This window comes from Gracilinanus agilis, chromosome 4 (assembly GCF_016433145.1).
Source record: "Gracilinanus agilis isolate LMUSP501 chromosome 4, AgileGrace, whole genome shotgun sequence".
Lineage (NCBI taxonomy): Eukaryota > Metazoa > Chordata > Mammalia > Didelphimorphia > Didelphidae > Gracilinanus > Gracilinanus agilis.
Genome location: NC_058133.1, coordinates 263,361,054 through 263,569,970, shown reverse-complemented (window position 1 = coordinate 263,569,970; position 208,917 = coordinate 263,361,054). Strand labels below are relative to the sequence as shown.

Here is a 208,917-nt window from a genome sequence, read left to right as displayed (position 1 = left end):
ACACACACACACACACACACAAATGTTTATTCCCTTTCTTCTCTTCTCTTTCCCCAAGGCCATGGTAGAAGGATGTGGTGAGCCATAGCTCCTCCTGCATCCAAAGATATGCAGTAAATATGCCACTTCACCCTGATAAAGTCCTGAAGTTTTGTGGAAGTGGTTTGTCTGAAGGGTTCTAGCTTTTGAATTGTTGTAAAGAGATGCCGTTTTTCTGCATTCTCACTGTCTCCCTCCTAGAAGAAACTGAACATTTCAAGTTCTGTTTAAAACAGTCCCTGATGTATCAATTGGAACACACTTTTTATATTTGAAATGCATGATATGGCAGAACTGCCCACATTCTGAATCAAGAATTGGGGATCCTGGGTTCTAGCCTTAACTCTTTTTTTTTTTACATTTATTAATATTCATTTTTAACATGGTTACATGATTCATGCTCCTCCTTTCCCCTTCAACCCCCCCCCGCACCCCCCCTACCCATGCGCATTTCCACTAGTTTTGTCATGTGTCCTTGTGGATTCGTTTTTATGTCCCCTTGAGGAGTCCTGTATGCTTCAGTTAGGAGAGATTGAGCAGCTGCTCCTTATTCTGCTGCCATCTTAACTGGAAGTCTCGCCTCTCTATGAAGGCTTTTTTAAACTGTTACCTTCTGTCTTAGAATTGATATTAAGTATCAAGAAGAGTGGGAAGGGCTAGGATCACACAGCTAGGAAGTGTCTGAGGCTAGATTTAAATCCAAGATCTTCTGTCTCCAGGCCTGGCTCTCTATCCATGTAGCCATCTTACTGCCTCCTATATACTCTTTTTGTTATATTTTATATTCTTGATATTTTATTTTTATGATCTTTTTTGTAATTCAATAAATTTTTTTTGGTAATTTAGTTGGGATAACATTCAATAATTAGATTCGTTCAAGTAGGACTGCCATTTAAATTATATTAGCTCTGCCCACCCATGGACAGTGAATATTTCTCCAATTATTTAGATCTCACCTTGTGCAAAAAGTATTTTAAAATTATATTCATACTATTCCTGAGTTTGTTTTGACAAGTATTCATCCAGGTATTTTATTCTATCTGTGATGATTTTAAATGGAGTATTTCTATTTCTTCTTACAGGGCTATGTTAGTAATATATTAAAATGTTGATGTCTTACATGGTTTTATTTTATATCCTGCTATTTTTCTAAAATTAATGGCTTACCGTTGCTGGGTTTGTACCCCAAAGAGATCATAGGGAAAAAGACATGTACAAAAATAATTATAGTTGTGCTCTTTGTGGTGGCAAAAAACTGGAAAACAAGAGTATGCCTTTCATTTGGGGAATGGTTGAACAAATTGTGGTATATGCTGGTGATGGAATACTATTGTGCTCAAAGGAATAATAAATGGGAGGAATTCCATGTGAACTGGAATGACCTCCAGGAAGAGATGCAGAGTGAAAGGAGCAGGGCCAGAAGAACATCATACACAGAGACTGATACACTGTGATAAAATTGAAAGTAATGGACTTCTGTACTAGCAGCAATGCAATGACCCAGGACAATTCTGAGGGATTTATGGAAAAGAACGCTACCCACATTCAGAGGAAGAACTGCAGAAGTGGAAACACAGAAAAAAAATAACTGCTTAAACACATGGGTTGATGCAAACACAATTAGGATGTAAACTCTTAATGACCACCCTGGAACAATTATCAGTGATATGGAAATAGGTCTGGATCAATGACACAGGAAGAAACCAGTGGAAACGTGTGTCAGCTACAGGGGGGGGTGGGGAAGTGGGGCGAGAGAGAGCAAGAACATGAATCATGTAACCATGGGAAAATTTTTTTCTAAAAAAAATTTTTTAATTAAAAAAAATAAAATTATTGATGGCACCAGCTAATTTTTTAATTTGAATCTCCAGGATTTTCCACATATACCCTCTTTTCATCTAAAAACAGAGATAGTTTTATTACCACCTTGCCTATTCTGATCCCTTCAATTTCTTTTTCTTCTTTTATTGTTATTTCTAGCATTTCTATTACTGTGTTAAATAATATTGGTGATGAGCATTCTTGTTTCACTCTTGAATGTATTGGGAAGGCTTCTAGCTTTTCCCCATTTCAAATAATACTTGCTGATGGTTTTAGGTAGATGTTTTGTATCAGTTTAAGAAAAAATTAATATATACTCATGCTTTCCAATTCCTGTTGAGGATGACTCCTGAAACCGACCTCTAGCTCCAGAAATTCAGGGCTTTTATAGTGACTTCTTGTCCCTTCCCCTCTTCACAGGGGCCAATCACAGCTTTCAAATTGTCTAGCACTGCCCAGGGGGTCAGGGGGCAGTGTCTTATGGGATCTACTTCTCATCCTTCTCTGGAGGTGTAAACTCTTATCAAAAGGATTCACAATTTTCTGACTGATTAAGTTGTTACCCACTTTAGCAAGTGACTTGCAAACACTATTACTTAGTGTCAGGTGAGGTACTAAGTAGGGGTTCTAAAAGAAAGTCTGATTCATACTTCACAGTCTGGTGAGGTACTAAGTAGGGGTACTTAAGTTAGTGTTAACCAAGTGTTAACTCAAAATAGACAAAGAGGATAAAAAATTCCCTATCACAATAAGTTGGGTATATTTCATTTGTTCTTTTTCTAGTATTTTAGTTGCATCCCCAATTCATCAATCTTTACTTTCTCCATTTTATTAATATAAACATTTAGAGATATACATTTTTCTCTACTGTTTTCACTGTATTCTGTAAGTTTTGGTATTTTGCCTCATTATTATCATTCTCTTTACTGAAATTATTTATTGTTCCAATAATTTATTCTTTAAGTGACTCATTCTTTAAGATTAAGTTATTTAGTCTCCAATTAATTTTTTCCCTATAGTCTCATTTCTATTCCATTATGGTCTGAAAAGAATATATTTAATATTTTTGCTTTTCTACATTTAACGATATTTTTGTGCCTTAATATATGGTCAGTTATTGTAAAGGTGCCACATACTGCTGTTCCCATTCAATTCTCTTTAGATAGCTCTCAAATTTAATTTATCTAAGATTCTATTTATTTCCTTGACTTCTTTCTTATTTATTTTTTGGTTAGACTTATCTAGTTCCAAAAGGGGAAAATCAAAGTCCTCCACTATTATCATTTTGATCACTATTTCCATCTATAACATTTAATTTTTCCTTTAAAAATGTGGATGCTATACTCTTTATGTTTATATATTTTTCTTCTGTCACACTCTAATTATGAGATTTGCTTAGTTCTTTCCCCTTCTTTCTCATTTCTTCTTTACTTTGTTCTTTTTCTCCACCTCCCTCTTCTTCCTCCTCTCAAAACTAAGAGAACAACCCTTCTTCCACTGGCACTATGTTTCTGTTTCTTTACTCCTTTGATCTTTGAAGATAGTGGAATTCTGGATTCTTTGACACATGAATTCTTTCTTTCTGGCTGATTGCAATATTTTTCTTTAAATTAGAGCTCTTTATTTTGATTACAAAATTCCTGGATGATTTCATTTTTTTGGTCTCTTTTAGGAGATCAGTAAATTCTCTCTTTGTTTCATCTTGTCCTCTGATTTTAATATTTTTGGAAAGATTTCTTTTGTGGTTTCTTGAAATATGGCATTCGTTGTTTTTTTTTTTTTTTTTTGCTTCTTTGTTTAGCCATGGTTTTTAGGGAGTTTGATGATTTCTTTTAAAATACATGTTATTTTTAATTTTTATTGTTCCATATGTAACAAACATCATCAAACATGAGCCTTGAACACTGAAGAATGGAGAAAGAGAATTATATGCAAAACCATGAATACATACTTTGAATACACGAAATTCAAATAACAAAATACTATTCTACATATACCAGAAAACACAAGAGGAGATGAAATGTGTTCTGAAAAGCAATGGAATTCAGGATACAAGCTAAGGTGGCCTGCCCTTCAAATATGAGCTTAACTCTTAATGAAAAAAGATGGACATTCAATAATTAAGAAATATTTGAAACATTCTTAGGAAGAAAACCAAACCAAAGGAGATTATTTTCTTTTCAAACACTCCAGATAGTAGAAACACCAAAGGAATGAATAAATTCAGCAGCCGAGGTCAGCAACAGCAACAGAATGACAGTAGAAAATCAATAAAAGACTTCTTGCTAAATATACATAAAGAGACACACATGAAGTCAGATATCAGAGCTAATAATGAAAAAGGTCATTATGGATAGAACCTGGCAACACTTTGAATCAATGTTTTTGTACAACATTATAAAATGTGAGAGAATGAAAAGAGGGGCAGGAAAACAAGGGGATAGAGGAGAATGTGTGATGTGCCGAGATCAAATTGAGATACCAGTGAAGGGAAGATGACCTAAGTAAAAAGAAGGGGAGATGAGGGAGCACTGATATTTGGAGAGAACTTCATTAATATAAGAAACACAGCCTTACCTAAAATAAAAATACTTGTTCAATTGCAAAGTAGAAAAGCCCTTTATTAACATTCTTGTAAGAGAAGGTACCTAACTAGAGTTTGGTAACTGACACATCCTGAGGGCAGGAACAACAGGATGTATTTCCTAAGCCTAGCATGCCAAACCCTCCCCTGTTTGCTCATTTGCTGAGTAATTCAGAGATTACAGCCTATCCAAAGAATCTGACTAACCCATGTTAGTCCCCACCCTTGCTTACCTTTCTTATTGCTCTTCTTTTTGAGACCCTGGCCCTTAATCATTTTTCCTTATATGGTCTTTCTCTACCCCTTGGTCAGGAAATAGTGCTGAGCTCTGATACAGAGCTAGCTAAACTGGTTTTCTGCGCTTTTTGTGCTAGCAAAAAATTGGAAAATAAAGGATTGTCCCTTAATTGGGGAATGGCTGAACAAATTGTAACATATTATGGTGATGGAATACTATTGTGTTATAAGGAATGATGAACTCCTTGATTTCTATAAAAACTGGAAAGACTTACATGAATTGATGTGGAGTGAAATGAACAGAACCAGAAAAACATTATACACAGTAACTAAAACATTGTGGAATGATCAAATGTAATTGACTTTGCTACTAAAAGTAATGGACAATCCTGAGTGACTTGTGAGAAAGAATGTTAACCACATCTAGAGAAAGAACTGTTAAGAGTCAAAATCAGAAGAAAAATATATGCTTTATCACTTATTTATATGGGTATATGATTTGGGGTTTTGGTTTTAAAAGATTATTATAAAAATATGGAAATAGTTTTTGAGTGATAATACATGTATACCCAGTAGAACTGCTTGTCATTTCTGGGAGGGGGGAGGAAAAGGGAAGGGAAAGAATATGAACCATGTAACCTGAAAAAAATTTTTTTTAATTATTTTTTTAAAAAGACATCTGTAGGGGGCAGCTGGGTAGCTCAGTGGATTAAGAGCCAGGCCTAGAGACGGGAGGTCGTAGGTTCAAATCTGACCTCAGACACTTCCCAGCTGTGTGACCCTGGGCAAGTCACTTGACCCCCATTGCCTACCCTTACCACTCTTCTACCTTGGAGCCAATACACAGTATTGATTCCAAGACAGAAGGTAAGGGTTTTAAAATAAATAATTAAATAAAGAGACATATGCAGTATGAGATTGCCTCTCAATTTGAAGTGTGCTTTCCATTTAATATAAACTGCAAAATGTACCCTTTTTGAATTATGCTTTAATGACTTTTCAGTCACTAAAGCACAAAATTTTGTATTATCACTTTAAAATTTACTATTATGCCCATATTTAAATGACCATAATTTCATTTTGCAACTAATATGCCTCTAAAATGAAAAAATAACTAACATTACTGTTTTAAGAGGTAAAATTGTTTTCATATTTAACACACATAGGGGAAAGAGGGAGAAATTTTCAAACCTTACTCAGGGTGACAAATGTCTCAAGTGTCAAAAAAGCCCAACCACTCCCTAAAGACATGTCTTTCATTTTAGGGCTACAGTTCTTGTCTTGGGACAGATTCCTAACACAAACATTTATAGAAGTTTTGCTGACTATCGAGAGGTAAGAAGCCAAACCAATCATTTTCTCTCTAATTTTCTCTCCTCTCTTTTATGGGACTTGCTCTTCCTAGAAACCTATCCAATATTATAGCAAGTGAAAAAACAACAACAATAAAAGTCCACAAAACTAAAAGAAAAGAGACAGGATACTCCCTAAGTTAATGCAATCATTTAAAACTAATTGATAAATAGAGAAATTTAAAAAGAGGTGAGCGAGAGAGTAAGAGAGAAGTAAGAAAATGAAAGAAGGGAAGAAAAAGGAGGAATTGTAGGAGGGTCAAGTAAGAAGGCAAAAAAAGGAGGAGGAAAGGAAGGACAAAGGAATTTTAATGATTTAATAAAATTAGGAGTATGCTGAAATTTTTTTCCAGGCAAAAAGTCAATTAATTGTCAGTCTAACAATAATCAATAAGTTAATTGGTCAGTGATCTCTCTTGATGATCAAAGTCAAAGAAATTCACAAAATAAAATTTTGGAAGGTCTTATTTAGCACTTCCCCTAGAAAGCCCAAGATATCTCCAATTGGCAAAGAGCTAATGAGGTTATGGTCCATTATTCTCATAATTCCTCTCCAATTCCTTGGTTGATGATGGAAAACCACATGCCTAATCCTAGGTTCTAATATCTAAATGAAGAAATCAGGTTAGGAGCGACTTTTTTTCAATACTTTTCAACGTGAGATTTGAGGACTTTTTCCTGTTGTTTGCAAATACACGTGGCATAAGCTGGTTTTTACTTACTGGGCAAGATGGAACTCATAATTTTACTTTTCAATTGTCCTTCAATGGGAGATAATGGAGGATGGGAGATAGAAGAAGTATTCCTTGAATTTGGTAGAAAAAAAAGAAATGAATAAAGAGTGTTAAAGGACAAACTTGAACCTCAATTCAAAACCCAGAAATAGATATAATTCAATATATCAGAAATAAATCTTCTTATTCTCCCCTTTGATTCTTTGGGAGACATTATCACCTCAATGAATTACTATGGATATGGCATTTATAAATTTCAGGATTCACTCACCAGGATACAAAATGACCGAAAATACTATATATTTCATGTAACATTTAAATGTGATATTTGGGTGTTTCTTAACATGATATTAAAAAATGATTTATTGATACTGACAGAAATTCATTAGGGGCCACTCCCCTTCTGATAAGCAGGACTTACAACAAGTAAAATAATGGAACACAAGAAGAAATGAACAAGATGGGTAGCCCAACCTCCACTGTTCAGTCTATTGTATTCAAGGACAGAGAGTCTCGTGATGCAGCTGTCTGATTTCTGGGGACATCGATTGCTGTCATCTTCCCCTTCTTAGTATATCTAAAATTATGATGGCTTTTAGAGCAGTTTCTCTGCCAGATCTGATTTTCCCAGTCCAGGGCATTGGTACTATCTCTAAAATGTTCTTGAAAAATAGATCTTAAAACGTAAAATTTTGCTTTGCCAATAGCTTAGATCATAGAGCTAATTTAAACCTTATGGTTCTAATCTTATTAATGTGAAGTACATCTGTAATAGTAAAATTAGGACTCTGGTCCTTATAATTTAATAAAGTTTATTAGAATCACTTAGAGGTAAATGATGAGAAATAAGTAGAAAGATAAGAGTAAAATAGCCTAATCTAACTCCCACATGTGTGCTACCAGCGTGACCTCCAGCAGCAGCTCTCTTGGCCAGACATCCAGGATAGAGAAAGTGATCACTTCCTTGTTTGAAACTTTTAACCTCCCCTTTCACATCCATTTCAAATTCAGTCATATCCGGTCAGGTTCAGAATCACATAACCTATGCTAGGAGGCATAACTAGGTGACCAGCCTGGTAAGTGACATAGTTCCAGGAATACAGGGATACAGGCAAGACAACATCCCATGGTAATCCTAAGAGAGGATTCCCCCCCTTATATTCCCCCTTTTGATTCTTTGGGAGACCAATATGTTAAATCTCCTCACTTGAGTTCTTTAGGAGATTAACATGTCAGGTCTCCCCAGCAAAGCCCAATTGAGGTAGCTTATATCCTACAAGCATGCAGGATGATTGCAACAATATTATACTTACCCATTGGCAGCTAGGACTATAGAAAATTGCCATATTATAAAAGAAAAAGGAGACAAACATCTGAGGGCAAAGGGAAATATGATTCCCTGATCTCCCTCTGGGAGCCAATCTTTCAACCTTAGCTGAGATATTTCTAACAGAATCTGTTACTGCCATCATTCCAAAATTTGGCAGGAGAGCCCAGACAAACCTCTGTACTGATGGGAATGAGGATGCTACTGAATTTAGCCTTGACCTTTTGGGACTACCCTGCCACCAAGAACCTAGATTCCTTACTGTGGTCTTGTCTACCTGGCCAATATAGTTGTGCACTGATTCAGGTGCAATAACTTAAGCCAAAACACAAGTACCATACCATCCTGGGGGAAGGGTAGAGTAAGTTGAAGAGTTACAAACATAGAACTGTCGAGGGGTCACCAAGCCCCATGAGAAATCCTTCCTCCACTGGATGAGACCATTACAGTCATAAAAGACATATATTTATGCATCCTATCCATTGCATTTCTTTTTTTTTTTTAAACCGTTAACTTCTGTGCATTGGCTCATAGGTGGAAGAGTAGTAAGGGTTTGCAATGGAGGTCAAGTGACTTGCCCAGGGTCACACAGCTGGGAAGTGTCTGAGGCTGGATTTGAACCTAGGACCTCCCATCTCTAGGCCTGACTCTCAATCCAATGAGCTATCCAGCTGCCCCCTCATTGCATTTCTAAGCTTTATTCTAGCACAAATAAATGTGGAGCTAGGGAATAGAATGGTGCAGTTGCACTTCACTTTGTCACCCATGTACTTACTACTACTTAACAGGAACTTTACCTCTTATAACACACAAGTCAAAGGTGGGCAAATGATCAGTCAGAGGTAGTGGTGGCCCTAGGTACCTAAAAACACTTCTGAAGACCTGTTAAAATCAAATGAGATTTTCAGTTCCTTAAATTCCTCAAAGGTCATTGATATAGGTTGTAACCATTTTTATGGGGTCCATCCACCATCATCTATGTGACAGTTAACAAAAGCAAAAGGAACAAAAGGATGTTTAGGTAGCATTTGACCTTCCTGTGGTGCAAGCTGTGGTAACATCTCATTTCTGTGGATTGGAATGCCCATGACAAAAGAGAGCTCCAATGGACCTGGTGTCAGACCCAGCATCCATAGGGACCAATAGCTTTGCCACAGAAAAGAATTTGTCCAACTTGTCAATGGACTTTTATAATAGCATTATCCCTAGTCCAGTAATAAGAAGAAGGTACAAATAAGGACAATGTAACATAACTTATAGCTAATAACAAAAAATACTAACTGAAGATAACATTGTGTAACAGAACATCTTAGATTAGATTAATATGTAAACTTGAAAGCAAAACCAATTAAAAAAAACCCAGAAAATACAATGTATGTGACAGGATAGTCACTCAGTATCAGTAGAGAGTACCCCTTTTACATGTGAGCAATGAATTAAAGAGTCCTTTCCCTGATTCTGATAGCTGTTGGAGTGGTTAATAGTACTTGAAACAGACCTTCCCAGGCAGGCCAAGTTCTTCCAGTGCTCTGGAAGTTCTTTATTTATACCATCCAAAAAGCATCTCAAATGGTGAAATGTGTAGATTTCTCCTAGACCTGCTACAAAGATAAAAGAGGGCTAAGGGAAGAACCTTAGGCCATTTCAAGTGAGTCTCCGTGCACAATTTACCAATCATGTTTTTAAGTTCTCTACTCATGCACTTAACCTGTCCTGAGCTTTGGGGATGGCACAGAGTGTGAAATTGGGGAGTAATCTCCAAACATAAATAAACCTGAGATAAAATAGAGACCATAAAATAGGTTCTCCTGTCTGAATCAATGCATGCTGGTGGGCCAAAGTGAGGGGCAATCTCCTTCAAGAGCACCTTAGCAGGGGGGCAGCTGGGTGGCTCAGTGAATTCAGATCCAGGCCTAGAAATTGGAGGTCCTAGGTTCGAATCTGGCTTTAGACACTTCCTAGCTGTGTGACCCTGGGCAAGTCACTTGACCTCCATTGCCTAGCCCTTACCACTCTTCTGCCTTGGAACCAATACAGAGTACTGATTCCAAGATTGAAGGTAAGGGTTAAAAAAAAAAAAAGAGCACCTTAGCAACAAAAGCTGCTGTGGCCAAAGCCCTGGGGAAGGCTTCTATCCATGTAGTGCAGGGGTTGGCAACCTTTTTGGCCATGAGAGCGATAAATGCCACATTTTTTAAAATGTAATTTTGTGAGAGCCATATAATGGTCACAGTGCACGCTCCTGTAACAGCACCTGAAAAAAATTAACTTTATGGCTCCTGCAGAAAGAGCCATATGTTGCTGACCCCTGATCTAGTGAGTCCCATCTGGTGTGTCAACTATAATAGTAAAATTGGGACTCTGGTCCTCATAATTTAATAAAATTTATTAGAATCACAAGGATAGGTTAAAGATGAGAAATGGGTAGAAAGATAAGAGTAAAATAGCCTAATCTCACTCCTCTATGGGTGCTCCCAGTGTGACCTTCAGCAGCAGCTCCCTTGGCCAAACTCAGGACAGAGAGAGCAAGGACTTCCTTGTTCAAACTATTTAACCTCCCCTGTCACATCCAGTTCAAATTCAGAGTCATGTTCAGATCAGGTTCAGAGTTACATAACCTATGCTAGGTGATATAACTAAGTGACCAGCCTAGAAGACATAAGTGACGTATATCCAGGAACACAGGGATGCAGGCAGGACAACATCCCATGCATGATCCTAGGAGAGGATTCCCTTCACATACATCCAATTATGAACCTCTCTACTAGAGAATTTGCATTTTCTATACTTCTTGCTGCTCTTTATCGCTCTTTCTCTCTCTTCCCCTCTATCTCTCTCTCTCGCAGGTACTTACCTTAAAAAACTACCAATAACAGACTGAAAAGAGAATTTATTCATTTTTAATAGTTCTATTCCTTTTATTTTTTCAGTGACATGGAGAAACAATTTTCAGCAGTTATTTTCTGACATTTTGTGATTGGGGGGTATTTTTATTAAATAATATGTAAAGCTGGGTTTTTACCTCCTTGCTCTAAAATAAATACATCAAATATATCAAAATACATCAAGAATGCATCAAAAGAGATCTGTTTAGACTCTCACCTTTAACTTTAGGTTTCATCTATGATAGAGAATAAAAATAAAGACTTCTCAGGTTGTTCTTGTGTCATGAAAAAGCTGAGAAATCTCCTCAGTATAATACTTTGTCTTCCAGGCTGTGTACATTCCAGGGGTGAAAATTTTCCAGTTCTGCACTGCCATCACTTTTGTAAATGTTGAAGAAATCAAGCATGCACTGTTAAAAGAGGTAATTTCAGCAGTTCTCCACCTACCCATTTCCATATTTTCCCCTTTCCCTCCACCACCTTGCTTCCCCTCTCACTTTGATATTCCTCCCATCTCTTTCAGGTGGATCTGAAAACTGTGCCTCTTTCTGATGAAGACTTGAGACTCTTGTTCAGTGAAAACAGGTCTGAAAATGGTGAAGCTATTTTTAAGTGTTCCTGCAACTGTGATGAACCAGAACCACCCCCCAGGGTTAGATACCCTTCTCCTTTTCTCCTCTTTTCTCCTCACTTCATCAAGAACTACACCTGTCATTTCTCAAGAATCCCAGGATCCACATTTGCTTGGGGTTTGGCTATATAATGTGTCTTTAATGAGAGGTATCTTGAATAAGGTACTTAGATGAGCTTTGAAGAGTTAGAAGGTAAGGGTTTTCCATACATGTGAGGATATAGGCATTTCAGATCTGAAGCTGGCTTTCATTGGATTTATAGTTTCCTGAAAGTGGGCAAGGTTTTTCTGGAACAGGTGGGTCTCCTACATCACATTTTAATATGTGACTAAACTGAACAAATTTCCCTATAACAGATTCCACAAATTCTCTATATACAGGTGCTTTACTTGTTTATAGAAGTTTGTTTCTTCAAATTGGCATCAAAGACTTTCTGTGGGTGGATATCTGCTCTCCCAGCCTTTCTCTGCCCATCTTTTTAGGCCTTTCTCTGCTCATCTTTTTAGGCCTTTCTCTGCTCATCTTTGGATCTCTGAATTTCCTAAATTAAAATGGCTTTTAAAGATTGCTTTTGGGGGCAGCTGGGTAGCTCAGTGGATTGAGAGCCAGGCCTAGAGACGGGAGGTCTTAGGTTCAAATCTGGTCTCAGATACTTCCCAGTTGTGTGACCTTGGGCAAGTCTCTTAACCTCCATTGCCTAGCACTTACCACTCTTCTGCCTTGGAGCCAATATACAATATTGACTCCAAGACAGAAGGTAAGAGTTTTAAATTAAAAAAAAAAAAAGATTGCTTTTCCTTCCTAACTAAAGTAATGAGAAAATCAATAGAGCTCTTAGGAATCTCTCAGAGTCCTTATAGCTTCTGTTTCTGATTCAGTCATAGTATTGAGAGTACTATTGAGTATTGAGAGAATAGTGTAAAAGACCTATTCTAGACAGTGATTTTAATCATTGTATCTAATTGCTGTATTAACTTATGGACGTGGTGGGTTATTATTTAATGTCAAGACACACCTGACTTAATGATTCCTTTCTTCCCTGGGTGGGGTTGCTCCTCTTCTATTGAAGTTTAAGCTTTCTTCCAAGGAATATGTAAAGTGCATTCTGGAAGTGACTACTTTATACACATACACATGTTCCATGCTTAAACTTGATACAATTTTACATAAACATTTGCTCTGTCCCTTTCATACATTGCACCTTGACTCACATTCTCACATACACCCTTCTAAAGCATCAACACTGTTCCTCTGGGCCCCTCTCCACAGGTATTTTCTACACAAAAACAAAATGAATGCTGCCAGTCATGTTTGTTCTGCATCTGTCCTCCCTTCTTTCTTTCTCCCTTCTTGGTTTCATATATTGGATAAAACATACTTATAGCCTCCATGACAAAAAATAGCACATTTTATTGATCACCTACTTGTAGAGGACTCAGCATGTGCTAGCTCTTTCAAAAAAAATTCCCCCAAAGTATTTCTTGATTCCTATCCAAAGTCAGCCAACAAACTAGTTGAGGAGTCAAGAATTCTACATTCTGATTAACACATGAAATAATGATAAACAATATAAAGCAGTATGTAATTAACACTAAATTATATAGTAAAGCTATAATGTAGGCTTTCAGAGAAAAGGAAAATCATTTTGAGCTAGAGGTAGTCAGAAAATATTTAATGGAAGAGATGGGACTGATAAGATTAGGTAAGTGAAAGAGGAAAAATGCCCTTTCGGGAATGAGAATAACATGAACAAATGCCCAGAGCAGATGGGAGTATGGTATGCTTCTGTGATTGGGGGGAATTTGACATAACTGAAGTAGAAGGTTCAGTTCAGAAAGTAGTTAAGAAATTAAATGAAGTAGGTTAAAGGAAGCTTCATTCTATAAGTCCTTAAAAAATAATGTGGAGTTTCTACTTGATATGGTAGATAATAATAACAATACCTAGCACTTATATACCACTTTAATGTCTGCAAAGCACTTCACCTATATTATCCCATTTGATCTTCACTTGTCAGATGCTATTATTTTCTCCATAATATAAAGATGAGGAAACTGAGACTTAGAGAAGGGAAGTGACTTACCCAGGGTCACACAGCCAAATACGTGTTTGAGGTAGGATTTGAATGCAGATTTTCCTGATTCCAAGAACAGTATTCCATCCATTATTCTACCTAGTCATTGCTGATTTCTGAGCATACATGGAATGCCCTTCCTCTTCTCAATTGTCTAAATTTACTTCCCTTTCCTCAAAGTTCAGTCTGAGTATTACCTCCTTCACCTAACCATCTAACCTACCTACACCAAGCCTCACAGACAACTATCTATTCCCAGACCTTATAGCACTTGTTATCCATACCATTCATTTATTACCCAGCATTTGCTTTCTTGGTTTTTTTTTAAATTGTATTTCTAGGTGTCTATCCCATCTCCCTTCATTAGATCATAAACTTCTCAAGGATAATGAAAGTCTCATAATTCTTATGGCCCAACACATAATACGTACTCAATAATGAGCACCTGAATTGAGGATGGGCAATATAGGAGTAAAAGAATCAAGATGAATGACATTTTTGAGGAAAAATTGATAGGAACTAGTGATTTATTGTGATTTTGGATTTTTTTGGAGCTGGCAAAAACTTTAGAGACCATCAAATCTAACCTTCTCAATTTATAAATGACAACATGGAGGCACAAAACAGATCAGTGATTTTTTTTCCTCCAAGGTGACACAGCTTTAAATGTCTAAACAAAGATTGTAACCAGACTTCTTGCAAGTCCATTCCTCAAACCACTATTTTAAAAAATTGTCCTAAATAGAGACAGGATATTAAAAAGAAAGAAGTAAAAAATGATTTCAACTCTTGTGTGAAAAGGAAAACAAAAGAAACTGATAATCCAGCTTAGAAATGAATATAGCAGTCCATGAAACATCTCTTTTAATTAGATGATTAAATGTTTTTCTCAATTTAGTTAACTCTAACAAGTATACAAGCAAAGGCTGTGCTTTCTATAGGTGTAGGGAAGTTGGAAGAGAGAGACTTTTGAAAGGAGGGATGAATAGGTTGCACTAAAAATTACCCTGGATTTGGAGTCAGAGAAACAGAGTTAGATTACATATTTGTTACTTACTCCTTATGAACAAGTCACTTAACCTTTCTGGGTCTCTGTTTCTTAATTTGTATAGTGAAAGTGTTGGAGTAGATGTCTTTTCAGGTCTCTCTCAGCCCTAAATCTATGAGACCATAGATAAGACTATGCTCTAAGTCAGTTATTCCCAAAGTGGGTGCTACCGCCCCTCGTGGATGCTGCAGCGATCCAGGGGGGGTGAGGTGGTGGCTACAGGTACATTTATCTTTCCTATTAATTGCTATTAAAATTAAAAAAAAATAATTTCCAGGGGGCTAAGTAATATTTTTTCTGGAAAGGGGGCGGTAGGCCAAAAAAGTTTGGGAAGCACTGCTCTAAGTAGACATATCTAATACCTAATCTAGGAAGACTTTCTGAAGAAGGGAAGATTTAAAAATAGTATGGAATAAAGCAGGGGTCGGCAACGTATGGCTCTCAAGCTATATCTGGCTCTTTTGAGGGCCAGATATGGCTCTTTCTGCAGGAGCCATAAAGTCAATTTTTTTTTCAGGCGCTGTTACAGGAGCGCGCACTGTGAGCACTGTACGGCTCTCATGAAATTACATTATAAAAAATGTGGCCTTTATGGCTCTCACGGCCAAAAAGGTTGCCGACCCCTGGAATAAAGAGGGATGAAATGACCTGACAGGTGAAAAGTAGTAGATTCTACCAGCTTCCTTGCTTTAAGTAAAATCACCCTAAGTTCAATTTCGGTTCAATTTACATATTGCCTCTTTACTCTTGTTCCAGATTGCTTACACGGAACACCTAGAGAATAAAAGTGAAAGTGATGGATCCTCTGTTGACTTGTTCAATTGCTCACCATTTGAAGGTCCCAACACAAGCCGTAGTATGTCTGAAGAGCAGATGGCTTACATGATGAGCCATAGCAATTTAAGACACTTAATATCAAAGGAAGAAATAGAGAAAATCTGGGATCCCAGCCATTCCACAATAAATAGTTCTGGAGCTCAACTCTTAATGCCTTCATCATCAAATGCTGAACATGGTGAAAGTCACCTTAGGAACAAACATGAGCCTGGAAAGCTTAGTTCTGATGTATCTTTTATATCAACTATCCACACTATCATCCTGGATTTCACCATGGTAAATTTTGTAGATGTAAAGGCCACACAAGTAATAAGACAGGTAAGTGATTCATAAGGAGGCTTTAGGAGCAGCCCCACTGATTATTTATTCTTAATCTGAAATTTCTGCTATTTTCATTAGTCTTTTATTTCCTATTTTTCAGAGTTCAACCAAAATACAAAAAATAAATAAACTCTGATCGTGTAATGCTTAGGTAAATATAATATAAAGATCTGTGGAAGGGGAAGTTAGTGAGGTGAATGGGACATTGGTCTTAAAAGAGTGAAGGCATTTAACACTGGAAGCTGCCTTGCCATTTCTGGCATTATTTGGTTCAACAAACATTTATTTTATGTTTACAATGTGTGATGTACTGGAAATGCAAAGGCAAAAATGAAACATTCCCTGTTGTCATAGAGCCTTACCTGCTGCTGAGGAGTTTCTATATGTACACAAATAAGTAAATGAAAGGGGTGTCTTAGGGGGGAAGTACACTAACTACTTGAAGAATGATAAAAGACTTCATGGAGGTGATGGAAACTGAATTGGGCTTTGAAGAAAGAAAGGAATTTAGAGATGTAAGAAATGAGAAGGGAATACATTCAGGAATGGCAAATGACTCAGGCAGATGCACGGAGCAGCAGATGGAATGTAGAATTCAGGGAAAGCTAGAGCTCGAATTTGGCTGGAATGTGTAATGCATGATAGAGAAAAATTATAAATAAGCTGCACCAATGATTTTGTTTTTATTCCTAAAGGGAATGGGTAACTACTGAAGGTTTTATTTTTATTTTTTATTTTTAAATTCTTATTTTCTGTTGATACTTAGTATTGATTCTAAGACACAAGAACAATAAAGGACTAGGCAATTGGGATTAAGTGACCTGCCCAGGGTTATATAAGTAGGAAGTGCCTGAAGCTAAATTTGAACTCAGATCCTTCTGACCCCAGGACTGGCACTCTAACCACTGTACTACCTAGCTGAACCCTATTAATGGTTTTTATCAGAGAAGTACTCTAGGAAGACCATTTTGTTATTCATAGGAAGGAATAGAAAGGGGACCAATGGGAAATAAGGAGACCAATTAGAAAGCTACTTTACTACAGTTAGCCACTTAAGAGATGAAGAGGTTCTAGGATAGAGGATATGTGGGTAGAGAAAAGGAAAACTACAGATGCGAAAGGTTCAGTAAACATATATTTGACAAGATGTGATCACTGACTGGATATGAGGGAAGGAGAGAGGGAGGGATGGAGAAGGAAGAATCAAGAAAGACTTCGTGGTTATGAATATGGATATGTGGGACATGTTGATGATCTCCATAAAATTAGAGAACTTTGGAGATGGGGGAGGTGATGATTTCTCTTTTAGATATTTTGAATTTAATGTGTCAGTGGAATATTTAGTTCATTAACAAGTATTGTTGTTGATAATGAAGAACTAGAGTTTGAGAGACAGATTAGGGAGGGATATATAGATTTGAAAGTCATCTCTGTTAATTTTCTGATATATTTCTCAATATGGGGCCAGTTTTCCATACTTCACTTTTTTTTCTCCAAATTCCAATTATTTACTCACGTCTTTGACATAATTACAACTACATTTCTTTTTCCCACCTAAAATCCTTTTTACACAGATAATCTGTGGAAAAGAAAAGATGATTTCTTACTTTTCCCCACATTTGATTTCTCTGAATTAAAAAAAGCCAAAACCTTTTCCTGTGCTTCTAAAATAGTAGTAATTGACTGTCCGGAATCATAAACTGAACATACTAAACAAAATGGGAAATAGAAAATTTTTAAAAGATTAAAAAACCTATAATAATGGATAATCCTGGACTTCAGTGCAATGAAAATGGAGTAGGAGGTTTCAAAGCCTTTTTAATTTTTATTAGCTCATCTTAAATTTTTTTGTCCTGATCATCATTAATACACACATACACACAAAAAAAATACAATCAAGAAAAAGCTTTAGAGAGTGCAGATTTCTTATCCTCAGGAACTAAAGTCCAGCTACAAATCAGTTTTATCAGCACACTTTAATGGAACATATGGCTTTTGTCTGTTTGTTTTCCTGCCCTCTACTTTTTGCCCGAGTCAGACCAAGTTAGACTAAGCTGGACACCTGGAAAAAGAAGCAGTGATTAAAAAGTGGCTTCATGGCTTCAATGAACAAAATTTATGCTAAGCTGTCTATCCTTATTGTTGACAGTTACCAGAGCAGGGAATTGCTATATATAAAATTTGCCTAGATTTTAGCAATTTAGTCCATTAAGCATTTTTTTAAACCCATACTTTACGTCTTAGAATTACTACTATGTATTGGTTCTAAGGCAGAAGAACGTAAGGGCTAGGCAATGGGGGTTAATTGACTTGCCCAGGGTCACACAGCTAGGAAGTGTCTGAGGCCAGATTTGAACCCAGACCTCCTGTCTCTAGGCCTGGCTCTCAATCCACTAAGCCATCCAGCTGCCCTCCATTAAGCATTTATTAAAGAATGAAATACGCATTTATTGTCTACTATGCATCAGGCACTTTACAGATATTCTTATTTGACTCTTACGACAGCCCTGGAAATTAGGCATTATTATTATTCACATTTTATAGTTGAGGAATTTGAGGCATACAGAAGTTAAGTGACTTGCCCAGGGTCACACAGCTAGTATAAGTCTGAGGTCATAATTGAACTCAAGTGTTCCTGACTCCTGTCTCAGTGCTCTATACACTGTGTCACATAGCTGCCTTACATACAGGAGATACAATGTATTTTATTTTTTAAAATAAATTTAATTAATTAATTTAGAATATTTTTCCATGGTTACATGATTCATGTTCTTTCCCTCCCTCCTCTCTGCCCCCTTCCAGAGCCAACGAGAAATTACACTGGGTTTTACATGTATCATTGTTCAAAACCTATTTCCATATTATTAATTTTGCACTAGAGTGATCATTTAAAGTCAACAAGGATATACAATTTAGAAAATGAAACAGGACCCAAACTTGAGGCTTCCATTTTGAGGAGAAACAACATTTTTTTGTTTTAGTTTTTTTAATACTTCAATAATGTTTAATTTCCCCCCATTTACATGTAAAAACTAGCTTGGGCATTCATTTTCTAATATTTTGAGTTTCACATTCTCTCCCTTCTTTCTCTACCCTTCCCCCTAAGATGGTAAGCAATTTGACATTGGTTATACATGTACTATCATTCAAAATATGTTTCCATATTCATCATGTTGTGAAAGAAGATTCATACACACAAACAACCATGAAGAAAATGAAATGAAGTCTTCTGCTTCAATGTGCATTCAGATTCTATCAGTTAATTCTTTGGAGGTGGAAAATATTTTTCACCATGAATCTTAGGTTGTCCTGTATCATCACATTGCTGAGAATAGGCAAGTCATTCACAATTGATCATCATACATGATTGCTGTTGCTTTGTATAATATTCTCCTGGTTCTTCTCACTTAACTCTGCATCAGTTCATGTAGGTCTTTCCAGGTTTTTCTGAAATCCTCCTGGTCATTAGTTCTTATACCATAACACTATTCCATTACAATCATATATCACAACTTGTTCAATCATTCCTCAAAGGATGGGCATCCCTTTAGTTTTTAGTTTCCAATGCTTTGCCACCACAAAAAGAGCTACTATAATTTTTTTTTTATCCTGGGACTCCATTCTAGGAGCATAGGGCCACAACCAGTAGGTTGGGACACACAGTCACTCAGGGTCACCCAGCTGGGAAGTGTCTGAGCCTGGATTTGAACCTAGGACCTTTCGTCTCTAGGCCTGGCTCTCAATCCACTGAGCTAGCCCAGCTGCCCCTACTTTAGGTTGCAGTTTCTTTAGCAGATGCAGTTTTTACAGGGTGGGGTTGCTAGCCCCACGCCCAACCCTCCTTTTTTCATCCGGGCTAGGGACCGTCCTTGGCCCAGGAGTGGTAAGGGTGGGCAGTAGGGGTCAAGTGACTTGCCCAAGGTCACACAGCTGGAAGTGTCCGAGGCCAGACTTGAACCTAGGACCTCCAGTCTCTAGGCCTGGCTCTCAATCCACTGAGCCACTCAGCTGCCCCTAAATACTATAAATATTTTTGTATAAATAGGTCCTTTTCGCTTTTTAAAAAATCTCTACATGGGATATAGACCTAGAGGTGGTATTGCTGAGTCAGAATATGTACAGTATAGTCCTTTGGCCACAGGACTATTATTATCAATATTCAATATCAATAATCAATATTAAATTGCTCTCCATAATGGTTGGATCAGTTCACAATTCTACATTAGGATACCAATTTTCCCACATCCCCTCCAACATTTATCATTTTCCTTTTCTGTCATATTAACCAGTGTAATAGGTGTGAGGTAGTACCTAAATTATTTCAAATTGTATTTACCTAATCAATAGTTATTTGAAGCATTTTTTTCTTATGACAACTGATGATTTTTTCTTCTGAAAACTACCTGTTCATACTCTGACCATTTATCAATTGAGGAATTCCATATTCTTAGAAATTCTACTCAGTTCTCTATATACTTGAAAAATGAGGCCATTTTCAGAGACACTTGCTATAAAAAAAATTTTCCTAGTTTTCTGTTTTCCTTTTCATCTAGTTTTGTTTGTGTAAAAACTTTTAAATTTAATGTAGTCAAAATTACCCATCTTATATCATGTAAAGCTCTTTATCTCTTATTTGGGCATAAATTCTTTCCTTATCCACAGATTGGCAGGTAAAATATTCCATGCTCCCCTAGTTTGCTTATGGTAGCACTCTTAATATCTAAATCCTGCACCCACTTTGAAATTATCTTGGTATATGGTGTAAGAAGTTGGTCTATGGCTAGTTTTCTGCCATATTGTTTTACCAGTTTTACCAGCAGTTTTGTCAAATAATGAGTTCTTATCTCAGAAACCTGACTTTTTGGATTTACCAAACACTAAATTACTGTGGTCATTTTATTCTGAGTATTATGTACTTAACCTATTTCATTAGTCTACCACTCTATTTCTTAGCCAGTACCAGATTGTTTTGATTTTTATTGCTTTATAGTATAGTTTGAGATCTGGTACTGCTAGGTCACCTTCTTTACTTTTTTTTCCCATCAAATCCCTTGATAATCTTGACCTTTTATTTTTCCAGATGAATTCTACTATTATTTTTCTAGTTCTATGAATTAATTTTTGGATAGTTTCATTGGCGTAGTACTGAATAAGTAGATAAGATAGAACTGTCATTTTTATTATATTGTTTCAGCTTACTCATAAGCAACTGATGTTTTTTCAGTTAGATCTAACTTTATTATTTGAAAAGTATTTTGCAACTGTGTTCATATAGTTTCTGGGTTTGTCTTGGCAGGTAGACCCTCCTAGGTACTTTATATTGTCTACAGTTATTTCAAGTGGAATTTCACTTTCTATCCCTTCCTGCTGGACTTTGTTGGTATCATGTAGGTTTATTTTATATTTTATAACTTTGTTAAAGTTATTATTTCAATTAGTTTTTTAGTTGATTCTCTAAGATTCTCCAAATATGCCATCATCTCATCTGCAAAGAGTAATAATTTTTTTCATTGCCTGTTTTAATCCATTCTGTTTCTTTTTCTTTTTTTATCGCTATAGTTAACATTTCTAATACAATATTGAATTAATAGTGACAACAATGGGTATCTTTTGCTTCATTCCTTATTTTATTGGGAAAGCTTCTAGCTTATCCTCATTACAGATTTTTTTAAAGTAGATTGGTAAGTTCCATGTGTATCCAAATAAGTTTCCTTTTTTGTACAAGTTTCAATTTTTTTTGTAAGAAAGGTAGTAAGGAGAGAAATTTTTAAAAAATATTATTTTTTCCACTTACATACAAAAACAGTTTTTAACATTTGATATCTAAAATTTTGAGTTCCAAATTCTCTCACTTCCTCTCCTATCCCTCCCTGAGATAGTAACCAATTTGTTATAGATTATACATGTGCAATCATGAAAAAACATTTTTCTGATGGTCATGTTGTAGAGGAAGCACCATATTCTTCCTCACAAGTATTTTGCTTATGACTAGTATCTCCCCCAATTCACCTTCTCTTCTCTCAGTCCTCCCCCACCCCCTATTTCTTCTACCCTCCCTTTCTATTTCCCTTCAGGGTAAGATAGATACCTATACCCAAATGAATGCAGATATTATTACCTCTTTGAGATAATTCTGATGAGAGTACAGTTCAAGCATTGCTCATTACCTCCCATCATCCCTTCCATTATCATAGTTCTTACTTGCCTCTTCATGTCAGAAAATTTACCCTATTCTATTTCTCCCTTCCCTCTTCTCCCAATGTAATTCTCTTTTTCATACCTTAATTTTGTTTTTCGTTTGTTTTTAAAATATCATCCCATCATAGTCAACTTATTCCTGTGCCCACCATCTATTTATATTCCTTCTAATTGCCCTAGTAATGATAAAATTCTTAAGAATTATAAGTATTGCCTTCCCATGAAGGAAAGTAAGCAATTTAAAGTTATTGAATCATTTCATTTTCATTTACCATTTTATGCTTCTTTCAAGTCTTGTATTTGAGAGTCACAGTTTCAGTTTAGCTCTAGTCTTTTCAGAGGGAATGCTTAAAAGTCTTCTATTTCATTAAATATTCATTTTTCCCCTCAAAGGAGGAAACTCAGTTTCTCTGAGTAGATAGTTCTTGGTTATAATTCCAACTCCTTTGCCTTCTGGAATATCATATTTCGAACCCTCTGATCCTTTAATGTAGAAACTGTAAAGTCCTGAATAATCCTGACTGTGACTCTGTGATACTTGCATTATTTATTTCTAGTTTCTTGCATTATTTTCTCCTTAGCCTTAGAGTTCTGGAATTTGGTCCTAATATTCCTGGGAGTTTTCTTTTTGGGGTTTCTTTCAAGAAGCAATCAGGGGATCCTTTCAATTTAGATTTTCTCCTCTTGTTGGAGATTATCAGGGTAGTTTTCCTTAATGATTTCTTGTAATATGGTACTCAATTTCTTTTTTTCCCAAATGGAAATATTTATTTATTTGTTAAATTAAAATTTGATCATGGGTGTCATTGTTTTTCAGTCATTTCAATTGTGTCCAGCTCTTCTTAATCCCATTTGTGGTTTTCTTGGCGAAGAAACTGAAGTGGTTTACACATTTCTTTCCCCAGATCATTTTACAAATAAAAAAACAGAGGCAAACAGGGTTAAGTGACTCACCCAGGTTCACACAGCTAGTAAGTATCTAAGACCATATTTGAACTCAGGAAAAGGAGTCTTCCTGACTCTAGGCCTGGCACTCTATCACTGTAGCACATAGTTGCCCACTCCATTTTTTAAAATTAACCTGCTTGGGGGCAGCTGGGTAGCTCAGTGGATTGAGAGCCAGGCCTAGAGATAAGAAGTCCTAGGTTCAAATCCAGCCTCAGCCACTTCCCATCTGTGTGACCCTGGGCAAGTCACTTGACCCCCATTGCCTACCCTTACCACTCTTCTGCCTTGGAGCCAATACATAGTATTGACTCCAAGACAGAATGTAAGGGTTTATAAAAAAAAAAAAAAATTTACCTGCTTATCACCTATGTGACTTTGAGCAAGTAAGTCACTCAGCCTCCCTAGGCATCAGTTCTACCTGTTTGAAAAATGAGTGGGTTGGACTCTTCTCTGAGATCATGATCCAGTTAATGAAATCTGATGTTCCAGTTGCCTTTTATGGTTTTTTTTTGTTTTTAATTTTTTCAAATAAAAAAATTGAGTTCCAAATTCTCTCTCCCTCCAGCCCCTATCCTACCCATTGAGAAGGCAAGAAATATGATATTAATTATACATGCCCATATTAGTCATGATGCAAAAAAAAGCAAGAAAAACTGAAAAAGTTATATTAAAATTCGCACTCAAAGTTCATTAGTTTTCTCTCTGGAGGTGAATAACAATTTTTATTATGAGTCTTTGGAATTGTCTTAGATCATTGTATTTACTGATCAGGGTAGCTAAAGCATTCACACTTGATCAATGTATCTGTGCACAATTTGATATATGTTATGTATGTGTAGTCAGGCAAAACATTTCCATATTAGTCATGTTATCAAAAAAATGCCAGAAAACAATAACAACAGCAACCCAAGCACAACAAAGAAAGCTTTTTTTAAAAAAAACAAACTAATGGGCAAGAGACATGAATAGGCAATTTTCAGGTAAAGAAATCAAAAATATCAATAAGCACATGAGAAAGTGTTCTAAATCTCTAATAATTAGAGAAATGAAAATCAAAACAACTCTGAGGTATCACCTCACACCTAGCAGATTGGCTAAAATGAAAGAAGGGGAGAGTGATGAATGTTGGAGGGGATGTGGCAAAATTGGGACATTAATACATTGCTGGTGGAGCTGTGAACTGATCCAGCCATTCTGGCTGGCAATTTGGAATCATGCTCAAAGGGCTATAAAAGAATGCCTGCCCTTTGATCCAGCCATACCATTGCTGGGTTTGTACCCCAAAGAGATCATAGATAAACAGACTTGTACGAAAATATTTATAGCTGCGCTTTTTGTGGTGGCAACAAACTGGAAAAGGAGGGTATGTCCTTCAATTGGGGAATGGCTGAACAAACTGTGGTATATGCGGGTGATGGAATACTATTGTACTAAAAGGAATAATAAACTGGAGGAGTTCCAGGCGAACTGGAGAGACCTCCAGGAAGTGATGCAGAGTGAAAGGAGCAGAGCCAGAAGAACATTGTACATAGAGACTGATATACTGTGGTAAAATCGAATGTAATGGACCTCTGTACCAGCAGCAATACAATGACCCAGGACAATTCTGAGGGATTTATGGTAAAGACGCTACCCACATTCAGAGGAAGGACTGCAGGAGAGGAAACATATAAGAAAAACAACTGCTTGAACGCATGGGTCGGGGTGGACATGATTGAGGGTGTGGACTCGAAACTACCACACCAATGCAACTACCAACAATTTGGAAATTGGTCTTTATCAAGGACACATGACAAAACTAGTGGAAATGTGCATTGGCCATGGGTGGGGGGAGTGCGGGGGATGAAGGGGAAAGTAGGAGCATGAATCATGTAACCATGTTAAAAATGAATATTAATAAATATTAAAAAAAAACAAACAAACTATACTTTGATTTGCATTCATACTCCCATTAGTTCTTTCTCTAGAGTTGGACAGCATTTTTCATCATAATTCTTTTGGAATTGTCTCAGATCATTGCATTGCTGAGAATATCAAGTCATTCACAATTGATCATCATATAATATTGCCATTCCTGAGTATAATGATCTCCTGGTTCTGCTCACTTCACTTTGTATCAATTCATGTGAGTCTTTCTTGGTTTTTCAGGAAGCATCCTGCTTGTCATTTCTTATAGTACAATAATATTCTATCACAATTACATACCACATTTGGTTTAGCTATTACCCAAGTGATGGGCATCCCCTCAATTTCTAATTCTTAGCCACTACTAAAAGAGCTGCTTTAAATATTTTTGTACATATAGGTCCTTGTCCTTTTTGGAGGCAGGGAGGGTATGACTTTGGGATATATACCTAGTAGTATTGCTAAGTCAAAGGGTATGCACAATTTTATAGCCCTTTGGGCACAGTTCTCTGGAATGGTTGAACCAATTCGCAACTCTACTAACAGTGCATTATTGTCCCTACTTTTCCATATTCCTTCTAGTATTTTCCTTTTCTGTCATGTCATCCAGCCTGATAAGCATGAGACAGTACCTTAGAGTTGTTTTAATTTGCATTTCTCTTTTTTAACTTTGAAGCATAATAGATTCTGCTCTAGCCCTTTGTCTTTACTCTCTGTGTATCTCCCTGCTTTAAATATGTTTCTCGTAGACAGCATATTTGGGGATTCTGGCTTTTTATCCACTCTGCTTTCCTTTTCTGTTTTATGGGTGAGTTCATCTTGTTCTCATTCACAGTTATGATTACTGTGTTTCCTTCCATCTTATTTTCCCAGTTTGTCCTTCTTTTTCTCTCCTTTCAGCCTTTCCTTGTTCAAAAATGTTCTTGCTACTGATTACCATCTCCTCCAGTTCACCCTCAAATGGTCATTCTTTCTTTTTCTTATTCCCCCTTTCCATCTTACTTCCATATAGGGAAGTCAGGTTTCTATAATTAACTGCCTAAAGATGTTATTCCCACTTTGTACAAATTCTGATGAGAGTAAGATTCAAGCATTGCCTCCTACCCTCCATCTTTCCCTTAACCATAATGATTCCTATGCATTCCTCACGTGAGATAATTTACCCTTAACTTTATCTCCTTTTCTCCTTCCCCAATGTATTCCTTTCTTATCCTCTAATTTTTTTTTTGGAGGGGGGTTGCTTTTTGGATATCATCCCATCATATTCAGTTTACTCCCTGCTCTCTGTCTGATAATAAATACTCCTTTTCATTATCCTAATAGTGATAAAGTTCTTAAGAATCTTCAGGACCAAGAAAATTTCCCAAGAACTTTAGGTACTTCAAGTATCATAGATATGTTAAGGATCTTAGTCAATGATTCCCAAAGTGGGTGCTACTGCCCCCTAGTGGGTGCTGCAGTGATCGATGGAGACGGTGATGGCCATAGGTGCATTTGTCTTTCCTATTAATTGCTATTAAAATTTAAAAAAATTAATTTCCAGGAGGCTAAGTAATATTTTTTCTGGAAAGGGGGTGGTAGGCCAAAAAAGTTTGGGAACCACTGATCTTAGTTATCACCTTTTTATGTAATAATGTGATCAGTTTAACCCCATTGTTTCTCTTGATTATATGTTAAATATCTTGAGTACCTTAAGCATCTTTTGTATCATATATATGTTAGGTATCCTAGTTATTATTTTCTGTATAGGAATATCATTAGTTTAACCCCATTGGGTCTCCTGAGCCTTTTCTTTTTCTTTTTACCTTGTTATGCTTCTCTTGAGTTTGATCCTTAAACTTTCTTCTCAACTCTGGTCATTTTGTCAGGAATTCCTCGAATTCCACTGTTTCATTAAATGTGCATTTCTTTCCCTGGAGTATTATGCTCAGTCTTATTGGGTAGATAATTTTTGGTTGTAGTCCTAGCAGAATAACATATTCCACTCCTACCAATCCTTTAATGTAGAAATTGCTATGTTTTGTGTAATATTGTCTAGGGCTCTATAATATTTGAGTTGAGTTGTTTCCCTGGCTGCTTACTATGTTTTCTACCAGGTCTGAGAAGGAATTTGGCATTAATAGTTCTGGGATTTTAAATTTGGGGAACTTTTTAAAGAAGTGATCAGTGGATTCCCTCAATTTCTGTTTTTTTCCTCATGTCCAAAAACATCAGTTATCTCTGATAACTTCTTGCAATGTGGTATCCAAACTCTTTTTTATCATCATGGATTTCAGACAGCACAATGATTCTTAGGTAATCTCACCTGGATCTATTTTATAGGTCAGTTGTTTTTCCAGGAAGTTATTTCAGATATTCTTTTTTTAATTTTTGTTGTTTTTTATTTGTTTTGTTTACTTGTGTTTTATGGCATTGTTAGCTTCAATTTGTCCAATTCCATTTGTGATGGAGCCATTTTATTCTTTGACGCTTAATAGGTAGAACTCTAAGGAGTTTTTTCTTATTTGGGGTTTTGTATTTCCTTTTTAAATGAGCTGTTTTCAATGAATTTTTATTGTAGACTCTTGACTTTTTCTATCATTTTCTCTTCTAAATTTTTCTTCTAAGTCTCTCTCTTTTTTTATCCTCTTTTGGAGCTCTTCCAGTCATTCATATTGGGTCTGACATTCTTTCACATTTTCCTTTGGGGCTTCACATGTTTTCATTTTTATATTGTTATCTCTTCTGAACTTGCATTTTGGTCATCTCTATTCCTGAAATAATTTCCAGTGTCAGACTTTTCCTTTAGCTCATTTTGGGGGACTTTTCCCCCTGACTTTGCCACTTTGTACAGCTTAGCTCTGGCTATATATGTGCTATCATAGAATACATAGTTCCATATTCATCATTTTATGGAAGATACATATCTAAAAAACTTATAAATGATATGTTTCTATCTGTATTCAGGCTCTATCAGTTCTTCCTCTGGAGGTGGATTGTAGTTTTCATAATAAGTTTTTTTGGATTGTCTTGGAACATTGTTTTGCTGATAATAGCTAAATCATACACAGTTAATCATCATGCAATATTGCTGTTTCTGTGTACAGTATTTTCCTAGTTCTGCTCACTTCCTATGTATAAGTTCATGTAAGTATTTCCAGGTTTTTATGAAATCTGTTCATCATTTAATAAAGCACAATAGTATTCCAATACAATCATATACCAAAATTTGTTCAGCCATTCCCCATTTAATGAATACCCTCTCAATTTCCAATTTTTTGCCACCACAAAAAGAACTGATATAAAAAATTTTGTACAAATAAGTACTTTTCCCTTTAAGGTGTTATTTTCTTTAGTACTGGGGGGGGGGGTGTTTCTTCACAATGCTATTGATTTTCTCTTCCATCTCTTTTGTTTGTTTTCTCTATTTTTCTTTTGCCTCTCTTATTTGACTTATAAAATTCTTTTTGAGCTCTCTCAGGGCCTGAGACTACTTCACATTTTTCTTTGAGGCTTTGCATGTATCTGTATCTGAGTTACCCAGCTTCCCCCTTGGATGCCTTTTCTGCTATTTCCCTTCAAGAATAAGTGACTGAATATTAACCCCAAGAAGGATGTATAAAAACTTAGAAATGATCTTAGGAGTTCAAGAAGTCTTGGAGCCCCATCAAACAGAGCTGACTGATGGTGACAGGAATTTTTCCATTTGACAAAATGGCGCCAGACAGAAGTCACGTTCCTGGAATTGTTTGGGTACTGCAAAGGGAAATTAAATGGGACTTTGACTATCTGTTCTTCAAACTGCTTCATGTTCTGATGGTGTGATGTCAACCACCTGGCAGAGAGTAAGAGCATTTGTTAGTGATTGTTTAAGACTCATTGGTATTCTTTGAACATCTTTTCAAGTCAACAAGATTTTACTCAGTGCCTATATTTCTTTACTTTCCCAAGATGGGAGCAATGCTTTATGAAAGGAAGTTGTATAATCATAGTGAATGGATCCACTACAAATTTTATCACTTAATCTCAGTTGAGCCCTGATAGTTGCACTGAAGTCTTTCTACATTTTAAAAAGATCAAAGTTACAGTGAAAATAATTTTCAAAGGAGTAACTTACAACATTCTCTTAATCTATAATCCAAAAGAATCTAGGTTTAAAAGAATTTATTATTTTAGCAATAGGACCAGATTCATCTTGAACTTTCATCCACTGTACAAATTAGTAAACTAAAAACAGCCTGGACATCTTTCTATAATTGGTCTAGTCCAGCTACTCTTCTATATCTGATCTGTTTTAGCCTCTAATATATGCCCAACTGTGGTTACATATGTGGGGGCTTTTATTGAAATTGTGAGTATTATAGATTGTAAATCTTCAAGTCTAGTTAACTATTTTGGACCAATTAGAATAGAGGAGTAAACATGGAAAAAATGTTTAAAAATCAAAATAGAATAAAATTCCCCACAACACAAGATGCTATAGTTTAAGATTTATTGTGATAATAGTTTGGCTCTAGTTTATTGTTCTTTTCATTTATATTGTTTTGGTTGTTATGTTAATTGTTTGCCTCATTCTTCTTATTTCACTATCAGCTTCCTAATTTCTCATATTTATATTTACTTATGACACAATAATACTCCATTTCAATCATATGCCACAATTTTTCAATCTTTCCACAATCTTTTGCTACCACAAAATTGCTACTATAAATTTTGAGATATATTTGGGCCCTTTGTTTCTCTCTTTGAACTTCTTGGGACGTAAATTTATGTCTAGCAGTGGGATCCCTAGGGCAAAATTTAGTCAAAAAATTTGTTTTAATTAGTTTGAAATTATTTTCCAGAATAGTTGGACTAATTCATAGTTTTATCAATGTATAAGGAGCATAATTTAAGGACATTGGAGGATCATTTCTCAAAAGAGCTAAAAAAGATGAGGTTGCAAAAGGGTTGGGGGAAAAAAATCTCAGATCAGATTTGATTGCCAAAAAAAGGGAGGAAAAGAAGGGTACTTGAGATAATAACTAGTTAACTTCAAATCAATATATTTACCTTAACATTTCTACAGAATCCTTATAAGAAAAGCTTATACATGTTTTGAGGATACCATTGATGAAGGTTTAACAAAGAAACAGGATGGCTTTTGTAAACAATATTATATGGGAGACCACATATTTAGATAAACAAAGATGTTTTGCTACTATCATGAAGCAATGCTTAGCACACAGTGCAAATGAGAGGGAGCATTCCCTATAAATGATGAGGCCCTCCAGATGTTTTTATTTATAGATGACCTTGGAATGATTGCATCAAACCCCAGAATGTTAAAGAACCTCTTAAATAAGATCCATAATCATATGAGTTCAACCTAATGACAAAGAAAAAAATGGAGAATGCTTATAGTCTTGACCATTGTACATAGTTGGATAGACAACCCATAGAATTGGTTCATCAGTATGTATAAACTAGAACCATGCTATGGATGGGCAATGAGTTGGGTGCCAGAACTGAATAGGAAGAGAAAAGAAAGATTGCCTTTCAGAAATTGTGCAGTACTTTTAATACAACAAATACTTTCCTTTAAAAAAAAAGTCTATTTAACAATATTATTACATAACTGTAAGTCAGAATGAATTTTTCTGTCACTTTAAGGGTCTATTTTTTATTCCAAATTTTACAAAACCAGATAAAAGAAGCATTTCCATATACAAAGAAAAAGAAGACCATACACAAATGAAATCACAAATCTCTTATGTGTTTAGCTTACTTTTCTTCATATCTAGATAATAAATCCCATTCACAAGTTTTCTAGCCTCTTTTTACCCTCCTCACACCACAGAAGGTATTATCTGAGAGAACAACATGTTCAAATAAATTAGATCCTTCAGGTTTTCACCTTCCAGTTCACTTTCTGGAGATAACTTTCACAGTTTATTCTTCCAGCATTAATTCTGTAGCTGTATATAATGTTCTTTTGATTCTATTCATTTCACTGTTCATTGTCTTATGTAGTTCTTTCTAATTTTTTTAAAAATTAAATTAGCCTGCTCATTGCTTCGTATGGCACAGTAGTATTCCATCACAACCATATACCCCAATTTATTTAGCAATTTCCTTCTTGATGGACATCCCAACAATTTCCAATTCTTTGCCACCAGAGAGCTGCTATAAATATTTTGGAACACATGAATTCTTTTCCTTTCCCCCTGATCTCCTTGGAAACAAACCTAGCAATTCTATTGCTGGATCTAAGGATATTTACACAGTTTTATAACTCTGGGTATAATTCCAAATTGCTCGCCAAAATGGTTGGATAAATTCACAACTTCACCAACAGTGTATTAATGTCTCCATTTTCCCACATCCCTTCCAACTTTTGTCATTTTGATCTCAGAATATAATTTTTAAAACCTTACTATATCTGGGACTAAACATTGAAGATGCAAAAAGAGGCAAAAATATAGTTCCTGCCCTCAAGGAGCTCACAATCTAATGTCCCAAAGGTTATGATAGTCCAGGGGTAAGATGATGAGGAACAACCCCAGGATGGTGGCCATGTGAGTGGAGAGAAGAGGATATTTTTACAGGAGATATTATTATAAATATAGATATGACAAAATTTGGCAACAGATTGATATGTAGGATGAGTGAGAGTTGACATTTTAAGTTGCGAATGCAAGCTCTCAGAGGGCAGGAACTATATTGGTTGCTTCTGTTTGTTTCCCCAGAATTTAGCACAATAACTGGCACAAAGTATATGCTTAAAATGCTTTTTCATTCATATATGTTTGATAAGTGGATTTGTTTTATTGAATTGTGTGTATTTGGGGGGAAGGTTCATCTCTTTTTTATTCTTTGTTTCAATTTATCATTCCTTAAAACAAAAATAGAAGAACTTTCTGACTTTAACCTAACAAATTAGTAGATTAACATCTCTTTTTTTGCCAGCTTCTTTATCTTTGTCTGATTGTTTTCATATCATTCTGAAAAATGAGATTCTGGAATTTAATCTCATACATAAATATATAAGTATTAGTAGATAGATGACAAGTTCAAGCACTAATTTGCTTAGTTGCCTAGGATATAGGATGACGACAAATAGAAAACAGTAAAATCTTTCATACTTATAGCTTATTATAGTAAATCAAATGTTTTAGCATTAATTTTAAAATTAGCATTTAAAACCCAGTGGAATTGCATGTCAGCTATGGGAGGGGGAGGGGACAGGAGAGAGAAAGAGCATGAATCTTGTAACCATGGAAAAATATTCTAAATTAATTAAAACTTTAAAAGCAAATAAATAAATTAGTAAAAATAAGATTTAGTATTGCAGTAATAGACTGCTATTCACCTGCCCTAATTACAGAAATTTGATATGAGAGGAAGAAGAAACATGATTATGAAATTGTTCCTTGCCAATCACACAGCAAAATACCACATTCTCAGAGCATCAAAAGCCAAGCTCAGAATTAAAAAGAACATTTTCCTGTTCATAAAGGAAATAGCACCATGCAAAACTGAGTGAAAAGTATCCTACATAAACTCAAAATAAGGTCATCCCTCAACTTTTTCCAGGGACATTTACCTGTTGTCATTCTCAGAATGCATTTCCTTTGAGCATCTCTGTTGGCATCTCTGTTGAATAGTGGACTATTGACTTCATGTCAGTGCAGCCTGAATATCTGAATTCAAAACTTAGAATAATATCAAATTAAAGTCCCATGAGATTTAATTCCAACAAGCAAAATTTTATTAATCACAGTCGAGGGCTAGGATATTATTATTACCTCTCATGTTCCAATAACAGTTAACAAGGAGCGTATGTATAAGGACACCACATTCTGGATTTTTATATATACAGTGAATTCCAGTTTACACACAATGACTAATTGCCTCAAAACCCCAGAAAATTGCTAGCTATTGTAAGTCTCCATACTAATGAACATATTTATTGCCAATTAACACCTAAGGCAAAAATAAATCTTTGAATCTAAAGTCTATTTCTACTAAATTGGTTCAAAGATATAACTGCAATACATACAACTTATTAACAGGCAGAACTTCATAATTTTCATAAGTGATTAGCCAAATAACCTTAGATGAAACTCATTCTTTATTAAATTTTCTCCACTCTTTTTGTAAGGACCAGAAGAGAATCCCATTTTTTCAGTAAACCAAAAAAATGTAGTTTTGGTTTTAAATTTTTAAAATTAAAAAAATTTTTCCATGGTTACATGATTCATGTTGTCTCCCTTCCCTGTTCTGTCCCCCCTCCCAGAGTTGACAAGCAGTTATCCATGTGTTATTACTCAAAACCTACTTCCATATATTGTTCATTTTTGTAATAGAGTAATCTTTTAAAACCAAAACCTCAAATCACATACCCATATAAACAAGTGATACATCATATGTTTTCTTCTGCATTTCTACTCTAACAGTTTTTCTCTAGCTGTATATAGCATTCTTTCTCATAAGTCCCTCAGAATTGTCCTGGATCGATGCATAGCTATTAGTAGCAAAGTCTATTACATTTGATCATCTCAAAATGTTTCAGTTATATATAATGTTTTCCTGGTTCTGCTCATTTCACTCCATATCCATTCATGTAGATGTTTCCAGTTCTTATGAAAATCAAGCAGTTCATCATTCCTCATAGCACAATAGTATTCCAAGACCATCCATTCCCCAATCAAGGGACAACCCCTCATTTTCCATTTTTTTCCACCACAAAAAATGCATTTATGAATATTTTTGTACAAACAGATTCATCCCCATTTTTTTTATCTCTTTGGGTTACAGACCCAGTGTAATGCTGGATCAAAGGGCATGCATTCTTTTAAAGTCCTTTGGACATAATTCCAAATTGCCTTCCAGAAGTGTTGGATCAGTTCACAACTCAATCAGCACTATGCATTAGTGTCTCAATTTTACCATATCCCTTCTAATATTTATTATTTCCCTTTACTGTCGTATTGGGCAATCTGTTAGGTGTGAGGTGGCACCTCAGAGTTGTTTTGATTTGCATTTCTCTAATCCTGAAAGATTTAGAACATTTTTTTCATACGATTACTGATCATTTTGATTTCTTTATCATCTGAAAATTGCCTTTTCATATTCCTTGACCATTTGTCAATTGGGAAATGCCTTGGTTTCTTATAAATTTGACTTAGTTATTTATATATTTGAGAAATTAGACCTTTATCAGATAAATTTCTTATAAATTTTTTCCCCAGTTTGTTACTTCCCTTGTGATCTTGGTTGCTTTGGTTTTGTTTGTTCAAAACCTTTTTAATATAGTATAATCAAAATTATTCATCTTACATCTTAAAATGTTCTCTATCTCTTGTTTAATTTTAAATTCTTCCCCTCTCCATAGATCTGACAGGAATGCTATTCTACATTTGCCTAATTTACTTATAATATCACTTTTTAAAGTCATATACCCATTTTGAGGATATGAGTTGTTGATCTAAACCTAATTCTTGCCATACTCTTCCAATTTTCCCAGCAGTTTTTGTCTAGTAGTGAGTTATTATCCCCAAAGCTGGGACCTTTGGGTTTGTCAAGCACTAGATTGCTGAGATCATTTACCTCTGGTCCCTATTCCATTGATCCACTCTTCTGTCTCTTAGCCAGTACCACGTTATTTTGATGATAACTGCTTTATAGTACAGTTTAAGATCTGATACTGGTAGGTCACCATCCATCACATTTTTTTCATTAGTTCCCTTAATATTCTTGATCTTTTGTTCTTCCAGATGAATTTTGTTAATATTTTTCTAATTCTATAAAATATTTTTAGTAGTTTGATAGGTATGGCACTGAATAAATAAATTGATTTAGGTAGGATTGTCATTTTTATTATATTAGCTGTATAATTAGAATATGCTCCCCAGGACTACAAATCCCAGCATCCCATTTTCCTTCTCATGTTATGTGGTAACATAGGGAGGATTTAAGTTTTGTGTAGCCCTGCTTCTATCTCTCTTCAGCTGATCACGTTTTGTGGAGGTGGTATGAGGTGAGAGGCAGGAAAGTTTTACTCATGTGATTTACTTTTTGTTAGATAATTAGATTTGAACTACTATTTCTTTTAATTTATTCTCTTCCTACTTCAAGTGGTTATTAATAAACTTTAAAAATATAATACTTGGAGTTTTGGACATTAATTTAAACCTTACATTTTTGGTGACCCATCGTCTGCCATTTAGGACCCTTACTCCTCTCTGAGTAGATTAGTTTGAAAAAATTGTGTTTCTCTCTTTCTGTGGCCCTTTCACCCTCCCTCTCCAGGGAACTCTCTTTGGAGTTTTCCCAGTGGTGGGAACAAGGTAGTGGAGTCTCTGCCTGTCTGCTTAAGCCTGAGGTTCTTGGCTCCATCCTGCCCATGCCCATCTGCCTGCACCAGCACTCCTCACTGCTGCCCCAGAGCACTGTGGATTCCCTGAGATTCCTGCGGTGGAAAGTGAAAAGCTAAGTAGCTGGCCCCCTGCCAGCCTGGCTACACTCCTCTCCCCTCCCCTTGCCTCCCAGATGTGGGTCTCAAGCCTGTGGTAGCTGGGACCTGAAACAACTTTTTAGACTAGCAGCAGCCTAACAGCACAGCATGGATGCTGCCTACCCCCTACTTACTCCCACCCCCGTTAAGCTCCCAAGTCGATTTTAAACTAACCCAGATTTTAAACTTCCACGCTCCTTGCAGTGAGAGTGGAGAGAAATATTTTGCATTTTCTTTTAGCTAAAGCCTTTCAGCTTCCCTCCATTTTTTAAACTAGCTAAGAGGGGTGTGACTAAGAATGATATTTAAAATCATGTTGGCAATGGGGGAACAGCTTTCCCTAAATTTGAAAAAACTTGTGTTCATAGATAATTTTACTGAGTTCGAACTGTTCCACACTTCAGAATGGTTTTATTTAGCCCTGTTCCTGGGAGGGCTCTTATTCATAGCATATTTTCTCCTTGAGAAAAATGAACATAAGGTTACTTTGATTAAACTACAGACTCAAATAGACAGCAATGAGAAACACTTAAGTAATTTTAAAATTCAGAAGGAAGATTCCCCTCCATTCAAACCTTCCCAGCCCATACCTCAAGCTGATTTCCTCCTATCTCATCTTGTTCAGCTTTTGGAAGCCTATGGCCTGACCTCCTCAACCTCCTTGCTTGACTTCTCCATCTGTCTCCCCTTCCCCCCACCCAGCCTCCACCCTTTCCCCTCACCACTTCTGTCCCTGCCAGATCTACCTCACCCCAAACCTCCTGCCCTGCCTCCCCATCCCCAGACCAACCCCTCCCTCCTAGCTCACCTATTCCTCCCCCTTCCCTCACCTGTTCCATAGCAACCCAAACATCCAGCCAAGAGGCAGAAATTGCAAATAATTCAGTTAAAGGCCTATTCCCCTGAAAAGAAGTACTCACCTTCAATAAAACTGGATATGTGGTGTCCTTAAGACACTATACACCCTTCCCCCCTCCAGATATTGAGAGATTCCAGCAAAATACTCCTTCCTTTGAAGATTATCCTATTGTAGTCATTAAAAAGCTAGAAAATGTCTATCATACATATGCTCCTGTATGGCAAGATATGGAAAATTTGCTCCAAATCTTCTTGACAGAAAGAAAAATAAAATTATTTCTCTTGTTAATGAGGCCCAAGGAAGAAGAGCAATTCATTGGCCTCAGCAGGATCCTAAATGGAATTTGAATACAGAGGAAGATTACTTAAAACTATGCCAGGTTAGAGAGGCATTACTTACAGCAATGAGCACTTGTTCTAATAGGCCTGGTATATGGGCAACGTTCAAAAATATTAGACAAAAATGAGGAAAATCCCTCCCAATTTATGGATAGACCTAGTGAGCTGGAAGATAGGTATATAGACTTGGATCTGTCCAGAGAAAGAGATGTTGGACAAACATATAGACAATTCATTAAAAATTGTTGTAATGTGGTTAGAGACTATTTTAAGACTAGCTGCCTGAATTGGGACTTTGGATCTCAAGGAATTAAGGAGGGTAGCAGTCTATGTAAGAGTCATGAAAAGAAAGATGAGGAGAACAATGACTTAGTGGAAGACTTAGGGAAAGAAATAAAACTTTTAAAGGAGGAAATTAAAAAAGAAAAAGAAAATCATGGAGTAACCATAGTCCCTTTGCAGGAATCCACAAATAAATCATTAATATGTTACTTCTGTGGAAAAAGGTGTCACATAATGATGAATTGTAGGAAGTGGAATCAGGCGAATAAAAGTAATAACTTTAGAAATAATAACAATTGCAGAAATAATACTCCAAATGAGGCAAACGATAATGCACACCAAAATACCCAACAACAATATATCCAAAGAGGGGCTTTTCCATGCTATACTCAGGATGAAAATGCCTCTCAGTGTGGGAGATCCCAGAGGAATGCCCAAGGATCTTTCTAAAAGTGTTGAGGGACTGGGGGGTGGGTTAAGGGGCCTGGAATCAAAGAGTGAAACCTTTGATTTCCCAGACCTTGATGTTTTAATGCCAATTATCCCTATCCATTCTCCACCCCCATAGTGATGAAACTCGTGTAACCCTGAAAGCTAGAAACACATATTATGATTGCCTCTTGGACACTGGAGCATCCAGATCAGTATTGATGAGTAAACCTGATTCTGAATGCAATTCTATTGGCTCACTAAATTTGTGGGGGTATCAGGGCCACCCCTAAAGATCCCAAAGCTTTCCCCTTGAATGGTGTCTGTGGGACCCCATCCGTAGAACATTCTTACCTCCTAATGCCTGACTCCTCTATAAATTTGCTAGGGAGAGATTGTTTATGCAAGCTTAGAGCCCCAATAACTAGCTCTATGTCACTAGAATTGCCTGAGGAATTCTTAACTTTGCTACCTGTACTTCTTTCAGACAGTCAAGAGATGAAGGAGCCTCCCGCCTTTGAAATCCCAGCTGATATACCTGAATATCTCTGGGCCACATCATCTTCCAATGTTGGTTTACTTAAATCATCTGTTCCTGTTCAAATCAAAACAAAAGGGGGTCCACCTCCTTCTATTCTTCAGTATCCTCTATCAAAAGAGACAATTGAGGGAATTACCCCAGTGATAGATTCATTACTTGAGAAAGGAATAATAATCCCATGCAAACCTGAATATAATACATCCACCCTACCTGTAAAAAAGCTAAAATCAGGCCCCAATGGGAAAATTGTCTATCGACCTGTCGAGGATTTAAGGGCTGTAAATAATCATGTCATTAAGAGACATCCTGTGATTCCCAGTCTAGCCACAATTATCTACTCTATTCCCAGCATGACCAAATACTTCACTGTGGTAGATTTGTGCTTGGCATTTTTCTCAATCCTTATTCATGAAAATTCAAGGAACATATTTGCCTTCACCTGGAAAGGTTCTCAGTGGACATGGTGTTGGTTATCACAGGAGTTCATGGAAAGTTCCACCCTGTTTTCACAGATTTTAAGACAAGATTTAGAAAGTATTAGGTTTAAGGAGAGCTGTTTGATATAGTTTATGGATGATTTGCTCTTGGCTTCACCAAATGCCACAGTATGCCAAGAAGATAGCAAACATCTTTTTTTAGAACTACATAAAAGAGGCCACAAGATCTCTAAGACAAAGGTTCAGTGGTGACTCCCCAAAGTGGAATATTTAGGGTTCATTTTAACTGTTGGTGCCCCCTCCATTTCCCCTAAGTACATTGAATATATTCAGAAATTGAGTGTACCCTCTACTAAGAAACAGTTGAGGGCAATTCTTGGAGCAACAGGGTTTTATAGGCAGTGGATCCCTTGCTATGGGGAAATCGCCAAGCCCCTTATAGCTCTTGACAAAAAATTCAGTCCCTGAACTGTTTAAATTAGAGGCTGAACACCTGTCAGCTCTTTCAAAATTAAACCTGGCTATCCTGTCTGCCCCTGCTCTAGGCATCCCAGATTACAACAAGCCATTTACTTTGCATGTACATGAACAGATAGGGGTAGCTTCCGTTGTTTTAACTCAACTTTTGGGACCAGTTGCTTATTATTTGGCCCATCTGGACCCAGTGCTTCCAGAGCACCACCATGTCTTAGAGGTGTAGCTGCCACAGCTTTATTGGTAACTAAATCTGCTGATTTAGTCTTGAGATGCCCAATAACCATAATGTGGCCACATGAAGTTGAAGCATTGTTGCTAAGACAGAACACAGGCATTTTCTGATCAAAGACTTGCTAGGTATGAAGTAACATTGTTAGGTAATGAGAATATTACCTTAAAACGCCGTACAGTTCTAAATCCTGTAACCTTGCTTCTTGATCTACCAGTCTCAGGAGAACCATTGCATAGTTGTGAATCTTTAGTGTCCATGGCTGAAAAGCTTTGAGACAATCTCCTGGATACTCCTTTACATAATCCAGACTTAGTCTTATTCACTGATGGTTCTTCTTTCATGAGAGATGGCATAAGTGACACTGGAACTTCTGTAGTCACAGAATTTGCCACTCTGTGGTCAGTTTCACTTCCCTCAAATATAAATGCTAAAGGTGCAGAACTGTTAGCTCTGAAGCATTCCTGTATAACTGCCAAAAATAATAAGGCAACATTTTACACAGAGTCTAGATATGCCTTTGGAATATGTCATGCAGTGTATATACTATGGCTTCAAAGGGGTTTTTTTAACATCAGATGGAAAATGCATAGCAAATGCAGAAATTATTAATGAAGTTCTTTCTGCCCTTCAGCTCCCTGAAGCCCTAGATGTTCATTGCCCTGTCCATACAGGTGGCACTCACCCTGTCTCTAGGGGGAATGACTGGGCAGATATCGCTGCAAAGCTAGTGGCCTTAGAAGAGCCTGAGTTAATTTTAACACTGGCATCAATTGATGATTTAAATTTATCCCTTTCTTACAATGAAAATGAACTGGGAAAATGGAAGCAAAAATTTAAGGCCAAAAAGATAAGTGGAGCATAGGTATCATCTGAAGGAAAACCCTTTCTCCCTAGAAGTTTTTATCACCAAATTTGCCAATCCATACACAAAAATGGTCACTTTGGTACCCAGGGCATCATGGACTCTGTTAAAAGAGTTTGGATAGCCCCTGGCATAACTACCATAGCCTCTAAGGTATGCACAACCTGACCTACCTGCCAAGCATTCAATCAGCACTCCTTTCATGGCAAAGCTTTTAGTGGGTGTCCTCTGGCTTACACACCTTTTGAACACCTGCAAATTGATTTTATAACTATGCCAAAGGCTGGACAGTATAAATTTTGTCTAGTCGTAGTGGATCAGCTGACCAGATGGCTGGAAATATTTCCTACTGCCTGGGCCACAGTAGTTTTTGTTGCCAAGGTGCTCTTAAAAGAGACTATTCCTCACTTTGTCCTGCCTGCATGTATTGATTCAAACAGGGGAACTCATTTTAGGATTCAGTTTTAGCTCAGATATTCTTGTTTGGGGATAACTCCCAAATTCCATATACCATATCATCCCCAGAGCTCAGACCAAGTTGAGAGAATGAATAAAGATCTTTAGATATATATGTTGATTATGTGTACTGATTCCATAGGGAAACTAGGCATGTAAATCTAGGAGATTTCTACAAGCTTCTTTTCCATTGGAATCGCAAGGGGGATTGTGTAATTAGAATATGCTCCCCAGGACTTCAATTCCCAGCATCCTACTTTCCTTCTCATGTTACATGCTAATGTAGGGAGGATATAAGTTTTGTGCAACCCTGCCTCTCTCTCTCTTTGGCTGATCACATGTTGTAGAGGTAATGTGAGATGAGAAGCAGGAGAGTTTCACTCATGTGGTTGACTTTTTGTTAGATAATTAGGTTTGAACTTCTATTTCTTTTAGTTTATGTTCTTTCTACTTCAAGTGGTTATTAATAAACTTTTAAAAATATATAATACTTGGAGTTTTTGGACATTAATTTAAATCTTACATAGCTGAGCGTACCAATGAGCAATTAATGTTTTTCCAATTGTTTAGATCTAGTTTTGTAGTTGTGTTCATATGATTCCTGTGTTTCTCTTGACTGATAGATTTCCAGTAATTTCTCTAGGGTTATTTTAAAGGGAGGTTCTCTTTCTAACTCTTGCTGCTTATTTTCAATGAAAATATATAGAACTGTTGATAATTTATGTGGGTTTAGTTTGTACTCTACAACTTTGCTAAAGTTATTATTTCCACTACCTTTTTAGTTGATTTTCTTGGATTTTTCTAAGTATATTATCATATCATCTACATCTCCTTTAGTTTCCTCATTGCCTACTTTAATCTCTTCAATTTCTTTTTCTTCTCTAATTGCTACTGCTAGCATTTCTAGTACAATATTAAATAATAGAGGTGATAACAGGCAATCTTGCTTCACTCCCGATCTTATTGGGAAGACTTCTAATTTATCCCCATTGCAGGTGATACTTGCTGAAGGTTTTAAATAAATACTACTTATTATTTTGAGGAAAGGTCCTTTTATTCCTATGTTTTTAATAGGAATAGCAAAACTAGTTTTGAATTCCTTATGAATCCCACCTAGTCATAGTGAATAATCCTTGTGATATATTGCTATAGTTTCTTTGCTAGTATTTTATTTAAGATTTTTGCATCTATGTTCATTAAGGAGATTTGTCTAAAATTTTCTTTCTCTGTTTTGGTCTTCCTGGCTTGAGTATCAGTACCATATACATGTTATAAAAAGAATTTGATAAGACTCTTTCTTTTTTTATTTTGTCAAATAGTTTGTATACTATTGGGATTAGTTCTTTAAATGTTTGATAGAATTCACTTGTGAATCTATTTGGTCCTGGGGATTTTTTTCCTGAGGAGTTCATTGATGGCTTGTTCAATTTATTTTTCTGAAGTGGGGTTATTTAGGTATTCTATTTCCTCTTTTGTTAATCTAGGCAATTTATATATCCATTTTACCTAGATAGTCATATTTAATGTCATATAATTGGGGAAAATAGCTCCTAATAATCCTTAATTTCCTCTTCATTAGAGGTGAAATCACCTTTTTCATTTTTGATACTGGTAATTTGATTCTTTTCTTTCTTTTTTTTTTAAATCAAATTAACCAATACTTTATTTGGTTTTTTTTCCTCATAAAACCAGCTGCTAGACTTATTTATTAGTTCAATAATTCTTTTACTTTAACTTTTGTTAATTTCTCCTTTGATTTTTAGGATTTCCAATTTAGTCTTTATCTGGGAATTTTTGATTTGTTCATTTTCTAGGGTTTTTTTTAACCATTTATTAATATTCACTTTTAACATGGTTACATGATTCATGCTCCTACTTTCCCCTTCACCCCCCCTCCCCGCACTCTCCCCACCCATGACCGATGCACATTTCCATTGGTTTTAACATGTGTCATTGATCAAGACCTATTTCCAAATTGTTGTTAGTTGCATTGGTGTGGTAGTTTCAATTCTACATCCCCAATCATGTCCACCTCAACCCATGCGTTCAAGCAGTTGTTTTTCTTATATGTTTCCTCTCCTGCAGTTCTTCCTCTGAATGTGGGTAGCGTTCTTTACCATAAATCCCTCAGCGCTGTCCTGTGTCATTGCATTGCTGCTGGTACAGAAGCCCATTACATTTGATTTTACCATAGATTTTTCTAGTTTTTTTAGTTGCATTCCCAGTTCATTGATCTCTCTTTTCTCTATTTTGTTGGTATACGTACTGAGGGATATAAATTTTCCCCTGAGTACTGCTTTGGCTGTATCCCATAAATTTTGATATGTTGTTTCCTTGTTGTCATTTTCTTCAGTGAAATCATTGATTGTTTCTATGATTTGTTCTTTTACCCACCAGTTTTGAAGGTTTATATTATTTAGCTTCCAATTAATTTTGAATTTGCCTCTCCATGAACCCTTATTATAATTTTTATCAGATCTGAAAAAGTTGGATTTATCATTTCTGCTTTTTTACATTTGGGGGTGATGTTTTTATGCCCCAGTATATGATCAATCTTTGTATATGTACCATGTGCTGCTGAAAAGAAGGTATATTCCTTTTTATCCCTATTCAGTTTCCTCCAGATATCTATTAACTCTATTTTTCTAAAATTTTATTCACTTCCCTTACTTCTTATTTATTTTTTGGTTTGATTTATCTAGTTCTCATAATGGAAGGTTGAGGTCACTCACTAGTATAGTTTTACTATCTATTTCCTTCTTAAGCTCCTTTAGTTTCTCCTTTAAAAATCTGGATGCTATGCCATTTAGTGCATATATGTTGAGTACTGATATTTCTTCCATAATCTTTTGTTTCTTCTTTTCCATTTGGACCATTCTTTTCATGTCACTCTCTTCTTCATTTGATTTTTGTGTCTCTTTTTCCAGTTCACAAATTTTGCTTTTTAAACTGTTGTTTTGTTTTACCCATTTTTCTGCAACCTATCTTATTTGATTTTTTAATTCCTTTTGAGTTATTTCAAAGTGTGAGCCCAATTTCCAGTTGTTTTTTTTTTGAGGTTTTGTCTGTAGTTCCTTGTATCCCATCATCCTCTGTTATTTCTTCTCTTTGGTCCTTTTCCCCATAGAAACTTTTGATAGTTACCTCCTTTTTCTGTTGTTTACTCATTTCCTCAGCCTTCTGTTTTTATTGTTTGTTTGTTTTGCCTGTAGGGTGTAAATTCTCTTCTTTGTTGGTTTACTGGATTAGGCCAGTTGAACTAATCTCTCTGGGGCTAAGTCTACAATGTAGCCAGCCTCTGGTGCCCCTGGTCTTCCCTGCCAGTTGTTGTTGGGGCATATGACCTTAAGAGATGTGTTTGAGATTCTCCTCCACCTATGAAGCCCCCATCCCAGTGTCCTAAAATCAAGCTACACCTAATTGTAGATCCCCTTGTGGTAGTTAGAGGGAAGGGGGTTTCTGTTCCTTCCTTAATTTCATGAAAATTTACTCTCTCTCTCTGCCTACCTTTCAAGCTGCATTCAGCAGGACAGCTCTTTGACTCTAACTTGTTGTTGGGTTTAGGTTTTTTTGAGTTACTTTTTAAAAATTGGTATGGAAGGTTGGTCAGAGCAGTTTTGGCTTTTGCTGCTATCTTGATTCTGCCTATTGTTCTAAATTTATTTGTTTGTTTTATTAAAATTCCAAGTTAACTCCTTCCTTCCTCCCCTCCCCTCCTTGCACTAGAGAAGGCATAATTTAAAATATAAAACCATGTCTTGCTGATTTCCCTTATTTTACTCTTTATGATTTCATACAGATTTTTCGATGTGTTTTTTTACAAATTAACCTGCTCATCATTTCTTAGATTATAGTAGTATCTAATCACAATCATATGCCAGAACTTATTTAGCCATTCCCCAATTAATGAGCATATCTTCAATTTCCAGTTCCTTGCCACCACAAAGAGAGTTGCTATAAATATTTTAGAACAGATAATTTCTTTTCCTTTATCTCTGATTACTTTATTTTTATTTTATTTGTGTTTATTTTTATTTTTTAGTCTTAAAAATTTTTATTTAATTCTCTTATTACTTTAGGAATAAACCAGTTGGTGATGTTGCAAAGTCCAAAGGCACACAGAGTTTTGTAAATCTATGAGCATAATTCTAGATTGTTCTCCAAAATGCTTGGATCAGTTCACACTTCTACCAACATTGTATAGGTGTCCCCATTTTCTCAAATTCTTTCCAACATTTGTCATTTTGTCCTCTTATGATCTTAGCCATTCTGATAGGTGTTGAGATGGTATCTCAGATGTGTTTTGAAGTCCATTTCTCTAATCAATAATGATTTAGATAATATATATGTGTATATATATATGTATATTTATATATACACACACATATGTATGTGTATATGTTTGGCTTTAATTTATTGATCCAAAAATTATCTGTTTATAACTTTTAACCATTTATCAATTGGGGAATGGCTCATATTCTTAAAAATTTGACAAAGTTCTCTATACATTTTAGATATAAAACCTCTATCCAAGGAGCTATCTATAAAAATTTATTATTTATAGTTTCATAGCAATAGCCAGCTCTTTTACAGGACTGTTGAGATTTTTATGGTCTTGCCCAAGCAGATGGTTTTAAGAAACTTCTAAGTTTACAAATAAGGAAATTTTACAAGGTCTTTTCTTTCTATCTTTTCCCACATAAAAAGTAATTATCAGTTTTCCTCTTAAAATATACCTGATTAAAAGCTTAATAGATTTTACTATTATGACTATAGCCTCTAATAATAATTTCACAGTATCTAAAATAAAAGGAGTTAAATTAAACATTGGCATGATTTTATCATTCCCTAAACAACATCTCTTAAAAAATTGTTTCTCAGAATTTACAATACAAAAAAGAATTTAGAAACATGACAATGACATTTACAATATAAGATGGAATTATATCAGATGGCATTAATTTGGTTAAACACATTTACACATTTATATAGAAAAATATTCATTCACCACAAGTGGCTCCTAACATTTGAATCTGTAAGTCAAAAAAATTCAGATTAAAAGAGAATTTACTTTTCTAACAAATTTTTTAACATAATTCATTATCAAATTTATGCTAGGCACTTCACAATCATTATATCATTCAGTTCTCCCAATAACCCTAAAGATAGGCACTACCTTTTTCTACTTTATGGATTAGTAAATTGAGATAAAACAACTTGTTTTAAGATCACACAGCAAATTTCTTAAGTATGGAGCTTCCTTAGTCAATGCATTTCTCCAACATTTTATCTTAATGCTAAATAGTAGAGTCAATTCTGACTTATCATAATTGTCCTATGAAGAGAACACATTCCACTTAAAACAAGACCAGAATAAAGTCAATCACACCTGGATCTAATTTTATAAATGGTATCATACAGAATCTCAATTTTTATTTTATTTATTTGTTTGTTTACGTAGGCCATTTATTCCAAGCATTTCATATTATAGAGCCCACTACTTCCAGCTAGCATATGGCCAAAGATTTTAAAGTGTCAGTCTTGTATTAGGTTCCAATATACCACAAGTATCCTAATAGGGAAGGACTCTTAGACCATATTCTGATTTATTTTCAGGACAGATTTTGAGCAAATCAAATCTGGATTTTATAATCACTAATGGTAACATTTAAAATCTCAAATTTTTCTGGTAGTACTTCAAATGATAGGGCCTACTACTTTCAGTTAGTCTACTGCCAAAGATTTAAAGTGACAGTCTGATATTTTTGCATCTCTTTTAGGATTCATGAAACTTTTCTTATATGAATGAGATCAAAACCTTTCCTCACTTCTCTTTCCAAATCTTCAACATATTTTACTTTTAAGTCCTCTCTTCAATCTATAAGTATAGACTATAACTTTTCTTAACTTCCCATCCATTTCTGGCTACTCCTAATTTATTTAAATTTTATCCCCTCTCTTCTTTCTTAAAAACAAACAAACAAACAAAAAAACACCCTTAACTTCTGTCTTAGAAGCAATACTAAGTATTGGTTTTGTCAGAGAGGGTAAGAGCTATGCAATAGGAGTTAAGTGACTTGCTCAGGATCACACTGCTAGGAAGTGTCTGAAGTCATATTTGAACCTAGATCCTTCCAACTCCAGGCCTGGTGCTACCTACCTGCCCTACCTCCTTTCTTTTAAACTTAGATTAAAGTTCTTCAAAACTGCACATGTCTGGTTTCTTTCATATTCTGAACTGATACTTACCTTACTAATCATATCCAAGACTTCCTACATAAATAATCTATAATAAACTGAATTTTTTTTACTCTTTCTTTTTTTGTCCCTCCAACTTGGTCACAGTCAGAAAGAAAAGGAAGGAAGGGGAGGGAGGGAGCGAGGAAGGGAAAGAGAGAGAGAAAGAGAGAGGTTTTTTTTTTTTAAACTTTTACTTTTGTCTTAGAATCAGTATTGTGTATTAGTTCCAAGGAAGAAGAGGAGTAAGGACTAGGCCAATGATGGTGAACCTTTTAGAACCTTTTGAGGACCCCATGCTGTGATGTGCCATGTCCCCTACTTTGAGCATTGGGCCTGCATTGGAGGCAAGGGGACTGCTGCTGGGCTTCGATGGGCCCAGAAGGTGGGGCAAGGCTCAGAGACCCAGAACTCCCACCCCCCCACACACTCTATGTTTGATGGCTGGGCCAGCTCCCAGCCAGCTTGTGTCCAGGGAAGCCTCCTCCTGCGGCCTCGGGACCTGCCCATGCATCTAGCCCTACCTGCCTATTGGGCTGCAACCCACGTGGGGGTGGGAGTAGGGGATGCAATTAGCCTTTGTGGGGTGGGGTCAACCCCTAGCCTGGTGGCTGGCAGGGAAGGAAGGAAGAAAGTGATGTTTTAGGGGGTGGGGCTGGGCCCAGTGGAGAGGAGACCCCCCTTACTACCCTGCAGCCTCTGGTCCCAGACAGGGGTGAGAGAAAGGGAGGAGCATGGCCTGAGCACTCTGCTCAGGGGAGTAAATGCAGAGGAGCTGGGAGTCATGGTGGAGAGGAGGAAGGGAGCAATTCTGCAGGGGACAGCCCCAGCTGCCTACAGAGAGGTCTTTGTGTGCTATCTTTGGCACACATTCTATAGGTATGCCATCATGGGTCCAGGCAATGGAGGTTAATGACTTACCCAGGATCACACAGCTAGGAAGTAACTGTAGCCAAATTTGAATTCAGGACCTCCCATTTCTAGGCCTGGCTCTCATTCCAATGAGTCACCTACCTGCCCCCTCACTTTTTTTTTTTTTTAAGCCTTGAAAGTTCTATGTCAGTCTTAACAAAAAGTATTCCTAGGATGGAGTTGGTTGGTCACTCCTCACAGACTCTTTAGGGTTTTGTTTTGTGTTTTTTTCCCTAAATTTCCCTCTCCATTTTTTAATGTCTTAACCTCTGTCTTTTACCCTCAGCTATTCTGGTCTCTGTCCTAAAATAATATGGGCAATTGGTGTTTCAAAGCTTCTCTCAAAAGTGCCAAAAATCCAATATTTGCCTAGGTTATGGATTTTCAAATCACTTTTAGACTCTATATCTGACTGAGTGCAATATCTAAGATCCCATTATTTCCATGGCCAAAATGAATTTTTCCTTCATAATTTTCTTAGTCCTTACAGATCCTAATAATTAACTCATTTGTAGACCCAGTCTCTACCCATTCTCACTGTTCAATTGTGAACATAACCTGCTATTACAGTTTGTCCACTTGGGAGTCCTCAGGAAGTTACATCTTCCTGTTCCCTATTCAGTTGCCTACCTGGAATCCAGGAAGGCTCTCTCTTCCCTTTATGAATACTGGCTAAAAATTTGCCTGATTCTTCCCTGTGAGTCCTTTTTTCTGCCTTCCCTTCCATGTACACAAATGAAAAAATGAAAAAAAAAATCAAAATTTGGATTTGGAGACCTATTTCTCCTTTTTTTCTGTCTTGAGTTTCTCTACTACTTCATGGCTTAACTAACCACTGTGGGAGAAGGATCTATTCCATCCCAAAACTTGCTATTAGGCAGGGCCTGATTGCCAGTTGGCCGGATGAAATAGCCCTTGCCTCCCACCATGATGATAGCCACGGATGGTTATATATAGTCCTATATATAGTGTTCAAAATTCCTGGTAAGGCTGACCATTTGTTAGTAGGAAAATTCATTGTTCATACTTTTGCTCTGGTTAACAAGGCAAAACTCAGGAAAAAGAGCACTAAAAGAATTTATTTAAAAAAATATGTAAGAATAGTGACACATTGATGACCCAATCACTAGAGGCAAGCAAAGGATTCAAGATGAAGCCAGTTTTTATTGATAACTTTTGTAATGAGATAAAGGCAACTCAGATAGGTCCATGTCAGCAAAAGGGAATGGGTCACTTGCATCTCAGCTCTTCCCCAATGGCCTTAAGTGCTATTTAACAGGTAAACTGCTAAGTGCTAAATAGCAGGTGATACAAAAGCTATAGACTAAGTGACACCTCTCCCCAACACTGATTGAGAAGGAGGCCTTGGAGGAATGAAGCCACTGAGTCAACCTAACTTTGAATCCCTTGACCTTTCTGTTTCCCTGCTGGAGCTGACTGCACATTCAGCCTTTGAAAACCTGATTCCAAGGTTGTGGCTTGATTCTAGACCCAATGGGGATTTCGCCACCTTTACCTAGAACTGAAAATAACAAATTAAACAGACTAAAATAAAATCCCAAGCCCATTTCTTAGGATCATGGGGCACTTTCTCTCTCACCAGATCAGTTCAAGGTGAGCATGCTATGAACAAACTGGACTTTTAACCTTTCTGAATGCCACCAAAAAAGGGAAAAGAAAGGAGATGCCATTTTAAGCTGCAGCTTTTTGGGCTATTCTATAACCTTCTATGATTTTTCATGGCTGCAAAAAAATCTTGCATTATAAGAATTTCCTTTCCTTTATGTTTGTAAGAGAGAGTAAAGTTTTTGCCATTATGATTACTGTTTTACTCTCAATCCTACTCCCTTCATTTGTCCTATTTTTCTCTGCTTTCATTCTGTCCATCCTAAAAGTGTTTAGCTTCTGACCACCACATCCTCCAATTTGCCCTCTTTTCTATCAGTCCCACGCCTTCTCTTATTCCCTTCTCCTCCTCCTGTCCTGTAGGATAAGATACGTTTCTATTCCCAAATGATTGTGTATGTTCTTCCCTTTGAGCCAATTCCAATGAAAGTAAGATTTAAGTACTCTCCTCCCAACCTCTCCCATCTTCCCCTCCGCTGTCAAAACTCTTTCATACCTCTTTTGTGTAAGATAATTTACCCCATTCTATTTTCCCTTCCCCCTCCTCCCATTCCTCTTTCTCATATCTTAATTTTATTTTTTTTAGATATCAACCCACCATATTCAACTCATACCCTTGCCCTCTGTCTATGTATACTCCTCCTAACTGCCCTAGTAATGATAAAGTCCTTAAGAGTTACAAGAATCATCTTCCATGTAGGTATGTAAAGTTTAACCTTATTGAATGTCTTTTTATTCCTCTTTCCTATTTTCCTTTTTGTGCTTCTCTTAAGTCTTATATTTAAGAGTCAAATTTTCCATTCAGCTCTGGTCTTTTCATCAGGAATGTTTGAAAGTCCCCTATTTTACTAAATACTCACTTTTTGCCCTGAAGTTCAGTTTCACTGGGTAAATGATTCTTGGTTGAAGTCCTAGTTCCTTTGCTCTCTGGAATATCATATCTTTTAATTTACAAGCTTCTAAATGTTGTTTTTCTCATTGTGGCTCCCCAATATTTGAATTGTTTCTTTTTTATTGCTTGCCATATTTTCTTCTTGTCCCAGGAGTTCTGAAATTTGACTAAAATATTCCTGGGAATTATTCTTTTGTCTCTTTCAGGAAGTGGTTGGAGGATTCATTAAATTTCTGTTTTAACTGCTGGTTCTAAAATATCAGGGTACTTTTCCTTTATAATTTCTTGAAATATGATGTCTAATCTCTTTTTTTTATCATACCTTTTAAGTTATCAAATAACTCTTAGATTATCTATCCTGGATTCATTTTCCAGGTCAGTTGTTTTTCCAATGAGATATTTCACAATTTCTTCATTCTTTTGACTTAGTTGATTGTTTCTTGATGTCTCATAGGATCATTACCTTCTACTTGCTCAATTCTCTAGAAGAGCATCCCGGGGATCTTTGCTTGGCCCTTGTCTGTTTAGAAGTTTTATCAGTGACTCAGAGAAAGGCATAAATGGCATCCTTTTATTTGTATTTGACAAATGCCAAAAAAGGGATAGCTAACACACTGGAGTCAGAATTCAAAAGATCTTGATGGGCTAGAATTTTGAGCAGAATTGTATGAGATGAAATTGAATAAGGATAAATATGTCTTTCACTTGGCTTCAAATTAATGACTATACAAGTACAGTGTGGGGCAGGCCAAGTTAGCAATCTGAAAAATATCTGGAAGTTTTTATGGATTGCAAACTCACCATGAGATAGCAGTGTGATAAGGGATCCAGAACATCCTAATGAGATATTGGAATACACTAAGAGATATAGTCTTCAGTTATAAGGCAGTACCAGTCTTACCGTCCTCTTACCTGGTCAGGCAATATCTGTTAGTACTGTGTTTTCTGTTCTAAATAGCACAGGTTAGGATGGACAGGAAAAATTTAGAAAGCATTCAGAAGAAACCTGAATGGTGAGGGGCCTCAAGTTCATAGCCTATGAAGATTAGCTGAAGGAAATGGAAATATTTGGTCTAGAGAAGAGAAAACATAGGGAATGTGATAGCTTTCTTCATGTATTTGAAAGGCCATATTGTTGAAGAATTAGATTCACTCTACTTAGCCCTGGAGGGCAAAAGTAGAAGAAATGGATGGAAATTTCAAATAAAGAAATTTAGTCATTATGCAAAGAAAAACTTTCTAGGAACTGGACCTAACTAAAGGTGGAATCGGCTTCTTTGGAAGATAGTAATTTTCCCCTTACTGATAGACTTCAAGTCAAAAATGGATAGCCATTTGTCAGGCATGTGGTTTAGGGCTTCTTTTTCTAGAATGCGAATAAACTATATGGCCTCTGAAGTCCCCAACAATATTCTATGATTCACTTCCTCTTAGTCCTGAATGAAGTTAATGCCTTGCACATATCATATATACTTAATAATTGTTTCTTGATTTAAATTGAAGTTCTACTCCATTATTTCATTTGTTTGGATAGCTCAATCCATCAGTATATTCAATCTGGAGTTTGAGAAGAAGAATGTTTATTTCAACTTACATTATAGTGAATTTCAAGATTTATTGACCCAGTATGTAAGTGTTAAATAAAATATGGAAGTATAATTGAACTTTACAAGGGGATTCTGAAACTGAGTATCAGGATTCCTAACTTCCTATCCTATCCCTACCTGCTCCACTTGTATTGTCTATTAATTAACTCTGTCTCTCAGTTTATTTTATCTTTACTAAGGCAAGAAAAACAATATTCAACAGCCCAAACAAATAGAAACCTGGGAAGAAGATATATAAATATTATATATTAACAAGATGTGATTTGCTGTATGCATGTGTGTATCCTAAAATTTTTCATGAAGATTCTTCAGTGAGTCAATCAGAAAGCAGAGATTCACATGAACCAGGCAACTTCCTCAATGAGTTCTTGAAAACTCTGTTATCACAATTTTTCTTCTGTATATTCAGTTCCCTAATTGTGATTTGATACTTCTCTCCACAGATCTGCAATGCATTTTACAACATTGATGTATTAGTTCTCCTAGCAGGGTGTCATCGTGAGTATCATGCCCCTGAACTCTTGTTTTGTATTTCTGGATCTTCTTGCTGTTCAGATGACTGAGTCTGCCCTGGTTTGATTTTCAGCAATGATCGTTAAAACCTTTGAGAGGAATGATTTCTTTGATACTGGCATTACCAAAGCCCAGTTGTTCCTTAGCCTTCATGATGCTGTTCTTTTTGCTCTTGGGAAGAAATTCTTAGAGACTGCTGATGATGAACAAGATTATATAATGAAGGTTTGCCGATCTTGTGTATTTTTGGAGGGGAATGGGTAAAATTGAAGTCAAATTAACACTAACCAATTGTTTTAGGAAGAAAGGTGAGGGTGAAACACACCAGGATAGAATTTCTGGTAATTTTAACATCCTATATGATATCATAGGAAGTAGAGACAACATCCAAGACATTGACTATTTGCTCACACCATCGTTTCTATAGAAGTGCAGTTTATTCTCTGAAACACTCTCTCTTGGGTAGTCCAACTACCAAACAAACTGAGAGTTCAACAAAAGAGAACATTCAAACATTCAACAAAACACCATTCATTTAAAAATGTAAAGTATTTCCCTTTGCTTAGTCTCTGACCAGCCATCAATGCTAGTTCAAGATTCTAGTTTTTCCTCCAAACCTGAAAGACTGACTCAAACTAAACAAACTCTGATTTTCATATTGAAGGAATGAATTGTAAACTTATTTCCCAGCTTTCTAAGTAAAGCTTCTGCATGAGTTAATATTTTCCCAAGAAAGAAATGTGTATATGATTTTTAAAGTATCTTTTTCATGCCAAGCATCAGGCCAGATACTGGATATAAAAAGCCCAAAATGACATAATCCTTAACCTCAAGGAGCTTACATGCTCTCAAATATTCTTTTTTTTAACTTAGTATGTACACATATAAATTAAATAGAACTGTTTTATATAGATATTTAGCTCCTTGTAGCTAAAAAGATCAGAACAAATCTCAGTTCCATTCTCTGTCCATCTCCCCTTCACAAAATCAAAGAACTGTAGAATCTTTCAGGAGTTCAATGGGGGCATTAAAGGTCATGTAGTTCAACTTTACAGCAGATGGATGAATGCCTTCTAAAACAATCCCAAGGTCCTCTAATCTTAGCTTAAACACTTCCAAGGATAGAGACCAGATCTCTCTTTTTTTAATGTTTCTCTTTTATTTTATTACAAATTACATGTAATAACAAATTTCCACTATATTTTCTGAAGTTATATGATCCAAATTGTCTCCCTCTTTCCTTCCCTCGCCCTCCCAGAACTGACAAGCAATTCATTGAGTTATGCATATGTTATCATGCAAAACATATTTCCATATTGTTCATTTTTGTAAGTTAATAATCTTATAAAGCCAAAGCTCCAAAACATATACTCAAATTTGCAAGTAAAAAAATCATATGCTTTCATCTGCATTCCTACTCCAACAGTTTTTTCTCTGGAGGTGGATTGTATTATATAGTCCCTCAGAATTATCCTGGATCACTTATATTGCTGATAGCAGCTAAGTTTATCACATTTGATCATTCCATAATATTGCTGTTACTATATATAATGTTTTCCTGGTTCTGCTTATTTCCCTATGCATTATTTCATGTAGGTCTTTCCAGCTCTTTCTGAAATCATCCTCTTCATCATTCCTTGCAGTACAATAATATTCAATCCCATGAATAACACATAAATAGGTTTTGAACAATAATATATATATAACCCAGTTGAACTCCTTGTTGAATTTGGGAGGGGGAGGGAAGAGCGGGGGCAAGGGGATTATGAATCATGTAACCATGGAAAAATATTCTAAATAAAAAGGAAAAAAATAATATTCAATCACCATCATATACCACAATTTGTTCAGTCATTCCCCAATTGATGGATATCCAATTCTTCGCCACCACAAAAAGAGCAGCTATAAATATTTTTGTACAGGTAGATCCTCTCCCATTTTCTGATTACTTTTTAAAGCAATACAACCTATTTTAGACATTTCTAGAAAGTTAATTTGTTAAGACATTTTTCCTTATGTAGAGGTGAAATCTGCCTCCCTATAATTCATATATACATTAGTCCTAAGTCTGCTATTTGGAGCTAGACAAAATCAGTTTAATTGCTCCCTAATAAAATAGCCATTTAGAGATTTGAAGGCAGTAGTCATATCCCCAGGTCTTCAGTTCTTCAGAACAAACTCCATTCCTTATGCACAGTTTTCATCAGGACAGTTTGCCATCCTGGTTCTGGTCTTTGCATGAATTCTAGTTTGTCAGTCTTTCCTAAAAATATGATGGCCCATATTGAAGAGCCTTGTATGATCTCTTCAAACCTATCTCCATGAATCTGTAGTGATGGTCTTATATTGGCCATTCAGTACATGGCTCACCAAAGAAGAGTACCGGTTTGAACCTCAGGCCAAGTGAACTTGATTGGCATCTGAAGAAATGTCATATAATCTTTTTTTTAACATTTAATAATATTTATTTTTTAGAAAAGTTAACATGGTTACATAATTCATGCTCTTACTTTCCCCTTTACCCCCTAACCTCCTCCCCCCCATAGCCAATGCGCATTTCCACTGGTTTTAACTTGTGTCCTTGATCAAGACCTATTTCCAAATTGTTGATAGTTGCATTGGTGTGGTAGTTTCGAGTCTACATCCCCAATCATGTCCACCCCGACCCATGTGTTCAAGCAGTTGTTTTTCTTCTGTGTTTCCACTCCTGTAGTTCTTCCTCTGAATGTGGGATTCTTTTCCCTAAATTCCTCAGAATTGTCCTGGGTCATTGCATTGCTGCTAGTACAGAAGTCCATTACATCATATAATCTTAGATACATCTTATAGCAAGTAACTCCTTCCCACTCCTTTCCTTTATCATAATCCAGGAATGACCTGGTCCCCACCAGCAGTGTGACCTTTTACTCTCACATATTTGCAGTTATTTATTAGCACATGCATCTAACTTTGGGCACAGAAATCCTTGAACTAGGACATTTTAAAGCTGCTTCACTTTTTTACTCCTTAACAGAAAAGCACAGCACTTTCCTCTCCCTCTTGTACTCTTTGTTCCACTGAATATAGTCAGATTCAATTATTCAGTTCCCTACAGAAGGACTTTAAAGTCTCATTCTTTTGCAGAAAATAGTTTTATAGCTAATATCTATGTCATCAAATTTCTGTAAATAAACAATTCCAGAACAATTGTCAAATACTGCCCTTCTTTGTTTACTTTGTTTACTTATTTCTCATTAAACATCTCTGCTCTACCCAACTGTGGTTGTAGACCTAATTCTATCCCAGGGTTGCTGCTGCCACTATTCCTAGCTATTCATTTCTATACCACTGGACAGTTTGAAAAGTGCTTTACACATTATATTATCTAATCCTCATGACAATACTGAGAGATAGGGGATAATATTAACTCCTTTTGAAAGATGAGGAAACTGAGGCTGAAAGATGCTAAATGACTTGCATATTTTAATAAGCAGTTTAAAATTTTTCCAGGATAAGATTACTAAGGCTGTAATTTCTAAAATCTACCCTTTTCCTTTTTAAAAAAGGGTTGGATATTTTCCCAGATTTTCTATAATATTTCTCCCATTTTCCATGATATCTCAAAGGTTATCAACTCAGGTTCTGTAGTTATATCTGTAAGTTATTCAAGAGACTTGAAAGGTAATTCATCTGGGTCTGAAGGTATTTTCTTATTTTCTTTACTTAAGTATAGATGTGGAGGACTAGTAGAGATGTTAATGGGGAGAGATGCCATTTTCACACAGGAATAGTCCCCAGATAATGAATTACTAGATTTATAAATTGAAATACTAGCAATTACTAAAGCTTGTGTATTGATCCCTACTATGAATTAGTTCCTCTGAATGTTGATTTCTTGCTTTGGATTCTAATTCCTGCTCTTTGTATCTCCTTTATAGGGCACACTGAATTCTCTACCCTCCAGTCAAATATTGGAATCAGAATCAAGAAAGAATCTTTTCTCAGCATCTCCCAAGGTACCCTGCTACAAATGCAGCTGTGGCTGGTTCATAATATATTTTATTTCCCCAGAAGACTACATTCTCCATTATTATACCATGGAAAAATTCACTTTGCCCAGCCAATAGATGTCTGGTCTTAGAGTTCAAATTTTTCCTCTGACACAGAAAGGTTAAGTGAATACAGGCAGGTCATTTAACTTCTTTTTGTCTCTAGGCCACATTCTAAGACTCCTAATGGCAAACCTATGACACATGTGTCAGCACTGACACGCATAGCCATTTTTGATGACATGTGGCCACATACAGAGAAGTATGTTATTTAAACTATAAATATCGTGAAATTATGTTTTTTTCCTCAAAGTGACACACCACCTGAATTATGCTCATTTTTTTGGCAAATTTTGACACACCAAGCTCAAAAGGTTGCTCATCACTGCTCTAAGACTGATCATCATTGGTCCTCATCAGGAATTCCCTATTTTATGAAATCTTATATCTTGTCCAAAAAAAAAAAAGAAAAAAGCCCCAAGTGTAAGGAATAGGGTTCTCACCAAAAAAACATAGATAAGATAGTTAGTAAATCCAAAATTACATCCTTGGCTGTAGGATCTCCTAATGGAAGTTAAATACTACAAATCCCTCAGGAAGAAAGGTTTTGGTGTCAGTACCAGGAATGCTTTCTGGCCTCAGACTAGCTCTTTTTTTTTTTTTTTAAACCCTTAACTTCTGTGTATTGACTTATAGGTGGAAGAGTGGTAAGGGTAGGCAATGGGGGTCAAGTGACTTGCCCAAGGTCACACAGCTGGGAAGTGTCTGAGGTCATATTTAAACCTAGGACCTCCCATCTCTAGGCCTGGCTCTCAATCCACTGAGCTACCCAGCTGCCTCCTCAGACTAGCTCTTAATAACCACCAGAAAAGTTTTTTTTCTCCACCACAAGAGGTCTGTTTCAGCACAAATAGAATCTCTGCCCTGAGAAATACTTCAGACACAAAAGTGTCCTGCACGTTTCCCACTTTCTTAGTGGGGAAACACAGAAAGCTCCCTTTGAAAACTGTCCCAGGACTCAGAACAACGTGTTCAGTTCAGTTTGGGTCTACCAACCAACAAATTCAGAAACTGAAGCGCGGCTGTCCCTGCAGTGCTGGAAGGGCTCTCATCTGGTCCAACACCCTCATTTTATAAATGCAGAAACTGAGGCCTAGGGTGATTAAGTGACTAGCTTCATATAGATACTCAGAATCAAGAGGTTGGATTTGAACCCAGATCCTTTAACTCCAGAATTAGGGCACTTTCTATTATATCATGATTTGCACCCAACAAAACAAGTCTGGCTTAGAACAGTATTAATGGGTCAATTTGTTGATGGGCTTGCCAAAGCAGATAATTATAAATATTCTTTTTCTAAAAAAAATTATTGATATATTTTATTTGATTCTCCCAGTATCCCTTTCCATACCCCTCCTAGAAAGCCATGCCATGTAACAATATTTTTTAAAGAAAAAGAGGAAGAAGAGAAAAAAACCAGGAAAACCAATCAATACATACATAAATCTAAGAATATATGTAATGTTCCGCATTTGTGGATCTCCTACAGAGGCAAAGGAATAGAGTGGAAGCGTCTTCTCATTTTCCCTCTTTGTTTTGTTCTATCATGTTCTTCCTGGAGAACTATAATTTTTGGTTTGTCTCTGTACCTCCTGTCTTTAAGATTAGTATATTTTGTGTGCATAATGAGCATATTTCTTTTAATGTTATTTTTTGTTTCTCTTCTTTTAGATTATCCTTCACTTCTGTGTATTTGCATTCCCAATCTATTGTTCTCACTTTAATTTCTTTGCTGAGATTTGCAGCTCCAGTTCCTAAATTTTCTATTCTGGCCATCATGTTTGCTATGCAGGCCATACATTCTGTTCACATTATTCTCATCTTAAAATCAATACCGTGTATTGGCTCCAAGGCAGAAGAGTGGTAAGGACTAGACAATGGGGGGGGGGTGTTAAGTGACTTGCCTAGGGTCACACAACTAGGAATTATCTCAGGCCAAATTTGAACTCAGGACCACCTATCTCTAAGTCTAACTCTCAATACACTGACCCACCTAGCTGCCTCTGAGAGGGGAAATTTGAGGTCTTTTCTCTGGTACAGTGTTATTATTTCCTCCTGTAACTCATTTAACTTTTCCTTTATGGTTTTGATTATTTTGCCATATATGTTTAATACTATTATTTTTGTTGTTTATGGTACCTTTTACCAAAATGTAGTTTCCCTGATTACCTCTTTTAATTAGGTTAATTTTTACTTTTGCATTGTTTGAGATCATGATTGTTACCCCTTGCCTTTATTTTTTTTTTACCTCAGTTAAAGAATAATAAATCCTGCTCTAGCCTCTTATTTTAAGTTTGTGTGTGTCTTTCTGTTTCAAGTGTGTTTCTTGTAAATAACATTTTGTTGGATTCTAGGTTCTAGTCTTTTCTGCTATCTGCTTCTTTTTGGGAAGTGAGTTTGTCCCATTCACATTCACAATTATGATGACTATGTATTTCCCTCTACCTTTTCCTCAAATCTACATTTTTGTGGGGGAGATCATCCCAACATAATCAATCCAAACTGTCCCTTCAGTTTATTGTAGACTCCTAACCAACACAATCATGATAAAATTCTTAGGAGTTTTTGCGTATCATCTTCCTATATAGAAATATAAATAGTTTAACTTAATCAAATCCCTTATGATAACTCTTTCATATTTACCTTTTTATGTTTCTCTTGAGTCTGGTATTTGAATGTCAAATTTTCTATTCAGCTCTGGTCTTTTCCTCAGGAATACTTGAAAGTATTCTATTTCATAAAAGGACCATTTCCCCACCGAAGGATTCTACTCAGTTTTTCTGGGTAAGTTATTCTTGATTGTAATCCTATCTCCTTTGCTTTCTGGAGTATCATATTCTAAGCTCTCCACTCCCTTAATGTGAAAACTGCTAAATCTTATGTGATATTGACTGTGACTCTGCAGTATCTAAATGGTTTCTTCTTAGATGCTTGCAATATTTTCTCCTTGATCTGAGAGCACTGGAAGTTAACTATAATTTTCTGGGAATTTTTGTTTTTTAATCTCTTATAAGAGATGGTTGGTAGATTCTTTAAATTTTAATTTCCATTTTACCTTCTGGTTCCAAAATATCAAGGGAATTTTCCTTTATCATTTCTTGAAATATTATGGTTACACTCTTTTTTTAATATCTTTCAGGTAGTTCAATACTTTTTAAATGATCTCACCTGAATCTATTTTCTAGTTCAATTGTTTTTCTAATGTTCATATTTTTTTCTTTTGACTTCGTTTTATTGTTGCTTGATGTTTTGTAGATTTATTAGCTTCCATTTGCCCAATTTTATTTTTTTTTTTACAATTTTAACTTTTAAAAAATTATTTTCTTCAGTGAACTTTTGTGCCTCTTTTCCAATTTGGCCAGTTTTGCTTTTCTAAGTTCTTTCCTTCAGTGAATTTTTACACCTCTGTTTACCATTTGCTTAGTTCTGGGGTTTTTTTTAAGTGTTGTTTTCTTCAGCATTTTATTATGCCTCTTTTACCAAGCTGTTAATTTCTCTTTTCATAATTTTCTCATGTCATCCTCTTTATTCTCTCAGTTCTTCTTTTATTGCTATAATCACTGTAATCACTCCTTTACCTCTGTAACTGGGTCCAGGCCCACTGCTCCCTTGTGGATAGCCACAAGTGCTCTTTTTGACCTTGGAACTGTGATCCAGAACTGCATTTGGGCAATAGAGTTGCCAGTCAGCACAATTGCTAGCAAAGGGTTCCCTCTAATCTCTTTGTAGTACTTTTCTGATCCCCTTACCATCTTTGGGCTGACTGTTCCAAGTGCTACTATGTCTTTCCAGAATTCAGTTTGGCTCATTATTTTAAAGTTGTTTGCGATGGAAATTGTTGGGAAATTTTGACTGGGTTTCTGCCTCTCACTTATTATCTTGGCTCTGCTTCCCATTCTGTTGCTTTTAGCTGTTTCGTATAAGCAATTGATTGTGAGGTTTGGGGTTTTTATCCAATTTGTCACTCTTGTTGCATTATCTAATCCATTCACATTTAAGGTGTATGACAATTTTTTGACAGTTTATGACAAAACTAATGGTTTATATTTTCTGCTGTTTATTTTTTTTTGGAACTAGGATTTTTTTCTTATCATTTTTCTTACTGTATAAAACAATACTTTGTTGTTTTGGTTATTTTCTTTAATCTACCTTAAGGTAACCCTGACCCCATAGATTCTCTTCCACTCACCCAGATGCTCCCTAGCCACCCCCATTTGTCAGTCTTTTCTCTAGGTTTATGGTTTTGTTTAACTTATTTTTCCCTTTTTTTCTTATTTTCATCTACTTATATAATTGTTCCCTTTTTTCTGCCCTAATTTAATTATGGTATAACACTTTATATCTAAATCATATACCCATTCTGACCTTATCTTAAGTGAGATTTTGGTCTATACCTAGTTTCTGCCGTGCTGTTTTCCAATTTTACCAGCAGGTAAGTTCTTATTCCAAAAGCTGGGGTCTTTGCATTTATCAAACTCTAGGTTCCTAGTTCTCTTTTCCATCCTTTAGCTTTTGGTTAATTGCTTTTTTATTTTCTGCCTCTTTATCTAAGAAGGGTTTTATTCTCTCATTCTCTTTTTTTTAAATTCATTCATTTTCTGTCTCTTCTAGACTTTTATCCTTTGATTCATAACACTTATATCTCTTTATTCCTTCTTTAATGATTCTTAGCCAGTACCAGCCTGTTTTTTTTTTAAACCCTTGCACTTCGGTATATTGTCTCATAGGTGGAAGATTGGTAAGGGTGGGCAATGGGGGTCAAGTGACTTGCCCAGGGTCACACAGCTGGGAAGTGGCTGAGGCTGGGCTTGAACCCAGGACCTCCTGTCTCTAGGCCTGACTCTCACTCCACTGAGCTACCCAGCTGCTCCCCAGCCTGTTTTGATGATTGCTGCTTTATAGTATAGTTTGAAATCTTGATATTTTTGACCTTTTGTTTTTCCAGGTGAATTTCATTATAATTTTTTCTAGTTATATAAAATAATTATTTGGTAGTTTAATTGATATAGCCTTGACTAAGTAAATTAATTTATGTAGAATTGTCATTTTTAGCATATTAGCTCTGCCTACCTATGAGCAATTAATATTTTTCTAATTGTTTAGATCTCACTATGTGTATGAAAAGCACTCATATAATTCTCGAGTTTGTCTTGGCAAAAGTAGATTCCCAAGTATTTTATATTGTCTAGAATTATTTTAAAGGGAATTTCACTATCTCTTGCTGTTGAACTTTGTTGATGATATATAGAAATGCTGATGATTTATATGGATTTATTTTGTATCCTGCAACTTTACTAAAGTTATTAAGTATTTCAACTAGTTTTTTTAGCTGATTCTCTAGGGTCCTCTAAGTATATTATCATATCATCTGCAAAGAGTGATAGTTTAGTTTCCTCATTGCCTACTTTAATTCATTCCATTTTTTCTTTTTTATTGCTAAAGCTAGAATTTCTAATACAATATTAAATAATAGTGGTTATAATGGGCATCCTTGCTTCACTCCTGATCTTACTGGGAAGGCTTCTAACTTATCCTCATTGCAGATGATACTTGTTGATGATTTTAAGTAGATACTACTTATCATTTTAAGGAATGACACATTTATTCCTATGCTTTCTAGTATTTTTAATAGGAATGAGTGTTATATTTTGTCAAAGGCTTTTTCTGCATCTATTGACATAATCATGTGATTTCTCTTAGTTTGATTATTGATAAGGTCAATTATGCAAATAGTTTTCCTAATATTAAGCCAGCCCTGCATTCCTGGTATAAATCCCACATGGTCATAGAGAATGATCCTTGTGATATATTACTGTAGTCTCCTTGCTAGTATCTTATTTAAATTTTTTTTATCTATATTCATTAATGAAATTGGCCTATAATTTTCTTTCTCTGTTTTTGGTCTTCTTTGCTTAGGTAACTGTAGCATATTTGTTTCATAAAAAGAATTTGGTGGGATTTCTCCTCTGCTTATTTTGCCAAATAGTTTGCTTAGTCCTGGGATTAACTGTTCTTTAAATGTTTGATAGAATTCACTTGTGAATCCATCTGGCCCTGGGGATTTTTTCTTTGGGTGTTCATTGATGGTTTGTTCAATTTCTTTCTCTAGGTTGAGATTATTTAAGGAATCTATACTCTCCAGGGGCAGCTGGGTAGCTCAGTGGATTGAGCTAGAGATGGGAAGTCCTAGCTTCAAATCTGGCCTGACTCTTCCTAGCTGTGTGACCCTGGGCAAATCACTTGACCTCCATTGCCTAGCCCTTACCACTCATCTGCCTTGAAACCAATACATAATATTGATTCTAAAACAGAAGGTAAGGGGTTTTAGAAAAAGAAAAAAAAAAGTTATGTTAGAAACCAGACTGCAGAGAATTTAGAAGACAGTGAGAGAGGAAAGGAAGTGGCAACACCTAGTAGAGACAGCTTTCTCAAGGAGTTTAGCCAAAAAGGGGAACAAAAGACGTAGGGGGAGAGCTAGGTAATGGATGCTCACATCATGTTGTTTTCCCCAATCTAATGTAAATTCCTTAAGGACAAAAAATTTCTTTTTGGTCTTTGTGTCACCTATGCTTAGCACACTGCCTGGCAAATAGAAAGTACTCAACAAATGCTTGCTTGCCTAGTTAATTGGTGTTTCTGCTGTGTATCATGCCCCAGATTGGTGCCTGAGAACTACTCATATATTGGAGTTACAACTATATTACTACATTAATTAACCCCTAAGTTAATTATACTACCTTATTAGTGATAAATTCTGTTTTAATAATACCACTTCCACTTAGTTTATGTTTTCCATGTCATTCTTTTTGAATGATATCGTCTATTGTTTCCCATTCCTTGCAACTCATACTACCATCTTAGAATTAGAAGAATCAAAGCTGCCTGAGTGGATTTACAGATCTTAGATGTTGTTGAGAATATTATGTATAAACATACTTCAGACCATGACTGATCCTTTGGTGATCCTCTATAGCAATGGTTCCCAAACTTTTTTGGCCTACTGCACCCTTTCCAGAAAAAATATTACTTTGCCCCCTGGATTTTTTTTTTTTAATAGCAACTAATAGGAAAGATAAATGCACCTGTGGCCATTGCCGCCTCCCTCGATTGCTGCAGCACCCACCAGGGGGCAGTAGCGCCCACTTTGGGAATCACTGCTCTATAGGCTGATGACTAGATTTTCCTCTAAACCCAGAAACTGTATATTAAGCAATGTTCCCAGAAGCTGGAGGACCAGGACATCTGGTTTTTCAGCTCCCTGTTTTCTGTTAGTGTTCCTTAAGGTTCACAAAGACCTCGGTTGGTCTTCATTCTTGCTTTTTACAAACCTCATCAATAGTAATTAATGGCCAAGTGGAGATTATGGTCTAGAAAACACTAATGATATTAAAGAAGGCAAATCTAATATCTCTGAATTAAGGATAGGAGTAAATGAAAAGCCACCAGGAACATGCTCCCAAACTAGTACATGCCCACCACTTCCAGCTTACCCAAAATTCTAACCCTAAGGCTCAGAGAGGTTCCCTAAAATAGGGAGTGGTATCTAGACCTAATAATTGGCTCAAGTATGGAAGATTGATGAGGGAGCAAATAATCAATACTGATGCTTATACATGCCAGACAAGCAAATTCAGCCACCAACAGTACTTCAGCCCACCACATCCTAATTCCCTCTGTGACTGACTCATGTTTTGATCTCTTGGTATTATTCTTGTTCTCTGGATTTCTCTTATCAGACGCTATGACTCAGTCTCTTATTCTTGCTACAACTTGACTCCATTTTCAATACTTGCTCCCCAGATCTCCATCAGAATCAATAAACATTAAATACCTATTCTGCCAGGACTGGTAATACAAAGAAAGTCATAAAACAGACCCTGACCCTCAAGGAGCTCAAGATCTAATTAGATCTTCCTAAGAGGACCTCACTTCTTTCCTCTGCTTACCTCCCAGACAAATATCCAGTTAAGACTTGGTCTCTAAACAGACCTGCTTTTTTTTTTTTTTTTACCTCTTACTATTATGCCCATTTTATTTTTTTTTAACATTTATTAATATTTATTTTTTAGAAAAGTTAACATGGTTACATGATTTATGCTCTTACTTTCCCCTTTACCCCCCGACTTCCCCCCCTCCCATGGCCGATATGCATTTCTACTGGTTTTAACATGTGTCATTGATCAAGACCTATTTCCAAATTGTTGATTGTTGCACTGGTGTGGTAGTTTCATGTCTACATCTCCAATCATGTCTGCATCAACCCATGTGTTCAAGCAGTTGTTTTTCTTCTGTGTTTCCTCTCCTGCAGTTCTTCCTCTGAACGTGAATAGCGTTCTTTACCATAAATCCCTCAGAATTGTCCTGGGTCATTGCATTGCTGCCAGTACAGAAGTCCATTACATTCTATTTTACCACAGTGCATTGGACAGACCTGCTTATTACTTATCAGCTATATCCCTCAAAGATACCAAGAGATATAGGAACAGGACCTTTTACACCAATCTGCAAAACCATTCTAATATTTAGGACTTCATTTCTTTCTTAAACATGTTTGGTGTTCCCTTTCCAGTTTTTAGAGTTTTTCTTGATGGATAAAAGGGAAACAAAATCAGAACTGAGTACTTCTGTTTTCTCTTGAGAGGCAATATGATGTAGTGTAGAGTACTAGTCTTGGAAGTGGGAAGGTCTGGGTCTGGATCTTACCTCTGCTACTTTCTACTCTTCTGAAGTTCCTTTTAGCTCAAAATCTATGATCCTTTCCTTCTCTTCACTAACTTTATATTCTTTTCCCAAGCAGTGAACTGATAAACTTTTTTTTAACTTTTTAAAATTTTTTCAATTACATATAGAAACAATTTTTAACATTTGTTTTCTGGCATTTTTGCAAATCCAATTCTCTCTCTCCCCTCCCCAGGCAGTTAATAGTCTGATATAAATTATACCAGTACTGTCATTCAGTACATATTTCCATTTTCCTCATGTCATGAAGGAAGACATATATCAGCCAATACAAGAAAAATCTCATGAAGGAAATAAAATGGAAAATGAAATGCTTTGATCTGCCATCAGATTCTAACAGTTCCCTTCTTCAGCTTTGGATAGCATTTTTCATCACGAGTTCCTTGGGGTTATCTAAGAAGCTTGTTTGGCTGACAATAGTTTAGACCTGCACAGTTGATCATCTGATTCTGCTCACTTCACTTTGTATCATTTCATATAAGTCTTTCCAGGTTTTTCTGAACTCATCCTGTTTGTCATTTCTTATGACACAATAGAATTTTATTTCAGGTAGATACCATAACTTTTTTTTCCAGGTGATGAATATCTTCTCATTTTCTAACTCTTTGTTACTAGAAAAAAGAGCTTCTATAAATATTTTTGTACTAAAAGGTCCTTTCCAAATGATGAACAGGGTGATTTCAGAAAGAGCTGGACCTTCATGAACTGTTGCAAAGTGAAATAAGCAGAACCAGGAGAACATTATACACAGTAACTGCAATATTGTGGAACAATCAAATGTAATAGACTTTGCTACTAATAGAAATATAATTATCCAGGACAATTCTGAGGGACTTATGAAAAAGAATGCTATCCGTCTAGGTGAAAACATATGATTTATCACTTATTTATTTGGGTTTATGTTTTGGGGCTTTGGTTCTATAAGATTATTTGCTTATAAAAATGAATGATATGGAAATATGCTTTGCTTGGTAATACATGTATAAAACCCTGATTAAATTGCTTGTCAGCTCTGGTGGGAGGGGAGAGGGAGACAATATGGATCATATGACTTTGGGAAACTCTTGTTTACTTATAAAATTTTAAAAATTAAAAAAAGTTTTTAAAACAATTAAGTTCTTTACCCCAATCTTTGATCTCTTTGGGATATAGACCTAATAGTGGTATTGCTGGGTCAAAGGTATGCCTAGTTTTATGGCCCTCTGAGTGATGTTCCAGATTGCTTTCCAGAATGGTTATATCAGTTTAGTGTTCCACCAGTTGTCCCATATCCCCTCCAATATTATGCATTTCCCTTTTTGGTCTTGTTAGCTTATCTGATAGGTGTGATATGGTATCTCAGAGTTTTTTTAATTTGTGTTTCTCTAATCAATAGTGATAAGGAGCATTTTTTTAATGTGACTTTTAATTTCTTCCTCTGAGATCTGCTTGTTCATATTCTTTGGCCATTTATCAGTTCAGGAATGCTTCATATTTTTATAAATTTGAATCAGTTCTCTATATTTGGGGAATAAGGCTTTTCTCAGAGATACTTGCTATAATAATATTTCCCCAGTTTATTGTTTCCCCTCTAATCTTGGTTGCATGGTTTTGTTTATACAAGATCTTTTAAATTTAATGTAATCAAAATTATCCATTTTATTTCTCATAATGTTCTTTATATCTTGTTTGATCATAAATTCTTCCCTTATCCATAAGACTTGACAGGCAAACTATTCCATGTTCTCCTAATTTGTTTATGGTATCATCCTTTATTTCTAAGTCAAGTATTCATTTTGTCTTTATCTTGGTATATGATATGAGATGTTGGACTGTGCCTAATTTCTGCCATATTGTTTTCCAGTTTTCCCAGCAGTTTTTGTCAAATAGCGAGGTTGTCTCTCAAAAGCTTAGATCTTTGGTTTATCAAACACTAAGTTATTATTGAATAATATGGTCACTTATACAGTAGTGTACGATTGCCTAACCTGTTCCATTGATACAGTATTCTATTGCTTAGCCAGTACCACATTGTTTTGATGATTACTGTTTTATTAATACAGTTTAAGATCTGGTATGAGTAGGCCTCATGCCTTCATTTTTTTTTCATTAATTCCCTTGATATTCTTGACCTTTTTTATTTTTCCAGATGAGATTTGTTACTATTTTTCCTAGCTTTATGAAATAATTTTGGGTAATTTGATTGGTAGGGCACTGAAGAGGTAAATTAATTTAGGTAGGATTGTCATTTTTATTATACAGTCATCTCTCACTATATCAGGGTTCACTTATTACAGCTTCACTGTATCACAGGTTTATATATGTATATAATTCTGTATCATGGAGTGTTTGCTATATCATGGGATTTTGCAGATGAATACCATACTGTACACAATGGAAATGCATATACTGCTTGTGCAAGTTTGCCAACGTGAGATCGTACATGGCACACTATTGGCTGCTAGAATGAAAGGTGACTGCTCTGTATCCTGGGCACTGACTGGCTCAGTGTCTGTAGCATCGGTCTATTTGCTCTCCCTCACTGTGCCCACACTTTCAACATCTCTCCTTGTCCACTTCACATCGATGTCTGATCACTGCACATAGTCTTGCTCTGCAGTGTTTTGTTTTTGTGAAGTTTTCGTAAAAATTTGAATTAATTTCAAGCCCTATTCCACCCAAACTTTCTACACCTTCTAAGGCTTCTGGCAATGAACCCAAGCACCAAGTTACATAGGTTTAAGAACATAGAAAGTATTTAAGAGCATAGAAAGTGTTATAAGAATGTAGGAAAGGTGAATAAGAGTGTGGAAAAGGTTTATAGAAGAGTGGGAAGGGTTTATAAAGCCTTAAAAAATATATATAAAGGGGCAGCTGGGTAGCTCAATGGATTGAGAGCCAGGCCTAGAGACGGGAGGTCCTAGGTTCAAATCCGGCCTCAGACATTTCCCAGCTGTGTGACTCTGGGCAAGTCACTTGACCCCCATTGCCTACCCTTACCACTCTTCCATCTATAAGTCAATACACAGAAGTTAAGGGTTTAAAAAAAAAATTAAAAAAAATTAATATATATATATATATATATATATAATAAAATAAATATAATGCTGCTACTTCGAGGATTTTCACTTATTGGGGATAGGGGGCAGTCCTCTGGAACATAACTCCTACAATAGGTGAGGGATCACTGTATTGGATCAACTTACCAATGGGCAGTGAATATTTTTTTTTCTATTTAGAATATTTTTCCATGGTTACATGATTTGTGATTCCCCCTCCACTCCCCACTCTCAGAGATGGGGCAGTTAATATTTTTCCAATTGTTTAGGTCTGGATTTATTTTTGTGAGAAGTATTTTATAATTGTGTTCATATAGTTTGGGTTTCTTTTGCTGATTAGACCTCCAGGTATTTTATATTGTCTAGAGTTATTTTAAATGGAATTTCTCTTTCTATCTCTTGCTATTGGACTTTGTTGGTGGTAAATAGAAACATTAATTATTTACGTAGAGTTTTTTTAATATCCTGAAACTTTGCTAAAGTTAATTGTTTCAGTTAGGTTTTTGGTTAATTCTCTAGAGTTCTCTATGTATACCATATCATCTGTAAACAGCAATAACTTTTTTCCCTCATTGCCTATTTTAACTCCTTCAGCTTCTTTTTCTCTCTTATTGCTAGAGCTAGCATTTCTAGTACAGTATTAAATAGTAGTAGTGATAATGGGCATCCTTGCTTCACCTTTGATCTTATATGGAAGGGTTCTAGCCTTTCTCCATTCCAGATAATGCCTGCTGGTGGTTATAAATAGATACCATTTATCATGTTAAGGAAAGCTACATTTATTCCAATGTTTTCATAAGGAATGGTTGTTGTATTTTAACAAAAGCTTTTTTTCTGCATCTATTAAGATAATCATATGGTTTCTGTTGGTTTAGTTAGGTCAATTATGCTGACAGTTTCCTATTATTGAACCATTCCTGTATTTTTGATACAAAATGCACCTAGTCATAGTGTATGATCTTTGTGGTACATTGTTGTAATCTCCTTGCTAGTATTTTATTTAAAATTTTTGCATCAATATTGATTAGGGTGATTGATCTATAGTTTTCTTTCTCTGTTTTTGCTCTTCCTAGTTTAGGTATCAGTGCCATATTGGTGTTATATGAGTAATTTGGAAGGATTCCTTCTTTACCTAATTTTCCAAGTAGTCTATATAGTTTGGGAGTTAATTGTTCTTTAAATGTTTAGCAGAATTTAGTTGTGAATTCTTCCGGCCATGGGGATTTTGTCTTAGAGAATTCATTGGTGATTTGTTCAACTTCTTTTTCTGAGGTAGAGTTGCTTAAGTATTCTATTTCCTCTTCTCTTAATCTGGACAATTTATATTTTTGTAAATATTCATCTATTTTACTTAGATTGTCAGAATCATTAACATATAATTGGGCAAAATAACTCCTAATTGCTTTAGTTTCTTCTTCACTGGTTATAACGTTACCTTTTTCATTTTTGATACTGGTAATTTGGTTTTCTTCTTTCTCTTTTTAATCAACTTAACTAATACTTTATCTATTTTATTGATTTTTTCATAAAACCAGCTCATTGTCTTATTTATTAATACAGTGGTTTTCTTTCAAAATTTTATAAATCTCTCCTTTGATGTTCAGTATTTCCAATTTGGTGTCTAATTGGAGATTTAAAAAAATTCTTTATTCATTGATTTAGAATATTTTTCCATGGTTCTCTCCCTTCTATGTTCTCTCCCTTCCCTTTTCCCTCCCCCTCCTCGAGCTGATAAACACTCCCACTGGGTCATACATGTATTTTTCACTCAAAACCTATTTCCATATTATTCATTTTTGCAAAAGAGTAATCTTTTAAAGCCAAAACCTCCAATCGTATACCCATATATACAAGTAATAAATCATATGTTTTTCTTCTGCATTTTTACTCCCACCATTCTTTCTCTAGATGTGAACAGTATTCTTTCTCATAAGTTCCTCAGGAATGTCCTGGATCATTGCATTGCTATTAGTAGCGAAATCTACTACATTTGATTGTTCCACAATGTTTCAGTTTGTGTGTACAATGTTCTCCTGGTTCTGCTCATTTCACTCTGCATCCGTTCTTGGAGGTTCTTCAGTTCACATGGAAATTCTCCAGTTCATCATTCCTTGCAGCACAATAGTATTCCATCACCATCATATACTACAGTTTGTTCAGTCATTCCCCAATTGATGGATACCCCCTCATTTTCCAATTTTTTGCCATCACCAAAAGCACAGCTATAAATATTTTTGTACAAACATTTTTTTAATCTCTTTTGGGTACAAACCCAGTAGTGTATAGCTGAGCACAGGCAAAGAGATAACTTCTGAGATAAGAAGATAGGAGAAAGTGGATAAAGATATCGAACAATTTTGAAATATAAAAGGAAGAAAAGCTGAAGGGGCTTCTATTTTCTCAGTAAAGTAGAAGGTGAAGCTGTATGCCCAAAATAAAGAAGCCATTGTGGGATTGGGGATTTGAAAGGAATGAAAAAGATTTGTAATATCTTACAATATTACAATACAACTCTGGGTAATATGGTAGAGAGGAAACAAGTGATGGAGAAAGGATTTCCAAAAAGCAGTGAAAGGACCTAGATATCATTAAGAGAGTGTGGATTTACCAAATTAGGTGACCTGATCGACCTGGTTCATGGCTTTTATTTTTTTTTCTGGCTATGTCTGACCACTTAGAAGCTGGAGTATAGAAAGCTGAAAGTGAGAATTAGCCAAAATTTTGGAATTGGCAAGGACAAGAGTTAGATGGGTTCTAGAAGACCAGCAAGACCATTATTGCTCACATAGCCAATCATGGCATCTGACATGCATAGGGGAGGTAAGTGAGGCCATTTGTGAACTAACAGATACCAGGAGATCGATCAACTGGATCTCCATAATTAGATATAAGGGTAGAGAGTTAGCTAAAGGTAAGACGCAAGAAATTCACTGTTCTACTCTTGTTAGAAATATTAAGAAAAACAAATTATTTTTTAAGGTTTATAATTTGAGCTAAAAAGTTAAATGTATTTGAAAACTATAACCCAAGTAATTGTTTGCATTTCACCTTGAAAACTTAAAGGGGAAGTCACGCCGTTCTGAACAGAGAGAAGGCTCACCATTGCTAAAGAAAGAGCAATTTTCCCCAGTTCTCTACCCGGAAGATACACAGCTGGAAAGTAAAGATCTGGATGAAAGGGTGTTGTTAGAGACACAGATGGATCCGGACTTCGAGGTTCAGCTAGATCTGGGGCCAGATCTTGATTTTGATCTACATCAAGAAACTGAGACTGATCCCGAGTTTGAGATTGAGACACGACATGCTATAAATGTCTCAGATTCAGATTCAGAACGTCAAGGTGATGATCAGTTATATAGCATGCCACGCCAGAGACCATACTACTTTGATAATAGGGATACCCAAAATAGGGATTTCCATGATATCTGGAGCCAGGACTGGAAATACCTGAATAAATCCTAACATTCCATCACAATGTCCCATGGGAAATTCTCCCCCACCCAAATAGGAGTTGCTTAGTCATGGGGACCTTGACCTATTGATTGATAACTAATATCAACACCGACCTTGTACCTTATCTATGCACTTACATTAAACATGGACCCATGCTAAGGATGGGGATGGGACTCCCAAAACACATCACTAACATGCAAGAAATAGCACTGGTTCTCTAATCATTTCTCAAGCTGTAGCATCCATAGCAGAAGCTTCCCTCTTTATGGGCCCTTAAACCCCATCAAAGCTCCTGGAGATTCTGGCTGACCACTGCTAAAAGCTTCTTTCCACCCTCCCTCCCCACCATCAGCCTCTACACAGAAACCCTGAGGTTCAAATAAAATACGCAGCTCTATTTATATTCTGCAAAAAGCTTTGTATTCTTCCAGCCTCTCCCTCATCTTATGCACTCTGAAGCTATAAGGGGATATCAAGGAGAGAATCCAGACATAATGTGTGTTCATGGGAAGGAATTATTGGCAGAGGAAAGGGAAATCTGGCAGCTCTTTTACTTAGACAAGCCTTTTTTACAGCAATTTTCATAGGAAGGAGCAGGAAACAGTGGGGCAGGTAGGTGATGATTTGCCAGGGTGTAGAGGTTGGTGGAAGAGAAGACTTGCCAAAAGATTTGCAAATAAATATTAGTTCAGTTGAAAGAATTTTTAAGTGAATTTGGGCCTAAAGGCCTGAGGCTACCTGCTACCATGGAAAGGTTCCCAGGACCTAGTCCTGCCCCAGATTCAGCATTGCAGACTAGTGAGATACAATCAGAATGGAACCTCTTCCTTTCCAGTTCTCCTTCCATCACATTAGCTAAAAATTTGAGAAGCTTGATAATTTTCTTTGGAATATGTTATAACATGTGGCTTATAATGGATTGTGCTTTGTTGGAATAAGTGACTTCTTAAGAGCTGGGGAAAAAACAAATACAATCATGTCTCCCCATTCTAAATCAAAATTTAATTTTAAAAATTGCTGATGTTGAATCACAGCCAAAAGGAAATGGTGCACAAAACCCTGGGTTCTAGCCTCAATATTCAGCAAATGAGACCCACTTTTCTCTGGACCTCATTTTAATCATCTTGGTTAGAATTTAGATCTCTCTAAACCCTAAGAGACTGCATCCATTAATTAACAAGTATTTATTGTTCATCTACTATGTATACAGAATTGTGCCTAAGGGAGTCACCCCCAAAATGACATGCTTCTTACCCCCCAGCAGCTTATGATCTAGTTGGGGAGATAAGCCATGCAACCATGATAATAAAATGACAATATAAGCAAGGTAATAAGATTCAAATCTCATAATGGAAATCTGGAACAAAATATATGAGCTTAGAATCTAGAAACAGTGTGTCCTAAAGTGCAGAATTCGTGTAAATAAGGACAACAAAAATGGGCAAATGAAGAGCTGTCCTAAGCACGCTGTAGAGTAGTAGACTTTACACATGCCGATGCTCATTTTTGTATATGTGCCTTCGAGAGGCTACCTGGATTATTCTTGGATCGCAACAACCAATTTATTCAAAGTTCCCCTGGAATCCATTAGAAATCCATAGGTCTAGCCATAGTAATCAAATAAAGGGGGAAAAGGGAAGGACCATTAAAAAAATAATAATGATGAATGGACGCAATAAAGCTAAAATAAGACAGGGCTCTGAAAACTGATAATTAAAAGGTCTAAGTTTGTTTACAAATGATAATGAACCCTGAATTGCTAGGCAACTTCAAACACTTTCAAGTGGTACTGTCTGGGCTGGTTAACTCAGCTGGCTGCAACAGGATGCTAATAAGGGAAAGGGAAAGGTTGTAGGTTTAATCCTCAAATGACTTGAAACAATGTTCCCCACTGCACCCCTGCCTTCAGAATTGTGTGTCGTTAATCAACGAAGAATGTAAGCTCCTTTCGGGCAAGGACTGTCTCACTTTTGTATGTGTATCCCCAGCACCTAGCACAGTGCCTGGCACATAGTAGGTGCTTAATAAATGCTTGTTGATTGATTGATTGATAAAGGGACTGATAAGAGAGTGTGGATGGATCACCCCAAACCCTTCCCCATTAGCAGGGAGAAAACACTCCTTGGAGCACATGTAGCTTCCTCAAGCCAGGGTCCTTTTGTGTAGGAAGAACGAAGTGGTATCATTAATGCTCCTACAGAGCCTGGGGCATCGTGAAGAAGACTGAAGGGGGGGCCAGGCAGCTTTTACTCTGTCTAGCCAGTGTGCTGCTTAAAAAAATCGAAGGGCCCAAATCTGTTCCAGCCCACAGGCAATTCTCAATCACTAGCCCTAGTGAACAAGCGTAATGGCACAATCCAAAGGAGTTAATAATTATAAAACCATAGAATGTTGGAGGGATGCCACTGATCTGGCATAAGCTCTTATTGAGCACTGAATTAGTTCAAAATCGTTTCTGAACCAACAAATACTGGCCCCTCAGCCATCATTGAATAGTTTGTAAGTCAATTGATGTGCCCGAAACATAAAAATTTTAAACGATAAATAAAAATAAGCCTAACCAGAAAAGGCCATTGGCAGAAAGCAGAGGTCAGCTTAAGGGCTGTTTACATAAGAAATACATTGATACATATTGGCACGTGCCTCTACCTTTTTGCCATTGTTTCTCAGGTAACTAATCCACATACCTGCCCATGGACAAACAGTGCTGTGCCTAAGACATATAACTATTTATGCAAAGATATTCAGAATTGGAGAGCCCACATATTCCCCAATGCACGCACCCAACCGCATATGTAAATACATCGAGCAAACTGTTGGTAGGCACAAGAAGTATATATGGGGAGGCAGGCAGACAGACAGACAGAGAGGTAAAGAGATGCACATAGTAATCCAACCTAGAAGTACCAATAAATAAACACTGACACAAATTAATAAAATATTAGCATGTGAATCCATAAAAACCTTCAGTTTCTCTAGATTCTAGCAGTATACAGGAGGAGGAGATAAAAAAACTTCATTAACAGAACACAAAAATGCATTCAATATCTGGCAATCTGCCAGAACACAAGCCACTGTAAGACATTTTTTACACAAATAAAAATTGAAGAGAAATCTAGTGTTCATAGCTGCACACCATCAGTTTTTAAAAGGTTTTTTAATGATGCCTGCTCAATTATTATTCAAATTTCATGCTAAACTAATATTTGCAAAAGAGACGCTTTATAGAATTAGGCAAAATGATAAAATTTATTTGGATGGCTAAAGAGGTCAAGAATATTAAGAGATACAAAGAAGGAAGCTTGACAATACTAAACCTCAGTGGGCAGTTGGGTGGATTGAGAGCCAGACCTAGAGATGGGAGCCCCTAGGTTCAAATCTGGCCTCAGACACTTCCTAGCAAGTCACTTGACCACCATTTGGTAGAAAAATACCATTGCTTAGCCCTTATCACTCTTCTGCCTTGGGACTAATACATAGTATTGATTCTAAGACAGAAGGTAAGGGTTAAAAAAAATACTAGACCTCAAACTATGCAACAAAGCAATAATTATCAAAATGATTTGTTGGTGGATAAAAACATTTCTTAAAAATAGATCTGTGGTGGGGGCAGCTGGGCAGCTCAGTGGATTGAGAGTCAGGCCTAGAGAAGGGAGGTCCTAGGTTCAAATCTGGCCTCAGACACTACCCAGCTGTGTGACCCTGGGCAAGTCACTTGACCCCCATTGCCTAGCCCTTACCACTCTTCTGCCTTGGAGCCAATACACAGTATTGACTCCAAGATGGAAGATTAAGGGTTTTATAAAAAACAAAAAAATAAAAAATAGATCAGTGGAATAGACTAGATCAAAAAGGCATAGAAACACGTTCATGACATTCTAGTGCTGATAAACCCACGAATACCACATACTGGGAGAAGGGATCCTTTATTACATAAGAAATGCTGAGAAAGCCAGGAAATAGCCTAGGAAACAGGTTTAGGTCAGCCTCTTACGTGGCTACTGTAGGGAAACCTAACTGCACTGAGCATTTCATTGGTCTGGGGAAATCCCTGCTAAGCAGACTCCCTCTACTGGCACCTTCTCTGCATTTTCTAGGCTTCCACCTGCCGGAAGCACAGAGAGGTAACGCCACTTCTTGGGGCCACATAACCCAAGACAGCCTTCAAACCCAGGATTTTCTGATTCTGAGGCGAAGTCTCTATCCACTAGACTTACCCGTAGCGTCAAACTCAAAAAGAAGCGGGAGCCCCTAGTCTATAAATGAAGATCCCTGCTGGGCACATATTGACTTAATTTTAAAATATTATCTGTGAAAGCAGCTAAGTGACTCAGTAGATTGCAAACCAGGCCTCAAGACAGGACGTTCTGGGTTCAAATTTGACCTCAGATACTTCCTAGTTGTATGACCTTGGGCAAGTCACTTAACTCCCACTGCCTAGGCCTCACCATTCTTCTGCCTAGGAACCAATGCCCAGTATTGATTCTAAGACAGAAAGTAATATGTGTGTGTGTTTTAACATTATGTTTTGTTGAGGTTTTTTTTAATTTTATTAAATATTTCCCATTGACATATTAATCTAGTTCCAATGCATTCAAGAGTGTTGTGGGCCTCATGTTTGCCAACTCTACACTACCTCACAGCTGCCTGTCAGAGGAGGCCCTGCAGAAATAAAAATAGAAATGGTTATACACAAACCTTGTTTTGTGAATACCAAGTACAGCACAGGACCTCTTGAAAGCTGGGGATTGAACCAGGACTCCAAACTGCGCCACATCAAACTGGAACAGTATAGAAATCAATGCTTAGTAGATGATTTAATAATTATACTCACTAAACTTAAGTTCTTGGAATAACGACTATGCATTAGACAAGTAGCAAACTAATGGATGAAATATGGACTTGCAGATGCTTTTAGCTTTGTTTCACAACAAAGAATATTAAAAATTAAGCCACCATGAAACTAGTGTTTACTTTTTTTGACCTTGATGGAGAATGCCCAGAAAAAATCTCTAGGCTCTTGACAGATAATGAGATACAGGATTATATGATCACAGGCAGAAAAGTGGTAGGGGCACTTCAGGCAGGACCAGCTTATATTTTCAAGATAGTAAATTCCGAACAAATAATCTAAACATAAAAAATATTATCAAACAAATGAAAATGGAAGCTTATATCTGAAATCTTTCACAATTATAAATAGGGAAAATGATAATTAGATTAGAATAGTAACAGGATAGGAGCAATTGTAAAAGACAAAGTAGATCATCTTTATTAAGTAAAATTAAAAAGCTTTTACACAAATAAAATCGGTACATCTAAGATTAAAAGAAAAGATGCCTAATTCAGGAAAATATTTGCATTAATTATCTCTAACAAAAGTCTGACATCTATATGAATTTGACAAAAATATATAAGATTAGGAGTCATTCTCCACTGGACAAGAGATCAAAGGCTAAGAATAGTTTTCAAAAGAAAAACACAAACTAGGGGGCAGTTGGGTAGCTCAGTGGATTGAGAATCAGGCCTAGAAACCAGAGGTCCTGGGTTCAAATCCTGTCTCAGCCACTTCCCAGCTGTGTGACCCTGGGCAAGACACTTGACTCCCATTACCCACCCTTACCACTCTTCCACCTATGAGCACAGAACACAGAAGTTAAGGGTTTAAAAAAAAAAAAGAAAAACACAAACTACCCTCCAAATGAATTTAGTTATTTTTTCTAGCTCTACAAAAGTAATTCTTTTGAGAGTTTGAGTTTTATGGCACTGAATAAGAAAATTTAGGCAGTGTTATCATTTTTATTTTATTGGTTCTGCCTACCCTTGAACAATGACTTTCTCCAATTATTTAGATCTGTCTTTGGGTGAAGAGTGTTTTGTAATTGTGTTCATATAGTTTCTGTGTGTGACTTGACAGGTATTTTATCCCAAGTATTTTATACTGTCTGTAGTTATTTCAAATGGAATTTCTCTATCCCTTCCTGCTCTGTTTTATTGGTAGAAAAATACAAATTATCAATAATTACCTGAAAATTTTATCAAGATCACTAGTAATCAGAGAAATTAAAATTAAAACAACCCTGGGAGATACACTCAGGCATATATATACATCAATAACAACTCATATTTTAGAGCACTTGAAGGCTTACAAAGTGTGCATGTGTGTATATATATACATGTGTGTAAGTGCATGTATAATACATACACATAAGTATACACAAATTGATATTCATATATATAAACAACAAACAAAAGCTTTATATAAGTTTACCACTGGGCTTGGGATTTTTTTCTTTAAAATTTAATTTTATTTAATTTCTCCTTTTTATCAACAACCTAAATGGAGGAATGTTTATCAAATAAACAAATACAGGATGAGAGAGACCCACCATGACAGCAGTTTATGCCCCAAAGTCCCATGGATTTTTATTTTTCTGGGGACATTTTGTGGGATATATTCCTTCATTGGACTGATGCCCTGGATTGCCCCTCTTCTTTCATGAGTAGATAAGAAAATATGAATATGCCTTCAAAACTTTATAGCTCAGACATAGGGCTAGATCTGTGATTCCCAAAGTGGCCACTACTGCCCCCAGTGGGTGCTGCAGCGATCCATGGAAGTGGTGATGGCCACAGGTGCATTTATCTTTCCTATTAATTGCTATTAAAATTTTTTAAAAATTAATTTCCAGGGGGCTAAGTAATATTTCTTATGGAAAGGGGGCAGTAGGCCAAAAAAAGTTTGGAAACCACTAGGCTAGATGAAAGGTAGCTTAAGACAATTCTTATCTAAATCGAAGTCCCTTTTCTAGATCAAAACTAGACTTTGCTTTCCTTTAGTTCCAATAAAAGACCTCCTCACAGAGGAATCCCACTCTCCTAGGGACAATTTTTGTGTACTAAATCAGTTTCCAGGATCCTGACTGGGCAAGGCACAAGACGGGAAAGACCTGTCGAACCAGCAGGTACTGTGGGCACAGTAAGCCTCAAGAAAATGGTTCTACTGAGATCTCATTCATACTGCAGATGCATAGAGTCATTATTTTGAAGGAAAATCAAAGGTGAGTGTTATGGCCCTATTACTATAGTGGAAGGAGGAAAAAAGAGGAATATGATCATTTACAGACAACTCACCTAATCTTGTATTTTTTCTGAGGCACCTGGTTCCTATCAAGAAAGGTCCTTTCCAACTCTCAGATTTTGTGGTCAAGCAAATATACATATATATATATGTATATTTGTTTATTTTTATGTATATGTATTTGCCCAGGGGTATAAAAACAATCACATAGGTAGTCTGTGTCTGAAAATTGTATGTACTGACAAAAGGGAAGAGAATGGATAAAGTGATAGGAGAAAATGAAAGCGAGTTGTCTAAGAATTTAAAATAATCCACTGCTACAATGTACAATATTTAAAAGACATGGTCTTTGGAGTTTATAATCTAGTTCTTTTTTTTTGTTTTTTATTTTTTTAACCTTCATTTTTTTTATTTTCTCCTAGTTATCTGTTTCATGTTCTTTCCCTCTCCCCAAACTCCCCCAACCCCCCTTAGCCGACGCACAAATCCACTGGGTTTTACATGAATCATTGATCATATCATTGATAGTTGGACTAGAGTCCTGATTCTGCCAATTACTTTATCCATGACTTGGAGCAGTTCATTTAAGCCTCTGTTTCCTCATCTGTAAAATGGGAATATGAAATACCTGCCCTGCCTATATCACAGAATTATTGTCAGGATCAAAAAAGAAAAATAAGGCAGCTGATGGTGCAGTGGATAGAGCACAAGGTCTGGAGTCAGGAAGAACTAAGTTCAAATTCAGCCTGGGCAAGTCACAAATCTCTATTTGCCTCAGTTTCCTCAACTGTAAAGTAGGGATAACAGTTCTTATGTCACAGTCATTGTGAAGCTCAAACAAGATAATTGTAAAAGCCTTTATATCACAGTGCCTGGAACTTGATGAAAGATGGTGTAATTTTTTTTTAAACCCTTACCTTCCGTCCTAGTAACAATGCTAAGACAGAATGGCAAGGGCTAGGCAAACAGGATTAAATGACTTGTCCAGAGTCCCACAGCTAAGAAGGGTCTCAGTCTATATTTGAACCCAGGTCTTCCTGACTCACTGTGCTACCTAGTTGCCCCTTAGGCTTACTGTCTTTAAAGGGGTCAGCTAGATGATGTTCCATAAAGAAATCTATGCCAATGCAAGAGAGATAAGAACCTCCCTGACTTCACCCCAGGTATACTTTTCTTATACAGTCCTCCCAACATTTTAGCTTTCTTGAGGCAATGCCTTCACCTTCACTAACTCAAACTAAGGATTTTGATAGTGAAAATTTCAGGCCTGAGAGAAGAGAAAACAACTGGTGGGAGAGATATTTGGAGATGGTCATACTGTGCATTTGTCCAACTAAATCAGCCACAAGTCAGACTGCCATTGTTGCCAGGACAAGACTGATGACATCCGGGATTTTCTTAGAGTGGGACTTTGGGAATGGAAGTATATGGAGGAAAAGAAGGTTCAGACATCTCTCTGCTAGGCATATACATGTCCCAAGGCAGGAAGAAAGGTCCCCTAGACACCAAAAGATCCAGAGCACTTTTTGTGGTAGCAAAAACAGATAATCGGAAACAAAATAGATGTCCATTGATTGGAGAATGGCTAAATACATAGTAACTTCATTATGCAGGGGTGAATATGAATTTATAGAAGCATGATAATGCAAATGATTTGGAAAGTGTGATCTGATAGAAACAGTTCAGAGGTCCTCTCCCTATTAGTGTTCCATTGTTTTGTGGGACCTCACAGAGGACTTCCTTCTGCAAGGTCAGTTAAATCAAGAAGAGTTCGCAGTTGGGGACTGTCTCTTGTGTGGAATTATACACATACGGCTCCATAAAGATGAGCTCTCTTCAAAGCCAGTTCACTAAGAGGGGGGAGACGGAGTATAGTATATATAAATATATTTATATATACTATATGTACATATAGTATATATATAAAAAGAGAGATTTAGTTGACTAGATATGTTTTCCTCTATGGCCCACCATGCTGTATGAACCTCCTTCAATGGGTGCAACTAGATCCCACTTTTCATTCAAGTGGAAGGTCAGGACCGCAGTGCACTTTGGCTAAATAAGTGTGAGGAGAGCAGGTAAAAGGCCTATTACTGTTTTTCCAAGGGAGCAGAGGGAGCTTTAGGTGTGGCTTCCAAAACTTGGGGTTGATAAAGAGTAAATTGATCTCCTGCCTATGAAGGTGTGGCAATGACAGCCTTTCCACACCACCCACACCTAGACTCCACCTGGATATTAGGAGCTGTTAGGCAGCAGTAGCCTGTCTGGCTACCATAACTAGGAGTTTCCAATGGGTCTGTTAAGATAGTTTCATGAGGGGCTTTGGAAGGTAGACCCTCCCTCCCCGCAGGGAAGGGATATCATGAGTTCTTGGGTTATACGGGATGCTTATACGATTTCTCTGTCATTTATTCTGTGTAAGGCCAACTAGATGCCCTTGGGTCTACTTTCCAAAGTCCCTAATAGCCAGGTGAAGTCTAGGTGTGGGTGGCATGGAAAGGCTGTCATTGCCACACCTTCATAGGTAGGAGATCAATTCACTCTTTATCAACCCCAAGTTTTGGAAGCTGCACCTAAAGCTTCCTCTGGAATCAAGTAGTTAATACTACCTAGAGGCAGCTGATGATGCCGTGGATAGAGCCCTGGGTCTGGAGTCAGGAAATCCTGAGTTCAAATTCAGCCTGGGCTAGTCACTTAACCTTTGTTTGCCTCAGTTTCCTCAACTGTAGGCTCAAACGAGATCATTGTAAAAGCTTTTATGCCTGGCACTGAATAAATGCTATATAAATGCTCAATTCCCTTCACCTTAACACCAAATAATACCAGGTCCTAGAAAGATGAAAGCTATTTCCCTCCTTGTGATAGAGAGGAAGAGGCTAATGTACTTTACTATACTACCTCCCCTTACAATAGTACTATGAGGGGCAGCTGGGTAGCTCAGTGGATTGAGAGCCAGGCCTAGAGACAGGAGGTCCTAGGTTCAAATCCGGCCTCAGACACTTCCCAGCTGTGTGACCCTGGGCAAGTCACTTGACCCCCATTGCCTACCCTTACCAATCTTTCACCTATGGGTCAATACACAGAAGTTAAGGGTTTAAAATTTAAAAAACAAAAAAACAAAAAAACAAAAAACAATAGTACTATGAGACCAGGAAAAAAATCAGGTGGCACCTAGAGGCTTACAGCTGAGCAAAGTGGTCAAGTCAACTGTTGAAGCCATTCCTGACCTTATCAATGTAATGAACAGTAGTCCAGGCCGCCTTAAGAAATATGGCACTGTCTACCTCTCTAATACCTTTTTCTCTATTCATTTGTCTGAGACTAGTGATGAACAGCTAACTTTCACCTGGGAAGGAGTCCAGGATAGCATTTACATCAGTGGTTCCCAAACTTTTTTGGCCTACCGCCCCCTTTCCAGAAAAAATATTACTTAGCGCCCCCTGTCACACACTATCACTGCCCCTTTACAGTTATTCGCCGCCCCCAAATGCCCCTGTGGCCATCACCGCTCCCCTGGATCTCTGCAGCACCCACTAGGGGGCGGTGGCACCCACTTTAGGAATCACTGATTTACATAATGTTTTAAGGTTTGCAAAATGCTCTACAAATATCCTCTCATTTGATCCTCATAAGAACCCTGAGAGAGAGGTGTTTGTTTTCCCTATTTTATAGATATGGAAAATAAGGCAGGCTATAGTTAAGTGGCATGCCCAAAGTTGTACAGCTAGTAAATATCTGAGGCTATATTTGAGCTTAGGTCTTCCAGACTTCAAATCAATGTCGTATCCCCTGTGCCACTCCACCAAACTTTTTTGGGAAAACCTCAACTCTTCCTTCATATGACCAGTCTGGTAGGCAGAGATCTGAAAAGTCTCCATATCCTAAAAGCACTGATGTGTACTGATGAAATAGTACTGACTACATCAGACATAATTCAAATGATAGCCCATATGAAGGACAAGTCTTAGAAAATCTCAGGACCCAACCACTCAGTCAAGTGTTTAGAAATACACCAATAGGTGGCAGAACAAGTTATGGCATATGATTGTGATGGAATACTATTGTGCTATAAGAAATAAGGAGCAGGATGCTTTCAGAAAAACCTGAGAAATCTTATATGAAGTGAAGTGAGCAGAACCAGGAGACTATTATACACAGTAACAGTGATAGTGTAAAGATGACCAGTGGTGAAAGCCTTAGCTATTCTGATGAAGACGATGATCCAAGACAATTTCAAAAGATCCAGTATAAACTATGCTATCCACCTCTGAAAAGATAACTAAGAACTCTTGAGTGCCAGTTTTTAAAAAAAAAAGCAGCAATAGAAAGAATAGATGATTGCAGACACAGTTCAGAACAGACTACTAACATTCACTTTCCAACAGTCTAAATAGGAAGCCAAGAGGTTTATTGGGCTCTGTTCTTTTTTTTTTTTTAAAAACCATACTCTCCACCTGGAAATCCCAATGACTCTCATTTACTGAGTAACCTATAAATCTTTTTTCTTTTTTCTTTTTTTTTTTAATTTTTATTTTGAATATTTTCCCATAGTTACATATTTCATGTTCTTTCCCTCTCCCACAACCCCCCTTAGCCAACGCACAATTCCACTGGGTTTTACATGTATCATTGATCAAGACCTAATTCCATATTATTGATAGTTGGACTAGAGTTATGGTTTAGTGTCTACATCCCCAATAATATCCCCATCAGCCCATGTGTTCAAGCAGTTGTTTTTCTTCTGTGTTTCTCCTCCCACAGTTCTTCCTCTGAATGTGGTTAGTTTTCTTTCTCATAAGTCCCTCAGCCTTGCTCTGGATCCTTGCATTGCTGCTAGTAGAGAAGTCCATTATGTTTGTAAATCTTTTTTCAAGTGGACCCCAGGAGAGGCTGCCATCTTTGAAGACTACAACAGGCTCTGGAGCAATCTCTACTCTCAGACTAATATATCCTGTTGGTGCCCATGTTTTAAAAGGTCTCTATCGACAGGTATCTAAGGATGACCAGACCAAATCAGCATTAGATTTCCAGGGCCTCAAGCTCCCTGAACTGTCGATACCATGTGCTCTACCATTATTGAAAAGAAATGTTCACCTAATACTAGGTACCAGATGCTATTCAACAGATGTTCATCCTTTATAATACCACTACCCTTTAAAAAGTAGAGTTGCTTTTTTACAAGTTGAATAATGTGAGAGGGTCCTACTAACAAGATGAGTAGGGCACAGCAGGCTTCTAGTCAAAGGGATATGGCACATTAAAGACTGTTCTCACCCTGGTACCTCACATGTTAATTATCACTCATAAACAGGTTGAGATTCTGAGACCAGAAGAGAAGACCTCCATTCCAAGCCATAATATTTTGCCTCTTCTGCTGACCCACAACCATGAAGACTTGGTTCCTAAAGGACACCATTTTAATCTCATTCACCAGGAACATCAGCATGCTCTTCCCCTTCTTACCCAATATTCTCCCATTCTACTCCCTCCCCCTTCTGGGAAAGCTTCCAAACTTCCCCTTTCTGAACCAGGTGTTTCGTTGTTCATCATTCATTTTCAAAAAGGACCAGTGACACTACAGGGTAATGTTGTGACTTGCCCAAGAACTGAATTTAAAAGAGGCAGAGTTGCACAAAGTCATCAGCTTCACTCTCTTTTCCAGAGTCATCTAAATCCAGTGCAAGACAAAAGTCAAGTAATTAGTAACTGGTAATTGGGTCCCTGAGGGCAGCTGTAAACTAACTGAGACATGGGCACCCACAGCAGTCATTCATTTGCTCAAAAAAGCATTTGTTAAGTGCCCACTATGTGCCTGGCACTGTGCTAAGTGCTGGAGATAAAAAGAAAGGCAAAAAAGCAATCCATGTCATCAAGAAATTTATAGTCTAAAGGGGAAGACTATATGCAAACAGCTTCATTCAAACGATATATTCAGGGTAACCTGGAGATAATCTTTGAGGAAAGGTATTAACTTTAAAGGGGATTGAGAAAGGTTTCTGGCAGAAAGAGGAACTTAAACTGAGACTTGAGGGATACCAGAGAAACTAAGGAGTAGAGTTAAGGAGACAAGGTATTCTTGGCAAGTGAGGCAGCAAGTGAAAAAATATAGAGGCAAAATGACAGGTGGAATGACACATTTAAGGAACTACAAGAAGACCAATGTCACTAGAAAGTAAGGCATGAGGAGCCTGGAAAGGAAAGAAAGGAGTCAAGTTATAAAGGACTGTAAAAATGGAAGCAGCCTACTAATAGCAATGCAAAGATTCAGGACCATTCTGGGGGACCTATGGGGAAGATTGCTATCCACATCTAGAGAACTGTGGGAGTAGAAATCCAGATGAAAACATATAATTTCTCACTTGTTTATATGGGTGTGTGATTTGAGGTTTTGATTTTAAAAGATTATTTTATTATAAAAATGAAAGAAAGAAAGAAAGAAAACAAGAAAAGAAAAGAAAAATCATCCTGGCAGCTGAACAGAAGAATGATCAGAATAGGATAAGACCAGTTAAAGAGCAAGCAAGGAGGCTCAGTGGATAGAGAACCAGGTCTGGAATCAGAAGGACCTGGATTTAAATGTAATCTCAGATATTTCCTAGCTATGTGACCCTGGAGAAGTCACTTAACCCTGTTCACGTAGCCCTTGCCCTTCTGTCTTAGAGCTGGTACTAGGACAGAAGGTAAGGGTTTTAAAAAGACGAAGAATAGTCCTGGCAAAAAGTGATAAAGGTTTGAACTAGGATTATAGCTGTATGAGTGGGAAGCAGGATTTTTTCAAGAATTTTGAGAGATGGGGCAACTGGGTAGCTCAGTGGATTGAGAGCCAGGCCTAGAGACAGGAGAGGTCCTAGGTTCAAATCTGGCCTCAGACACTTCCCAGCTGTGTGACCCTGGGCAAGTCACTTGACCCCCATTGCCTATCCTTATCACTCTTCTGCCTTGGAGCCAATACACGGTATCGACTCCAAGATGAAAGGTAAGGGTTTTAAAAAAAAGAATTTTGAGAGATGTTGTGAAGGTAGAAATGACAAGATTTGGCAATAGATTTATATGTTGGATGAGAGAGGTATCAGAGATGACACCAAAACTGGAGGCCTGAGTAAATGGGATACAGATAGTGCCCTTGCTGTTACTAAGGAAATTTGGAAATGCAAAAGGTTTGAAGATAAATGAATTCTACTTTGGACAAGTCCAGTCTAAGATGCTTGCAGGGATCTGTCCAAGAGACTGTCAGAGATTAATGACTGTAGCTAAGGAGAGAGACTAGGGTTAGATATATAGATCTGGGAATGCTCTGTAGAGAGAGAATAAGTGAACTGCTGAGATCTCCAACTGAGACAGTATAGAGAGAGAAGAGAGGAAGGACTTTGGGGGTCACCAATGTTTGGTTGTCACGACATGGATGAATACTCACCAAAGGAAGCTGAGAAGGAACTGTAGGACAGATAGGAGGAGAACCAGCTGTGGAAATTTAATATGGAACTGTAACACTTTTCATAGAAAGCCTTTCTTAAACCCTGGCTTTAGAAGGTCAGCCAGCTTCCAAGTTAAAGTAATTTACTTCCAGATCTCAGGGTATCTCAGTGGCTTTTGTCTAAGGCAATGTGGAAACCTGCTCCTTATTTATCTGTAAACAGATACGGATTCTAAGGGGTGGAGTTGATAAGGGAGTGTATTCTAGGAATGGAGGTCAGACTATGCAAACACTGGGAGCCCAGAAATGGAATGTCTTCCATGGCTAACCAAAAGTAGGTCAGTTTGGCTGAAACATGGAGTGAGTGAAGAGGACTCATATCTCCAGAAGTGTATTGATCCTAACATGGGGTTCAAGCCTAAGACTCTCCTCCTTGGTGGAGACTGGAATTAGCCAAAACTCAGGAGAGGGAGCAGCTGGATGGACAGAGTGTCAGGCCTGGAGTCAGGAGATCCTGGGTTCAAATCTGAAACTCCTTTGCTCCTTTATTTTGCCTAGCTGCACTCATTAAGCCCAGCTTTCTGCTAGTCTTGCTGGCTATTGCCCAGCTCTACATTTTTTGCCATCTTTTCAGACTGTGGAGGGAGCCTATTCCCTAGTATAGTTTGTCTAGAGTGGTCTATTAATATTTTTTTTTATTAAGAAATATAGACTCTGGAGGATTTCAATTGTTACACAAGAAAAAGTAGTATCACAAAAGCCTAGAGCAAGGAAGATGACTGACCAGGAGTCGGGGGAAACTTTTTGTCAGGAGAGAGAGTTTCAGAATCCTTTTTTGGTCCTCAACCTTTTCTTTCAAGGTCTGGGATTTGGGGGTTAGGAAAGGAGGGTACTTATAGATTGGGGTGGAATCTCTGTTCCTTAATCCAATCCCTGCATTCCTGAGAGATGGAAATTGTGTGAAGGGCAAAGCTTAGCCTACCAAATGGAATAAAGTACAAATTGCTTGAGGAGGGATGAATTGGGATAGGAAAAAGAAGAACACTCTCACTAAAAACAAACAATTCCCCATGGGATCATCAGAGACTGCGCATGTCCCTGCAGTCCTGACTCTGATGAAACACCTGCTAGAAGGAATATGGCAAAATCCCCACAACAGAGAATCTGCCTGGTTGGTGATTCCTGCAGGCAGAAGTACACCCATCCCTTATTGCCACTTTGACATAGGAAATGGTGCCCAAGCACAAAATTCATGAAAGCACCACAAGAACTCTACTATCAGGAATAGGGACTCAAGCTACCAGCACCATTATATATTATATAGGTGCTAAAAAAGGGTGCCTGGCAGCAAGAAGATACCTAGACTGGGCAATGACCCACAGAGGATGCTCAGGGCTAGGAAAACAGCAGACTGGCAGAACTGCCCAACACAAGAGCCAGGTGGTCAACGTGGTGCTCAAAGGGTAGATAAGAGTGGTTCTGCATAGGAGGACTTACTCTACTGGTCAAGGAATTCATGGCCCCCAGCAACTCCAGTAGCCTCACTGGCTGAATAGAGCTGAATTGGATTCTTTCCATTGTCTCTGGCCTTCCCAACTTTCTCTCCTGACTCCTGAAGTAGTGACTCCTCTCTCTATGAAGTGGCTACTTGCTCCTAAACTTTACCACTAGGGTAATTTTGGTGGGTGCTGATAACAGCAAGTCCCTAGAAGGCCACCAATGAAGTGACAAGCAGGCCAAGTAGCTCCCAGAAGAAGGTTTTAACTGAGAACTACTCCTCCAAATATATGGATATCTTGGGGACTTGCAGGGGTGATGCAGGAAGAAGAAAGCCTTGGGATACAAGGATGATGCCAAAGAAAGATTCTAGAGTTAGGAGAAGGCACTGGCCAACACTCCAGGTGGCATATATCTTAGGACAGAGTAAATCCATAGGGCAAGAGGGCTCTAATAGCCTCCCCCAAGGGGGCAAATTTGGGGCAGGTAGGGCATGAAGGGGAAGAAAGTGAATTTTGAGATATAGCAGCTTAGGGCCAGTATGAAGACTAACTCAAGGAATTCCCTTAGTTTGAGGACAGGAGATGGGAAAGATCGAAGGACTGTAAGTCAGGTATTAAACTCATTGAGGGAAAAAGAATGTCCTGGAGGTCAGCAGAAAATATCCACTGGATCCTGGACTAGGCAATATATATTTGGATAGTTAGAACCTCAAAAGAAGAGAGATTGTTTAGTAAAGATGGGCAGACAGGGACTGGAAGTGGTAATAGGGAACAAGGTATATTTCAATTCTGCCACCATGACAGTGAGTCAAGAGGTAACAGAGAAAGTGTAACCAGAAGTGGAAAAGGAGGTGAGGGAAGTAGAGAGTACAGGAAAGCCATTACATACAAAAATCTGAAGGAATAGGGAACAGGTTTAAGGTGAAATGAAATATGTTCATCATGGAACAGGCAGTCCAGAGGACACCTTGGAAGCAGTGAACATATCTGGAGTGGGACATTGAGGGTTACAGTGGTTAGTAATTGAGATAAGACAGATGCAAAAGTAGTGAGGAAGTAAGGATGAGAATAGGGTCAGGCAAAGTTTCAGAATTACCAGGGTGAAAGGAATATAGGAGAATGGGCAGATGCAACCATGGAGCAATGAGTGTTTGACAAAGTAATCCTGAGTCCTCTGACCTTAGCACATCATTCCATCCTTGCCTCTTGATACAGACACTGCTGTCAGCCATTCTGGGGAAACTGCTAGGACACTGAGGAAAAAGTCCAAATCCCCTGGATCCCTCCGAGTTCTTGAGGCTCCTCTCTCCCAGGTGAGGGAGAAAGTCAAGCCTGGTCCAGACTCTACTCCACCCCACCAATGTATTACTCTTCAGGGTAAATGGAGAAAAGTTTGTTGAGTGAAGCCCAAGATTCTATTGTTCAAGGCTCTTCCTTGATGTTCAACCTCATGGCAGGTGGTGATGATGTGACCCATAAGATCTAAAGAGACCTGCTTCTCTGCAGACAGGGACAGGTAGAGGCACCTTGCTTATTCTAGAGAAGGCAGGAAGGATATATAGTACTGGGGCAGGCCCCAAGTGGACTATGGTTTCATAAGTGTGGCTAGGGAACCAGAGATAACCTGGGAAGCCTGCAAGTAGGCTTACTTACTGTATGGTAGGAATTGTTGGTTCATTACTCTGTTCCCCTTTATCCCACATCGTGGCCCTGCACTAGAGGTATCCCGGGCTCAGGAACTACTATTGCATTGCTCCCCCCATGCCACTGACAAGTTGAAGTCCCAGGGGATGATCACTCTGTCTCCCTTCACAAGTCTGAGTTGACTGGCCATGACTGTCTTTTTTAGTGCTGCTATATATATCACAAACCTCTAGTGGTCTACTTTATCCTACTATTCCTGCCTCCTCCCCTGCCATGCTTATCAGTCATTATTGATTAATCAGCCAAACTTAATTCACTTTTAGGAGTATGTGGAATGTATAGGAGGGACCAGCCCTTCTGGTGTGCAGGCTTGCTGAGCCCTTTTCAGGGCTCCTTGTCTACTTTTTTTTAAAACCTTTACTTTCTAAGTATTCATTTCAAGACAGAAAACTGGTAAGGGATAGGCAATTGGGGTTAGGAGATTTGCCCAGAGACACAGGAACTGAGTCCAAATTTGAACTGAGGACCTCTCAATTCCAGGCCTGGCACTCTATCCACTGTACCACCCAGCTTCCCCCTCTCTTGAATTCTGGACAATTCCACTCTCCACCGAGGAGGAGAGTCTTATGCAAAGCCTAGGCTTTGAACCCATTCTAGGATCAATATACTTCTGGAGATATGAGTCCTCTTCATCCACTCCATGTTTCAGCCAAACTAACCTACTTTTGGTTAGCCATGGACGACAATCCATTTCTGGGCTCCCAGTGTTTGCATAGTCTGACCTCCATTCCTAGAATACACTCCCTCATCAACTCCACCTCTTAAGAATACATTGTTGTTGGGGGCAACTGGGTGGCTCAGTGGATTGAGAGCCAGGCCTGGAGACTGGAGGTCCTGGGTTCAGAGCTGGCCTCAGATACTTCCTAACTGGGCAAGTCAATTAACCCCCTTTGCCTAGCCCTTGCTGCTCTTCTGCCTTGGAACCAACACACAGTATTGATTCTAAGACAGAAAGTAAGGGTTAAAAAAAAATAAAAAAGAATCCCTTGTTATTGTTCAGTTCTTCAATCTGAGTGCAACTCTTTGTGACCTATGGACCATACCGTCCATCCATCTGTGGGGGTTTTCTGGGCACCAATACTGGAGTAGTTTGCCTTTTTTTTTGCCATTAAGTGACTTGCCCAGGGTCACCTAGTCATTAACTGTCTGAGGCTGGATTAGAGATACCTCTTACATGAGGTCTTTTCTGATCCCACCAGCTATAGTTATATATTATAGATTTATTAATCTCCTACTCCCCATGACTCAGTGTTTACCTATATTTTGTATTTGTTTATCTTCATACATAGTGTCCCTCCCCACCCCATCCTCTACTCCCCATCCCACCCACTCCAAGAATGTAAACTCGGAGATCAGGGACTGTTTCTTTTTTATCTTCATAGCCCTAGTGCTAGGTACCTAGGTGCTGCTTATTAAATGTTTGTTAATTGGTGATTGATTGAAGATGATTCAGGGATGTGTACAACTCCTTTGGGGCTTAGTGGTTACACCTATTTATTCATCAATTACCCTGGTTGTACCTATGTCTACTCCCTCCTCTCCTCCCTCTGGGAGGAGGCCTAGCTGCCTCACTAAATTTATTAAGGTCACATAGGACTTGCTGCCAAGTCTAAAGAATTATTCTCCATCTCTACCCTCCTTAACCTCTTGATTTCCTTCTGTACAATGGACTATAACACACTCCTCTTTTAAAGGATCACAGATTTAGAGCTGAACAGCACTTCCAGGTCATTGAGTCCAGTCCCCCTCCTTCTCTCCCTCCTCCACCTTACAGATGAGGAAACTGAAGCCCAAGGTCATGCTTGGCAGGGTGGCAACGCTTGGATGTGAACCCGGCTCTGGTGGTGTCAAGTTCAACCCTCCACGTTTAGCATTCACTGAATGACAATGCCTCTTCAGTGTTCTTCGGTGGAAAAATACCAGTAATGGGTGGCACTGCTGAGATATGAACTCAGATCAAGATCAGCTCTCCAAGTCTAGCACATTTCCACCTGGGTGATGATGCCTTCTTAATACCCATCCTTCTATTTCCTAGGCAGGCTTCTTGCCCACCACTACAATATCTCCTTTAGCTCGTTGTTGTTCACTTGTTTCAGTTGTATCTGACTCTTCATGACCCCATTTGGGGTTTTCTTGGCAAAGATATTGTGGTTTGTCATTTCCTTCTTCAGCTCATTTTATAAATGAGAAAACTGAGGCAAACTGGGTTAAGTGACTTCCCTGGGTCACACAGCTAGTAAGTATTTGAGGCCAGATTTCAACTCAGGTCTTAGCTGCCTTAAAAAAAAATTAAGTCACCGTCTGTTAACCCCAGCAACTCCCTATTACTTCATCCTTGGTCTTCTTATCTTCCACAAGTAGATAACTATACTTCTCAAGGGTGGTTCTAAAGAAAATTTCCAAAAACACCTTCCCAGACAGACCCCATGTCATTTATAAAACACTTTAAAGTCTGCGAATCTCTTTACATATAGTACCTCAGTTGAGTCTTGTACCCTCTGAAATACACATAAGGAAACTGAGACACAGGAAGATTAGATCACATGCTTATGGTTACACAGCTAATAAAGCAAATCCTGTTTTCTTATTGTCTTCTATTATAAATTGGATTACATAGTCCCAAGAAAAGATCTCTCCCTCTCTCTTAAAATAGCTTAAGTTCAAGACTTTTTGGTTATTTGGTATATATATATATATGACTCTGGACTTGAGTACCTGCTTCGTATTCATTTCACTTTGGAACTTCCCTAGTCATCTGGGGCTTCCTCACCTTGGAATCTCCATCTTTTCCTGTAGAATAACATTTTGCCAGGCAGGTTCCCTTTTCCCATATTCCCATTCTTCCTGGGGCCTCTATTTTAGTGAGAGGTTCAAGCCAGCCACCTTTTATTGCCCTACCACCTCTGCTTCTGACTCCAACATCTTGCCCTTAAACAATGAGGTAGATAGGGCAATGGGCCTGAAGTCAGGAAGACCTGAGTTCAAATACAGTCTCAGACATTTACTATGTGACTCTGGGCATCCCTTAATTTCTGTCTGCCTCAGTTTCCTCAACTGTAAAATAAGGAAAATAGGGGCAGGTAGGTGGCTCAGTGGATTGAGAGCCAGGCCTGGAGACTGGAGGTCCTGGTTCAAATCTGGCCTTAGACACTTCCCAGCTGTGTGACCCTGGGCAAGTCACTTAACCCCCATTGCTTAGCCCTTACTGCTTTTCTGCCTTAGAACCAATACACAGTATTGATTCTAAGGCAGAAGGTAGGGATTTAAATAAATAAAATAAGAATAAGAATAGCACTGACTTCCCAAAATTGTTGTGAAGATCAAATAAGATATTTGTAGTGTTCAGCACAGTACCTGGCATATAGTGGGCACTAAATAAATGCTTGTTCCTTTCCCTCTCTCTGATTCTCAGCTCTCTTTGGTGGCATGTATTGGATGTAAGCTTCTCGAAAGCAGGTTCAGTCTTCCTTTTTGTTTATATTTGTATCCCCAGAGCTTAGCACAGTGCCTGGTATGTGGTAATGCTTAATAAATACTGATTGCCTTGCCTTGACCAACCCTATGATGTGGTGGGTATTAACACACACGAGGATCTTAGCACATGACCCAGTTTTATTTGTACCTTTTCAGTTCTGAGGTCCTTGCTGGGCTATCCTCATGGCCTTCCAACATTTAATCATTGCTTCAATAAATATTTATTAAGCATTTAATTAATGAAGAGCACTGTTCTAGGTCTCTGGGAAATGACCAGGCCCTGCCTTCATGCAGATTATAATCCTGTATACAAATACATGATAAGTGAAATCAAAGTGCTATAGAATGGAGGTTGGGGGATAGAGTTTCAGGGAGAGGCAGCAGTGGAAGGAACCAGGGAACACAATATATGAACTGGGCTTTAAAAGAATCCATTCTAGATGTTTCTTTGTTCTAGACATCTCTTGATTCGTGGCTTAAAGTTCCAAAATTAGACTCTCACTTTGCTTGAAGATTTATAATTTCCAACAAATTTTCACTATAGTCCTTCTTCCCTTTTATCTTACATAGCAATAGGTTACCTATATTCTACAAGGATCCCAAAAGTCTTCTTAAAGCTGCACTAAGATTTTTGGAACACTGCATTTATATACACACTGATCCAAGTCAGGAAACATTTTAACATTCATAGCTCACACACACACCAGTATGTGTATATCATTTATTTCAACTCAAGCATTTATTAAGCATCCAATATGGATGGAGCACCCTGCTAGTTGATGGGGACATGAATACAAAATGAGAGTCCCTTCCCTTAAAGAGTTTACATTCTAAGGAGGAATATAATCTGTAAAGGAAGGGGAGATTATAGATGTGAATTTAAGTGTAGGCAGTCACAGGGAGTGTGAAGAGAGCCATAAGGCAAGTAGATCCTTATATTCTTTTGTAGAACATTGGTAATGTTGATTTGATTATTGTTTCCTGTGCAAAAAGTAGAAAATTGCTGCTTGTTGGTTTGTGTTAATGAAGGAGAATGGAGAAGGGGGCCTGGATTTGTATATAGAGGCAGATATACTTGCCAACTAAGTCCTAGTGTCCTGGGAAAGGACTGGATGGATGGAATAAAACACCATCTGGGACCAGCGGCTCCTCCCAGGGCCAGCCCCCCAATTTACTGAATTAAATACTCCAGTGGAGAAGGAAAAGATCTTTGGAGGTCCAAGTCTGAAGGGTTACTGTTCCTGGTGGAGAGTAGAAGGCAAGCAGTACAGAAGATAGCAAGATACTCACCATGGCTGAACTTTGGTGTCCTGGTTGGATGACTGGCACAAAGGTATAAGGCCTATCAATCAAACACTTATTAAGTCCCTGTCATGTGCTAAGTGTTGGATATACAAAAAGAGGTCAAAGACAGTCCCCAGTTCTCAAGGAGCTTACAATCTAATGGAGGAGACAACATGCAGACAAATAGATGGAAAGCAAGTTATATATAGGATAAATAGGACACTATTAAAAGAGGGAAAGCACTGGCATTAAGAGGAATTGGGGAAGGCTTCCTGTAGAAAGTGGGATTTCAGTTAGGATTTAAAGGAAGCCAGAGAGGTCAGTAGTTGGAGCAAAGGAAGGAGAGACATCTACTGATACCATTTTCTTCTCTAGAAAAGGAGTTGTAGAATCTTGGGATCCAGTGTGATCTGGAACTCAGGAGTGTTGGTCTTTTCTTTGGTCTCAATAGACTGGTTGCTGGCCTACTGGTTTCTGACTACTCTGGGTCTTAACTAGCCCATTCTAGAGCAGGGTAAGTGAACTCAACACTTTTTTCATATAACATCTCTCCCTCAGTGTTCTAATGAGACAAGCTTATTCCTATTTTGCAGATGAATAAACAAAGGATTAGCAAAGCTAAGTGATGGCCCCCAGTTACCAAGTAGCAGAACTGGAATTTGAACCTCCCCCTCTCCTAAGTCTATGTCCAGTATTCTTTCCATTACAGTCTCAAGCTGGTTTTCATGAGGGTTTCACACTGAAAATGACAATAGCTAACATTTATATAGTACTTACTATGTGTTAGACACTATACTAAGAGCATAGTTTTCATTTAATTTTGTCCTCATAACAACTCTGGAAGATAGGTGCTATTATTATCCCCATCTTACAGTTGAGGAAACTTAAGTTAGATGGAGGTTAAATGAAATGTCCAGGGACACACAGCTAGCAAGCTTTGAAGCTGGATTTGAACTCGTCTTCCTGACTCCAGGTCCAATTCTCTATTTACTGTAATATCCAGCTATCTAAAATCTGAAGTCTATAAAACAATAACAGCTACCACTTAATGGTTTACAAAGCACTTCTCTCACAAATGGTCTGAACCTTCTTTAAAACCTCATTTTCTTCCCCTTTCAAGTCCAAAGAAGAAAACCTGCTTCCCTGAATTGTTTTGAGGATCAGATCAGATAATGGACGTGACAGCAGCAGCATTGCACAAATGGGAGGTGTTATTATCCTTGTCAGCTATTTCCAGAGACTCAATTATCATCTGTCTACCAGCCATCCCAGCCTTGGGCAAAATGGTGCAACAAGCAACATTTGCCCTCCTAGTCTCTCTCTAATCCCACCTTACCTTAAAGGAAAATTGGTATTAAAAGATTTTACGGTTGTAACCTTAATTAGTTAATAGAAAACATATGGGTCAGCACCCTACTTCAAGTCCCACACATAAAAGGTTACCAAATCATGCAGGTGTGGCTAGTATTTTGCCACAATAGCTGCCGAGTGAAGTTATGGCCAGATTTTTTTAGTTTTGCTTTTGGTTACTGTGATCGCACGTATATATAAGTTATTGCTATGATTCTGACTCTTCTAGAATGGGTAAGGGAAATGAATGACTGGGGTGCAACATAATGCTGAGTCAGGCTCTCCAGCCCTTCTCTTTTCAATTCACCCGACTAATAGTGCATTGAAGTCTGTTAATCTTATTTTATCCTCAATATGATATAGGTAGGGCAGATATTATTTCCTGGTTACAGACATGGAAACTGAGGCAAGGCCATCTGCATGAAGAGAGGCTGAAAGCCCTGACTCATCATTAAATTGTACTCCAGTCATTCATTTCCCATCCCCACATTCGGGTGGAACCCAGAAGGCCAACGCAACCTCAAGTAGGTGGACCGGGAGGCGCCAGTAGATTAGCAAAGACCACCCCCTCTCCCAGCCCTGCTGTTTCAGGCCCTCATTCTCAAGCTTTCCGTGACCTCCTCCCTTCTTCTCCCCCACAGATAGGGAGCAGGTGGTAGGACCCAATCCCAGTGCGCAGGCGCGAGACGCGAAGGCGGGGCGTGCGCGGCATCGATTTCGGGCTACGGCGGGAGCAGGAGTAGCCGCCAGTCGCCCGTGGAGTGCGCAGGCGCTTGGCGGTTACCGGTCTCGCCATGGAGCGGAAAGGTGAGCGGCAGAGCGGCCTCCGACGGCCGAGGCCACGCGGGGAGCAGGAGGGGGGGGTAGGGCAACGGCCGCCTCGCCGGCCCAGGGTGGGGTGAGGGCGGGTTGGAGACCCCGAGCTTTCTTGGGACCCCCGAAGGCCTTGTCTCGGGGCGTGCACCCTCCACCTCTCCCGGGTTCCGGAGCTGGCGGCACCCCTTGTCCTTCCCGGCCTCCCAGTCCACGCTCCTGGCCTCTCCTCGGCCTGGTCCCGGCTTCCTGGGGCTGGGTTCCCTGCCCTCCCCCATCCCGCGCTGCCCAGTTTTCGCACTCGCCGTCCCGGCCTAAGACCCTTCCTCTACCCCGGGGCTCCCCGCGTGTGCCCCGTGGACCCTGCTTGTGGCTGTTGGGGGTCGCGCCCACCCCTCATGCCCGTGCGGTGTCCTCACCTGGCCGCCCCTCCCCACTCGGGGCCGCGCTCCACGTCACCTGGGTCCCCACCCTTTCACCGCGCTCCCCTTTGACGAACTCCTCTCTCCTGCAGTGCTTGCGCTCCAGGCCCGAAAGAAACGGACCAAGGCCAAGAAGGACAAAGCCCAAAAGAAGTGAGTCCCATAAACGCTCCCCCACCCCCCACTCCATTTCTTTCTCCCTCTCCCCAGCGACCTTTAATGCGATGCGTCGGTTGTCGGATATTTAAGCTGCAGCACATGGCCTGGCCTCAGAAGCCAGCGGGAATCTCTCCCCTGTGTAAGGGATTCCCCCTACCCCTCACTCCTTTCTGTTCTGCCCGAAATTTTGTCTTAAGGACACCCCTCACCCCACCCCAGGTTTGGTCGCTTTTGGACAGTCGGAGGAAGGAGATTGTGGGACCTGGGTAAGGGCAGGCTGGCTGTACCTTCTGTTGGTTGTTAGGGAGGAGATCTCTATCCTAACTTTGACCTCCCACCAGGAACTGGTAGATCATTAGTCATTCATTTGTAAGTCAGAAATCTGAGCTAACTTGTGAGTCTCGTGCTGCTAGGATCCTAGCTAGTGTGCCCCCCTGGCTAGCTAGTCTTCCCCAACATTTTGCGCAGTGCCTTGGTAGAGTAGGCGGCCCAGGATGATATTTTTAGGGTGAATTTCCAGGGTGTATTTTTTCTCTTGTAAGTGGGAAGATAAAATTCGTCCCTTCCCCCTGAGTTTATTAGGTTGTTAAGGATACGAAATTAACCTTTCTGAGCACTTTGATGCTTAGTTATATATTCTTGAGGATAGGGACTAATTTTGGCTTTAGTTGGGCTCCTCCCCTCATCTTTTTTTTTTAAACCCTTACCTTTCGTCTTGAAGTCAATACTGTGTATTGGCTCCAAGGCAGAAGAGTGGTAAGGGTAGGCAATGGGGGTCAAGTGTCTTGCCCAGGGTCACACAGCTGGGAAGTGTCTGAGGCCAGATTTGAACCTAGGACCTAGGTCTCTAGGCCTGGCTCTCAATCCACCCAGCTGCCCCCCCCCCCCTTTTTGTGGCTTATTATTAATTTGCACATAGTATAATCTTAATATTTGTTTGAATTTAATTTTTAATTTTTTACTTATTCCCTAAATGCAAACAAGACCAGGTCACTCTTTATAGGTCAGTTCTGGAAGAGTATCAAATACAGAAATTAATAAGAAATTTGTGATAGACTGTTTCAGATTATAATTTTTCTACCCACTGAAATGGATAAGACCTAGTTTAAAGTTTTGAAACATACAGCATTGCAGATTCTAGAATAGTGGTGCCACTTTCTGTTATTTCTATGGAGGAGGCCCATTAAATGATCTGTCCTGTATTAGTAATAAAACGTGGATGTCCATAAAAAACAGATTTTAAACGGTTTCTGTTCAGAAAATTTGCCATTTGTTGTGGTGTAGATAAATTCTTAAATGTTAATTGTCATTATTTTCTATGTCTCCTTGTTTCCATTTATTTGGAGTTTTGTTGTTTTCTTTGAATCAGTGGTTCTTGGGTTTGAGGGTTTTTGGGGGGTGGTTTAGACACTGGTTTTTAGATGATATGTTGAATCCAATAGAGAACTTGTCAAATTACCTTTTTTAATAGCAGAATACATTTATATTTTTGGAGGCAAGTATAACTTTCAATTTTTAATTTGGCATAGCTAGGTCATGATGATAGATGGTCTTAACTTTGGTATGGCTTGGCTTTCAACACTGACTTAAGGAATGTTTTCATTTTCCTTTGTGAAATGATTTAACTTATTAAAACGTTGTATATGTGCATTTAACTTTGATCTATATATGAATTGTCAAAAACAATTTTTTTAGTCAAATGGCACAGAATAGGGAGTCAGAAGATATAAGTTGCTCTGACACTAGCTGCTGCAGTATGAGTAGGCAAGTCATTTAACCCTCCCATATTTCGGTTTTCCCAACCAGCTCTTAAGTGGAGAGAGATGATATACCTCAGAGTTATAAGGTAAAGAGAATGTGATCCTTATGAATTAGTCAGTAGGTATTTGCTTACTATTTGCCAACACCTTCTGGGGATACAAAGGAAAAACAAACCCAGCATTTGTGGTGGAAGTTGGAAAGTTAAAAGACATATATATTCATCATTCTACTCAGACTATATGTATGTGGTAGAGCTTCAATATTTGTTTGAATTCAATTTGCTTTTTACTTACTCCTCAAATACATATGAGCCCAAATAGCACTGGTCATTCTGTACTTGAACTTGGTATGTAGGCCTGAATTACAAAATTTTAATAGACTGAAAGAAATGTGATTTCATTAGTGTGTGTTTGTGTTTGTGTTTGTTTCCACATCCTGATATGTAGTATTTTAGGGTTAGGATTATCTCATTATATATTTATCTCATTGTTCTTTATTAGTATAGATAAACTCCAGGATTAATTTTACATAGAGAATAATTATTTGCCTTTGTTACATGACTATAAATTTCTTGAAGGCAAAGGCTTTTGTCTTATCCTTGTAGCTTCTTCAAGTCCAGCTTAGTGCTTTTCATACAAAAGTATCCAGTATAGGCAGTTTGGTTGAATCTGTAGAAAAAAAAGTAGTAATCACTATGATACTTATATTTATCAAAAGATGTACATAGGTATAATAATTTTCTTATTGAATTATTTTATTTTCAGAAAGTTAAAATTTTTTTCATTTGTCATTTCTCTCTTCTTTTTTTTTTTTTTTTTTTTAACCCTTACCTTGCGTCTTGGAGACAGACTACCGGTCTGTCTTACCTATTTCTGTGTATTGGCTCCAAGGCAAAAGAGTGGTAAGGGTAGGCAATGGGGGTCAAGTGACTTGCCCAGGGTCACACAGCTGGGAAGTGTCTGAGGCCAGATTTGAACCTAGGACCTAGGTCTCTAGGCTTGGCTCTCAATTCACTCAGCTACCCAGCTACCCTCCCCATATCATTTTTAAAAAACCAATAAGAATTATTTAAAGGAACTTTTGTAAAACTAAGAACTTTTTTGGTGGTATAAACAATGACTGTGTACCAGTGTAGTACAATGTGAAGAACACTGGATTTGGAATCAGAAGATCTTGGTCCTAATTCTATCTGTTCCACGACACTTGTGTGACCATTGGGAAGTCACTTTTTGACTTTTTTTATTTAATTTTTATTTTTATTTTTTTAATTTTAAATTTTATTTTCTTTGTAAAATAAGTGTGATATATGATTCACTAAAACTTAAAAGTGTATTTGGCTTCAAAATACATAATTTATTTGTTGTTTGAAAGTGAGTACAACTAAACAGGAAATTTTCAGTCTAAATTTTGTTTGGTCTGAAAAAATAAACTATACTCCTAAATAGAGATCTTCCCTTTCAAAAAGGAAGAAAGCATATGCTTTGAAATAAAAGTGAAACTAGGCTGTACTCAGGTTTTATAAAAACTCTTTATTTGTAGAGGTGTCATTTATAGTTAGACCCATATTGTTAGCTGGTTAGTGTCAGTGAATAGAAGGCTAGAATTGGAATCTGGGAGACAAACTTGAGTTTGATGTCTTCTTCAGACACTTTTCCACCACTTTATACCTCCGTTTTCTCATCAGTTAATTAGGAATAATATCATCCAACCCAGGGGTTGTTGAGAGGATCAAGAGATTTTATGGTTTGCATCACTCACTAGAATTTTATAACCTTAAAGCACTATGTAAATATTAATTGTTGTTACTACTCCCATCATCATTACCTTAGTCGCTGGTGAACATCTTGAAACTTATTCTTCTATGTTAGGAATGCCTTGGGGTGGATCCTTGGTAGATCCTCTACCTTTTAAGGAGCTTATAGTCTGCTAAGGGAAGACAACATATTCACAGATGAAATAGATACTGTGTGTGTATATTGGTATGTATAATTTTTAAAAAATACAAGGTAGTTGGAATGGGAGCAATAATAACTGAAAGTCTTCATGAAGGAGACCTTTTAATCTGAGCCTCAAAGAAAGTTTAGTGGCTTCACTAGGGGGAAAGATGGAAGAGGGAGAGCATTCCAGGCATGAAGGACAGCCTGTTCAAAGACACAGAGGTCAGAGATCAAAAGTTATATACAGAGGGCAAGCTAATAGGTCACTTTGGAAGCATGGAGTGCTTAGGGAGAGTAATGAGTAATGAGTTAGGTAGGCCAGAGCCAGATCGTGATGGACTTGACATGCCAGGCTGGCTTTGGAAGTTTTATCTTAAAGGCAATGGAGAGGCACTTAAACTTGTTAATTGAGGAATCAGACTCTCAGATCTAAAAATCTCTCTTCTTGGTTTCATTCATGAATCACCAGTTGCTTTTTAGATATTCCCACCTGAAGGTCCTGGAGTCATTTTACAGTTGGCATCTCCATAACTGAACTCATTTTTCCCTCTAAGTCCTCTTCTCTACCGGTCTGTCTTACCTATTTCTGTCAAAGGTACCACCACCCTAACATTCTTTAAGGATCCTAACCGTAGCATTATCCTGGACTCTTACTTTCCCTCTATCCTATATATAGAATAATATTCCCATATGCAGTGAGTTGCCATATCATGTTGTTTCTACAAAATCTCTTCACTTTGCTCATATAACTACTATTTCATTTCAGGTGTTCATCACTTCTTACCTAAGTTATAGCACCAGCCTCTAAAAATGATTTCCCAAGGCTCTCCCTTCTCTAGTCCATCCTGCAGACTGGTACCAAAGTGAATTTCCCTAAGTACAGGTCTATCATGTGACTTCTGCTCAGCTAGTTTTAGAAGCTTCCTTTCACCTCTAGGAACAAATAAAAGCTCCTGTTTTGCTTTTAAAGCCCTTTAGAATCTCTTTCTAGCCTCAGTGGACATCACTCCTCTCTCTAGCACTCTTGGGATTCAGCCAGACTAACTTTCTGTTTTTCACACATGATGTCCCATCTCCTGACTCTGTGCCCTTGCACTTGCTATTCATTTGCCTGGAATATATTCCCTCCTTGATTCTTCTGCATGATCTTTCTTCCTTTAAGTTGTGGCTCAAAGACCATCTTCTGCATGAAATTTTTACTGATTCTATTCTTAAACTACTGATAGTTTTTTTTCCAAACTATATTGTATTTTACTGTATTATATACATATTTACTTTATATTTATGCTCTTTGTGTACACATATGTAATGATTGTCCCTCATTAAAAAGTGCCTAGTGAATAGGGGTGGTTTCATTCTTTGTATTTATATCCCTTGCACCTAGCAAGGTGTCTTGACACAGTGAGCAGTTAATAAATGCTTGTTGGATTGCTTTAAGACAATTGGCCATATGATGAATGAATTAAAGAGGAAAGAAACTGGATGCAGGAATACCAGTTAGGAGGCTTTTGGAATAATCCTGGTGAATGGTGAGGCCTAAGCCTGACTAGGTGTATTTGGGTGCAAATAGAGATAAAGGGACAGGTGTGAGATCTGTGAAAGAGGTGTAATTGACAAACCTTTACACTTCATTGGATATGGGAGGCAAGGGGAATAAAGAAAACTGAAGAGTCAAGGTTGAAGCTGAGTTTGTGAAATAAATAGATGTTAGGAAGGAGAGATTTAGGGCGGGGAAGATAGTCCTATTTGAGATGCCTTTTGACACTTTCAGGTGAAGATGTCAAACAGTCAGTTGAAGATGTTGGTCTGAAGTTCAGAAAGAAGAGAGCTAAATTTTTGATTTGGGAGCCATCTACTTAGAGGGGACAGTTAAATCCTCAGGAGGTGATGGGATCACAGATAGGATAGACTGAACCCTGCGCTGTACTCCAGACAGTCAGGTAGATTGTCATGGATGATGAACCTGCAAAGAAGGCCAGAATGGATAAGTATGATGACATAGAAGGGAAAACCATGTTAGGGCAGTGTCCTGAAAACCAGGAAGAAGTGATATCCAGAAAGCAAGCTCAGGCAACAAGAGAGGTCAAGAAGGATTGGCACTGAGAAATGGCCATTAGACGGGGCAATTAGAAAATATAATGTTGGAGAGAGTTTTTTCCATTGAGTGATGGATTTCATTGGAAGCCAAATTTCAAGGGTTTGAGAAATGGAAATGAGATAGTAGAGCCAACTAAAGTCCTTTTCTAGGACCTCATTTTGTTGTGATGACCCTGTGTCCTTGAAGGTGTGTCAGTACTTACTATGCACTGGGTACAGATATGGCAATTGGTAGTGTTATATCTGTTTGAGAACCAAATTAACAACATATTTGGAGAGGCTCATTGTTGGCTGAATGTTTTTGACTATTTAATTTAATGAAACCTATCAGACAAAGATGCAGAGAGGTTGTGATAGATATTGGTGGAGGGGTACCATGACTCCTTAAATCTTTGAGCCACTTAATTATTAAATCCAGGTTCACATGCTATTAATTTCAGTCACCTGTGTCCTTGAGCTGTTTATTTAACTGCTAGTCCTTTTTGGGGGGACCAATTAGGAGCAGGATAGAGATTTAGAAAAGAGTCACCCTAGGTGTGAGAAGCTTTATCTTCTTTATCTTCAGTGCTATAAATAGATTTTATTCAAGGCAGAACTGTTTATATTTCAAAACCCAATTGCTCTTATCTCCTTGCTTGCTTTTCTTCCTCCTTAAATATTCAGTTGTCTTTGCCTATAGCATTGTAGTTATTTCTTCTCAGTTTAACATTTACCTAAGCATCTTATTCAGTAACAGGGTTTCATCCTTTCAAATTATTTCTCTAGAACCTAATTGGAGTTTCACATAGTAATTAAATTTTAAGTGGGTCCTAAAGGCATTTTGACCAAAATTATTAACTTTGCAGTTAAAAAGCTTTAGGGTCAAGTGGAAAGTCAATCTAAAACTTTTGTTTCCTAATGCCTTTATGGCAGTCTGTGATTGGATTAAAAAAGATTTAAAAAATGTGGTAGGAGTATCTTATCTGAATCAAAGAAATGCTGTTCTTTCTGGAAAGTCTCCCATGTTACATAGAGTTAGGGAAAGAGAGGCTTTGGTTTAGTTTTTTCATCTTAGAATCAAAATTGTATTAGTTCTAAGATAGAAGAATGGTAAGGGCTGGGCTATGGGGGTTAAGTGACTTGTCTGGACACAAGGTCAAATTTGAACCTGGGATCTCCCATCTCCAGGCCTGACTTTCTTCATTGACCCACCTAGCTACCCCCTTTCGATTTTAATTTAAAACTATATATATATACACAATGATTGCATTTCATACTTTTCCATACTCATTCTTTAACCAGCAGCAGGGATCCAGTCTGATAATAGATCAAAATCAGATTTACCATAATTTTGTTTTCTCATGGAGCCTGTATAAGTTTAGCCTCTTTCTTTTTAACCCTTACCTTCTGTCTTAGAATCAATACTACATATTGATTCTAAGGCAGAAGAGTGGTAAGGGCTGGGCAATGGGGTCATATTTGAACCCAGGACCCCTCCCATCTTTAGGCCTGGCTCTCAATCCACTGAGCCACCCACCTGCCCCCTTAACCTCTTTTTAAGAATGGAAGATTACATGAGATATATAGAGCATGACCTTGTTGAGAAAGTTCTTCATTCACATATTAACCCACTTAGAAACTGAAAATTACCATTTGGAAGAGAAATTTAATTCTAAGGAGAGTGGAAGGATAAAGGAAGAAAAGAGGATTTGGGGAGGGTCAGTTTGACATTTATCTATTAAGCTCCTTTTACATATTTTTGAAATAAGACATAATTTCTTTAGGATGAGAAAGTTCTAGCATACTTGGAGATAAGAGCAAAGATTTTATATACACACTTGTGTACACTTAAGTGGAACTTTTAAAATGTTATTTTTAGAGGATAAGCTATTAAGTGGCCGCCAATATCACTAACAGTGAAAATAATTGCTTGTATATTTTGTTTTGCTCTTAGCATATACTAATTCACTACTTGCTAGATTGTGTTTTAGAATTACATAGTTTACCTCCTTTGTACATGGAATGTAGTTAACTAAATGCTTTTTGAATGTGCTATATTGAAGCTAGAGGCTTCCTTATTTATAGTAATATTCATTAAACCCACCAACATATGTCTAAGAATTTAGTGAATGGACATGTTTAGGAATTCTTTCACACCAAATATCAAGAAAAGTTATACTGTATATATAGCTCTCTTTCATTCTTCCTTGTTCTTGTCTTGTGTGTATTATCTACTTTGTGGATCAGCCATAGCAAATTCTTTTCCTAAATTTTTCCCCATAACCCAGGAGACAGACATCCTTTGGCATATTCTTGCTCTGAGCTCACCCTGTGTGGAGAGGTTGCTTTTGGATTCTTATCTCTTGTATATGGTCAAGCACATCTAGATAGAATAAAATCTTAGATGACTCAGGGAGTTATTTAGTACTCTAGTCTCCATATAATTCAGTTAATTGGAGTAGGCCTGTAACATAGTAGATTCTTAATATTTTATTGATTGATAATACAAAGTAAAGAGTGTTAGAAACAAAAGACAGTGTCAGGGGGAGGAGAGTAGAATCATGGAAAGCTAAATGGAAGTGTTCCCTAAACTGAGTCTTGAAGGAAGTTATGGACTCTGAAAAGTGGATATTAGAAGTAAATGCATTATCAGGCAGCTAGATGGCTCAGTAGATAATCAGAGACCCTGTGTTCAAATCTGGCCTCAAACACTTTCTATTTTTGTGACCCTGGGCAGGTCATTTAATCCTGCTTGTGTAGTCCTTACCACTCTTGTATAATACCTAGTATTGGTTCTAAGATGGAAGGTAAAGTTTTTTGTCTTTTTTTTTAATGCACCCCAGGCATGGAGGATAGAGGAGATGCTGTGTTGTGCTTGGAGAACAGCTGGTAATTCAGTTTGAATAGAGTGTAGAAAAAGAATAATGTACAACAGAACTAGACAGGTCAAAGCTAAATTATGGGGAGTCTGAAATTCTTGGCAAAGGAATTTATTTTTGTTAGGGATAACCCAGGGTTGAGATTGAGGGTTGAGGATTTGGCAAAATATGAACAGTGGGTATAAAGAGAGTCATGGGATTCAAGAATGGAGGACAGTGCCTGGTTAAACTGGGGAAGGAAGGAAGGAAAGAAAGAATAAATTATTGTCATTTACTATGTGCCAGGTGTAGTGCTAAGCGTTTATAAATATTCTCAATCCTCAAAACAATCCTGGGAGATATTTTACATGCAGTTGAGAAATTCAAGGCTAACAGGTTAAAGTCATAACTAGTTAAGTGTCAGACTGATTTTGAATTCAAATTTTCCTGATTCCAGGCCCAATACTCTACCCCATTGGTAAAGACTATTAAGGGAAGAAAGTGAGGCCAGGAGTGATGGCCTGGGAGAAGAGGGAAGGATTTGAGGAATTTGACTAAAGGTTACAGTGAGAAGGAAGAAGAGATTTCAAGTGGGGCAATGGGAGTTCAGCAATAGCATATATCTCCCAAAATGGTTGTGAGGATAAAATATAATAATATTTGTAAAGTGTTTTGCAAACCTTAAAATCCTACATAATGCTAGCTGTTATTTCCTTTGTTAGAGGGGGAAATTTCAGAGTTCCCATTCATGGAGATAGCACAGTTTGGGTTGATGGTGAAGTTGTGACTATACTGTGGGTGACCAAGAGAGGTGGTGGAGTTGAAGTCAGTGAACTGGAAGGCCAGGTTGTGAGATGAAACATCAGGGTAAATTTTGAGGTCCTCAGGTATGAGTTGAGTGAGGACAGTGAGCCCAGGTTCAAAGCCTCCCCCAAGAAGTAGTAAGTTAGAGATCTGGAGGTCAGTTAGGGGCAGACCAAAGAGTCTGTACAGGGTGATATACGTGAGTATAAATGGAAGGAATGTAGAGGTGATGATGGTGACAGTGAGAAACAGTGAATTTAACTTACTTCCTCTTGTCCTAGTATGAGCAGAGAGAAGGGATACTTCCCTTCTGTTTTGGACAATAATGGAACTGTTTTCAGAAGAGTCAGATTTATGTGATAGAAGGTGCAGGAATATAAAAACAAAGCATTTTAGGATAAAGTGAAGTTTAATGATATTAGGGATTGAGGGAAGGAGTTTGCAGAGGGCACAGTAGGAAAGGAGTGCAGAGAATGGTGGGAGGAGGATAGCCTTTCAGTTTTGACCACAGCAAAGGATGATCTAGACCCAAGAATATGGAAAGCAAGAATAGGGAATTTGTTAGCCAAGGGATAGATGAAGAGGGGCTTGTACACTAAATCTTGTTCCAGATTCTAATTATAAATCTGGTGGGATTTTTAATCCTTCTAAATGTTGTTTCCCAGATGTTTGGGAGCTGAGATTGGGAAAATCTCTGCTTATGATGTATGAAAGATCCTGTGGTTGAGGGCTTGCAGACTACAGTTCCAATTGGAGTTCCTCAGTCAATTAGTTGAGAGGTCCAATTGCAGATTAAAACTAAGGAAGTCCCAGTAAACATGGTAATTGTTATGGGATTACTTCTACTAATTCCATAAGGAATTGTAAAAGTATCTGATAACTTTTGGGATGCAATGATGAAAACTTGAAATATCAATCAGGAAGTTGCTGGCAATCTTTTAGCACTCCTATTATTTCTCTTAATTTAACAAGGAATGATTTCTGATGACCACCTTCAGGGAAAGGAGTTAACAACAAATGGGTTTGGATAAACTCAAAATTTAGTAGAGGATTTGGATAAATGCAATAGGTAGGATAAGAAGAATGAGTTGTAAATTTTGTGCCATTGCTTTTCTTTAATGTAGGTAGAGATTGACTATTCAAAATTAACTATAATGTGTCCAGGAATTCTACACCATTTTGTTTTACTGGTTAGGGCCTCAGATTTTGTCAGTTTGGAAAACTACAAATTTATAACTTATGTTAGCTTTAATCTTTGAGAATTGCTTTTGACAAGTGACTTGCTCATGTCATGCAGTTAGTGTATGTCAGAGGCAAAACTTATATGAAAGTCTTCCTGACTCAAAAGCTAGACCTTTTGTCCACTATCCTACACATTATTAAACAATTGTGTCTTTTGGTGGAAATGGCAGGGGTGGGGTGGGGGATGGGAGACCAGACCTGTAATTTCATTGGCTTGAGGAATTCCCACTGAGGAAACTCCTTCTATCATAACAGATCAATAATTTTTACAATTTATAGTTTTAGAGAGTGGTCTAGGGCAGTGATGGGCAAACTACGCCAGATATGACCCCCTGAAATGTTCTATCTGGCAGTGCAACATTGTTCCTAATCTGATGAATACAATGAGTAGGATACAATACAATGAAACTTCGAAAGAGTTGCCTTAGAAACAGACTGACAGATGAGCATTTCCTTTCCTTTGGCCCCCTCTTTAAAAAGTTTGCCCATCACTTGTCTAGGATGCTGAAAGACTGTGACTTGCTCAGGGTTGTACAGCTCTATATGTGTGAGACAGTGGAACTTGAACCTAGGTTTTCTTGGTCAGTTCTATAACCACTTTGTCATTCTGCCTGTCCATACTAAAAAGTTTTACAAATAGTGCCAGAACATCTTTTTCTTTTTCTTTTTTTTTTTTTTTAACCCTTATCTTCCATCTTATAATCAATACTGTATATTGCTTCCAAGGCAAAAGAGCAGTAAGGACTAAGCATTGGGGGTTATGTGACTTGCCCAGGATCACAGTTAGTGTCTGAACCCAGATTTTCCCATCTCTGGGCCTGGCTCTCAATCCACAGAGCCACCCAGCTGCCCCCAGTGCCAGAACATCTTAAAACATTTAACAGTATACATTTTTAGTAGCTTATAAAATTGTTGCAATTAACATAGTGAAGAGGAATATTAGTGACTTGAAAAAATACTATGCTTAGTGCTGTCTTGTTTTAGTCTTCTAACAAAATTCTGCACTGTATAAATCCTAATCTCATTCATTCCTTGGATTTATAGTTCATTCTTAACTTTGCAGGGTGAGATTCTCTATCATTTTAAAGGCTTCTTTGATTTTATTTTATAAGACCACTACTTACTGTGTTGGCCTCTTTTCTAAACAGAGGGCAACCTATTTCCCAAACCATTATGTTACTAATGGAACAAGGTGAGAGTAGCCATAATTCTTCCACTTTGTTCTTAGGTTTTGATCACAGTCAGGTTTTAAAATTTTACTTGGAAAGCTTCATTTTATTTTTACTTTTTAATTAAAACAAAATTGTCTTGTAAAACTTCATTTTCTTTTAATGAATATGATAAATTCAATGTGTCACTTTAAAAGTTGACTTAATTGTGATTCCTTCTAGACTTAAAACACTTTTTAAATACAACACCTCTGTTTCTAGGCCTGTGCAAACAGTCTTCCATCTTACTTAGGACTTATTTCTTATGGTTTCTGGAGTAGGTGGTTGGTAGGAAGTAGGTTTTATAATCCCTCTCTTCTGATGTTAACATTACAAGAACAATATTAAGTAACTTTAATGCTCATGTTTCTAGGTTTTAGGGTGCAATTATGTATCAATGCTTCCCATCCCCCCAAATATACTTCATTTTTGACATATATTTGACAAATTGTTTTATTGTCTTATTGGGGCTCTCAATTTTTCATTCTTTTGTCCACATGTTCTTAATATTGTCGAATCCTACATGTCTTAGATTACATCTGCATTTGTTTTAGTTAATAAACAGATATGGCAGTAAGGAGAGTTTTTCTGTAACTATCATTTTGTAACATAGGCACTTAATGAATATTTTTGGTTTGTGGTGTGTTTTTTTGCTCTTGCCTTAATAAAGGGCCTTAAAGTGTACAAAGAAAAACACTTTTTCTTTTGGGGCCTTAGTATATCTGTTTGAATATGTTTTTAAAAAATTATTTCCTAGTAAGCTGTATCTACCTGGAAAGGAGAATGTGATCCCTTTAAAAGAAGAAAGTTCTTTTATCAAAGAGTTTGCATTTAGTATATCTAGTAATTCAACAAGCAGTTGAGCTTTTTTAAGCTGTTTGTTTTTTTCAAAGATATTTTATTTTCCAACTTACCTTTTCCAAAATTATAAGATCCAAATTGTCTCCCTCTTCTTCCCCCCACCTTAGAAATGATAAGCAATTTGACTTGGATTTTATGTATATATGTGTGTGTATGTTATTATCAAGCAAAACATAATTCCATATTGGTCATTGTTGTAAGAGAATACACATTAATGTGAAAGATAGTGAAGGACTTTCATCTGCATCTGACTCCCAACAGTTCTCCTACAGCTTTTATAAAACAACCTTTTATAAAAGTGCAAAGAAATGTTAGGTACTGTGGCTGTTACAAAGATGAATAAGACACAGTATCTCACCTTAGAAAGCTACAATCTACTATAAAAGGATAAATACACAAATCATCCTATGTTTTAATATTATGGTTAAGTGCATTTGGGGCTCAGAACAGAGAAGAGATGCCATCCAGTTGGAAGGTTAGTATTGGAGGTTTTTGGAAGATGGTTAGAACTTTGATAGGTGGGAGAGAACAACTTTGAATAAAGGCACTGAAACAGAAACTCAGGGGTCATGTTTACAGAGCAGGGAGGAGCCAGTAGCTATGTTCTGGCTAGAACATAGGGTACATATAAGGAAGTATAGTGGTGGATAAGACTTAAGGTAGATTGCAGATACATTGTAAAGGATGTTGAACAGTAGACTTAAGAAATTTATGATTTATTAATGTGGAGCTATTGTTTTTGATCAGGGAGGTTATGGATTCAAGGCAGTGTTTTAAGAAGTCCTAGTACAGGGGCAGCTAGGTAGCTCAGTGGATAGAGAGCTTGTTCTGGAGACCAGAGGTCCTGGGTTCAAATGTGACCTCAGACAATTCTTAGCTTTGTGAGCCTGGGAAAGCCACTTAACCCCCGCCTTAACACTTATCCTCTTCTGCCTTGGGACTGATAATTAGAATCAAGACTAAAACAGAAGGCAAGGATTTTTTTTTAAAAATACTGACCTTAATGATGATTGGAAAATGGCAGGAGGAATGGAAATAATCTAGATGGGGGGTATAAAAGGAGATGGGAGGAATCATTTTAACCCTGATATTAGTAATGATCATTGTAGATATAGGGAAATCAGAAGGAGGACTTAGTGGAATGTGGAGTGAGAAGACTACCTCAGTTTTGTATGTGATGACTTTGAGGCTGTCTTCAAAGGGCTAAAGTTAGAAAGTAAAAATAGTAGTTCTTATTGTGAAAAGTCTATTACATAAATCTGGCTTACTTAGATATTTAAGCTATTTCTGTTTTTGGAAGAAAAAAATGCAAATCTAATGAATGCTCAAGTTCCATCAGTTTTGGGAGGGAAATATAAGAACTTCTCCTGGAATTAGGCAAAAACATTTAAGTGCCTACTATGTACAAGGAAAGATAAAAGGTAGTCTTCAAGGAGTTCACAATCTATTCCTTTAAATAAGTCGACAAATGCAAACAGTTCTGTACAAATGCAATAGTTAAAAGGGGGAGAGTAATTCTCTTTTCACACAAACTTTATACAGGATAAGTTGGAGATAATTAACAGAGGGAAGGCCTTAGAATTAAGGGGGTTGGAGGGGAAACTTTGTAGAAGGTGCGAATTTAACTGGGACTTTAAGGAAACTAGGGAAATCAGGAGGCAGAAGTGAGGAAGGGAGAGCACCCCAGATATGAGGACAGCAAGTGAAAATTTCTGGAGCCAGGAGACAGTGCCTTATTCAAGAAAGCCATTGGGGAGTGGTGAGGGAGAGAGATTGAAATTGATATGTAGGGATAGAAAGGTGCTAGGTTATGTGAAGGGCTTTGAACACCATATTTGGTCCTGGAGGTGATTAGAGAACCATTTGTGTTTGTTGAGTTAGGGAGGGTGAAGTGGTCAAACCTGCACTTTAGCAGAAAGCCTCATAGATAAAACTTCCATATCTCTGATTATAAAATAGGAAGAAAATAATGCCTTCAACCGCAAGTGAAACTAGTATTCTCATGTACGTGAAAATAATGGAACCAAAGTGAAAAGGGTGAGAGGTATGGTAGTACAATGGAAGAAATATCAATCCAGAGTCAGGAAAACTAAATTCTAGCCTTAACTCTGTCTTTGGGTAAATTACTTTAGCCCTTTTGGACAATCTCTTCCTCCTCTATAAAGTGAATGGGTTGGAACTATGTGATGTCTCAACGGTTGGCAACCTTTTTGGCCATGAGAGCCATAAACTCGGGCAGAAGGAGGAGGATGGTGGTGGAAGGCACTGGAATATGGGGGGGGGGGCTGAAGGGCCCCCTGGGGCACATCCTGGGGCTCTGCCCGGACTGGCAAGGCAGGAGGTGGAGCCAGATATGGTTCGAGAGCTATATGTTGCTATATGTTGCCGCCCCCTGCTCTAGTTTATCATTGGACTTACAAAACCCACTAAGACTGTCCCTCTCATTAGCTCAGCCTGAGAAGAGTGAGTAGATTATTTTTGGTTGTGTCAGAGAGAAGCTGGTGACTCCTGAGAAAAACACCTGGGGGAGTTTTTGATACCAAGCTGGGTCAAAATCCTGAGCCATTTATAAGCCCTTGGGAGAATTTGATCCCAAGTTAAGAAATTATCTTCAAGTAGAAGAGAAAACTAGATGTGTCTTAATTGCTAACAATATACCATTGATATATTAAAGATTAGTGCCTGTTTCTACCTAGGGATTGTATTGATTTGTATTATGTATCATCTATTTGAATTTAGTAAATTTAATTATGTATTTTGTTAGTTGTTAGGGCTTAACTTTTAAAATAGTTACTTTATTTTCCCTTTTGAATATGCTTTAAAAAAAAAAAAAACTTCTTTCAGTTGATTCTACCTGTGAGAACCAGAACCATGACTTTTTGAGCTATGAGACCAGAACCAATATATTACTTGATAATGCATCCTGATTGTAGGGTGCAAAAGAATACTCTCTTTAGGCCTGGCAGATAAATCTGAACATCAAAAATGATGGTAAATTTTAAAGATGTATATAAAACATCAAAAATAAGAAAGTGGTTTCATTAAGCTGTTTCTTTATTAAAACTTGTAAAGTTCTTAATTAGTACAAGTTAACTATAAATTGTCTTCACTAGTGAAATATCTTCTGGCTTCTGAGGGTTAAAGAAAAAATTTAGACATCTTATTAACATAGAGTAGCTTTGAAAAGGAATTTCCCTAAATTTGGGGTACTTACACATTCTCCTGCTTTCGTGATCCTAACTTTTTTTCTCTTAGTCATAGCTACTGTCAGAAAAATCAGTCTAGCACACAAGTAAAAAGGCAGGGCAGACAATTGTTTAAGAAAAAAGAAAAAAGGAATTGTCAACAACACCTGACTTACCACTGTGGAAGTGCAGGAAAAAGTGAATCAACATTCATTTTTTTTTTTTAAACCCTTAACTTCTGTGTATTGACTTATAGATGGAAGATTGGTAAGGGTAGGCAATGGGGGTCAAGTGACTTGCCCAGGGTCACACAGCTGGGAAGTGTCTGAGGCCGGATTTGAACCTAGGACCTCCCGCTCCCGTCTCTAGGCCTGGCTCTCAATCCACTGAGCTAACCAGCTGCCCTCAACATTCATTTTTTGATGCTCCTTCAGCAGCCTCCTTCCCATCTTAATTTGCCTTTTGGGCTGTTGGCATTGAGATTGATTGGCACTGAACTATGGCAACTGCCATTAAGCAGAATTAGCAGAGAAAGGTTTCCTGGGGCTATAGCAGTTCTTTTAAATTATACTAGCAACCAATCCTAATACTCGAAAGGAAAGGAAATAATTTAAATGTAAACAACATATTTTGGTCACTGCTTTCCTTTTCCTTGTTGACTTTTCAAGTTTAATACTCTTGTCTATACCACCTACCTGTCAATAACTTGATCTTTATTGCTCCGTGTTTTGAATATCCTTAATTAGTAGATGTTCTCATCGGTAAATGGGCAAGATTTAATATGTATAAATGGACAATATATAATATTTACCCTTTTTTGAAAGTAACACCTAGGAGAAGCATCCTGTAGGGATGATCTTATGCCATATTTTTTTTAATTTTTATTTTGAATATTTTCCCCTAGTTACATATTTCATGTTCTTTCCCTCTCCCCAAATCCCCTAAGCCCCCCTTAGCCATTGCACAATTCCACTGGGTTTTACATGTATCATTGTTTGAGACCTAATTTCATATTATTGATAGTTCGACTAGAGTTATCGTTTAGTGTCTACATCCCCAATAATATCCTCATCAGCTCATGTGTTCAAGTTATGCCATATTTTTATAGAAAACTTTTGTTAGTTATTTCTCAATAAAAATTAATAAGCATATGTAATAAGGGGGGAAATCTTAAAACCTTCATTAGCATCTAATGAAGTAGAACTAAATTAACTCGATTTAAAAAACTGAAAAAGAGACATGCTATGTTTCCAGATTCATCTTGAATTCTACTCTGTCTTTGTTTTTTTATTATACCTAAAGTTATTGTGTGTCTAGTTTTAGTTTTGTGTCCTTCCTTTGTGTGTCTTCCATATTTTCTTATACTTAATATTTGTTATGTACTCTAATATTACAGTTACATTTCTTTTTTTTTTTTTTTTAAACCCTTACCTTCTGTCTTGGAGTCAATACTGTGTATTGACCCATAGGTGAAAGATTGGTAAGGGTAGGCAATGGGGGTCAAGTGACTTGCCCAGGGTCACACAGCTGGGAAGTGTCTGAGGCCGGATTTGAACCTAGGACCTCCTGTCTCTAGGCCTGGCTCTCAATCCACTGAGCTACCCAGTTGCCCCCTGCAATTACATTCTAAAAAAAATTTATGTAGCCCTTTTCCATTTGAGATGTTTCTAATTTTTTTTTTTGCTGCTGTGAATATACAAGCAAACATTACATATTTGTTTTGTTTTATTTGTGTGTGTGTGTGTTTTTTTTTTAAGGATACAATATTAGCTATGGACTTGGTAGATCAAGGAGTATTAGAAGTTTTGAGGTTTCCTATCCACATATCACCATATTGCTTTCCAAAATTGCCTTTCAGAAAATTGATATTGAGTATAGAAATGCCTTGTTAGCAAGATTGTATTGAGATAAGCTTGACTCACACTGAATTTCACTTGAAATATTTTAAAGAAGAGATGTAGATGTTTTGACACTCTTGGAGGCTTTCCCAAAGAGTAGGAACAGTTATGTTAAAGGCACCAGCCACAGCAATTGAGAAAACAGCCAGGGTGATCTAAAGATTTTCAGACTTTGGACCTGCAAGAGTTAGATGATAGATTTGACACAATTCAGGTCACACCAAACTTTCGGCATTCTCCAATCATTTAATACACAAGGACAGCTCTACCATGGGTCATGGTTTTTACAGGGGTGGGAGTGGGGTTCTTAATCGGGTACAATTCTATTTCTATTAAGACAGGCAGGGAAGCACTCTTCCCAACATGGGGTCAGCATTGAAAATTCCAGATGTGGAATATTGCAGTAAAGGGATAGAATGTGAAGTGGAATGACTGAAAATGGGGTTTATCTTAGAGCAGATGGTCTGTGAATCTCAGGCTCCCAAATCTAGGTTATTACATGTAACTTTTCCACAATTCAGTTTTTACACTCCTTTCATTGATTTGTCTTAATATTTCTCCCAGTGAAAAACATATCAATAATTGAGTAAAGTAACTATTACTTTGCCTAAAAAGGCAAGCTAAGTAAAGGCATATTCCATTATGTTTTTAGATAAGAATACAAATACTGCTATAACTGAAAAACACAAGATAGTTCTAGGCTTAAGGAAGAATTAACATATGTAAGATTATAAGATCTCTATGGTCCTTCTTAGCTAAACACCCTCCTTCAATTTTACAGATAAGAAAACTAAAGCTCAGAGAAGTTGGATGTCTTGTCCAGGGTCTCACAAGTAGTAAGCAAAATCAGCATAGTGAGAAAATTCATCATTATTATATCTAAACTTAAACATTTATACTTTTTGTTTATAGAAGATTTTTTTCCCTTTTCCGTATTCTCCCTGGGAAATAGACTCAGCAATAGTCTAAGGGTAACATTACAATTTTATAGCTCTCTGGGTGTAAATCCAAATTACTTTCCAAAAAGATTGGATTAATTCACGGTTCCACCAATGATGCATTAATGTCCCCACTTTTCCACATCCTTTTCAACATTGTCATTTTGGCCAATTTGATGGGGTTGAGATAATGTTGGAATTGTTTTGGCTTGCATTTTTCTAATCTAATGATTAGAGCGTTTTTTTCATATTTGAATATGGCTTTTTCTTCATCAAAAACCAGTTTGTATCTTTTGTCCATTATCAATTGGAGGATGTCTCTTATTCCCATAAATTTGAGAGAGTTCTCTATTTTCAAAATGAGACCTATCGGAAAGACCATTTATAAAAAATTTTCCTCAATTTAATGTACTAAAAAATTATTTTATATCTTACTGTCTTCTCCATTGCTTATTTATTCAAAAATTCCTTTTCTATCCATAAACCTGATAGGTAATATTTTCCCTGTTCTAGTTTGCTTATGATATCTTCTTTTATGTTTAGAAAATGTATCCATTTTGATCTTAGTGAATGGTGTAAAATATAGGTCTATATCTAGTTTCTGCCAAACTGCTTTCCAGTTGTCCCAGCAAAAGTATGCCAAATAGTAGATTTCTTATCCCAATAACCTGGATCTATTATTTTTATCAAGTACCAGATTGCTATAATCTTTTACTACTATTTGTTTTATGTTTCTTCTGTTCCACTGATCCACGTTTTTATTTCTTAGCCAATTACTGCTTTATAATACAATTTAAAGTCTGGTACTCATAGACCTCCTTCCTTCCCCCCCCCCTTTTTTTTTTTTCAATAATTCTTTTACTATTCTTGATCTTCTGTTCTTCCATATACATTTTATTTTTTTCTAGCTCAGTGTAACTTTTTAATAATTTGATTGGGATACCATTGAATCAGTAGACTAGTTTTGGTAGGATTATCATTTTAATTATGTTGGCCACTACCCATCCATGAACAATTAATATTTCTCCAAGGAACCTAATCTTTCATGGTTCCTCCTGTATAGCCCCCTGCCCTGTGCTACTTTTTGGCATTCATTTGTTCTAGTGGACAGAAAGGGATAACCTTTGATTGGGGGGGCTAAAGGATGGAAGTCTTGTCTGTTTTCTGTGCAGCCCCAGGGAAATCTTTGTAAGAACATAAGGTAACTACGATAACACATCTGTAGCAGGTTACAGCAGCCATGACACATCACTTGATAAGGGTAGGAAAACAATAGCTTTTAATGGGACAACTAAGAAAAGGTAGACTTAAGATGGCATACCTTAAAAAACAAGCCTTGACACAAAACTGGAAAACGAGGGTATGGCTGAACAAATTGTGGTATATGCTGGTGATGGAATGCTATTGTGTTCAAAGGAATAATAAACTGGAGGAATTCCATGTGAATTGGAACAACCTCCAGGAATTGATGCAGACTGAAAGGAGCAGAGCCAGAAGAACATTGTCCACAGAGACTAATACACTGTGGTAAAATCGAATGTAATGGACTTCTGTACTAGCAGTAACACAGTGACCCAGGACAACTCTGAGGGACTTATGGAAAAGAAAGCTACTCACATTCAGAGGAAGAACTACAGAAGTAGAAACACAGAAGAAAAACAGCTGCTTGAACACATGGGTTGATGTGGACATGATTGGGGATGTAGACTTGAAATGACCACACCAATATAACTATCAATCATATATGTAAATAAGTCTTGACTGATGACACATGTTAAAACCAGGGGAAATGTGCATTGGATGTGGGGGGTGGGTGTGGTGAAGGGAGGGTGAAGGGGAAAGTAAAAACATGAATCATGTAACCATGGAAAATTTTTCTGAAAAAATAAAATATTTAAATCTTTAAAAAAAAAAGCCGTGAATTCCTTGCTTTCTTTTTTCTTTTTAATATTTTTTCCATTTTGTCTGTCCAATACAGCACCTTTGTAACTAATAGCCTGATTGTAAACAAAATAAATTACTGGAAAATGGTTCATAGAATGGCTACTAGCTTATTTATGATTTTATTTATTTATTTACTCAGAGTCAGTGCACATATTCTTTGTGTCTCTGCTTTTTCCACACACATTTCTCCTTTTTTAAAAAAATTCGTGTTAATTATTCCTTAATCGAGTACTACATTTCATTCGTATACCGTAAGTTGTTTAGCTGGACTCCAATTGTTGGGCATATATTTCATTTAAGTTTTTTCTAATTTTTATTTATTTATACATTTTCCTCATTTTTAAGAGATGTTTTACTAGTCAGAATTTTCCTATTAAAAAAATTAAATAGGCAAAGCTGTAAACCCTCAGGCATGTGTGGAGAGACATAATTGATTAAGTTAGTAGGAAATAAATTCATATTGTATATCAACAATGGGCAGCTAGGTAGCACAGTGGATAGAGTTCTGGGCCTGGAGTCGGGAAACCTCGTCTTCCAGAGTTCAAAACTCAAAACTGTCCTCAGACACATAACTAGTAGTGATAATCTTGAGCAAGTTATTTCACCCTGTTTGGCTCTGTTTCCTGATCTGTCAGATGGGCTGATGAAATGGCAAACTGCTCCAAGTATTTTTACCAAGAAAACCCAAGTTGGCCACAGAGAGGCAAAGTGGAAAACAATTGGATGTATGTTAACACTGTCTCTTTTAATATATTTTGGTACCTGAATTTGACTGTTGGTCACTGGAATAGTTTTCATTCTTTAGCAATTGCCTTTCTAAAAGTTTTCAAGTATCTGCAATTATGTCTGATCTCTATACCACCCTTCCCCTTTCCCCATTAAACACAGTCACCTTATTCTATGGTGAAATGAAATGGGTGGTTAGAACTTCTTTTCCCAGTGTAATTTAATTCTCTTCATAATTCATGTTAATTACATGAAATATTTCCTTCAAGCCTTAACTTCTGATCTCTTTCCTCAAGTTATTGTTTGTTCCCTCATCAAATTATCTAATATTCTGGGCCATAACCACCCTCCCCCCCAGTGGAATGTGAACTTTTTGAAATATGACTTTTTTGTCTTTGTTTTTAGATGCCCAAAAAACTAATAAGATGCTTTGTTTGTAATAGATATTTTAATAGTATCTAATTGAATCATGAGCCCTCCCCTACGTTGGGTATCATTATCATACTTATTTAAGTTACGAAAAATAAATGACTTGTGAACCATATTTTATTTCCTTTCTTATTCTTAAGAGTGTAGGTAGGGGCAGCTGGGTAGCTCAGTGGAGTGAGAGTCAGGCCTAGAGACAGGAGGTCCTAGGTTCAAATCCGGCCTCAGACACTTCCCAGCTGTGTGACCCTGGGCAAGTCACTTGACCCCCATTGCCTACCCTTACCACTCTTCCACCTATGAGACAATACACCGAAGTACAAGGGTTTAAAAAAAAAAAAGTGTAGGTAATTCCTGTTTTTGTTCATTTTTCCTGCCATTGTTGATAACAGTGCATAAATGTTACATTTGAAGTAATTCCTGTGTTTCTTAGACCAGTGATGGGCAAACTTTTTAAAGAGGGGCCAAAGGAAAGGAAATGCTCATGTCAGTCGGTTTCTAAGGCAACCCTTTAGAAGTTTCATTTAATTGAAGCCTACTCATTGTATTCTTCAGATTAGGAGTAATGTTGCACAGCTGGGTAGAACATTTCAAGGGGCCACATCTGGCCCGCGGGCTGTAGTTTGCCCATCACTGTCTTAGTGATGTCTTAGACCATTGCAGAAGCACAGATTTGTGTTTTTGTGTAACAGAAAAGCTATGAAAAATCTGGTTTCTTTGAACAAAAATAATCTGTGAGACTTGATGTGGTTATGTTCTCACCTAACAGATGACCTAAATTTATGGTGAAGTCATAATCCTGACTTTGTGCAAGGTGCTTAAGTCATCTGGGCATCAGTTTCCTCATTTGTAAAATGAAAGGGTTAAGATATCTTCCAGTTCTTTTTTTCTCTTTGCCCTTGCTTTAGAATGAGGTGCCTGAAAGTCCCTTTGATATTCATTTGGTATTTAATAATGCTTGTTGCATTTTAAAAACTGACAAATTACTTAATTTTCTTTTTAAGAATAGGCTTTGTTGCTATCTTTTATTAATAAAATCATCTAGATTTCACCTTCCCTCCAAGAAAGCCATCCCTTAAAATAATTACTTTTAAAATTTAGAAAAATAATTATTCAAGAAAAAAAATGAATGTTATATGTAATGTTCCACAGTCATGGACTCCTTCTGCAAAGGAGAGGGGAGTGGTGTCTTCTATCTGTTAAGGCTAAGCTTCAATTTCAGCATTTGACACTGTCAACTTTCCTATTCACTTCACATTTGGCTTCTGTGACATTCCTCTCAATCCTCCTCCTATCTCCCTGACCAACCTTCAGATGTCTCCCTGGGGGAGAGACAGAGGTTAAAATTTAGGTAAACTGATCAGTTTCTTTGGCTTCAGTTACCCCTCTGTAAGATGGCTCACAAATCTGATTCTAACTCTTGCTGCTAAGTTGTGTTGGAAATATATAAAAATGCTGATGATTTGTGTGGGTTTATTTTGTATCTTGCAACTTTGCTAAAGTTGTTGATTATTTCCACTAGCTTTTTAGTTGATTCTCTAGGATTCTTTTAAGTAGACCATCATATCCTCTGCAAAGTGATAGTTTAGTCTCCTTGATGCCTATTTTTAATTCCTTCAATTTCTTTTTCTTCTCTAATTACTACTGCTAGTGTTTCTAGTACAATGTTAAATAATAGAAGTAATATTGGGAATGCTTCTAACTTATCCCCATTGCTGATGATACTTGCTGATGGTTTTAAAAATAGTCTTGTTTATTATTTTTAGGAAAGGCCCTTCTATTCCTATACTTTCTAGGGTTTTCAGTAGGAATGGGTGTTGTATTTTGTCAAAGGCCTTTTCTGCATCTATTGAAATAATCATGTGATTTCTTTTGGTTTGGTTGTTGATATGGTCAGTTATGTGGATGGTTTTGCTAATAGGCTCACAAATCTGCAAATTGTTCTAGCACTCATTTCTCTACTGAATTGCAGGTTCTAAATTACCCATTCTGGACTGGACATCTCCAAACGGATGTCCCATTGGCTTGTCAAACTTACCATATTAGAAATGAAATTGATTATCCACCCTTTAAAACCTACTCTTCCACAATTCCCCATATCTGTTGAGAATACTATAGTTTACCCATTAGTCCTTCTTCATTTCCTCTGTCCCCAAAAAGCCAATCTGTTGCCAAGTCATGTTCTACCTCTAAAATGTTTCTTTTATTCTTCACCTTCCTCCTACTCTCTTGGGTAAAACTCTAGTTCAGATCTTTTTCATCTCTTGTTTTGTCTATCTCAGTAGCATCCTAATTGTTCTCCCTTTCCAACCCTTTCCCTCTAATTCATTTTTCATAGCCTTGCTAAAATAGCCTTCCTAAAGTACAAGCATTAGCATTTTATTCCCCTGTTCAAGAACCTTCATTGGCTTCCTATTGCTTCTAGAATAAAATCTCCTCAGTTTAGTATTTTTAGAGCATTAAAAAAATTTTTTTTAATTAACAGGAATTTTCCTCTTTTCTACTTCTTCCTATCCCCTTGTGGGAGAAAAAGGAGGTAGCTTTATTTAAGATATTTTATTTTAATGGAAATAAGTATCAAATGATAACACATGTATACCCCAGTGCATTTGCTTGTCAGCCCCAGGAGTGGGTAGGGAATAGGAGTGGAAGACAACATAAATCATGTAACCATGGGAAAATACCTTAAAATAAAATAAAAGATATTTTGTTTTACCAATTACGTGTAAAACAATGTTCCTCATAACATTTTCTTTAGTTTTAAGATTCAAATTGTCTTATCTCCTTCCCTACCTTCCCCCTTCCTGGAGGATGGTAAGCAATTTGATCTAGATTTTACATGTATTATCATACAAAACCCATTTACATATTGTTCATTATTATAAGAGAAAACTTATAGAACCAAAACCTCAAAATAAAAATCCAACTAAAGTAAAAAATAGTATGCTTTGATTTGCATTCCGACGCCCAACAGTTTTTTCTCTGGAGATGGAGAGCATTCTTTGTCCTGAGTTCCTTGGGATTGTTCTGGATCATTGTATTGATGAGAGTAGCTGGTCTGTCACAGTTGATCATTATACAATATTGCTGTTACTGTTCTGCTTATTTCACTCTTATCAGTTCATGTGGGTCTTTCCAGCTCTTTCTAAAAATCATACAAGTAGTTAACTTCACCCTTTTTTTTTAATCTCTTTGGGATACTGATCTAGTGGGGGTATTATTGGATCAAAGGACATATATAGACCTTTGGGCATAATTCCAAATTGCCTTCCTGAAACTGAATGGTTGGTTCAGTTCACAACTCCACCAACAATGCATTAGTGTCCCAATTTTGCCACATCTTTAAGGAGGTAGCTTTGTAGCAAATATATGTTGAATAAAACAAATTGACCATGTTTTTAAAAAAAAAATCTCATCCTGTACCTTGAGTCCATTACCCCTCAGTTGAAATGTGGAAAACACATGCAGTTCTCTGGTATTGTAGTTAGTAATTGCATGATCAGAGTTCTTAAGTCTTTCAAAGTTGTTTATCTTCATAATATGCATAACTTATTCTCCTACTTATGTTTATTTCATTCCCTTTCAGCTTAACCAAGTCTTAACCAAGTTTCTCTGAAATCATCTCTTGTCATTTCTCAAATCCCCTTATATTCATAAAGTGTCGAGTAATGGACCCAACTGGTGGATACCAACTTGATTTTATGGTTCTTTACCATGACAAAAAAAAGCTACTGTAATAGTACATGTGGATTCTTTTTCTCTTTCTTTGATCTCTTTTTGGATATAAGCCTAGAAATGATATTGTCAGTCAAGAAGCATTTTAAGTACTTATTCATTGTCAGGCAATACCTGTGAGAAATGGTGGGGATGAGTGAGGCAAACAACTATGCAAAAATGATATATGTGATAAATTGAAAGTAATCAACAGAAGGAAGGCACTAACATTAATGGTGATGACAAAGCTTTCTTGCCCAAGGTGAGTCTTTAGCTGAACCTCAAAGGAAGCTAGAAGGTAGAAAGAGTTCCCCACATGAGAAAAGTGATTAAAATGAGAGTAGTAATTGCCAGGTCAAAGAGGGTTTGTAGTTTAGTGTCTTTAGGGACATAGTTCCAAATTGCTTTCCAGAATGGCCAGAATAAATCACATCTTCATCAACAGGTTCATCAGTGTGCTTATTTTTTCACCATCTATCCATCTAACATTTGTTATTTCTTTTTTTTTCTCTCCGGCCTCCTTTTATCCCCAGCACACACACCCCATTCCCCAGCCTCCCATTGGGTAAACAAGAGAAACAAAAATCCTGTTACAAACATGTATAGTCAGGCAGAACAAATTCCTACATTGGTAATGTTCCCCAAAATGTCTCAGCTTGCACTTTTGCATTCATCATCTCTCTATCTGGAATCGAGTAACATTATCATCATTAGTCTTCTAGATCTCTCTTCTGGGACCATGTTTGGTACTTCTGTTCAGAATTTTCTTGTCTTTCAAAGTTGTTTGTCTATATAATATTGTTATATAAATGATTTGCCTCATTCTTCTGACTTCATTCTGATTCAGTTAGTATAATCTCCCAAATTTCTCTGAAACCATCCCCCTTTCATCATTTCAAGCACAGTACTATTTTATTGAATTTATATAACTTGTTCTGTCATTCCCCAATTGATGGCTATCTTTTCAATATCAACTCTGATACCAGGATACTATAAATATTTTTGTTCATATATAGCCAGGTTGAGCAAGTAAGAGGTAAAGTAGATAGAGTGCCAGGCCTGAAGTCAAGAAGATTCATCCTCTTGAGTTAAAATCTGGTTTCAGACACTTAATAGCTGTGTCAACCTGGGCGAGTTACTGCACTGTTTGCCTCAGTTTCCTCATCTTTCAAATGAGCTGGAGAAGGAAATGGCAAACCACTTCAGTACTGAAATGGGATCAGGAAGAATCCTAACATGATTGAATTGACTGAACAGCAACAACAAATAGCCAGTCCTAATTAGTGTGAATACTAAATCCCTAAAGTGGTCACATTATTCATGTTTGCACTTCATATTTCCATTGAACTGGAACTGGTGACCATATTTTACATAATTATGATTTTAAAAGTATGAATTGGAATATGAATGACCACTGGAATTCATTAGTCACACTATTTGGGACCTCATAGGTCTTTTTCCTTTTTCTTTAATCTCTTTGTAGCATAAATCTAGTTGTGGTAACACAAGGCCAAATGACATGTATATTTTAATATTTGCAAGAATAAGTCTAAATTCCTTTCCAGATGACTAGATGAGATTACAGCTCCACCCACCAAGGGATTAATATGCCTCCCTTTTGACAACCCCTCTAGCAGTTTTTTTCCCTTTTTGTCAACTTGATGTCTGATGGTTGTGAGGTAGTATCTCAAGAATTGTTTTAATTTCTGTTTCACTGATTATTAGTGACTTAGAGCATTATTTTCATATGACTGTTGATAACTTAGATTTCTTCCTCTGAAAACTTCTTGTTTATGTTCTTTGATCATATATCAGTTAGTCAAAAGAATGCCCATCTTTAATGCATATCATGATGTGGTCAAGACTGGATTTTTCATTTGTAGAGTGCTAGACCAGTCAGTCTCATTTGTTTGACCATGGATCTCAGTTAAGGAAATAATATTGGTGTTTCAGGGTTTAATGTAATTAGTACAGGTCATTAGAAAAAAAGAAACAAGCATTTACCAACTACCTAATATGTATCAGGCACTATGCTAAATGCTTTACAAATATTAACTATCTCATCTGATTCTCACAACCACCCTGGGAGATTAATGATATTATTATCCTCATTTTATAGTTGAGGAAACTAAGTCAGACAAGTTAAGTGACTTGCCCATGATAGTACAGCTAGTAAGAGTCAATGGGCATATTTGAACTTGGGTCTTCATGAATCCAGGCTCTATATTCAAATATTTGCTAATACCATGTTGCCAAAGCCTTTTGGAACCATATTTTAAAAAGCCCTCTTTTTAAATTTTACATAGCACATCCTCCATGACAGTTGAAAACTCTTCTGGGGCAGCACAGATATCCTCCTTTTATTTCTTGCTTGATAATTATCTTTTATATAGTACACTGCATCTCTACTAAGGATTCTTCTGTAATCTTGGTATATAAGGGAAATAACTTGTTGGAAGAGTTTTAAAGACCAAGGAAAATATAGGCAGTAGTATATTCCTTCTCTACGCCTCCATCAATCAAAGATGTGATCTCTTTGAAATATTCACTGTAAAGTTGTGAAACTTAAGTCCTTATATTTTTGTTGAGCATATATCTCATCTCAATACATGTATAAACCATTCTTAAAGATCTTGAAGAAATTGATTTCAAAGTATCCCTAAAAATATCACCTCTAGTACAGATCACTTCTGTACATTTCGTCAAGTCTAGCTCTAGATTTTCCACATTTATCTTTTTGAATGCTGTTTCTATTTATGTAGCACCTCAGGTCCTGAGGCATGAAAGTGACTGTTGTTCTATTTTCAATGACTAGACTAGATCACTATAGCAGTGCTATCAGAGCTGTTCTATTTGATTTGACCTCCTTCCAGTTTTATCTATACATTTTTATGTTTCATAACAGATTAAAATTTTCAGCAAGCTAAAATTCTCAACTAAAATAAGGTGAATGTACTAGAAATAAATGTTTACAGTCCTATACTTGGGTTCAAACAGTTCACCCCCCAGCAAGTGCAGGGAAATATGGTAGGATGATAGTTTTTGTGAAAAAGATGAAGTGATTTTATAGTGTCTTATCATAGACATTAAGGTAGAGTATGTCATGGTAATCCAAAAAGCTGAAGTGATCCTAGGCCACATGATGTACAGGGTATATGGAGGTTGGGAGCATATTTGTAGTGTGAGTTCGATTCTGAGAAAAACATTTGAGGAAGAAATTTGACAAAAGTGGAGTATACTGAGAGGAAAGTGACCAAGAGGTGCCATGTGAAGTTCAATTTAAAGACTGTTTTGTCTGGAGAAGACTTGAAGGGAGTGCATCATATTCTAAATCTGTGCATAGTAGCACTATTTTGTGGAAGAGAAATTATATTTCTGTTTGGGGTCAGAGGACTTAGGAATCTTTATAACCAATCTATGAATGCTTGATGCTTATGGAATTGAAGGAATGAGACACATTGAGGAGTTTAACAGTTAGAGCTACCTAGAATTGGAATTGGACTATTTTGTTTTTCCTTCCTACTGGTCTTAAAATGGTGGGTGGTTTCATTACCACTTGTCAGAAAGAGGAAGAAGGGATTTATGTTTAGATGAGAATTAGACTTAGTTTCTGACATTTCTTCCAACTCAGAGGAGGTTCTGTGATTCTGCCCTTGGTTTGAGCCCCTGTTTCAAATAAGGCTCATTTTCCTTTACACTATTTTTTTGCTGTTTTTTTTTTTTGCTGACATTCATTCTTCAATATGTTCTGCAAGTAAACTTTGTCTAGTAAAATATAACAATTTAAACTTATTTGAAGAGGAGGGGTGAAGAATTCTCTAAAATGGTAGTATCACATGTAAAACCCAGTGGAATTGTGTGTTGGCTAAGTGGGGTTAAAGAAGTTTGGGGGAGAGAGAAAGAACATGAAACATGTAACTACGGGAAAATATTCAAAATAAAAATTAAAGAAACTTGGAAAAAAATAAAATGGTAGTATCAGACTGAAAATATTCCTATAGGCTGTACATGTTGACTTAAATTAACATCACCTATGTTTTATTTGAAAAGGGTAAAAATTATGGTTGGTTGGACTAAATGTTTAAAGGAGTGATCTCCAAGGAATTGATTCAATTCCTAATGAAAGACTCAAGTCAGAATGACTTTATAGTAGTTTATTTACAAATAGGAAGAGAGAGTGAAAGTAAGAAAATCAGAGAGAGGATAGGGTAAGATACCTAACCTAACATGCTAAGTATTTTGCTCTGGCCCTGGCTTAACCCAGGCAGGACTAATTAGTCCTCAGCCAGAGGGGCCTCAGCCTTGAGCTGAGGGCTGGGAAGAATAAAGCAAAGGCTTCAGTCATGAAGCCTCTCTTAAGAGGAGAAAAAATCCAAGAAGGGGGTCAGTCTTTTTTCACTCACCACAAAGTAGTTCAAAGGGAGAGATTTAAGAACAGCCTCACCGATTCCAAGGTCTCGGTTCCAGTAAGCAGATTCTTCATCAGTCTCCAAGTGGAACTCCAAATTCCAAAGAACCAAGAAGACCCCACATATTATATATTTATTGTATATTTTGTTAAACATCCTAATTATATTTTAATCTTATTCCAGACCTCGCTTTTAATGCTTTTGTTTTGTGAGCTGCTTCTGTGAATTTAATACTAATTTGTCCTAAGACTCCTCAGAATGTTTTTGATGAAATAGGCTACCTTCATATTGAAATGGGCATTTATTTAATTGCACTGAGCTTTTTCTCCCTCAAATAAAATCTTACCAATTTGGCCTAGTTTTAAATCTAGTGGGAAATTAAAAAAAAAAAAAAAACTAAAAAATTAAAACTGAGAACACTGCCTTTGAGGAACAAACAGCAAACTTGACTTTTTTTGCAGCTTTTATCAAGCCTTTAAAGACTCCTACCTTTAAAAAAAGGGGGGACTAAATTTATTGTATTCTTATGATTTGAAACTACTGTGAGATAATCAGTTGAAGTGTCAGACTACTACGGTCTGGGTGTATATGTACATACAAAATAGATAAAAGATCAATTGGGAAAGGGGTTTTAATGATCATTTGGGAAATTAGGAGAGGATTAATGTGGAAGGTGGCACTTGAGCTGCAAAGTTGGGTTGAGACCAAATTGTGAGGGCTTTAAATGCCAAATGGAGTTTATATTTGATCATAAAGTTAATAAAGATCCACTGGAGTTTATTGAATAGGAGAGTAATGTGATCATTCTTTTTTTCTTAATTATTTATTTATTTGATTAATTTAGGGTATTTTTCTATGTTTACATGATTTCTCTCCCTTCCTCCCACCCTGATCCCATATTCAACGAGCGGTTCTACTGGGTTTTACATGTATCATTAATAATGTGATCATTCTTGAACTTTTAAGAATGTCTTTGGCAACTGTGGAGCATAGACTGGAGTAGGGAATGACACAAAGAAGGTATGAGAATATTAAGTATTGCAGAGGAGGAACTAGAGTTAGTATCTATATGAGTGGACAGAGGAAGATTGCTGTAAGTGATGTAGTAGAAATAGAAAGAGCAGGATTTGGCAACTGACTGGATATGTGTGGTGAGGAGGAGAGTGAAGAATTGTTAAGATTGTGACCTCTGGTGACTTGGAAGGATGATGGTGCCCTTGAAGTTGGGAAGTTGGGAAGAAGAGTGGATATGGAAGAAAAAGAGTTCTGTTTTGGTTATGTTGGATTTGAAGTGTCCATGGGATTTTCTTTTGATCAGGCTTGTGATTTCCTTTGATATAAGTGGTTCTTGGAGAAGAAAAAGCCCTTCTTTTTGCAAGGAAATATGAGGCAGAATTTTCATCTGGAAGAAGGGAAGAAATAAGAAAAGAACAATTGATTTTTGATAACCTTTGTAGAAGGCAGGATATTGAATTATTTAGAGTAGAGTAAAAAGGATTGTCTTGCTGAAGTGGGTGCCCAGTTGATACTATATAACATAAAATTTTTTAATGTAAGTTTCATTTTGTTTTACTTTTTGTCAGCGAAGCATTAATTTTCTTCTCACCTCACCTGTGGATTTCTCAGAATCATATATATATATATATAAATATAAGTGGGAATGTAAAGTTAATTGGTAATATTGAAATAAAGATACAACTTTTTCTTTTGTCTAAGTTAATGGATTCCTTGATATTTATTGATGAAACTATCCCAGCATAAGAACTACTTTTATCCCGTCTCCTCCCACCTTTTCCAGTACATTTTTCCTACTTTTTATAATCTTCGATCTTTTCCTATCAACTGATTTCTTTACAGATGGCCTCATATCTTTCCTAATCTTAAAAACAAACAAAAAAAAACCCCTTCACTTTATCTTGCCATCTCCAACAACCATCATTTTATCTTTATCTTCACTTTCTCAAACTGCCGAAGAAGGCAGTCTTCTATACCAGGTAACTAACTACACTCCCTTTTCCTTTTATTCAGCTCTAAACCTTATGCATTTTGGCTTCTAGCTTTTATCAACCAGAAATGTCTTCTATAAACTTACCCATAATATCTAATTGTGAAGTCTAATGACTTTGATTTAGTTGATCACTATTTCACTTATTTCTTCTCTATGTGCTCTCTCTCCTGGTTTTTTTTTTGTTTTTTTTTTTAAACCCTTAACTTCTGTGTATTGGCTCATAGGTGGAAGAGTGGTAAGGGTGGGCAATGGGAATCAAGTGACTTGCCCAGGGTCACACAGCTGGGAAGTGTCTGAGGCCAGATTTTAACCTAGGACTTCCCGTCTCTAGGTCTGGCTCTCAATCCACTGAGCTACCCAGCTGCCCCTGTCCTGGTTTGTTTACTCGTCTAACTACTTCTGTCTCTTTTGTTGACTCTCCATCCTTTTCACACTCACTATGTATATATCCCTCAAGGCTCTGTCCTGAGCCTTCAGTACTGTCTCATTTCCTGACCTAATCAACCCCCATGGGATTCATCTACAAATATATATTTTTTAATTTTAATTTTTTATTGTCATGTAAAACACACCTTCATATTGGTCATTGTTGTGAGAACTCATACCTAACCAAAACCTCAAATACTAATTTGTGGTTATGTGGAAGATGCCTTTAATAGTTTTTTCTTTGGGGGTGGTTAGTATTACATCATAAAGTCTTTCAGGATTGTCCCAGATTGTTGCATTGCTGAGAATAGCCAATTTTTCATAGATAAATCATCATACAATATTACTGTTATTATGTACAATATTCTCCCAGTTCTGCTTATTTTGCTCTGCATCAGTTCCTGTAGATCTTTCCAGGTTTTTCTGAAATCATCTGGCTTGTCATTTCTTATAGGATGATAGTATTACATCAACATCATCAACACAGTTTGTTCAGCCATTCCCCAGTGGATGGACACTCCCCTCAATGTTCAATTCTTTACTATCACAAAAAGAGCTGCTATAAATATTTTTGTACAAGTAGGTCCTTTTCCCTTTTTAAAAATTCTCTCTTTCGGCCTACATATGTTAATCCCAGATTTTTATATCCAGCCCTAGTCTCATGAGCTTCAGTCCTGCATCTCAAATTTAATATCCAAAACAGAACTTAATATCATTCCTCCATTTAGAACCTCTTTGGTCATGATCAACTCCTCATTTAACCACTTAACTTTACTTAACAAATCTGTTATCTTAATCGTATTCTCTCCTCACCTCATTAACCCTACTGGGGCGGCGGCGGGGGGGGGGGGGGGAATCAAAGCCCTAAATTTAGTCAAGCAAAACCAGTTCCATATTGGCTGTCTGAAAATTTATGTCTTATTCTGCATCGTGCATCCATTCTCAGTATATCCATTCACCAGCCCTTTGGAGTTGTAGTTGATCATGTCATTGATTGGATTTCTCAAGTGTTTCAAAGTTATTTTTATTTAAAAGTTTGTTATTGTATAAATTGTTCAGTGGTTCTGTTTTTTTTCCCCACTCTGTATCAGTTTTATACGAGGTTCCTCAAATTTTCTTTGAAACTGTCTTATAATACAATAAGATTCCCTTATATTCATGTACCACAGTTCAGCTATTCCCCATTTGAAAGGCACACCGGTGTTTTCCAGTTATTTCTATTTTTTAAAAAGCTATTATAAGTTTTTTTTTATCATATGGATTCTTTTCTTCTTTATTTGATCTCTTTGGGGTATAGTCCTAGTAGTGACTGGGACAAAAGGCATGAAGTTAGTGATCCTTAGGAATACTTCCAAATTGCTTTCCAATACAACTAGATCACCTTAGAGCTCCACAAAGCAGCATCAATCAAATTAGCTTTCCTTCAGGACTTAACCTCAAATCCTACTTCTGCAGGAACCTACAATCACTTTCCATCTACTCTCTTATGTTCTAATAGTAGAGACAAGGACCTATATAAATATCTATGGAATACATATAAGAAAATAAATACACAGTTCTAATGTTATGTAAGGTGGATTGTTTTGTAGACTTTGTGGAAGGTGATTTTTTTTTTTAACAGGATGGGAATTTACTTGTGAATTGGGAAAGGGAGGAAGGCAGGAATGGAGTTGGTAATTGGTTCAAAGACATGTGGAACCAGTGGTGCAGGAAAGGATGAATTGGAGTAGGAGGTGGGGTGCAGCCACACGAGGATTTGGCTGGAACTGAAAGGAAGAACACATGGGGGCTGGACACAGACACAAACAGGAGATACTCGAGCATGGATATCCACATGTGGGAGTAGGGCAAAGAGCTCTCTCAGTGCTGGACTTCTCAAGCACAACCCCCATCAGTGCAGGGCAGTGGTGGTCTCTAGATTATTTTTTTAAAGGGTTGTAGTTTGCTTTTGGTTGGGGGAAAAGGGGTAGAAGAGATGATCAAGAGGCAGAGGAGAGAGAGAGAGAGAGAGCGAGAGAGAGAGAGAGAATAAATAATACTGTACAGTACAATTAATGGGTGTTTGTTGGAATGTGGATTTCTTTCAGAATATCTTTGAGAATTTTTATTCTCAAAGGTATTTATATTATAATGCAAAGATGATAAACAATAAACCTATGGTGGTCGATGAAGTGTAAGATTGTATAGAGGGAATAGAGTTCAGAATAATCCTTTATGGAACACTCATAGTTAGGGCCTGTGATCTAGAAGATGAGACAGTTAAGGAGGTTTAGGAATGACCAGATAGGCATAAACAGAGAACCAGAAGTACTGTCCTGAAAATCGAAAGAGGAAAGAAATATCCAATAGGAAAAAGTAGCCAATACTGTCTAGAGTGAGATAAATTGGAAAGGATGAGATGTGAGAAAAGTCCACCAGATTTGGCACTTAAGTTTCTTAAGTCATTTGAGGAGAGCAATTTCAGTTGAGTGATGATATTGGAAGCCACATAATAGAAGATTGAAGAGTAAAGAGAAGTGGAAGAAACTAGTATAGTCTGCTTTTTTAAATATAGTTGTTGATAATTTACATTTTGAAGTTACCTTTTATATATTACTGGATTACTTCATTTTATTTATGTTAATTATCCTTAGATCTTGAATAGTGAATTTTCATAGGTTTTTTGAAATTTTCCTCTACCTTATAGTTTCGTATCAATCTGATGACATTCTGTTTCTGAAAGTATGCTTTAGTTTTTCTATCTGAAATTGTTTTTTGTATTCTTCCTGATGAAAGGGATAAAGATCTGGCCTTGGAGTCTATGAAACTTAACCTCCAAAGAGCTCTCCCAGACTGTAAATTACAGATTGCCAATCTGCGTTAGTGGAAGAACTAGAAGTTCTTGAAAGTGTTGAAATCACAGTTATAACACAACCCATTCCCCCACTGCCCAGCAAATAAAAAACTTTTCCCAAGTTATAAAGCTCCTAAGTAGCTGAGCCAGGACAAAGTTCTTTTATCTCTTTAAATCTAGTGCTTCTTCCTTTCTACTCTGCTTCCTCTAAATTAATAGCCCATAAAATGTCCCTATCTCTGGCCAAGAAAAATGTACAAGATTTTTTCTAATGTATTTGAACAAACTATGCTTGTTTAGAGGGGAAATGTCCATATTTCAAAGTGAGACATGAGTTTGAAAAACTCTAGGAAAAGAATTGTTCAGAAAAACTGTTGGAATCTTTAGCATTGATTAATGAAAAACCAAAAAAATTGAATCTACTGCAGAATTTTAGCTTTTTTTACACTCTTCAGAACACATTTCTTGAATGGTTTTATAATGCTAATAAAACTAGTAAAATTTATCAGTGCTTGACAATTTTTATATTGTAATGATGCAACAAGTGTCCCCAGTGTTGCATAAAGAGGGATTCACTATCCTTTTACTAATCTATAAATTCCTAGGAAAAGAAAACAATTAGTTGGCATTTATTATTGTCTTGAAGTATTCTAAGTTGTCACATATTTATTTGTTGCTTTTAGAGCCTACACTGATGCAAGGGGTAGAGAGTTTTATTCAGAATACAATATTTCAAAAGAGTAGCCATAAAGAAATTTGATTCATTATATAAAGCACATTGAGTCATCATAATAATATTGTGTCATTATCCTCATACTTATTTAAGTAGTTCTTTATAATTGACAAAGTTCTTTCATACCCTTTGAGAAGGGTGTATTAAGCAACTTATTCAAGGTCACATAAATTATAAGGAGTAGAGCGAGATACTAGTACTTAGTTCTGTCCAGTGCCCTTTCTATTTAGTATGCCTATTCAAGATAGGGTTTAATATAGCATGGCTGAAAATCTGTTCAAAACAAGGAGAAATGAAGAAATGGTGTTTTATTTGTAGCCTGCCTTCAAAATATTCTGGCATAAATTATTGAAACAGAAATTTTCTGTCTTCATAGTCCCTGTGTTGTCAGGACTTATTAAACACACTGCCAGCTACTTGCTCCTTAAAGCCCTACAACTGGAATTTTATTCCTAACACTCCCCTAAAACTACCCCTTCAAGATCACCAGTGAGTATCTAATTGCCCATTCTAATGACCTTTTCTCAATCTACATTCACCTGGATGCTCTCTAATATTTGCTGTTATTGACTTTATTCTTTAAATATACTCTTTGATTCCCATGACAAATTGAATTCAATTGAAAAAGCATTTATTGAGTGCTTATAATGTATCAGCACTTACCTAAGTGCTGGAGATAGAGACAAAAAGAAACCTTTGCCCTAACAGGTGCTTATTTTGTTTTTTGGGGGGTGGGTGGGGGCTTACAACATCAATACATTTAACTATGGAAATAATAGGCAGCGAAAGAAAAAGTAATCTTGAAAGGGGGCAAAAGTCAGAAAGCAGTTATCAGCTGCAGAGATCAGGAAAGGCCTTCTCTAGGTGTCACGAAAGCCTAGCTTCCTTGGAATTTTTCTCCCTGAATCTTTCTCTTTTACAAACTTCCCCTATTTCTGTCAAAGGCATCATCTTTGAAGTGAAAGAACATTAGGTCACTGCCAACTAATGGGATTTGGAAAGGAGGCATAATACATTCTAGCCATGGGACTAGCCATGTGAAGGTACAGAGGTAGACTATAGAGTATCTGATTCAGGGAACAACAGGCAGGCCCATTGATTAGAAGTATGATGAGGAGAGAGTAATGTGAAATCAGTCTAGGAAGATAGGCTGAAACCCCAAAATGAAGGATTTTAAATGTCAATTAAAAGTTTGGCCCTAGAGATATTAGGGAGCCACTAAAGTGTCTTGAATAAAGAGTGTCATGGTAAGGCTTACATGATAAGAATATCAGCTTTGTAGCTGTATGGAGGAGTAATTGAAGAGGAAAAAGGAAAGTTAGGAAACAATTAGAAATATATTGTAAGAATCTGGTGGAGGTGGGGGCAGCGGGGGAGTGGAGTGTAGCTGGGACCAGGTAGCTAAGTAGCACAATAGATGGATAGGACCTGGGTTCAAATTTGACCTCAGACACTTCTAGCTGTGTGACCCTGGGCAGGTTACTTAACTCCAATTGTCTAGCCCAAACTGCTTTTCTTAGTATTGATAATCATTGATTCCAAAACAGAAGGTAAGGTTTTAAAATAAAAGGCAGCAGCAACCTGTACCTCTAAATGTGAGAGTTATTGTAGAGGTAGAATGGGTGGGAGTTGGTGGTTGATTGAGGGAGAATGAAGAATTGAAGATGACTTGAAGGGTCAGAGCAGAAACCGTGTGAACAGGTACCATTCATCAGAGCGAAGTTCAGAAAAAGAAATGGGTCTTGGAAAGTTTTGCCTTGCCCAGTAACTATTGGGTTACTGTAGAAATGCTTCAGTGGAGAGAATGGATTCAAAAGGCAGATTTGTAAGAATTTGAGGAGGGATGAGAAAGAGATGGTTTATGTATCTTGTCCTAGAAGTATTCCTTCCACCTCTCTGACTCTTTAATGTATTGCAGAGGAAAGAATGCTGGATTTGGAATCATGCAGGCAAATTCTGGTTCTTCATTTTGCTAGCTTTGTGGCCCTGCCCCATGACTACAAAATGTAGCTCTCTTCTTCAGGTTCTCTTTTGTGCTTCAATGACAGACTAGCTGCTAATTAAATATTTCTATTTGTCTATAACACCATTGCATCAAACTCCACATCCTTAAGCTTCAGCTTGACTTAAATATTTAAAATATAATCTGTTTGGCTGTGGGAGTAAAAGATGTTATTTCGGACTATCAGGTCTTTGAGGGGATATTGTAAAAGTGAAATTTGAGAAATGCCATCTAAAAGTATATATATATATATTTACTATGGACATGTGGGAGACTTTGAAACTACATTTCCCATGATTCCTCATGGTAGACGGGAAGTGGGATGACGTAAGAGAAGAAATATAAACTCCTGTAGTGACTTTGAACTTCCTCTTTAGCTACCTGAGCTCGTGGAGGGAGGAAAGGTAAATGGCAGAGGTGAGGTTGGAAATAGGTTTCTTACAGGCGCATGGTCAGTTTATCTCTATCAGCATGGCTTTTATTAAAATACTATTCTTCCTTTTGATCTCGGCCCTCATTATTTTTAATCATAACAATATTAAACATGGTAATACAAGGTAATATAATAGAAAAAAGAAAAGAAAAACTCCGGATAAGAGGCTGTAGGAGAATAGAGGATGAAGGGAGGAGTGCTTTTATCTGGGGGGAAGGAAGGAGAGGAGGATCAGGGAAAACTGAGTTGGCACCTGGGTGGATTCCATATATTAGGCATGACCTGACATGAATATTAGGAGACTTCAAACCAGAGTTGGGAAATAGCAAAGTTGAGTATGTAAAGAGGAGCAATGTTGGAACCATCCATTTATTTATTTATTTATCTACTTGCCTGCTTATTTATTTGATTTTTGGATTTTTCCCATGGTTACATAATTCATGTTTTCTTCCTTTACCCCTTCCCTTCCTCCTGGAGTTGACAAGGAATTCCCCTGGGTTATACACATTGTAATAATTAAAATTATGAGACGAGTTGTAACTTAGTAACTTTATTAAATCAAAGTAGTTGTATTAGGAAAGGGGGGGGGGGATAGAACAGAGATAGCTTTCTAGGCAGTGGCTGCCATTAGTCTAATCTCCACAAGCACACCAAAGACCCCTATTTCCTCCTTGGTTTGGCTTATAAGTCTTTTTTTCCATCCACTAACTCTCACACATCACATCTCAGGAACCAACCATAGTTTATAATTTGCCTGTGCATTGTTTCCTGTCTCGTTGGTTCTTAACTTCCAGTTCTTAACTTCTGGCTCATTTATCTCAACATACTCCCTGGTATTTGGCCTCCAGATGACCTCAGGTGAGAGACAGGAGAAAAGGGAGAAATTTATTTTGGACTAATATGTGTGTGTGTGTGTGTGTGTGTGTGTGTGTGTGTGTGTGTGTGTGTGTGTGTGTATTCATTTGAACCTAGAACCTATTTCCATATTTTTATTAAAACCAAAACCCCAAATTACATACCCCTATAAACCAAGGGATAAATTACATGTTTTCTTCTGGATTTCGACTCCCACAGTTCTTTCTCTAGATGTGGATGAATTGTTTCTCATAAGTCATGTGGCATAGTTTAGATTGGAATCAGGTTCTCAAGGCCCTATAATGCCAACTAGAGTTTATCATCTGAAAAATAGCCACCGCTTGCTCATTTACCTATTTCTTCTAGTTTTATCATTCTTTAAAGTTCCACACCCTCAACAATAAGGCCAGAGTATTATTTTCTTACATGAAGCTTAAACTTTGTATTTTCCACCTGTTCCTGCCAGTTGATTTGGTCTCTTAGTCCATGATCAAATCTTGACCCTTACCATTCTGCCTGTATTTACCTTGTTATGTCCTGACATGTATGTTATTTCCCCTGTTTAAATATGTTTCTTATAAGATTCTGCTGTGCTTTTTACTTTGTATCTCCATTGCTTAGCAGTGTCTGAAACATACATAGTAAACAGTTTGATAAATGTGTGTTGATTTTAGGCCATTGTTGTACTAAAATCATAAATTGCCAACATATAATAGTTATTAAGCAGTTGAAACACAAATTGAAACTGTTTCTTCCTTTACCTTTTTTCCATTTCAAAGACACAAGTGAAAACTAGATTTTAATTCTCTAGAACTAAATAATCAAAAATTCTCACCACTTGCAAGTTACTGAACTTTTCTGAGTCTCAAGTTTTCTCATCTGTAAAAGAATGATCATCTCCGTAGTAGCTACTCCCCAGGGTTGTGAAAATCACATAACTCTGTTAAGAGCTTTGTAAAATATTTTATGAAGCAAATAATTTTTGAAAACAGCCCTTCTTTGAGTTCCTTCACCTTGCATCTGTATACAGTTATTGTATAATAAAGCATTATATAAATCATCCATTGTTAATAATGTTTTTTTTAAATTTTGATGTGTTTTTTTTAATGAGGTCCCATTACAAAAAATTTAAGTGTTTACAGGCTCTTCTTTAGGAAATGGGAGTGTTAAAGTGATAATTTATTTGAAATCCCATTAGTGATGGAAGATTAATCAGAAATAAAGATGTAAAATAATTTCAGAGGTGCTAGGCGCACTATCTTGTCCTCAATACTTCAACCTCCCAACACTAGAGTTATTCCCTGGGAATAATATGGTTAAGCTATTGGTACTTAGAGTCATGGTTATGTTCCTCTGGAGCTATTTGTAATCACCATTAACCAAGCGTAATATTGAAGCATAGAAATTTGAGTTGTGTAGAACCTTAGCTTGTTATTGAAACCACCTGAGTATCAGTTGAAAAGCTTTGCATAAACCCCAGAATAGAGGTTGGCATCTTTTCTATGTTAGGGCCCTATTTATTAAATGACTATTTTATTCAGATACGTTACAGCTCTTGGCGGAAACCAAATATTTGCTTAAATTCATTACTAGAGAATGATTTGGGTTCTGGAAGTGTTGATTTTGTTTTTGCCATTTTATCAGGTTAGCTTCATTTTACAATTTTAAAAATGGCTTAGTTTCTTTTAAGCTAGCATGTATATAATACTTTAAGATTTACAAAGCTTCTTGCAAATATTATATAATTTTATTCTTAGAACAACCTTGAGAAATAGGTACTATTTGATTATCACCACCATTTCAAAAGTAATGAAACTAGGAACTGACAAAGGTTAAGTGACTTGCCTGGCTTCACACAGCCAAGAAGTATCTTGAGGTCAGATTTGCTTTCCAGATCCAGCTTCTCCAACAACCTAACATAAAGATTCTTTTCTAAAATCCAGAGCCCTTGTAATATGTCACAGCATTTTTTTTCATTCCATATTGGTCATTGATGTAAGAGCACACTTAAAATAACCAAAATCCCAAAATAAAGCCATAAATACCCTGATATGGAAGACAATTCTGACAGTTCTTTCTCTGGAGGTGGATAGCATCATGTCTTTCAGGATTGTCCCAGATCATTGCATTGCTGAAATAGCCAACTTTTCACAGATAATCATTGCCCAGTATTGCTGTTATTGTGTACAGTGTTCTCCCGGGTCTGCTTATTTTGCTCTGCGTCAGTTCCTGCAGATCTTTCCAGTTTTTTCTGAAATTGTCTTATTTCTTAGAGCACAAGAGTATTCCATCACCAACATGTACCACAATTTGTTCAGCTATTCCCTAATTAATTGACATCCCCTCAGTATCCAATTCTTTGCCACTACAAAAGGAACAGCTATAAATACTTTCGTACAAATAGGTCCTTTCCCCCTTTTTTATTATGTTTTTGGGATACCAACCCAGTAGTGGTATTACCAGAAAGGGTGACACAGTTTTATAGTCCTTTTTTTCTTATTGAACAAATAGAAGAAATTATAAGAGGTCAAAGTAGGTATATTTCATAGATTTTTGTTTTAGGACTTTTGTTTGTCTGTTGCCTCATCTGATAGATGAGGAAACTGGATGAGATTATATTTTTCTAAATTTTGTACAACAGTAAATGAAATTAAAAATAACTCATTGGGGAGAGAGAATATTTGCATTAAATACTTAAAAGTTCTTGTTAAAATTCTAACCTGCTTTATCATGGCAGGCAAGTGAAAGCTATACCAACCTCTCTTGGTAGATGTTTTATTAATTATCAATTATTGGCCTAATAGCAGCTTATATATTTATATGTCTATTCCAAAATTAGTACCATATTGACCCAGGGAAGCCCTACTAAGCCACAAAAGATAAAATCAAAGGTCATTGTTTTTATATAAAAGCATAAAATAGAGAATTTATAAGGAACTAATTAAAAAATCAAAAGCATTAAGTTGGTACAGGCAATTTATAGATGGGCATATTTACAAAGGAAGAGATAATGGGCAGTTTATAAATAAATATTACTCATGAAAACAACAGCTTTCTATTATTCCCTGTACTCATGAAATTGACCTCTAAAATCTATACCGAATTTAATGAAAGAATTAGAAATAACCTTTTAAAACTTGAAAATTGAGTGCATTCTGGAATTTTAATTGTAAAGTTAATAAATTTAGTCTTGTAAAAAAAAAAGTAGGTTATATACCTAATCTGTTTTGTGGGAATGCTTTTTCTATATAGACTGAGGTTATTTCCATGTAATCATTTAATTGCCAGTGTATTGTGTGTCCTAGCCCATATGAAATTACAAATAGTATTCTATAGGTTTGCTGTAATCTGGTAGCCCAAACCAGGTTTTGTTGAGGTGTGTGTAGACCTCAATTTCTAGATCTTTAAATAGAGGAGGTCAGATGTAATGATGATGTCAGAGATCCCTCATAGCTTTAATTACTGAATCGATGGTTGGAATTCAAAGCAAGCCAGTATTGTACCAAATTGTGAGATTTTGGCATATTCTTTGTGCACACCGACTGGTGCTTCAGTAATTTTAGAAAGCTTAACCTCCTTTGTTATCTTTTAATTGCCTTCATAAAAGAAACAGACTTCTGGCTTTTGTGAAAATATCAGTGGTGACAGCAAGTGAATTCAAAATGTGACTGTTGAATTTTTTAAAAAAGAACACACTGGTGGTGATTCTATTTATTGGAAAAAACCAGACATTTGTAGGATTTTTTTAAATGATTCCTACAAATAAACAGAAAAAAATGCAAACTTAATTAAGTTCAATAAATTGAAACCACCTAGGAATAGATAAATCCTTCACTTGTACTGAGTTCCCTCACCTGCAATGCAGTGCTGTGCATCTGCAGCTAGGTGGTGGAGACATTGCTTTTTTCATTCACAAGATCTGCTGTGTGCTAGAAAAAACAGCCCTGTGCCTGCAGTGTATGCAGGCACCTTGGCTGATTCAACAAACTGATGCTGGGTTGTTAATGGCTCTTTCTAAAAGTGTTCAACAACATTCAGGTGGCCCTCTACCAATGGGAATCCGAGCTTCATGCAGGTATGTTAGATTACTTTTTTCTTTTGTTTATGTGATCCTTTTTGATGAGCAGGGATGTAATTTTCTAAACAGGGCACTTGTGTAGAGCTCACAAAAAGCTGATTCTAGCTTATAAACAGAAGTTCAACTCTTTTTTATTTGCCTCTTTTGCAAATACTATTTGAGGAACCACAAAAAAATGCTACAAATGCAAGTCTAGTAATTAATGTTGAAATTTAGGATGTTTTTATATGAGAATAGTGGTTTTGTAAAGCTGTCAAAGCTCTTGGTTATTAACAAATTCATGTATGCTAACCTTATAGAGTGGATTTATTTTTAGAGGGTTTTGTTGTTTTTTTAATGACTTGTTTACAGCTGAGTCCTTTGCTTTTGCTTTCTTTTGGGTCTTTCTGCAATAAGTCTGCATGTGTGAAAAGATAGAGTTGATGTTTGTTTTCTTTTCAGGAGACCTGGTTTTTTTTGTTTTTTTTTCTTATGCCAGGTATTTGCATTTGCCAGAATCTACCTAGGTTATAGAAATACAGTCTTGTATACAGGCTGTGATGACTTTATAATAATAATTCTCCTGTAAATTCTTATAGTGCTCACTTACAGTTGATAAAGCATTTCATATAACCCGTAAACCATTTTAATTCTCACAACTGTCTTCTTAAGGAAGGATAAGTCAGGTAATGGCTCCATGTTATAGATGAGAAAATTGAAGCTCTAAGAGAAAAGAAGCAGCCTGCTGAAAGAAGTGACAGCAAAGTGAGGACTTGAACTCCTGTGGTGGACTTACTAGTTCAGTGCTATCTGACTGAGGTGTAGTAATTGCTTTGATAACTTATCTAAAAGAATTGATGTGTTAGAAAGGTTGTGTTTTTTTTTTTTGGCCTGTTTTTGTTTTTTGGCCTAGTGGACTTGCTTGTGTTTCTTGATGTTGAATGAGTAGGTCTGTTAAATAACACAAAGTAAATAATAAAAAGTTTATCCTCTTTAGAGAGGATTGTAGGCATGTGCATTTTATATGTAGCCTTCTTGAATATTTCTGGTAACTTCTTGAGGAAGCAAATGTACAGGGACTTTTTGCAAGATTGTCATATAGGGAGTTATAAAGGATTAGAGTATATAGAAAATATTGACTACTTCTTTAGCCTTAATCATAAAAGAAACCATTTCACCCACAAAGGTCAGAAACCGAATTATAAGAAAAGTAACACTAATTTAATAACTACTTGTGCTCTTTTTAAAAGTCGTTTTTAAAATTTTCACTTTTACCTAGAAGAATTACTTTGTCAGCAAAACAAACGTCTCTTTATTTAAAACTAGTTTATACAACGATTAACATGTGCTGTGGTAAAAAGAAAAAGGAGGAAAGTTGTTTCTATGCTTGTTTTTGTGATAATTGAAGGTAAATGTAAAATGGGTAAGATGGCTCAGGGCTAGAATTGGAAGGATTTGAGTTTCTATGTCATAATGGAGAATACCTATCATATTCTGTTTAACATTGACACAACCAGGGTTTTTACAATAAAATTGTATTCCAACCTACCCCTTACCCCCACCTCTCCCCAAGCCGGGACTATCTCATGTTCCAGATAGTAACTGTCATTTTCCTCTCGCCCTTCCTATCCCTGTCACTGGTGGTGACTCAGGCCATTGCCAGCCATCATAAGGAGTGTGCCATCCCACAAAATGCCTTCAGTTTCCTAGTCCATTAGATATTTCTGGTACTACTAATATCTTCCCTTTTGGTGTTGGGATGTTGGAATACAGATATTGGCAGTTCATATGAACTCATCAGAGCAGATGAGAGCAGATAGGAGGGAGATAAAGCCAAGAAAATGTGGGGAAGATTTAATGAGACCTAGGGGGAACAGCACAGTTTCTACCAAAATCATCTGTTATCAAGTTATTCTGCTTCTCCTGTAATATTTAATTTTTATAGCAATTAACTGAGTTCATACTTAATCTAATAACCCTACTAGAGGTGATTTCCTTTTTTCCTAGATTCTCCCTACTCATTCCATCCTATATACCCAAGAAATCTTCCTCATACAGTTTTCACTAAATAATTTTCTTGCTTTGAAAGTAGTTTTTATCATATTTTGTATGAGATCTAAACTCCTGATCCTAGTATTCAAAGCTCCTAATGTAGTTCTCCAATTTAGTCTTTCGTTTTCCCAGTTTAACTCCACTCTTCTAGTCAAGTTCCTTGTTAATGACCCTACAATAAAACTTGGAAAATATAGACTCCATAATGATCTTGATCTGGTTCTTTTTTTTTTTTTATGGGAATTCCCTATTTCTTCTTCTTCTTCCTCTTAACCTTTGCTCCCACATGTTCATCAACTCTTTTAAGGTAATCAAAGTTGTGAGGTTTGTCTTTTCTGGGGAACTTTTCCTGATTTTTTGATGACTGCTGATTTTTTTTTTTTACTCTTAACCTTCTATCTTAGAATGATTACTAAGTATTAATTCCAAGGCAGAAGATAGGCAAGGGCTAGGGAGTTGGGGTTAAGTGACTAACCTAGGACCACATAGCTAGGAAGTATGTGAGGTCACATTTGAACTCGGGACCTCCTGTCTCCAGATCTGGCTCTCTCTTTCCACTGAATCACTTAGCTACCTCCACCTTCACTTTTAACATGAACATTTAAAAAATCTTTAGATGGAGAGTTGTTGTGGCATAATGAATAAAGAGCTGGCCTCAGAGTGAGGAAGACCTGTGTTCAAGACTCTCTGGGGGCTCTATGACCATGGCCAAATTATTTAATCTCTACTTGCCCCTAAGTAACTCCTTTTGTGAGCTAAAGTCCAACAGCTGATTCACACTGCTCAGAGGAAGTTTTCTCAGCAGTGAAAATTATAGGGCCAGGCAAAAAACTAACCAAATGAAAAATGATTAAACTGAATCTTACTGCACAACCAATATCTACCCCTATATAGGTTTCTTATATCATAGAAATAATAGATGATGTGCTTTTTATTTATTCATCTCTTTAGCATTATGTTTCAATGTTAGATTTGTCTCCAGCATATAAGCAGAAGTTTCAGAGTAGTTCTTTCTTACTAAAGGTAATTATAATCAATCTGGGCCAATAATAGGCTTTAAATTAACCTTTGTAACCTAAGATTGAGTTGTGCTAAATTTGGCCTCTGCCTAAAAAGTAAAGTACCAATACATAGATTTTGCAGACTACATAGTGTGCTCCTGGGAACTGGTCACTAAAACTATTAAAAAAAAGTATTGAAATGCTATTAATGAGTTCTTACTAGAAAAAAATGCTATTCCTATCTAAGTGTGGCATCAGTATATTGAATGAAGCATTAGGTCACCATCTACCCCAACCGGGCTTATATCTCCAAATTACCATTACATTAAGTTCTTTTCATGCACATATAAAAAGATCTTGTGTTTTACCAACTTTGCAGAATATACTTCTTTTTACTGCCTTATTGGCCAATAAAATCAGAAGAAAATGGAGATAACAATTGGGGGGGGGCAGAAATATTAATCTATTTTCCTTTACCTTCAAATGGAATTGAACTAGATGTGGTTTGTTCTTTGTTAGACCTGAAACTCAGCACCGAGGCCCTGTCTCCCATTCTGAGAATGATCTCCCAGAACAAGAGGAAGAAATCCTGGGATCAGATGATGATGAACAAGAGGATCCTAATGATTATTGTAAAGGTAAGAATTTTGTGTGAAAAGGTATGAAGGCTCTGTACCTCTTTAAATATTTTAACTTGAAAATGGAATCAGTCTCTAAAACACTAAGAAAGATTCCTGCTTGCTTCTATTTCTTAGACACAGGAAGCTGAATTTGTTAACAATTTTGCTAATCATGAACTTTTGGATCTATAGTTTCACTAGTGTAGGTATTGCTTCCACTGATAACCAATCATAACCTACTATGGGCCATTTCAATCTGTAAGAATTTCATCCATTTCTCTCCTCCCTGCCCTTCGTGGAAAATCCACTGAACCAAACCCACTGAAAACCTTTTCTCTGATTCTTGCATTATCTTGGAATTAGGATGAGCTTTAAATCTGTTTTCTCATGCTCAATATATAACTAGCACATCTACATTTCTGATTGTGATTTATATGTAATATATAATGTTGCCATTTCCCCATGCATCTTTCCTTTGTCCTTGGGTTTTGATTGTAATTTTGATTCTTCCAAAAATCACAAGATTCTATGATTTAAAACAAGATAGCAACACTAGAAAGAGAAAATAAATGCTTCTTTGGGGCTATAGCCAGGAGATATGTGCATATGTATTTATAATAGATTTATACTTAAGTACTTGAAAGTTCCATGATTTCAGGGATGTAAGTATTTGTATCTTAAGAGACATTGTGAACAGCAGTGGCCAAAAGAAACCATCGCTGGTCAGACCTCTGGTGAAGAGTCTTCCATACTTAGGCTGGTCTTCAAGCAACAGACAAAATTTACTAGATCCTTACCTTTAATCTTTCCAACTTGGTAGAAACTGCTAAAGCATATATTCTTCAGGGGGAATTGCCTTTGGGACCATATTCACTTCTCCCCCCAAATTGCACACCAGAATATGATAGCTTTAAGTCAGTAAGAGGTTATTAATAAAAAGTATGGCTATTTGCGATATAGTTTTAAATTTTTTAAAAATTATTTGTATTTGTTTCCAGTCTTGAATTCCCTCCCCTTGCTCCCTCCCAATTAGGAAAAAAAGAAAAACAAAGCCTTTTATAAATGAATAGTCATGGATGAAAGAGTATTCACAATTTAATGGCTTTTTTTGTGTGTGCCAAATTGCTTTCCCAGAAGGGTTGGGCCAGTTCACAGCTCCACTAACAGTGTATTAAGAGATCTATATTTATATTTTGATAGATTCTAGATCTATAAAACTACTCTTTTATGGATGACTTTGATTTGAGGGACAACTATCATATTCTCCCATAAAGCATTTCTAGACTAGACAGACCACTGAAATGACCTTTAAAACATTTCTTATCTGGGCAGCTAGATGGATCAGTAGATAGAGGGGGCCCAACTTTGAGACAGGCAGTCTTGAGTTTAAATCTGGCCTTCAGACACTTCCTAGCTGTGTGGCCCTCGGTCAGTCACTTAACCCCAATTGCTTAACCCTAGTATTGAGTCTAAGACAGAAGGTAAGGACTTCCTGTATAACTTACCAATATCATCTAACCAGTTACTTGTCAAGGATCTCCTGTTAAAGGGGAGGTAGGGGGAAGAAACACATTCAATATCCTAATAAAATTTACCTGCTGAAAGTATAAAGATAATTGGGGGTGGGGGGAGGCTTTAAATTCTGTTTTCTACATATTACAAAGAATGAGTATTTTTCATTTCATCCCTTTCTGGATTAAAATCCATAAATAAGGAAGGAGGTTGATTTTTTTTTTCCTTCTTTTTATTCCCCACCTTTCTTTCTTCCAGGAGGTTATCATCTTGTGAAAATTGGAGACCTGTTCAATGGCAGATACCATGTGATCCGAAAACTGGGTTGGGGACATTTTTCAACTGTATGGCTATCATGGGACATTCAGTAAGTTTCTTGAATTTTTTTGCCTGGGGGAGAAATCTGGGCAAAATATTGGGTTCTCTTAACATACTTTTAATGAATTTTGTGCCTTTGGGTAAATAACAAGATGACTATTTCTCATTCTGTAAATGGGAATTATAGTAACTTCAGAGACAAGAAATAATTGAAATTAGAGCCTTGAAGTATTTTGACATCCTAAAAACATGGAATGTATAGTTAGTATGTAAGTTTATAAAAATCTTTCCTTCTAGTTACTAGAGACTAATTACTTTTAAAATGTATTAGGTATCTAAAACAAGAGAAGTGTGTGTGTGGGGGGAGTGGGGATGAAAATGCTCTCCTTCAGTATTTCTTCTTCCAAATACTTGTACAACTTAATCTTTTTCTCATGAAAAATATTGACGGGAGGTAGCGAAGTGATGTCGGTCGATGGAGAGCCAGGATTTCCTGGGTTCGGGCGCTTCTAGCTTTGTAATCCTATGCAAGTCACTTAACCCCCTTTGCCTAGCCCTTACCACTCTTGTTGCATTGGAACCAAAATAGTATTGACTCTAAGACTGAAGGTAAGGGTTTTTAAAAGAAAACTTAATCTAGTATGTTTGGGTTTTTAAAAGCTATTAAGTGACAATTCCCAGATGTCATAATTTTAACCCATCTAGAAACAAGTGTTATTTAATAGACATTTATTGCTACATGACCTAATTTTATCATGATATAAAGTACAACAGTAGTATTTTGCTCTATGTAACCAGTTAGAACTTTATCATTGTGTTTATACTTGGGTATAGGAGGAAACAGATTATAGTGGTTTGCAGTTGGTATATAATGGCTGCTTTTGATCCACCTCTTTATTGTAGTAGTTGTGTTCAAGGGGAAGGGAAACTTAGAACATGAAGGTCAGCATGTGGAGAAAATCTAAAGAAAGAGACAAAGCCCTGAGGACAAGACGTAAATAAAATCTAACAATATAACCAGGGTGGGTATTAGTTACCACAGATAGAAAGTATTTGATTACAGAGGGAAAGTTAGTTTAGTATTTATAGTGATCTTTTTTATAGTCCTTCTCTTAACTTCTTTCAACAATCTTGTCTTATTTTAGGATTAATTGACTCTTGTCTGTTTCATAGGGGAAAGAAGTTTGTAGCAATGAAAGTAGTAAAGAGTGCTGAACATTACACTGAAACAGCCCTGGATGAAATCAGGCTGCTTAAATCCGTGAGTATTGACTCTCCGGGCATGCTTTTGAGGATACAATTTGCCGAAATGAGCTATTTTCAGTGCTTAGACCTCAACCTAGCTGAAGAAATAAAAGAAAAAAATTTATCTGCACACAGTGTAGCATGTGAAAAAAAGATTTATTTCTTAATCTCTATTGATGTTACTTTTTAAAAGTATATTTTTACTGGCATTTCTTGTTTTCATATAACCTTGATTTTCCAATATATTTCTCCTTTTGTCTCTACCTAAAGAACCTTTCTTTGTAAAAAAAAAAAATAAAAAGAGGGAAGGAAACCAGCCTATAGTATTTCACACCCATAGTTCCCCCACCACTGCAAAGAAGAAAGAAATGGGGATGTTTTTTCTTTGATGCTAAGCTCATTGTACAACATTGTTACTTTTTAATGTTTTCGTTTAAGTTGTTGAAATCTCAAATATTTTCATGGCTCTTAATTTACTTTTCAATTCATATAAGTCTTCTCATACTAATGAAACTTCTTACAAAATGGTAGTATTAGGTTACTTTCTTAAATGATTAATATGTACTTTCTTTCTAGTTCATTACTACAGAAAGTGTTAACTGTGTATTTTGATGTATATGTGACCTTTCTTCTTTCTGTCTTTGATTTCCTTGGGGTATATGAACATGTATTACATATTATTGAGATGCTAATACTTCAGCACAGGTTTTTCTTAGATACCATGGTTTTTAAAAAGTGGCTTAACATTTGATACTTCACCTAATGAATTTAATATAAAACTTTTATTTGTAAATTTATTTATAATTCAAAATATTTTCCAGAAAATCTTTTAATTTAGCACCTTACGTAAATGATATCTGAGAATCTCATCTTAACATTAGTTTGGGAAAGCATTCTCTTTGTTATTACATATTCTGCGTGCAATATTGCATTTCAGTCAAGTTACTACCTGTTTCCTGGTCTTGTAATGCTTTTTCTAGCCTCAGTGCCTATGTACAGACAGTCCTCTGTACATGAAGCATACTCCTTTATGTCTGTGTTTATTTAAAGTCTTCATTTTCCTTTTTTTTTTTTTTTTTTTTTTAAACCCTTACCTTCCGTCTTGGAGTCAATACTGTGTATTGGCTCCAAGGCAGAAGAGTGGTAAGGATGGGCAATGGGGGTCAAGTGACTTGCCCAGGGTCACACAGCTGGGACTTCATTTTCCTTTGAGGGGCTCAGATGCCACGAATTCTTAGTCAGTTCTTCTATCTGGACCCTAGTAGCTTCCTTAATCATTCATCTTGCTCTGACCATCTCCTTTTCATGTATCACATTCTAATCTATAATAGTTGCTTGTATAATAGATGACATCCTTATTAGTCAATATTGTAACTCCAGTGCCAAGCTCAAGCCCTGCACAAACTAGGTCCTTTTTGGTTGATTTGTACCTTTGCAAGAAAGTCAAATGAACTCTTTTTGTGCTAATTAAAACTGTTTCAATACTTAAAACCAACCCTAGGTAAAAATGTGAAGTTGGAGAAGTATGTCCAAAGAGGAATCCTAGGAATGGGCTATCCCTCCCTTCTGTCTGATAAAACTAATGTATTCCTCCTATTGTATTTCACAGAAATAGAAAGTGAGAAGTTAACAAAAGGGATTTGAGGGTGAAGAATGCTATGGATAGATTTTAGGAAACTTTTATGGGCCAGTAGGGAAAATATTTCAATGAAGCTACTTGTACTATAATACTACTAAGCAATATTATGATTTCCTTTAGCCCTGAAGCTATCCTCTAAGAAAAGGAGTACCTACGTAGATTCTATGTTGTTTGGAACCTTAGCAGTCTGGATTTGGAATCAGAAGACTCCTCTACCTATGTGTTTGACCCTGAGCAAAATAACTTCTCTGGAATTCAGTTTTGGTTTTAAATTTATGATCTGTGAACTTTCTATAACTGTTCTTTATTGAATTTGCGTAATCAGCAGATAAGAGAGAGGGGAGTTCAGAGAACTTTATTGAAGTGGACAATGTAGATAAGTGTAGCATGTCATGGAAAATAAGAATATCAATTTAATATATCAATTAATTTGATTAATCACTTGATTTAATAATTAATCAATTTATGTGTTTGGGATTTTTTTTAACCCTAATCTTCCATCTTAACTTCCTAGTCCTGGACCCCATGACTTTTTAAAACCATAAAACCTTTTTGGTTTCCATGTCACACTATTGATTGAGCCTGCAAGCCACTGAAGTCCATTGTAAGCAAGCAGATCACTACTGAATTCACTCAGACATTTTGCCTTTTTTTTTTTTTTTTAATTCCAGCCTCTATTTACAGAGTAGCATTCAAAATCTTTCTAAGACAAATTTAAGTTTACTCTGACTCTTCAATATGCTGAAAATAGTTGATTAAGTGATCCCACTTCCCAAGATCTTTAAAAAGTTTGGCAGGACAGTACCTTAAGCATATTTATTTATGCTGCTTTTTATTTATTTATTTTTTTGGGTGTGAAATTTTCCATGGTTACATGATTCATGTTCTTACTTTCTCCTTCACCACCCCCCAGCCATGTGCATTTCCACCGGTTTTAACATGATCAAGACCTATTTCCATATTGTTGATAGTTGCATTGGTGTGGTCATTTCGAGTCTACATCCCCAATCATGTCTGCCTCAACCCATGTGTTCAAGCAGTTGTTTTTCTTCTGTGTTTCCTCTCCTGTGGTTCTTCCTCTGAATGAGGGTAGTGTTCCTTTCCATAAATCCCTCAGACTTGTCCTGGGTCATTGCATTGCTGCTAGTACAGAAGCCCGTTACACTTGATTTTACCACAGTGTAATCTGTGTCTGTGTACAATGTTCTTCTGGCTCTGCTCCTTTCACTCTGCATCAATTCCTGGAGGTCTTTCCAGTTCACATGGAATTCCTCCAGTTTATTATTCCTTTGAGCACAGTAGTATTCCATCACCAGCATATACCACAATTTGTTTAGCCATTCCCCAATTGAAGGGCATACCTTCGTTTTCCAGTTTTTTGTCACCACAAAAAGCATAGCTTTAAATATTTTTGTACATGTCTGTTTATCCATGATCTCTTTGGGATACAAACCCAGCTGGATCAGGGGTTGGCAATGTATGGCTCTCAAGCCATATCTGGCTCTTATGGCTCTTTCTGCAGGAGCCATAAAGTCAATTTTTTTTCAGGCACTGTTACAGGAGCTCACACTGTGAGCACTGTATGGCTCTCATGAAATTACATTTCAAAAAATGTGGCGTTTATGGCTCTCACAGCCAAAAAGGTTGCCAACCCCTGGGCTGGATCAAGGGGCAGACAGTCTTTTATAGCTCTTTGGGCATAGTTCCAAATTGCCATCCAGAATGGTTGGATCAGTTCACAACTCCACCAGCAGTGCATTAATGTTCCAATTTTGCCACATCCCCTCCAACATTTATTACTCTCCCCTGCTATCATTTTAGCCAATCTGCTAGGTGTGAGATGATACCTCAGAGATGTTTTGATTTGCATTTCTCTAATTATTAGAGATTTAGAACACTTTCTCATGTGCTTATTGATAGTTTTGATTTCTTTATCTGAAAATTGCCTATTCATGTCCCTTACCCATTTATCAATTGGGGAATGGCTTGATTTTTTTATACAATTGATTTAACTCCTTGTATGTTTGAGTAATTAGACCTCTGTCAGAGTTTTTTTGTTATAAAGATTTTTTTTCCCAGTTTGTTGTTTCCCTTCTGATTTTGGTTGCATTGTTTTTGTTTGTACAAAACCTTTTAAGTTTAATATGATCAAAATTATTTATTTTACATTTTGTAATTTTTTCTAACTCTTGTTTGGTTTTAGAATCTTTCCCAGAGATCTGACAAGTATACTATTCTGTGTTCACTTAATTTACTAATAGTTTCCCTCTTTATATTCAAGTCGTTCACCCATTCTGAATTTATCTTGGTGTAGGGTGTGAGATGTTGATCTAAATCTAATCTCTCCCATATTGTTTTCCAATTTTCCCAGCAGTTTTTGTCAAATAGTGGATTTTTGTCCCAAAAGTTGGGCTTTTTGGGTTTATCATACACTCATACATTCCTCACTCATTCTTATTTAGATATACTTCTTTCCCTTTGGCTTATCCAATTCAATTCATCCTTTCAGCTCCAATCAAATCATACCTCATCCATAAAACAATCCCCAGTTACTCTAGCGGCTAGAGTCTAACCTATAACATCTCCTTTCTCTAAAACATACAGCCAGTAATTAAGTAGGCCCACCCTTCCACCAGACTGGAAAAAAAAGAAATGATGGAGAAGATACTATGAGAGTATAGTCTTTTCTCCTTTGGCTCCCTCTCTTCAGACATACCACTCTCCTGGTTCTCTAATTTAAGTATTCTTACTCTATCTCTTCTCCTTGTTTTTTTTTTGTTTTTTTTTTTTTAACCCTGCCTTCTTAGAATTGATACTAGGTATCGGTCCCACAACAGAAGAGAGCAGTAAAGGCTAGGTGATTGGGATTAAGGGACTTATCCAGGGGTTACACAGTTAGGAAGTATCTTGAGATCAAATTTGAACACAGGATTTCTGTTATCCAAGCTTGACTTTCTATCCATTGAGCCACCTACCTGTCTCCATTCCTCATCTTTTTCTGAATCCCTTCATGGGGTTTATCTTTGGCAATTGACAGTCTCGTTCATTTTCATAGCTTCAGCTATCACCCCTACATAGATGATTCTTGAATCCAAAGCTCTCTTGCTACTCCTTTTCCTTCCCTTCTCTTTTTCTTCTTTCCTTCTTCCCTCCTTCCTCTTCTCCCTTCTCCTTTCCTTCTCTTATCCCTTCCTCTTTTCCACTGTTGTTTTCTTCTCCCACCCCAACCTTTCCCCTAGGTTTTTATAACACTTTTATTTCCTTGGTAAATCTTCCTTTGAAACAAGTTCACTTTTTCTGCTGATTACTTATTTTCCAAGTTATATTTTATTGACTTCTTTTGTTTATATATGTTACGATAGTTGCTTCTAGAGAAAATGTCCCCAACTCCAGATAGTCTTTCTTTTTAACAGAGAAAGATAGGTAAAACATACCAACATGACATGAAATATAACAGTACGCAACAATTCCTGCCTATTGTCTCCTATTTTTCCAATGAAAAGTAGGTAGTACAAATGTTTCCTCACCATTTCTTTAGCATCAAAATTGGTCATTAAAATTGCAAAGCACATTCTTAATTTTCTTCTTAGTTTACTGTGGTCATTGTGAGTGTTGTTTTCTTGCTTCTGCTTTTCACTTTTACCAGTTCTTCTGTGTTTCTGTGAATTCCTTATATTTATAATTTCTCATGGTACAATAATGTTCCATTACATTTTTTTTTTAATTTTTTTTTTAAACCCTTAACTTCTGTGTATTGACTCATAGGTGGAAGAGTGGTAAGGGTAGGCAATGAGGGTCAAGTGACTTGCCCAGGGTCACGCAGCTGTGAAGTGTCTGAGGCTGGATTTGAACCTAGGACCTCCCATCTCTAGGCCTGGCTCTCAATCCACTGAGCTACCCAGCTGCCCCTGTTCCATTACATTTTGTTCATTCCTCCATTGATAGGGAACTTTATTTCCAATTTTTCATATAGCTTTGTTTTTGATACCTTTCTCAAACTCTAGACACAACTTTGACTGTTTATAGGACATCTCTACCTAAATGTCCCAACAAAACCAAAACGATCTCACTATCTATACCCCTAGATCTACTTTTTTAGTTTGTTTTTTTTTTGATCTGGTTCCACCATTCAACCAGTCTTCCATTTTCAAAGCCTTTTGTTACCTTTGCCTCTTTATTCTCCTTTACCTTTTATCTTGTTTGTTACTAGGTTTTATTGATACTGCCTTTGGAGGCCTTTCATCTTGCTCTGATCACTATTATTGTCCTAGTCTAGGATATTTAGTACCCACTTAAATTTTTAAGTTCTTCTACTCCAATCCATTCCTCTTAACTCCTGCCAGAATAATTGATCTGCCCATTTTACTCCATTCAAAAATCCTTAGTGTCTTCATGTAGTACCCATTAAATTTAGTTTGGCTTTTCATTCAGGGGTCTAAAATCTGAAGCTTCCCTCCTGTTTCAAATTCTTCAGCCTTACGCCATACCAATATTGTTTCCTACCACCTGTTGTATGTTTTATCCAAATTTCAGTGATTGCTATCTCATAAATATGCCTTGCTCAAAACATCTCTATTTTAGCTTACATTGTAATTTATATCTGATAAGTCCTTCCTTTCCCTTCTCACCTATAGAAATCCTATTCATCTTTTGAAGTTGAACTCAAATATGAAGCCTTCTCTAAACCTTATCCTTCTTCCCTCCCTGCTTTCCCAATCAATAATGACCATTACCCCCTTCAAACTCACATAACACTTTGTACTGTCATTTATTAGCCGTTTCCCAATTGATGGGAATTCAGGCTTTCTGAAGTTCTAAATAAATTTGATTTCTATACATTGTTCTTTATCCAGGTACTAATTTCTTCCCTCAAACTACTAGATTAGTCAAATAAACTTTTTCTTTACCTCTATCATGTTGTCCTTTCTGCTGTCTTACTATGTTTAATGATCCTCTCCTTGGTTATGTATTCCACTAGTTTTCTGGTTATGAAAGAGTTATTAGTAGTCCAAAGTGTACAATATCTAGAATCCCTTCTTTAAACTTTCTTATGGATGGTTATTACAGCAGTTATATTTGTGAAAAACTGAAATTGTTTGGAGTAAGCTAAGGATCCAAGGTATAAAATAGTACTTGTTCATTATATAGAAGATCATGAAAGCACCAATAAAATATCAAGGTCATATATAACTTTTGTATAGTACTTTAAAGTTTGTGAAGCACTTTATAAATATTGTCTCATTTGATCCTCAAACCACTTTCAGAGAGGTAGGTGCTGCTATTATTACTCATTTTTACAGATGAGGAAATTGAGGCAACCAGGTTAAGTGACTTGTTGAGGGCCTCACAGCTAGTATGTATCTGAGATAGGATTTGAACTTGGGTCTTCTTGAGTTTCTCTGGTGTTCAATTTATGTTAAAATTCCTTGGCAAACGGGGCAGCTGGGTAGCTCAGTGGATTGAGAGCCAGGCCCTAGAGACAGGAGGTCCTAGGTTCAAATCCGGCCTCAGACACTTACCAGCTGTGTGACCCTGGGCAAGTCACTTGACCTCCATTGCCTACCCTTACCACTCTTCCACCTATAAGTCAATACACAGAAGTTAAGGGTTTAAAATTTAAAAAAAAAAAATTCCTTGGCAAATTAGGGAAGATATAAATAAAATGGTAGAAATATTCAGACTTATAATTCCAAATAACTGTATCTGTTGTTCCAATTTAAATTAAGCATATAAAAGTTCTTTTATAAGCACTAAAATAAATAGATGTTTGGCCTTGGTGACTTAATTTATATAAAAAGAAAATGAAGAATGCTTAGGAGATATGTGTGTGTGTGTGTGTGTGTGTGTGTGTGTGTGTGTGTGTGTGTGTATACACTAAGTACATTCTTGCCCTTGGGAAAGAGGAAAGTAGAGATTTTCTTTCTAAATATCCTTAGAGCTAAATATACTTACTCATCTTGTTTTCTCACTGTTCCTGGCTAGAACAAGAGAAACCTAATGTCCTAAGGAAATGAGTCTGAATGAAAAACTTGTATATATCACATATTCTATTCCATGCTAACTATGGAGTGCAAAGTTTCTTCCTTATTTTAAAAGACTGGAGAAGTCCTAATATGGCCCATGGACTGAATTAGTTTGATATGTGAACTTGAAATACTTTCTGGTATGGATGCTAAGTATGAAGAGTTCTTGAAATTGGTTTTTGTTCTACTCCTTTGAGGACTCAAATTTGCTTGCTCAGAACTTTACCGATATCAGAGCTTAGTCTGACTTCTACATAATCTGTCATTATTTATTAAATGGTGTAAAGGAGCCAAATAAATATGGATCTATTGAGATTTGTTGCTTGTGTACCTTTTTTTTTTGACCTAAATACTTTTTCCTCCATATACATATAGGTTCGTAATACAGATCCCACTGATCCAAATAGAGAGATGGTCGTTCAACTTTTGGATGACTTCAAAATCTCAGGAGTGAATGGAACCCGTATCCTTTTAGAAAATTATCGTGGGAATGAAATTGCTGTATGGTTGACTTTTCAGCTTAGAGAAAGGAATGGCATTGGTAAAACATAATTACTGTCATACTAAGCCTCAATGAAGCTGTTCTTTTTTGACTTTGGAGCATATGAAAGGCGTGTGGATTTCAAGTAGTCATTTTTGGGATTTTTGTTCCATTATCTTTCCATGTCATGATAACTGCATTATTTAGTTAAAACTTTCAACTAAATAGGCAAAAGGATTTACACAGGAGGGGAAATTTTTTTAGGAAATTAGGCAATTGTTACCTACAAAATATAGCACAAATACCCTATTGTAAAACTTTTCTCCAAAGAATCTAGATGGCAAATAATTTCTGAATATAAATCCAGATTTGTTTTGGTTAAAACAATCATCTACCTTCGAACACTTCTATTCTATATCCTATGTCTTCATTTTGGCTAAAGAAAGCAACTTCGTTATTTGCATCCAAAACATTTAAAAAAAAAAGTTTTGCATCTATTTTATGCTAAAAAACAAACACACACAAACGGAATTGTTGGGCTAGCTAAGTGGCTCAGTAAATTGAGAGCCAGGCCTAGAGACAGGAGATCTTGGATTTAAATTTGGCCTTAGTCACATCTTAACTCATATGACCCTGGGCAAGTCACTTATTAACTGCCATTTCCTAACCTCTATTGCTCTTCTGTCTTGGAACTGATATATAGTACTGATTTTGACAGATGGTAAAGGTGAAAGAAAGAAACTGAATTGTTTTAGATTTTGTAGCTTAGAGAAACATACCATTTTAGGACTAGAAAGGTTCTTAGGATTGGTCTTGATAAGTTAATATGGACACCCTTTCTGACTAAAGTTTGTATCTAAGCAAAAGAGCAGAAAAAAACTAAAAACCTAATTGTAAGGTTATTACAGCAGTTATATTTGTGAAAAACTGAAATTGTTTGGAGTAAGCTAAGGATCCAAGGTATAAAATAGTACTTGTTCATTATATAGAAGATCATGAAAGCACCAATAAAATATCAAGGTCATATATAACTTTTGTATAGTACTTTAAAGTTTGTGAAGCACTTTATAAATATTGTCTCATTTGATCCTCAAACCACTTTCAGAGAGGTAGGTGCTGCTATTATTACTCATTTTTACAGATGAGGAAATTGAGGCAACCAGGTTAAGTGACTTGTTGAGAGCCTCACAGCTAGTATGTATCTGAGATAGGATTTGAACTTGGGTCTTCTTGAGTTTCTCTGGTGTTCAATTTATGTTAAAATTCCTTGGCAAATTAGGGAAGATATAAATAAAATGGTAGAAATATTCAGACTTATAATTCCAAATAACTGTATCTGTTGTTCCAATTTAAATTAAGCATATAAAAGTTCTTTTATAAGCACTAAAATAAATATATCACATAACCTTGTTTGGAAGTTTGCTCACAGACAGACATAAGCCCATTGGATTTTTAGTTCCATTTCAAGGAGGGGATTGAATCCTTCGATTATATTTCTTAGCAATGATCATACCCACATTTCTGCAGTTGTTATTCATCCCCTTTCTCTTTTTCCTGTCTGCCTCATTTTGTTACTCCTCAAAGGTCCAACTCTCCCTTCTGTACCCATCTCTGCTTGAATTTTAGCCATCTTTACTGTAAGGTTATGTTTCTTATCAGCACTTTTCCTTAACTATTTTGTGTTTTTGGACTTTGTTTCTCCCCATGAAAGGTAAAGGTGGCAACAGCATGTTATGATAGCCTAATCATGTGATCATTGTATTTTTATTGAAGGCCTGGATGATGTCAGTATTAGCAAACTAATTTCATTACTACTCTAGTCTTTATAGATCAAGCAACAAGCATTTACTGAAGTCACTAAATTCCATTTATGTTCCAAGATAGAGAATATATTTTATTTTTCCTTCATATTTCTGTGATTGTGCTTTCTGTTTTTTGGTATGCCAGTATTCCTCCTCTTTTATTTCCTTAATCAACTCATAAGATATCTGTATGGTATTTGAAGTTTTGGGCCATCACCTACTCAAGTGGATTATCAAGTCAAATTATCAAGGACTTCCACTTCCATGTGTCAAAAAAATCATCCAACAAGTATGTATTCTAGTCTTAGTTATTCTGTGCTGAGGTCATTTTCTCTGGTATAGGGAATATGTCAATTTCCAAGATTAGTTTATATATTTTAATGAAAATTGTATTGACTTTGCATTTTGTCTACAAAGTTGGTCATTGCAGTGGAGACCTACACACACACACACACACACACACACACACACACACACACACACACACACACACACACCTCCTTGCAAAGGTAAGAGAATACAGATGTGTGGAACACAATATGTAATGTAAAATTAAAAAAAAATTTTTTTAAGTTTTGGACTTTTTTCCCCCTTCCTCTTTATTATAAGGGATGGTCCTTTGAAGGAGGCTAGATAGAAGGAAGGTTGATTAGAAAAACCAAAGATATCTGTCAAATTTTAAAAGTATAACATTCTAGGATAATAACATCCAAGGATTCTTAATCTGAAGTCTATGGATATCTTTTGATCCTGCCCTTTCTCCTTTCATTCTTTAACTCCACACCAGTGTTTTGCTTTTAATCACTACCCTCAATCCTCCTCCTTTCTATTAATTCCCTTCCTAACACCACAGAGGTCTTATGGATATCATAAGGGCAGATTTTAGTTTCTGAATTTGGATAGGAAAAAAATTTATATCTTATTTTCACTAACTTCTAATGGAATTTAGCATTTCCTATGGATTCCTGTGAAAGCAGGCAACAAGCACTCTTAGAAAGGGGGTCTATGATACAAAAAAAGGCTAAGAACTCTTGTTATTACATACATTTTTATAAATTAAGAAGTTGTGATCTTCATATGGGAGATTACTTACCTGGAGTGTACAGATAAGGAAGAACCTCTCCTCTTAATTCCAAAACAAGCATTCTTTATTCTATACATGCAAAGCCAATGCTTTTAAAAAAATTGATTTTTTTTTTTATGTTACTGAGTCAGCTTTCTAATTTGTTTGCTTTAAAATAGAACTTTATAGTTGCCTCACAAATTTATTTTCTGTGTAAAGGTTTTTGAATAGTGAGAGAAAAAGTAGGGCCTTTTGCTTTTAAAAATTAGATGATGTTCTTTTATAGAAAAATTACTACATTCATTATGCTTTCCTGATGTGTTGGTATATTAAATAATTGTAACTACTAATTCATAAAGTATCCTTACATTTTAAAAAGTTTAGTGATGCATTTTGTTTCATCCAGAATTGTAGGGGAAAGTTTTCTAGTTCAAGTGCCCAGAGGGCAAATTCAAACTCTCTGTGCCCCTCCCTCTCCTCTCCCTCCCTCCCCCCCCTCCCCAATTACCTAAGAGAGCTGAGCTGAAGGAGGAAGTGCTTGCTTTGGGCTTCTGGACTAAGGAACAGGGCATGTAAAAATGTCCTTGGGCACTGGGAAGAGGGGGAAACAGAGCAGTTTTCCTGAGTGCTGGCTTGGCAATATGTCACCTACACCAGTTTAGGCATTTTTCTTACAAAGTACATTCCTCCCAAAACAGTATGTCAGATGTTAATAGGAAAGTTATATACTTTAATGATGAACCAGTCAGTGGTGCTTCCATTCTGTGGATGTTGTTTGAGTATCGTTGTTTCTCAGTGTACAGTATCATTCTTTAAGAAGATCAAAAAAATTTATAGGTATTCACAGACATTTTTAGTATTTCGGCTATTTAAAAATTTTAGTTAGAGAATTTTACAGTTGGGAAACCAAGTTAAGATTGAGATCAGAATGAATTGCAGAAAGAGACTATGGTACTACTGGTTGGTTAGTTCTGCTACCTTGAATAAATTGCTTCATTCCTCCAAACTTCATCTTCCTCTGTAAAATGAAAGGTTTGGATTAGGTCAGGTCTAAAATTCTGTGATTTAAACCAGTGGCCAGACTAGGAATTAAATTTTTATATTCTGTTGTCCTTTCTGATTTTTACACCTACAATGAAGGACAATGGCACATGTGGGATTTTGAACTTGAACTATCACACATTGGCTTACATCCCCAGTCACACCTGAAATACATTGCCAAACAGAATGAATTTGAAAAACTTGATGAGAGTTCTTTGCCCCCAAATTCTTATCATTATTATTGCAATAATATCCATTTGACTTTTGACTATTTAAAATCATTAATTTTATTCTTCATGGTTGGAAAGTTATCCGCTATAAGTGTTCTTGGAAATCATTATTTGTGCCACATTCTAACCGAACTGTCTATTTACAATGCATCTATTCCTCTTTTATCTTAGGTTCTGCAGGGACTGGATTATCTACATACCAAGTGCCGTATTATACACACTGACATCAAACCAGAAAACATTCTTCTTTCTGTAAATGAGCAATATATCCGAAGGCTGGCTGCAGAAGCAACAGAATGGCAGAGATCTGGGGCTCCCCCACCTTCTGGCTCTGCAGGTTGTTTTTCTTTTTGGAATCTGCCCTTAAGAGTTTATAACATATAAAAATGTTTTTATTCCCATCCTTTTACAATATAGAACATTCTAAAAATGATTTAAATTACAACAAAATACTCTTCCTTACAGGACACTAACTTTCCTTTATGGTCTGATGTTTTGTTAAGTCTTGTTTTGTTTGTGTCTTATCTTATTATAATGATTTACATTCTTAAGGAATAATTGGGAGTTATCTGTGACACTGAAGAGTTTACAGTTACTGATCACTTAAAATTATAAACACATAGAAATTATAAACAATTTGAGAAACTTCATACTGAAGTTGAAGGCTTCTTAGCCTTAGGTTGAATTGAGACAATTTGGCAAATCTTACTTATATTGAGAATAATAATTCCTGACAACTGTGTCCAACACATACAGTCCTGTCAGATAATATATACTCTTTTGGGACCATTTGCCGTCAGATGAGTTTTCTAATAGTTTGTTATCAATAATCATTAGAATTATTTTATCAGAGACTCTGATGAGTCATAAATATACCCAATGGAGGAATTACCTGAATTTTTGTACATTTCAAGTATAGGTTTTACCTTATATTTATCTTATATTTACTTATATTTACTACCCTCATTTATGTTAGCAGCTAAATGGTATCAGACCACTTCCTAACCCTCATGTCCCTTGATTGTTATTTTCCTTCCTTCCTTTGTTTCTCTTTTTTTCCTTCTTTTCTTTTCCTTTACTACAGTTTAGGAAAATTTTTCATCCTTTAAAAAGTCAAGAAAAACAGTAGTAAAATACAGTATATACATAGACAGTTTCTTTTCATTTTATTTGTGTTACACATTTTTCAAACATGTTCTTCACAGATACGTAATAGAGATTTCTGGTGCATAGGGTTTTTCTGGTTCATGGTATTAATGTATGTACTTAGATTTTATTTTTGTTTGTGTTTTTTTTCCAGTCAGTACTGCTCCCCAACCTAAACCAGTGAGTATGCTGCATTTATATATTTAACTCTAGTCTGTGGTCATGGAAGTTTTTCTCTGGGATAACAATTTGGTCATATCTAACCATTCAAAATTTTTTGTCCTTACTAAATGTCCTCTTGCATGACTCCCTTTTGCTGCCTCATATGCAGTTTCTATTGCCCAGTTTTCTGAATCTTAGACCAAAAAAAAAAAGACTTGGTTCATTTCAAAGGCCAAGATTTGTATTCATGTTCAAGACACCATTCTTTAAAATGAATGTGATGAGGCTATACTGAGAAATGACTTGTTGGAGAAAGTGAGAATTAAGAATTTAATCAGCATATCACTGGGTCTGTGATAATGGATTAGAGCATTTCTTTTCTGTAATCTCACTACAGGCAGACAAAATGTCCAAGAATAAAAAGAAGAAATTGAAAAAGAAGCAGAAACGCCAAGCTGAGCTACTGGAGAAACGAATGCAAGAAATAGAGGAAATGGAAAAAGAATCAAGCCCTGGACAGAAACAGCCAGGAAAACAGAAACAAGCTGAGAGTCCTATTGAGAGAGTCTTGCTAGAGAACCCTTTAAGTACAGAAAACCAAGAAAAACTTGGTATGATCCAGTTCTTACAAGAATAATGTTAGGACAAATACCAAAATAATTTCTCATACTGTATTGTTAGGTTTTTCTGGGAATTTCCAGATTGCCTCAGAACTTAATGCTGAATTTCCTCTAAGAATTATGCAACGCAAAGCTGTTTCCCCTTTTTATAGTAAATCTAGGCCAGTAGTTCTCAAGCTTTTGGGTCTTAGAATCTCCTTTTGCTCTTAAAAATTGAGGACCTCCCCCAAAGAGCTTTTGTTAATTTGGGTTATATCTGTCAATAGTTACTATATTTGAAATTTAAATTCTTTGTATGAAAATAGTTTTGATCTTGTAGAGACCCTCTGAAAAATTGTCAGGGAATCCCTGACCACACTTTGAGAACTGTTAGTCTAGGGTATCAGTTATTAAGATAATGCTGCTTCCTGTCATTTGATAAAGGGGAATATTAAAGTTCACTCGTTTTCTTAACAAGCTATCGGTTTTAATAATAGTTTTTTTTAATATTTTTGTTTCTTAATATAATTTCTTCTTTTTTTTGGCCTTTTTTGTGTGTTCTTGGTTTGTATCCCAGAAGAGGAAAATGTCATTGAACATGAGCAGACCCTTATAATGGAAGGCAATCCTGAGAGTGTTTCAACAGAAATCAATTGCAATGGAGTGGTTGGAATTGCTAATTATGTCGAATGCAATAATGAAGAGTCATTGAGGCTTAAGGAAGACCATCATAATGCCAATGAATGTGATACCCAACCTTTGAAAGAGGAAGAAGTTAGCTTCCCAAGCTCCCAAAATGGAGAGAGTGGTGCATCTCAAGAAATAGCAGACTCTTGTACAGCTTTAAGTTCTGGGGTATCAGACACTATGTTATATCAGCCATCTTCAAGTGAACACTCAGTAGAGCAATCATTCAATGAGCAGGAGATCAGCCAGCTGCAAGAGAGCATCCGGGCAGAGATACCCTCTGAAGATGAAAACGAAAATAATGGACCATTGGATAACAAAGGTACCCAAGGTAGCCCAAAGAGTGTAAAAACACTTTTTTTTCCTTTAACGACAACATTTGTTGTTCCTGCTGGAGCTGAAGCATAACCACCTGTGCTGTCTCCCAGAGGTGAACACAGAAGTTGCAGAGCCAGTTGCAGTGTGTAAGCAGCCAGCTATCAATTTCAGGGGTTTTCACTTTCCACCAGCATGATCTCTAAAGGGGACTAAAGAGAAGGGGATGTTTTTTCATTGATGATGAAATGTGTCACTGTCATTCAGGGAAAAATAGAGCCCATTGAATATTTGGTGGGTATGGTAGTTGCTTCCAAGGTAAAGCTGCTGAGTTCAGGTTCTGGAGGAGTTCTCATGCTCTCCCTATATTAGATATCGTAGTTATCAATCAGGGGCTCTGTTTGTTGTCTGTGAGAATTTTGTGGCAGATGGTGTTGTTTCTGGGTTGACGATTATTGTTCTTGTTAATTTGTACATATTGTCTTCAGGAAAATCTTCTGCTGGGAATTTTCTTCTTAATCCCCTTGAACCCAAAAATGCAGAAAAACTCAAAGTGAAGATTGCTGATCTCGGGAATGCGTGCTGGGTGGTGAGTTAAATGTGTTCCTGCTTCCTGATGGCTCACTTATCCTCTAAGAAAGTGACTCCTCTCATGAGCTCAGGTTTCCTATCTCCAACCATCTGTGAGACAAAAAACACCCTTCTATGACACAGTAATCTCTCCCTATCAAATCACCTTTCCTCCTTGACTCCTTCATTTCTGTCCAGGGAGCTGGGCCATTGACCATTTTTCTGTTGACTTAGATTTATTGACTTGGAGTCATTCTTTACTCTCCTGCTCTCATTTATCTTCCATATCTAATCTACTGCTAAGCCCTATAGATGATGACTCATGTCATGTCTGTCTCCTTTCTTCCATCATACCACAGCCACCCTTTGTGAGTCCTCCTCACCCCTTGCTTGTTTTAGCCTTTTCACGAGTGAGTCTCCTTATAGCCAGCCTCTCTCCTCTAGTCCATTGTCAATACCAGCTGTCAAAGTGTGATTCTTAAGCACAGTTTCTAGCAACTTCCTGATCCTGAATCTTGAGTGGCTTCCTCTTTCTGTTTTAAAGATATCATATCTTACATGTAAAACCCAGCAGAATTGCTCATCAGCTCCAGGAGGGGGGAGGGATGAGGGAAAGAAAAGAACATGAATCATGTAACCATGGGAAAACATCCTTAATTAATTCATTAGATTGCTTTTGAGAGAGTAAAGACATCATTTTAAAAAAAGTGAACCTTTTTCCAGAAACACTACTTACCCTTTATGCCATCTAAGTTTCAGCCAAATGAACATGAGCATCTTTTCCTTGTATATGGCATTTCTTTGCTTTCCTCCTCCCACAATGCTCCCATTATCTTAGCCCTCTCCACAGCTCAGCTTAGGTACTGGCCCCTTCATACAAGAGGCTTTTATTCCTCTACTTCTTAGTGAGTCATTCTCTCCTACCCCACCCCCAATCACTTTGCTATCCTTCCTGCCACCATAGAATGCAGGCACCTTGAAATTGGGGTTTTGTCTTTTTATCTCTAGTCCAAAGCATAAGTCCTAGAACACTGGTTGTGCTTAAATAAATGCTTGCAATATTGAATCGAGTATGTTTTGAGCCCAATTAGTGGTGTGAGAATTGGTCATTTGTGCCTTTTTCCTTCCCCCATTGATAATGTCAGTCACAAGATAATTAATTTTAAAAGAAGTTTTTACATCATAAACTTACTAGAGAGTTATTTGAAGGTTTAAATGCCTATCACAGGCAGTATTACAATGCACTTTAAGAGAAGAACTTAGAAACAAGCTTATGAAATCTTGATAATTTGTTTTTTTTTAAATCATTTAAATCATTACAGTGTAACATGTAATCTAGCCCTCTGCCCTTAAATATTTTAAAGCATACATCCATTACTCATGACTTCAGTAATCATCTTCATGGCAGTCACTCCCAAAACTTCATCTGTGCTCTTAATTCTAAACACCCATATCCTAGTATGTCAGAGACTGAAATGATCATTTTCTCACTAAGAACATCTTCTCCCAGCATTTCCGTTAGTGGGTCACCATTCTCATGACCACCCAGGGTCACAAATTCTGATTCCCTGCTACCTTAGAGTTGTTTTAAATTCATTTCTGTCCTTGTTCCTGGATCCAGTAATTTACCAGGTTGTACCCTGCGAATTGTCAGCAAAATGTAACCAGTTTTATCTCTTGGATTTGATTCTTGTTCTATGAACACTACTTTAAATTCAGCTCTTTACCATCACACTTCTGACCTATATTTCTTCAAAATCTTTACAGGCTAGCACTCCTAGCAACACAGCTGCCACATTAAACTTTCCATAACAATGTCTTCATTTTTCTGATCTCCTGCTCAAGAATATTGAGAGAGTTTTCTTGGCTATGAGATCAAATCAAGAGTCCTCAGCCTGGCGGTCGGTTTTCTTGTCTTATCTATCCTTTAGCTCCTCCTCCAACATGAATCTTCTTGATCATGTTCCGAGATCTTTACTTGCTTTGCTTCCTGAAATTTTTTTCAGCACATCTTAATCCTACATTCTCTTCGAGGCTCAGTTCAGTACTGTCTTCCTATATAAGTGTTTTCTTTTGCTTTGGAATCACAGTGATTCCATCTTTATTCTAATTTCTTTTAACACCTATGTATCTATTAGCATGTTATCAGCATTGATTTCATTAATACATTAAGGTTCTCAGGTTTTCATGTGCCATGTATTTGAGGAATCTATATAAATTATCTACCCATTTTTATTCTAAGAAATGATTTTTAGTTTCCTTTAAAAAGTAGCATTATTCCCAACCTAAATTCGTGTTCCTAAAGGAAAATTCTGCTTAAAACTAATAAAACTAACTTGTAACTTAAGAATTTAGAGTAGGTAGCCTGATTCAGTAAAAAGCCCTGGAATTTATGTCAGTGGATCTGGGTTCACATCCCAGCACTGATGCTCGCTATCTATGTGACTTTAGGAAAGTCACTTAAAATTTTAGGATCTCCTATTCTTTAGGCTTAAATGTGATAGATTTTACAGTTTCTCCCAGGCCTTACTTATGTAAAACTTTATTTGAATAGTTTTTTAAACTGTCATTCTGTGACCCATATGTCACTTTCTAAGAATAAATGAATTTTAATATTTTCCCTTGTTTGCTTCATTTATTTCAGCATAAACATTTCACTGAAGATATTCAGACAAGGCAGTATCGATCCCTGGAAGTACTCATAGGATCTGGTTATAATACTCCTGCTGACATTTGGAGCACAGCATGTATGGTAAGTTTTGCCATTTCTTGGGCTTCTCTATTTGACTATATTTTGCCCTAGAATAAGGATTTGGTGGTTTATGATATAGCTGCTGACATCTAAAATCCAGCATCTAGTCATTTAGGTTTTAGCTGCATCTGAAGCACCTGGTGTGTGCCAGTCACTTCCTTCCAAGTCCCCCTATTAAGATGAATTAACCAAATAAGCAATAGCTTAGGAAGCAGTTGCAGGGTAGAAGAGGTGATTAGAAGGTTTGGTTCAAATGCTTTTGTTGTATGCTCTCTACCTCTAATTCTTCTGGAAATGCTTGCAAAACAGTTTTCACCTTCCTGAACTGCCTGACAAAAATATTGGAAGAATTCTTTGTACAATTTCAGCACTGGCTATATTTTAAGAGCTACAGAACTAAAATGGTCAACCCTCAGGAGTATTTAATTGCTTGTCTATAATCATTAGGCAGTTTTAAAAGTGTCATTGGCAAGTATTAACAATGTTTCTAAGAATGATAATTAAAAGAGTAGAGTTTTAAGGATACAATATGATGGTACAAAGTTTGTTCTTTTAAAGCATTTCCATGGGAACATGAAAATTCTTTTATAGTAAGGCACAAAGAAGAATGATAAATAATAATGTAATTTTTAAATTTAGAGGCAATATAAATTACTTATTTCACCAAAAGTATGAGAGGAGTTGCATCAAACCATCCTGATCATTTTGGGAAAACTTTGAACTTCTGAAATTGTACTACTAGAAAAGGAACAACCAAAAAGTCTCTTTCCTCTGTACTTAAACCTCTCTCTTCACTTGTTCTTCTTGGTAGCCTTCTCAAGTTTGTTCTCTTCTACGTAGAGAAAATAAAGCTTTGGAGACCTGAGCTTTGCAGAAGATGGAGAAAAATGCTTTTTCACCTATCACCACTCGCACCTTGACTTGGTCAATCAGACCTGCTCTAAATTCACTTTCCTCCCTTCTTCCCTCTCTAATCTTAACCCTATCATTCACCAATTCATTCTTACATTCTTGAATCTTTTGGCCTATTGCTATTCATCTTCTTGCCAGATTTATGTGCTGGATTCCTCCCATTATCTGACTCTTCTACCTGTATTCATATGCTTCTGAATGAAGGTAAAGGAAGTCATACAACTGTGCTAAGTTGGGAACACAATAAGTTCATGTTACCCAGTTACAGCTAGGCTATCAATGTCCAACAAAGTTGTCAATCCTTTTATTCCCTAATTGGTTCCCCATCTCACTCTCCCACAAAAGCTCTTTCCAGACAACTTCTTCTTTCCTCAAATCTCCTACTCTCTCCCTCTGGCTTTTCTTACTGAGGAGAGGAAGCTATTAGATATGAATTCCCTGCTGCTCTAATCTTTGCCTCAAAACCCCAATATAATCATCTCCTTGCCTCTAACAAAGATGTGATCCTTCCCCTTGCCAGTAGTATAACCCCTCCATGTAAGCCAGAGGCGCATATAGAGTCAGAAAGGCAACCTGCGTTCACATCCTACTTCTAAAACTAGCTGCATGCCTGGCCATGGGCAAATCACTTGATCCTCTTTGAGTCTTAGTGAAGATACTTCTGATTTTTAGAGGCATTTTTCCTTTTAATATGCTCAAATCTGATTCTCTTGCTTTCGTTTTGTTTTTTAGCCCATTTAGTATGCTTTTGCCCACCTAAACCAAACAAAACAATTCTACTCCTTTGAGACAACAATGTTTCAAATATTTGAAGATGTTATTGTGTCATCTTTTCTAGTCTTGGCTCTTCTCATTCCTTCAATGAATCCTTTGTTTTGAGGCTTTTCAACATTTTAGGCCCCCTGTGTTGGATGTACTCTGGCAGTTGTCTTTCCTAAAATCTAGTTAGTGCCTGATTTAGTACTGAAAAATTTGTGGTTGTGATTGTTCCAGGTGTGATATGATAAAGAACAAAATAAAGTAATATGATGACCAAAAGAGCTAACACCATCTTTCAGATGTATTATTGGAAATATAGTATCTAGGCAAGAGTAATGTAGGACTTTGTCCTTTCATCTATTAAATTTTTTCATAACACTTGGTTTATTCTGACTGTGATCATTTGGATCCTCCCCCATAATAGCTGTTCCTCTTCTCTACATGTCCTCTTCAAATTGATAAGCACACCATATGTCTTTAGCCAAATAATGACAAGTTTTATAGGACCAAAATAAGATCAGTAGGGCACTTCACTCAAGATATCACTTTAGGTTGATGTCCATTAATTATTTGTCTCAAATTGAGCTTAAGTATTTCCCTCTCAGCATATTATGAAATGTGGTCACTTTCTTATAAAGAATTTCTATCATTTCTTTTTTCCTAGTCACTTTATCCTGATTGGTCAGAATCAGATTTAGATTCACAGGTCTTTTCTGAAAGATAAAATGATCATTAAAACATCCTTAAAGAGACCCTACCTAGTGTTACTGCCCTTTTCCCTTTGACACTTAAAATTGAAGTAGTGACAGTGACAAAAGTGTCAATGAATATTGTAGTAGTAACAACAACAAAAAGATTATGAGAAATATAATTGGATTTCCCTGGCCCAGGCACCCCTCCAAGGGACAGCTGAATTGTGGCTGGAAGGTAGCTATCATGACTCATGTTCCCTGTCAGTTTTGCTGGGATTCCATTTCAGAAGCTAAGGATATCATTGAAAGGTGTGCATAATGTGTGACTTGGGTTCTGATGCTCAAACCCTTTGGTTTAATACCAAATGCATTTTTGCAATTTATAGTTAGGAAATCTGACCATTTTATGGTACCACAAACCACCAATCCAACTAATGGTCATATTTAGTTGTACTAAATGAGCTTTTATAAATGGTTCTTAGTTTGGAACCTTAAATTACTATTTCCTCACAGATTCCATACTATTTCTGCTCATTCAACTTCAAAGCAAATCACAAGCATGGTCTCATTACCATGCAAACAAATACTCAACTTAGATATCAGAGTGAAGTTTGCATCTTCCCAGATAATTTTTCTTTATGCATCTCTGACACTTCCTGATTTCTCTACCATCTTGAGGTAAGAATCCTTCCTTGTAACAGACTACAAGCAGGTTGAACAAATCATATTAGCCATAACTAACAGTTAAGTTCTTATTCTTATAAATAGTCCACAGTCTTTTTGAGAAAAAGTATTAGTGTTTTTTAGCATCAGTCCTTTGAAGTCACAATTTGGCATTAAAAGGTATCAGTGATAGTTCTAATATCTTTTGAGTTGTTTTCCTTAACATAGAGATGCTTTTATAAAATATTCTTCACTTATTCTGCTTACTTCACTGTGAAGTATTTATTTTTTACAGTGCAATAATATTCCATTACATATATCATTTTGGTGTATATTTGGTCCTTTCCCTCTGTCTTTGATCTCGTTGATGTATGTATGCTTAGAAGTGGAGCCAAAGGATATTCATAGTTCAGTGACTTTTTGCATTTATTCTCAAATTCTTTAAAGAATAGTTAGACTAGTTTGCATCTCCCCTAACAGTGCTTTAGCATGTGTGTCTAGCCACAACCCTGGCAAAATTTGCCATTTTCATCCTTTGTTGACTTTCCCAATTTTCTGTGAATGAGATGAAATTTCAATTTTATTTTGCATTTTACATATTAGCTCTGGTTATTTTCAGTGGACTATTTTTTCTCTTAAAAGTTTGTTTAATTTAGAATATTTTTTCATGGTTACGTGATTCATGTTCTTTCCCTTCTTTCCTCCCATCCCCCCTTCTGTAGCCAACGAGCAATTCCACTGGGTTTTATGTGTATCATTGATCAAGACCAATTTCCATATTATTAATATTTGCACTAGGGTGATCGTTTAGAGCAGTGGTTCTCAAACTTTTTTGACCTACTGCCCCCTTTCCAGAAAAAATATTACTTGGCCCCCTGGAAGTTAATTTTTAAAAAAATTTTAATAGCAATTAATAGGAAAGATAAATGCACCTGTGGCCATCACCGCTTCCCTGGATCGCTGTAGCACCCACTTTGGGAATCACTGGTTTAGAGCCTATATCCCCAATCATATCTCCATTGAACCATGTGATCAAGCAGTTGTTTTCCTTCTGTATTTCTACTCCCCCATTTCTTTCTCTGGATGTAGATAGCGCTCTTTCTCATAAGTCCCTCAGAATTGTCCCTGGGTCATTGCATTGCTGCTAGTAGAGAAGTCCATTAAATTCGATTGTACCACAGTGTATCCATCCCTGTGTACAACATTCTCTTGGTTCTGCTCCTTTCACTCTGCATCAATTCTTGGAGGTCTTTCCAGTTCACATGGAATTCCTCCAGTTCATTATTCCTTTTAGCACAATAATATTCTTTCACTGACAGTACCACAATTTGTTCAGCCATTCCCCAATCGAAGAGCATCCCTGGACTATTTCTTTCAATCTCTTCTTGCAGGACTTGTTAGTAATATATAAAAATGCCGATGATTTATGCATTTATATCATGCTGCCTTATTAAAATTATTGATAGTTTAAACTAATTTTTAAATTTCTAGACTCTTCTACAAAACATCTGCAAAGAAATCATTTTATTACCTCATTGTCCAATCTAATTCTTTTAATTTTTTTTCATGAGCTTGACTTCTTATGATAATAACCTATATATTTTTGTTGTTTGACCTTTATCAGAGGAATTTACTACAAAGATTTTCCATTTTACTGTTTCTCTAATTCATTGATTCCCAAAGTGGGCTCTACCGCCTCCTGATGGGTGCTGCAGCAATCCAGGGGAGTGGTGATGGCCACAGGTGCATTTATCTTTCCTATTAATTGCTATTAAAATTTTAAAAAATAATAATTTCCTGGGAGCTAAGTAATATTTTTTTCTGGAAAGGGGGCGATAGGCCAAAAATTTGGGAACCACTGCTCTAATTCCAACATCTTTTTTATTTTTGTAATTACAATTATTTATCTTTAAGGATCACCACTGTCCCTTATTTAATAATTCTCCCACTAGCCATGGCAATTTAAGAGTGTCTAGCTTTTAATTCTTTATGGTGTGACTTTATATATCTAATTCTTATTTTAATTTTGAGTTTATTTTAGCATAGGGTATGAGGTGTTGTTCTCAACCTGTGAAAGTATATTCCCAGTTTTCTGAGTAGTAGTTCTTGTTGAATAAGAAATCTTTGGCCCAGAAGTTTGTGTTCTTGGATTTATGAAATTCTAAGTTCGTATATCTGCTTCTAGTGGGTCTTAATCTGCTTAGCCTGTTAATAGTATCAGAAAGTTTAAAAAAAAAATTTAGTGTTTGGTCTAAATCTGAGATTCAGTGGGTAATAGGGAGCTCTAAGTAAAGAAACTTTCCACCAGTGTCAAAAGGCACCTAATCTACAACTTGGGCTCAGAGTTACCTGGGAACCAAGACGTTAAAGGGTCACAGAGCTAGGATGTGTTCAAGGCACAACTTGAATTCAAATCTTTGTGATTCTAAGGACAGCTCTATATCTACTCTGGCATTCTCTCTTTCCAGTTGAAGGTGCTTATTTTGTAATATGCTTTAAGGCCTGGAATCCCTCCTTCACTTGACCTTTTGTTCCTTTGTAATAACCAACTGGTATTTTTATAGTGCTTTAAGATTTGTAAAGCACTTGGCAAATATTATCTCATTCAGATGAATGTTATTTTTCAGGACCTCCAAAGGTACTTCTGAGCAGTTTTATATGGTACTACATACAGCTCTAAATCAATTTAGGTAGTGTTATTTTTTGTTGTTGCCATTGTATTAACCCAACCCCCTTAGACCTTTTAATATTCTTGGCTGAATCACTAAGATGGGAAAGCAGAGAAAGGAGACAGGCTAGCCATTTGAAAGTCGTCTCAGATGTCTTAGCAATAGCATACTAAAACTTTGGCCTTCTTGAAATCATATTGATTTGATATGGCCACCATACATTTTCAGCAAACTGAGGTTTCTTTGGAAATAATTAGAATCATGATCTGAATAAGAGTGACCCTGTCTTGATTAGGATAAAAGCAAATATTCATAAAATGATGTCAAAATTTAGTGATAAGGTCTCAGATTCTGTCCTCACATGCACAAAATGGTGCCAGATTTCAGGGATGAAGTCACAAACTAAATCTTTCTTCTATTTGCTGAGCTTTTATGTGAGGTGTTGTTTTGAAGAATTTCAGTCTGATTTGTCCCTATTACTAAACTGCTGTCTTTTCTTCAAATACTTTAATATTTTAGGAATCAGGATATTGCACAACATAAATTATTCTCTTAAGAGGTACTAAATAATTTTTTCCATTTTGGAAGGCTTATGGATACTCTTCAAAAGTATAATAATCTTGGCTATTGAATTGTTTCTTTTACCTATCAGAACATGAAATGGCCTTTTTTATTTCTGCAGTACAGTTGCTTTCTTTTGATAGTATAGTAATTGGATGCCTCCTACAAACTATTTTACTTTTTTGCACCTTTCATTAGGCCCTAGAACGAAGGCAAAAGATAAATAAATGATATGAAAGTCATAAATTTGGTACATTTTATGGTAGGCATACAATCTAGTTCATTTCTAATATAAAAAGTATTATCCCTCTTTTTTAACACTCATCTCTTACAGCCATACTATAATACTTGTTGAGGATTAGGGAATCTAATTATTACAAAACACATGTAGTTGATTCAGGAAGGCTTTTTTTATTTTTTTTTAAGCTGCAGTAAAATCTGGATCATTTAAGGTGTCACTAATTCATGCTGCTGGCTGACTGCCCAGCAGGGCCACCTCAGCACTGTTACTGAGATATCTCCTTTGATATTACTTGTATACAAGTCTTGGGAAATTGGGAGGAGAGTAGAGAACAACATAAATTATCTGAGGGTGTAGGTATCATGCCCAGCTAATAGACTTCCACAGCCAGAGCCATCCTTCTCCCCTCCCTCCCATCAAAGGAAAAAAAATCAACACAAAATCTGTCAGAATTTTAATGACAAGTAAAAAGAGAGGAGAGTTGGGTGCCATTGGATATAATGTCAGGATTGAATCTGAGAAACTTGGGCTGTGCACATCTGGAAAAGTCATGGAAAATAGGGATAACATTGGGTACCCACATAAATCAGACTTCTCCCTGACTGCTAAATACTAGGGTCAGCACACACAGTAAAAGAAAAAAACAGGTTTTACTTGCAAGTTAACTTGAGAACTTTGTTTAAGGTGGGGCATTACTCAAGTTCCCAGAGTCTCTCCTTTTTCTGATCCAATTTCTCTGTTAGACTGATCCTCTCATCTTACTTCTCCTTTTATACGTCTACAATCTAGAATGTTGATTCTTGTGTCAGGCTCTATCAGTAGAGCTGCACAGACTCAGTAACTAGAGTAGATTGCAGCAAGCAGTTTGGTTATCAAGACCTTTAGCCAGGCCTGAAATGGACCATGGTGAAGGATAGAGAATATGCAGTTCTTGTCAGTGCCCCTTTTGCTAGGGTTTCCCTGCCTCAGTATATTTGGCTGTACAATGGAATCCTTCCAGATCATTTTTTCTTCCACAAAAAGACCTATCAGACTCAAAGGCTCTTCTTTCCCAGTAACATTTATTTCTCCCCTTATTTGTACCCCAGTACCTCTTTAGGAGGAGTGGGGTGGAGGCTGATGTGTATGAGAGATGAAAGTGCACTGAACACTTGAAATTCCAATTAAATACATAATATATTACATTTGGTTTCAATATCTGCCATTGTGTGCTAGCCACTGAAGTTCTTTCAAATTGTGTTTCTCCTAAATATATTGCTGCTGTCATTGCTCCTTGAAGCCCTACAAAAATGACAATCATTGACTGTTACCCTTAGCAATAGTAATCAAATGGTGCAGTTGTACTATTCTGAGGTACAGTTCTTGTCCAGTAAAACTGTTTCTGTGCTCTGCTAGGTAACCCACTAATTACAGATATAGTCATACATTTCTTCTTTCTAGTAAATCTGACTTGGAATTTTATTATTTTTATTTTTTTACCAATAATATATATTAACAAATTTCTACACAAATTTTCTTAAGTTATGTGATATCTCCCTCCTTCCCTTACCTTACCTTCCCCCTCCCAGGGTTGGTTATATATGTATTATACAAAATGTTCATTGTCTGTCTTGGTGTGAAGATTCTCATTACCTGGGCCTGTGGAGAGGAGGGTTCAGTGGTTCTCTTTGAGAACAGCTGAGTCTTGAAGTCCCTTAGCACAGCTCTCAATAGAGAGGCAGAAGAAGTAGTCCTGTGCTGTGGGCTGAGGCTGGGTAAGGTGGGAGTCTTGGGTCACAAAGCCAGGTGTAGTTACTGAAGATGTATTCGTGATTGGGTCAGAGCAAGGCATCCAGCTAGAAAAGTATGTTGGAGTCAAAAGAACTATTTGACATCTGACCTCCTTAGCACTTTTTGGAAATGGTTGTCTATTTGTATAAGATTTCTAGTCCTACCCAGCTCTTGACAAGTCATTTAGACACTCCAGAAAGAGTTTACTTCACAATCTCAATAGTCTTCTCTCACCACATGAAACAGGTTAATAAATATTTAGAACTTCAAAATCTTAACCCTGTTCTCTCCCCCCACCCCCACCCCACCCCCAATTCCTTCTCATTCCCTCTGCTTTCTCTTAGATTTTGTGTTCCCTTTTCATCTGTTGCAGCTCTCAGGAAAAAATGCTCTGTGGCCAGTGGAAATTTTTTTGTCCTTTCCTCCTCACTTGTGATGCTTAACAACAGTGCTAGCTGGAAAGATGATCTCTAGAAGTAAGGAACACTTGACCCAAGATGGTGGCAAAAGGAGGGCTAGCACTGTCTCCAGACAATCTGGGCCCTAGTCTAGATGTAGGGTGACTTCTGTTAGAGTGAAGGTGGCTAAGAGGATGCATGTACTAAGAAAATAGTAGCTGTCCTTCAGCTTTCCATCATTCTTCCCTTTCATTTCACTGAACAAGATGTGCTGTTTTTCCAGCTTCTTCCCTGCTGCCCCATTGCATCACTCAGAAACCTGTTTCCCTTCTCTCTCAGCAGTGGGCCAACTGTCAGGAGATGCCAAGCAGCAGCAGGTCAATAACACCAGACCATAAGGATTATTTCAACATATGTTAATTTTTAAATAAAAAATATAATGTGTTTTTCTGTATTCTACATTGATAGGTTTTAAGCAAAATTTGAATACAACCTAAATAATCCTACTATATGGTTAAATGTGGATTCCATGTTCACTTTTTTATAGCTTCTGGAATGGAGCTTAAATGTATCATTAATGTAAACAAGACAATTATTCCCTGGTCCTCCTTTTTGTTAGTTTTACCCAATAGTAATAACTATTTCTCCTCCTCAGATGCCTCTTGAAAAGAGTGCTCTGCTTTTGTAGTGGAAAACTAAACTTCCTTTTTTCCTTCTTTTAAACAGACTTTATCCTTCCAGCCTCCAGCCTTACTCTGGAATTTTACTTCCCTCTGGTAGGGATTGTTGAAGAAAGGAAAATTTGACTCATCTGTTAATTCCTTTTTCCAAGATAACATGTCCAGCACTCCAGCCCTTCCTAAATATTGTCAGATCTAAGACCAAAATCAGGGCCCTCAAGTTTTGTATATTGAGCACATCTACAGCTTGGGAAGCCCTCTCCAGGGATAAAGCATCAGGGTGGAACCTAAAAGACTCTACCCCGTGACTCACAGATCTGAGACTACCTCCTAACTACCAGGTGAGACAGTCAACCCACTAATAAAGATTGTTGGACATGTTATCTAGAGAAAAGGAGTTAATGGGGGAATCATCATTTTCTTTTGGGGAATCACACTGCATGGCACTTCCTGACCACACATTTATGTTGCCTTCAACATGCTCAGTTTGCCTTCTAAGCAGTATCCAACTTGCCTTCTTCTACATGTATACTGTCCCATGTGGCTTCTGCATGTTAATTTCTGATCCTGGGTGTATTGATTTATTTGGTTAAATTTTCAAGTAAAATTTTTCATACTGCCATCTGGATCAGTTTTTTCCTTAAGGGAATATTAGCTGAGAAAGGATACAGAGATTAGATAGCAAGACTTTGGGAATCAAGTGTCTTGGAGTTTACATTTGGCTTTGCCAGTGCAAATAGTGTAACTGTTTGATGTAGAATGAGAAGTTCAGGCATCTTTTGCTCCATCTTTTTCTGTTTGTTAAAAAGCTGCTAACTTCCCTGAAATGTTGTTAGAGTTAATAAAATATTGCAGTGGGATTTAACACTCAGATGAAATGGTATTTAAATTTTTTTAAAAATGATAAGCCTGAGTAAAGATCTGTATTTTTACTAAACTAAAAGTAAGACTGAACCCATCAACACTAGTGCAATCTCAGTTCATTTGGCTTGTAATCTTGTGGTATTCTTTGAACTTGGCTTTACTTTCAGAAAAATTAATCTCCTGTTGTGCTTTTTGTTTCTGTAGTGATTAGTAAAAGCAAACAGATATAGCAAAAAATTAGTTAAGGCTGTCAACCAGTAGTGGAACACATGAGAAATTGCAGGGTTTCTTACTCTAGGGACTTTAAAGAAAAGAGTCATTAGTTCTCTGTCTGGCCAGGTTGAGTGTAGCCCCTCTTGGAAGTTTCAGGGGCTTAGAATGGCATCTTGAAGTTCTTCCCAACACTAAATTGTTTGTTTACAAGATATTTCTATTGCCGGCAAGTACTTTGCTTTTTCTGGTAAGTCTCTTTTTTAAAAAGTTATTGACTTAATGTTGAACGATGGCTTGGAGCCCAGAACCATATGTACAAAAAAATATGTATGGGGCATATTTTCTTTTGAACTACAGGAAATGGGAGATTTGCTGCTTGGAATTATTCACTGGGGTGTGAAACCATTTCAGAAACTAAAACTGTGATTTGCTAATCACTGAATATCTACAGGGAATACAGTTGTTAAAACTGCTGGATTTTAAAATACTATTAACTTGGGGAAACAGTGCTTGCCTCATGAAAATGAGCCAGCAGCATCTGCCAAAGATTCTGATTCAAGAGAAGTTCAAAGGGCAGGCTGCTGTTATTTAGTCCTTGTATTTTATTTGCATGGAATAACCCAACTTGTTAGCATTAACAGAGTTCTTGCTCTCCCCTCACTCCATTTTACCAAGATACAGGTTTGTGGAAGGAGATCTTTTTTGGAATGTTCTTAGGCCTTTTTTTCTTTTTCTTTTTTTTTTAAAGGCATAAGCAGAATTTTCAAGCAAAAAGTGCTTAGAATTGCTCCAAATAGCATTAAGCATTCCTCCTCCTGATCTCTCTCTTTTCTTTGTTGCTTTAATTTGCTGCTGTCCTTTTTCCCCCTTAGGCCTTTGAATTAGCCACTGGAGACTATCTGTTTGAACCTCATTCAGGAGAAGAGTACACTCGAGATGAAGGTGAGTCTGTCTTTGGATACATACCCAATTACTCAGCAGTTGGTGATTTTTAGAATTTATGAACATCACTGATGATGAAAAAAAAAAATAAAATCTTTCCAGATCAAAAAGGTGCCACATTTTAAGTCCCCATACATTTGGAGTGAGCAGGGATTATATCCAGGCTTAGGTGCACATAAGTTTGATATAAATCCCAAGAATAGGTGAAAACACAGAAAAGAATTATCCATTTAAAAAGAATTTTAGATTTTAGTAGAGGTTTTGTGGGGAAGAGGGAGAACTAGGTTAGGCTGAGGCTTATAAGTTGCCAGATTGCTTCTAGTTGAACTCCTCCTTATCTCATCTTTCCTTGTGTTGAAAGTTTTTGCACAAATTGAATTTCAGTTTAGAAATAGCATAGTATTAATCTTTTGTTCTATTATGTCTTTGCTCTTATTTAATAGGTTTTACATATTGACAAATTATTATTTTAGTGGCATCTTACGTAATTCTGAGGTAGCATAGCCACTGCATCAGGAATTTTAAAAACTATGTTAAGGGGACAGCTTGGGTTGCTCAGTGGATTGAGAGCTAGAACTAGAGATGGGAGATCCTAGGTTCAAATCTGGCCTCAGACACTTTCTAGCTGTGTGATCCTGAGCAAGTCACTTAACCCAATACATTGCCTAGCCCTTACCAATATATCGTATTGTTTCTAAGGTGGAAGGGTAAGGGTTTAAAAAATACAGACACACACACACACACTCTCTTGTGTGCAATTAAAATTTTCCATTAATATCCTATTTTACCTCCTAACTTCATGGAGATGACTGCATTCTTGAAGGCTCAGTGAAAAAAATGCTCTGGCAGGTCATACCACTCTGGGCATTTCAGGCCTACTCTAGGGCACAATCTTGTTGAGTTTAGAGAAGCTCCACTTGATGAATTCTTTTGGCCATAGCAACTCACAGAGACTGTTAAGTCAGGGAAACTTCAGTCTGTGTTAGTATAAATGCTCATTTCATGTGAGTGAAATCATAGCTCCCTGAAGTGATGAGTATATGATTTGTATGTACTATTAAATTTTTTTATCAATTCCCCACCCTCAAAATGTCTGAGTGAACACTAGCTGTCACTCAAATTCTTTCTGAACGTTTGGTAGTATAGATATGTAACTTCCCCTAGTGTAATCATTACATCCTTAATGTTTCATAATCTGCTTAATTTCATTTATTCCTTTATGTATCAACATAGTCTGTGAGTTTTTCCTTTTTAATAGCTGCATAGTAAAGTCCCTCCTAGCCTTAATCTTCCATTATTCTTTTCCACTGTATAGTCTCTTCAATGTCAACAATTATCAGTTTGTCATGAGAGAAGATATTCTCTCTCCCAGATGTAAAAAAGTGTTCTCTATTTCATCATTCATTCAAAAAATACATGCCTAGCACTGTACAAACGCTTCTGTATTTGCGTTTAGCAAGAAAACTCTTCTTGCCGCCCCCCCCCCAACTTCTCAGTCATTCCTATAAACAAGTATTAATGATTCTAGGTACATTTCAATCTTACCTCATGGGTGGTTAAATCAGGGTTGAATAAAAACCTTTATAATGCCAAAATTAAAAGGGGGAAAATGTATCCATGAATGGAAAACCCAGATAAAGACAGAAAAAAAAAATAGAACTGTTATCAGTAAAAAATGAGAGAGATTCCATTCATTGTTTCTAGAGCACATCATTGGCCCTCCAAAAAGTTTCAGCCCATAGACCATTTCATGTATGACACAAAGCAAAAAATTTTTAAACAACAAAATTGTAATTCATTTGGCAGTAACAACAAGCCCTTGCTAGAAGTTACGTCATCACTCATTCCTAGAGAGTATATATTTGACTATTTGTTGCTATCTCCTAACCTTGACTTTTTGAGGTTATGGATTAAGGGTTGATTATGAATTGAGGTTAAAGATGGCTTTGTTCCCTACCACGTGATTCCCCTCCCCCAAAGGGAAAATCACATCAGATGACAATAGTCTTTCAAAACCAGACAGAAAAAGATTTTTCCACTGTCAGGTAATTTTTTGGAGATGGAAAGAAAATAGGACTTTGGTGGATCTCCACACCCCATACCCCCATTTACAAGACCATTTATGTTCTATGACACCACGTATATATATTAACTTACTTAAAGAAAAAGTTAATCCTGTCAGTAACATGTAAGTTAGAAACAGGGTAATTGAATTAAATTGAATTAACCTTAAAGCACAACTTCAGGGTGAAATATCTGATAATGTTGTGCCCTAGTTAGGCTCTTGCCCACAAATTCTCCAGTGTTCTGCAGTTGGCTCAGAAGCTATTCTGTGGTACTTTTTTTTGGTGGTGGTGTTCTTGTATAAAATTACTTTGTTTTATGACATCTCTTTCTATTCTTTATTTACCTGGAAAGAGAAATTCCTTTCAGGAACTGATTTTTCTTTCTTTAGTTTTCCATGTTTTCATTGCACAGAGTTCTATATAGCATTGAAAATCACCCTAAGATAGGAAGGAGGAGTAATTTTTTTTCTCCTTGTCTAAGAATAGAAGATTTCTTGAGTATTTAACTTCCCGATATGTTGAGCCAGCTGTGCCATTGAGAGACATATAGCAAGATAGAAAATCATAACCGCTGTAAAAGTGGTCCTGGTTTGCCAGGGGCTGTGTTTGTTCCCTCTCTGGTCCCCATGTCCCAGTGTGTTTCTATAGCCACCTCTCAACAGCCATTGAAAAAAGTGATTCTAGTGTAAAGCTTGTTCTCAGCTCGCCCTTGATGCTGTTCTTCTTGCCCTTCTGTTTTAGACCACATTGCGCATATTATAGAGCTGATAGGCAGAATTCCAAGACGCTTTGCCCTCAGTGGGAAATATTCACAGGACTTCTTCAATCGCAGAGGTAGTATTGAATCATGTTAGTTTCCATGCAGGTGTCAGGGACGTACGGCCTTGGGGAGCAGAGCATTCGCTCCAAGGCATCATGCTAGCTGCCAGCCAGGGCGCCCTGTGTGGGTGTCCAGCTGTGCGTCTGTCTTTCGGGACACTGCTGCGGGATCGAGTCCTTCCCTTACCTTGAGAGATGAAAATGTGCATTAGAGGTTCTACTGAAGATAGAGATGTGCGTGTTGCTCTTTCCACCATTCTCCAGAGCTGCTGGATCAGCCTTAGCCCTGTTATGGATGTTTTTTTCTTTCCTCTTTAAAATGTTTGGAACACACAGATCACATTGCATTGATCATAGAACTGCTGGGGAAGGTGCCTCGCAAGCTCATTGTGGCGGGAAAATATTCCAAGGAGTTTTTCACCAAAAAAGGTAAAAGACACTTGAATTGTTTACCCCCCCAACATCAGGGGAAATCTTTTTAATAAAATCTAAGAGGTAAGTGTAGCTCTCAGGAAACCATGGGGTCACTCAAAGGAGCAAATTGGTTGAGTTCTATCTATTCTTCTATTGGGAGAAAATGCCAGTAAAGAGAACTGTGCCCAGCCTAACAAATCATGAGCTGGCATTCAGAGAGCCCTGTAACTTTTGCTGTATGGCTTAAGAGCCTTCCATGTCATGTAACCTATGGCAAATCAGTTAAAAATTAATCTCTTGGATCAGCTAGTTGCCCAGTGGATAAAGTACCAGGCTTGGAGATGGGAAGGCCTGGGTTCAAATTTGGCCTCAGATACTTCCTAGTTTTGTGTCTCTGAGAAGTCACTTAACCCCAATTATCTAATCCATGCCACTATTTTCTCTTAGAATTGGTACTGAGGGGGAAGGTAAGGGTTTGTGGGTGGGTAGGGTGTTTTGATTCAGTTTTTTTAAAAGAAGGAAAAAAAATGTAATCTCTTTGGGCTTCAGGCTCCTTAAAATATGCACATTGAATCACATGACCTCTAATGTCCAATCCATGAGCTTCTGACCTTAAGCTTCAAATTTGGGGGGGGGGTCAGTTAATCAGAAAATAATAGTAATAGTGAATGCTTTTCTCCTCTCCCCTCAATAGAGAGGTCATAGTTTTTGTTTAAGTTACCAGTAAATTAGAGGCAGTAAACATTGGCTTGGTCACCTCTTATTTGTACTAAGGTGGGGGGGGGGGGCAAAAGAACAAATGATGTAAAAAGTTGGAAATTTGCCTTGAATGATGTAGATATATATTCTACATGTGTTTTGATAGTTTAGAAATTTACTTGAAACAAAAGTACAAATACAAAAAGTACAAAACTTGGCCTAGGAGGCGCTGAAGGAATATATAATTTTCTTCTACTGGCCTCTGATTTATTCTTCCTACAATCACCTCCATTGTTGAGAATAAATCATCTCCCTAAAATAGCATGGCAGAGGTAGAACAGCATTGTGACCTAGGGTGTCTGATGCTCATTCATATCTGCCATTGTTGATCTGTAGGACCTCCCCTCTGGGCTTCCTCATCTGCGATACATGTTCAGGGGAAAATAGAGTAAGTCTGAGCTTTGATCCATCTCTTAAATGGAGACTTTTCTTGGGCTTAGTTAAGTATTGAGATCTCAATGGGATTTCTAGATTCACATGAACAATAAAAATAAATAAAATCTGAAATGACAAGCACATAAGTAGACACCAGTTGCCCAGGGAAAGAGAGAGGCCAGCAAATCAAGTTAGTAAATAGTATTATTGTAGGACTATAAACTTTGGAAACAAGATTGGAGAAAGAAGCCCCAATACAACCTAAAATTAACCATCACATGGAAATTTTTCATGCCTTAAGGAGAAAATTAATTTGATATTTTTCTTAATTTTCAGGATTGGATGGCATGTTACTTCACCATGAAATAAAGCTCATGGGGTTTTATTTATTTTATTTTCTGTCCTTTTCTTTGAAAATTCAGCAATTTTCCCTGTTTTCCATCCACAGTTTTTTTAAGGGAATTTTGTGTTGATGCAACATATCCTGAGCCCCAGGGTTTTAGGAAAAATATAACTATAGTCACTATGGATACAACTTTTTAAATAAGTTTTTATTGGTATCTTTTGTTTTTACATTACCTAAATTTCTCCCTGTATCCTTTCATTTTCCCTATTCTTAGATCCACCTCACCCTCATAAAGTAGTTGGGGAAATGAATAATATATTAATATCAGCACAGAATTTCAGAATTGGAATGGACCTCAAGGCCCTCTAGTTCAGCCTTTGCCTGAAAACTAATTTGGAATCAGGTAGACCTGAGTTCAGATTCAGACTTAACTGTCATTCTAATTCTAAAATGAGTTAATAGCACCTTCCTCTCCAGGTTGTATGAAGATCAGATGAGATATTTTTAAAGCACTTTGCTAAATGAATGTTTGTTCCCTCCTTCTCCCTTATTAGATGCCTTTAAATGTTCATCTGGTCTTTGCCTAAAGGAAGAACCCATTCTCTATGAAAGCAGGCCATTTTTACTTGAGAAAGCTCAAATTGCTAGAAAGATTTTCCTCACCTCAAGCCTAAATGTTTTCATCTTTACAGATTTTGCCTTTTGTTTCTAGTTCCTCCCTCTGGGATCAGGAGAAAAAGTCTAGCTACCATGTTTCTCCCTCCTTTCCCCAGTCTTCTCTGCCTAAACATTATTGCCTTCATCTGATCTTCATAGGGTTTGAGCTTCCCATGTATTCTCCCAAGTTATCAGCATCCTTGTGGAAATGCAGTGCCTAGGACTGAACATCACAATACGTCAGGTGTTTTCTGAACAGGCATGCTATAGCAGAACTATCATCTCTTTATTTCTACAAGTTTTGCCTCTACAAGCCAAGGATCACGTTGTACTGCTGTATTAAGTCTGTAGTTTATAAAATCGCATACCTTTATTTAACCCTTAACTTCCATCTTTGATTAAGAATATGTATTGGTTCCAAGGAAGAAGAGCAGTAAGAGCTAATCAATGGAGGTTAAGTGACTTGTCCAGGGTCACACAGCTAAGAAGTGTCAAGTGTGGCTGTACACTGGGCCATCTACCTACCTCCTCCCATACCTCTTTTTAACCTTTATGTAAGACCTTTTATACTGAAGTCTTATTGCATTGGGCCCATTGTCCTTGTCTATGGGGAAAAAAAACAAAATTTTTTTTTTTTTTTTTAAGATTTCTGATGTTAGCTCTACCTCCCAGATTTCTGTGAGGTATGGTGGTGTACAGTTAGAAGGAAAACAAAACATTTTGATATCCTTTCCACCTTTGTTTCGTTGGATTGGTTCTAAATAGAAGTTCCTTGAGATTGGGGGCTATTTAATTTTTTTGTGTTTATATTCTTAGTGCCTTACTTATTATAATAGGCCTAACTTTAATAAATACTTGTACCAAAATGCAGAGAATTGAGTAGCTCTTTGGCTCCCCAAAAGAGATGCATGATAAAATTAAAATTAATGCTTGTCACAAACTAATATGATTCCTCTGACTAGTTGAAGATGTAGGGAAAGAGTTTACAAGACTTACTGTGAGTTCTAGATACTCATTAAAAACATTGTTTCCTCTGAGAGCATTTAAAGTTACATGTATATTTTGTAAGAGAGATAATATTTGTTACTGGGGAAAGGATAAGTTCTTTTTTAAAAGTACTATTTTTTAAAAGTACTAATAACTGTAGCCTCTGATTGGGAACTTCTGCCTAGATTGGAACATTGATTTACATTTGAAAGGAAATCATTTTCCAACTATATTTATTGCTTATTTTCATTTATTCTCTTTTCCCCACAGGTGACCTAAAACACATAACTAAACTGAAGCCTTGGGGCCTTTTTGAAGTTCTAGTGGAGAAGTATGAGTGGTCTCAAGAAGAAGCAGCAGGCTTCACAGATTTCTTATTGCCAATGTTGGAGCTGATTCCCGAGAAACGAGCCACAGCAGCAGAGTGTCTCAGGCACCCCTGGCTTAACTCCTAAAGTCACTGACCCAACACCGTAATCCTCTGGACTCTGGTTTGCAGCAGAGATTATACACTGACCTAGCTGTTCCAGATTCTCTCCTTCCTTCCCTTTCCTTGCAATCCTTAATCCTCTTCCTGTTCCCTTCAAGCATTCTCCTTTCCCTTTTCAGGGTGAAGCTCTTCCTTCAAGGCTTCCTAGATTATTGTTATTTTTTAATCTAATATTGTTCATTTGGGTTTGCTTACTTGACTCTGTGGGAATCCCCACAGCCATTGGGCATCCTGAGTGAGTTTTGCCTTGGTTGGGCTCTGCCAAAGACTATTGGACTGGAATGTGAAATTGCCCCTCATCTTCTATCTTCCCACTTCCATTAGAACATCCTCCTTTAAATTATAAGCATCCTTTTTTAAGAGAGCAACGAAGATGTGTGAGCCCATCCTTAACTCACTGACTCTAAGAGTCAAATTTTCTAGTGCATATTCTATTGCCAGCAGAAGGATGAGACAAAGGTGTTAATTTAATGTGCAGCAGAGACACTGAACATGCATCCTATTTCTGGATGGTTTGGGTTACTCTTTACAGTCACATTTTTTTCCTACAACTTTTTTGGCTTCTATCTTTGAAATGGGCTGTATCAATCAAGAAGACTGAGTTTTGGTATTATTTTCCACTGTTTATACCAATCTACATATACCTATAATTCTCATGGCCCACATCTTTAGTCTGACTGTAATAGAAGTAGTGGGAATGGAAGCTGAAACTGGAACCATTGAATAGAAATCCTTCAGAAGGCAGGTGTGCCCTTTGGCTACAGACAAGTGGTTGTTTTGTAAGCAGCGTTACCTTACGTGTCTTCTGCTTTCCCAAGAGCAGAGGGTTTTGGTTTGGGGGTGTTTTTTTTTAAGGGGGGGTGGGGTAGGGATATTGGTTTGATTGCTTTTTAAAACCCCAGCTGGCACTTTACTCATTCTCTTTGAGTTGAAATCTCCTACCCCGATCACTAAAGAATTCAGGATGACTCACTCTGGAAGAGCTCAGGGTTTTAGGTCCTCTGTATCTGGAAAGAGAAAAAGATGTCACCCAGAGCTTCTGATTCTTCTCCAAACAATTCCTTAGAAGTACTTGCAATCTTTCATCAATGTTAATTTACCCAAGGCTCTGACCTTGAAGTTCATTTCCCCATTTGGCTTTGCTTTTTTCCTTTTTCTTTAAATGGTTTGGCATTATGCTCAGGCATAACCCAAATATACAAGAACCAGGAGCGGGGAGATGTAGCTTTCCCCCGCCCCAAGAAAAGATAGCCATTCTCTGCTGCTATTTTCTAGTATCAGCATATAGGTGGTTGCTCTTTAGAGTATAATGGTAAGCTATTAACCTCAATAACTTCAGGAAGATTGGGATATACTTAAGTCTTGTGGGGGAGGGGGGTTGGGTTTTTTTTTTTTTTTTTTTTAATTTTTTTACAAGAAAAAGTTAAAACCTTTGTAGAATTTGCTAGTATAAAGATGGATCTCTCCTAGATTTGCCCCCTGATATAACAATGAGTCATAACCAAAAGCCAAAGTGCAGCAGGATTGGGATCACAACTGTTCTTCCTCATAATGGACCAAAGGGCCTTGGGAATCAATGCTCTCATAGAAGATGGATCCTGCTTCAGAACTATGGAATTTAGAGAAAGCCAAGCAAGTGTAACTTAGAGAAGATGTTCTTAGAACTATCAGACTCTTGCACGCTAGGTTTTCTCTGAGTTTGGAATCTAATGGCAAGGAAACGGGCGAAGTCGTTCTGTGATCCATGTAAGATGTATGCATTGTTTCCTCATAGCCTTGTCTGACTGGCCAAGTCATTGGATTCTTGATTTGATGATACTAATGAAATCAGATGATGTTATTTCTCTAGGGGATTTCTGGGCTAGGCTACTCATGTACATCTGTGAAGAATAAAGAAAATAATAAAGCTCACCAAGCATTCATAATGTCAGGGAAATCCTTCAGTAATTTAATTTTTCCCTGGGTTGCCAGGTTTATCTGTGTTTTTAGTGATTATAAACTAAGACTCTTGAGTTATATTTCTCTAAATGCCACTAAGCCATAATAGTAGGGTTAAAGGCATTTCTGATGGTGGCATTGAAGAAGAAAAACTAGTCATTCCTTTTCAGCAAATAATCTGATGAGAAAGGAATCATTTTGATGCAAAAGGAATAACTTATTATCATGGTGGTAAGATAAGTCCTGTAACTTAATTCCTGAAATGTTTCCCTACCAAATAAGGGCTTTTTTTCCCTGACTCACTTAGGGAACCAGATGGATTAGAAGGCATGAAGAGAGAACTGTAGAATCCAGTCTTCCAGGTGCCCCCATGCTTGCCCTCTTGAGCTTTCATCCTACGTCGAAATTGCCATAAAATGCTCACTAAAGGATTTGTACTTGCTGTCAGTAAAAAGCAACAATACAACAGCCCTGAAGGAAAATACATTTTTATTCTTTCTACTTGGGTGCACTGTCTGTTTTCTTTGTAAATGCAATACAATAAACAAATTATTTAATAATCTATATGTTCCTAGAAAGCTTTTTTTAATTTGTTATGAGATTTGCTCCTACTAAACCATGGAATGGGGAGGAAAAAGGAGGAGGAATTGGTCTGGAACTGAAAATACCTAGGACTATAAGTGATAATTATGTAATTTATTTTCCTTGCTTCCGGCAAGAATGTATGCTGTTAACCTATATGCCATTCTAAAATGAATGTGCTGGGGTCAGCCAAGTGACTTCAGTGGATTGAGAGATGGGAAGTTTTGGGTTCAAATTTGGGCTTCCTAGCTGTGTGACCCTAGGCAAGTCACTTAATTCCCACTGCCTATCTCTTATTACTCCTTGATTCTAAGACAGAAGGTAAGGGGTCTTTGTTTTTTTTTTTATTTTATTTTTTTTTGTTTTATTTTTAACCCTTGTACTTCGGTGTATTGTCTCATAGGTGGAAGATTGGTAAGGGTGGGCAATGGGGGTCAAGTGTCTTGCCCAGGGTCACACAGCTGGGAAGTGGCTGAGGCTGGGTTTGAACCTAGGACCTCCTGTCTCTAGGCCTGACTCTCACTCCACTGAGCTACCCAGCTGCCCCGTTTGTTTTTTAATAAAAATAAAGTGAATGTGCTGGCTCTTTAACAGGTATATGTCTCAAAAAAAAAAAATGGGAAAATGGGGCTTCATAAGACATATGTAACAGCATAGGTTCCATTCGGTACCATGGAGCCAGGACCTATTTATTCCCCTGGTCCATCTCCAAAACATTGAGATACAAACATGAATATTAAATTGTCACACCAAAATTTTGAGTACTAAGATGACAGGCTGGTTGTAAGGATCTTAATTCTGCTTCTGGCTGAGGACCTTGCAAAGGAGTTCTTAACCTAAGGTCAATGACCTTTTTTTTTTTTTTTTTTTTTTTTAATCTTCTGTCTTAGAATCAATACTAAGTATTGGCTCCAGGGCAGAAGAGCAGTAAGGCCTAGGCAATGGGAGTTAGGTGACTTTCCCAGGGTCACAAAGCCAAGACGTGTCTGAGGTCAGACTTGAACCTAGAACCTCCCGATTCAAGGCCTGGCTATCAACTGAGCCCCTTAGTGCTTCCATGTACTAATTTTTTAAAACCATTTTGGTAACTTTTGATATTTGTTTCCTATGTTTTTAAAACTGAGAAGGGGTCCATATGTTTTACCAGACCTTAAGAAAGGGTCCATGACAAAAAAAGATTAAGAACCCTATTCCAAACTCGCCCCACCCCAACTTCCCAAGAGTAGATGCTATTACACAGCAGCAACAAGAATTCTTGGATCAAAATTCCTTTTAGCTGCTGGCTCGAATGTCAATCAATCAGAGTGCAAATTAATTTTATCAAGATCCAACATTCTTCCTTCTGAAAAAGGTGCTGGCCTTTTACCAGTTCTTAGGAATAAATTCACAGATGAAAAGAAATCTTTCAGCTGATCTATAGAACTTAACTTCTGATAAAGGAACTTGAAGTTAAAGTTCTTAGAATTGCTCTCTAGGTATGGTCCTGTGACTCAGGAAAGTGGTGTCACTGTTAGCATTTGGAGACTACTAATCTGTTTTTTTGGTGTCTTGGTAAGGGAGTGATGACTGGCATTCCTAGCCTTGTTAACAAAACATTGGTTTGTAATCCCATAAAACCTTCAGGCCTATTGGAAAATGCTTTGGTCAATGGTGGGGATATGGATGCTATAGATAATTGCTATGTTACAGAAAATTCTGCAAGTATGTTAGTTTATCACATTAAAACATGTTACATCCTTGTGTGAATCAATAAAGAACCAAGAGAAGAGTTTGAAGCTATATTAAGCTATAGAGCAAAGTTGGTGGCATTATTTTTTAAGATACTTCCATGTTAGAATTGCTACTATGTATTATTGGTTCAAAGGCAAAAGGGCAGTAAGGACTAGGCAGTGGGAGTCAAGTGACTGTGACCAGGGTCACAGCTAGGAAGTGTCTGTGATCAAATTTGAATCCAGGTTGTCTCAACTCCAGGCCTGGGGCACTATCCATCAGCCACCTACTGGCCCTAGCCATATGCTTTTTAAAAATTGTGCTATTGTTGAAGGGGTTTGATTTCACTGTATTGATAGTGATGTTTACTGCCTTGGTTTTAAGTTAGGAAATAGATTATAATTGCCTGCTAATTTAATGGACAGTGCTATATTGAACACATTTCACCTGTTTGTTTATTGATATCTTAGTTCTGCAGCAGAGATTCCCAACCTGGGGCTGGCTACACATCCCCACCCAGGGAGTACCAAAAGGTTGTCTAGGAGGCATGAAGAATATATTTGATAATGTTTTTATCCTGTTGAAATTAACTTTTTTCTCCTATGTGAAAGCGTATGGTAAATGTATGCTTGAATGTATTTACTTTTGTATTGAATAAGGGATTATGGAGAGGCTTACTGAAAACCCAGGAGCACAAGGATGAAAACAGTTTGGAACTCCTGTTTTAGAGGAAGTGTTATTACTGCAAACCAGGTCTAGATTTTGGTCCTCTTCTCTCAGCAACCTTTGTTAATTTTTCACCCCTATTCTGATCTTATTTATCAAACAACATTGCTGTGTGGCTCCCAGAGAGAGTTCCAAAGGTAACAAGTAGCTAAGTGCATAATCTCACTTTATGGCAGACTTAGTTTTTAAAAGACCATTTAAATAAAGACATAACCTTGAGAAGTAGACACGGTACGTTAATGGTTTGAGGAGGGCAGGAGAGGGACATAAGATATGCAAAGTTATGAAAATGTCATTGTGGGCAAGATTTCCTTTTCAGTTCATTTTGGAGACTTCAGTTCCTCCAGTGTCTGTCTGCGTGACATGGATTTTGGATCTCAGATGCCCTTGTCTTTTAATCAGACTTGAAACTTAACAGTCCTATGGCCCAGATCAACAGAGAAGGTCCAAATTAGATGGCCATCTCTGGAAAGGTTAACTGCTGCAATTAATTTAGCCCTTTGTTCTGGCTGAAATCTTTTCAAAAGGAGTTCTTAACCTGGTGCCTGTGAACTTTTAATATTCTGGCAATTATATTTTAATATATTTTGTTTTGTAATTCTGTATTTGTTAGGCATTTAAACATTCTAAGAATGAGGCCATGTACAAAAAAAAAGTAAATTCCCTGGTATAGACCAACTCCTTTATTTTTTTAACTGAAGAGAACCCATAGAGAAGCAACAGTTACATGACTGATAGTATCTGCCTAGCAGGGCCATAATTGCAATTTCCAAGAATTTCCTGAATCCTTAAAATGGAAGTGAGAAAAGAAATAAGTAAATATGATTGCTCTTGATTATTATTTTAAATATGGTTTTTGTTTATATTTGGAGGGAGGTAGAGAGAAGGAACACAAAAAAGTAATCAGTAGGATGTGATATTAATAATGCAAGTTAATAATTTTATGTTCCTGTAGAAAATAGATTTTGTGTCCCAAGTAAAAGCAAAGTACGGATCAATTTTTTTTTAATTTTAAATTATTCGTTTACACTACTGCTACAGTTGAGCTGCCAACTCTGAAAATTAGCCACCCATTAAGTACAAATTCATTTTCAACTAGAATAAAGTGCATTAGTTGGCATGCCCGTTGGAATGCTTTCATCCAGGATCATGAGGTCTTGATGCAGCCAAATAAAGCACCAGGCTTCAACCTACCTTTGCAGTCTTATTACACATTCCTTCTGTTCATGCACTGTCAATTGGCCCTATTGTACCTCCTGCATAACACATTTCCTGTCTACATACCTTTTCACTAGAGACACATTCCACCAAACCCTGGTAAGCATTCCTTTATTTCCATTCCCACTCGCCCAAGGTTGCTATTTTTTTCCCCTTTAAGCCCTTTCTTTTTAAAAACATTTTAACATTTATTTTTTAGAAAAGTTAACATGGTTACATAATTCATTCTCTTACTTCCCCCCCCGCCCCCCACACCGGCTGATGCATCTTTCCACTGGTTTTAACTAAGCCCTTGCTTTCTATCAGAGTAACAACTCTTAAAGCAGAAGGGCAAGGCCAAGCCACCCAGTTGCTCCCTCTTGCACCACTTTCAACATGAAACCATTTCTAATCCTCCCAGCTGTTGGTCACCCCCAAGATAAGCCTATATCCTGTATATAAATGCATCTCCTCTACAAAAAGAGTAATCTCTCAGGCAAAAGCCTGTTTTTTCTTTGTGTACTCAGCACCTGTATAGTAGGTGCCTAACATGTTAGTTAATTGATTAGTGAAATTTCTCATATACACAGTATTGGGAATCACATCAACAACTTACTTGACCTGGAGAAAGAGCCTTTGTGTAAGTGCTTAGTCTTCACCAGGGCAAGAAGAGGTAGGAAGGGTAGATACCATTCCCTCTGCTTCCTGGCAGTTCCTAGGGTGGGGTGTGCATGTATGTTTGTGCACACGTTGTTTGGAAGGAATGGGACAGAATGATCCGTGTGATGGGAAGGGACTCCCATTGGTGCCTGCTATCTGGATGGGCAGCTGGAGGTTATTCACCTCAAAGAAGTCTGTAACCAGAGCAGTCAAGCACCATTAAGTGAGCTGCTTCCTGCACCTGGAAATAACGAGCCAACGAAACCTGTCTCCATACTGGTATGAACAAAGCAATGAGCTTTTACCTGGAGACTGACCAGCTGGAGACTGTCGTAAGACATTCCATTCTGTTTGCTACCTAACGACTACCACAGAATGTGTTTTATTCCGTAAGTGGAAATGAATTTGTCTAGACTTAATGGGTGGCTAATTTCCAAAGTTTTGTAGCCAATCATAGCTCCTGACCACATTACTGTGAGCATTGAGGATATGTGACTTTCCTGTTGGAAGAATAATAAAGATTCTACCATGGTTCAGCAAGAATTGCCAATTCAGATAACCTTGCTAAATGGGATGGGAGAACAAATGGATTCTAACAACAAAAACAGGATTTAATCTTTTGTAACATTCCATTCAATTTTTATGATCATTCTTACAAATATTAGGTTGATTTGAGTTTTCTCAGCCTAGTAATATATTTTTAAGTCATTTCCTCATTTCAGAGCAATAACACGAGCCAGTCAGGAAAGGAAAAGCAAAGACTGATTTGGAGACCAGAGGGCCCTTCAGGTCCCATTAACCGGATAATCAGCCCTTCAGTAACCCAGAAATAGTTACCTCAAAAAGCTCCACTGGAGTAGGTAGGCCTGCATACAGTTTCTCCATGTCTTATTTTTAAATAACCCTAATCTCAAAGACCTTTAGGCCTTCTTAAACTGTAAGAACTGGAAATGGATCTTATAGAGATCGAATCCAACCCCTTCTTTTACAGATGAGAAAAAATACCCAATTGTAGAAGTAAAATGACTTGTTCCAGGGCACTCAGCTGATTCATGGTAATGGAGCTGGACCTAGATAGACCTCAACTCCTATAGCCCAATACTCTTTCCATCAGCTGCTGGCTGCCCTCTAGAAGTGTCTGCAGTTCTTCTGTAGCACCTGAAAAGCAGCACCATCACTGGACTGTCTTCTCTAATCGAAATCCTGAGTTCTAATTCTGTGTTGCATCAAGACTTTAAGACTCAGGTAGAGGAAGATGGGAAAGTTGGGAAGAAAGTTCTATGCGAGGAATCAGATTCCATAACTTTATATTGAAGTTGTACAGGGGGTTCTTTCCAAGAAGCAGATGTCCTGTAACGAGAGAAACACAAAGAGCCAAAACTGCAATGTAGATTTCCACTTCTAGTCCCAATCCCACACATGCCAACCACCTCCTTCCCATGGGGCACAGCAAGACAGACCCAAATCTGCATTTCCACTTCCCCACTCCCCAGCCTGACAAATACACCTTAAGGCTTTGAGCACCCTGCATGTATAACAAGCTATGTGCCCGGTTTTGGTTTTTGTTGTTAAACACACATGTCCATCATAGAATCAATACTTGGGTATTGGTTCCCAGTCAAAAGAGTGGTAAGGACTAGGCAATAGGGGTTAAGTGATTTGTCCAGGGTTATACAGCTAGGAAGTGTTGGGACAGATTTGAACCCAGGACTTCCTGTCTTTAGGCCTAAATCTACTGAGCCACTTATCTGCCATTTTAAGTTTTGCTGTCTTTTACTCCAGATGACTACTTGGGACACAGGTTTATTTAACTAAAGTATTAGCAATGTGGTTATATTTAAGCCCTTTCCATCTTGTGCAATGGAAACTCTCGGAACAGAAAAAGTATACAGCTCTTGATTTTAAAAGAAATATGTATCATTTCAAAGCATAAATTGTCTAATCAAATTACTTACCTATATGTTGAACTATTTCAGACTTCCTCTGTAATGGAAAAGAAAGGAGAGAAAAAATAATTTTACCATAAAGCCTTAAGTTGAGCTTAAAAGGTACCTGAATAGATCATTTACTCCCCCACCTTCCTTGTTTTATAAATGAGTAAACAAAGTCAAAATGGGGAAATTACTTGCCCAAGGTCACACAGGATCAAAACCCAGTTTTCTTCCCTTCTAGGCCATTGCTTTTCTCAATATTCTACAGCATTTATTATGAAAAGTCATTTTCTTAAAGAATCAAGGAAAGAGCATTTTTGCAGGAAGGGGAGGGAGAGTTTTTAAAGAGGTTTTAAAACTAGAGAGGAGCTGCTGATCTCCAACTGCCCTCCCCCCCTTTTTATTAACCCTTACCTGCTCTGTCCTAGTAACAACCCTTAAGACAGAAGGGCCAGGGTTAGGTATATTGGGTTAAATGACTTGCCCAGGGTATGTATCTGATGCCAGATTGGAATCCAGGTTCTCTGGGCTTGGCACTCTCCCTAGTGTGTCAGCAAGCTGCCCTTCCCAAATAGTTTGGGGCTCTCCTACCTGGGAGATGAGGGCTAGACAGGATGGGCCCTCCTGGTCCTTTTCTCTCCCCAGCTTCTACCCTCATACTAGGCTTCATCAGATGTACTGATACTCCTCCAAGCATTCAAATTCTCATTTATTCAATCCACTCAATTCCTAAGACCCACTCATCTATCCACTCAGCCACAGAGATAGGAAGGAAGGACAAGAGGAGGTACAAGAAATAGAGCACCAGGCCTGGAAATGGACACTCCTCTTCCTGAGTTCAAATCTGGCCTCACATGCCAGCTCTGTGACCCTGGGCAAGTCATTTCACCCCCATTTGCCTCCATTTCTTCATCTCTAAAATGAGCTGGAGAAGGAAATGGTTTTTACTCCAGTGTCTTTGCCAGGAAAACCCCAAATGGGACACGACTAGAAAACACTAGTGTTTGCCCAAGTTGTTTCTAATGACTCCTCAAACACCTAAGGGCACGGGTTTTAATAATGATATCTAGGATCCTGACCATCCTGTGAGGTAGATGTCATTTTGCACTCGGGGTAAGCAGCTTGCATTAGTGAGTGTCTAAAGTGGAATTTGAATTCCGTTCTAACTAACTTCCAAATCTAACACTAACCATGCGCCACCTAGCTGACTTTGGAAGGATGTCCTAAATGAAATGTAGACTCTTGACTAGCTAAAGAAAATTTACTTAATTTTCTCCTTCACACTCTACTTCTCAATCTTTATCCATGTGCATTATCCAACAGGAGCCTAAGGCTCTCTTTCCTTTGCCTTCACTGTGGCTTAAGTCTCAGCAGAGTGTAGACCTGACCTCTGGTGTAGGCGACTACAGCACTAGAGGGAATCCTGATGGGGAGCCTTCCTGTCCAGGATGTGGGAGAGTATGTAAATAAGGGCTCCCACTTGACTTTCTCAAACTTGGGATTTGGGTGATAACATGTGTTCCCCAGATTCTGCATCATCCTGTAGCCCAAGGTTGCAAGGATTATGGCTAGCAGGATTTCATTTCTTGATTCCTGAAGAGGCAACTGCTTGAGACAAATGGTGGCATGATGTTGCTAAGAGGCAGGAAAATGTTCTAGGGTCACCATTCATTGCCAAATTACTTCTCTTTGGACCTCAATTTCCTCCCCTTCAAAAGAGAGAGACTGAATTACATTGTCTTTAAGGTTCTGCAAAGGATCCTAGATTTAGAGATGAGAGGGACCATAGACCCTATCTAGTCGGAGGGCAACTGGGCAGGGCAGCCTGGTGGTGCAGTAAGGAGATGGAGCCTCGTGCCTGGAATCAGGAAGGCTTATCTTTGTGATTCCAAATCTGGTCACAGACACTAGCTGTGTGACCCTGGACAAGATGCTTAACTCTGCTTCAGCTTTCTTGTCTGTCATATGTATTGGAGAAGAAAATGGCAGACCACGCCAGTACCTTTGCGCAGGAGACCCTAAGTTGGGTCATGAAGAGTCAACAATGTCAGTGATGGAGAGGCAGCTATGTGGCTTAGTGGATAGAACCTGGAGTCAGAAAGACCTGGGTTCAAATCAGGTCCTAGATACTTCCCAGTTGTGTGACCCTGGGCAAGTCACTCAATTCCCAAGACCCACTCATCCATCCACTCAGCTACAGAGATAAGAAGGAAACAAGCACTTACTAAGCTAGGAGGTGTCCTGTTCCTCTCTTTTAGAACTGTTACTAGGACAGAAAGAAGGGTTTTAGAAAATAAGAAAAAACCGCAGGCCCGTCCAGGGAGCAGGAACGTTGTGTAAGTCTGCTTCTGGAAGGGTATGATGCTGCGGCATGTAGGAGCCTGGCTTCAGAGCGTTCACAAATAGCCTGAGACTGTCTCCTATCTGCTACCATGGGGCAGAAAACAAGCCTTTGGATTTCTTGCTGGGCTGGAAGCTCAGTGGAGAAACTTGCTCTCCCCACCCCCACCCACCCCTTGCTGCCGGCCACAAGATATGAGAGTAACTCTGAGCTCTGGAGCCAATGAAGGGGCCTCGTAATCGGGCAATCAGAGTATCCCTCCGTGCCTCTGCTCTGTGTCATCTCACACTTCCCGAAACAGCCTCATACACGGTGCAGGCTCCCGGGATGTGGACCTTCATCGGCCAGTTTCCCCTTTCGGGGGGAGAAAAGGCTGTTTGGCCTCTGGTCCCCCGACTCCAGATTAATTGCTCGTTTCAGGGCACCAGCGTCTCCCCTTCCGTCTCTGACATCCCGGGATTTCGAGTTGTCGGGTGGCAGCCTGGTAGAAATGGTTCTAGTGAGGCCTCGGGCTTACTGGGGTAAGGGGAAAGGAGAGAGCTCCGGCTATCCCTGGAGGAGCTTTGGCAGGCCCGTCCCCCCGGGGCAGCTAGTCACGGGAAGGAGGAATGAAATGGGTCGTGTATTACCTTTTCCATCTGCTTTGTAGTCATCCGGGAGGAGTTTATCTTGCCGGTAACCGAGAACAAAAGCCAGAATGGAGAGAATGAGGGCGTCCATGATGCTGATCATAGCGAGCAGGAAAGCCCAGCGGATGGTACAGGCACCCAGCGTGTATTTGCCCGTCTGGTCCCCACACATGCGCTTTACCTCACTAGAGTCCCAGCCATCCGGGTAGACCAAACAGCCAATCATTAAGCCCGTGGCTGCAGGAAAGGGAGAGCAATGGATGGTTAGACGTGAAGGGTTCCCGTGCCTTATTTCATTTGATATGCAAAACAGCCTTCTAAAGTAGACCTTCCTGTACCAATTTTACAAATGAGGAAACTGAGGCTCTCGGAGCCTTAACACCTACATCAGTCTCATATGGCCAGTTGTCTATTGGATATCTCCAACTACTTGTCCTACAAACAACTTTAACTCAACCACCCTACCAGCTCACTTCTCACCTTCTAAACTTCCCTGTCACTGTTATGGACACCAGCTTACAATGGAGATGTCGTCATCCTGTCCTCGCTGTCTCCCCACCGGTATGTCTCCCTTGCCCCGTCTCTGGGCCAGGCCCTCATCCCCTCATTACCGGGCTATCAATATGCATTAAAGTCAAGAAACGAATTTCAGACATGATGGGAGAAATAGTTTGGTCAGAGAGAACCTTAAAATTACTTTGTCTCTCTGAGTCTCATTTTCCTCCTCCATAGAAGAGGTAATATGGATATTTCCTGCCTGGAAGAGTTGTTTCAGAGGTGGGATGAAAGAAAGGTCCTTCCCAACCCTTTCAATCACCTCCTGTAAGTAACCACCTTCTCTGCCTTCTTCAGAAGGGAGACCCAGGGGCTGAGTAACGGGCCAGAAGGAAAGACAATGCTTTTTGTGGCACAGCCATTTAGACTTCTGTCGAGATGGATACATGAACAAGAGGCTGCCCACTCTGACACTCTAACTACAAAACCATAAGGTTTAAAGTGGACAGAGTAATTATTTTAAAATCTAGTGAGGATTTATATAGCAAGTGACCACCTCATCCTTACACAAAAGTCAGGTGAACATAGCTTGTGTACAACCAGAAACTGGCCTGAGACACTCATCTCTGTAAGTGGGATGAGCAAAGGCTCACCCAAAAAAGCCCTGGACTGATGGGAAACCCAGAAGGGAACCTCAGAAGCCATCAAGTGTGGCAGCAACCAGTCAGTACATTAGGGCACAGATGGAAATAACTCTGGCCCACAGGTACTTTGTCCTGAGACACCCATAGAGGGCCCTAAAGATTCAGTTCTCTGAACTTCAAAGATGCAAAGGGGCCTAATCCTAGGAGGAGGAAGTCAGAGCAGGAACCCAGATGACCCAAGTGGGAATGAAGCAGAGTAGATCACTCCACCCAAAAGTGCAGGAAAAGTCAAAGCCTAGCACACAGCCACAGTTTTAAGAACACAGAATTAAGGCTGGAGAGATGAATAAACACAAGAAGATACCACTTTAAAGAATTATAAATCTGGAAATACTAAAAAATACAACCAAGAAGTAGAGGGAGCTCTGTAACAATTGCAAGGAGAAACTGGGGCGGGGGGAGTAAATGAATTTTGCACTAGGTTCACATGAAAAAAAAATAAGCAGAAGAAACGAAATAAGATTAAAAAGTAAAATCAAAGCTCGAGGGAAGAATTAGAAGTATAATAAATAGGTTAGAACACAAACCTTATACAAGTAATAGAATCTTTTAAAGTTATAATAGACCAAATAGAAATTAAAGACTCTATGGAAGAGCTAGAAAAATTAAAGCAAAATCAAAAGACTGGAAAGAAATAAGAAAGAAAACATTTCATCTATCAAAAACAACTGATCTGGGGGGAAAAAGGTTGAAGCAATTTGGGAATCATCAGACTCCTTAAAAATCATGATTTTTAAAAGTTCTGGACACTCTATTTCAAGAAATTAATATCAAATAAGAAATAATGTAAGCATCCAGAAAGAAATTTTAAATACCAAAGTACCACAGTCAGGATCAGACAAAATCTGGCAGCTTCTACTATAAATGAGAGAAGTCTTAGAATGCAATTTAGTCATTTTTCGGTCACATCCAACTCTTCCTGACCCCATTTGGAGTTTTCTTGGCAAAGATACTGGATAGCTTATCATTTCCTTCTCCATTTCTCTTTCTTTTTCAATGAAAAATTAAGGTAAATGGAAAATTGACAGGGATAATAAGTGTCTTGAGGCCAGATTTGTACTCAGGAAGATGAGTCATTCTGACTCCAGATCTGGCACTGCTGTGCCACCTAGTTGCTCTGGAATATAGTATATGGTATTAAGGGCACAAGAAATCAGGTGGCAACCAAGAATAATTTGCCTTGTAGAGCTAAATATAATCTTGCAAAGGAGGAAAATTAATCTTTAAGGGAATTGAAGATTCTCAGACATTGCTGATGAAAAAAACATGTCTAGAGAGAAACTTTGAAAAGCAAATGCAAGAGTCAAGAGAAAACTCTAGAGGTGAATTTAAAGCAATTAGAAGGAGCTGGTGGGTGGATTGTCTTTTTTTTTCCAGAGATTTTAAAGTAGGGGAAGAGAAAGGAAGATAAAAATAATACCCTAGAGTAGAAAGCAAAAGGGTAGGAGAAGTTATTATCTCATATTTTGGATTTGGAGTGCATGAGAAGAATATATATATAGAGGAAGGTATGGGGGAAGCAAATGTCAGATGGACTTCAGTCTTAATTAAAAAACTCTCACCAAAGCAATAAGCCATGTCTCCAAAAGACTTATTGATTATAAATTATTTGTTTATATGAATTTTGATTAAAAAATGAAAAGGTGAGCCATCGAAATATTGTTAATAGTGCACAGTTAGCAGGACAGTTTTGGAAATAATGGGCTGGATTTATTGTATTTTTTTAAGCAAGCAGTATGAAAGAGAAATTAAATTTCAAACATGAGTCTCTTTGTTCCATTTCACATATGGAAATACTCTTTGTTTTTAACATTTTAAGTCCAGAATTTTAAAAATACTAAAAAGCAATAGCAACAACATAATAAAACAAAACCAGGAGAATAGTGCATACAATAGTCTTAGTAATGTAACAACAAAGCACACAGAAAGCTTTCAGAATGCTGATCAATGCAATGTCCATTCATTGACTTTAGAGGACTGACGGTGATCCATGTTGGCAGAGAAGTTGTGGTGGACTATAAGCTTGGGATGAGGCAGACACATATGCATTGTGTTCATCTGACAACAATCAACTGAGTTCATGTCTTGTTTAACTATACTTTTCTGTTGGGATGAAGAGTTCTTTGGAGGGAGATGGGGCAGGGGAAAGCTATTGGGAAATGAAAGCAATGTTTTTGTTTGTTTGTTTGTTTTGCTTTGTTTTGTTTTGTTTTGTTTTGTTTTAAAACCCTTACCTTTCATCTTGGAGTCAATACTGTGTATTGGCTCCAAGGCAGAAGTGTGGTAAGGGTAGGCAATGGGGGTCAAGTGACTTGCTCAGGGTCACACAGCTGAGAAATGGCTGAGGCCAGATTTGAACCTAGGACCTCCTGTCTCTAGGCCTGACTCTCATTCCACTGAGCTACCCAGCTGCCCCCGAAAGCAATGTTTTAAAAAATCAATAAACTATCACACAAACCCCCAAGCTCCCAAAAAAGAAAAGGGGAGGGAGAGAATCATAATTGTGGAAATGCAAATTTGTATGTGATTTGAGGTTGAAGCTATCTCTTAAAATACAGAAATGACTTGTGGGAAATCTAAGATTCTAAGTATCTTAAAAGGATCTGAATGTCATGCTCCTAAACTAAATTCTTTTTGAAAGGAAAAATAGGTATAAGCATATACTGAAAAATAACATCAAATTACAGACTACGTCTGGACTTTAGACAAGGCAAAGTTTGGGGAAAGTACAGTTATTTTAAATCATAGAATGTTAGAACTGGAAGGGATCTTAAAACTCTTCTTCTTGCTATTCCAAAGTTCCCCCTCTTGCTACCTCCTCACTCCCTTGTTCTGACGTCCATTGCCTGAGCCCAGCATCCGCTGTCTACTAGCAGCAGCAACGGATAGAATGCTAGACCTGGAATCAGAAAGACCTAAGTTCAAATCCAATCTCAGATAGCCTGTGTGCTGTGAGGATTCCTGGCAAGTCACTTAGCCTCTCTTTGCTTCTGTTTTATTAACTATAAAACAGGGATAATAACAATACCGACTTCCCAGAGTTGTTTTAAGGATCAAATAAGATAACTGCAAAGCATTTAGTACTGTGCCTGGCAATGTAAATGTTAGTTATTTTTATTAAGTGTTTAAGCCAGTACTTCACACATAACAGGCACTTAATAAATATTTGTTCACTTCCTTTCCTCCATCCCACCCCATTTCCACCTTACAGCAGGACCTGGTTTTACAGGTACTCGACACAGGCAAATTCAGGCATATGTGCTTGGCAATTGGAAAAAATAAAAACAGAAAAATTCATAAAATAAAAAATTTTTATTATGTGCTAAATCCGTGCCATTTTCCCAGACACCATAGTGTCACAGCAGTTCACCCAATCGCACTTATTCTCACTGAGAAGTATTTGTGTGAGTCATAACATTGTTTTGCACCAAACATAAGCTCCCAGAGTTCTTGGCTTGTAATAAGTTGTGTCCACATCAGGGCCGTGTGGCTCTTTGTTGCATTAACACTATCTATTTATTTATTTATTAATGATGGCCTCTAAGTACAAGAGTAGTGATAGTGGTAGCTCGGATAAGCCTAAGAAAAGTCATGAAGTATCTAGATTGTTCGCTTATTAAATAACGGGGTTTGCTATCATGCATGACTTTCAACTTACATGAATGGGTCACATAAAACCAGGTCCTACTGTACTTCTTAGAGATGCAGAATCTAGCTGGAGATGCCAGCCTTAACCATCTGGCACAAGCTGCTCAGTCATCTCCTGGGCCACCCATACTCCCCAGGAGGAAGATGAACCTAAGGAAGGTAGTATACCAATATGAAGAAAATGGTTGGAGCCAATGTCATTTAGGCTGCGGAAGAGAAGCCTCAGGCGGAACATGAAAGCTGTTCTCAAGTACAAGAAGGACTGCGATACGGAAGAATATTATACTTGGCTTCCTTGGCCCCAAAAGGCCAAGGACCAATAGATGGGAGTGTAGTATAATGGGAAGAGTCATAGATGCAGCATCAGAGGACCTGGGTTTCATCCTTGCTTTGCCACTCACTCCCTATGTGACCTGGGGCAAACTACTTAATGTAACCAGGCTTCAGAATCCTTATATGTGAAATGAGGGGGTTGGATTTAATGAGCTAAAAGATCCCTTCCAGCTCTTAATCTTTGTGTTATAGGGGAGGTCAAATGGAAGACGAAGAAGCAGAAAAACAATCAAAGCTCTCCCCAAAGTTCAATGGACTGCCTGCCTTAGGAGGTAGTGCCTGGGAGCAGTTAGGTGGCGCAGCAAGTAGAGCTCAAGACTTGAGGTCAAGAAGCCTTGAAGTCAAATCCAGCCTCAGACACTTACTAACTATCTGACCCTAGGCAAGTCACTTCATCCTGAGGGCAGCTGGATGGCTCAGTGGATTGAGAGTCAGACCTAGAGACAGGAGGTCCTGGGTTCAAATTTGACCTCAGATACTTCCCAGCTGTGTGACCCTGGGCAAGTCACTTAACCCCCTAACCTTTACCACTCTTCTGCCTTGGAACCAATAAATAGTATTGATTCCAAGATGAAAGGTAATGATTTTTATTTAATTTTTTAAAATCACTTCATCTTATTTGCCTCAGTTTCCTTGTCGGTCAAATGAGCTGGAGAAAGAAATGGCAAACTACTTTGCAATCTTTACCAAGAAAATCCAAAACAGAGACATGAAGAGTCAGACATTAATGAACAACAACAGCAGGAGACGGTGCGTTTCCTAATACGAAAGGTAGCTTACTTAGAACCGGGATAACTGCTATTCTGAGACATTATAAAAAAGAGTTGGGTTTGGGCAAAATGACCTCTGAGGACCTAACAGCTTCGTGGGCTGCTTTGGCTTTTATCAGTCTGGCATTATGTATTGAGCAACTAATATGTGACAGTCTGGGATGGCATGAGGCAGATACATGGGTACTGCCTTCTTAAAAATGTCTATTTGGAGAGATGAGACCAAAGCATTAAATGATTAGGGAACAGTAACAGTGTAAGGAGTTCGAAAACGTATTCTAGTCCTGGTTCTGCTTACTGTGTGTTCTGGACAAGTCCTCTCTCTGTAGTCTCAGGTCTCACTAGTGAAAAGGTCATCATCTCTCGATTTCAGATGAAGAAACTGAGAGTCAGAGGGGGGAGAAGTGCTTTACCAAATGCACACAGGTAGTGAGGGGCAGAGTTGTGCCCAGTGAAAGAAGGTACAGACAAAGGTGCAGGAATTTAGAGGAGAGAGAAGCCTGTGAGCTGGGATCATCAGGAAAGGCTTCATAGAAATGAAGGGGCTTTAAGAAAGTCGAGGGACTTTGGAGAGCCTTTCTTTGTAACTATGGAAGCTTCTTGATGCTAATTGAATTGAATCTAACTAACAGGAATGCATGCCCCAACTGGAGCATACCTTCTAGCCACTGCCTCTACCTTCATCCCTGCCCAATGCTTTCTCTTCTCTCCCTTCCCCCACTGAGGGAATCTGATGCCACCTACCTCCTTCTCCATCAATATTTCACTGAGCACAGCCTGGCTAGCTCTGGTTTCAGTGCTTCCTCCCACCAACTCGAAAGGAGTCAACCTCTTTTCCTTTCAGCAAAGCCCCATGATCCCTAATCTTATCAGCTCAGCTGAGCTTGGACTGGGTTCCTGCTCTGCCCTCCCTGGTGGCCACCACTGTCCAGCTTCTTTCTTCACCAGTTGTCTTGATTTTTGCCTTGCCACTGGACTTTGATAACTCTGGAAAACAGATTGAGGCTGATGACTTTGTGCAACTCATCCTCACTTAAATCCAATTTACCCACAAGTCAAGACATCACCCCATAATGTCACTGGCCCTGTTTGAAAACCAAGGACCAACAACTTGATCCTTCCTTAGTGCCATGGAGGACATGACATACCTACCTCTTACACCCCGATACATATTCCATGGCCATGGGAGAGTACATTAGCTTTGGGGTCAGAAACCTTGGGTTTGAATTCCTGCTTCTTCTGCTTACTAAGCTGCTTGGCCTTGGATGAGTCCCTTCACTTTTCTAGGTCTCAGTTCATTCATCTATAACATGAGGTGGGGGGAAGAGATTGATCTCTAAGATCATGACCCTCCAGCTTCCTCAGAGTCACCCAACTCTAGCTGCATCCTCCATCCTAAGGCTTCTCACACACTGAGGAGCCAATTTCCACAGTTCAGGACAAATTGGGCAGAATTCTTACTCCACTCCTAGCCCATTCTTCCTCAGTCCCCAAGTATCATGTTCTCACTAGGTTCACTTTAGTTAAAGCAGGCTTAACTGTGGGTACAATGTGACACCATCGGTGAAGTTTAACTTTGGTGCCCAGAACCTCCCTCTTTCAGAGTTCTCATGTCCCCCAGCTCCCTCCAAAAACATATAAGGCCAATTTAATATATTCCTGCACAGTACATGCTTAGTTATTTAATATACTACCCTCACCCCCAAAGGTTTTAAAAGAGAAACTAAGAGAGAAAATAATGCTCAACCCGTTTCTCTGATGCTTAGTTTCCTTATCTGTCAAATTAGGAATGTGGTAGACAGAATACTAACCAGTAGGTGGCTAGGAGACCTGAGTTCTATCCCCAGCTCTGCCACTAATTAACTGTGCAACTAAGAGCAAATCAAATAACTTCTTTGAGCCTCAATTTACTTATCTATAAAAATAAGGATGACCCATTTTATCTCTAAGGGCTCCCCCAGCTCTAACTTTCTGTGACTCAATAACACAGTTAACCCCATGACCCCATGGACTTGGTGACTGATTATATATAGCTATCCATGGGGTTTTCTTGGCAAGGATACTGGAGTGGTTTGCCATTTTCTTCTCCAGGGGATCCTTTTGTCAGGCAATCCGAGGTTAAGTGACTTGCAGAGGGTCACACAGCTAGGACATGTCTGAGGCTGTGTTTGAACCCAGGTCTTCCTGACTCCCAGCCCAAGGCTCTTAACCACTGAATCACAGCTGTCTCTAACTAGTCCCAAAACTTTCCTGTTCCTTTTGTAGGAACCACCATCCTTCCAGTTACTCAAGTTCACAACCCAAAAGACATCTTTCTCCCTCTGTTCCTTATCCAATCAGTCACCAAGACTATCTCTACACTATCTCTTCCATCCTTCCCTGCCCAAGAATCTTCCTATTGTCTGTAGGATAAAATTCCCCATTGGTTGTAGGATAAAAATGTAATCTCGTCACCTTAATATTTAAAGTCCTTTACAGTCTAGCTCCAGCCCACTTTTCCAAACTTATTTCACATTATTTCCTTTCATACACTTGTTATTCCAATCAAATTGGCCTCTTAACACTTCCTCAAATTTGACTATTCATTTCTCACCTTCTTAATATCTTAATGCAGGCTGCCCCTATGCCAACAATGGACTCCCTCTTTACCACGGACCTTTAGAATCCTTAGTTTTCTCTGAGCCTCACTTGAGGTGCTTCCTCCCATTAGAAACTTTTCCCAGGTCTTCCTTATCTATATTAATTATATTCTAGTATCTTCCCTCTATTAATTATTTTTTCTCTATCCTCAGTATAGCTTGCTTTCTACATGTTTATTTGTACATTGTCTCCCCCATTTGATTATAAGCTCCCTGAAGGCAGGTATTGGGGTTTTTTGCCTTTTTTGTGCCCCCCCCAGTGCTTAATGAAATTTCATTCATTGATTAATTGAAATAGCTAACACTTATTTGTTATCTTAAGATTTGCAAAATGCTTTTAAAATATTATCTTTTTTTCTAACCCTTACCTCCCATCTTAGAATTGATACAGCTGAGGTTTAGTCACTTGAGAAGGGTCACAATTGGAAAATATCTGAGGCTAGATTAGAATCCAGGACCGCCCATCTCCAAGCCTGGCATTCTATCTACTGAGCCGTCTAGATACACCAATGTATTATCATTTAATCCTTGCAATAATCCTGTACAGTAGATGCCACTCTTATTCCTATTTTGTGGATGAGGAAACTAAGGCTGACAGTGGCTAAGTGACTCGCCCTTGGTCACACATGTCTTTGAGCTAAAATTCAAATGCAGCTCTTTTCCACTCTATTCACTATGTAGCCTAGCTGCTTCTATCAGTGTTCTCTCCCTCTCTTCATATAATATTCTACTAACTTATCTGGGTACATGTTGTATTCCTCCTGTAGAATATAATCTCCTTGAGGGCAGGAATTATTTTTTGCTTTGTAAACGCAATGCCTAGCACAAGGCTTGCATATCAGAACCTGTGATTCTGGTACTAGAACGCTGAAGCAGGCAAAAATTCCTTTTAATGTTAAAAATTGCTAAAAGACTCACAGAGATTACATTAAATGCATGGTCACACAGCTGGCATTGGAGATGGGACTTGGACTGATGTCTCAAATCCAAATCCAACATTCTGTCTACAATCGTATACTGCCTCTTACCATTCACATAATAGGTGCTTAATAAATGTTTGTTAAAGGGGCTCAGTGGATAGAGTGCAAGGCCTGGAATCAGGAAGATATAGATTCAAATCTGGCCTTACACTAGCTGTGTGACCCTGGGCAAGTCACTTAGCCCCAACTGTTTAGCCCTTACAGCTTTTCTGCCTTGGAACTGATACACAATATTAGTTCTAAGATGGGAGATAAGGATTTAAGAGAGAGAGAGAGAGACAGAGAGACAGAGAGTGACAGAGACAGAGACAGAGAGAAAGAGAGAGAGGGAAGGAGGAACGGAAAGAAGGAAGGAGTGAAGGAGAGGTCTGAGAGATATAATTGATTAATTTTCATTTGGATCTGCTGACCACTTTCTACTTGGTCTTGCATCACTGGCTAATTTTCTTGACCAAGATATAAAAGACGTTTCCACTATTCCCTATGTTACTTCCATTTAGATAAGGTATCTAAATTTTAACCAGTGCCCATGGGGGTCACTATCAGAGTCAACATGTTAGGAGTCATTCCTTCTTCATACCCCACAACAAGAAGCAATGGTGCAAGAGTTTACTGGACACTTTGATGGCATAGGGCAAGCAAGAGAGTCCTTACCAGGGTCAGGAGGATCAGGCTAATCCAGGAGCCAAGAGACTTGCTATAGAATTGAACCAAGGAGGAAGAGTTGGACCCTTACCCATAGGAAGATAGGTAATTTCCCATTGTTTCTATAATTTCAGTGGCCAGTCATATCCTCCTCCCCAGTTTTAGCCTTCCCCTAACTTCTCATTGAAGCCCAAAATATCTTGAGCTGAATCCAGAGCCTTCCATCCCATAATTAGAGCAAATTGGATGAAAAGCACTCTAAGACTTACATTCAGAATATTCAAAGACCACTGTGTCAAATCTTTTCCCAGAGCAGATTTTTATGAAGAAAAGGAAAGGACTTGGAAGGCAAAGGACACATTACAGAGGGGGGAAAGGAAAAGACACCAAAAAGTGAGGCTGGAGTGCCCATAACAAATTTTCTTGACTCTACCCCTTTGCTGAGGACCAGCCTTGAGCAGAAGGAGACAGTAATAGCCTTTCCTCTATAGCCCCACAAAAGGCTTTGGCCAGGGGTAGCACAGTGGGTAGTGCCAGGCCTGGAGTCAGGAGGACCTGGATTCAAATGTGACCTTAAATTCTTTCTAGCTGTGTGACTCTGGGCAAGTCATTTAACCCCTATTGCCTAGCCCTTACCACCCACCTGCCTTGGAACTGATATTAAGTATTAATTCTAAGACAGAAGGTAAGGGTTTGTTTGTTGGTTTAAGGGTTGTGACTTCTTTTAGGGTGAATGAGTGAGTGAGTGTGTGTATGTGTATGTGTGTATGTAGCTGGGAAAGGGCTTGGCTGTGTAGTAGAGCAGTCTGAAAGTCAGAAGACTTGAGTTCCAGTTGCAACTCCGCCATTAATTAATTATTTGGTCAGGAGCAGGTCATTTCCTTTCTCTGTATCACTGTTGCGTCATTTCAATAGAATATAACTTCTTCAAGGGTATGTGTTTATATTCCCAGAGCCTGGTATATGGGAAGCATATAATAAATGTTTGGATAATGAAATGAGGAAACTGGACCATGTGTTTTCTAAGATTCTTTCCAGCTCTAATTTCTTCAGTCAGGAATTCCTAGAGGTGTAATAATAAAATAGTTTCAAGTTTAAGAAATGCTTTTCTCACAAAAATGCTGTGAGACAATTAGTTAAAGTATAATTCCCATTTTACAGATAAGTAAACTAAAGCTTACATGAGAAAATAACTTACATGTGGTCACTTGGTGCTTGTGTTGAGCACCATCCCTGGTATTGAGTAGGCAGTTAAGAATACTTGCCAATTGGTAGAACTAAGGTTTGAATCCAGATCCTAATTCTAAGTTTAAAATTGTTCTTCCTACTGTAGGATCATTGGCATCCAAGTCTCAGGAATGGGAACCACTAAAGTGATCCTAAATCTATGATATAGATCCCACCCATGGAATAAGGCACCCACACCTGCCCACTCACCAGCTGCCAGCTGCATCCAGGCACAGATCTTGTAGACGGTAGCTGTGTTGCAGACAAAGAAGAGGCTGAAGCAGATGGTGGAGCCAATGATGAGAAACATGGCAACAGCCACGAAGAACATGGCAGTCTTAAAGGCACCGGAAGGTATGGTCTTGAAGTCCAGGGGGCTGCCCTTGCAGATAAGCTCTGAAGTCAAGGCATTGCCTACACAATAAGAAAAGAGGCCGAAGTAGCCAGCCTGGGGTGTGTTGATACTGTCTCCAATCCAGTAGGGTTGAATAAACAGAGCCATGACCAGAACAGAGAAGCAGATAGTGAGGGTGCCCCACATCACCCCTACCGCCCGGGCATTCCGCACATAGTTGGTGTGATAGATCCTGGCTGCCTCTTGGGCAGGCAGCAGCTTCGTCATGGTGGGTAGGTAGGAGAGGGGCACCTAGAGGAAGAGAAACTGAAGGAATAGCTTCAGGTACTGGAGCCCAAGACTGGGCCCACAGCACCACACTGACCTAGGTTGGGGGAGTTGTGGAATAGATAGTGCAGGAGACTGCTATGCGAGATTCCACTCCAGGGATAGTGTCGGAGTAGGAGAGGCAGACTAGTCGTAGGGTTTCAGCAGGACCGGAGAGTGTTCGGGTTTCCGTGTCCGCTCCTCCAGGCATAAGTCTTCTCCTAGACCCTGCTGGGTCTCCCTCCCCCAGCGAGTACCTGCCCAGCTCTGTCCTGACACCTCTTCGCCCTCCTGGCTGCTCCTACTCCGCCCGGGCCCTAACCCTCAATCTCCACTCCGCCTTCAGGCTTGACCTCGGTTTCAGCACCACGGCCAGTGCCCAGCAGCATTCGGATCTGGGGCCACGAGCAGGAGGGGCTAGAGTGGAGAGTTATGGGTAGGTAGGAGGACCTGACAGAGGGTGGGAGGAACCGGCCAGCGGGAGAGAAAGGGAGGGGGCGTTTGCCGAATTGGTTCAGGATCTGGAGAGTCCCCATCCCTACTCAGCTTCCCAAGAGGTTTAGCTCGGAGAGCCCAGGCGCTGACAATTCCCACACGCGACATCTACTCCCCTCCTTTCCGATTCCAATCCTGAATGAGCTGATTTTTAGCAAGAACTGGAGAGAACGTAATTGGAGCCAACCCCCGCCTCCTCCCTTCCCTTTAACGCAGTACGTAAAGCTTCTCTTGACCCCGCGGAGTATTATACAGCCTCGAAACCTTCTCCCTTTTTCTTTTAGAACCAGCTCACCTTCTTAGGGTCCACACCATTCCTTCTGCGTCCCTGACGTTCCAACCTCTGTCCCCGTGGAAAATGACCTCCTTTCTGCTTCTCACCACTTCTAGTTCCTTTCCCTCACTCTATAGGAGATTAAAATGAGCAGACTGGAGTGTTTGGATGATAGGTTCATCTGATCTCAGAGCTCTCTATAATAAAGCTCTTTATGAATTTGTCATACTCTAATAGGGAATATTTTTATTTCTGTGTAGCTTCGTCTCTCTGAGTAGATTGTAAATTCCCTGAGAGTAGAGTCTTAATTAATTCTGGGATGTCCGTCAGCACCTAGCACACTAATGTGTATAGAGCACGACTTTTTGTTAAATGAAAGGACTCAGTTTCCTTATCTGTTTCATGAAGTGTTGGACTAGCTCTCTAAGGTGCCTTTGAGCTTGAAATCCTAGGATCATGAGTGTTGAATGAATAGTTCTAAAGTCTAATATAATCTCTGGCATATTCCTAAATGCATCCTGAATAATCACACCATTCCCCTAGTACCCATGAAATTGGGGGGAGGGGAAAGAGGAAGTGGAGGCAATATCAATTGGGAAAAGTGCTGGATTTGCAGCCACAGGAATTGGGTGCAAATTTAACCTCTTGGGTTCTCAGCTATAAAACAAGGAGACTGGACTAGATGATCTCAGAAGCCCTAAGTCTAATGTTTTATATGATTCTGTCTTTATTCCCATGGCACCCTACCAATTCTAAGGAAAGAGTGAGATCTCTCTCTCTCTCTCTCTCTCTCTCTCTCTCTCTATATATATATATATATATATAT

General features: G+C 37.5%; 3 protein-coding genes across 4 annotated transcripts in view; 2 read left to right on the top strand and 1 right to left on the bottom strand.

The window, feature by feature from the left end:
• The window catches only part of SLC26A8 (solute carrier family 26 member 8), a 150,783-nt gene extending 79,337 nt beyond the window's left edge, over window positions 1-71,446 (top strand). Inside the window, exons 15-22 of the mRNA XM_044672528.1 lie at window positions 5,947-6,016; window positions 11,309-11,401; window positions 11,503-11,631; window positions 15,490-15,888; window positions 52,050-52,104; window positions 52,193-52,344; window positions 56,037-56,114; window positions 71,048-71,446. Coding sequence (XP_044528463.1) covers window positions 5,947-6,016; window positions 11,309-11,401; window positions 11,503-11,631; window positions 15,490-15,888; window positions 52,050-52,104; window positions 52,193-52,344; window positions 56,037-56,114; window positions 71,048-71,446 — 1,375 coding nt within the window. The remainder of the gene's footprint in view (window positions 1-5,946; window positions 6,017-11,308; window positions 11,402-11,502; window positions 11,632-15,489; window positions 15,889-52,049; window positions 52,105-52,192; window positions 52,345-56,036; window positions 56,115-71,047) is intronic.
• A 24,523-nt stretch (window positions 71,447-95,969) lies between these two features.
• On the top strand, window positions 95,970-183,562 carry SRPK1 (SRSF protein kinase 1). 2 transcript variants are annotated; one of them, XM_044674284.1, is made up of 16 exons: window positions 95,970-96,050; window positions 96,571-96,631; window positions 143,544-143,662; window positions 145,415-145,523; window positions 146,648-146,735; window positions 154,757-154,844; window positions 156,847-156,953; window positions 159,170-159,335; window positions 160,299-160,324; window positions 160,704-160,917; window positions 161,483-161,914; window positions 162,396-162,496; window positions 165,122-165,229; window positions 176,524-176,593; window positions 179,815-179,907; window positions 183,287-183,562. In XM_044674284.1, exons 1-16 carry the CDS (start codon window positions 96,038-96,040, stop codon window positions 183,469-183,471), a joined length of 1,980 nt encoding a protein of 659 aa, XP_044530219.1. In that variant the 5' UTR covers window positions 95,970-96,037; the 3' UTR covers window positions 183,472-183,562. The 2 variants fall into 2 exon arrangements, with proteins under 2 accessions (XP_044530219.1, XP_044530220.1); XM_044674285.1 differs by lacking the exons at window positions 176,524-176,593; window positions 179,815-179,907; window positions 183,287-183,562 and adding an exon at window positions 174,621-174,695 and having other exon boundaries at window positions 161,483-161,923.
• An 8,043-nt stretch (window positions 183,563-191,605) lies between these two features.
• LHFPL5 (LHFPL tetraspan subfamily member 5) lies at window positions 191,606-207,283 on the bottom strand. The gene is made up of 4 exons (XM_044672186.1): window positions 206,872-207,283; window positions 195,221-195,457; window positions 192,275-192,302; window positions 191,606-191,669 (listed from the first exon to the last, which is right to left on the bottom strand). The coding sequence occupies exons 1-3, from the start codon at window positions 207,281-207,283 to the stop codon at window positions 192,292-192,294; spliced, it is 660 nt and encodes a 219-aa protein (XP_044528121.1). The 3' UTR covers window positions 191,606-191,669; window positions 192,275-192,291.
• Window positions 207,284-208,917: the final 1,634 nt, after the last annotated feature.

Coding starts and splice junctions, on each gene's coding strand:
- SRPK1 (XM_044674284.1), top strand. Junction 145,524..146,647: donor TGGCTATCATGGGACATTCA/GTAAGTTTCTTG, acceptor TCTGTTTCATAG/GGGAAAGAAGTTTGTAGCAA. Junction 160,325..160,703: donor CTGCTCCCCAACCTAAACCA/GTGAGTATGCTG, acceptor ATCTCACTACAG/GCAGACAAAATGTCCAAGAA.
- LHFPL5 (XM_044672186.1), bottom strand. CDS start 207,283: ATGACGAAGCTGCTGCCTGCCCAAGAGGCAGCCAGGATCTATCACACC. Junction 195,458..206,871: donor CTGGATGCAGCTGGCAGCTG/GTGAGTGGGCAG, acceptor CCTTTCCTGCAG/CCACGGGCTTAATGATTGGC.